General features: G+C 36.9%; 1 protein-coding gene across 6 annotated transcripts; it reads right to left on the reverse strand.

Annotated features, from left to right (window-relative positions):
* Positions 1-30,934: 30,934 nt before the first annotated feature.
* Positions 30,935-232,535, reverse strand: UBR3 (ubiquitin protein ligase E3 component n-recognin 3). 6 transcript variants are annotated; one of them, XM_043894023.1, is made up of 40 exons: positions 231,931-232,535; positions 187,318-187,457; positions 184,192-184,347; positions 179,793-179,936; positions 179,179-179,228; positions 166,774-166,840; positions 160,166-160,296; positions 158,815-159,043; positions 152,371-152,550; positions 151,657-151,790; positions 145,432-145,518; positions 140,834-140,899; positions 140,652-140,741; positions 140,181-140,309; positions 139,385-139,437; positions 139,150-139,283; positions 138,734-138,819; positions 134,187-134,328; positions 132,141-132,237; positions 125,048-125,189; positions 121,672-121,776; positions 120,111-120,284; positions 119,694-119,726; positions 117,530-117,990; positions 108,825-108,913; positions 95,370-95,519; positions 88,182-88,315; positions 83,200-83,310; positions 78,834-79,046; positions 76,818-76,954; positions 70,351-70,436; positions 56,997-57,102; positions 54,866-54,969; positions 46,125-46,249; positions 39,828-39,935; positions 39,572-39,697; positions 36,568-36,747; positions 34,405-34,614; positions 33,650-33,789; positions 30,935-33,340 (listed from the first exon to the last, which is right to left on the reverse strand). In XM_043894023.1, the coding sequence occupies exons 1-40, from the start codon at positions 232,473-232,475 to the stop codon at positions 33,223-33,225; spliced, it is 5,712 nt and encodes a 1,903-aa protein (XP_043749958.1). In that variant the 5' UTR covers positions 232,476-232,535; the 3' UTR covers positions 30,935-33,222. The 6 variants fall into 6 exon arrangements, with proteins under 6 accessions (XP_043749958.1, XP_043749959.1, XP_043749957.1 ...); XM_043894024.1 differs by having other exon boundaries at positions 78,846-79,046; positions 184,192-184,350; positions 231,931-232,534; XM_043894022.1 differs by having other exon boundaries at positions 184,192-184,350; positions 231,931-232,534.
* Positions 232,536-247,034: the final 14,499 nt, after the last annotated feature.

Below are 247,034 nucleotides of genomic sequence, written 5' to 3' on the forward strand. Positions count from 1 at the left end.
CAAGTATTATTGTTATGTTGTAGAACACTGTCATTCTTTGAAAATTCACACTCAGGGGTAAAGGGCCATGAAGCTGGTAACTTATTTTCAAACTGTTCAGAAAAAAATATACTTATTATAATAGATATAGAGATGTATATTATCTACATGTTATATATAATTTTTTTCTTAACCATTATACATGCACATATGTATGTGTGTACATATATATGGGCTTCCCTTGTGGCTCAGCTGGTAAAGAATTCACCTACAATGCAGGAGCCCTGGGTTTGATCCCTGGGTTGGGAAGATTCCCTTGGAGAAAGGAAAGACTACTACCCACTCCAGTATTCTCGCCTGGAGAATTCCATAGACTGTATAGTCCATGGAGTCACAGAGAGTCGGACACGACTGAGCGACTTTCACTTTCTCTCATATATATATATGGATTGGGGAGAAACATGCAAATAATAAAGTAAGTGGAGTAAAATGATGACAATACAGGTGCTCTTGTATTATTTTTTTATTTTTGCATCTTTTTTTTGTAAGTTTTAAATTCCCAAATAAAAAGCTCAAAAATACAGCTGCTATACTTCCGATTCTTAACACTCTTAGGGTCTGAACCTTCTGACTGAGAAAAAATAGGACATGAGGTAAGTCTATGTGAAGCCATTTAGGCTTATAGAAGCTCCTGAGCTGGGAAGCATTTGCATTTACCTATAATTCTGAAGCAGGTGTTTGACGATGGCTACCACTTTGAAGGACAGGGGGCCACTGTGAGGAAAAGCATCAAAATCAACACAGGAAGACACAACCTCATCCCAAGGCCAGTTCAGAAAATAAACAATGCCCTGCTGTCATGATCAATGAAAACACAGATTAATTTTAAACTCCATGTGGGGAGCCAGAAAGTAGAGATGAGCATAGCACGGAGACTGAGTGTGGCCTGGGCACCCAGGGGACTAGCAGCTGTGATTCCTGAGGTTCCTCTGCCCCGCGCCCCCCACCCCACCCCCCAGGCTGGTTTCTTCTCTGGAGAGGAAGAGTCCTCAAAGGCTTGTTACATGGTATAAGCGAGGCAGTAAGGCCAAATGCTAGGCATGTAGTAGCTCAAGTGCAGTCAGGGAGCAGCAACCATGAGGCAGGATTATAATAAGGACGGTTTCCTCCCCGACTCTGTAACGCTGTCAGCTGCAGTTATTAATACAAAGGCTCCACTGAGTCAGGGCACAGGGCCGGGGTGGGGGGGTCGCTGTGGTCCTAGAGACCTGGGTTCTGCAGGGTGGGAAGGGTCCCTCAGCGGGAGAAAGGTCATCAAGAGAGCTCCTAAACCACATGGCATTTGCTCCGAGGGGCTTCCAGGACTAAAGCCACGGTCTACTCAGGGCTTTATCCGTTGTTTGATGAGGACATGACCCACATGTGCTTTATTTGATCAAAGTGCTGTGCGGGGTAGACGATTTTACCATCAAAGCCTAATCTCTGAGAAATTACCAATTCCTCCATTTAGGTCAAACTTTTTGGCCTCCAAAAATCCTTCAAATAGTAAAAATTGCCTTTAAGGAATTGACTTCCCTCTAAGAAATCTGGAAGGTATGAAGAAAGCAGAGTCGGGGTGGGAGAGAGGGCAACACCTCTGTTCTTGCATCCTGGTCAGTACCCAGCCTGGCTCTGTCACCCACCTTTCTGGAGGTGACTGTTAGCCTCTCTGTTACCATCTCAGAGACATTTACCTGAGCCACATGTAGATTCTAATCTGGGCCCTAAATTCTTGGTGCCTGACCATTGTTTGCCTGTTGGGAGCTGGTTCTGTCTGTGGCTAAAATTCTTTGCCCATTGCCTTCTGTCTAAATTCTGCTCTCAGCACGTGGGACCCTGGGATAGCCCACTGTCGACACACAGCATCAAGGACAGGAAGCCCTTTCAGCCGGTTCTTAAACTTGATAAAGGAAAGTCCGCTCGCACAGCACCTCCAACTCTTTCATGCCCCAGCCATCTACCGACACTGTACTGGGTGCCAGGTCCTGGATTCAGCACTACAGTGTGGACGTGAATGAGCCAGCATCCCTGCCCAGCAGAGCTTGGCATCCAGCCACTCAGGTGAACATGATGGCTGAGGCAGTGGAGCGCCATGGTTCCAACACCACTTTTTCTCAACCCCACTCCAGTGCAGAATCCGTCAGCAGTAGATTGAAGACACAGCATCCAGGCCCCAAACTCCAGACCTACCAAATCAGTCTCCAGGGTAAGGCCTTGAAACCAGCACTTTAATAATGGAATATTAGACACTCCGGTTCTGAAGGGTTGATGAAAGGCACAGGCCCATTGGGGATCTGTCTGTGCGGGGTTCCAAAAAGGAGCCCACAGGACTGAAGGAGGATCAATAAACTAGCACAGCCTCTGAAAGTTCTTTAAGAAACAGGCAGCCTGGAGATCTGGGAACATAGGAGAGGGTGAGGGGGATTCACCCCACCCCGGCACTGTGACTGTTAGGAGACCCCTGTGTGACCGAGGCCATCACACACAGGAATGGAGGGGCAGGAGCAGAAGTCAGTGGGCGATCCGGGGCCAGTGGTACCACCCTCCAGCATCAAGAGAGGAAGAAGCGGCCTAGGTCAGTGCTTTGTGTCTGGCACAACAGTATTGTGAGCTGGAGCCCTCTGAACACATCTGAAGGAAACTGCAAGGAGTGGGGAGTCAGGCGAGCTGTCTGCACCGGAGCTGCCAATGTCTCTGCGAGTTGTCTCCTCTCACAGAGAGGAATCTTTCTGGGCATTTCTGAAGTGTTAGGCACCAAGGCTGCTGCAGGCTTCCTGATTGTAGCCTCTTCCCCCAAGGGCTCCGTTACAGGGTCACATGCTGTGTGCTTCTATATATGGATCTCAGAAGCAACACTAGTGAGACAAGTCCAAGTGCTTAGGTGAGTCCATATTAGACTCAAGCCAAGCCGTCTATGTCAGCTTCAACATTGGCCTCATAGTATACACTTGATTAAAGGATTCTATCCCTAAGATATCACATGGTTACAACTACATCATCCTGCTCTTGACAGCCAACCTCCAACAATCCCAATTCAATGCTGCTTTTCTTTTTTTTCTAACCTCTTCATTGGCTTATAGAAACCACATTCATTTAATCCATGGAATCCCAGCTCTGCCATCAACTCACTGTGTGACTTTGGGAAAGTTACTTACCTTCTTTGAGCTTCAGCTGCTTCTTCTATCAAACTTGGATAACAACATGTGTATCATAGTGTTGCTTAATCAATTTCAGCCCCTTTCCACTTCTCCAGAGTTGTGTCATCAGTAATAGACCCATGATTTGCCATTTGAAAGGACACATTTATAATCAGTCACTTTGTTCATATTTTCATATATTGATCTCAGTTTGAACATTTAGTTAATAGAAAAGACACAGTAGGAAATCCTCCAAAGATATTTTTCAATGGGTGGTAGGTTTTAAAGTGACTCTAGGCCTTCTGGAATGGATGGCAGACAATTAGCCTGCCTCTTGCCTGAGAAATCAAAATAATTACTGGTGAGGCTTGCCTAATGGGGTCTTTCATGAACTCCCTCCCTAAATGAGAAATCTTTAACTTTTCACAAAAACTCAATCTCATTTGTGCTGCTGATTCCTAATATTTCTAAATAAATACTTGGCCTCTGGGCTTTTATAATCAAATAACCCAAATCAAACCAAGCTGCTCTGCCAAGGGAATAATTTATTTTGTGTGAATCTACTAGAAGAAATGTCTACTATCAGTTTGGAATCACCACAGGCAGTCTGGGGCAAGTTTTGTGGACTGGGCTAAGAAGTGAGTTTACTCCATTTGGGCTGAAATGGCTTGTTGAGATGTTCAAACAGTAAACACTGACATGTTTCAGGCCCACAGTGTGCAAGAAACTGGCTATCCCCCCTGGCCCCAAGTCGATCATCACACATAGACAGGTTCAGGGTTCTGTGTCTAAGGCAGAGGAGACAAAGTCTATGAAAGCCAGTTACCTGCCCTGCATCAACCTAGAAAGTGAAAGTGAAGTCCCTCAGTTGTGTCCAACTCTGTGCGACCCCATGGACTGTAGCCCACCAGGCTCCTCCATCCATGGAATTTTCTAGGCAAGAGTACTGGAGTGGGGTGCCATTTCCTTCTCCAGGTTCATCAACCTAGAAAGGAGGCCAAAGAGCCTCAGAAGGTAGAGGAGTTGGAAGTGTGGGGCATCTTAGCAATAACAGGGTCACCAACCAGCTGGAGGTGATCTGAAGACAGAAGAACTTGACATAGAGATATATAGAAATGCTGAGGGGGAGAGAGAGATGCAAGTCAGAGCTTGGCAGAAGTCTGGAGAGGACCCCAAAAGTGCCCCAGAGCTGAGATGTGACCTACACAACTGGCTGGAGGGCCCCACTCCAGGAGAAGCTCCAGGGACCTTGGCAGGGATAGCGGAGTCTGCTATCCTCTGGGTCCACCCTTCGTAGTTCTTCCTTGTCAAGGACTCTCACACAACAACTCTTGAAATATGAGGTCAGAGTGGAACATGGGAATTCTGGGCAGCTTCAGATTCCTTTTATAATATTAATTACTTAGATGACCCCAAGCTCTTCCTCTGTTATATTTTTACCAGCTCCATTGGTTCTTTTCAGAAACTTCAAGTAGGATGGTTGTCCACCCATAGCTGATTGGGATATTCTGGATCCTCAATCTATCCTCCGGGATGGAAAACATCCTTCTTTTTGGTTTAATAAAGGTATCATCTAACTTTTTAAAAAAAAAGAAAAAAAAATTGGTAGATTTCAGGAAGATAAAACAAAGAGGGACAGAATGGTTTCAAGACATAGGTTTTCACTGTAATGCAAGTGTTTGGCAAAAGGGTCCAGTAAATCCCAGTTTCTTTCCCTCTCTCTCCTCTACTCCTTATAGAATAACTTATTCTAGATAGACCAATAACCTTGGTCTAGAATAACCTGACCAAAATCATCTTTAAATTATTTAGCATCTCCATTCTCCAGTTTCACTCTTCCTCATGTTATTTCCCCTCTAGGAAATCAGCTTAGACAAGGACCTCAGTCACCAGTGTAAGACTATATAAGTCACTAAAGGTCTGCCTCTAGACAGAGCAAGGAAGACTCTCATTCCTCAATGATGATGGTTCTCCAACTATAGTATGCATATGGACCGCTTGGGGAGCTTGTTTTTTTTTTTTTTTTCATTTATTTTTATTAGTTGGAGGCTAATTACTTCACAACATTTCAGTGGGTTTTGTCATACATTGACATGAATCAGCCATGGAGTTACATGTATTCCCCATCCCGATCCCCTCTCCCACCTCCCTCTCCACCCAATTCCTCTGGGTCTTCCCAGTGCACCAGGCCCGAGCACTTGTCTCATGCATCCAACCTGGGCTGGTGATCTGTTTCACCCTAGATAATATACATGTTTCGATGCTGTTCTTTCAAAACATCCCACCCTCGCCTTCTCCCACAGTGTCCAAAAGTCTGTTCTGTACATCTGTGTCTCTTTTTCTCACATATAGGGTTATCATTACCATCTTTCTGAATTCCATATATATGTGTTAGTATGCTGTAATGTTCTTTATCTTTCTGCCTTACTTCACTCTGTATAATGGGCTCCAGTTTCATCCATCTCATTAGAACTGATTCAAATGAATTCTTTTTAACGGCTGAGTAATATTCCATGGTGTATATGTACCACAGCTTCCTTATCCATTCGTCTGCTGATGGGCATCTAGGTTGCTTCCATGTCCTGGCTATTATAAACAGTGCTGCGATGAACATTGGGGTGCACGTGTCTCTTTCAGATCTGGTTTCCTCAGTGTGTATGCCCAGAAGTGGGATTGCTGGGTCATATGGCAGTTCTATTTCCAGTTTTTTAAGGAATCTCCACACTGTTCTCCATAGTGGCTGTACTAGTTTGCATTCCCACCAACAGTGTAAGAGGGTTCCCTTTTCTCCACACCCTCTCCAGCATTTATTGCTTGTAGACTTTTGGATAGCAGCCATCCTGACTGGCGTGTAATGGTACCTCATTGTGGTTTTGATTTGCATTTCTCTGCTAACGAGTGATGTTGAGCATCTTTTCATGTGTTTGTTAGCCATCTGTATGTCTTCTTTGGAGAAATGTCTGTTTAGTTCTTTGGCCCATTTTTTGATTGGGTCATTTATTTTTCTGGAATTGAGCTTCAGGAGTTGCTTGTATATTTTTGAGATTAATCCTTTGTCTGTTGCTTCATTTGCTATTATTTTCTCCCAATCTGAGGGTTGTCTTTTCACCTTGCTTATAGTTTCCTTTGTTGTGCAAAAGCTTTTAAGTTTCATTAGGTCCCATTTGTTTATTTTTGTTTTTATTTCCAATATTCTGGGAGGTGGGTCATAGAGGATCCTGCTGTGATTCATGTCGGAGAGTGTTTTGCCTATGGTCTCCTCTAGGAGTTTTATAGTTTCTGGTCTTACATTTAGATCTTTAATCCATTTTGAGTTTATTTTTGTGTATGGTGTTAGAAAGTGTTCTAGTTTCATTCTTTTACAAGTGGTTGACCAGTTTTCCCAGCACCACTTGTTAAAGAGGTTGTCTATTTTCCATTGTATATCCTTGCCTCCTTTGTCGAAGATAAGGTGTCCATAGGTTCATGGATTTATCTCTGGGCTTTCTATTCTGTTCCATTGATCTATATTTCTGTCTTTGTGCCAGTACCATACTGTCTAGAAAAGTATAACTTTCCAAAACTGAACCAGGAAGAAATAGAAGATCTTAACAGACCCATCACAAGCAAGGAAATCGAAACTGTAATCAGAAATCTTCCAGCAAACAAAAGCCCAGGACCAGATGGCTTCACAGCTGAATTCTACCAAAAATTTAGAGAAGAGCTAATACCTATCTTACTCAAACTCTTCCAGAAAATTGCAGAAGAAGGTAAACTTCCAAACTCATTCTATGAGGCCACCATCACCCTAATTCCAAAATCAGACAAAGATGCCACAAAAAAGAAAACTACAGGCCAATATCACTGATGAACATAGATGCAAAAATCCTTAACAAAATTCTAGCAAACAGAATCCAACAACATATTAAAAAAAATCATACACCATGACCAACTGGGCTTTATCCCAGGAATGCAAGGATTCTTTAATATCTGCAAATCAATCAATGTAATACACCACATTAACAAATTGAAAGATAAAAACCATATGATTATCTCAATAGATGCAGAGAAAGCCTTTGACAAAATTCAATACCCATTTATGATTAAAACTCTCCAGAAAGCAGGAATAGAAGGAACATACCTCAACATAATAAAAGCTGTATATGACAAACTCACAGCAAGCATTACCCTCAATGGTGAAAAATTGAAAGCATTTCCCCTGAAATCAGGAACAAGACAAGGGTGCCCACCCTCACCACTACTATTCAACATAGTTTTGGAAGTTTTGGCCACAGCAATCAGAGGAGAAAAAGAAGTAAAAGGAATCCAGATAGGAAAAAAAGAAATGAAACTCTCGCTGTTTGCAGGGGAACTTGTTAAAAACACATCTTACAAGGCCCTTCTTTTAGGTTCAGTAGGTCTTAGGTGGGTCTCAGGAATATGTATTTTTTAAATTCTAGTATTAAATCACTCTGGATAATTCTGATTCAGGTATAAAGAAGACATGTTTGAAAGCCTGTTTTAAGGCTACGTCAGCATAATGTCAGTGAACTTAGAGAACACGTACCAACTACTAAGAGGAGTAAAGGATCATTTCCCTCCACTTCTCTAGACCAAAAAGCAGTGATTCCCAGGATCTAGACCCTCAAGAGTCCAGCTGGTCCAATCCTCCCTCTCCAAGACGGCACTCTGTGACCTCTGTTACCCACAACAGCTGTTGTCTCCCTTTAAGGATCACAAAAGAGCAAGACTCCACAGCCTCCCAGGCACAGACATCCCAGTGTTGGGTCGCCCTTCGGTTCAGTTCTTCACATGTAACCAACTCTCTCACTGCAAGCCTCGCCAACTCTTGCTCTGTCGTCTGCGGAGAACAAGTTAGTGTACAACTTCCAACCCTTCATTGAGTCACAGAGATTTGGAGCCAAAGAGACTGCAGATATTATCTGGCACCACCCTTTAATGCTACCTATGAGAATGCTTGCTCAAAAACATGCATATATTCAATGGGTTTTAGTTTCCAGTCCCTCAAACATTGAAAGGAAGTAGATAGCTTTACTAGCCCCCAATACTCTGTATTTTCTATCCTATTGTATTGCCTTAATTTGGGGATAGACGCATCCTCTTTGCCTTTTCTGTTTCTGAATGCACATAAATTCCTTCATTATTTCTCAAAAAAAATGTATTTTCCATTCTTGTGATCATTTTAGCCATTTGTCTTCAGATTTTTCTTTTAAGTAGGATTACCTGATATGGCAAATAAAACAGGATAACTAGTTTAATTTGAATTTCAGATAAACAACTAATTATTGTTGCTCAATCACTCAATCATGTCTGACTTTGCAACCGCATGACCAGCAGCACACCAGGCTTCCCTGTCCCTCACCATCTCCCAGAGTTTGCTCAAACTCATGTCCATCGAGTCAGTGATGCCATCCAACCATCTTGTCCTCTGTCGTCCCTTTCTCCTCCTGACTTCAATCTTTCCCAGCTCTAAAATCACTTGAGCTCTAAACAACTAATAATTTTTAGTAAACATACCCCGTGCACAACTTGAGATATGTTTACACTTAAAAGGTTGTTTATCTAAAATTCAGTTTTTACAGAGATTCCAGTATCAGGCAACTCTCATTCAAATATCCTAGACATATATTAATTAAAACCAGACACAGAACTCTTCCTATCTTTAGCAATTCACCATAGTCACTAAAGACACTCCCACCTCCTGGAGTTTCCATCTGAAGTTCCCCCTGCTAGAGTGGTGGTGATGGTTTAGTCCTTTAGTTGTGTCCAATTTCTGTGACCCCATGGACTGTGTAGCCTGCCAGACTCCTCTGTCTATGGGATTCTCCAGGCAAGAATACGAGAGTGGGTTGCCATTTCCTTCTCTAGCCTGCTAGAGTGTTCTTTTCCAAATATCTGTATGGTTTGATCCCCCACTTCAGAACACTGTTCAAATTTCTATTTATCAAAGAAGTGTGTTATCTGGCCATCTTACAGAAACCCCAGCATCACTTTTCAACCTTCTTCTGACTGACTTTTATCCCCTGACAAAGTAAATGTTTATACTTTGTTAAATACGTCTACTTATATAGTTTTCATCTTCTCCCTTAAAGTAGAATGTGAACTCCATGACAGCAGGCACTTGGTTTTATTCACTGCTATACCCTTAACAGGTTTCCCTGGTGGCTCAGACAGTAAAGAATCTGCTTGCAATGCATGAGACCTGGGTTTGATCCTTGGGTCAGGAAGACCCCTGAAGAAGGGAATGGCTACCCACTCCAGGACTCTTGGCTGGAGAACTCTATGGGGAGAAGAGCCTGTCACTCCACAGTCCATGGGGCCGTAAAGAGTCAGACACGGTTGAATGACTAACACACACACACATACTCTTAACAGGTAGAACAGTGCCTCACACACAAAAGGTCTATATATTAGCTATTTAATGCTGCATTTATAAGTTCCCCAAAGTTTACTGGCTTAAACAATAATCATTTATTATCTCTTACTGTTCCTGCGGTCAGGAACTCGGGAGTTGCTTGGCTAAGTGGTTCTGGCCAAGAGTCTCTCATGAAGTTATGATCAGATGTTGGCTAAAGCTAAAGACATCTGAAGACTTGTCTGGTGCTAGCTAGCCCACTGCCAATGTGGCTCAATCATGTAGCTGGAAGATTATGCTGGCTCTTGGCAGGAGGGTTCAATTCCTATCCATGCCAGCCTCTTCACAGGGTTACTATAGTGCCTGTGTGAGGTTGTCACACTCTTCCTTCATATTCTATTGGTCACATAGGTCAAAACTGATTCAACACAGGAAGAGACCTATATTTGTTTTCTATTGCTGCATAAGAGATTATCACAAAAGTAGCAGCTTCAAATCACACAAATCTGTTATCTCACAGTTTTATAAGTCTTAGAGTCTCACAAGGTTGAAAACAGAAACATATATGCACAAAGAGAAAACAAATTCTAAAATTACAGACATAAATCTAAACATAATAATTAAATGTAAATGGTCTAAATATGCCAGTTAAAAGATATGTTATCCAAATGAGTTTTTTAAATGCCCCAACTATATGCTATACCCAAGATAGTAACTTCAAAGTAAAAGGATGAAACAAGATCTACCATGCACACATTTTCAAAAAGAAAAAAACAAAAACTGGTTATATTAAGTGTAGACAAGGTAAACTTCAGAACAAATAAAATGACCAGGCACAAAGAGGTACACTGTGTAGTGACACAGCGATCATTTCACCAAAAGACAATGCTAAGCATGCATGCACCAAGCCACAGAGCTTCGAACATGAAGCAAAACCTAAAGAACTGAACAAAGCAGTGTATGAATCCGCAATTGCAGCTGCAGACTTGACCATCCTCAGTTATTGATTGAAGGAGTACACAGAAAATCAACAAGATTATGGAATGGCTGGTTTGAACAATCACCACTGGTGATTGAGCAGCGCCACTGGCCACTGGCATGTAACCGACGTTCACAGAATTCTCCCACAACAACAGCGGAATGTGTAGTTTTTTCAAGTGCATACAGACCATTTATCTGATAGACCATACACTGGGTCATAAAAGAAATCTTAACAAATTCAAAAGAATTGATACAATATATGCTGTTTGACAATAATGTCATTAAACTAGAAGTTAATAACAGAAAGAAAAACCAGGAAAATCTCTAAATATTAAATGTTTACATTAGAAAAAAAAATCTCAAGTCAGTAATCTAAGCTTCCACTTTAAGATAAACTAGAAAAAGAGGAGAAAATAAACCAAAAGGAACAGAAGGAAGAAAATAATAAAAAATAGAAATTAATAAAATGGAAAGCAGGAAAAGAATAGGGGGAAAAAAAATCACAAAACCAAAAGCTAGTTCTTTGAAAATAACAATAAAATTTCTGCACATCTTGAAAGACTGAAAAAAAGATAAAAGACACAAATTTCCAATATCAAGAATGAGGGTATAGCATATAGAGTCCATTATGCATGGATAGGATAATGAGTGAATACTATGAAAATCTCAGTGCTCAAAAATTTTAAAAATTAGATAAAATTAACCAACTTAAAAAAAAACTATCAAAACTCACCCCAAATGAAATAAATAACCTATGTAATCTTAAAACAAATTCAATCCATAGTTAAAATGTTCTGAAAAAGAAATTCCCAGGCCCAGGCTGTTTCACTGGTAAATTCCACCAAATACTTAAGGAATAAATAGTACAAACTCTATACAATGTTGTTCCAGAAAACAGAAGAGGAAGGAATACTTTACAACTTACTTTACCACACTAGAACTACTGATACCAAAACCCGACAACAGTACAAGAGTATAGACTAACACATCTCATAAACATACACGCAAAATCTTCAGTGAAATATTAGTCAAATTCAGCAATATAAAAAAATAATAATGTTAATACATCATCACCAAATGGGATTTATGCTAGAAATACAAGACTTGCTTTAATAATCAAAAATCAATCACTGTAATCCACTCTATCAACATTCATAAAGGCAGTACCAACAGAGGCAGAAAAGAAATGTAACAAAATTTTACATCTATTCACGATTAAAAGTTTTAGCAGACTAGAAAGAGAAAGGAACTTCTAAAGGATCTCTACAATAAAGACCTCTGCCTAACATCATACCTAGTGGTGAAGGCTGAATTCTCTCTCCTTAGATCAAGAACAAGGGAAGGTTAAGGATGTCTGCTCTTACCATTCCTATTCAATAACACACTTGACATTGTAGCTACTGCAATGAGGCTATAAAAAGTAATAAAAGGCTGACAAGTTAGAAAGGAAGAAAATGTCCCCATTCACAGACATTACGATTGTCCTTATGGAAGAATCCGAGAAAGCTACAAAAAGCTCCTAGAACTGAAATGAGTCTGACAGGTCACAAGACCAACACACACAAAACAATTAAACTTCTATATATTAGCAAAGAACAACTGGAAACTAATTTTTTTAAAAATACTATTTACAAAATAAAATTTCAAGTACAAATATAATATCCAGTCTTAGGTTGTTTTTCAAACTTCTACTATACAAAGACATCTAAAAGTTTTAAAATTCAAAAAGAGACAAAACTAAGCCATGGTGTTAGAAGACAACAGGTCTGGGGGGAGAAAGGATGTAACATCTGGGGCAGGACCCAGGAGGATTTTTGGTTTCTAAGGTATTATTCCATTTCTTGACTTGAATGATGATATACCTACTTTGTGATAATTCACTAAAATAAACAACTACAAATTGTGTACTTTTCTGAATGTACACTCAACTTCAATTTTTAATAGTAATGATAAACATAAAGAGAAAATACAGAGGACTATAATTTGTTGAGACATTTGTAAAACTGCATTTTGAAACTACAGTTTGCATCTGGCATTAACCAGAATGATCTGAGAAATATGCTGATTTAATTTAACCTTACCTAATTTATAAAGATCACTATATCTCCATAAAATCTTTTAGCTTCATGAAATTTTCCTCACCCTCACCTATATTTCCCTCACCTTATTACCCATCAATGACATCAACTATCACTAATCATTTCACAATGTATACCTATATCAAAACATCACGTCATACACCATAAATATATACATAATTTTTACTATATGTCAATCATGCTGAATAAAGCTGGAAAAGTTGTATATTTTTGAGTGTATAATTTTTAAATTATACAAATGATTGTATCATAAATATTATTTTTTTACCCAACACCATGGTTTTGAACAATTCTCTCCCTAATGGTGTACACTTATAATTATTTCTGGATGCTACAGAACTTTCTCAGTTTTTATCTACTACTTCTGTGACGGATAACAACAAAAATCACACTGAAAACCTTATACCTATGTCCGATGCAAAATGATTCTCCATAATAAACATCCAGGGTGGGTATAGCTGGGTTATAAATTATGCATACTGCTCTTTACTAGGCTTCCCTGATGGCTCTGTGGTAAATAATCTGCCTGCAAATGCAGGAGATGCAGGTTCCATTCCTGGTTTGGGAAGATCCCCTGAAGAAGGAAACAGCAACCCAGTCCACTATCCTTGCCTGGGAACTCCCATGGACAGAGGACCTGATGGGCTACAGTCCATCTAGTCACAAAAGCAAAGGATACAACTTAGTGACTAAATAACAAGGTACTGCCAGAACACCAGTTTAGAAAAAGTATCTCATCATGCTTTTACTTTGTAGATACTTGATTGTCAGTGAGGTTATTTCTTTCATAGAGGTATTACTCATCTAGGCCAATTGGTTTTGTGAATTGCCTATTCATATATTTTCCCCTTTTTCATATTAGGCTTCTAAGTACCTTCAACTGATTTAAATAAGTCCTCCCCAAAGCACAAAGTAAACAGTTGATAATTTGGACATTAAAATTAAGCATTTCTCTCCCATGAATAACACTATGGGCAAAATTCAAAGGAAACGAACAGATAACCAAATATAGGAAAATATTTGCAGCATCTAAAACATCGAGTGTCTCCATTCTAACTTATTTAATCCTCCCAATGAGCCCAGAAGTCCGTGCCCTTAAAACACTCATTTTATAGACTAGAAAACTGAGACCAGAGACTCTGTATAACTCACCCATGATGAAATAGCTAATTAGAAGATTCTTCCATTCAAAAAGCTGTCCTCTGGGACTTCTGGTTTCCGTTTCCACAATCAAGGAGTTTGAAGTAGCCACTCAGTCCTAAGAAGTAAAAAGCTAACAGACTGAAAAACCAACTTTCTTGGATCCATAAGACAGCGGAGGACATACGGCAAACTGCTGTCTCCAAGACCAAAGAGAGGAGGAAAGACCGAGAGCTGCAAATCGAGACGCACCAGTGGAAACATCTGCGGGCATCAGAGTGGGAGTAGGAAAACCTGAATGCAATCGACAACTGCTGGAGGCTCAGCGTGGACCACAACGCTGAGAGTTGAAACTCCAAGGGGACCTGGTTATGGGGGGCCCACAGTACTGTGAGACTTACCTCCAGGAGTTTGACCTGGTTCCCGCCAGAACTACCGGAGAAAAATCCCTCATACAGTTGGCAGGGGGAGAGGAAGAGGAACTATTTTGAAATGGGCCAGAGTATTCTATCCTCTTTAACATGTCCTTTGCGTGCTGCTTAGGTTATAGTTCAGTCCTCTCCGAATCTTTGTGACTCTTTGAGTTGTAGCCCGCTAGGGTCCTCAGTCCATGGGATTCTCCAGGCAAAAATACTGGAGTAGGTTGTCATTTCCTCCTCCAATGGATCTTCCCCACTCAGGGATCGAACCCGCGTCTCCTGTGTCTCCTGCATTGCAGGCGGTTCTTTACCTGCCGAACCATTGGGAAAGCCCCAACAAATGAGACTAGTTACCATAGCCTCATCTGCTGGGGTATTTTCAGAGTCTAAGACCAGGGGAAGGGAAATACCCAGCTCCAGCCAGCTCTATGTCATCCTGTCCTACCTCACCGCGGAGGAAAAAAAAAAAAAAAAAAACTAAAGAAACACTTGTGAAGTCCATAGCTGAAAGGCACAGGCTTGCTGAAAGACTGAAACCTAATCACAGGACTAGAGTGCTTCCCCTCCCCCAATATCTCACCACCACATTACTTAGACCTGTTTACATTACTTCTTTTAACCAAATACATTATGTCTGGCTATCAAGAAAAAAAAATGATATAAAAGATGAAAACACACACACAATATGAAAACACCAAAAAGAAATGCTAGAGATTGAAAAAAAAAAACAACAACCAGCAATGATAGGCATTTAGTAGACTGGATACAGTTGGAAAGAAATTCTGAGCTAGAGGATATAGCAATAGAATCCTCAAAAGCCAGAAAGCAAAGAGAATAAAGACTGAGGAAAAAGACAGGACCATCCAGGACTGTGGGACAATTTACAAAAGGTGAAACATACACACAGTGGGGTACAAGAGGGAGAAGGAGAGAAAGAAAGAGAGGAAATATCTCAAACAATGACTGAGAATTTCTTCAAATTAGTATCAGACTCCAAACCACAGATCCAATAAGCTTAAGAACACCAAGCATGACAAATGCCAAATGCCAACAAACAAAACAAAGAAACTACACCAAGGCATATCGTCTTCAGAAATTACAGAAAATTAAACATAAAGGAAAAATCCTGAAAGAAGCCAGAAGGGAAAAAACCTTTACCTATAGAGGAGCAAAGGTAAGAATTAACCTTTAACTCCTCCTCAGAAACCATTCAAGCAAGAGAATGGAGTGAAATGTGTAGTATTGAAAGGAAGACACAAAAACAAACCATCAGCCTAGAACTCTGTATCTTGTCAAGTTATTTTTCAAAAGTGGAGGAGAAATACTTTCTCAAACAAACAAAAAGAAATTTGTTGTCTAGTAAACCTGCCTTGCCCAAAATGTTAAAAGAAGTTCTTTAGAAAAATAACACAGGTCAGAAACTTAGATCTATATAAAGAAAGGATGAACTTCAAAGAAGGGATAAGTGGAGATAAAATTAAAATTTTTATGCTTCTTCTTAATTGAGCTAACAGAGAACAGTGTTCAAAACAATAATAGCAACAACGTGTATTAGATTTTATACACGCACAGGCTTTTGTATACTTACACATAAGAATGACAGCAACGGTACACGGGGTGGGAGGAAGGAATTAGGATGATTTTGTTAATATAAGGTACCCATACCAGCCATAAAATGGTTAAGCGTTATTTGAGAATGGACTTGGATTAATTGTAAGTGTATATTGCAAACTCTAGCGCAATCATTTTTTAAAGAATGTTTTTAAAAAGGATAACTGATACACTGAGAAAGGAAAAAAAAAATAGAGTCATAGCAAATGCTCAATTAAAACCACAAAAAACAGGAAGGATGGAAGACAAACATAGTAATAAAGAACAAGGTCAACAAATAGAAATAGTAACAAATATGGTAAATATTGATCCAGTTATATCAATGATCACTTTGAATGCCAATGGTCTAAATGAACCAATTTAAAGGAACTGTCAGACTGGATCAGAAAACACAACCCGTCTACCTATAAATTGTCTACCAGATACTCACCTTAAATACAAGGATGTGTAGATTAAAAGTAAACGGAGGAGAAGATGCCATGCTAACACTAATGAAAAGAAAGCTGGAGTAGCTATACTAATTTCAGACAGAGCAGTTTTCAAACTAAGGAAAGAGATCAGGGGATAAAGAAGAGCATTATGTGATGGTAAAGGGGTTAATGCTTTAAGAAGATGTAACAATTTTTAACGTGTCGGGCCTAATAGTAGATAAACAAAAAAACTAGTAGAATTGCAAGGAGAAATGGTCGAACACACTATCGTAGCTAGAAACTTCAACTCCCCTCTCTCAGATACAGACAGGACCAGCCAGCAGAGAGTCGGGACACAGCTGAACTCAACAACACCACTGATAACTGGCTATAACTGACATCTCAAACTGCTGCATCCCACCACAGCAGAAGACACACTCTTCTCAAGCTCCTACGGAACATTTACCAAGACAGACCACACTCTGGGCCATAAAACACACTTCAATTGTAAAAGACCAGAAATCATACAAGGTTTCCCTCAGACCCCAGGGAATTAAACTAGAAAGCAGTAACAGAAAGACAATCAGAAAATCCCAAAGTATGTGGAAATTAAACAACACATTTCTAAGTAACACATTATTCAGAGAAGTCTCAAGAGAAATTTTAAAGTATTTTGAACTAAAGAAAATGGAAACACAACTTATCAAAACTTCTGGGACACAGCAAAAGCAGTGCTTAGAGAGAATTTATAGCATTGACTGTTTATTAGAAAAGAAGAAAGATCTAAAATTGATAATTTAGGTTTCCATCCTAGGAAACTAGAAAAAGAAGAGTAAATTAACTCCAAAGTAAGCAGAAGAAACATCTGTGCTTTTAACAAGTACTTTCTTTTTCCTCCTAGGAGACTGAGAACATTAGTCTTCCACTTACCTATCCTCTCTTGTATTAAATATCTCTTATTCCCTTTCTCTTCCTTCAAGGTCTGTATTCCTCAATATAAGTGTCTCCAAACCTTGGAAGTTTTTAAAGATTATTTTTTACTATGCTACATTTATAGTTGTCTGTTTTTTACTATACTAGCCATTTGTAATTCATACTATAATTGCATTGCTAATTACTGTTTATAGGAAAATTAATGTTTCACCAACCACAGTATAACCTCCTTGAGAACATGGACATTTTACTTCTTTGTTTTCCCAGTAACAGCTAATACAAGGTCTTGCATTTAAGGCCCTCAATAAATACACGTTGCTTTAACGTAAATAAATACATGAAACACCTCTGTAATACCGTATCCTACTTCCCATCATCAATCCCCACAGAGAATATAGAAATGTCTGATACTTCTTTCAGACACAGTCTGGTTTTCATTTGGTCCCTATCATAAGTATTAGTGAGCTCTTTTTTTTAAGTGGCTAATTTAGTAAACAGTTACAGTTGAAGGACCTGAAAGATTTAATTTCACCTTTGGCCTAACAATTCACTGGTTGAATCATCTTAGGGCAGTTATTTCTGTTACTGTTTTACTTTTCTTACAGTAAAAGATGGAAGATTGTCTGAGTAAGGATCTTTTGGACAGAATAACAAGAACATAGAACCTACATAAGCATGGTGGATGGGTGAGTGAAAAAAAAAAAGCCCATCTAGCCATTGCTAAACCCATTAACTGATGAACCATTGTCCTATAAACTTATATATATGGACATATGCAAGTATACCTTTTTGATCATATATTTTTCTTTTTCAAAATAGTAAAATAAGTATAATGGTGGGAGATAGACTATTATTAGAGTTGGAGGCTAGCCAGTCAGATCTGGAAGCAAACAGAACTAAATCCAAGGCATTAAAAAAAAAAACTTTAAGGTTGATGCTTAAACACAATTAAGGGGTATTGAGAAGGGCCTCAAATTTGTTGTCAATAGGTCTAAAACAAAGATATCAAAGAGAGATGGACTGAACAGAATCACTTGCTTTAAAAAATAGAGATTTACAAGAAGTTGCAAAGCTAGTAGAGAGATAACCCAATATCCTTCACCCCAAACAATAGTATGATATCAATACTAGGAAACAAACTGGTAAACGTGTGGGTGTCACTTTACCTAATGTGGATTTGTGTAACTGCTACTACAAATACAGAACTATTCCATCACCACGAAGATCTCCCTCTTGCTATCCTTTGTAGTCAGAGATTGCTTTAAAGAAAGATAACGGTAAATAAAGAGTGAATTAAAAGCCTTGTCTGGGAGCACACCCAGGGAGGTGGGTGTGAAGAAGGTGGAAGAAGACTTAATTGTCAATAAACCAAAATTTCCAGTGTCAGGGAATCTTGGCTGGGGACCTCCCCCATCTGCTGGTGGCTCCCGTGAGAGGCAGAGCTCTTAAGCAGAAAGAGGTTTTAATTTCCTGCACCATCGCCCCCAGATCTCCTGCACAGTCTTCCCCATCTTCTACTCTGCGTCTCCCCCACTCCGGCCCAGACACTTCTTTCTGGCCTCCTATTCACTAAGAGACAAGTTGCAATCCTCAAGCTCCGTAGTCCCTCAGTCAGCGACAATGACTTGCCTAATCTAACAAGCACCACCACGTGCCCCACAGTAACCAGACCCCACATTTCCCTGTAAATGGAAGTGTTCCCACTACTCAGCCCTCGTCCACTGTGTCTTCTCCTCATGGCCTCACAGAAATCATTCCAGGTTTGCATCACAAGCTCCAGACAAGTTACCATAAGATAACTCCATGGTACCCCAGAACTGGCCTGAACTCAACTCTACATGCCAACAAAAAGTGTCCCCCACCATCCTCCCTATTGTTGTGACTAGAATCATTACCCACTCAGTAATTTAATAACTTTAAAAAATAAGTAATTTAAAGTAATTTTTAAAATGTAAGAGTTTAGAAGCCTCAGTAACTCAATTCCCACGTCCTTCACTCCAGTATCCAATAGATTGGGCTTTTGAGCACCTTTTGGCAGTTCCTTAGTTTTCTTTCCATTTCCCTCAGATCCTGATTATTTCTCAGATGGACCACTAAATCAATGATTTTATCCCTCCTCCACAGTGCCACGCAGCACTCTTTCCCTCAACCCTCCAAATGGAAAAAATCACTCCCCTAATCCGACACCGACTCCACTTCTAATGGGAAACTCCTTTTGGCATTTAAAGGACTTCACTCCCCAGATACAGCGTGTGCCCTACAGCTAACCTGCCTTCCCTTCTGCTGTGCTATCAGCCTGGAAGGCCCCAATCCCTTTTACCTGTTTAATAAAATCCTATGCATCCTTCAAGGTCACTTTTAAAGCCATCTTCTTAGTTGAGCCTTCTTTGATTTCTCAGATGGAATGAATCCTTCTTGGCATTCCCATGGCACTTCATTGTAACAATTATTTAAGTCTGCCTAGAAATATGGTTCGTGCACATTTCTAACATTGTGGCCAGTGGCCACCTTAATCATTTTTGATATTGCAAAATACTAAAGACAGTTTTAAACTAGCATTTGAATTCCAGTCCCTTTACTGACTGTAAGATAGTGCATCAATCAGCCTTTCAGCCTGATTTCCTCATCAGTAAAATGGGGATATAATGTCTGTCCCAAAGGGTTGCTATAAGAACTAATATAATGTAGACAAAATGCCAAGCACAATGTCCCTCACAGTCACTCAATTCACCACTCTATATCATACCTAATACCTAAGGTGAAGCTTTATGAACATCAGGCTGTTAAAATGTTTCTTGGATAAAATGGATAATATTGATTGGAGAAAAGTATATCAAAAGAACCCAGGGGATTATAACTAGAGCCACAAACTGGCTGAAAACTGACATCACTAAGAAAGTATTTTCAGAGAGAGAGAGAAAAAAGGAAGTAGGATGATCAACAAGGATTCCTGTCAGGGGAGGAGGGTTGTGTGTGTGTGTGTGTGTGTGTGTGTGTGTGTGTAACTTGCTAATGAACACAAATAGTAGTAACACAATCAACTTCATCTTAGAGACATTTGTTCAAATTGCGCTCACATTTTCAAATGTTCTCCCATCTATTTTGTCAAAATGCTGACCAGTGGGGACACTCCCACTCAACTCTATTCATCCATTTCAGATTATATGCCACAGGAGCAAATACTTTTCACAGATACTTTTCTCCTTCACAAGGATAATTGGTTCACAGGCTTTGCTTTCCTTTTCCAGCAACTCAAGGTTTTGATCTAGCGCTCACTCTCCTGTGCCCTCTAGTGGAGCTGGTAAAAAGAACCATGGGATTGTTGAAACTCCAGTGATAAAGCATCTTTGTACTGTAAAAATTCCCCCAACCTCCCAGACTAAATATCAGTGAGTTTACAAAAGATATGTAGTTGTTCACCATGGATATCCCCTTTAGAAAAACTAAAACTAAAGGGCATTGATCTGAAGAAATGCAAAGGTCATTTTAAAAATATATAAGCTTAAAAAACCAAAATATCATAGAAGAGAAGCTTGGAGAGAAGGTTACGTAATTTTGATTCCTTTGGAGTACCCATATGGTGCAAGCCTCGGATGTACTGCTTTCCTGGCTGACACCTGAGCTGCAGCCCCTAAGACACTCTGAGCCAGAACTACTCAGCGAAGCTTCTCCTGGGTTTCCGATTCACAGAACTGTGGTGTAATGAATACTGTTTTACTGCATTTATCTTTTGGGTAATTTGTTACACAGCAATAGACAACTAATATAGTCTGAATCATTTAACCTGCCACTACTAGAATCTATTAAGTGTCTGTGTTCATTTAATCATAGTATTAGGTACTGTCTTCCTTGCACAGGTGAGAAACCAATGTGGCAGGTGCTCAGCTAGCTATCAAAAAGCCACACACAATCTGTTTTTCTCCCTTGCATTCCTCTAGCATAGAGGATCAAAAGCTAAAACATTTCCCTTCACAGATTTCTTTGCACTTGGTTATGGCCATCTGACAGTACAGACTAATGAGATATATGTAAAGTGTGTTGGGAGAGGACTTTTCTTGCTAAACAAAGGACAAAGGTTTAGGAGAAGCTTTCAGCCTTTTTTCCTGCAAGGAAAACAAAGTTAGCAGTCATCTTGCTTTCAACCTCACAGTAGCCATGAGGTTGAATGACACACTCCAACAGTGTAGAAAAGAAAAACAGGAGGGGCCTAGATCCACAGTGATTTCCTTGTGCAGATGCCCCTTCCTGGTCTGCCACCTTCAGAGTTCCTTTTACTTGAAACTAATAAACCTTTTCCTTCTTCAAGCCATGGCTTTGCCAGGGTTTTTGTTGTTAGAAAAAGGGCACATTTCTAACTAATATATTGAGATAAAGAGAGGTAATTCAAACCCAGGTCTGCTGCTTTTATGCTTTAAGCTCAGATAGTAACACACCATCTGAATAAAAACAAAAACCAACTGGAAGTAAATTTTGATGCAAACACGACCAGGTATCCTGCAGACACAGGTAAGTCCTTAGACATGCTGGGGAGTCAGAAAATGATGTCCTACTCCTTCACTTCATTGTCAGTTTTCTATTTCTTCACCTCCAGAAGCCACACCTTGACTTCTGCAGCTACCAGTTCATCAAAGCTATACTTATCAAAGATATCAGTTAGTAGAAAATACAAGTTCTTTTGTAGCTTATATGTCACTTAATCTCTCCACAGCATTTGATGTTTACTAGTTTCTCTTAAAATATCCTTTCTTCTAGGATTTCACTTTTTTTCCTTCCTCCTGATTGGCCTCTTTTCTCCTTTTTAATCTGGTCCTATCATCTTGCAGATGATAATTCATTCTTCACATGTATACTAAAAACCCCATTGTATTGATTTTTTTAAAAAAGAGGACTTTTTAACTCTGTGATACAAGAGAACCGGGTTGGATCCCTGGGTTGGGAAGATTCCCTGGAGAAGGGAATGGCAACCCACTCCAGTATTCTTGCCTGGAGAATCCCATGGACGGAGGAGCCTGGCGGGCTACACTCCATGGGGTCACAAAGAGTTGGACACGACTTTTATTTTTCCACCTCTTTGTAAAATACACACACACATACATATACAAGTGTATGATGTACATTTTTAGTTCTTGATGCTTTTTTATGGTTTCTAGTATGTCTGACCAATGTAGCTGTTGCATTAAAATGTATTACATAAATATAAACAGATCATATGAGAGAAAAGCCCTGTTTATCTCAGGGGCCTCTATAAAGTCAAAGAACCTTTCTAACTGCCTCCATTTGAATGTCATGGCTTCTAACTGACTGAGCTCTCAGTATGATTTCTGTGGCGCCTCTATCTCTTGTCCATTCTCCACTACCTTATATCTAAACATTTATCATTTACCTCAAGCCCCCAGATACACTAGACCTGTTCACTACCAAGTCTTATTCTGCTCCTCTGCATTGATGAGAGGTAATCCGATTAGACTCCTCTTTACTCTAGACTTTTTCATTTCTCTTGTCCTTCTTCCTTCCCCTCGAGCTTTTATTTGTGCTCTTGACTCCACTTCTCTAGCCTGATCTTGGGCTCAGCTGCATCAATTTTGGTATGGCTGCATCTTACATTGATTTAACTCACACAAAGGCAGCTCCATATAATGTCCGATTATGCCTTCTCATTGTGTTGCATCAATTGAAGTCACTTTCATTCCATTGCTAGTTGAGCACGGTAAACTAGGATGGTAAACACAGTTCTTCCACAGTTAATCTACCTTACTATTAAGAGCTTGAAGTGCCATGAATAGAGAAGTGATCATGTTGCCATTCAGCTCACCCCTGAGGAACTAAGTAATGCTTGGTATCATCCAGACAGATCACAAAGTTAAAGGAAAGAATTATGTGCTGTAAATGGGGCTGAGGCAGTCACAAGTCTAGTGATGACTCCCACTAACCATCAAGTGTCAGGCACAACCACCAGTGAATACCTTTGTGTTTTGATTCTAGTGGTTAATACTATATTTTGTTTTATTTGTTGTTGTTAACATGACCTCAACTACAAGCCAACAACAGGAATTTGACAACAGTTACAATCCTGGAGCTGTTACAGAAACCCTTCGGGCACATCTCCTAGAAAACTATTGTAACCTCCAAGCCTTTGGTGCTTTCAGTCAGCATTTAAGTCACAGAAATCAATAAATATCAAAATACATAAAACAGAAAAAAGGTTTGTGAACACAAATGGATTCCTAGCAGATAACTGATGGGTGAGCTACAGGATGGAGGAGCAGGGGCAAGGACTATCAATTCAAACAAGGTACAGCTCAATGTCACAAACCTCCATCCATTGTTCATCAGGCACTCTGTCTATCAGATCTAGTCCCTTAAATCTATTTCTCACTTCCACTGTATAATCATAAGGGATTTCATTTAGGTCATACCTGAATGGTCTAGTGGATTTCCCCACTTTCTTCAATTTAAGTCTGAATTTGGCAATAAGGAATTCATGATCTGAGCCACAGTCAGCTCCCAGTCTTGTTTTTGCTGACTGTTCAGAGCTTCTCCATCTTTGGCTGCAAAGAATATAATCAGTCTGATTTCGGTGTTGACCATCCAGTGATGTTCATGTGTAGAGTCTTCTCTTGTGTTGTTGGAAGAGGGTGTTTGCTCTGACCAGTGTGTTCTCTTGGCAGAACTCTATTAGCCTTTGCCCTGCTTCATTCTGTACTCCAAGGCCAAATATTCCTGTTACTCCAGCTATTTCTTGACTTCCTACTTTTGCATTCCAGTCCCCTATAATGAAAAGGACACCTTTTTTGGGTGTTAGTTCTAAAAGGTCTTCTAGGTCTTCAAAGAACCGTTCAACTTCAGCTTCTTCAGTGTTACTGTTCAGGGCATAGACTTGGATTACTGTGATACTGAATGGTTTGTCTTGGAAACAAACAAATCATTCTGTCATTTTGGAGATTGCATCCAAGTACTGCATTTCGGACTCTTGTTGACTATGATGGATACTCCATTTCTTCTAAGGGATTCCTGCCCACAGTAGTAGATGTAATGGTCATTTGAGTTAAATTCACCCATTCCAGTCCATCTTGGTTCATTGATTCCTAGAATGTCAACCTTCACTCTTGCCATCTCCTGTTTGACCACTTCCAATTTGCCTTGATTCATGGACCTAACATTCCAGGTTCCTATGCAGTATTGCTCTTTACAGCATCAGACCTTGCTTCTACCACCAGTCCCATCCACAACTGGGTGTTGTTTTTGCTTTGGCTCCATCCCTTCATCCTTCCTGTAGTTATTTCTCCACTGATCTCCAGTAGCATATTGGGCACCTACTGACCTGGGGAGTTCATCTTTCAGTGTCCTATCTTTTTGCCTTTCCATACTGTTCATGGGGTTATCAAGGCAAGAATACTGAAGTGGTTTGCCATTCCCTTCTCCAATGGGCCACAAAATGCTAAAAAGCAAAATGGCTGTCTCAGTAGGCTTACAAATAGCTGTGAGAAGACGAGAAGCCAAAAGCCAAGGAGAAAAAGAAAGATATACCCATTTGAATGCAGAGTTCCAAAGAATAGCAAGGAGAGATAAGAAAGCTTTCTTCAGCGATCAATACAAAGAAGTAGAGGAAAACAACAGAATAGGAAAGACTGAGATCTCGTCAAGAAAATTAGAGATATCAAGGGAACATTTCATGCAAAGATGGGCTCAATAAAGGACAGAAATGGTATGGACCTAACAGAAGGTCAAGATATTAAGAAGAGGTGGCAAGAATACACAGAAGAACCAAACAAAAAAGATCTTCATGACCCAGATAACCACAATGGTGTGATCACTGCCCTAGAGCCAGACATCCTGGAATGCGAAGTCAAGTGGGCCTTAGGAAGCATCACTACCAACAAAGCTAGTGGAGGTGATAGAATTCCAGTTGAGCTATTTCAAATCCTAAAAGATGATGCTGTGAAAGTGCTGCACTCAGTATGCCGGCAAATTTGGAAAACTCAGCAGTGGCCACAGGACTGGAAAAGGTCAGTTTTCATTTCAATCCCTAAGAAAGGCAATCTCAAAGAATGCTCAAACTACTGCACAATTGCACTCATTTCACACACTAGGAAAGTAATACTTAAAATTCTCCAAGCCAGGCTTCAGCAATATGTGAACCGTGAACTTCCATATGTTCAAGCTGGTTTTAGAAAAGGTAGAGGAACCAGAGATCAAATTGCCAGCATCTGCTGGATCATCGAAAAAGCAAGAGAGTTCCAGAAAAACACCTATTTCTGCTTTATTGACTATGCCAAAGTCTTTGACTGTGTGGCTCAAAATAAACTGTGGAAAATTCTTAAAGAGATGGGAATACCAGACCACCTGACCTGCCTCTTGAGAAAACTATATGCAGGTCAGAAAGCAACAGTTAGAACTGGACATGGAACAACAGACTGGTTCCAAATAGGAAAAGGAGTACGTAAAGGCTGTATATTGTCACCCTGTTTATTTCACTTATGTGCAGAGTACATCATGAGAATCACTGGGCTGGATGAAGCACAAGCTGGAATCAAGATTGCTGGGAGAAATATCAATAATCTCAGATATGCAGATAGATGACAGCACCCTTATGGCAGAAAGTGAAGAACTAAAGAGCCTCTTGACGAAAGTGAAAAAGGGGAGTGAAAAAGTTGACTTAAAGCTCAACATTCAGAAAGCTAAGATCATGGCATCCGGTCCCATCATTTCACGGCAAATAGATGGGAAAATAGTGGAAACAGTGGCTGACTTTATTTTGGGGGGCTCCAAAATCACTGCAGATGGTGACTGCAGCCATGAAATTAAAAGATGCTTGCTTACTCCTTCGAAGGAAAGTTATGACCAACGTAGACAGCATATTAAAAAAGCAGAGACATTACTTTGTCAACAAAGCTCCATCTAGTCAAGGCTATGCTTTCCAGTGGTCATGTATGGATGTGAGAGTTGGACTATGAAGAAAGCTGAGTGCCAAAGAATTGATGCTTTTGAACTGTGGTGTTGGAGAAGACTCTTGAGAGTCCCGTGGACTGCAAGGAGATCCAACCAGTCCATCCTAAATGAAATCAGTCCTAAGTATTCATTGGAAGGACTGATGTTGAAGCTGAAACTCCAATATTTTGGCTACCTGATGCGAAGAGCTTACTCATGTGAAAAGACCCTGATGTTGGGAAAGATTGAAGGCAGGAGGGGAAGAGGACAACAGAGAATGAGATGGTTGGATGGCATCACCAACTCAATGGACATGAGTTTGGGTAAACTCCAGAAGTTGGTAATGGACAGGGAGGCCTGGCGTGCTGCAGTTCATGGGGCTGCAAAGAGTTGGACGGGCTGAGAGACTGAACTGACAGCTTAATCAAAATAAACATTATCCTAAAGCACTTCATCACCATTATCTTCATTACCTCCACTATAGTTTAGCCTCAGGTCGAATAACAGGGAGGAAATACAGCCCCGCCCTTCAATAGAAAACTGGATTAAAGATTTACTGAGCATGACCCCACCCATCAGAACAAGACCCAGTTTCTCAGTCTGTATCTCCCATCAGGAAGCTTCCATAAGCCTCTTATCCTCTATTAGAGGGCAGACAGACTGGAAACCACAATCACAGAAAACTAACCAATTGGATAACATGGACCACAGCCTTGTCTAACTCAATAAAACTATGAGCCATGGTATGTAGGGCCACCCAAGATGGACAGGTCATGGTGGAGAGTTCTGACAAAACGTGGTCCACTGGAGAAGGGAATGGCAAACCACTTCAGTATTCTTGCCTTGAGAACCCCATGAACAATATGAAAAGGCAAAAAGATAGGACACTAAAAGATGAAGCCCCCAGGTCAGTAGGTGACCAATATGTTACTGGAGATCAGTGGACTCCACAAAGAATGAAGAGACAGAGCCAAACCACAACACCCAGTTGTGGACATGACAGGTGATGGAAGTAAAGTCTGATGCTGTAAAGAGCAATACTGCATAGGAACCTGGAATCTCAGGTCCATGAATCGAGGCAAATTGGACGTGGTCAAACAAGAGATAGCAAGAGTGAACATTGATATTTTAGGAATCAGCAAATTAAAATGGACTAGAATAGGTGAATTTAACTCAGATGACCATTATATCTACTATTGCAGGCAAGAATCCCTTAGAAGAAATGGAGTATCCATCATAGTCAACGGAACAGTCTGAAATGCAGCACTTGGATGCAATCTCCAAAATGACAGAATGATCTCTGTTTCCAAGGCAAACCATTCAATATCACAGTAATCCAAGTCTATGCCCTGACCAGCAATGCTGAAGAAGCTGAGGTTGAACGGTCCTATGAAGACCTAGAAGACTTTCTAGAAAACCCCAAAAAGATGTCCTTTTCATTATAGGGGACTGGAATGCAAAAGTAGGAAGTCAAGAAATAGCTGGAGTAACAGAAAAATTTGGCCTTGGAGTACAGAATGAAGCAGGGCAAAGGCTAATAGAGTTCTGCCAAGAGAACACACTGATCATAGCAAACACCCTCTTCCAACAACACAAGAGAAGACTCTACACATGAACATCACTGGATGGTCAACACCGAAATCAGACTGATTATATTCTTTGCAGCCAAAGATGGAGAAGCTCTGAACAGTCAGCAAAAACAACACTGGGAGCTGACTGTGGCTCAGATCATGAACTCCTTATTGCCAAATTCAGACTTAAATTGAAGAAAGTGGGGAAAACCACTAGACCATTCAGGTATGACCTAAATCAAATCCCTTATGATTATATAGTGGAAGTGACAAATAAATTCAAGGGATTAGATCTGATGGAGTGCCTGAAGAACTATGGATGGAGGTTCATGATCCTGTACAGCAGGCAGGGATCAAGACTATCCCCAAGAAAGAAAAAAAAATGCAAAAAGGCAAAATGGTTGTCTGAGGAGGGCTTACAAATAGCTGAGAAAAGAATAGAAGCGAAAAGCAAAGGAGAAAAGGAGATATACCCATTTGAATGCAGAGTTCCAAAGAATAGCAAGGAAAGGTAAGAAAGCCTTCCTCAAAACCAGAATTGAAAGAGACACATGTACCCCAGTGTTCATCGCAGCACTGTTTATAATTGCCAGGACATGGAAGCAACCTAGATGTCCATCAGCAGATGAATGGATAAGAAAGCTGTGGTACATATACACAATGGAATAGTACTCAGCCATTAAAAAGAATACATTTCAATCAGTTCTAATGAGGTGGATGAAAACTGAAACCTATTATACAGAGTGAAGTAAGCCAGAAAGAAAAACACCAACACAGTATACTAACACATATATATGGAATTTAGAAAGATGGTAACGATAACCCTGTATGTGAGACACCAAAAGAGACACAGATGTATAGAACAGTCTTTTGGACTCTGTGGGAGAAGGCGAGGGTGGGATGATCTGAGAGAATAGCATTGAAACATGTATGTTATCATATATGAAACAGATCGCCCATCCAGGTTTGATACATGAGACAGGGTGCTCAGGGCTGGTGCAGTGGGATGACCCTAAGAGATGGGATGGGGAGGGAAGTGGGAGGGGGGTTCAGGATGGGGAACACATGTAAACCCATGGCTGATTCATATCAATGTAAGGCAAAAATGATACATTAGTGTTTATAATACTGTAAAGTAAATAAACTCCAACTAAAATAAATAAATTAAAAAAAAAAAAAGAAAGCCTTCCTCAGTGATCAACGTAAAGAAATAGAGGAAAACAGCAGATTAAGAAAGACTAGAGATCTCTTCAAGAACCTTAGAGATACCAAGGGAACATTTCATGCAAAGATGGGCACAATAAAGGACAGAAACAGTACGGACCTAACAGAAGCAGAAGACATTAAGAAGAGGTGGCAAGAAAGAAGAACTACACAAAAAAGTACACAGAAGAACTATACAAAAAAGATCTTCATAACCCAGATAATCACGATGGTGTGATCACTCACCTAGAGCCAGACTTCCTGGAATGGGAAGTCAAGCGGGCCTTAGGAAGCATCACTACAAACAAAGCTAGTGGATGTGATGAAATTCCAGCTGAGTTATTTCAAATCCTAAAAAATAATGCTGTCAAAGTGCTGTACTCAACATGCCAGCAAATTTGGAAAATGCAGCAGTGGCCACAGGACTGGAAAAGGTCGGTTTTCACTCCAATCCCTAAGAAAGGCAATCTCAAAGAATGCTCAAACTACCGCACAATTGCACTCATCTCACACGCTAGTAAAGTAATGCTCTTCTTTAAGCCAGGCTTCAGCAAGACGTGAACTGTGAATTTCCAGATGTTCAAGCTGGTTTTAGAAAAGGCAGAGGAACCAGAGATCACATTGCCAACATGTTAGATCATCAAAAAAGCAAGAGTGTTCCAGTAAAACATCTACTTCTGCTTTACTGACTATGCCAAAGTCTTTGACTGTGTAGATCATAACAAACTGTGGAAAATTAATTCTTAAAGAGATGGGAATACCAGACCACCTGACCTGACTCCTGAGAAATCTGTATGCAGGTCAAGAAGCAAGTTAGAACTGGACATGGAACAACAGACTGGTTCCAAATAGGGAAAGGAGTACATCAAGGCTGTCTATTGTCACCCTGCTTATTTAACTTATCTGCAGAGTATATCGTAAGAAATGCTGAACTGAATGAAGCACAAGCTGGAATCAAGATTGCTGAGAGAAACATCAGTAACCTCAGTATGCAAATGACACCACCTTTATGGCAGAAAGAGAAGAACTAAAATGCCTCTTGATGAAAGTGAAAGAGGAGAGTGAAAAAGTTGGCTTAAAGCTCAACATGCAGAAAGCTAAGATCATGGCATCTGGTCCGATCACTTCATGGCAAATAGATGGGGAAACAGTGCAAACAGTGTCAGACTTTATTTTTCTGGGCTCCAAAATCACTGCAGATGGTGACTGCAGCCATGAAATTAAAAGATGTTTACTCCTTGAAAGAAATGCTATGACCAACCTAGAAAGTATATTAAAAAGCAGAGACATTACTTTGCCAACAAAAGGTCCATCTAGTCAAAGCTATGGTTTTTCCAGTAGTCATGTATGGATGTGAGAGTTGGACTATGAAGAAAGCTGAGCACCGAAGAATTGATGCTTTTGAACTGTGGTGTTGGAGAGGACTCTTGAAAGTCCCTTGGACTGCAAGCAGATCCAACCAGTCCATCCTAAAGGAGATCAGTCCTAAGTATTCATTGGAAGGACTGACGTTGAAGCTGAAACTCCAATATTTTGGCTACCTGATGCAAAGAACTGACTCATTGGAAAAGACCCTGATGCTGGGAAAGATTGAAGGCAGGAGAAGGGGATGACAGAGGAAGAGATGGTTGGATGGCATCACTGACTCAAGGACATGAGTTTGAGTAATCTCCAGGAGTTGGTGATGGACAGGGAGGCCTGGCATGTTGCAGTCAATGGGATCACAAATGTCGGACATGAGTGAGCGACTAAACTGAACTAAAGCACTTTAGATTCCTACAGTCTAGTTGGGGATGTTCAGGGAGCAACAGGGACCACAGCAGTGTTCTTCAGATCTGCACATCCATTTGCCTCTCCAAAAATCCATTTCCTCTCCTTTCACCCATTTCCTGCTTTTAAAAAAACATACAGCACTTAGCAAAGGCTTTATGTTAGTTATGAGACAAAGAAGGAACAGGAACTAGCTCTGTAAGTAAAAGGTTAATGGAAAAGCAAACCCTTTATATTAACTCCACCTTACCGCAACTATTAGCTATGTTATGCTTTGATCTTTTCATTTATGCTCACTCACATATATTATGGTCAATATCTTTGAAAAAATAAAAACATGTAAGAATAAGCATGTTAAGGACCTTTCACAAACCAAGTGACAGTAGGCTTTTATTAACATATCTTACAATGTTGATTATTCCTAGTTTTGTAATTTCTGCTTAATTATAAAGATTGATTTAGCTTCTACAGTAATGTACTGTATTTAAATGATGATTCATACAAGATATCACACCAGGACATTTTCTTGAATAATATACACACATCACTCTAACTTGGACCTGTTATTTTTAAAAGTGGGTTTATAAATGGGACTTATAAAAGTTATGGGGGAAAAATTAAAGTTCTAGTTTAGCAGCATGCATGTATGTAATTCAAGTACAATTTTCAACCAAGTGCTTTTTAAAATTTTACTGGTGACTAATTCACCAATATCAAAATAAACACTATCAAATACCCAAATTTTAATGTTAAGGCTAATATTTTCACTTCACATCCATATGCACAACCATAAAACATTCCATTTTAAATATGTAGTAATCAAAGTCTGAATACATCACACCATGTATATATAGCATCAGAGTTTCAAACTGTAGAATTATCCAAGTTCATGAATCCTGTAACAGTATTTACTAGAGATGTAAATTAGCATTTTGTTCTTCAACCACACTTACAAATGGTCTGGTATCCATAATGACCAATGCAAAAAATAAGACAGGCTGAACTTATGATACAGTATTTTAAAAAGTAGCAATGTGTTGGAAAGGACAGCTACTTAATTAAACAGAATCATTCTAGTCTTTCAGAGAGTTACCTTAATATTTTGGAAATGTATATAAAAATAGCAAGCTATTTCCATGTGTTTTATTGTAGGTCCATAGGTAATCTTTTGATTTTTTGAACATATTTGAATATTTACTGTTCTATTTTAATGCAAGGCCATCATTTAAAGTCCATTTTTATATCCTGTAGTATCATGTCATTCAACAATTTTTAGAACACAGATCTGTGATTTTATTTTACCATTAGATGTTTTTTAGTTTATTTTTACACATAAAAATGTAATTTTATATAACAAGCCATGGAAGTCCAAAGTACCAGGAATTGCTTGATAGCACTATATATATTAAATAATCATCAAATTATTGAATCATTTGGAAGAAAAATTGTGGCAGCAATATATAACATGCTTTTCTGTAATCTTCCTTCTGTAAGTACAGAGTGGGTTTTAGCTCAATCATTTCCATTCTTACTGACTTAAAAATCCTACAAACATAAACTGCTTTTCACAGCAGCTTCAAACAAGAATGCAGGTGTACAGTTCACTCATGAGGATCATCACCACTGAGCCGGTTTTTTTTTCCCTTTTAGGAATCCAAGCAGAAATAACCATGATTACACTGCACAAATACAATACAGATGAACCTCTTGAGCTGATAAGGAAAGTTCCAAAACTATGCTCCATTTGTGGGGAAGTCAGAGCTTTTTTCCAATCCAATCATTTAAACAAAAACTTGGTTGGTAATAAAAGGTGGACATGCACAGAATCAAAATCTGCCATGTGTATGTTCTTAAAACTTCTGATTTTATAATAAAATCTATTTGCTATTATCTCAAGTAATTTATCCAAGTGAAATGGCAAATTTTGATTTTTAGGGACTCCCCCAACCACACAAATGCCCCGCTAAAAGTACTGTATTATATTAACAGCAGCTATCTACTTATTTTACAACTATTTCAATTATTTACCTGGGGAGAATATTTATGAAATTCCTGAGAATGAATTAAGTTTTCAGCAAAGCCTTAAACTTTTAACAGGTTCCTCACAATAAGAAAAAATTGTAAAGTTCTACTATTAGACCAACTTTTACTATACAATATTTCACATAAATCATGTTTTACATTTTTTTCTAATTACATACAGCAAAAATCTCAAATCAACACAAGAATGGCAGAGGGAAAGGATGCATTATGTTTAGCAGATGCAAATTAAAACACAGATATAAAGAAGCAGTAAAACTTTAAATAAATCACATCCACTCTAAATATCAATGAAAAGCAGATATGCACTGTTGGGAGAATCATTTTAAAATGATTTTGTCAACAAGTTGTGCTTCTTATTAATTGTGGACTTAAACAAAAAAGGACCACTAAAGAATGGTTTAACTTGTTATGCTCTCCAGATACTTAAAAAAAAAAAATTATTATACCATTAATGTGATTACCAAGCACCTAATTTTGGAAAGGCTTTAAAATGTATGTTTTCTTTTTTTCCCTCAGCAAAAGCGTTAATCTCCCAAATTAAGTTAAAGCTTATTGTTGATAAATTCTTAATGAAAATGATATAATGAAATGCCAATGTGGTAAGTCACAGCCCATTGTAATGTGGACCCCATCTTTTATTGATGTGATCAAAAGTATGAGAAATCCACTGTTGTTCAAGAACTTTGTATCTTTCTTTACAAATGTAGAGAGGCTTGCCTCGCCTAGAATGAAAAGAAAAAAAAAAAGCATTAAAATAATATAATACAATGAAGCTTTCACACACGTTTTAAAAAATAGATTCTCTATGGCAAATATCTCACCTAGGAAATTGGTTTATTTCATATTTCCTTAACATCCTAATGGGGAAAATATCCCCCCACATAGAAACAACTCTAAATTAATGACTGCCATAATTTCTTAATATAAAGAGTAATTATTATTATCAACACAATTACAAAGCCAGGAATGGCACATTATTCTTACTGGCCAAAGTTGAATAAAACACAAGGATATATCCATGAACATCTAACCTAAGATCTCGGTCTTCCTCTCCATGAGCATCCAAATACACAGAACCCCAGAGGCAGAAGCGGTGGCCTCGAATGATGATAATCACTGATGCATTGATCAAAAGGAAAATCCCTGTTCCAGCACCACAGTTCTGAGAATGCTAAAAAATAAAAAAATGTGAATGAACTTCATAAGCAAATGGACTTCACAAGAAAAGAAAATGAATAATGCCTTAATTGTCTTCTTAAAATAATAGAAACATTTAAATTTTTTAAAATAAGATTTCATCTAAGTTAAACTTATAGTCTCATTCTTAATCCTTTATTAACAATGCATTAGGAAGAATTTGGATAAGGATTATCTAGGAACCCAATTAAGAGCTAACCTAAAACTAATTCAGAGGCTAGTGTCTATAACAGCATATCTAATGGTTGTTCCACTGCATAACATCTAAACATATACTCCATTAAAGGGCAGGAGAGGGGAGTAGGGAGAGGAACAGAAACTGCAGTTATGAAAGGTTTTACTCGTAAAAAACCTTAGGTGGGTGTTATTGTTGCTGTTTTGTTTTTACCCTTCTACAGGATGTAAAACAACAACAAAATAAGATCCTTATATGCATCATGTATTTAACTCAAATAATAGTTAAATTTGAAGTTGGTTTGACCATATTTTTGTATGTAATACACACTGCATTGTATGTAATACACACCACATTTCCACGTGATATGAGATTTGAGCTTCCATAAATTTTATACTATTTACTCTTGCTTACCAATACACATTCACAGTAACTTTGTTGCTTGCAGCAAAGTCCTTTCAGGCATACAAAAGTACCACAAACAAGGCAAACGGCAGGGTCTTTAGGAACCTTGGTGCAGACACTACAGGTTTTTCTGTGGTAGTACTGGAAAATGGTGTTATAATTTTCAGGCAACTGTAGAAGGTGTGGCAATTTCCATTTTGACTCTTGGATAAGCAATGCCTAAAACATTATTCAAAAATATTCATTAGTCCTATGTATTTAAGTTACTTATACAAAATATTTGTTTTTTAAAGGCTGTTTTCTTTTTTAAAGAAAATCTGTCTCCAAGAATGTGGCTTTTTTTAATTAACACTCTTGCCATTTCCATTTTACAAAAGACTAAAATAGTCCTTCAACAATTACCATTCTCTATTTTAATATATTCTATTTTAATTTAAATCCCTTTGTGGCACCAGTGGTAAAGAACCCGCCTGCCAATGCAGGAGACATAAAGAGACTCGGGTTTGATCCCTGGGTTGGAAAGATCCCCTGGAGAAGAGAAGTGAATGGCTACCTACTCCAGTATTCTTGCCTGGAGAATCCCACGGATAGAGGAACCTGGCAGGCTACAGTCCATGGGTCGCAAAGACTCAGACACAACTGAACAACTAACACTTTCACGCTTTTTCAATTACTACATGATGTAAATTTTAGATTAAGCACCCTAGAACATTTAAATTTCTTATTATTTTAAAAGAAAAATATGAAATATAACGAAGGATGCAAGGAAAATATATGCAGATGTATTTGTTTTTAAATATTCTTGATGTGTAATTTTAAACAGTTACACATCTTTCAAAACTAAGTTTTGGACCTTTCTTAGATACACAAAAGGACACTTGGTGGCTCAAATGGTAAAGAATCCGCCTGCAACACAGGAGACCCGAGTGTGATCAAAGAATTCATTGGCTTTTTCTTTTGGGGAAGATCGTGGTTATAATTTACATTTCTATTTCAGTACTTTATAATCTGGAGTTTCCTTTCTAGAAGATGAAAAATCTTACACCTCAAGCTGTTAAGAGCTTTTATATCTGTCAGTGCTAGGGCTACAATTCTTTTCATAAATTTTGTCAGGAAGTATGAAAAAAAATAACAAATCGGTTAAATTTCCCTAAAGGGTATTTTGTTCATTTTTTTTGTAGTTATATAAAAATACTGGAAATAGCATTTATGTTTTTTCTAAATGCTACTTCCTTAACACTTAAAAGAGATACAATGTAGTATGAATCTATATTTTAAGAAACTGTATAGAGGTTGGCAATTCACCTGGTGATCTTCTCACGGTACTGACAGCCATAATATATCTTAATCAATGTAATAACCAAATATCCAGCTTGGTGTTTATCAGTAAGTTCATGGAAAAGTGGCCATGGAAGCAAGGATAAGGATAATATATGTGCTTACAATATGCTATTTGCCATACACAGTGCCCAACTCTTGACTCCAAAGACTGCATATTCTGTAATGAGTTGATTAAATATGGAACCCTTCCATCAGTGGAAAGAACAGCAATTTGTCCTCACTGACCTTGACACTTACCTAGATTAGGTTGTAAATTGCCCAGGAGCATACACCACATGGTCTAGTCTAGTCAAAGAATTTTCTTCATACAGAAAGAGTAAGGCAAGAAGTGGATGTCTATGAATTAATTGATCTTAACTGGTAGTCAATCATCTGAAAAACTCATTGGTCTTTTAAATAATCTACTTTGCTGATTAATTTTTAGATGGTACCAACTAAAAGAAAACACCTGTAGAATGAGGTATATGGTCCTACAGAATGAGGTATATGAGCTAAACAAGAACCAGTACACAGGGTGATTGCTCCCTTATGGATGGAACGCACAAATTTGGGAACCAGGGGGTGACATCTCTCATAATTAGACCTAAGATTTTGCTGTTTAATTTCTGTTTAATCCCTGATATTCTGGATTCTTCTGTGGTTTTAGTACTATCATAAGGAAGCCGTGTACTATCCTCCATCAAGGGACATCTTAACAGTTCTACTGAATTAAGAACTAAATGTCTTTGACCATTCTAGGTTCCCTAGACCATTAGGAAGTCTGAATTAAGTATTCTCTTACCTATTAGCATGTAACCACTATAGCAAGTGAGTGTTACTCTTTTTACATACCTTTCCTTGTTCAGCATGTCTTTCAGTAAATGAATTTATCTCAAAACACCATTGAGATATAATATCAAATGCTGGAACTGGCCAATCCAGACAGGAGGCACTGATGAATGGATGTTCTGTTTGGTAGAATGTTGGCAGAAGTCCCAGGCAGCTGGAAAGAACTGAAAATTCTTCTTCTTCCTTTTAGATATAAAACAGAAAATTCTCAAGACATTTCTCATGAACATTTCCCACTACAGATACTTTAAGTGTCATTCTCATCAATTACTTTTGGATAGTATGAAAACTTTCTTAACTGATTCAACTAAATAAAGTAAAGGGAGTAAGAGGAGCAAAGAAAGAAAAAGGTTCCAAGATGTTATATCCAATATTCCCATAATATTTCTCTTTGAAATTTAACTCTTAAGTACCATAGCATCTGCTTCATTTATACATTTACATATTTTAAAAATAGCACTGTCAGTTATCTATAGACTATCTGATGGTCTATAGAATCTAGCTACACTAGGAAGTCAAATGTTAATATGGAGCAAAAGGACAGTGACTTTTGGTTAAAAAGACACAGACTGTCAGTGCGGATAAAGAAGAATAGTGAAAACATGGAATTCACAATAGTAAATAGTGTAAACTGCAGTAAACTGCAGTCTCTGAAGGGATTTGCAGTCTTGGTCTCAGGCCCCCTGGTCAGTCATGCTCTTTCACATAGTTGTATTCCTAGCCCTGGTGCCTTTATTCCTAGGCTTCTTTATCTGAGGCCTTGGGCAGGGGACACTTTGACATTTCTGTCAAGGCCACCTTATGAAGGGAAAAAGGTGAAACCCTGAAGAAACGTTTTGCCATTCTGACTCAGTACCCAGCACTTTTCCACTCCTGTCCCAACCCCCTCACCCCCTCTCCACCTCAGAATTCATAATACTGAAACAGCCTTCTGTTTGAGACTCCCTTAACGTCTGTGCTGATCCATTTGACCCTCAACTGGTACACCACTTCATTCTATGAGGTGATGAAATGAGGAATCAGCATTTCCCCTGGTTTTAGCCTCTTGCTTATACTATCATGGTAAGTGATTTAAAGGCTTAACTCTTTCATCTGTGGCTTGCAGCTTTAATCAACCAGTCCAGTACCTAGCAACTCAGTTCTCTCTCTCCCAGCTTAGCTGAGCTCCTAACATTTACATGTATCCATCTTATTGATCTTTTGCAAAGAACCAGATTTTGAACTCATTGATGGTCTACGGCCATTATCACCCTGAACGCACCCCATCTTGTCTGAACTCACTGATTTTCTCTACTGTTTCACTACTATGTCATTGATTTCTGCTCTGATTTTTGTAATTTTTTAAAACTTGCTTTGGATTTAATTTGCTCTATTTCTTTTTTCATAAAGTAAAAATTTAGATAAATGATTTTAGACCTTTCTTCTTTTCAAATATAAGCATTTGAAGCTGTATTTCTCCAAGAAATATTTTAGTGGCATTTCACATTTTTGCTACACTGTGTTTTCATTTTCACTCAGTTTAAATGTTCTCTGGTATCCATGTGATTTCTACTTTGATACTTAAGTTATTTAGAAGTATACTACTTAATTTTCACATACTTGGAGATTTGTATATTTCTTTCTGTTATTGATTTTCTAATTTAATTCTGTGTAGTAAGAAAATTGTTTTGTGATTTCAATTCTTTTAAATTTATTGTTACTTGCTTTATGGCTTGGCATATGGTATATTCTACTAAATGGGCCACATGCATTTTTAAAAATATGCATTCTGTTATTACTGTCTGGTGAAGTATCCTATAGATGTCAGTTATATCAAGTTGAATAATAGTATGGTTCAAGCATCGTTTATACCAGTTGATTTTCTGTCTATTTGTTACTGATTACTAAGAAAGAACACTGAAGTTTGCAGCTATAATTGTGGATTGTCTATTTCTTCTTTCAATTCTGTCAATTTTTATGTAATTTGGGGTTCTGTTGTTTCATGCATATATATTTATAACTGTTATATCTTCCTGCCCTATTGATTAAAAAAAAACAATGAATTCAAACTATTTAATGGAATGGTCAATTATTTAAGAGAGAAGGAATAATCAACGGCTTAATTCTGATATACTGCATGCAGGCTTCAAAGACCATAAATATGGTAAGTGACTTAAATCTCACAGAAAATTCCCTGAAAATGAATGACAAATAATGACAGGGTCATAATCCTATAAACACAGCTTGATTTACTTACCTTCTGGTTTCCTACTTTCTTTTGCACTTTCTTGCCTGCTCACACTGACCCACAGTTTTATAAAATAAATTAAATCAGTGATCATTCATTCAAGTTTTAACTGGCTACAAACTGAGTATTTTTAAATTCTAAAATTACATAAATGCCATCATATCTTAAAACAACCAGCTTGTTGGTCAACATAATACCCTTTAAAAAGGATACTAAAAGCAAGTGATGATTAGTGATAAATATATCAATATGAAAAACATATCAATATGAATACTATCTTTTGTTCACATACTAGGGATTTATTATCACAGATCTAATAAGAAACTCCTCTAACATAAAATCTTAGTAACATTACCATAAAAATGGGTGGATATTAACAAATAAACAAGTAACGATAATAGTAAATATTCTAAATATTTACTTCTTTGCATTGGAGTAACATATTCTTGTATGGGGGATTTCCTTGGTGGCTTAGATAGTACAGAATCTGCCTGCAATGCAAGAGACCCGGGTTTGATCCCTGAGTGGGGAAGATCCCCTGGAAAAGGGAATGGTTACCCACTATAGTATCCTTGACTGGAGAATTCCATGGATAGAGGAGCCTGGCAGACTACAGTTCACGGGGTCACAAAGAGCCAGACACGACTGAACAACCTAATGCTTTCACCTTCATCTTTGTACGGCAGTTCTGGATATTGATATAAGCATAATACTGTATATTTTTAAAAATTAGTTAATTGTTTATAAAAAAGGTTCCCTACTCTCTACCCAAACTTATACCTGGCAGCTAGGTAAATCTTCCCCAAAAAGGTGGTGCTGAAGAAGGCTGGTGATTCTGAGAAAAGGTAAGCAGAAGTCCTGTAAGTATTTTTCCATGGATTCAGGAGACCAAGCAACAGGGATAATCTAAAGTTAAAAAAGAAAATCAGAACAATTCATTCTATTAATGTAATAGACATAGCTTAAAAAGTCATGTTCATAATGTCAAGAAAATCTAAATTTTTAAATAACCACTACATCTGGTCTTAGAGCGTACCGTTGCACACTCCTGAGTTCCTTCTTCATGGTATAACTTTCCTTTAGACAGTTCACTTATCACAAAGCTCAATAACACTTCATAAGACTTTTCTGCATCACAAGTATTCTGGAAAAATTAAAAAGTAATTTCATTAGTCACTGAAAATTACAAAAACATTTACACTGGAAAGAATACTTTTTAATGACTATAATCATGACTATATTACTTTTCAAGCATGTAAAGTTCACTTTCTCAAAATCTGTGTAAAACAGCACACCTCTGGACTCACAATGAAATCAGGTAGGGGATTAAAGCTATTCCAATACTTCCTTGGAATACAAGTTACATAGTATATGTGTAAATGAACATATCTAAGTCATATCTTTTGTCCCAGTAATTCTCACTCCTGGAAATTCTTTCCTAAGGAAATAATCTCAAAAGAAAACAATAACTTTATGCCCATGACAATCACCAGAGCATTGTAACAGTGGAAAATTAGAAATGAACAACAAAAGGAAGCAGTTACCTAAATGATGACATATCAGACTATTTTATAGGCAGCAAATATAACAAATTTGAGCTACATAAAAAAGTGTTTATGAAAAAAAAAAAAGTGTTTATGGTGTGATATGAAAAAAGCTAACAAAAGTATATATACAATCGTTATAATGATATAAATCATATATACACAAAATATAATATGGACTGCAAATATTTTTCTTTTACAAGTTCTCTCAAATTCCTCAAATAGAACTTGTTAAAACAATTTAATATAAAAATAAACAGGACCATATGTTTATTACAAAATTACAGATAACATTAAATAACAGTCTACAAATTCAATAAGCTTAACGGCTATACTTTTTATAAGAAAGGAAAAATAATGGCTATTAATAAATTTAAGTTTATTTCAATAATGCTTTTCACATAAAGAAATGTACTTTTTACATTCACTGAAGTATTAAAAGTAGTTGCAAATTACTGTAAAGTATAAATTACAATAAAAGTAATAACTTGGTTGTGATGTTGTTTATTCTGTTCATTAACTACATTTTTAAGATAGTAAAATACAAGAACTGAGCAAGCACTGTGGGATATAAGTTTATCCCGGATTTTTAAGGCACTGATAGGACCACAGAATTTATCATTTGACGATACATCCTTTCTTACATGTTACTGTGCTCTCTTCAACTAGACTGTAAATTCCAAAATGTCAGAAACTATGCTTTATATCTTCTATGTCTCCTTTTACATAACAAAAATCTGAGTAATAAACACTTGCTGGATAAGTGACAGGATTTATTTTGGTAGTGGAGGTTTTGACCTTGCAACTTGACTGGATGTCTCTCTTTTTATAGTCAATTATTTGCATTATCTTTAATTACCCCTCTGCTTTCTGCCATATTGAAGCCATGTAGTATTATCACGTCTTGATAAACTATAAAAGTCTCTGACGCAGCAACTGCTATCCTCATATCATGTGACCCACTTCACCCTTGCCTAATCGATCAACAGGATTATTGATCACTTACCAAATATGTGATTTGTAGTTTACATATAATTTGCAAGAATCCATATCCCACTGGATATCAAAACAGCAACATATTATATTATGTTTTCAGAATTAATTTAATAAGAATAGCTCTTGAATAAGCAACTCAAAAGAAAATATTACCACAATTTTGCATTTTGTTAATCAATGTGACATATTTAAAGTTGTAAATATATACAAGACAGCCTAAAAGTCTAATTCAAAACACACTCCTTTGAGTAAAAGATTTATAGAGCCTAACAACAGAAACGTATTTCAAGTAAAACACTTTCCTACTTAGGGGGAAAATATCCCCCCCAATGATACTCATATCACCCATGCAAGTTATTGAGCAATAACTAGCTTTTAAATTATTATCAAAATCATTTTAAGTATTTTTTTTTACAAATAAGAAATACTATATCAGATCAGAAAGTCAAATATAATGTAGTAGTCACGGTTTTATATTGAGAACTCTCTCACCAGAAGAGTATTAGGTAAGAAAATAACTTTATTTCATGCATAAGAAGTCTTAAGAAATCATATTTTACATCAGCAATATCTGAATAAAGCAAAGAGTAGGTTCTTTGGTAAAGCTAAGAAGATAAGCTTTAAGAAGTAAAGCTTTAATTTTTTTAAGAAGAAGTAAAGCTTAAGAAGAGGATTTCTGAGACCATGGATGAAAGACCTAGGATCATGATCAGAAGAATCCCAATCAGAAGAATCCTGTGGGAGAAGTAGCAAATGTATGTGAATTAAATAAAGAAAAGAATTTAAGGGTTGAGAGATGCAACAGATGCTTTGCTGGGTAGATGCTTTGTCTAAATTATAGTGCTTCTTAACTTTTGGGGGTGACAGGCCCTTTGAATATATGCTAGATGCTATGGTCCTAAACCTAAAAGCAAATCAAGGGAAAGAAGCCCAGACTAAGAAATTCTGGTATAAATACTCTTAACAGAAATTCCACTAACCAAAACAATACAATTTATACTGATTGTAATAATGATTTTTTCCCCAACTAAACCTCATTATCAAATTAACTCTAAAATCTCTTTGAAAAACACACAGCAGCTATGTATTTTATTTACCATATTAGGTCTGTTTTTCATTGGAATTATCAAACCTGAAGATAAGAAATTACAGGGATGAAATGAATAAATGAGATTCAATGAAGAAAGAAAAGAAGGAAGAGACTAAAAGAGGAAAGAAGAGCTAAGGAAAAAAGGAAATTTTTTAAAGGAGGAATGAACAATACAAAATAATTACAGAAATCACAGTGATATCTCATTATTCATAAATATTATTGCTGCTATAATTTACAATCCTGTATATCTAAATGCTTAGATCTATGACAGAAAAAGCCAGTCATGTGGCAAACCAACCTATGGAATATTGCAATTTTTTGTTTTCATTCACTAAAGAAATTTATATGGCTATAAATTTCTAATTTATGTTCTGATAAGGATCTGCTCCATATTAAATGTTTTATTAAGCATTTTTAAAAACAGCTAACAATGATCAAATTGAGAAAGAGAACTGACAGAACAGTTACCTAAATTACTTCATGTTCCTTCCATCATAGATTTACAATTGTCTAATTTTCTGTCAGTAGGTCTCATTTTCGGAGAAGGCAATGGCACCCCACTCCAGTACTCTTGCCTGGAAAATCCCATGGACGGAGGAGCCTGGTAGGCTGCAGTCCACAGGGTCGCTAAGAGTCAGACACAACTGAGCGACTTCATTCACTTTTCACTTTCATGCATTGGAGAAGGAAATGGCAACCCACTCCAGTGTTCTTGCCTGGAGAATCCCAGGGATGGGGGAGCCTGGTAGGCTGTCATCTATGGGGTTGTACAGAGTCGGACACAACTGAAGAGACTTAGCAGCAGCATCAGGTCTCATTTTAGAGAAAAGTCAGATGAACAGATTTAGAACCAAATTATATCAGAAAATGTTTACATTTATACTTTTTCATGATTAGAAAACTTACTGAAAAAAATTTAAACAATGGCACAGCATAGAAACCTGTTATATCTGATTTGAATATAAATAATCCAAAATATCAGATTAGAGTACATTTAGGGAAGCAAAAATATTTAGAAGAAAGAAAGAATTGCAGGAGCAAAATTAACCAAGAATCAACTAGAAGCAAGAAGGAAAAACCACTGAAGGACAAGACAAAAACTCATTTTGTTATTTAGGAATTTTAAAAAGAATTTTAGAAATAGAGGGGCCCTTATATATCATAAAGTATAAACTTCTTTACCTATGAGAAAGTTGAGGTTCTGAGAGTTTTTATGTCTTGAACAAAAAAGTAGTATCTCTATTCAGTGGCAGAAGCTTAGCCTAGTACTCAGGTTCAATGTCCAACAAACAGTATTTCTAAGTTAAGATATAACAAACTTCGTGATGATACTACAGTAAATTTCCGGACACATCATCATGATTTGGGAAGACTAGTGATAAAAGAGAAGGTTATACTGAATACATTTCATGTATCTATAACTGGTTTTCTCTTCTTTAATACAAGTAGATATGATTTTAACAGAAACTTTTCAATGAGATTTAAAACTTCTCTAAGAGTCTATAAACCAATTAAAAATACTTAAAAAAAAAAAAGTCTACAGACCAAAGAAAAGTTTCAATTTTCACTACACTTATTATTTTTTCCTGCCAACTTTCCCAAATAAACAAGGAAGTAGGTCACAAGAGTGAGACACAGCTTAGCAACTGAGCATGCATTCTTCTTATTTTACCTGTGTTTAAGTCAAACTACTCACTCAGTTTTTTGGTTCAACAGGACACATCTCATTTGTCTTCAAGCCATTGAAAATACTTACATTTAACTAAACTTGCGCAATTTTTCTAAATTGTTCACATAATTTTTAAACATGGGGAAAAAGTAGTTTTTAAAAAGGTATAACTCCAGGGGAGGGATCCCAAAGAAAGGCAATGTCAAAGAATGCTCAAACTACTGCACAACTGTATTCATCTCACACACTAGTAAACTAATGCTCAAAATTCCTCAAGCCAGGCTTCAACAGTACGTGAACCATGAACTTCCAGATATTCAAGCTGGATTTAGGAAAGGCAAAGGAGCCAGAGATCAAATTGCCAACATCCATTGGATCATCGAAAAAGCGAGAGTTCCAGAAAAACATCTACTTCTGTTTTATTGACTATGCCAAAGCCTCTGACTGTGTGGATCACAACAAACTGTGGAAATTCTTAAAGAGATGGGAATACCAGATCACCTGCCCTGCCTCCTGAGAAATCTGTATGCAGGTCAGGAAGCAATGGTTAGAACTGGACATGGAACAACAGACTGGTTCCAAATTGGGAAAGGAGTACATCAAGGCTTTATATTGTCACCCTGCTTATTTAACTTATATGCAGAGTACATCATGAGAAATGCTGGGTTGGATGTAGCACAAGCTGGAATCAAGATTGCCAAGAGAAATATCAATAACCTCAGATATGCAGATGACAACACCCTTATGGCAGAAAGCAAAGAACAACTAAAAAGCCTCTTAATGAAAGTGAAAGAGGGGAATGAAAAAGTTGGCTTAAAGCTCAACACTCAGAAAATGAAGATCATGGCATCTGGTCACATCACTTCATGGCAAATAGATGGGGAAACAGTGGAAACAGTAAGAGACTTTTTGGGGGGCTCCAAAATGATTGCAGATGTTGACTGCAGCCAAGAAATTAAAAGACGCCTGCTGCTTGGAATAAAAGTTATGACCAACCTAGACAGCATATTAAAAAGCAGAGACATTACTTTGCCAACAAAGGTCTGTCTAGTCAAAGCTATGGTTTTTCTAGTAGTCATGTATGTATGTGAGAGTTGAACTATAAAGAAAGCTGAGTGCCAAAGAATTGATGCTTTTGAACTGTAGTGTTGGAGAAGACTCTTGAGAGTCCTTGGACTGCAAGCAGATCCAACCAGTCCATCCTAAAGGAAATCAGTCCTGAATATTCATTGGAAGGACTGATGCTGAAGCTGAAACTCCAATATTTTGGCTACCTGATGCGAAGAACTGACTCATTGGTAAAGACCCTGATGCTGGGAAAGATTGAAGCCGGGAGGAGAAGGGGATGCCAGAGGATGAGATGGTTGGATGGCATCGCCGACTTAATGGACATGAGTTTGAGTAAACTCCGGGAGTTGGAGATAGACAGGGAGGCTTGGCGTGCTGCAATCCATGGGGTTGCAAAGAGTGGGACACGACTGAGCGAGTGAACTTAACTGAACTCCAGGAGATCTTCCCAACCCAAGGACAGAACTTGCATCTACTGTGTCTCCGGCAGTGCAGGTGGATTCTTTACCCTCTGAGCCAGAGGGGAAGCCCCAAGAAAAGGGAAAGATTTTTAAATCTAGAAGTAGTGAGTCAAAAGTGATCTTTGGATTGTGACTGGGGATGAGGCAAGGAGAAGAATAGATGACAGGTAAGTAAAACAGGTAAGCCTACATACATTTTATTACTTGCCAACTATGATGATGTAAGTTTTAAAACTTCTGTAAGTTTAACGCTGGCAGCAAAAGCAAAACAAAACTGTCCAGATACAAAAAGGGAAAGGCCAAGGTTTACAGACAGATAAAAAAGACCTCACCGTGCAAGGAAAACATTTTTAACATTTTTAGCCTGATGGTGCTCCATTTCCAATTAAAATACTGTTAATAACTCACTTTGCCTTTCAAACACCTAATCTCATTCACTCATACCACCAATTTAAATGAGTTCACCAAACTACTAAATGATAAATTCAGACAAGACACTAACCTTTTTGAGGGCTCCTGTGTGTTTCCAGGCTGACCTATCTTCCTCATTGCATTTAACTGAAAGTGCCACAAGACCCTGTGTGTACAGTAGGGTGAAAAGTACCTTCACAATGCAGGTGAAGTGGTCTATGAGAGAAAGAGAAGATCATTATTTCTTTGAAATCTAGACATCTTATACTCAAGATAACCTCACAAATACACGCCTTTCCTTGCATGTGTAACTGGCTGTTGTTCAACAATAAAATGTGGTATTAAATTTGTGACCCAGTAGACCTGAAATTATGGAATCAAATTTCCTTTATTCATCTACATAATATACAAATAATAGGCTTTTAGCACAGTGGGAAGTATGCTCTGTTTCAACCTCAGAATAATGCTGTAATCTTGGCCAATCTCCTCACTGCACACTGTGTGCTTAATAACCAGGTCTGGGAGTCTTGAGTGTCTAAAACCAACAATTTACCTGCTTCCAATATCTTATGAAGAATAGTACAATACAGAACTTCTAAAGTAAAAAAGAAAAGAAAAAAATCCCAATATTTTAAGTACTCTGAATTTTAAAATAATGAAAACTGTTATTAATGCAAAAATAGTAGTAACAATATGTAAAATGCCTGGCACACATTAGGTACTTAAAAAAATGATAGCTTAACCATCATTATTAACATGAATATACACCAAATAACCCACAAAATTTCTTCAAATGTCTCCTTTCAATCTTCATAACAGTCTCAGCTGGACAACTGAACTTCAAAAGATGTACTTGTAATAACAAAACTAATAATCACTTACATCTGAACTTGAATCCATACAGATCCTTCAGTTTTTCCTTCTATTATATTATGCTACTCCCCTAGTAAACCGCTACTACCACTTAATCAGTTGTTAAATTAAGAAACTTGTAGACATCCTTGATACTTTCCTATGTCTTTCTCCCCACAGTAAAACAATCACCAAATCCCATGAATTTTTTAAAAATATCTTTCAAATGAGTTCCAACACTGTGGACCATGCTTCCATCATTTCTTGTCCAAACCTATTAATTTCAGCCTGAACAGTTGTGTTAGGGTTTCCTAAGACCCCTTCCAGGCTTGATGATTCACTAGGAAGACTCACAAGATGCAGCAGATAGTCTTATGATTTAACACAGCAAAAATTTCAAAGGAAAAGAAAAAGGCATATTGAGTGAAGTTCAGAGGAAACTTTCAAGAGTCCTCTCCCTGCAGAGTCACACCGGATGTGTCCATCAATGTGTTGTGACAGTATGTCTGAAATATAAACCAACGAATTCATTAAGAGGCTCTGCCCAAGATTTTTATTGGGAGCAGATCACACAGATGTACCTACAGCCTGGCACATACCTCCCAGGAAGAAAACAAGTACGTTCATCATAAACTACACTGTCTGTACAGTTTGGGCATAGAGAGCCAGTTTTATCAGTGGGATGATGGAAACCCTCCTGAAATCAAAGATCCCAGATACCAGTCAAGGGCTGACCTTGGGAGCAGGTCTTTCAAAGGACAGCAGTCAGGCCTTCTTTATGAACCCTTCTGCACAGTAGTTTATCTGCATGACTTGCCCCCTGCAACCTTTTTTGTTTGTTTATTACAGCAAGACGGATCTTTTAAAAAGAAGTATTCAGCATCCTTCCACTGGGTCTCTGGACAAATGAAAACATTCCCTCTTTGGAGCCCAGCTAACTCTTCAGTTAGTCAGATGACACCTTAAGATCATGCCCTAAGGAAGAATCTTGCCTGATTTTAAATTTGTGTGTGTTTCTGTGCATGTATGCAGTGCGCCTGCACACATATGCATGCATACACACACATGCTGTCTCTTACCAATACTGATGGGTTGGGGTGGGAACTTGATGTAAGCTGAGACAGAGTACCTATTTGGGATTTTTTAACTGGAGGTAAAGGGAAGGTATAAAGATGTGAGTCTGGAAGTATCAGGCATCATGTTCCTAGTCTACGGCAGAGACTGTCTAAGGCCAAAGTGAATGAAGCAGAGCCACAGAGTTAGAAGGATAGATCCCAGATGGCGAGAACTCTGCCAGCATCAGAAGCCCTGGTTCTGATCATCCTCAGGACTCCAGTTCCTATAGTATGGTTGTGTGAGTCCATTCGTGCTCTCTTTGTGCTTATAAGCTAGCTCTAAATGGATTTCTAAACACCCCAATATCTAGGTACCTAACACATGCCAGGTTACAGACAATAAGGACTTAGGGTCTGGATAGTGAGACAGAGAGACGGCTATATGTATGTGTTAAAAAACGCTGTGGGAGGAAAAAAGCCGCCTCTAACGACAGGTGGTAAAGGCCTTTATTGAGCGGTCGATCTCGGGCAGAACTCCCGGGGGCGGGTGAGCGAGGAGACAGAGGGAGTCTGCGAGGTATGAGGGGTGGGGAGGGGTTTTATAGCCAGGGCCGGCGTCCAAGCCAGGTCTTTTCATATAAGGAAGAAAGTGCGGGCTACAGCGGCGGTCAGTATCTAAGGGCTCTGTGTTGGTACATGATTGGACTAGGCTGCAGGGGGTCGGTCTCCGGAAGTTTAGGCAGCCTCCGGAATTTGCCTTGCAGCACTTTTCTGGGGCATGTCTCAATATGCCCGACCTTTCAGTATGTTCAGTGTGTGATGTGAGCAACAGGAAGAGAACTGTAAACTGCCCAGTGTAACTAGACTGAAAGTAGTGATCCATGAGAGATGAAGCTAGAAACGTAACCTGTATGCTGAAGACCAAAGGTTGTAAACTGAAGGCTACCTATCTGAATGCAACCTGCAGAGATGTTTGGTTTGCCTCTTTCCTGCTTTGGTTTTAGTTACTGACACTTAAAAATTGGACACTTCTTGTAAAAGTCCAGATTTCCACTTACTCTTGAAAAATAGGAAGATCTGACAGCATTGGGCCCACATTCTTATATGCCAACAATTATCTGGAGCTGAACAGTAACTGTCCTCTTTGGCCAAGCGTACTTGCCACAGTCCCCAATCCCCAATTATATTAAACGAAAGACATCATTGTTAACAATGGATTTCGGCTATGAAGCCTAAATTGTTCAGGTTTAAATTCTGACTCTTCTGATTAAGTTAGTTAAACACTCTGCTTTTTCATCTGTTAAAGTAGGTGGATAATAACACCTACTTTAAAGGGGTTAAGTGAAATGGATAGTTCAGCTTAAAACAATGGATTGGCAATGGCAATCAGTAAATATCTGTTATTATTACTACTATCTCTGTTACTTGTTTCGTATCTGTAAGTTTTTGATTTACAGAACTTAGACTGGGCAATGAGAAGTAATTTTAAGCAGGACAATGATAATATTAGATTTGAATTTTAAAATACTCACTGCTGCTTCTTAGGAGAAAGGCACTAAAACAAGACCAGAGGCAAGACTACCTACAAGCAGACAGCAAAAGCCTCTAGCACATGTCAAATTAGATGCCCTGATGAAAAGAGTGGGCTGAATTAGAGAAATATTTAAATGACAGAAATTATAGAATTTGGTAGAGCTTCCAAGGTAGAAAATGATAGTCTCTCATTCTACAGAGGGTAAATATCAACAGTAGTAGTACTGACTAAAATAGAAAACCGAGGAAGAGAGCAAGCCTGGATGGGAAGAAGATGGATTAATGTCACGTGTGGTGAGTTTGAGGAATATGTAACATTCTGTGTACAAGTGTATAAGTCTGCAGCTCACCAGGGAGCTGTAGACTGGCAGGAAATATGTGGAATCATCAAAGAATAGGAAAGGAAGGTGTCATCAAAATTTTAAAAATTCATAATGATTAAATCTTTTAATAGAAAGATAAAAATAACAGAATTTGTCTACTAAGCACAAACAAAATGATTTTAACCAAGAAGTATACTGCTTAGAAACACTACTCACACATAGTTTCTTCTCATTATAAACTACAGAAATTAATTTTTAATTTAAAAGAAATGATGTACTTAAAGAAACAACAGCTACGTTCAGCATAATTTTAGCTTCTTATTGTAGCAAAGTACCATTTTTTAAGCTATTTTGTCTACCTTGATTATCATCATATCTAAAATATTTAAACTGGCAGTTTAAAGTTATAGGTTAAACTTAAGTTCTGATGTCCACTCATTTGTTTAAGAAATATTTATTTACTGAATACTTGCCATGTGTGAAATTAACGTCTTTTAGAGACTTAAGGAAACAACAAAAGAAACACTCATTTTAGGTGTATATTAAGTCAACAGGTTATTATCTTCCAAAGTTAAGACAGAGAGCAAAACCCTTCAAATATAACAACCAAAATTTAAAATGGAGGAAGAAAGAACTGGACATCTATTCTCAATGTTTCTTTTAGAAAACCAAAAATCCACTATCAAACCACCTGAGGGTAAACAAAGAAAGACTGATATTAATTTAAAATGTGTTAGAAGCAAACAGTCTTTAAACAATGGTACATATTTTAAGTTTTATAGTGCTACTGCATGACAGGAAAAAGGAAAGGGGTTGGAGAGACAAGGCACTTTCAAGGGGTCAATAATTAAAGCTGCCCCTACTGATCACATTAAGATAAGTTTGGTAAGGCAGAAATGTAAGCCTGAAGCTCTTTAAAAAGTAAATTTTTCCTTAGAATCACAAATGAAAATTAATTCTTTACTTAAATTGGTGTGAGAATTGAACTACTAAGTAGTTGCCACATCTATCTCATCACACTATTTCAGAAGATGAAGTCATCATTTTGTTATCAGCATGCAATTCATCAGTTAAAGAAAAAATTGAAACATACAATTTAATTTTTTTCTTTTGGCTATACCGCATGGCAAGTGGGATCCTAGTGTCCCGACCAGGAGTCAAACCCACGCCTCCTGCAGTGGCAGCACGAGTTTCCTAACCATTGTGCCGCCTGGGAAGGCAATAAACCAACTTTTTAAATGGACATCACATGTAAGTCTTTATCCATATTTGATTTTTCCATCAAGATAAAGATCCTGAAACAGTAATATAGTTCAAAGAATACTGACATTAAGCTGAAATAACAGCTTGACTCTGGAATGAGTACATCAGATTTTCTTCAGTGGGTAAGGCAAAAATACACAAGAAATTTTTAAAAATCTGACAACTAAATATTTAGTGAGTATGCACTCTATCCAACGGTATGTGTGCTGTGTTTTGCAAAAGTAATCCAGGGAATCTATACTATCCTGGAAAGGTACAGTTATTCAACTAACACCCATTTATTTACTGGCTTGCCTACAAGTACCAGGCTTAGGGTAGGTGATAAACAAGAAGACAAAGAGGATTCTGATGTTTGCAAAAGTTTCTTTCCATAAACTGTTTTAGAGTTAAGGTGATACCAAATGCTCCAAGTTTCTTTAAGGACAAGATAGAGTATATATAAAATAATAAAACCCAAATGTGAAAAATCATAGAAATAATAAACATGATGTAATGAAGACACTTATTCCTTTCCTAAAATTATCATGAATTTTTTTTGTAAAAAAATTATACTCTTCAATAAAGCATTTTGCACATATCCATGAAAATATCAAATCTTCTTAGCCTTCCATTTTATGATCTGAGTTACTAATGTGCTCTGATTCTCTTCAAAATGTCTAGTCTACAACAAAAAAGAATTTGTGATGTGGTTTTCCGTGTGATAAGCTTCAGCCTATTTTCCCTCTGACGAGTAATGAACACAAACAGCTTAATAAGACTTTCTTTGCCTTAATCAACACAGAACTGGGAAAGGATCCCACATCCATCTAACAATGAATAAGGTAGTTAATGCTGTTCCCTTGGGTATACTTCAGGACAACTGAGGTTTAGGCTTAATAAACTGCCAACATTACCAAAGAACATTATACAGAAGTGATCACAATTTAAGATACAAAGACTTCAACTAAAGTAACAGCTTTCTTGAATTTCGAGAGAAAATAAGCAATTTACCAGAAAATAAGACAACCGGATATTTAACACCTTCATTCCACATTATTGAGTACATTATGTACCAGGTAGGCACAAGGGACGCACAAAATGGTGCAAGTCCTGGAGGAATTGATAGTCTCGAGAGAGTAATACTGAAGAAAATCTACTATTATGACAAAGAGACAGGTATTGAAATAGAACTATGAACAAGCTATTTTGAGAAAGTGAAAATGGGACAGCCAAGAAAATGGCTTCCCAGTAAAGGAGCACCAGGTGTTACTAAGTGAATAAGGGAGACATGGCAAACATTTAAACGTGCTCAAAACCTGCTCAAAAAAAAAAAAAATAAAGAAAAATAACTCTGAATTATATCCACACACAGCCTCTATTCTCTCCCCACATTCACTCCTGATAACTCTCTGCTCACTATGTCTGTTCTCTCATCTCCCTCTCATTTCTCATCCCATTAAAATCTGTATCTGATTCTACAACTACTCAAAAGCAATTTTCTTACTGCCATTCCTTATTATAGAACTATTTATTTGCTTTATGACCAAGAGTTCTCAGGAGAATTTATAAATAACTCAGTTTTAGAGGTCAAGATTCATTTGAAAATATGGTAGGAGCTATGGAACTTCTCATAAAAAATGTACATATACATAAAAATTTTTTTTCACATTTAAAGAGATTCATGAATTCCTTGAAGGCCACTGTGCTGTGCTTAATCACTCAGTTGTGTCTGACTCTTTGCAATCCCATGGACTGTAACCCACCAGACTCCTCTGCCCATGGGGATTCTCCAGGCAAGAATACTGGAGTGGGTTGCCATTTCCTCCTCCAGGGGATCTTCCCAACCCAGGGATCAAATCTAGTCTCCCACATCGCAGGCAGATTCTTTACCATCTGAGCCCCCAGGGAAGCCCACTAGGCCAGCAGGGAGTTCCAAATTAAGCTCTTTTAATAATGTAAGGAAGGATGTGGAGAAACGAATAAAAGCTCCAACAGTCTTTGTCTTGAATCCATTCAAAAAACACTTTTTAAACATTGTAGGCGACTAAAGCTATTTTGATATGTTTGAAATGAGGAAAAGGGACATTTCAAAAACAATGAAATTACCTGAAAGAAATCTTTATTTCTGTGTGCAAACTATAGATTAACTGCTTAAAAACAATGTCAAGTAGGCTGTAAGGTATCTGTAGCAACGATAAAGTTGCCTCTTCAGTACGGTATGTTCAAGGAATAATGGAAGTTGAAATATCATGTGAATGTGATATTCTGAGTCACTATGGAAGCCTATGATCAAAACAAAAGGCTACCTTAATAATCTTTACTCGAATGGTTTCCAGGAAGTCTAGGAACACAACTAATTTCAGCACTCCAAAAAACATTCTCCAATACACTGGAGTTCAAAATACTTTCCTAATATGAGGTAGAATTAGTCTTCAATCAAGTATAGAGATTCCATTTAATCAAATATTAGCCTATTTTAATAAAAACTAATTTTCAACTCTACTTGTCTAGGGTAAAAGCATTCTGAACTTACAAGGAGTTTTTTCATACTTTCAGTAATTGTGCACATCACCTAATGGTGTGAGTGTTTCATTTAAATGTTTGTTTTTTCCAGTGAACACCTAAACCACAGATTAAAATGCCTTGGTTTGAAGAAGCTACCAAAGATTGCTGGGGTCATATCATCAGGACACAAGCCAACTAAAACCAAACACAAGTGTTTAAACAGTTATTATTCTACACAAGAACTAAAAGAAATCTCATTTGCTAAAATTCATTAGTCCACAATAATTATAAAAAACAAAAAAGAAATCACCTTTGGAGGATGCTAAGAGAAAAAAAACAAAACCTACTTATTTTTCTGAAAACAGATAAACAAATCAAGCATTTAAACTGACTTTCCTGCCCAGAAATAAAGCCACATGTATATGGTCAATTAACTTATGACAAAGGAGGCAAGAATATAAGATCAGGGAAAAGACAGCTTCTTTAACAAACAGTGCTGGGAAAACTGAACAGCTACATGCCAAAGTATTAAAGTGGACCATCTTCTCAGACCATATACAAAGATAAACTTGAAAATGGATTAAAGATTTAAATGTAAGACCTGAAACCATAAAACTTCTAGAAGAAAACAAAGGCAAGTACACTCTTTGATATAACTCTTAGCAATATTTTTTTGGATATGTCTCCTTGGGCAAGCAAAACAAAAGCAAAATTAAATGGGACTCCATCAAACTAAAAAGCTTTTGCACAGCAAAGAAATTACCAATAAAACAAAAAAGGGAGCCTACTGAATGAAAGAAGATATTCACAAATAATATATCCAGAAAGGTTTAATATCCAAAATATATTAAAAACTCTACAACTCATACAACTAGGGAGCAATAATTATGAATGCTATCAATATCATACTAGTAAAAATTAGTATGTAAAAATTACTAGTACGATATTAACACTAATTAAAAATAATGGGTCATCACATTTTTAATAACTCTATGATACTCCTGTATCAAAATGCATATAGATAGGTACAGGCATTAAAGCTGACAGTTTGCTCTGTTTTTCACATTTTTGTACTATTTTAATTTCTTAAAGATTTTCAGTGACTCCCCCATATCTTTACCTAAATACTGACTAAAGAGCTAAAAACAGACCCACAAGGAAAAAAATTCTTTATTTCACTCTCATCTTTAGAAATAAATGATTACAATGCTATTTATCTCAGAACATTTCCATCAGAGTGAATGTTATATTTATGCCTGTAGTTTTTAGAATGCTCATTATATATACAATATAATCTAAGAATCTAAACTGTGAAGACATACCTTTGCGTAAGGGCTGAGGCATCATTAAGATCTGGATGAGCAAAAGGGATGTAACATCATGATAAAGAATTGGAACCTCAGGCTGTTGTTCCTCATTTCCCAGTCTAAAAGAAAAATGCATAATCACTTTGGACACTATTTTATTTTCTTTCTAATTCACTTTATATCTCACATATATGTGTATGGAACAGAAACCAAACTTTCGTAAGCAACTAAGAAATCTCAAAAGAAAAAGTTAGGACCACATTTTTGCCTAAAAATATAATATTCTAGGCTCACATATTTCTTTGATTCTGCCTAATAGGAAAAAACTACCTAGAAAATTTATTAGGTTTTACTAACTTAAACAACTGGGACACATTAACTTGATTGTGAATCTTTCTGATCTCTCAGATTATAGAAATCAAACAAAGTATTAAATGGAATTTAAGAGAATTAGCTTCATTACAAATGGGGTGGCACTCAGGATACTTGCTATCACAAACTTTATATTAAAGAATAAATATTCATGTTATAAAAAAATCAATTCACAAACAAGTTACATTGAAAAGGCATGGTTAATATCTCTTGTTCAAAGTTGTTTCAGGATGGGGAGGGAGGTTAGGAGGGGGGTTCAGGATGGGGAACACATGTACACCCAAGGTGGATTCAAGTCAATGTATGGCAAAACCAACACAATGTTGTAAAGTAAAATAAGAAAAAAAAAAAGGAATACAGACACATATATATATATTTATATATATAAATACACACATATATATATATTTATATAAATAAATAAAAAATAAAAACTTGGAAACAAACAAAAAAGTTGTTTGAACTTTAGGACTAACATAAAATTCAAAGAAAATCTTTTAACATTTTCAAAGTTTAAAAAAAAGATATAATAACCAAAGTAGAACTTAAAATGTACTATAAAAGACAAAATAGTAAACCTAAGGTATGTATAGTACCATAAAACACACAGAATTTATTATAGAGCAGCTCTTTTCATTCTAAAAGAATTAAAACTCCTTTAGAAACTTAAATATTTTGATCACAGGTTTAATTTTTCATGTCAGAGAACAAAAGTAAATCCTAAGCATTGAGAATCAGCTAAATTCTGAAGCTACATGTGAGACTAGATTTGGGATAAATAAAAACTGCTGAAATCTTTTATAAGGCTTCGTCATTCAGCAAAATAGTGATTACCTAACTGCCGGCCAAGCATTGGATACATGTGAGTAAACAATCCCTGCTTCTATGATGCTTATGGAACTGCCAAAGAAGACAGCTCTTTGAATATCTCCATTCTCTACAAGTATCTCTTTAATACTTGTCTTTCTCTCCAAAGATAAACTTCCATTAGTGCTATGAATCCTATTATTGTCTCTTAAGTCTCCCTGGCATCTCTTCTTTACAAGCCCAAAGTTCTAAGAAGAAAAAAATTTAGGGGGTACCACTTTCTCACCTATTATTCAAATTCCCTCAGAAATGGTTTACCACTGATTACATAAGTGGTAGCATAAAGTACAGATTCTGTATTTCTATAAATTAGGAGTAAATAAATTAGGTATATCATTTCAAAAATTTTAATGATGTGGGAATTTGGTTGTCATGTGTTATTTTTGAAAAGCAGATTCTAAAACTAGTGTGTTTCTAGCTAATAAATCATAAAGCAGTTTTTGTGTTTTTTTTTTTTAAACCACTATTCTGTAGTACCTAATGAAGGCAAGAATGATCATAGGTTTCAAACATCATCAGGTGAAAGGCTGTGGGGAACTTTACAATGAAGGAATAAGTCTAAGGTTACTTGAACCCTTTGATCAATTATGACATGAAAAGAACAACCGGCCATTGTGTGCCTCTGAATGTTTTGTCTATATAAAAACCAATGAAATTCTTTAAAAGATTTTCTCACTCAGTAGGAATTTTTATGCAAATTTAACAGAAAATAGCATAAATAGTAACAATAATAATAATAGTATATAAATGGTATAAAAGTATAATATAATAAACTGTTTTCAATTTTTATCATGTATTTTTGTCTCATTAGGAAAATTCACATATTAAAAAGAACTTCAATCTTATTTTTATACTTAATCATTTTCAAAAAAGTTTTAACTGAATTTAATCTTTCAATAATACTTACTGCGAACTCATCTCTTCTAGTAACTGTGTGAGCTTTCTCCAAGGGTTATACTCAGAATCAATGCTATAAAGTCGCATGTGCAAGGCTAATACATGGAATAGCTGATCTAAATAAATTGAAGGAAAAGTAATTAGAAAGTTCACACAATTTGTCCAGAACAATATACAGGCAAAATTTCTAGTAATTTTTAAAGAAATGTTTCCTTTCCTTATAATTCACCAAGTATAAGTACCAACAACTTCATGCTCTCTTTTAAGGTAAACTCTGAGGGCTTCCCTGATTGTTCAGTTGGTAAAAAATCCACCTGCAACACAGGAGACCCCGGTTTGATTTCTGGGTCAGGAAGATCCCCTGGAGAAGGGATAGGCTACCCACTCCAGTATTCTTGGGCTTCGCTTGTGGCTCAGCTGGTAAAGAATCCGCCTGCAATGCAGGGGACGTGGGTTCAATCCCTGGGTTGGGAAGATCCCCTGGAGAAAGGAAAGGCTACCCATTCCAGTATTCTAGCCTGGAGAATTTCATGGACTGTATAGTCTATATGGCTACAAAGAGTTGGACACAACTTTCACCTTCACTGAGATATATATCCAAATAAATTCAGAACCTGGACTATTCTTTTATGCTCAATCTTAATACAGAAATAGTTTGTTTTCCTCATGTTCTGTCAGAGACCTACCTCTCCTTGGCTTTATGCCTTGATCTTGGTAACGTGTAGTTTTCACTGTTGTGATCTCCTAACCAAAATTCACTATTATCTTCAACACCCTACTCTGAGTAACATGGACAATCAGATCCACATAAACCACTGTTATCTGAAGTTCTTCCTTTACCTAATTTTTTTCTCCTGAATATTCTTTAGATTTAATTGTGATTTCATCTTTAGACTCAACATGAAGGAAAAAATAATGGAAATGAGAATAATATTTAGAAGAACTATTCTGCTATGTTCATTTCTTCTTCATTTCTTCTATCTGACAATAATCTATGACAGATACCATAACAATAATCTACTAGTCTCAACTTTTGACAAAATTCTGCTACCACATTTAGAAAAAGAATTGTTTAAAATTTTTAAATTATTTGGGAAAAAATTTTTTAATTTTGCTTTCATATCCCATGTCCTTTTTCTGGTATAAATGACAAGGACTGGACTAAATTACTCTCTTAAATACTCAAAATATTTGAATTAAAATAAATCAACAGTCCCTTTCTAGAAAGTCAGAAAATACTTTTTGACAGGTGATTAGAATTAATTACTAAAGCCAGAAAGAAAAAAGTCAAATGACATAACCATATTGTTGTCACTTACTCTCTAAATTAAACTACTCAAAACTAAACAACATTTTGTATCTCTGAGCAACTGACTTAGAAATTAGCTATACTTTAGAATAACTTGAGATCCATCCATATAAGTATTAGTAATATTAGTGGTGGTAGTAGTTTGAAGAAATTATCTGTGAGACATGAGAGCTATAAGATGAACAAAACAAACGTTCCACTCTGTGGGGCAGTGTAGTAGAAATGGGAGGTGGGGGAGGAGCTGAACCTAACACTGTACCTACAATTGTTTCAATCTAATCTCTGTATAACAAACAGAAGAATTTAAATACCTTATTCTTATTCATCTTCTGCCTGTAAGTCAATGTATAGTCTAAATCTTCTCAAAATTTCTTCATCCTATCAATGGTTAAGACTAGCTGAGTATTTATTAGTGCCAAGCACTATTTAAATCACCTACATAGATTTGTCTCAATTTATTTTCACAAAAACTGTGTCAGGTAGATAATATAGTTATCTTGTTTTGAGACAAGTTTCCCAAATTTTCAGTTTTTCTAGTAACCTGGTTCCATTGGTAACAATAAGAACAAGAGACATTTTTAGCAGTGAAATAATATGATAAAGATATACTAGTTATTCTTATTTTATTTCAACTCAATTTTACATAAGATTTTTATGAAGTATATATACAATTCATCTTTTTTAAAAAAGTGTCTAAAACCGAGAAGTGTTTTAAAAAAAAAATCCTCTAGCAGAAATATTAACTCAAGCTGCCAAGTGGGGAGTTTTGCATTCTTATATAAGTTTTTAAGTGAATCAAAGGTCTCTTTTTACTATCTCTTTTCAAGACAAAAGTCAATTAACTTAAAGCTTTGATTTAATCAAAAGCATAGACATGGCAATTTTACTAACCTGTTTTACACTGAAACCATGGCCAGCATAAAAGTAATGTTGCAAATGCCTAATTTCCTAGACTTTATCATAATTAAAGAAATACAAATGTTAGAAGAAAACTTTTTCATTTTCTTATATTCCCTTATTCTACAGATGAGGATATAGGCCCAGAGAAAGGAAGTACCTTGCCAGGTCACCCTAAATATTTATTAGCAAAGCTAAGAACAGAATTCAAGATTCCTGACGACAGTGACAGTCACTCAGTCGTGTGACTTTGCCGCACGTCTTTGCCACGCCATGGAGTAGCCCACTAGGCTCCTCTGTCCATGGGATTCTCCAGGCAAGAATACTGGAGTGGGTTGCCATTCCCTTCTTCAGGGGATCTTCCCAACCCAGGGATCAAACCTGGATTTCCCACATTGCCGCAGATTCTTCACCAGGGAATCCGACTTCAAGATTTCCTACTTCTTTGTTTTTTCTATCACTTCAGTTCTCCTTGAGGTTTTAGTGATTAAAAGAAAAGTATAAAATTCCTTTTGTAACACATATCCCTTTTCCATTCCTATGAAAAACTGAGATTGTAACCCTATTGCATCTTCTAAAGCTATTAATATAATATATGACAAGAGTCTTTGGTATTAGCTTTAACTAGAACTAAAGGATGATAACATATCTAATGAGGTGCATCTATCTTTCAGAAACAATCCTGGAAATTGCAGATAACTTCAATAGGAAGCAGAGCAGGCCAATAAGAATCAATACTTTTCACTATGTTTATTTAATTCACTGTGTTTGCAAAATTCAGTCTGAGACATATCAATAAGAGTAAACTTTAAAATTCATTTAGCAACAAAAATATCTTTTAGAGAATTCCCTGGTGGTCCACTGGTTAGGAGACCATGCTCTTCACTGCCAAGGGAACAAATATTGACATTAGAAGATGTAGGATGAGGAGAACCTCTGATCACATCAATAAGTTAAAAACCAAAAAATAATGGAAAAATGTAATAAACACCAAATATGTTCATGACAGGCTTCCCTGGTAGCTAAGTGGTAAAGAATCCACCGCGATGCAGGAGATGCAGGAGACAAGGGTCTGATCCCTGGGTCAGGAAGATCCTCTGGAGGAGGGCGTGACAACCACTCCAGTAATCTTGCCTGGAAAATCCCATGGACAGAGGAGCCTGGCGGGCTACAGTTCATGGGGTCACAGAGTTAGACATGACTGAAGTGACTGAGCACGCACACACATGTTCATGAGATTTTAAAAGTTGAAAAGCAACTATACCAAGAAAGGATATTATTAAAATTTTGAACAACAACAGCAAAAGGAATAGACAACTTTTTCTGGAATGACACATTTAAAAGTTCTAAAGTTACACCTACATTTACAAAAGGGTTTAGAAATGAGAAAATCACTCATTTATAGGTGTGCTGTGACTTCAATAAACAGGCAACACTGTCCAGTAGGACTAAGGAAGTCCTAGATTTGAATTCAAGCTCTGTACTGGCCATGTGTCCTTGGGCAAATTATCCTAGTTTTATTATCTGTAAACTGAGGATAATTCCAACTCTCTGGCCTGTTTGACGTGATGAGTAGTTATAGTAGGAACACATATCTGCAGTGTGCAGACAGTGTGCTTAAATACATGTACACACATATATGGTTTCTATGGATAAATTCCAAATAATAAATGTAATATTTATAAACTCGAGATAATACAGCCAAAATTAGAGATTATAACTACATAAGAAACATTAGGTCTCCACATAAAACTACCACTCTACACAAATATTAAGATATATTTTTAACCTTCATCTCTCTCCTCTCCTGAACTTTTGGTACCACTCTTCTTTGGTTCTCCCCCAGCTTCTTCTCAGTCACCTATAAGTGTTCTTCCTCTGCTGAGCCCTAAAAGGTGGCATTCTCCATAAGAAAGGAAAAGGATCCCTTCTTAGCCTTCTTTCCCTCTCATTCTGCATACACTACTTCATCTAAGCTCAACTTCCACTTCTACCTGCAAGTTTACAATTCACAAATTTCTCTACCACTTCCGATGTTTGACAGGCACCACAGAAATCTATATATCCAAAGCTAAACTGATTACATAGCCCAGCCTAGCTCTGATATTCATTTCCTCTTACAATTCCATCTGAGTGAATGACATCACTGCCCATGCAAACATCCAAGGAAAAACGGCCTATTGGTTTAATTAATAAACCAATTAATCCTACTGGTTCTGCCAATGACCCATCCTCCTTTACTCTACTCTACCCCCTGGATCATTTCTCAAGTAGATAACAAAGTCCTCATTAGCTTTAAGTCTTCTGTTTCAACCACCTCCAATTCCTGTAAACAATAAATCTATCCATATTGTCTCATATTTGGTTGGTGAACCACTGAAAGAAGAGGCATAGAAAGCACTTAAAAGTCACTGAGAGAGCGAGGACTCCTATTTCTTTTTCAGGTTTATGACTTAAGCTTCTTTCCTCCCTTCCTTTAGCAAGTATCCCCCATGTGTCACTCTGTCTTTGCAAGGTGTCCTCTCAGTCTAGAATGGCATCTTCCTGTTCTCTAAGCAAACCTGATTCACCTTTCAGAGGCAGTTCAAGTGCTCCTCGGCAAAGTTTTCTCTAAGACAGACCTGAGACAGATGTGATCATCCCTTGCTTTAAGCATTCTCTAGAGTTACCTCTATTTTAGCACTTCTAATACAGCCTTGTAATTATTTTTTCACATTTTCCTCTCCTATTAGACAGTGAAATCTCCCTAAAAAAGACAACTATTTCTTTTCCTCTTTGTACTTCCAGGTTAGCACAGTGTTTGACATTTAACAGGATATTTTAAGTACATTGAATATTTCATGAATATGTCAATAATCTTTGTTTTTAAAAATCACACAACATAAGCATAATATTCATGATGGACTTATGCTCTTCCTTTTCTGCTGTAATGACACGCTGGCTTGCTAACCAAGAAGGAGGCCAATTTATCAGCCCTAATTTCACTTCCTCAGAGAAGTGACCTCTTAACTCTGACTACTAAAGCAGTGGTTGATTTACTTGCTCCCACTATTTCCTTCACAATGCTGGTTGCTGTGACAACTCACCTAGGAAAATGAACTCTATTTTCTGCAACACCTAATCAAATTCTTTACAACTGGGACAAGTCTAAGGTACTGTAATGTATTTAATCACAAGAGAAACATATCATTACTAAAACAGGAAACACCACTGAAAGACTAGTTTGTCCTTGGAAAAAACCAAAGATTTAATTATAAGAACTCTCAGCTGGAACAAAAGATTTAGCAATCTGCTCTATCTTTAACAATATTAAAAGCAACATTATAATACCAAAAAATCTACAAATTAAAAATATAACTCCAACTTTATTGCAAAATTATAGCTTCACATGCATGGCTAAGAATACCATACATATACACAAGACACCATAAATAATTTTTATGATTTGAGAGGTATCCAGTTAAGGAAACTGAACACAAAGAGCTCAGCACCAGCTTGGAAATTCTGTGTCTCTGTCAGTTATTTCTAAACACCTAAGAATTCTAAACTGGCAAATCATTTCTTAGTAGAACTCATACTAGTCACTAAGACAGTTCAGTTTAGTCACTCAGTCGTGTCTGACTCTTCGTGACCCCATGAACTGCAGCACGCCAGGCCTCCCTGTCCATCACCAACTCCTGGAGTTCACCCAGACCCATGTCCATTGAGTCGGTGATGCCATCCAACCATCTCATTCTCTGTCGTCCCCTTCTCCTCCTGCCCTCAATCTTTCCCAGCATCAGTGTCTTTTCAAATGAGTTAGCTCTTTGCATCAGGTGGCCAAAGGACTGCAGTTTCAGCTTCAGCATCAGTCCTTCCAATGAATATTCAGGACTGATTTCCTTTAGGATTAACTGGTTGGATCTCCTTGCAGTCCAAGGGACTCTCAAGAGTCTTCTCCAACACTACAGTTCAAAAGCATTATTCTTCTGTGCTCAGCTTTCCTTACAGTCCCAACTCTCACATCCATACATGACTACTGGAAAAACTGTAGCTTTGACTAGACGGACCTTTGTTGGCAAAGTAATGTCTCTGCTTTTTAATATGTTATCTAGGTTGGTCATAAATTTTCTTCCAAGAAGCAAGCGTCTTTTAATTTCATGGCTGCAGTCACCATCTGCAGTCATTTTGGAGCCCCAAAAAATAAAGTCTGCCACTGTTTCTACTGTGTCTCCATCTATTTGCCATGAACTGATGGGACTGGATGCCATGATCTTTGTTTTCTGAATGTTGAGCTTTAAGCCAACTTTTTCACTCTCCTCTTTCACCTTCATCAAGAGGCTCTTTAGTTCTTCATCACTTTCTGCCATAAGGGTGGTGTCATCTGCATGTCTGGGATTATTGATATGTCTCCTGGCAATCTTGATTCTAGCTTGTGCTTCATCCAGTCCAGCGTTTCTCATGATGTACTCTGCATATAAGTTAAATAAGCAGGGTGACAATACACAGCCTTGACATATTCCTTTTCCTATTTGGAACCAGTCTGCTGTTCCATGTCCAGTTCTAACTATTGCTTCCTGATCTGCATACAGATTTCTCAAGAGGCAGGTCAGGTGGTCTGGTATTCCCATCTCTTTCAGAATTTTTCACAGTTTATTGTGAGTCACATATCCTGGAATCAAGATTTCCAACCTAGACAGCATATTGAAAAGCAGAGACATTACTTTGTCAACAAAGGTCTGTCTAGTCAAGGCTATGGTTTTTCCAGTGGTCATGTACGGATGTGAGAGTTGGACTATAAAGAACGCTGAACACTAAAGAAGTGATGCTTCTGAACTATGGTTCAAGAGACTCTTGAGAGTCCCTTGGACTGCAAGGAGATCCAACCAGTTAATCCTAAAGGAAATCAGTCCTGAATATTCATTGGAAGGACTGATGCTGAAGCTGAAACTGCAGTCCTTTGGCCACCTGATGCAAAGAGCTAACTCATTTGAAAAGACCCTGATGCTGGGAAAGATTGAGGGCAGGAGGAGAAGGGGACGACAGAGGATGAGATGGTTGGATGGCATCACCGACTCAATGGACATGGGTTTGGGTGAACTCCAGGAGTTGGTGATGGACAGGGAGGCCTGGCGTGCTGCAGTTCATGGGGTCGCAAAGAGTCGGACACGACTGAGAGACTGAACTGAACTGAACAGAACTGAATGAAAAAAATTTCAACTAGCCTAATGAATCTAAATTACCATGAAAAAATAAATCTCAGTTTATCTGGAACTGAATAATTATAGTGAGGAAACAGCTCTGACCCATTTATCCTGGGCTGAATATAATTGGTGTGGGTATATTCCTCAAACAAGAGTCAGATTCCCCTGGTTCCTTTACACAGTCCTGAGAAATTACCCGTGGAAAGATGGAGAGAACTTCTAGGTGAGGTCTGGGAACAATTGTAAGATGAAGATCTGTAGCTCTGATTCCTCAGAAACAGGCGATTCATGCCACTGAGTAACAGGAGCTGACAGCTTTTCCTGCCCCACCACTCACCAATTCAGGCAAGGCAGACAGGGAATAAAGTGGCAGTTACATTAGGAATTTTAAAGGATTGAGAAACATCAATAATAATAAAATTATATATATGTATGTATTATACACATTCATATGTATAAAATACTTTAGCTCATGTTGGTATTTAATACCATCTGTCATTAATCATGACAGATATGGTAGATGGTCAGCACAGGTATCATAATCCCCATTTCCACCACAAGGTAAACAGTCAGGCAACTTTCCTAAAGTCCAATATATAACAAACAGGACTAGAATTCAGATCTTCTAATTCCAATCCAGTGTTCCTTCCAACACTGTATTCTATGTTGCTTCTTTCCAACCCCACCTCTTTATTTTCTATGTTGCTCCTAGTTAATAAAGGGATATACAACTACAAGTTAAAGTAGATGAGCTTTGCTTAAATTATCTCTTGTGAAAATTCAAAACTACCAGAAGAAAAGGCTGTCTTTAGTACTTGCTACTTTTCATGCTGGGTTCTCCTCCTGCAGTTCCTATGCCTCCACTTCCAGGCACATTATGTTCTCTCGTTACCTCAAGCATCATAGCATTAGTTTCATGGAATTTTCTGCTCCTACTTTCAGGTTTAAGTGACCAGCCTCCCCCTTCACCTTTACAGCATGGCATAGGACAATATGAAGAGGTGCACAATTCTGCCTCCACACACAGGTAGTCCTATGAAGGGTAAAGAAAAAGGTCAGTTCTTAGGACTCCTAATCTCCTCCTTATCAAAGAAGACATGCTCCATGAATCCACGTCTAATTTAAGCACCCCATTTCAAGCTGAGGGACAGGGGAGAGGGTTCTAATTGCATGGCTGAAGAGGAACTGCCCTGCCCTAAGCCAAGCAAATCTTAGGACTCCTATGGCCTGACAGTGGAAATGATTATCTGTGGTACTTCGTTCCTGAAATAACGATACGATTAACACAGAAAGGCCTAGCTACCTGCACCACAAAGTATAGGACCTGCAGAAAGACTTTAAAGAACAGCTGAAATCACTCTAAGGCTCTTAGCCCAAAATCTTAAACCACATCTCTAACCCAGGCCTCCCCACATTAACAATGTATTTAGTTTTCAATAAAGAAGTTGTATCAATCTTTGGGACTAAATCCCATTTTCTCCTTCTAACCCCACCTTTTAACAGGCCAAAAGAATAAATTAGGTGCTTAAAAAAGAAAAGACCAGGCTGAAAATTAACTTTTATCTTGCTTCTGGTCTCCTTAACCACCCCCATCCCCAATGGTAGTATTGAAGTAGTAGAAACAGTAGTGTTGAGACTTATAGTCTATGGTAAAACTGGGTTCTTACAACAATTCTCTGGTTGGATACTATGAGGAACAGAATCCATGAAATTAAATGAGGTTGCCATTAAACTATCTGCCTACTCATGAAGAAAGGAGTCTGAAGGCAACTTCTACATTTTTACATTCATTTATGCATTTTAACCATTATAATAATCTGGTGGCCAAATTTTCTTCTTGTTACAAGGTAACAAAGAAGAATAGAACAGAAGTTGTGATTCAACCTATTTGTAGAATTCATAGTTTTTCAATCTGAAAACCTTACTAAGCCATAGATATCAAGATTTTACCACTGTTAAAAAATAAGATGAGACTACTGAATAGCAATTTTGTGATAGTATTTAAAAATATCCTTATGGAGTGTTACTGCAGGGTGAAATTAACATCAAAATAATTTTAACTCTGAATTCACCAAAAATTCATCTTTGAGCAACTATTTTGAGCTGCATGCTGCATGCACACCATCTAAGCTGGATTCCTTTCTAGGACTAACAAACACAGGGGGCAGTTCCCCACTGTATGTATCATTCCTTGAAAAGATTATATATTATGTCAAAATTAAGTTAAAGCTCCTCAAGTGAAAATGTCAAAACAAGGATTTTCCTTAAGCTTTCTTGACTTAAGTTTAATTTTTATTTCTATTAAATCATGAAGTCCATTTGTGATATGAACTGTAGCTTAAACTACAGTAATAAGCAGAAAGCTAAGACCCAAAGATATGGAAAATGTTGATCTAAAGATAATTTTAAAAAATTATCCAATATTAATCATTTATCAATGATGCCGCTTCCTCCCACCCCCCACCCCAGTCACTGTGTCAACAATTTCTACTTGAGAAATACACTAAGAATATCATGGCAAAAAAGTATTGAAAGCCTGTGAACTTCACTGGAATCTATGGACTTTCATGTCTCTTTTCAAATCACTTGAATGAATAAATTAACCCAGTAATTGAATAAAACATTATCTTAATAAGAAAGTTATGCCTTCAATTTTACATATGCTTTGTCCTACATCTATTGCTAACCAAATTGGTGGTACTTATCTGTATATACACTAATTTGTAACAAAAACTCCAAATTCACTTATTTTTCAAAATCTTGTTCAGAAACACCAAAAGCATCACTGATTTTACAAGCTAGATATGATCCCAAACCTCCAAATTTTCTAGAACTTTTTCCATACTCTACTTTAGAACTTAACACTTTAGATCTTACATTATCTAGAACCAGTCTTATCTGCTGAACACAAGGTCCTTTATCTGCTGAACACAAGGTCCTTAATGCCTGAGCTTCCAGTGGATAAAGATGAGGTCCAGAGTTCTGACCCAAGAATCAGGAGCAGAGCTGTATGTGGGAGCTGATCCAGATGGATCAAGAGGGAAGGAGTAAGAGGGAACCAGCCAGCAAACTGGTGAAAAATAAAGGAGAACCAACTGGTATCCAAAGAAGGAACAAGGATTTGAGAAAATGTCTAAAGGAGTGGCCCAAAACAAAAATAAGATTCAGAGTGCAAGGCTGGCAAAGATAAGCAAGATAACAGGACAGACAGCATGGCAGAGCCTGAAAAGACCCCAAGGCAACAGTGTGCAGTGACAGTGTGCGGTGACTAAGCCCACGGATGAATGTTTGTAAAGGTACTGCATCCTTTGGCACACTTAAGGGTAAGAGATATGTCTTACATAATTGAATTTAATGTCAGAGAGCTGAGTTCAACTGCAAGCTTTGACATTTTCCGCTGTATGACTTGGCAATGCAATCACTCTGAAGTTCAGTTTCCTTTTCTATGAAAAAGAGATAACATCTATTTCACATGATCATTCTAAAGACAATAATTTATGTGAAAGTACTTTATAAACTTTAAAACTACAAATGTAAAGTATTATTAAAATATCATAGTGTATTGCTACGTGAATTAATAATGCTTATTTTTTACTGGGGAAAATTTCCCAGATACATAGTTAGGAACATTTACTCTGATTGGGTATTGGTCATTTTAGCTCAATACTAAAAAAACGTATTTGAATATGGAAGTGCTGAAAGCATTATTCCAAGACAATTTGATTTTTCAGTATGAATTCGCCCGATAATATTTTCTGCTTTCACTGTTGTTAATAGAACAATCTTCCTCTCCACCAACCACCACTGTGTGTGTGGTGTGTGTGTGTGTGTGTGTGTGTGTGTATCCATTCATAATTATCTCTCAGTGTGTTAGCTGCTTACTCGTGTCCAACTCTTTGCAACCCCATGGACTGTAATCTGCCGGGCTCCTCTGTCCATGGGTTTCTCCAGCAAGAATACTGGAGTGGGTAGTCATTCCCTTCTCCAGGGGATTGTCCTGACCCACAAATTGAACCCAGGTCTCTCACACTGCAGGCAAGGTTCTTTACCATCTGAGTCACCAGGGAAGCCCAATTATATATCAGGCAATTCACAAACCATTCCACATAAAATTTACTAAATATTTTTTTGACTAAACTAAACTTCAATTTCATCAGGAATTTGTGATGGAACATTATTCCAAAAGTGTAACTTTCCTTACCATTTGCTTAATTAGTGGAGCATTTTCTCTTTCACCAAAATATTATGAAAAAAAGACTTTTTTAAATGATATATTTAAGAGGTGATAGAAACTAATGAATGGGAAAAGAAAAATATCAACTTATGAACAGACTTCAGAGAAAAGAGAATTTTTATTTACTAATATCATTAGAGAACTACTGGAAGATGAAAAAATGAGATATTTGATCTAATATTTCATAGGAATCTATGAAACACCATCAATATGTTCTTGTGTTAAACTAGGTTTGAGTTAGGCTTGAGTAAATAGCAAATACATTAAGTTTATATACCTGCAATATAGTGGGATTTTATAGAACATATAACTTTCTGCACACATGATTCACAGAGCTGCTTTTACAAATAAATAGGATAAGTAATGCATAAGTAGCTGCACAACAATAATCATATGAAAACTAAAATCAAAACCATCATGTTGTACAACCTAAATACATAAAATTTTTTATTTGTCAATCATATCTTAATAAAGCTGAGAGGGAAGCTAACATAATTGATAAGGAAAAGAAGAAAACTAAAAACAGTATTAACTTATATTTAGGATAAGCTTCATCATGACCGCTGCTATACTGTCACATTGAAATTTCATATTCACTAAGTTAGAAAATAAAAAGAACAAAAGCCTGGAATTAACTATCAACTTAATAATTCAAAGTAAAATTGACAGTGATAATTGAAGTGGATGTTGTTAGACTTTTACTACTAATTTTAGCATTCTGGATAAATTCACCATTTACAAGCCTCTGTATAAATTTAAGTACCTCAGGGGAAAAAAAGTAGATTTTGAACATAAAACTAAAATTCCTTTACTAAACACCTTCTAGTAAAACAGATTCTGAACTATTAAATCAACCAATACCAAACAACAAATTAACAAGAAAGAATAAAAGTGAAATTAGAGTTTCTACCAACTCAAACAGACTAGAAGCTAGTACTCCAATTTATCAACAGCTTCCCCTATAAAATATATTTAAATCACTGGGTATAAGTAGGGTTTAAGTGCCTACCTCAAGGGGTTAATAAAGATTAAATACTTAGCAAACAATTATTTTTAAAACTTTAACCTTCTAAATACAAAGTGATAACACAAAAATCTAATACAACTAGTAAGAATTTCAAAATTAACTTGGTTTAAGTTTCATCTTTTTATTAGAAATTTCAAGGTATTTTTGACCAGTCCTTTGCTTTGAAATAATTCCCAAATTACATATATATCTTTCTAAAATAATATACATATATTTTTTAAAAACTTAATTGATTTTAAATAATTACTAGTATTTTAACATATTCATAATAAGGGCAAACATCTACCATTTTAATATATTTGTATACATCAAAATACAGTACAAATCTGTTTACTGATTAATAGCAGCTATAATCCATAGGCGACACAAACTGTCTTTATAAAGTTTTTCTTAAGTCCACACAACATAAAAATTCTTTAAAAGAATTTAAGTTTGAGGACAATTTATAATTGAGAATAATACACTTTTAATTTTGAACCAATGTAATTCTGATTAATTATATTTACTTACTAAGTAATCACAGTATAGAAAGAGCTAAATATTCATGATTTTTCTAAGTACAAGATTAATGATTTAAAGCATAGAATCACTATTAAAAGTGATTATACAAAACATAAAAAGAATCTGAAAATACACTGAAAGACCACTTTGCCTACTTGCGCTTTCATGACATAATTAGAATCTTTTTTAAAGTTAGCACTGCTTAATACTCACTTAAACAGGACCTTTTTCCAGCTGTGCTTGCACCACCTGAACATAAATTCCCTCCTCGATGAATTAATTCAAGTTCCAAGTTGGTTCTGCAAGCAAAGTATTAAAATGCATCTTGGTCATTAGGTTAAAGCAATACTTTTGTTTTATTGACATGTCTGAATTAACCTAAATAAAGTCCTATAACTTTTTTATTTGCAAAATTATGGTTTATGCAATATCAGTAACAATCATATTTTATCTGATACTTAGAAATAAAAAAGGGGAACAGTTTATCTGCCCTTACTCATATGTTCATATTTATACCTACAAAACTGCACACGTCACAGTGTAATTGTTGCAAAATCCCAGCTGTTGGCAAATACTAAAAACTATGCCGTAAGGAAAAAAACTGCAACACATTTCAAAAACCTGCATATGAATCTGATGAAAGAATCTGTACTCGGTCAGCCACTGATTAGGTGGTTACTGGCATATAAAACACAAGGGCATACCAACTTTTTATATCAGAGGAATGGTTATCACTCATTGGAGCTTAGATGGCATATAGAAACCAATATTAAGAAACAAAATCACTAACATCAAAGTGGATATGAACAACACATATAATTAACAGCAGTTTCTTTTACAGACTTCTAAAATTATAGTTTTATTAAAATAAATAACTATTGACACTGCTAAACAATAGTATTGTTCATATAGATCTGGAATTACAATATATTTAACAATTATTAGCTTAAAGAATAGCAATAATTAGTAGATTGACATTTCAAAAATCAAACTGATGCAGAATCTAAAGATTTACTCAAAAGCAGTAACAGTAAAATAGCCAATTAATTTTCATAATAAATGAAAATTCTGAGTGATTGTGTATATTTTTACTTCAACATTATTAACAAACTTAAACACACCTTTACTTGCCACAACTAAAACTGAATAAACGAAGTTTATATCCAAGATATGTATATGACACTAATAGTGAGATATCATTTATCTTAAAAAAAAAAAGGCAACATTTCAAGCTTACTCTTTACAAGTGAATTCAGGAAAGAACAGTACCCTGTTTTATTTAAAACAAAACATTTTGAGATGGTTTTGGCTGTATCTTGAACACAGAATGTTTTGAAACATTATTTTCATGTATTTACTTATAAATGCAAACTGTTAAAAATATTAATATTTCTAAATCTGTATACTTGCCACCCATTTCTAAAGAAATGCTTTAATCCTTTCTACTCAGGGGGGAGAAAAAGCAATTTAACATTGATAATGTTCCTGCTCAGAGCTCCATCTGGTTGCTGCTGATAAGGGCATCTGTGTGACAAGGGAATTTTCCACCCTTCAGGCGATTTGCATTGCTCACTGAACTTCTAAAAACCTACCAGCAAGGAAGCAGGGACAAGGATTTCATATTAGTGGACAGAAAGCGAGCGGAGACCAGCATGTGTTCCTTCATCAAGGGAATATAAATGAGATCAATACATTTTGTGTTCACAAATCTTCAGTTGCCTAATCTGTAGAAAAAAATTAATGGCTATATTCTCTTATAAAAACTAAGATTTCCTAGTTAGTACTTTTAACAGAGCTAACCAGAAACACAATTAATTCTTACAAATGAAAGTCAGAACCAGAATGTCAACTTTTACTTCAGCATAATTTGCAAAAGTATTCATTAAAAAGTAAGTACAAGTCTATTCTATCATCAAATAAGATATTTTAAAGGATGATAAACATGTTACCAGAAATTTGATTTTTAAAGGATACTTGAAAGAAAACTGCCAAATGTAATCAGTTACTTCAGATTACGGTTGTAAGATCTCCTGTACAACATTTCTTCTGAGTTAAAAAAACAAAAACTACCTATCCAAAGGGTTAGTACAGTATCTGGAATTTTTAAAAAATCACTATGTCAGAAGCCCTAGCAATCAGCTTTTCCTCATCTAATTGATAACAAAATTGGCCCCTTAAGCCTTGCTAGACAAAAGAACACACAAATGTGTCACATGCTCATGTCTGCCCTTCCCTCACTGTTGAAAATCAAAACAGTATTCTGTTTCTGCCGTCCTGAATGGATGATATAAAAATAAAGATGTATTGGAAGCAGAAGTTTTCCAAGCCTTTCTGCTCCCGGAGAGAAGCAGACACAGCTTTCTATATTTCCTAACACAAACACATTCAAATTAGTTTGGAAGGGAGGGAAAAAAAAAAGAGAAAATCTCTGTATTTAAAAGAAAAATGAGAAAGACTGCTTAAAGCCTATCATGGTGGCCACCTAGACATACCCATATAAAAATTCCTCCAACTATGCTCCCATTTCTTTTTGCTTCTCCAAGCATGCTTTCCCTTTTACCCCGTTTTTGGCACTAACATATTTTTGGAGCTATAATTTGAAAAATAAATGTGTGTATAAACACATACACACAGAGAGACACTGAAATACATACTTGTATAATGTGGGTTCAAGGCCTGGGCCTACCCCTACTAGCTGACCAAGTAATTCAATTTCTCAGAGAAGAAAACATCTTCATCCATACCATGCACGGCCTGTATTATCGAATATCAGCTCAAGCTCTAACTTCTGCAGGCGTTAAGGAGAACTAACTCCCTTTTCTTGGAACAGGAAGGAAGCATTTCTACATACTTTATATTTCAATCAGCTCATCTTCCCTTTTGAAGTTCTACAGTACCTTCTCAATATGATGTATATTTTTAAACAATTGTCTCTCCAACTAAACTGTAAATTCCTGGAGAGCAGGAGCCATTTCAAATACAGCTCCTAAATCCCTGAGGGTACCTAGGAAAGTGTTCAGAAAATTCCCAGGAACTGACCCTCACTTTGTTTTGACATGTAACCAATGATAAGATTCTCTAGTCTCCGTAATTTATTCTCTATCTTGTTGATCCTTCCTTTTGTTTTAAAAGGATTCATGGGAGGAAACCCAAAAGAGAGGGGACATATGTAAACATATAGCCGATTCACTTTGCTATACAGCAGAAACTAACAACAATGCAAAGCAACTATACTCCAAGAAAAATAAAATTTTTAAAATGCTTCCAATTAAAAAATTAAAAAGCATTCACAATTTGGTGTTTTAGTAATCATTCTTTTTATTTCAAATATAATTAGTTTATAAAGTTTAAACTTACAATGCACCTTGCATGAAAGCAAGGTGCATTCACTCTACTGAACAGTTTATCCACTCAAATCTTAAAGATATCTCTCCATCTACATTGCAGTTACTCATATATCACCTTCTTTGCATGTTTCTCACTATATACAAGCTAAGTACTACTCATTAATAACTCTAAGCTATGTATAACTTTGGGTCCAAAATCTTTAGAAAAATCAATTACTCAAATTAGTGTGATTCATTGTTTCAATAATGAAATAATAAATTGACACTGAAATGGAGAAAGCTTTCTTCCCCAAAATTAACTTTCCATAATCCATCTGAATGACTGATAACTGCAACAAAATGCTCTTAGAAATACACTAAAATTTGAATACAGTAATTTTGACTAATTTCAATTCAACAAAAAGAGACCATTCCAACAATTTCTTCTCTGCTGCCCTCAGAAAATCTTCCAAGGCTTCACCATGCAAACAAAATTAAAAACAAACAGAAACATATTATCCTACCAAAAAAAAAGCTTGAAAACAATTATTAAAAGAAAAGGCTTTACATGCTAATTACCTGCTAGTAACTAGTTACATGCTAGTTACTAGAAATATTTTGTTTCTAAACATCAAAAACTTTAAGCTCCACAAAGAGCAAACAAAATTACTTATATAGATAGAAGAAATTGAGTTCTGGAAAACTAGGGTAGTATCTCATTCAAACTACAAATGTCAAAAACAAATACATTCACACTATACACTATATGGGCTTCCCTTGTAGCTCAGTTGGTAAAGAATCTGCCTGCAGTGCAGGAGACCCGGGTTCGATCCCTGGGTTAGAAGATCCCCTGGAGAAGGAAATGGCAACCCACTCCAGTATCCTTGGACAGTATCCAGTATCCAGTACCTCAAGGACAGAGAAGCCTGGTGGGTTGCAGTCCATGCAGTCACAAAGAGTCGGGCATGACTGAGCGACTAACACTTAACACTATACACGTATACAATGACTATACATTTAAGAATCACAACATTTAATTAAAAAGTTAAATAACTGAAATTAATTTTATTTCTAAACATTTTTTTAAACTATTTTAAACCTGCTAAATATTTCAATGCTTACCTTTTAGGCATAAAAATGATCATAATCTATAATCATAAGTATTTAATGAACCAAGATTATACACTAGGCAGAAGATAACTGTAAAGATCTGGTTTACTACCTTGAAAAAGCTACATCTTATTCAAATAGAATACAACATGCTTTGTTCCTTCAGTTCATGTTTTTGTTAATTTTTCAGTCACTTTGTTTTATCTGTTTCTTTTTAATGATTAAGTAAAACTTAGAGAAGGCATGCAATCTCACTGTGAGAACACTACAATGTCCTGGGTAATTTTAACCAAAGGATAAAGTTTTTAAAGGTTATATACTTTCACTTTTGGAATCACTATATTGTTGCTTTAGAGTTTATCACTAAGGATCAGAGAAGGAAGGGGAGATAGGAGAGTATATTTTCTACATTTCTCTACATGTAGCCTTAGGAAACAACATTTGATATCTGTCCCTGCTTCTATATAAAAAAGAAAAACAAAAATATGTTGATTCCAAAAGTCTCCCATTATCACAGTAAGCTTTCTAAATATTTCTATTAAAAATTATATAAATATATTCTATAAATACTTGATATATTTAAAACCAAGAAACAGGAATTCCAAAATTTCTACCAAATTAATTTAAATCAAGTTATTTGATTTATCATAATATGGCAAAATTCCACATACAGATCATTCCTGCTGAACCACGATTTTAAGATCAGTCCTAATAAAATCAAAGGCATGAATACACAAGTAACATAAATATTTCTGTATGTTTATATGTATACACATATAGATATATAGAGAGCATAAAGTCTACATCCATCCCAATCTTCTACGACATTATTACCACAATATCATAGAGAAGAGTTTTATAAAACCTTGAAACGTGGCAAAATTAAATTACATTCAATTTAGTTTTCCCATAAAGTATACTTTATTGCAAGTATGCAATTGGTAACCCTTCAGAGACAAAATGTTAGATTAACTGTTATATCTCTCCTGAAAGCATTCTGGATAAATACCAACAACAGCTTAAGAATGGCAGACTAGAAAGTTACTTCCCAAACCATTAGATCCCTTTATATCAATCCCTGTCCAATATTTGCATTCTTAGACCAAAAACTAAGGTTTCCTTATCTTGAGGTCTAACTCACTTGTTGCAATTTTCTTAAATCTGGTTCCATTTTTCCTAGGTTCAAAAGAGTACAGAAACCATTCACTCTTTCCTTACCCTCTACTTAGGAATGGAGCAGAGAGAATGGCCATGATGAACTGCATGTATATATGACTTACACAAGCTGAACAAAGGAAAGCAAAAAGAACAGTAACTGAAAGAACACTATCCCTGAGTTCTAGTCCTACTCTACCACTAATTTGTTGCATGACTTCAAATCATATTGCTTCTCTAAATCTTACCTATTACAATATTACTTCGGCAAAATACCAAGTATGCCTCTAGAGATATTCAAGGGTCGACAATATCAGATCCAGAAGAATGTGCTTACAAGTTCCTAACTGTACTTGCTTCTCTCCTATTATTTTTTAATGTGTCTCTATTTTCATTCAACTAAGTTTTTTAAAATTCCTATTTAGAATTACTTTTTAGGTACTGAACACCTACTCGATCAATTAGACTATTTCTACCTAATCTGAAGGATCAGAAGTATTTACCTCCATTTCCTTGAGTCTCTGGTAGCTACTCATAGAGATTTAGAACATGTCTGATCAAGAGATCAGGAAACAAGAGTTTCCTCTCCTTTATCTGACTTTCTAAACAACCTATAGTCTTCCAGAACATTACTAGATCTTTCACAAGCTTAAAACAAACAAAATAATTTCTTCTTACTGTTCTTACTTCTTTTTTTAGAAATTAAAAGTACTTAACATATTATAATGCTTCAGTTATTAGTATTATTGCTTTTTGACAGGACTTGAACAGTGATTTCTTAACAACATACTTCATATATAATACTAACATGCTTTGAGGGAGATATCTGTCCCCAAATGTGAATAATATACTTTTCCTCACATACCCTATGATGATTAATAACACTTAAACCAATATTTTATTAAAATAAAAACACCTAAGGAAATGAAAACTGCACTTTTATAGACTTCCTAGGAGGTTCTAAAACTAGCCATAATGTCAACCACATTAAAAATATGCAACCTTTCTTCATATAAATATGAATGACAAAACAATAAAATCAGCTATTATTACTAAGTAAATATAAAAGTATATACCATATATACCTACCTAGCAACAGAATACATAAAGAGAAAATCATTATCTGGTGAGCCTGGAGTCTTGCTATAATCTCTATATTTCTTCTGAGTGGTATTTTTTATATCTTTCATTACAGATTCCATTTCTTTACTTAAGTTGGTTTCTGACTGTAAAACAAAAACACAAACATATATAAAAAGTTTATGTATGTTCATTTTCTCTAATAATAGTCTAACACTATAGTGTTTATCATTTAAGCACACTATGAAATTAAGGTTTAAAAATCAAAACAGATATACATTAGCTATCAGCTAAAAATAAATTTAGTATACCAAAATAAAATAGATCAAGAAATATTTTCTCTTATCTTAGAGACATTTTATCCTAATTTTATATTGTTATCCAACCACAGAACAGAAAGCAAAGAACTAAAGACTCTCAATGAAAGTGAAAGAGGAAAGTGAAAAAGTTGGCTTAAAGCTCAACATCCAGAAAACTAAGATCATGGCATCAGGAAACATCACTTCATGGCAAACAGATGGGGAAACAGTGGAAACAGTGACTGACTTTATTTTTTTGGGCTCCAAAATCACTGCAGATGGTGACTGCAGCCATGAAATTAAAAGATGCTTACTCCTTGAGAGAAAAGTTATGACCAACCTAGACAGCTTATTAAAAAGCAGAGACATTACTTTGCCAACAAAAGTCCATCTAGTCAAACCTATGGTTTTTCCAGTAGTCATGTATGGATGTGAGAGTTGGACTATAAAAAAAGCTGAGTGCCAAAGAATTGATGCTTTTGAACTGTGGTGTTGGAGAAGACTCTTGAGAGTCCCTTGGACTGCAAGGAGATTCAACCAGCACATCCTAAAGGAAATCAGTCCTGAATATTCATTGGAAGGACTGATGCTGAAACTCCAATCCTTTGGCCACCTGATGCAACGAACTGATTCATTTGAAAAGACCCTGATGCTGGGAAAGATTGAAGGTGGGAGGAGAAGGGGACGACAGAGGATGAGATGGTTGGATGGCATCACCGACTCAATGGACATGAGTTTGAGTAAGCTCTGGGAGTTGGTGAAGGACAGGAGGCCTGGAGTGCTGCAGTCCATGGGGTTGCAAAGAGTCGGACACAACTGAGTGACTGAACTGAACTGAACCATAGAACAGTTTCCATGCTTATAAAAAATCTTTCATTTAAGCACATTTTTTTCAGGACTAACACTAATGTCCCTTACTTTAAGCATATTTTAAACACATAAAAATTTGGATTTACAAAAGAAAAAAGAAAAAACCACACAGACACAAATCTTAAGTCTTCAATTGAGAAAAGGAGATGGATCTTTCTGAGTAGCTTTGAAATATGAATTTGTTTAATAAGTCAGATATTCATAGGTTTCACAAATTTACTGCATTTACTGTGCATAGCTCTCACTTCTCTCAGGTATCACAACATAGATCTGTGATAAAAGTGAAATATTTGAGAATTTAAATCAAAAAAGTAAAGCCTACTGGAAGAGATAAAAGATGGGTTCACTCATACCAAATTTCACAGTAAAACAGACTGACTTATGGGAGATGCTTCAATCATATACACAATATTTGACCTCTCTAATACACAAGTGTGTGTGTAAATCTATACTTACACACAAAGTGTGTGTGTGTGTATAAATATATCACCTTAATTCTAATATACCTAATCGGCTTATTTTTAAAAGATTAGATTGTGCTTTACATTGCAAGATATATATAAGGTTTAACTTCATTTTTAAATATTTCAACATAACCATATATAAGCTTATAGAATTTCATGATCTGGAAGGCATATACTAAAATTATAACTAAACTGATATTAAGGAAAAGTATAGCCTTTAGCAATAATTTGTTCTGCTGCTCTCATTTTTGTTTTTAATAACCACCAACGGAAAAGAAAAACCTCTAAAAGCAATTTCTACTAAATGTATAAAGGTCCAGAGTAACTTAGAAACGGAACAGAAATTAAAGCTGAAAAGCAGAGCTAAGTTAAGCAGGATATTTCTGCCTTACACTGATGCTTACTGGGAAAGCTCCCGGACGTCCTTGCAGCTCCTCCACTTCCTTTATGAGATCCTGTATGCTTTTGTTACTAGGACGCTGCCAAAGGTTGTTTTCAACATTGCTTCCAGGATAACAAGGAAGAACACTGTTAGCAAACTGCCTACAGAGAGGACACGTGAATTCTCCTTTGTCCACTGAGAAGCCCTGAAGAACCTGGTCATTCTAAAAGATGAAACAAACATACAGTTATATGATGAATACTTTTACAGAAAACAAAATCAACATCTCTACATTTTAGAGTAAATAAATAAACCATACAAAAAAGATCTCTACTGCATGTCATAAAAACTAAGTCACTTAACTTGAGCTTATCAAATCACTTCTTAAAATCACAGCAATCATGCAACACTTGCCATCACCAACGAACTGCTTAAGTATCCTACTTTTCTCTCAGGAGGAAACAGTCAAAAAATGATGTAATCAATGTGAAACGTGAATTTAAGATAAAGAATAACTCAAAAGCGGGTCACATTAAAGTGAATCACCTTCCACTCACACCATGCCCTGTTTTCATCATCTATAAGTGACTATTAGAAAGATTATCCCAGTGCTCAAGCCACTGGAAGCAGAACGGACAAGCTTTTGAGAGTATTTAAGTCTAAAAATACCAGGCTGGATGAAGCACAAGCTGGAATCAAGGCTGCCAGGAGAAATATCAATAACCTCAGATATGCAGATGATACCACCCTTATGGCAGAAAGTGAAGAGCTAAAGAGCCTCTTGATGAAAGTGAAAGAGGAGAGTGAAAAAGTTGGCTTAAAGCTTAACATTCAGAAAACTAAGATCATGGCATCTGGTCACATCACTTCATGGCAAATAGATGGGGAAACAATGGAAACAGTGACAGACTTTATTTTTTGGACTCCAAAATCACTGCAGATGGTGACTGCAGCCATGAAATTAAAAGATGCTTACTCCTTGAGAGAAAAGCTATGACCAACCTAGACAGCTTATTAAAAAGCAGAGATATTACTTTGCCATCTAGTCAAACCTATTTTTTCCCAGTAGTCATGTATGGAAGTGAGAGTTGGACCATAAGGAAGACTAAGTGCCGAAGAATTGATGCTTTTGAACTGTGGTGTTGAAGAAGACTCTTGAGAGTCCCTTGAACTGCAAGGAGATTCAACCAGCACATCCTAAAGGAAATCAGTCCTGAATATTCATTGGAAGGACTAATGCTAAAGCTGAAGCTCCAGTACTTGGGCCACCTGATGCAAAGAACTGACTCATTTGAAAAGACCCTGAAGCTGGGAAAGATTGAAGGTGGGAGGAGAAGGGGACGACAGAGGGTGAGATGGTTGGATGGCATCACCGACTTGATAGACATGAGCTTGAGCAGGCTTCACGAGTTGGTGATGGACAGGGAAGCCAGGTGTGCTGCAGTCCACGGGGTTTCAAAGAGTCGGATATGACTGAGCGACTGAACTGACTGAAGTCTAAAAAAAAAATGTGATATATCTTCTAATGTGTCTAACAGTTGAACAAAACTGACTGGACCTGATGCATTAGGTTTATTTAGGTTTAACAGGTAGGAAAAAGATTTAGTTAGCATACTCAGAAAAGTGATAAGGAGGGGAATTAATTCAGCATCCCTTCAGATGTTTCTGATAGGAGGGGGAAGAAAAACTAGTTGAAACAAGGATACATAATGCAAATATGCCCAGGAGGAAACTCTTGCTCATGAGAGATTACAACATATGCTAGCCAACCAGAATGAAGGAAGTAATCGAGGCTGCTACATTTGTTCCCTTCTCTTGCCTGACACGACCCATATCTGTTCTGTTCTTTTAGGCCATTGCTATCGTGTAGTTCTAACCACTATCTTACTCTTTTCCCCAGTAGTCTCTCTTGTTTTGCCACTAACCTAATGATCTAATCTCAAAATGTTTTTAATGTACTAAAAAAATACATGAATGCTAAAATATAAACATTATTACTAACAAGACGAAAATAATGAGAAAAATGGACACAAAAAAGAAAAAAATGAATTTATTTGCCCACGGTTACAAAGATATTTGGGCTTCCCTGGTAGCTCAGCTGGTAAAAGAATCCGCCTGCAATGCAGGAAACCCCAGTTTGATTCCTGGGTTGGGAAGAACACCTGGAGAAGGGATAGGCTACCCACTCTAGTATTCTGGCCTGGAGAATCCGCGACTGTATAGTCCATGCGGTCGCAATGAGGTGGACACAACTGAAAGACTTTCACAAAGATAGTTAATTACAATGTCCAAATGAACTTAAGCTTCCCAACTCTTTAACTTATTATTCATTTCACTGTATCTTGGATCTCAAATACTTTGGCCAAAGAACTGAATTCTACCTTTTTTACTTTGTGACATTCATTTCTTCAAGACCTTAAACATCTTAAATCCAGTTCTAGAAGCACACACTAAACTCCTGTCATGTGTCAAATGCCGTGCCACGTTACTGCAGAAAGAGTTAAGAGAGATCTTCATTTAAGGTACTGACAATTTAAAAGCAAATAGAAACAACAGTGTGATAAATCAAACAAACAAGGCTTCCCAGAGGAGGAGACTTGTGAAGTAAGTTTTAAAGATATACAAGAAGAGTTACTAAAAGGCTTGGAACAAGAGTACTAGTAATTGAAGGACATTCTTTGATAAGCTTCTCTGTAGCTAAAATTTTTAAAACTGCTAGGTCTTCATCCTAGTCTTGACTGAAACTAGGTTCCTTCCTAAAGCACCCCCAGCAGCCCTCTCAAAAAGGCAGTGCTCATGTTCTCACATCCCTCAAACATCAGTATCCTTCTCACCTCCAATGCTGGCTCAAGTTCAATATTCTTGCATTCCCTGTGCGGCTCAGGTCATTTAAAGAGATCACCCCTTTTCCTTCCTTTTTACTGTCATTCACTGCCCTTAATATCCGAAGACTTCAGTAACTAGATTCGTGTTCTTCATTACTCCAACTTTTGCCATCCTCTTATACAATTCCAATGTGCATGTAGACAACAATCTTACATAGTTACACGACCTCATCAGCTACCTGATGTCAGCAACTCCAATGGCTCTGACCTCTACTCTATCCTAGCACCTGTTACCATGACACACCCTTATCTTGTAAGGACAAAGAACTGTCCATATTACAAAATATTAAATTCAAACACCTTACATTTTGACTGTCAACTCCTATCTCTTTTAGCCCCTCCCTTTTCCCTCAGTTTATATGGCCTTTCCTATCCTAACACACACCATGATCTATCATTTTAAAAATTCTCAAGTTAGGAAGAAACAGACTCTGATGAGGGGAAAGGCATCTTGGGATTTAGGCACAGTCTGGGATAGAGGAAGCAAGGGTTTGGAATAGTTGCTAAAGAGACTAGGAGAGGGAACTGATCAAAGACAGGCAAATGAATTGATAAGTAATATCCACAGTCCATGACCCCAAATGAGCCTCTATTTTAAGAAATCACAGATGTGTGCTAGTGCTTAGTTTTACAATTTTTCTAACAGTGCCAGCTTCCTGGGTATGAAGTCAAAGGAGGTGGATTAAATGACTAGTATTAAGAGCACAATGCAAATAGTACAAGAAAATGAGGTGAGGAAAATGCTAGTGTACTAGGCAAACCAAGGAGCGAAAAGAATAGATGCCTTCAAATTGTGATACTGGAGAAGACTCTTGCGAGTCCCTTGGACTGGAAAGAGATCAAACCAAGTCAATCCTAAAGCAAGTCAACTCTGAATATTCATTGGAAGGACTGATGCTGAAGCTGAAGCTCCAGTATTTTGGCCACCTGATGTGAGGAGATCCCCTCACTGGAAAAGACCCTGATGCTGGGAAAGACTGAAAGTATAAGGAGAAGAGAGCAGCAGAGGATGAGGTGGTTAGATAGTATCACCAACTCAGTGGACATGAATCTGAGCAAACTCCAGGAGGTGGTGCAGGACAGGGAAGGACTGGGCAGGCTGCAGTCCATGGGGTCACAAAGAGTTGGACACAGCTTAGCAGCTGAACAACAAAGGACTAGAGATGTTGAGGTCAGAAGCAAAACACACTAATAAGAGTAAAGATAGAGACTTTGACAAGTGCTCTACCATAATGGTATGGTAGGATATTAAAGCTTACTACTTTAGTGCTAAAGTAGCAAAATCTAAAATTACAGTCACGGAAGTCAGTTGCCAATGTGAAGTAAAAAAATGAAATCCCTAAAGTTGAAGAGGTCAAGGAACTGTGAAGCTGAATAATTCAAATGGCAATCATAATCACCCAAGATGAATTAGGATGTATTAGCTGTAAAAAATATTTAATACCTTGAAAGACACAAACATCTTTATTTAACATGTTTCAATCAACTTACCCGTAATGATTCCATGTAAGATTTATGGCAATCGATATGTAATGTGTGGCCACAGGTTTGTACATAAACACCTCCTTCCCAGCCAATTGATACTGCCAAGAGACAAGAACTCTTAAAAAAAAAAAAAAAAAAGGACAAAATATAATTAATTTTAAAGAAGCAGAAACATACCTAAACAAATCTACATAAACCTCTCAATCATTTCATATTGTTATACTAACGTGGGCTTTGTATTTCTGTGATATAAAGGAACACCTGACTTGACTTGACAATCCTGAGGCAATATCTTTAAATCTGGAAGACAGTTTTAGCTTCCAAGTAATTATACTTGTAATAAAAGAGAAAAATTGTGAATCAACCTTTCTCTACCTCATAAAATATAATAAAATATACTGCTACTGATTATTTCACCTGTTCTACATGGTACTGGATTTCTCTGTGACATCTAACCTTAACATCTGCCTTCTTCAAATGCGTACTTCCCTCTTGTTTCCTTAATGCCACTCTCTTTTGGTTTCTCTCCTGTCTCTTTAACCATTTGGTTTAAGCCTCCTTTTAAGACTTTTCTTTCCTTCGTCTGCCCCTTCAATATTTATTTATTTTTTTTTCCTTCAATATTTAAATTCCTCAAGGTTCAATTACTAATGCTTTTCTCTTATTAAAACTATTCTCCCTGAGTGAACTTAATCAGTATATTCAACTATTCCCCAAGTTGGGTCTCTTGCCTGCATGCCAGATACAAGTACTCAGTTGGCAACCAGAAATCTTCAATTTGAGGTCCCTCAGATAAAATAAAACCAATGTGTCAAAAATGTTCATTTTCTCTATGAATCTTTCTCTTCCTCTTGGCTTAAAAACTCTACATCTGTTTAGTCACCAAATCAGAAAGCTAAAAGTTATTCACATCACACCCTTTCCTTCACACCACAGAATTAATTCCCAAACTATATGAAATCTATCTCCTATATAATTCATGATTTTGGCCTCTCCCTCTTTATTCCCACTGTAACAGTCAAGCCTGTGTGACCCGTTGTGGGGGAAAGAGTTCTTAAATAAATTTTCTTAACTGGTCTCCATGATGCATCCTGCACACATCTTTCTAAAGTACAAATCTGCTCATGAGAATTAAAAAAGTGCCTAAACATTTATATGGGTCTTATATAACAAACAATACAAAAAGGAACCCAGATTATATAAGCAAACTACATACTCTTTGGAAATGCATTTTGAAAGTTAATTGCTTTCATCTTCTCTTTCTCTTTAAACTTCTTCTCTGTTAATTCCTTCCCTTCAACCTAATAAACAGTCTAGACTTTTCCTCCTAAAAATACGTTTCTTTAAATTTTTATTTGGCCTCTGCCAAACAGCATTTCAGCCTGATCTTGAGTTTACCCTCTAGTCAAAGTGAAAGTCATTCAGTCATGTCCAACTCTGCGACCCCATGGACTGTAGACTGCCAGGCTCCTCTGTCCATGGAATTCTTCAGGCCAGAATACTAGAGTAGGTAGCCATTCCCTTTTCCAGGGGATTTTCCTGACCCAAGGACTGCAGGTTGATTTTTTACCATCTGAGCCACCAGGGAAGCCCTCTAGAGTCTATAGCAAATAGATGGCCAAGTCAGGGCAACATTAGGTATGAGGTCTAACATGAGCGACAGCACACAATGAAAAATTTGAGAGCCATCAAAACAGAGCAAACTATTAAATTTTACTTTTATGTTGGAAAATAGCCTATTAGATGATCAAACCATCTTTAAATAACAGTAAACAAAATTCTAATATTAAATCAAGACTCTTCATGAGCATCTGAAAGTTAAAAGCACTACACAGTATAAAATGCCTTTCTAGCTGATTCGAAGATGTGCAACAGCACAAATCAAATTCTCACAGCAGGTGAGCTGGTTTCTACTGCTACACATCAGAAAAACAACAGGAGACCTGCTCATCTCTGTTTTATGTTTTGGAGCCACTTTAAGTAGAAGCAGATTTGGGTATTAGATCATTTTAGAATGATTGGTAGGCAGATAATAAAGAAGCTATTCTCTTTGACAATGTACTATAAAATGTAATTAATATTTCCTTTTAATACATAAGCCATTAGTTTTAAAAATGAAAATAGTATGTCATTTGTCTATATAACTGTTAGATGTCTTTTTTTAATTTGCTAGAGTCAAAAAAAGCAAGAGATCATTTACTGAGACCTACATTTCAGAAAGACCTACATTCAACAATGTGCCCATTTCTGTACTGTTTAACACTGAACCTTCACCTCAATATTTATTAAAACTTTATGCAGTAAGCAGTCTTATTTCTTTTAATAAAAAGGGACAGAAAGCTGACCAAGAGCTCTCAGTTAAAAATGGTAAAGCCCAAGTTCAACCCAGATCTGACTCCAAAGCTCAGGTTCCATCCTTCCCTATTTAGATATGAGTGTCATGGCTCTCATATGTAACACTTACAATTTCACTAGTAAACACACTATCTTATATGACTGAAATTCTACAGGTAAACTTTATAAAAACCATGCATTTGATATGAAGAGAGCAGAATTTATGCAATTTAATTCTATAATCAGTAACAGTGTCTACTGATAACAACTCTTCTGCTCTACGTGGTCTGGCTACAAAACCAAAATCCAGTAAGCATCCACAATACCCAAGCATGTGTCAGATGCCCTGGAGAAGGGAATGGCAACCCACTCCAGCTATTCCTGCCTGGAGAATTCCATGGACAGAGGAGCTTGGCGGGCTACACAGTCCATGGGGTCACAAAGAGTTGGACACGACTGAGAGACTTCCATACCTTCACACCTGTTGTTGTTTAGTCACTAAATCACATATGATTCTCTTGCGACCCCATGGACTGTAGCCCTCCAGGCTCCTCTGTCTATGGGATTTCCCAGGCAAGAATACTGGAGTGGGTTGCCATTTCATTTTCCACGGGATCTTTCTGACCCAGGGATCAAACCCACCTCTCCTGCATTGACAGGATTCTTTATCACTGAACCACCTGGGAAGCCCTGAAGGGACTATAAAGCCAATAGAATAAATAACCCTAAACCTCCAGAGGTCCAGGGAGCACACTATTTATAAGTAAAATAGCCATTATGAAGTACACAAAAGTACTTATGTAGAAGTAAAACCTCACAGTAACTCACAAAAACAGAACAGATTCAGTCCAGTTCAAGGATCAATTCAGAACTTTTTTTAAAAAAGAAGTTTTTTGTTTTCTTACTTAGCTATGAATAGAAATGAATAGCTATTCTGACTGCAAGAAGAGATATGCTACTTTTTCCCTCCTTTATTAGATCTCCCCTTCCCTCAAATTATTATGTCCTTAGGTCTGAGTTATATATTGACTGACTAAGTTATTTTTATTTTCCATTTGGCCTTAGGATTCATCTTTACTCATTTACTCTAAAGTGATTCAAAATGCTGACATTAAAACCAGGATTACATCAGGAAAAAAAAAAAAAACTAAATAAAGTTGGCAGTAAATTTCTGCAAAAGTAGAATTCAGCACAATTTTCTCCAAAATGAAGATATTAATTGGTCTCCAATTAGTAAAGCTATATACATATATACACATGCTGCAGAAAACCTGAAGAAACAATAAAGAAAAAGAGTGAAAATGTGTCTGCGTATACACATATGTATGCATGTATATATACAAACATAAAGACTTCTTATTTTCAAATAATGATTTCATTTTAAAGCCTCTGAAAATATATGGAAGCATTATCCTCATTACCTAACCCAAACTGCTTAATAAGGCCTAACGAGCCCTCCTAAAGAGGTAACTTGAAAATAAAAAATACCACTTTACATTTATACTGACCTTTATAACATGTAAAATGATCTTTTGGGTTACTGCATGAAAGACCATTATGAGCCCTATTTTACAGGTAAGGTAACTGAGACTTAGAGTGTTTGGTCAAGCTCACATTGCTAAGAAATGGCAGAATCAGAAGGAAACCCCAGTTTACCTCATCTGAAACTCTTTCTACTCTACACAATACCTCCCTATCTAGAGTTACCATCTCCTCCAGAATCCAGTGGAATCATCCTTAATCCAGACTATTGAACCACACTCTGATTCTTATCACATTAGATCAGTGTATATATTAGATCAGTATATATATTCTATATAAGTATTCTGTCTGCCATATATCCTACTAGCTGCTTCCATTTAATTTAGTACATTATGTACATTTAGAAATCATATTTAGAAATCTACTAATATACATTTATATATACGTATATATATAACTAAAAATAATGCTTCATTTTATATTTTAAGCATTTTAAGTTATTAACAGATGTTACTTAACTCAAAATACAGCAGAGTCAAACAACAACAGGTGAAAGGAATCCCCATTTGATAACCCCTCAGGAAATTTAAAAAACAGTATCAAAATTTTACAAAGAAGTTAACAATGTTGCTGCTACTAAATCAACTGAGTCGATCTAAGACTTATGAATACCTGAGAGCTAGAGCCACAAAGTACAAAGAGTCAGGGAAAAATCTACCAAGTTCACAACAAGAAATCGTGGAAGCCATGATAAATCTGCCCCTACTTTACATATCAAAAGCATTATGAAACTTTATTGTGTATCTTTAAATGAAAAAGACAGAAGCAAAAATCTTCATAAAACGTTAAGTGCCACATCTAAAAGTTTTTATAAAGTATATAAGATAATATATAAAAGTATATAAAATGATAATATAAACTTATCATTCCACTGAATTGAATTTGTATATCTTATAATAAACATTTAGAACAAAGGCATAATATTTGAAACCTGAAATTTTTATGTGTTAACTGACTTCTATTTATTACTATCCACATACTAATTTTTTTCTAATAAACTTCCAAATTCCAAGTCAGAAAGATACTTGGTTTGAAGAAAAATATAAAACTTTGGAGAGAAATATCCGTCAATTTTATAGACAAAAATACCATTTAATAAAAAGAATACTTACATCCTTGAAATAACGTTGTAATAATGAAAGCCTCACGTCATGAACTGCTGCACATGTATCCCAGGGGTATATTTGCTCCTCTTCAGAGATAGGCAGCTTTTTTGGCTCAACATTGTCACGGCACTGCCCCAAAACTATATTAACAACAAAGATAAGAGCCCATTAAAAAAACTAACATATGGACTTTATTCACCAAGAAAAGAGAAGTTATTTACCATAAGCTTCTTAATTTTTTCACTATTACAATATTTTTAAAGACTTTAAAAAAAGTGATATCTTAATTTTCTTCTACAGAGTAAATAAACTTTTAATATGTGAATGTTTATTTTTTAAAATAACATCAGGGTTGGCGAGAAGGGCAAAGTGAGGCGAGAAGGGCAAAGTGAGCCTGGAATTGTGTGGAATAAAGAGCAAAGAGGTATTCAAGCTCTGAGCGGAGACCTAAAGGAATTCTGACTAGTCAAATTCAAGAATAATGACAATAACAGATAACACGTTCACTGATTCAGGCAGGGAACATGAAGTAAAAGGGTATAATGTTAGACTCTCAAAGTATCATCCTACAGAAAACCAACCAAGTGATTAAACTTGGTTAACATCACCAATAATGGAACAATCACTATGAGTCTCTTGATGTGATGCAATGGAAAGGAACAGCATCATAATACTACCATTGCCAAAAATGTTTAACTTTAATAACAGGGAAAGCAAAAGTGAAAGTCACTCAGTCATGTCTGACTCTTTGCAACCCCGTGGACTATACTTGTCCATGGAATTCTCCAGGCCAGAGTACTGGAGTGGATGATAGCTGTTCCCTTCTCCAGGGGATCTCCCCAACCCAGGGATTGAACCCAGGTCTCCCACACTGTAGGCAGATTCTTTACCATTCAAGCCACCAGGGCAGCCCAATAACAGGGAAACAATCACATAAATCCGGAAAATGAGACAGTCTACAGAACAGACTTGAACTTTTCAAAATTTTTTTAAATGCCTGGAGAAGCTGTTTTGGATTAAAGGAGACTAACAAGAAATGACAACTAACTGCAACACATGATCTTTACTTGGCTCTTGGAACAAGAAAAATATATATCTGGTATACAAAATATTATTGGGAGACTCTGAACACAGAATATTTTATTTTATTCATATTAAATTTATTCAGTATGATTGGTACTAAGGTTGTATAAAAGAGTATCTTTATTCTTAGGTGATACATGCTAAAGTATTTAGGGATAAAAATGTCCAAGATGTCTACCTATGACAAGTGTGTATACGTCTGTGTATAGATAAGTATGGGAAAGAAAACATAAATATGGAAATATGCTAGCAATCATTGAGTATAGGTGAAGGGTTCTCAACTTTTCTGTAGATATAAAAGTTGGTTGAAATGAAAAGTTGGGAAAAGAGGTATTTTTATCATTGTAAAACACAGACCACATAAAAAGGAAGTGGGGGTACAAGCATACAGTGCCACACATTACTCTAAGACTCAATAAGTCATTCTTAGAGAAGGGAGTATCAGGCACAGAGCTGTGAGCCCCAAGTTCTGGGGAGATTTATAACAGCAGCAGCAGCAGGAAGAATAGACAAAAGCAAGTAGATGCTAGAAACTAAAATATAATTAGCCATGATGTATAGTCCTCTTAATAAACTGCCGAACTTGGTTAGCTAGGATTTTGTTAAGGACTTTTACATCTCTATTCATAAGTGATACTTGTCTATCATTTTCTTTTCTTTTGATGTCCTTATCTGGCTTTGGTATCAACATAGTGCTGACCTCAGAGAATGAGTTAAGAGGTGTTCCCTTCTCTCTTTTCACTTTTTTTTTTTCCTTTTGGACAAATCTAAGGAGGAACAGTCTTAATTCTTTAAATGGCAGAAGACTGAAATAGACATTTATTCAAAGACATGCAAATGGCCAACAGGCACATGAAAAGATGCTCAAGATCCCTAACTATTAGAGAAATGCAAATCAAAATTGCAGTGAGGTACCATCTCAAACCAGTCAGAATGGCCATCATTAAAAAGTCTACAAATAACAAATGCTGGAAAGGGTGTGGAGAAAAGGGAACTCTCCTACAAGGTTGGTGGTATAGTGCTATATATAGTTACTGGTATACTGCTATACATAGTATAGTTATACTGCTATAATCACTGTGGAAAACATTATGAAGGTCCTCAGAAAACTAAAAGTAGAATTACAATATGATCCAGCAATCCCATTCCTGGACATATATACAGACAAAACTATAATTCAAAAAGATACCATGCACCCCTATGTTCATAGTAGCAGTATTCACAATAGCCAAGATGCAGGAGCAACCTACATGTTCATCGACACATGAATGGATAATAAGATGTGGTACATATATACAAAGGAATACTACTCAGTCATAAAAAAGAACAAAATAATGCCATTTACAGCAACATGGATGCAATCAGAGATTATTATACTAAGTAAAGCACGTCAGAAAGACAAATACCATATGATATTACTTATATGTGGAATCTAAAATATGACACAAATGAACCTATCTATGAAAGAGAAACAGAACAGACTGGTGGCTGCCAAGGGAGAGAGAGATGAAGGAGGGCTGCAGTGGGAGGCTGGGGTTAGCAGATACGAGCTTTTATATATAGAATGGATAAACAACAAGATCCTACTGTATCAGCACAAAGAACTATATATTCAATATCCCATGATAAATCATAACAGAAAGAATATTTTTTAAAAAAAGAATGTGTGTGTGTATATATATGTGTGTGTGTATAACTGAACCATTTTGCTGTACAGCTGAAATTAACATAACATTGTAAATCAACTATCCTTCAATTACAGGTACTAATAAAAAACATGTTCAATGACCCAATTTCTTCAAATAGCAAAGTGCATTTGGGGTGGGGGCGATGATAGGCACAGGAAAAGATAAGAAGGGATTCTATTAATTAAAAGACTATAAGCAGTCTCTACAACTACAAATAAAAAAATAAAATAAAATAAATAAGAAACAGTTGGGGAAATCTGAACTCTGACTAGATATTTGATGATATTGAGGAACTAAGTTACTCAGGAGTGATTGTGGTTTTAAAAAATAAGTCTTTAAAAAAATAAGTCTTTTCTATTCAGCAGATATGGTGAAATGTTTATAGATGAAATAAAATGATGTCTGGAATCTGTTTCCAAATAATTCTAGGAGGAAAAATTAGTCACAAGTTAATCACTGTTAGAGATTGATGGGGACATTAGAAATTAGAGATTGATGGGGACATGGAGGTACATTTTACTAGTCTCTTTACATCACCACATAGTTAAAATTTTCCATATTCAAAGATAAAAGAAAAAGAGAAGAGACAAATCAAAATAAATAAAGAATTCAGAAGTTAGGAAAAAGTAAAGAGGGGTAAAAGGTGAGAGGATGTCAGAGGGTGGTGAGGCTCAGAAAGAAAGGAAACAGCCAGAGATTTTCCCTGCTACAATTCCCAGTTAAAATAACTCTTGAGATTTAATAGCTTTTAATGCTAGTTTCTTATATTTTTCCTCATATCCTGAAATGACAAAAGAGCTGTGGAACAGTAGAATTATCTAATATTAACAAGTTTAGTGCAAAAAATTGCTAAAAGGGAATTAAATGAAGTAACAAGTCAAAGTACCTTTAAAAATATAAAACAATGAACAAATAACAGTCCAAAATAATAACAGAAGCTTCACTGGGGCAGAGATATTATTTTGTTTTGCTTCTTATTGTAATAGCGATGATCAATAAATATATGTGACATGAATGAATGAATAAAAGAAAACATTAAGTTGATGATTATACAGTATTCGGTGAAGAAGTTATAGAGGGACAAGTTAAGTGGCAACAATCTAATAAACTGAATTCTTTAAAACAGTAGAAAAAGATAAGCAGCTGTGAAATTAGTTAGTATTCGAACACATTTCCTTTTAATTATAGTAGGCATTTCTCATCTAGACGGCTCTATTGTCCTATTCAGTGAGGGTTTCAAAGACCAATTTCATATTTAAACAAGAGTAATAAGACAAAAAAACTAATCTACCAGGCATCGCATTAGACCCTTTTACCTATATTACATTACTTAACCAACATGACAATCCTCAAAAATCACTATTATCTCTGTATTTAAAAGAAAGCAATAAACTCGGCCAGATTAAGTCAAGCAGTAGATGTTTTTCTGGAACTCTCTTGCTTTTTTGATGATCCAGCGGATGTTGACAATTTGATCTCTGGTTCCTCTGCCTTTTCTAAAACCAGCTTGAACGTATGGAAGTTCACGGTTCATGTATTGCTGAAGCCTGGTTTGGAGAATTTTGAGCATTACTTTGCTAGCATGTGAGACGAGTGCAATTGTGCAGTAGTTTGAGCATTCTTTGGCATTGCCTTTCTTTGGGACTGGAATGAAAACTGACCTTTTCCAGTCCTGTGGCCACTGCTGAGTTTTCCAAATTTGCCAGCATACTGAGTGCAGCACTTTCACAGCATCATCTTTTAGGATTTGAAATAGCTCAACTGGAATTCACTAGTTTTGTTTGTAGTGAGGCCCACTTGACTTCACATTCCACGATGTCTGGCTCTAGGTGAGTGATCACACCATTGTGATTATCTTGGTTGTGAAGAACTGTTTTGTATAGTTCTTCTGTGTATTCTTGCCACCTCTTCTTAATCTCCTCTGCTTCTGTTAGGTCCATACCATTCCTGTCCTTTATTGAGCCCATCTTTGCATGAAATGTTCCCTTGGTATCTCTAATTTTCTTGAAGAGATCTCTAGTCTTTCCTATTCTATTGTTTTCCTTTATTTCTTTGCACTGATCACTGAGGAAGGCCTTCTTAAACTCTCCTTGCTATTCTTTGGAACTCTGCATTCAAATGCGTACATCTTTCCTTTTCTCCTTTGCTTTTGGCTTCTCTTCTTTTCACAGCTATTTGTAAGGCCTCCTCAGACAGTCATTTGGCTTTTTTGCATTTCTTTTTCTTGGGGATGGTCTTGATCCCTGTCTCCTGTACAATGTCACGAACCTCTGTCCACCGTTCATCAGGCACTCTGTCTATCACATCTAGTCCCTTAGATCTATTTCTCACTTCCACTGCATAATTGTAAGGAATTTTATTTAGGTCATACCTGAATGGTCTAGAAAAACATCTATTTCTGCTTTATTGACTATGCCAAAGACTTTGACTGTTTGGATCACAATAAACTGTGGAAAATTCTGAAAAAGATGGAATACCAGACTACCTGACCTGCCTCTTGAGAAATCTGTATGCAGGTCAGGAAGCAACAGTTAGAACTGGACACGGAACAACAGATTGGTTCCAAATAGGAAAAGGAGTACATCAAGGCTATATATTGTCACCCTGCTTATTTAACTTATATGCAGAGTACATCATGAGAAATGCTGGGCTCGATGAAGCATGAGCTGGAATCAAGATTGCCAGAAGAAATATCAATAACCTCAGATATGCAGATGACACCACCCTTATGGCAGAAAGGGAAGAAGAACTAAAAAGCCTCTTGATGAAAGTGAAAGAGGAGAGTCAAAAAGTTGGCTTAAAGCTCAACATTCAGAAAACAAAGATCATAGTATCCGGTCCCATCACTTCATGGCAAATAGATGGGGAAACAGTGACAGACTTTATTTTTTTGGGCTCCAAAATCACTGCAGATGGTGACTGCAGCCATGAAATTAAAAGATGCTTACTCCTTGAGAGAAAAGTTATGACCAACCTAGACAGCTTATTAAAAAGCAGAGACATTACTTTGCTAACAAAAGGTCCATCTAGTCAAATCTATGGTTTTTCCAGTAGTCAAGTATGGATGTGAGAGTTGGACTATAAAGAAAGCTGAGTGCCAAATAATTGATGCTTTTGAACTGTGGTGTTGGAGAAGACTCTTGAGAGTCCCTTGGACTGCAAGGAGAGCCAACCAGTCCATTCTAAAGAAGATCAGTCCTGAGTGTTCATTGGAAGGACTGATGTTGAAGCTGAAACTCAAAGCCTTTGGCCACCTGATGCGAAGAGCTGACTCATTTGAAAAGACCCTGATGCTGTGAAAGGTTGAAGGCAGGAGGAGAAGGGGATGACAGAGGATGGGATGGCTGGATGGCATCACCGACTCAATGGACATGCGTTTGGTAAACTCTGGCAGTTGGTGATGGACAGGGAGGCCTGGCATGCTGTGGTCCATGGGGTCGCAAAGAGTCGGACAAGACTGAGCGATTGAACTGAACTGAAATGAACTGAAGCGAAGTTGCTCAGTCGTGTCCGACTCTTTGCAACCCCATGGACTGTAGCCTATCACGCTCCTCAGTCCATGGAATTTTCCAGGCAAGAGTACTGGAGTGGGTTGCCATTTTCTTCTCCAGGGGATCTTCCCGACCCAGGGATCGAACCCAGGTCTTCCGCATTGCAGGCAGATGCTTTACCATCTGAGCCACCAGGGAAGTCCTGTATCTGAAATCAGAGGAATTTCTTCTATCTAATTCTTTCTACTCTACTAATTCAGAGTAAACACCCTAGGAAAAAAATGCCCTGGAGAAATATGTGTTTTATTTACTTTGCTTCACACATACTCTTATTGAAAAAGGATTACATTTATTGGAACTGGAGTGTAATATTCATCACTACCTCAAAATACTTCAGTATGGCAGAGAATAGAGAATATTCAGACAAATTCTTCAAATTTTTAAAAACATTAACTCTAAGATTTGCAAACGTCAATTGGCAGGCTGTTACAAGAGTGACTACTTCTACACGCAAGAAACAAGGGCAAAGTAACCTGAATATGTCTTATATAATTAAAATATTTAAACTATTTATTTAAAATATTTAGACTATTTCTGGACTTAAATGTTTCTAGATATTAGAACAATCAAGTTGCCAAGAAAGTCACTCAGTTTTTGGCCACCCAGCATTGGTAAGATTCCATCACACTCTAAAGAAAAACACTATGTAACATACAGAGAGATCTCTCTTAAAGGCTTCTTTCAACACCAAGAAAGTGAGATAAAACCAGATTAAGAATCTTTGCTAAAAAAAAAACTTAAAAAGACCCTTGCTATACAGAGCTACAGTTATATCTAAACAAAAATATAGCTTTTATTTGAGAGATTTACTAATCTGTTGCAAACACTTCATCTCTAAAAATGTTCCCACTAAATATTACTTTGATTTTTACCTGAGGATGCTTGTAACAGTACAACCAATCCCGTAGGTCTGTCTTCAGAGGAGGGCCCACTCTGTCCACAAATAACACAATCATATACTGCCTCAGAAACTTGAGGTTCTGCTGTGGTGATCTCCATAGGAATATCACTCTCTGGAGAATCTGAGGAGAAAAAGTTGCAACTCTTAATTACTGAAAAGAAAATCTCTCTTTAACAAAATTATGGGAAAAAAAAATCAAGCTCAAATAATTTGGAACTTCAGTATCAATAAATTATATAGTAATAAAACTATGGGAAAATTATCTCGCTAAAATAAAATGTTATCTCATAAAAGACAAAATTACAAAAAATGGATGCTATGACTTCCGATTTCTGGGTTGGGAAGATCCCCTTGAAGAGGAAATGGTAACCTACTCCAGTATTCTTGACTGGGAAATCCCATGGTGTGCTACAGTCCATGGGGTCACAAAGAGCTGGATGTGACTTAGCAACTAAAACAATAAGAATTCTTCTAATGTTGTATCATACATAAAATTAAAACTAAAAACACAGATGCAAAGGTATTTGTATCTAAAAATATTGTTTTAATATTATAATTAAGGAAATAAGGGGGAGATCATTTGCTTTAATTTTCTTTGAAGCACTTCAGAAGGAAAATTTATAATAACATGGCAGCTCTTGGAAAGAAATGGCAATATTTACTAGGAGATAAAAGGGGAAAAAACTTTTTCTTTTTTCTTTTAATTGTAGTGATTATATCTTAGTGATAATAATTATCAATATGTACTTATGTAGGATAAACATTTCTATATGACCATATATATAATAAAGCAAAATTATAATAGAAAATAAAATAACAGCAATCCTTTGGTGATATGTCATTAACAGCAAGAAATAAAATACTGAGTCAATAACCATTTCAGATAAAAATTCATAGAATCATCCACAGTGGCAAAAGAAAGGAATAGAGGGGATTGGGAAGATTAAAGAAGCAGAAATGATTTATGACATGTTTAAAAGATGGAGGCATATCTAAATAAATATGTTAAAAAAAGGACAGAAATAGAAAAAGAAAGATGTCAAGTTTATATATGTTTTAATAAGATTTCATGCAGATAAACATACATCAGATATTTACTAAGACTGAGAGGAAAAGGGGCGAAACCTAAAATAAAACTTTGGATAATGCACAAAATTAATGGAAATTTTAAATAAGCCAATGAAGAGATCAAAAGCTTAAAGTGGTCTTGTATATCCTCCCTCAATATCTCTCCCTGAGTATCTCTCTGTCTCTCCTTCTCGATCATACCACTTATTTGAGAATGAGTCTGTGGTTGCCTACTGGAGAAGGAGACAGCCCACCTGGAACAGAGCCCAGGTGTCCTACCAGCTCAGGCCAGTCCCAACTAACCAACTATCAGATCATTCTTGGAACATGCTTTGTTTTTGTGATTATGGAGTTTTGTGGATGAAAGGAGAAAAGAATGGGAAAATGATGTAGGGATGATATATTTAGTGCCCTCAGAACCATGGGAAATATGTTTTTGCTTGGAAACATTATGCCTATGCTGGGGAACAGACGACTGCAAAACACAAGTATCTGGAGAAAAGGGAAACCTCTTGTACTGTTGGTGGAATGTAAACTGATACAGCCACTATGGAGAACAGTACGGAGAGTCCTTGAAAAACTAAAAATAAAACTACCATATGCCCCAACAACTCCACTACTGGGCATATACACTGAGAAAACCATAACTGAAAGAGATGCATGTACCCCAATGTTCCTTGCAGTGAGGACATGGAAACAATCTATGTTCATGCATAAAGAAGTTGTAGTACATATATACAATGGAATATTACTCAGCCATAAAAAGACCACATTTGAGTCAGGCCTAACGAAGTGGATGAACCTAGAGCCTGTTAGACAGAGTGAAGTAAGTCAGAAAGAAAAAACAAATATCGTCCATTAACACATATATACGGAATCTATTTGCAGGACAGCAATGGAGATGCAGACATAAAGAACAGACTTGTGGACACAGCGGGGGAAGGAGAGGGTGGGGTGAACCGAGAGCAGCATGGAAACATATACATTACCATATGTAAAAGAGCTAGCCAGTGGAAATTTGCTGTAGGATGCAGGGAACTCAAATCAGGTGCTCTGTGACAACATAGAGTGGTAGGATGAGATGGGAGGTGGGAGGGAGGTTCAAGAGGGCGGGGGACGTATGTATACCTATGGCTCATTCATGTTGATGTATAGTAGAGACCAACACAATATTGTAAAGCAATTATCTTCCAATTAAAAATAAACAACAACAACAACAAAAAGTATCACAGGGCAAAGTGTGGTCTGCAGCCTAGGGGTAGGCACAGAGAATCTTCTTTACTGCATAAACTGATCCTTGGTTTTAAGAACATATAATACACTTTAATTTTTAACTACAACTGAGTATTTGCTTGGATCCTACTAGGTGAATTACTACTCATAAACTAAACACACTACTGGAACTTACTCTTTTCTGCTAAGAAGCCTGTAACAACTGCCACAATTGCAAAACTCCTGCTGTGCAATATCATTAATTCTGTACTGTCCTGACCTGGTCATCATTTTTACTACTAACATTCTTGCTTTCCTCTGCTTTTTTAACTTGGTATAGAAAAGGACTTCTCATTCCTTTTTAAAAATATATTATTTAAATATAATTTTAGTTTTGCAGAAAAGTTTTGAAGTCACTACAGAGTTCTCATAAACCTCACACCCAGTTTCCCCTTAAATCTTACGTTAGCATACGACTGTCACAATGAACTAATATTGATATATTACTGAGCAATTTTATTGATATAATACTGATATAAATTAACTAAAGTCCATATTTTCTTCAGATTTCCTTATTTCTACCTAATGTCCTTGTTTTTTTTTGAGGATCCCATCCAGAACAGTGTATTACATTTAGTTGTCAGGTCTCCTTAGGCTACTCTTAGCTGTGGCAGTTTCTCAAGAAACTGTTGTTTTTGATGACCTTAAAAGTTTTGAGGAGTACTCATCAGGTATTCTGTATAACATTCCTCAGCTGTAACTTGTCTGATACTTTTCTCAAGATTAGTCTGAGGTTATGGTTATAAGTGAGGAGGACCACTAAGGTAAAGTACCATTCTCATCAACATCGTATCAATGGTATTTAATATCAATATGATCAATTATTGCTTATATGGACACTGATCATCTCATTTGGGTAGCATTATGATCATTTCATAACATATGCAAATACCAAATTACTAAGTAGTACACCTAAAACTGAGCTTCCCAGGTGGCTCAGTGGTAAAGAATCTGCCTGCCAATGCAGGAGACACAGGAGATGTGGGTTCAATCTCTGGGACAGAAAGATCCCCTGGAGGAGGAAATGGCAACCCACTCCGGTATTCTTATCTGGAAAATCCCATGGACAAAGGAAGCTGGTGGGCTACAGTCCATAGGGTCACAAAGAGTTGGACATGACTAAGCGACTGAGCATGCACACACAAAGACTAACACACACACGTGAAACTAACACAATACTGCACCCCACCTATGCTACAATTATTTTAAAAAGGAAACATGGACTTCCTTGGTGATCCAGTGGTTAAAACTCCTTGCTTCCAATGCAGGTGGCAGTTCAATCTGTGGTCAGGGAACTAAGATCCCGCATGCCCTGCCTCTTGGAAAAAACAGAAGGGGAGGGAAAGCAAACTGCACAGCATTATATATAGTAAAGTTTTATTTCAGGAAAGACAAATAGAAACAAAATCCATTTATATAATTTTTATATGTATTCATATGAAACAACAAAGCCTATTTACAATGATTTCTCCCAAAGGGTTGAGATTTAAAAGAGAAGGTAGGAAGAAATGATCAGCTTTACTTTCGTACAGTTTTGTATATGTTAAACATATATATTTTAAATGTTTTTGCTTGATATCAGTGTGTGTCTTATTTATGGAACAAATAACCAAAACGTAATTTATATTTGTGGGTTGTATTTTTTAATACACCACATCACTGATGACTGACTTAAAATGACAGATACAGCACTATTTCTCAAAAGTGAACAAATTTATGATCAGAACAACCAACATAGAAAAGTATTCTATCCACAAGACCTGCTTTCTAATTTAAGTGAAAAGAAATTCAACTAGTTTCTATTCAGTTGACAGAATAAGAATTTCACAAGGTGACACAGCAAAGTTTATAGTAATTTATAAAATAATAACATAGATGCAACAGCAATAGATACATAGGACTAGTGCACTATATGCATTCCAATGCCACAAGAAGATGGGTCTTACCTAAAAGAAAGCAAGTCTACAACTGTGCCTGATTCCAAGGAAATGTAAGAATATAAAAGAGGCTAGTTTATGATACAACCAAACTCTAAAGTAGCAAAAAAAAAAAAAAAAGTGTCAGGGAAAAAGAAGCAGTTAAAGATGTAAAGAGCATCCTTTTTCATAATAAGAGAAACGCTGATTAAAACTAGACCAGATACCATTTCTTTTCACCAACAAGATTAGCAAAAATAAAAAAGTTTGACAACACATTCTAATGACAAGGATGTAGGTAACTTGCTGTTCTGACACACTGTTGATGGGAATACTAAATGGTACAACCCTTAAAAGGGTAATTTGCAATATGTAGCAAAATTACATATGTGTTTACCCTGACCCAGCAATCCCACATATAGAAATGAATCTTACATATATATTACCAAAATATATAAAGACACATGCCACAAAGATATTTACTGCAATACAACTTATATAGCAAAAGACTGGAAATAATCCAAATGTCCAATACTAGAAGACCATTTGAATAAACTATTGATAGGGGTGGGGTGGGGATCTACCATACAGGTAGAAAAAAGAATAAAGAATATCTCTATACGCTGCATGATGGGATCTCCAGGATGTAACGTTGAGTGAAGAAAGCAAGGCAGAAGAAGTGTACATAGTATGTTATCATTTACCTAAGAAGGGGACACTAGGGATGTAAATATTTTTATATTTCAATATATATACTTATATCCCCAATCTTCTTTATGTAAATTGTTAAAAAAAAATGAAAAGATAAACCTCAAATTAAACTGTATTATTAAACAATGAAACAAACATCTCCTTCCACAACTAACAACAATAAAAGTCAACCAAATCCTGACACATGCCAACTCAAGCTTGGACTACCCCACTTTCCAAATGAAATCTTAAAGGATGGGTACTGTAGACAGTTACTGTTTCTATCTGAAGTGAAAAGTGTCAGTCACTCAGCCATGTGGGACTCCTTGTGACCCCCCAAGGACTCTAACCCACCAGGCTGCTCTGTCCATGTGATTTCCCAGGCAAGAATACTAGAGTGGGTAGCCATTCTCTTCTCCAGGGTATCTTCCCAACTCAGGGATTGAATGGATAGAACCTGGGTCTCCTGCACTGCAGGCAGATTCTTTACCATCTGAGCCACAAGGGAAGCCTAGCTACTTGGTATTTATTATCTCATCTGTTAACAGCAGGACTCAATTATTGCTTAGCAAATCATACCATCACCACGTTTGATTCCTATGACTGGAGTGGAGCTAACCTTATAATCAGGCTAGACTAATAGAACCACATCAAGGATTTTTGTTTCAGTTATTTGAAAAGATAGGGCTTCCCTGGTGGCTCAGAGGGTAAAGTGTCTGCCTGCACCATGGGAGACTCGGGTTCAATCCCTTGGTCAGGAAGATACCCTGGAGAAGGAAATGGCTACTCACTCCAGTACTCTTGCTTGGAAAATCCCATGGACAGAGAAGCCTGGTAGGCTACAGTCCATGGGGCTGCAAAGAATCGGACACGACTGAGCAACTTCACTTTCACTTTCCTTTCACTTTATTTGAAAATAAGTATTGTGTTAATTCTAGTTTAAAAATAAATAAAACTTGCCAAACACAATGACTATCCTTCTATCTTATACCTTAAGCCTCAATCAATCAACATCATCAGTCTACTAATTCTCACTTTGCAACTATTCTCATAACTGTCCCTGTCTGTCTCCAGGCTACCAGCTTGGGGGAGTAAGCAGGGGAGAGACTTCACTCTCCTCAGTTTGCTTCACATATGAGAAATTGTAAAGATTAGGCAAAACTTGCTGATCAATAGCCCAGACTCCACCATTTACTACTGTATAACCTCAGACAAATTTCTTAACTTAAATTTAGGTATGGAATACTGCCATCTATCTCATGTGTCTATCAAGACAAATAAGTCAATATACAGAATGTGTTTAGCACAGTGCTGGTTACATAGTTAACATACAAAAATATATATATCATCATCAGTAGCATCCCCCAAGATTCATACTATTAGACCCAGACTCAAAATACAGAAAAGGTTTTGTGTACACGATGTTTATAATAATTAAATTTTTTTAAAAACTAAAGCTCAATTATGATGGAATGATTAAATAAATTATAGAATAAAAGTAATAATAGTAATAACCAACACTTAAAAACACTTATGCACCAAGCACTCTGTTTTAAATGTTTGAAATGTGTACCATTACATTCAATCTTCACTACAACCCTATGAGGCAGGTAGTATAATGATCTCCTTTTAACTATGTGGAAACCAATGCAGACAGTAAATTACTCCAGGTAATGGAATGGCTGTGATATGAACTTGGCAGTAATGCTCCAGAGTCCATGATCATAACCACTACATGCTACTTCTCCAATGAAGTAAAACCACAGTTACTAGGAATTTTAATAATAATATAGGGACATGTTTATGCTAAAATGTTGAGCAAAAAGACATGATAAAAAATTGTATTACATGGTATCATCTGTAATACATATGTCTTCTAGATCATGAGATTAGGGATAAAATTCATCCTTCTTTATGTTTTTCTGTACCATATAACTTCTACGATTAAATGTTACATGTTTAAGATTCCTCACAGCTCAGTTGGGAAAGCAACCACCTGCTATGCAGGGGACCCTAGTTTGATTCCTGGGTCAGGAAGATCTCCTGGAGAAGGGAAAGGCTACCCACTCCCATATTCTGGCCTGTAGAATTCCATGGACTGTATAGTTCACTGAGTCACAAAGAGTCAGACATGACTGAGTAACTTTCACTTTAAGATCAGAAAGTAATTTCCAAAATAAATTCTTACTCTATATTAAGCATCTAAACTCTCCCTTGAACAACTATGTTGGATTTCAGCCGTATCTGTCTGATAAACCTTAATGAATCAAGGTCTAACATCCTGACTTCTACCCACTGTGGTGGTAATGGTGCTCAGGTCATGTCCAACTCTTTGTGATCCCATGGACTATAGATTCCCAGGCTCCTCTGTCCATGGAATTTTCCAGGCAAGTATACAGGAGTGGGTTGCCACTTCCTGCTCTAGCAGATCCTCCCAACTCAGGGATCGAACCCATGTCTCTTGCACCTCCTGCACAGGCAGGCAGATTCTTTACTACTGTGCCACCTGGGAAGCCCATGACTTCTACACCTACATGGCGAGTAAAAATAAACAAAGGGGGATAGTGATCAGGAGAGAAGGAACTGCAGAGGTTGAGTCTTTTCATTGGAAACTTGATAACTACAAAAAGGAATTATCAACAGATAAGTAAGAATACTAATCACAGAGTAGAAATCTGTTGCATTCAGAGAGAAAAGTGTCTGTCCTTAAATTTTTACCTACTAATATACAATATTGATTTGAGGATTATAAAGTACTGCATGTTAAAAATTTGAAATACTCTAAATACTAAGTTACGAGAGTAGAAATCTTAGACGATCTCTCACACACAAAAATAAAGCCAAAATAAGAAATAAACAACTACAGAATGCTTACATTAATAACACAAATGGGAAATAAGGCAAAAAGACAAAAGGCATCTGACAAAGCAGAGGACTGGACTGAGATTAAATTGTGTCTATATTAAAGATAAATATTATCTCAGGTGTGGACCCTGATTCATGTGTTAATAATAATATATATGTCACATGTAAATGGGGAGAGTAATCAGAGGCAGTGAGACGTATAACTTTGCAATATTTATCTTGAGCAAAGTATGAAAATGAGATCTCAAACAGGTTTTAGGGGTCAAACAGATCTCTCTGGGAAGGGAATGAGCTATGAATAAAAGGAATATACAAATCTGAATGGTCCAGAGTCCCACTGGCATGGCCATAATCAATATAAATAAACCAAATGCTCATGAATCTCTATTACCTCACCTGTCACCACTGCAGCATGCAAGAACCGGGACTAGCAGAGAGCGGAGCCCTTTATCCTGATGGCTTCTGTGAATTGCCTCTGTTTGCTAGCAATCATGTCTGCCTGATCCCTCAATTGTTGTTCCTGTGCCCTGGCTACTGCCAAAAAAGATCAAACCTTCCAAAAAGTAGTAAGATTTAGGACAGCAAGTCAATAACTTTGCAGACTAATGACATTCAAATTTATGATCTTGAACATAACTGGACCCTAAGCATTGCTTATCAATTTTTATACTTAGCCTGGATGAGCAACATCTCCCATTTTCATTAGCAATGTCTCCAAACTTCAGATGGTATGCTTTTCACTCATCAAAACTCACCTTTTACTTAGCCCTGTAAACTGAAGCAACTGAGTGATCACCTGAAGTTCCCACTTTCCCTACCCCTAAAGGAACTTACCTCTATTTCCATCCACGCTTTCCCTCTCCTCTCCCGTCTGCACAGGGAATGAGGTGGCCATTCTCCTATTCAAGACAATACTACCTAACCTCTTCTGGATACTTTGCTTAATCAATTCCTCAGAAAATTGTTTTTGTTTTATCTCATTTGGGAGTGGGAAGAAACAGATAAAAACAATTTCTAAAAACAGTATTCTCTAAGCTTATTTTCTTAGCTCCTAAGGTTGCAAAAAAACAAACCAAACTATTTATCAAACCGTTAAATTAACTCCCCCGAAAATGCTGATCTCAAGTGACTTCAGAACAGAGCTTTTGACTATTACCCTTAGTAGAATTACCAAAGGATAAAATGGTCTGTAAACAATTTTAAATTTTTTAAATTTTAATTCAATGATTTCACTGTTTAACATAATACCCAGGTTGGTATTTTGAAGCTATTTTCTTTATTTGGAAAGAAAAAGCAATTTGCTTACATATGGTGTATTGTGCTTGAGTAGGAGAATATTCTAAATCCTAGGACATGTATGTTGAAGTATTTGGGAGTAAAGTATCATGATGTCTGTAACTTACTTCATCTAGTAGAGGAAGAAAGAGAGTGAGTGAAAGAACAAATTAAGAAAAATGTTAACTAGGTCACATGGTACATGGTAATTTGTAATACTATTCCTTCAGTTTTTCTGTATATGTGAAATTTTTCATAAGAATAAACAGCATGTATGAAATTAATTCATTTTGGCTAAAAAACACCTTTATACACAAATATACTCAGAAAAAGATTTGTAAGGATATAGCCTAGATTAGGAAATCTGATAGTAAAAATATAGTATTATTTTATTTTTGATTATATGTGTTTTCTAAGTTTCCATAACAAAAATTTAATGCTTTTATAATAACAGAAATTTTAATTTTATACATTATAATAGCAAATATTAGTGAGTGGCTAATCAAGACTGAAAACTGAGCATATACTTTTATCTCCACTCCTTTTAAAAAACCACTTAAGAAATAAAAGTAAAGATATACATAAAGAAATATTCCCATAAGAATACAGAAAAATGATGGAGTCATGAAAGAGTTTCACCAACCAACAAATAAGAGACGTCAGTAAAATTTCCAAAAGATTAGAGGAGATGGAGACACGCTGACAATGCAAGAAAGGTATAAGAGCTACAACCACGTATGTATTATGAGAAAGTTACATAAAGGAAGAACTGATAGGTCCGTTAGAAGAATGTCAACTCTGCGCTCAGAATCAGTCAGTGAGGCAGAGGATAGGAGTCTTAAATATTAAGTGATTCTAAAAGCAGAATAATTAAACATAAGTCTATATACATAACTTCACTACTCAGCACCCCATTCCCTCCCCAACTTTGACTGACAGAGCACTCAGATAATTTGGCATTTACCCTAAGGAGGAAAAAATGACTGTCCTTCTCTAAAGGAACTGAACAAGCTGCTTGGAGAGTAAGAGGGTTTTCTAATTGAGCATTAACATCTGGGGGCCCAAACAGAGTAGTCGGCAATCCTTCCACCCAGATCTAAGTCTGACAGTCAACCCACCTCATCCATACATAGGCCAAAGAGAATTACTAGGATCAAACTTATTTAGACCTCAGCAGGGTAACAGGCCATCTTTCCAGAGGAATCAAGAATTATCAGGCAAACAAGGGAAACTAACAACATGAAAGAGTAACTTAAATTTCTAAGCAATTCAGAAGGATAAAGGATAATTTATAATGTGTTAGCACGCTAACACATTCAGAAAGATTTGAGAACAAATTATTCTGACAAAGACCAAGATATTAAAGAGAAGAAACCTCTAAGCATGTAAAGCAAAAAGATATAAAAAAGACACAGAAGATTAAAACATCAATCTAAGAGATCCAATATCCAAATAATCAGAGTCCCACCAAAGAGAATAAAGAAAATATATGGAGAAAAGTATTATAATAGTTTTCTACTGCTGTTTAACAAATTACCCAAAATTCAGTGGCCTAAAACAATAGTTTTCTGAGGGTCAGGAATCTGGGAGCAATTTAGCTTGATGGTTCTGGCTCAGGATCTCTCGTGAGATTGCTATTAAACAAACAGCTGGACAGTAGCATCTAAAATTTTGAAAAGGGCTGACAGATTCACATTCAGGCTTATTTACAGGACTGCTGGCCAGAGGCTTCAGTCCCTAACCACATATGCTTCTCCATCAGGCTGCTAACAACATGGCAGCTGGCTTTCCCCAGAATAAGTAATCTGAGAGACAGAAAAGCAGTCAAGACAGAAGTCACCATATCTTTCATAACCTAATCTCAGAAATGACATATCACCACTTCTGCCATGTCCCGGTGATCGCGAATACCAATTCTGACACAGCGTCAGAGTAGAGCACGCAAGGCATACAAACTAGGTGGTATGGATCGTGGAGGGTCATCTTGGAAGATGGCTATACTAGTTCATCAAGAAAATCATAGGAAATATTTTTCTCAGAGCTTCTGATACACGACTTTTCAGCCTGAAAAGGTCCATTAAGTACTAAGGAGAATGAAAAAGATTCACCTAGATACATATCATAAAACTTCATATCTCTAAGAATCAAACAGTTATAAAAGTGTCACAAGAAAGGGAAAAAAAATGCTAACTCACAAAGGAATAAGAATCAAATTACCACCACACTTCTTATCAAATTAATGGTAAAAGACAAGAGAGTAGTCCTTTATCAGGTGTAACAAAAAATGTGTATTAACAGGGAATTTACATTCATCCAAATGAACAATCAAGCACAAGAGCAAACCAGAGTCCCATCTGGAAATAAAAAGAATCAGAAAGTTTAACTTCCAGTATAAGCATTACTATGAATATACTTGCACTCCAATAAAACAAGACCTCCAAAAAGAGATAAGATGCAGGAGACACCAGATGAACCCTGTAAGAGGGAAGTTCCAAGGTAACAGATGTACAGTATGCCTACAGAGCAAATGGACCAGACTGGAACAGAATTCTATGCAAAGGATGACTGAGTGGGCAGAATAACAGGGACATCAAAAAGGCATGTTAGTTAGAAAAAAAGGTAGTTGGAACTTTCAGGAAAAACAAAAGACAAAATAACAAATAGAAATGAGTAAAGGGTGGTATAGTTTAAGCAATTCCAAGACTGTAAGAAAAGAGGCTATGTACTAAATACAATCTCCTTAATGCAGTCTAGGAGTCAGGTCACTGGAGTCAAAGAAAATAAATGAATACTAGGCTATTATTTAGCCCTGAAGTTAACAGCATTCAAAAAGTTATCTTGATGTTTTTCAACATTTAGAATAAACCTTTGAATGGAAGACTTGACTGCAACTGCAAAATAAAATGTTAGCAATGTTAATTTAAAAGAAAACAAGTTGACTTCCCTGGTGGCAGAGTGGATAAGAATCCACGCGCTAATGCAGGGCACGTAGGTTTGATCCCTGGTCCAGGAAGATTCCACATGCCGCAGAGCAACCAAGTCTGTGCACAGGAACTACTGAGCCTGCCGGGTTGCAACTACTGAGTCTGCCTGCTGAAGTCCGTGTGCCTACAGCCCATGCTTCACAAGAGAAGCCACCACACTGAGAAGTCCGTGCACCGTGAGGTAGAGCCCAGACACCGCAACTAGAGAAAAGCCAGCACACAGCAACAAAGCCCCAGCACAACCAAAAATAATAAAGAAAAGAAAAGAAAACAAGTAACTTCTAAAAAGCAGAAGGTAGTGATGATGAAAAGAAAAATGAAAGATAGGGGTGCTTACTCGTTCATTTTACATGAAGAGATATGAAGAAACTGGCTATAGATAGAACATTTAAAAGATATTAGAATTATCTTTAATGTGTAAAAACCAAAAACTTGCAAGTATCCATTTTTGGAAAGAAGGAGGAAGAGAAAACATAGAAAACAGAAAAGCAATATCAATGAACTAAATCGTCATCTTTCATACAAGAAAGTCAACCAACAGCAAGTTAATCCAACAAACAGAACTTCGTATACTTTACATTCAAAGTTATATCCTGAACATAAACTCCACTGTTAATGGTTTAGAACACATTATGCTAAATCTGGACTGACCCTCCTCTTCTGAATATCAGTTACATGTACTTATGTGCATGAGAATGTATTTGCATGTTTGAACATACATTCTTGTATTTTATTTCAGCATTTTTGTCTAAAAGTAAAAAAAAGAGGGAAATCACTGAAATGCAAGAAGTAGTCAGAGAAAGGAGTATCCTATTAACTGAAGACAGATTAATCAAGATTTAATCTAGTTCTCCTATGTCTGTAAGAGATTACTCACAAGATTGTACTGTCTGTCACACAGGAAAATGGCATCCTCTCTCACTGTAAAATGCTAATGCTAATCCTAATGGAAGTAAGAGGTGTACCCGATTTTAAGAAACAGTGAACGTGTGAGCAGCAAGAGAAACATAAAGTATCTGAAACTATTTTGAGGATCTTAGAATAATTTCACATGAAAAAATCAGAATAAGTAAGTTCATATTGATGAACCTTATAAATCTAAAGGGCAGTTTAACAGAAGAGAGTAGCAGAATACTACTGTATTACTACCATCAAGAACTTTCTAACAACTGCAGCTAACTCAACAACAGAATGGACCACCTATAATAAAGGTCTGATCTTCCCTCACTCCATTGATCAATAAAGACCAGAAATCATCTGTCTATAATGTTAAAAACTGATGGATGACAGGACTGGATAAGTCTTATGGTAATAACTGTAAGTATGAGTGTTCTAAACTAATAAATTTTGACTTACCAACATCCATGGCAGTTTCCATGAAGCTTTTCTGTCGTGATGCAAACTCTGCAAGCAATTTCTGCTGTCTTTCTCTAGCCTTTTGTCGCCTAGATTAAATAGAAATAAAGTGTTAAGTACCAGACACACTTAAGACATATCTACTATCTTTCAGGAGTATATAATCTTTGAAAGGGTCCCTGACACACAGCTAAGAACAACCAAATTTTTGTACTATGTTTTAAATTTCATGTAAAGTTTTATTGTCCTTAAAGGATTCTGCTGCTTTAAAATGGTCTGAAAATCCCTAGGCGTAAACAGGTAAAAATTAAAGAAAAAATTTAAAATGTGAAATAATAATTAAAGTAGACAAAAAATTTTCCAACTACACAATTTCCTAAGTATATGTCAGTTCATAGTAAGAGCAAGAAAAGCTTTAGCTACAAACTCATAATTTAATCCCAGGTACAAATAATAGCAAGCTCACTGCTAGAAGAAACTATTATGTTAAGCTATGAAAAGAATCTAAAAGGTAAAAATAGTCAGATTTACTGTTACCTTAAGAAAAGGTCTCTCCTAAAAGAGGATTAACAAAAAGCCAGGAAGTTTTCTAGTTTCTACTAGGCAACAGTACAAATTTGGCTTATTCTGTTTGAAGTAAAAGAAAATAAATTCACTTTATTCTATTTATTAATTATCCCTTATCTACTTCCAAAGAGCATTTTAATCTGAGGTTAACTGCAGAAAAAAGAAAAAGAGTGTAATATAAGTATAAAAAATAAAAGTAAACTAATAAAGACAGGAGATAGGCTTCTCCAGATTTAAAGATGCTAGCAATACTAATAAGCATAAAATTCTACCCCCAAAAAGGTAAGGTTAATAAAATAATTCAACACAAGAGAGGAGGAAGAGGAAGAATAAAAAGATTTAAAGGTTCGTTATATATTAACCCATCGGGAAAGACAAACTTTTCATTTGGAACAAAACTCAAAAAGGAATTTAACACAGCCCATGATACAAAGGACATTGAAAATATAATGGATGTAATACACTATAGAAGTTTCTTTTAATGACTATTCATTATATTTATCTACTGCAAAAGAATTTTATTAAACTGAGATTCTATGAAATTATTTCTATGGGAAACCTAAAAGAATTCAGTTATTAATCTGAAATGATTCAAGGATACAGAAGATAGAATTTAGAAGAATGGAAGGAATGCTAATAGTAATTTTAAGATTATTCATACATCTGCTCCCACCCATTTAGTGGAGATAATCACAAACATCTATAAAATCAAGTACTATGGATCAGTTTACCCTGCTGCTGCTGCTGCTAAGTCGCTTCAGTCGTGTCTGACTCTGTGCGACCCCAGAGACGGCAGCCCACCAGGCTCCCCAGTCCCTGTGATTCTCCAGGCAAGAACACTGGAGTGGGCTGCCATTTAAGTGACATATATCTGCCAATACAGTTCAAGAGATTTTTAACATTCCTTTACTAATATTTACTTTAAATATAATTTAGAGTCCACATAAGAAAACTCATTTTATTATCTATTTTGTAAATACAACTCTTATATTTTTATATTTAAACCAAAATATTATCATCTAGGGTGATCACTCAAGTCTACTCATCAAACTTGACTCCCAAAGACATTAGCCATTTAAAAATATTAAAAACCACTCCTGCCCTCTCCTTCCTTCCTGAATATGGAAGGTGACACAGTGGCCTAGGACAGGGTGTCAAGACCCAACAGCCTGGCACAGGACGGCATTCATGCAGGGAAAAGTTGTAAGAAGTTGGTTACATACAAGGGAACTAATAAAAAATTAACACTATTAAGGATTAGAGGGGTCAGGTTTCTCACTGTGGGACTAGAGAGCTATAATTATGAAAAGAGAGAAAAGATGAATAAATCCTATGGTGCTGGATTAGAATTGGGATTATCAGGTTGAACTCACAGTCACAGTTTTTAATACCTCTCTCTCCCCTCACTATATCCCCCTCTTGTGCACACCCTTTTTGACCACTAAGAGAGTCTGTGAATGAGCTCATCAGAATGAGTGCATAGACTGGTTTCCAAGTAACATTCTCCACTAAAAGTAACCAAGACTATTTGGACAAATGTCTAATATAAAAAAAAGATGAACCTGGGCTATCTTCTTGGCCCAGAAAATAAGAAAATAATCAAAGAATGGTGGGGAGAGACATATAAAGAACACAGAAACCAGCTTGAAGGGACTCCCACTGGTCAAATCTAGAACAATCTGAGCATCAAAATGATTAATGAGCAGATCATAGCTCATAAAGTAAAACAGCAATCTGTAACTCTAAACTGATACAAGCAGATAAATGAATGAACTGAAACAATGAAGAACAGAATACTGCAGAATCTCAAAGTATCTCTCCACAAATTATTAACACATACTAATTACAAAGGTGAGGAAGGGGAGGATATTTACAAAGAGTAACTTGACAGTGGAGTCTAACAGATACCCCTATAATCAAGTGATCAAAGTTAATCAGTAGTCATGAAACAAATTAAAATCATGTGACAACTGATGGGATGCAGTCAAAACAAAACAGCAACGTTCCCACTCTGCCTTTTTTTTTTTTTGGCTAGGCCACATGAGCTGTGGAATCTTAGTTCCCTAACCAGGAAGTGAACCTGGGCCACAGCAATGAAAGCTGAGAATCCTAACCACTAAGCCACCAGGAAACGCCCAGCAACACTTTTTTGATATTGTTCTCAAAGATGTATCATCCAAATCCAAGCATAATGGAAAAGTAGACAAGCCCAAATTGAGGGATATTCTACAATGCTTACTGCTCTGTAATTTTCAAAAGTGCCAAGGTCAAGAAAATAAAGGAAAATGGGACGACTATTCCATACTGAAGGAAATCAAAGAGATACGACAACAAAATATGATGAGTGATTCTGGACAGGATCTTTCTGGTATAACCAACATTACTGGAACAACTGTCAAAACTTGGGATCTAAGGATTTTATCATACTAAGTAAAATGCTAATTCCTTTATTTTGAAAGGTGTATTGTGATTATATAAGAAAATGCCCTTATTTCTAAAAACTATGCACTCAAGTATTCCACTGTAAAACAACTTACTCTGAAATGATCTAGAAAGTTCTCTGTATTATCCTTGAAACACTTCTGTAAGTTTAAGATTTTTTCAAAATAAAAAGGTTTTAAAAGTTAAACCCATCCTCAAAGGACTAAAATTTGTCACTAAGGAAGAAACAGAAACAAACAAAAATGTGCTGTAGATGCTCAAAGAACTATGAGACCTCCAAAAATATTTCAATAATAATAGCAGTGATAGAATACGTGTTTGGTCTTCTATACTACTCCTTCATAAACTAGTAAGTTTCACTGTTTAATTAAAACAATGAGCTATACACTCTACAGCTGACCTTTAAATATGTACATGTACATTTACATTTAGAACATATAGGTTCACAAAATACTATTTCAAGTAACAAATCTGAATACCAAACTCATTTTACCTGCACTGGCAAGCAGAATCTAATCCACTGTGCCACCAAGAAAGTCCTAGAAATGAATTTCAACGCCAGTGCCATTCAATTATATTAGAGGTTTTCTTAAGAAAATTGATGGGCACTAGTATTAAGATTCATTTCGAGGACATCCTTGGTGGCACAGTGGATAAGATTCTGCCTGCCAATGCAGGTGACACGAGTCTGATCCCTGGTCCCAGAAGATTACACATGCCGCAGAGCAACTAAGCCCCTGTGCCACAACTACTGAGCCCTCGCTCTAGGGCCTGCGAGTCACAACTACTAAAGCTCACGCACCTGGAGCCTCTGCTCTACCATGAGAAGTCCGTGACCCACAACGAGAGCAGCCCCTACTCTCTGGACTAGAAAAGCAACGAAAGACCCAGCACAGCCAAAAATAAATAAACAAATATTTTAGAGAAAATTCATGTATTCTGGAATTACTATAAATTATAGATAATCATGTCTGTCAACTTTAGTCTGTGAGACACTGAGCAGAGACTTAGTCACACCAGGTGACTTCAACAGAAACAAGAAAATATATGGGTATCGTTTTAAATTGTGTTTTTAACAATGTATTTCTGTAATAGTTGTCTATGATTTCTAGAAAAGGAGTGTTATTTTTCCCTTGTGAATTTTTTCATAATTTAGGTTATTCCTTTCTAAACTTGGACATAAAAGTGCATGAAGACCATTAACAAAAAGACACAAGTTCTAGCACGTTCATACAACTCAGCAATTTTCCATTATGACCTAAGAAGTGGACATACTAAGGTTGCATTTGGTTACAACCCTCTAGAGTTTTCTATTTGTATCTAGTTTTCTATGGAGTTAATCATTATGAGGGCTTCCCAGGCGGTGCAGTGGTAAAGAATCCCTTTGCCAGTGCAAGAGATGGAAGAGACTCAAGTTCGATCCCTGTGTTGGAAAGATCCCCTGGAGAAGGAAATGTCAACCCATTCCAGTATTCTTGCCTGGGAAATCCCATGGGCAGCGGAGCCTGGTGGGATAAGTCCATGGGGTTTCAAAGAGTGGGACATGACTTAGGGATGAAACCACCATCAATCTATTATGAAAGTGATGTCAAGTTTGTCTACAGCTGTGGTACCTGGGAATAGATCATTATGTGTATATAAACTGTTCTGCCTTTATTATGAAATTTAACCCAAAACCCAAAATAAATTGAGGAAAAAAAAATGTGAGAAGCATAGCGAGATTCAAACAGATTGATTTTAATTGTTAGCTGTCTGCTACAGAATTAGTTTCAAGTCCTTGTCAATACTATCATCGCTCAAAGGGAACAAGCCCATAATAAAAAAGGCCTTAAACTTTTAGGATACTATTTATTACAAAGCATTAGAGCCTTTGTAAAAAAAAAGACGAACCAGAGATCAAATTGCCAACATCTGCTGGATCATCAAAAAAGCAAGAACGTTCCAGAAAAACATCTATTTCTTCTTTATTGACTATGCCAAAGCCTTTGACTGTGTGGATCACAATAAATTGTGGAAATTCTGAAAGAGATGGGAATACTAGACCACCTGACCTGCCTCTTGAGAATCCTATATGCAGGTCAGGAAGCAACAGTTAGAACTAGACGTGGAACAACAGACTGGTTCCAAATAGGAAAAGGAATAAGTCAAGGTTGTATATTGTCACCCTGCTTGTTTAACTTATATGCAGAGTACATCATGAGAAATGATGGGCTGGAAGAAGCACAAGCTGGAATCAAGACTGCCAGGAGAAATATCAATAACCTCAGATATGCAGATAATACCACCTTTATGGCAGAAAGTGAAGAGGAACTAAAAAGCCTATTGATGAAAGTAAAAGAGGAGAGTGAAAAAGTTGGCTTAAAGCTCAATATTCAGAAAACTAAGATCATGGCATCTGGTCCCATCACTTCATGGGAAATAGATGGGGAAACAGCATCAGACTTTATTTTGGGGGGGCTCCAAAATCACTGCAGATGGTGACTGCAGCCATGAAATTAAAAGATGCTTACTCCTTGGAAGGAAAGTTATGACCAACCTAGACAGCATATTAAAAAGCAGAGACTACTTTGCCAACAAAGGTCCGTCTAGTCAAGGCTACGGTTTTTCCAGTGGTCATGTATGGATGTGAGAGTTGGACCGTGAAGAAACCTGAGTGCCGAAAAATTGATGCTTTTGAACTGTGGTGTTGGAGAAGACTCTTGAGAGTCCCATGGACTACAAGGAGATCCAACCAGTCCATCCTAAAGGAGATCAGTCCTGGGTGTTCATTGGAAGGACTGATGCTGAAGCTGAAACTCCAATACTTCGGCCACCTCATGCGAAGAGTTGACTCATTAGAAAAGACCCTGATGATGGGAGGGATTGGAGGCAGGAGGAGAAGGGGACGACAGAGGATGGGATGGCTGGATGGCATCACCAACACGATGGACATGGGTCTGGGTGAACTCCAGGAGTTGGTGATGGACAAGGAGGCCTGGTGTGCTGCAATTCATGGGGTCACAAAGAGTCAGATACGACTGAGCGACTGAACTGAACTGAAGAAAATAGCATCTGAACTATGTCCTCTAGTATCTGTATCTGTTATGAATGATAATGACAAAATGCCTTTAACCAAATAGAATAAATTTTGATTCACTGAATGTTTTTATCTTCCTTAAAAAATCAACAGACATTATTCTATAACCAAAACAAAAGATGACCAATTTAGAAGAGGACCAATTTTAGTTAACAACAAAAAAAATTTACCTCATTTTTAACTTTCCAATATTATCTATTAAATTCTAGGTAGCTACCAATTCAAAGTTAATGAACTTTCACCTAAATTATGTTATTATATAACAACTTCTATTTATAAAGTACTGTGAGAAATAAGAACTCTCCTAAATTTTTAATGTACTAAAAGTTTTTGTGTATAGTTTTATTATAAATTATCTGTAACAAAATTATGCCAAAAATGAAGAACAGCTATGTTTGATTAAATCTGCTTCTGATACAGTTACCAAAGGATGACCTCCTAACTAATCAAACGGGACTGCCAATCTTAACTAAACTTTTGTAGCATTTAACAATCTTTCTTCCTTTCTGAACCTCCTCCTCTTATGCCTCTCTAATGCCATTCTCTGCAGTTTTCCTCTTATTTCACTCTAACCGTCCCATTTTGAGTCACCTTTGTAGGTGCTCCTTCCTCAGTTATTCCCCTTTATGTTTTTCCCTTGAGTTTTATATATACTAAGTGTGCTCATCTTTTTATTGTCCATGCTCTTCCACACACAAGGCTCTATCTATTACCTATATGCCTAAATCTGTAGCTCTCACTCAGAATTCTCACCTAAGTCTCTAACCCTGTATCTAACTGGACATCTTCACCCGGATCCCTTCCTTAAACTCAGTAACATACAAAACTGAGCAAGTCAATGTTACCGCTAATCCTGAGCAACCTATCCTCCTTTATCTTGGTAAACAGAACACTGTCCAAAGAAAAAGGGAGAGATTTTATAAATATTATGATTTAACAACAAATTAAAAGCCACCTAAAGTTTCAAAAGCTAAAACCATCTAAGTTTTAAAACACAGCTTGTTTAACAATTTGTGATCATATACAGGAAAGACTGGAAAGCACTAAAAGAGACTAAAACAAATTTTTAAGGACTATTAAAATTTTTCTTTTATTTTCTACTATCATTTAAAGTTGAATTAATAATTTTTTTAAATAGCAAGAGAATTATTAGATTTCCCACAGTAGTAACAGACAGCAACTTTTCCAAAGGGGTCTACAGGTTTGCGCATGCATGCTTAGTTGCTCAGTTGTATCTGACTTTTCATGACCCCATGAACTAGAGCCCACCAGGCTCCTCTGTCCATGGGATTCTCCAAGCAAGAATACTGGAGTGGGTTGCCATTCCCTTCTCCAGAGGATCTTCCCAACCCAGAGACTGAACCTGGGTCTCCTGCATTGCAGGCAGATTCTTTACTGTCTGAGATACCAGGGAAGACCTTAAAGTTGAATTAATACTTAAAAAAAAAATAGCAGAATTATTAGGTTCCCCACAGAAATAAAAGCAACTTTTCCAAAGGGGTCTACAAGTTTAGAGTTGTAATTTAATGTCAGGGTCAGTGGCGGGCTGGATGAACCACAAGCTGGAATCAAGATTGCCAGGAGAAATATCAATAACCTCAGATACACGGATGTCACCACCTTTATGGCAGAAAATGAAGAAGAACTAAACAGCCTCTTGATGAAAGTGAAAGAGGAGAGTGAAAAAGTTGGCTTAAAGCTCAACATTCAGAAAACTAAGATCATGGCATCCAGTCCCATCACTTCATGGCAAGTAGATGCGGAAACAACAGAAACAATGAGAGATGTTATTTTTGGGGGCTCCAAAATGACTGCAGATGGTGACTGCAGCCATGAAATAAAAAGACGCTTGCTCCTGGGAAGAAAAGTTATGACCAACCTAGACAGCATATTAAAAAGCAGACACATTACTTTGCCAACAAAGGTCAGTCTAGTCAAAGCTATGGTTTTTCTAGTGGTCAAGTATGGATGTGAGAGTTGGACTATAAAGAAAACTGAGGGCCGAAGAATTGATGCTTTTGAACGGTGAAGTTGGAGAAGACTCCTGAGATTCCCTTGGACTGCAAGGAGATCAAACCAGTCAATCCTAAAGGAAATCAGTCCTTTCCTAAATTTTTTTATTTCCTAAATATTTCTTAAAGGAAATATTCATTGGAAGGGCTGATGCTGAAGCTGAAACTTCAATACTTTGGCCACCTGATGCAAAGAACTGACTCATTGGAAAAGACCCTGATGCTGGGAAAGATTGAGGGCAGGATGAGAAGAGGACAACAGAGGATGAGATGGTTGGATGGCATAACCGACTCAATGGACATGAGTTTGAGCATGCTCCGGGAGTTGGCAATGGATAGGGAAGCCTGGAGTGCTGCAGTCCATGGGGTCGCAAAGAGTCGGACACAACTGAGCCACTGAATAGAAACTCAACCAACTCAAGCACGCTAAACGCACAAGCAATGACTATCTTTGATTCCCCTCTTCTTACAAAGAACTAATCAGGTACGATTACTAATCAGGTATGATTATAGCTAGCCTCAGAAGACCAAAAGTCGGGGTGGAGGTAGTAATATAAAATCTTCAACTGCATCATACATTAGTTTAAATAACTAAAAATAACAATTACCTTTCTTCTTTGTCCAGTGTTTTCTTCTCTGCTGCAGTAATCTTTTTGGGTGGTACAGGAGGGGTCACTTTTTTACATATCTCTTCAATGATGCGTTTGTTCATTCTGCTTTGCAATGCAGCTTTTAGTAAAATTCTTTCTACTGCAGTTATACCATCTCCATGACTATATTTAGGAATCTCTGGTTGGATTAAAATTTCTATGTCATCAAGCCAAGGAGGATAGTAGGAATTCTGTTTTCCTGAGAGTTTGTGGTGAAGTTTAATTAACAAAGACAATATACTTTCTTTAATTTCCAAAATAGCTGTAGTTAACTGTGGAGCTGAACCAGGTGCAGACCATTTACTTGAAGTTTTAGGACGAACCACCTGATTTGCTTCACTGCTATTGCGATTGATGATCTCCTGAAACTTCTTTCTGCGCTCTGCTACTAAGCTGAAAACTTGAGCTGTACCAGAATTCTACCATTCAAACGAGAAAGAAATAAAAATCAAGAGGTTATTCACATTCAGTTTTAAAATACATTAGCATTACATTTTCCAAACGGTATGTTCAAAGTTTCATCCAAAGGTTTATTTAATAGATTTGTCCTTTAAGTAAATTTGTCCCTTGACTTCTCTCAAATATACTTAGTCCCACTCAACCTAGAAACAACAATGAGGCAAAAGGAGATTATCCATAGTAACACTTCTTTTGCAACCCCCGAAGCCTATCAGGGAAAACAGACAAAACTTCAGTAGTATCTATAGCCATATTCAAAAGGAATCATAAACTAAGTCTTTCATCAGTTTAAAGGAATCAAAGCTATCCAATATACATCAAGAATACTATACTCCTGACTAACTTCTAGAAGACCACAATATCTTCCACTTAAGAAAATTATAAATTAATTTTTTCCAAGTTAATGAATCTCAACTGCTAATTAATTTCATTTTTAAAGAACTTTAAAAGCTTGAAAATTACTTCTAACATAAATGCTTTAAGTTACTAAAATGAAATAAAAAGATGAAAAATTAATCTGTTTCATATTTAATATAACTATAATTATTTATTTGAACATATTTTTTAAAACTATTTTTCTCAATAATTTATCTTCAAAATAGCCTTTTTGCTAAAGCAGTCAAACTACATTAGTGCTCTTAGAAATCATCTTTTAATTAAGATACAAGTCAGTTTAAAAGTCTGTTCTATACATCTGTGTCTCTTTGTCTTGCATATAGGGTACAATATTGTAATTAGCCTCCAACTAATAAAAATAAATGAAAAAAAAAAGATACAAGTCAGTTTAATAGATTTCACTAAATTTTTTTAAGCAAGCATAGAAACAATGCTTCAATCAGCTGAGCTTTTATGAGCTTAATATACATTATTTTTTTTTAATGCTCAAGCTGTTTGTCAAAGTTCCCTCTACCTAGAGACAAAAGCTGCCTCTTACAGACTGCAATATTTTAATCAAAATTCTTTATGGTGTTCACAGAAAAAGTATACTGTCAAAGACAAAGCTCCTACAAATGAACTCTTCAATAAGAAATGTACGATTCAATGTTCTTTACTTGCGAAAATCTAGATTGTAGGAATTAGAGGTATTTAAGTTTAGTTACTTGCCATGTCATTTCAAGATTTTTCATTTCTGCTTTTTATAAATTAATTAAGCTACATGCAATAAGAGAGCTTATTTTTTAAATGAGTCCAAATACACAACATAAGAAGTTTAAGCTTTTTGTGGGCTTATTTTATCAGTTAATTAACTATCATATACGCAAAAAAAAAAAAAAGGAGGGGTGTTGTGAATGGCATGCCACCAGCAACTAAAGATAAAATTTATTTTGATTTCGGAAACATTCATTTTTAAGATGTTAGTAACAATGCTAAATGTAAACAGAACAAAATGTGCTGCTTATAATTGGCCCAAAATACCAACACTACTAAGAAAAGCTCACTATTAAATATGCAGTATTATTTTTTAAGTTCAATAACATGGATTTACTTTAAAAATTAAGCCTAAATTACTGCATTTTAAAAAGAATGCACACATACATTAAATGTTTCTTTATTCTAACCATATTAATTAAACACACACATATACACACAAATACTTCAGCATTTGTCCCCATTTCCAGTTAAAGCCACATTGCTAGTTAATCCAAGTATCATACACATCTACCTCTCTTTGAAGAACTTTAGGCCGACGTGAACTCTGGCAGATTAAAGGAAAAAGATGGGTGAGGCAGAAGTTGCTTAGATATATCAGAGTTGCTTACATATAAAGGATAATTTAAAGTTATCTATAACCACAATTATTTTTCTTTTGGATATGTTCAACTCTTTTCAACCCTATAGACCACAGCCTGCCAGGCTTCTCTGTCCCTGGGATTTCCCAGGCAAGAATACTGCAGTGGTTGCCATTTCCTTCTTCAGGGGATCTTCCCAACCCAGGGGTTAAACCCGCGTCTCCTGCATTGCAGGCGGATTCTTTACCACCGAGCCACCAGGGAAGCCCTAGGATGTGATGAGATGATCTAAATGACACGTCCTAATATAATGAAGTCTTTCCCTTTTTTGTTCTCACTTTTACACTTACTTGTAAAGATCCCAAGCTATCAGAGCTGGTACTTGCAAGTGAGTCTCTCTTCACTTCTGGAGCAGTCTCTGGAACTCTCACTCTAACATAATTTATAAAGTGTCGCATATTCGATACTAAGTTACTACCAGGAAACCAACTGTCATGACAACGTTCAGGTCCACATGCTGATGCCTGAAACATAACCATAATGAATACAAATCTTGTCAGTCAGGTCCAAGGTACAGTGGAGATGTAACAAGCCCAAATAATAGTTCACTGCCTGTTATATCCTTTAATCCCTTAAAGTCACATTTACAAACTACGAAGTGCTAATAAAACCAAATGAAAACATAAAATTTAAAAACAAACTGCTCGATGCTAATATGGAAGTCAGCTAAACTTCTCCTGAAGAAAATACATTTTTCAATTTGGAAATACACAGTACAGGATACTTTTCACCACTCATTAAAAATAACTCATAATATAGTCAAGTAATGCTAATTTGGACTAACTGGAAGGAAGTCTGAAAAATCTATCAAAAGTCTGACTTATTCTTACAGGAATATTACTGATCTTAAATCTATGAAAGAATATATGTTGACTCAGCTTAAGACTACTAAGTACTGCCTAGCCTTTTCACTTGTCTGTCTATTGCTGTTGTCTTTTTGTAGGGAGGCAATGAGAAAAATATCAATTAACTGTAAAATCAATTTGTAGTAACTAACAATTACGTTCATGGAAATGACACTTATAAAAGTCCTGAAACACAATAACAACTTATATTCTCAAGTAAATGTTCTCCCTTACAACAATACTTACTCCATTAACTTAAAATCTTTACAGAAAGAATTTGCTATTCAAAAATAAAATCCCTAATCAAATTATTAGAATTTCCAGACTGAAGTCCTAACATAATTGTTTACCTGTGTGTGTGTGTGTGTGTGTGTGTGCGTGTGCAGTTCAATTGCTCAGTCATGTCCAACTCTTTCTGACCTCATGGACTGTAGTCCACCAGATTCCTCTGTTCATGTGATTTTCCAGGCAAGAATACTGGAGTGGGTTTCCATTTCCTTCTTCAGGGGATCTTCCTGACCAGTAACTACAAAAATGACACTAGTGGCAAAGAACCCGCCTGCCAACACAGGATATGATAGGCAGGTTCAATCTCTGGGTTGGGAAGATCACCTAGAGGAGGAAATGGCACCCTATGCCAGGATTTTTGCTGGGAGAATCCCAAGGACAGCGGAGCCTGGCACACGATAGCCCATAGGGTCACAAAGAGTTGGACATAACTGGGCGTCTGTGCACAGTACAAAAATACACTAACAACTTTTCTTAGATCTACATAGTATGAATTACAAATTTCAAATTCAATAATTCTATAAATGGGAGTTTTATATATTAGTGAAATCTCTAAAAGAACATATGTAGTTGAAGATTTAAAAGGGTCTTTTCCAAGTTCCTAAGATTTTTTTCTAAGTATGATACTCAGACAAAATAAATACCTTCAAGATGACATGCAATCTTTTATTAAGGCATATCACAACTTTAACATTTAAAAATATAAGAAACTACTTACCTCTTCATCTGATTCCTCTTCAGCTGAATTTTCAAGTCCTAATTCAATCAGATATAAAACCATACAGAGTACATGTTCTGAAAGATTTTGATGATCCATCAAAATCTTTAAAAAGGGAAAAAAATGCCCCATTATTACTTTTTTCCATAAAACATATTTCACTTAAATATCAAAAAGTATTTTAACCTTATAGACCAATGTAACATAATATATATGTGTTATATATACATATGTGTGTTATACATATAATATATACATATGTTATACATATCATATATACATATGTGTGTTATACATATCATAATCAGATATGCAAGTAAGTAAACATACACCTTGGTGAAAAGACAAACTAAAACCAAAAAAACAGGATCCCTTCCCAGGATTACACAGTATTTTAGGCAATATCCATAAACATTAGTTCACTGATCACCTAAAGTTTAACACATTAAATAATCCATTAAAACAATTATTATAAAAATACCAGTATCTAATAAAGTAATTTAACAAGAATATTTTACATCCTAAGTTACTGACACTTTTCTCCTGATTACAAGGATATCAGATAAATGTTTGTTAAATAGGATAGTTCATGCAAATGTGTTTAGCATAGCACCTGGTATATAATTGGGAGCAAAATAATTGTTTATGGAATATTAATATTCTTAGTCTGTCTCTAAAATTACAGTCCTGAGCTTGAGTGTTCTGTGCTCAGAACACTCAGTGTTCAGTGTTCAGTTATGTGCATACACTGTGTACACGTGTATGCAATGTGTGGTTTACACAAGAAAGGAAAAAGGAATAAAGTGGTTAGGAGAGAGGTTGCCCTGAGGAAATACTGACAAATCTGACCTTATAAATGGATTATGAAAGCCTTACACATTTTATGCAGGACTCGGTGGGCTAACCTATACCAATCACTCATTCAGTATGATGCAACAAACTATTAACCAGAAGACACATAAAATACCATAAGGAAAAAATAGCCTGGTAGCCATCTTGTTGTCTTCATTATTTAAAAAAAAAAAGGACAGCCAGTCAAACTAGAGACTCTGTGGGGAGGGGCACTGTCAGCTGCAGGTGAGAGCAGGGAGAACAAACGAGAGGCCCGTCTAGGCTGAGCCTCCTAGAAACTGCCCAAACAGCAGGGAGGGCTTGGAAAGGCCTCAGTCACTTAGCAGCTAATCTACCGTGACTAAAAAATTAAGACTTTCAGTTCACTGATTTTCTAATGTTCAATCTGACTACTGAGAAGACTCTTCCATTCATATTTTGTGTGGCACAATGGTGAGGAGAACAGACTTTCAAAACCTTTTAAAAACCTGATTTTTTAATACAAATTTTGTATATACTTAAGCTATTTGATCTCAAACAACATCTGGTCTTAAGTTTCCTCATCTTTAATTCTGGAATAATAGCCCAGAATTATTGTGAGGATTATATAATTAACATCTGTAATTTGCTTCATACAGTATCTAGCAACTGGTGTTCAACAAATAGTAGGGAGGTGGTGTAGACAGATGGTGGGAAGAACAGGAGAGCAGTAAGAGGGGACTGAAGGCTGAGAGGCAACAGAGGTAATCCTTTCTAACCCAAGACTTTACAGGGAGGAAACAAAGCTTCAGCCACACACTCAGCTGGCGTAAGCAACACTAGAACACAGATTCCAGACTTCCAATGACTGCATACCATTACTACTCTGCCTCCTTTTAATAAATAAAGCATTATTAGCTAAAATCAAATAAATTTTGGCTTGAAATCCTGTGGCATTACATCTTACAGCTTCAAATGTGTAACTTTAAGGTTAAGGAAGCAAAAAAACTTTTTTAGGTACTACAATAAAAGAGGATGGTTTCTGGGGAGTTTTATTAACATGTTCTATATTAAAGTTTTTTATTATTAAACATGGCAGGAGACGAAATGGTTTACTGACATTGATTTTTAGAAAGTTGACCTGCCAATGCAATGTCAATGAAAGGTTCTTCTATTATCATAAAGTCAGGAATGATATTACAAAACTGAGATTTTTAAAAACTCGTTCATAGTAATCTTATAACAACTAAATACTGCCTTTCTATTTTTGAGGAAATATTATTCTTATAGTAAGCAAATGAAAATGTTGAAAAAATATAACTTGAAAGGACACAAATCATTTGCAGTAGTCTTCTTTAATTTTTAAATCAAGATTTACTGACTTATTCACTTATTTAACCTTACTCAGTTATTTAATCTCTAAAACTCAAAAAACATTTCTGAGGTCTTCCCTGGTAGTATAGTGGATGGGAATCCATCTGCCAATGCAGGGGGCACAGGTTCACTCCCTGGTCCAGGAGGATTCCACATGCTGTGGAGCAGCTAGGCACATGAGCCACAACTACTGAGCCTGTGCTCTGCAACAAGAGAAGCCCCCACAAAGAGAAGCCCACACACCGCCATGAAGAGTAGTCCCCACTTGCCCCAAATAGAGAAAGCCCACATGCAGCAGTGAAGACCCAGGGCAACCAAAAATACATAATACAATGTTTAAAAAGACATATCTGAAAGATGAGAATAAAAACAGAACTGTCATAAGGATTTCCACTAGAATTAAAATAATGTGTATATGTGTATACAAAGCATTTGAAACAGAATCTGGCATAAGTAAACATTGAAAAATGTCTATAAAAGATCAAAATTATAAATATCCTTTTAATAAGAAAAATATTCTATTTTAATGAAAAAAGAACACTTTAAATTACTTTGCTGAATAATTTTCTTAGAAATTAATGAAAATAAACCATTCAATTGGTTTTTTTGAAGCCCATGTCTCAAATTTTAACAGGAATAATTTTTGCAACTAAAATGAAAAACTAATCATGGGGTAGAGTTAAAAAGAATAGGAGGTACAGAAGTCTAAAAGCTATATTTGTTTATAACTCAAACATTAAGAAAAAAACCAAAATGTTTGATAACTAAATTTAATATATTAATTTTCTTAAGTAATTTAAATAATATATATGTAGTGACTGGAAATTTGTTAACAAATAGGCATACTTTTTACTTTTAAGTTAATTTTTAATTTTTCAAATTCTAATTAGAAGAAACAATAGTTTTTTTCTCTTTATATCTAATTGTATAATAATTCCTGTCTGAAACTGATAAAATGAATAGTTTCCCATAACAAATGGTGTAGCTCTGTTATTGTCCAACTTAGATTTGAAATTACAAGAATACAATTTACATACATGTGATTATGACATATCCTCATACATCTTAAATATATAAATACACTTTGCTTTATAAACGGTACTTTTATGTTAATATTATCTTTTGGCATTTTTATTTAAGAATTATGGTAATAAACTCTAATCTAGTCTTCTTAGTCAAATTACTACTGTACCTTGTAAAGCAGAGTGAATAGCACAATGTGTAAAGTTTTACAGTGCAAAAGTCTCATGAGACCTTTATAGCTGGGATGGAGTGGTGTCCTTTTCTTATAGGGTGGCCAAGGATTTCCAGGGAATTTTCCACTCTGTTTTAAACTACAAAAATAAAATAAAACCAAAATTAGATGATAGGCTCAAGATTAAACTGTGATTTAAATGGTGTTTCCATTGCTTCAATCACATACGATACATGCTACTTTAGCACTTTTTGTAATAACTTTACGTACAGACCAGTAAATTTCCTCTACCTTTTTCTGGATATATCATACTATTGATTCATTACTATTGAACTCACAGCCAAGAGCACTGTAACAGCCTGAACAAAGCTTATCTAACAACAAATCTTCTCTGTAAGGCACATCAAAGCCTTCTTGCCCTCAGCAACACCACACGGTACTCTGGTACTCCATGTGGGAGACATTCTAAACAGCAAAATCACTAAAGGACAAAAATTCAAAAACATAGTGCTGAACTGACCATGAAAAGGACACCTGTCTACAGTATGAGCTGAAACAAGAGGGCAGAGTTTTGCTTTTTCCCACTTGAATCTGGGTGCCCTCTGCACATCCACTCAAATCTGTAAATAACCAGTACTGTGCTCTGAATATTGATTTAAGGTTTACAAATAAATTTACCAAGTAGTCAAATTAGCAAATATAGAATTTGAAAATAATGAGGATCAATTGTATATGACAGAATTAGCATTACAAATCAGTGAGAAAAGCATGAATTCTTCAGTAAATAGTCCTGGAACTGGTTTTCTGCAGGGGTAAAAAGATAAATCACTACTTCACTCTATACATAAAAATCAACTCCAGGTGGATTAAAGATCCAAACATAAAAAAAAAAAACTTGAGAACTAATAAAATTTAGACAATCTAACCAGAAAACCATCAAAGATAATCCATACACTACTTTCAATGCAAGAATCATGAAGGGAAATTAAGAAGTTTTTTTTAAAGGCTCAATTTCACCCAGTAATCCAGAGAATGCAAGTCATACATTCAGCATTCAAAGTTAAAAATGACATAATGAACATAAATATTTAATTTTACTTTCACTCAAAACTCCAATGAAAATATAGTAACAGTATTTTTTTTTTTAAGATGAAAAGCACAGGATAAGGAAAATACAAAAAGGAAAAGAAAACGAAAATTTTGTTAATCGGAAAGCAAATGGCTATGTGGATGATTCTAGTAAACCTAAGAAAGCCGAATCACAAGAAGGCAAGGGGGAAGGCTGAAAATCAAGCCCAATCACTCTGCAGAATCCTTAAAAAGCTCAGAAACTGGAAGCATCTGGTACTTCAGTAATTGGGAGTTGAGCGTGTGCTTGCATGCTCAGTCATGTCCGACTCTTTGCGACCCCATGGATTGTGTGTAGCCCGCCAGGCTTTCTGTCCATGGGATTATCCCAGCAAGAATACTGGAGGGGGTTGCCGTTTCCTCCTCCAGGGTATCTTCCCAACACAGGGATCTAACCCGCATCTCCTGTTTCTCCTGCTCTTGGCAGGCAGATTCTTTACCACGGAGCCACCTAGGAAGCTGGAGTTGAGGAGATAGGAGGCTAAACTGAGGACTGGATGAAAACTGCTTCACCCCATCCTAACAGAATTCTGGCTGGAGAATTCGTCTCTGAAGAAGGTAAAACACAAGCACAGTTTGTGGTAGGAGGATATGCGGTTAAAGTCATCAAATGCATTTTGATTCAGAATACTTAGGCTTTGACTCCATCTCATTTACAGAAAAATGGCAGTTAGACCACTACATTCTGGGCAATATTTGAAAATATTTCTTTGAGAAATCTTACAAAACCAAAAAGAAAGTTTCAAAGAGACTAACATAGGGGCTTCTGAACAAACCTGCCTGCTCAAATCACCCCAGGGTAAAGCTCAGGATCCACAAGATCCATCAAGGCACTGAGAGCTAGCTCTTCATCACAAGCAGCCAGAATTAATCAGATATCCTAAGAATGCCTCTAACATGAAAGCTAGACACAAGAGTAGAAGATCAACTAAAGGGAAAAGGATATTATGTAAGTAGGGGAAAGAAAAACTTTGAAAAAAAAAAATTACAAGAAGAGGCAAAACAGTTTCCTGATAAACCTATATATATAACATAGGTTTGGAAGGGGAAAATTGGTGCAGCCCACATACCCATATTAGCAGAATTTCCTGACATCTGTATGAGGCAAGAAGACCTATAAAAAGGAAAGAACTAATTCATAGTCTGGTCTCCATATAGGAGTTGATTTTTCCTGAATATCTTCTGAGACAAGGATAGGCTAAGCTGGCTTTTTAGGCATTTCAAGATCCTTCTGTCCATGGGTATGTTGAGGGCAAAGGCACACTCTTAAGATGCTGATGTGATTCCTCAACATCATATTGATGAGAAAACACAATACAGACAAGAAAAAGAAGAGGAAATGGCAGCTTCTCAGGAAACTGCTGATATTCCAAGATGTAGCCATAGAATTTACTCAGGAAGAGTGGGAATTTATGGACATCACTCAATGGGAACTATACTTGGTCTCCCTGAGTCCTGTCTGTAAGCCAGACGTGGTTACCTTTATGGAGCAAAAGAAGGATCCCTGGGACGTGGAGGAAATGGAGACAACAGCCATACATCCAGGAACTGAGGCCACCACCCAAGTGGAGAATGGTGACTTCAGGATGAGCTCAAGATTTCTGGGGCACCACCCTATTACTTCACCACCAACCAATCAGAAAACAGTCACATACCCTGTAGCCCTCTCCCTAAATTTTGCATATAAAAACTTCTCCCTAAAAACAATGGGAGCATTTGGGGTTTTCTAGAGCACAAGCCTCTTGTTCTTTTTGCTTGGTCCTGCAATAATCCCTTCTCTGCTTAAAAAAAAAAATACCATTAACATACCAGAAAAATAAGTTGCATCTATGATTCAAGAAGAGGGTGTCATTACACTGCTTTAAAAAAAAAAAAGAAAAAAACTGGTTTCTATATAATACTATAGTGGCTACATATAAGCATAATTTTTAAAACAATTCTGATAGTGTATAATAAAGTTTTAATTATTATATTTCATTTAGCATAGAAAAGCAATTTTTAGCTTTTATTTCTTTGTTTGATTTAAGCACTAGGCCCCTAAATATGCAATGCCTAGATTAATAAAGTGTTCTGACATAAAGGTTATATATTTGTTCAAGGCAGCAGGTAACATCATTTGACTGCTCTTTTCAAAATTATTAATGCAATAATGTAAACAAAAAGCTACATGACAGAAAAAAAAATTTAAGTGACTCAAACCAACACCTAATTACTGACTAGTTTGAGACAAAAATGACACATATAAACTCATACGATACACTTTAAAACAAAGGCCAACAACCATTAACCTTCAAGATGGGAAGCAACAGAAGTATCAGAAATTAGAGTTCAAAAAAAATTTGCTTTCCAGCTGAATTTAAAATAACCACTATAAAAAAACCACATCTGTCTTTTGGAAATGGCCTAGATAATAGTTCCAACACTGCCATTAACAAACATATTTCACTGAACTTCTCTGGATAACAATGTCCTTGTATATAAAATACAATACTAAATTGAATAAATGGTTTTCCAACTGTTGATTTGTTTTGTTCTTGTTGGGTTTGGTTTTATCTTTCACTTTAAAAGCTGAATTGTCCATTAAAGGGTATTTTGGAAGGGAGTAAGGAAAGTGAGATGAGCCACCTTCACTTTTTTAGCCCTTCTCTTGCTATTGCCCAGCTCCCTCTTTCAGTGATGGCCCCCAAGACATTTCTACAGAAGCTAGAGAGAAGATCTTGAAGGGCTTTTTCCAGCAATTTTCCAGCAAAGATCTAAGCATCACACAAAGAAAATGGCTTATTTTCACTTAAACTCTCAGCACAAAAAAAACTTAAGAAACTCACTTTTCATTCATTTAGCAATTACTGATTATCTACAAAGTGCCTAGTATCCAGGTAGATTCTGGAAACAAAACAGCCTTAATTTACCTACTCATTTTCTCCATAATTCTTCAAAACACCTTTCTATCACCTTCTTGAAAGAAAAAAAGATCACACTAAGTAAAATCAGTTTCACCACTTTTGTTCCTTAAAACTAAAAGAAGATGAAAATGACCAATAGCCAATAAGCCCCACACTTTAGGGTTATTTCCCAGTTGTGTTATAATAAGAACTGAACCAGTCAGTTATGCCATCATACAAGACATATCAACAAAAGAAAGAGATGTTATATTTCATATACAAAATAAATTTCAAAACAATTAAGTTTTACATAGAAACAAACATTCTTCATATCCATACTTATTTTAAATATACAAAATATTATTGGATTACTATAGTTTGTGCATAAAATTTCACAGATTTACATGAAAATGATTTTAATATGAAGCTAATGTGTATTTATCTGTTATTATTTTTTCATTTTAAATACACACTTCTTTAAAACAAAGATTTTCAAACTGCCAAGAAATATCACGCATTTCAGAAATATTTCTAAGAAACTATAAAGGTATTGGACAGGAATTCAAAAGCAAAATTAGGAGAATGAGAGAATGAGAAAAAATATAAAGCAAAATAGGAGAGAGGAAATTTAATACAAACAGTTCTAAGAATATGGTTTTCTCTATGCAAAGCAGTTGCAAGTCAAAATATGACATGGTTCTAAACAACTAATAACACAAAATAAGTCAGAAAATACAAGGTACCTACAAACAGAAAAGGTTACCTGTATGTCAGCATAGGTTTAAACCAGCTTTCTCAACCTTGACACTAATGACACTAGAGGCCATAAATTCTTAGTTGTGGGGACAAGACTTAGCCTATGCTACATGTCAGTTTTAGCCCTCTGAAGTCTGTAGACAATGGCAAATGTCCCCTGGACGACAAAATTCATCCTGATTGGGAACCACTGGTCTAAATGAAGGAAATTAATTTCTCAAAGCTCAAGTAAAAATCTTCTATTTGAAAAATAAAAGACCACAGTTCCCTTTGCTTTACAGAGTGCCTGGTATATAATAATGCACTCAGTAACTGCGTGTGTGTGCTCAGTCGTGTCTGACTCTTTGAGACCCCATGGCTGTAGTCTGCCAGGCTCTGGTGTCCACGGAATTTTCTAGGCAAGAGTACTGGAATGGGAAGCCAGTTCTTCCTTCACAGGATCGTCCCAACCCCAGGATCAAACCCACACGCCCTGCGTCTCCTGCACTGGCATATGCATTCCTTACCACAGAGCCACCCGGGAAGCCCTTACTCAATAAATGTGCACTGTCAAATTGAATTGCACTTTTAAAACTGATTACATTAAGTATTTCATGACTCTTTCAAGGCCTGGAAAGCTTCAGGCCAATCCTAGTCCAAACTGCTATGTATTACAAAGTAAAGCAGAATAATGAAATTAACTAAATGTTTAATTCTTATATATTCAATGACAAGCTACCAGGCACTCCCCCTGAAAAAAGGCAGAGCCACTTAAGACAACAAACAGTATTTATGAAGGCCAGACTAGATTTTCCATGGAAATGCCTCCTCCCACCCATCTTTCATTTTCAGCATGAACAATTTCAAATTTATTTACTCAATGAACAATACTGTGAATGTCTATTATGTGCCAGCACTGAGATAGATTCTGAAGGTATAAAAGAGAGAGAGACAAAAATAGCTTCCTTCAAGTAATAACAAAAAAAGAAAAAAAATAGTTGTAAAAAGCAAACAAATAGTTACACAACTATACAAAAACTATATAAAGAGGTTGCTAAGAAAGGAGAATCTAAGGCTATCTCCCCAAGAGTTTTAGAGAAAACTAGAGAGAAATGCCAAACTAAGTTTTGTTTTTTGTTTTTGTCTTTCTTGGGGTGGGGGTAGGGGAGTGGAGAGCATGCTAAAATTCTACACTATAAACTTTCTTCAGATGTATCTATGATGGTTCTTAAATTCAACATATATCTATTACTGCAAAGTCTTGGCAAAGAGAAGTTTCAATTATACCCAATATCTGTATTTACACTTTGATAGTTATATGAGCAAATATTTTCTCAAGATCAAATACATTTAAATCATTTTAAACTTGTTTTCAAAATGTTTGAACACAAATGAACTGAGCACACATGAAAGATGATATTCTATAATACTCAGCAATACATTAACCATTTAATGTTTAAAAACAGGAGGAAATATTGGGCTGGCCAAAACACTGCTTTGGGTCTTTCTGTAAACTCTTGTGGAAGAACCTTACAAGCTTTTTGTTGTTGTTGTTTAGTTGCTCAGTCGTGTCCAACTCTGTGCCAACCCATGGACTGTAGCCTACCAGGCTCCTCTGTCCATGGGATTACCCAAGCAAGAATACTATAGGGGGATGCCATTTCCTCCTCCAGGGGATCTTCCTGACCTAGGGATCGAACCCACATCTCCACATCTCCTGCACTGGAGACAGATTCTCAACTAGCAAGCCAGCAGCAAAGCTCCCGTATGAACTTTTTGGCCAACACAATAATACATTAAAAAGCAATCTACAACAATAATATATAAAACTGAATTCTCCATTAAAAAGATATCCTCAAAACTTTCCTGCAATTATCAACATTTTAACTATTTTGTTAAATATTTACATAGAAAATTAATTTTATTTTGGCTATTTTCCCAGTCGTTAAGAACACAGCAATATTACCACATTTTTTTGTAGTTACCCATCATCTCTGATAAGAGACCATTTTATTCTTTTAACTTGTGCCTCCTCTACTGGTTTAAAAGTAGAACACCACAAAATCAAGCTTTGAATTCCACTGGTCAAATAGCAACTAAATAAGTTTGTTATTTTTTATGCTTATTAGTGTTTTGTATAATTTATTTTTATCAGATTAATGTCAGATTTTGGATTCTAGAGAACATAAATCTCAGCCACATTCTTTTTTAATCTTAAAATATTTCTTTCCTCTAAAGATCTTAAGTATACTTTAATGAAGGCATTATCACATTTGTGTTATAACTGAATTTTTTTTATAAACAGAAGATATCCATTATTTTACTAATCAATATAACAGACTTACAATGCTGTGTATCTGTCCATTGCAGACTGCACGTCTCTACGGTAAACTGTTCGAAGAATGACCATGACGGGGTCAAATTCGTGATCCCAGACTTCAGCTATCATTCAAAAGAGAGCAGAGACAAAACACTGATGACTTCTTAGGAATCAAGTCAATCTCTAACGACTAACTGTGCGTGCATGTTCAGTCGCTCAGTCGTATCTGACTTTTCTGCAGCCCCATGGACTGTAGCCCGCCAGGCTCCTTTATCCATGGAATTTTCCATGCAAGAATACTGGAGTGGGTTGCCATTTCCTCCTCCAGGGGATCTTCCCAGAGACTGAACCCAGGTCTCCTGCGTCTCCTGCACTGGCAGGTGATTCTTCACCTCTGCGACTCTAATGACTGACTACACTTCAGTATATCTTAAATTTAAAAGATGGTAAAGTTTAATTTGACTGAACTTCCCTGGTGTCTCTCCCTGACAACGCAGGAGACGCAGGTTCAATCCCTGGGTTGAGAAGAGTTCTTACAGAAGGAAACTGCAACCCACTCCAGTATTCTTGCCTTGGAAATCCCATGAAGAGAGCAGCTTGGCAGGCTACAGTTCATGGGATCACAATGGAGTAGGACACAATTTAGCAACCAAACAACAACTTTAGGAGCAAGGAAATGGTAAAACAGATGAGAAGCTATGTCCACTACCCACACTCATTTTAACAAGAGTAGGTCTGCTTTTATTGCTTTTGTATAATAAATTCATTTAAGGCTTAATTCCCCAAAACTACAAATTCAAACACTCTTTAAAGAAAAGGTTAAAAACAACTCATCCATTCCAACTCTTATTTTACAAAGAAGTCAAATGCAAAGATAAAAAACTGACTTTCTCAACATCGCACAACTAGCTGATACATTTCAGTCCTATATGTGAATATGACACTCAATTTCTTGATTCTAATCTTCAAATATCCAGTGCTCTGCCTCAGTGTCTCAAAATTTACTCTGTGTGACAATCATCCTACAGAGATTGGTTTAAAAAAAGCAGATTTCCAGAATCTATCCCCAGAAATCTAGATGAGAGCAGATTGGGGTTTAGGCATAGAAAATTATATTTTAATAAGGATGCCAACATGAATAAGTCTGACAAAGGTAATGCTCACATCACACGTTGTTAATAAGCATAGCACTATACAAGAACATCATTCTTCTTCTAAGTTCATCTTACAAAGCATTCTCTACAATGAAGAAATACTGTGCTTTTCCTTTAATGGAATACATTCCAACCAGAGACTCTGGATTTTTCTTGCTACCTTTGTGAACTCTCTGAAAATTCCCACATGATACGGCTTATTCTGGTGCCTTTTATCAAACACAGTACATGTCATTTACAACTTCAAACTGGGCATCATTTTTTCACTTAGACAACAAGTGTCACAGGTCAGAGGTGCAAGAAACCTATAACCTCTACTTTCTGCAAAATTTTAATTTAATGAATACGTGAAAGTGAAGAAGAAAAGATCATGGATCAAAATTTCAACTACTTCTGGCTTTTGTCAAGCATGTCTCTACAAATCCAGGGGCTAAACCTTAGAAAACCAATCATTTAAGGAAAAGGTATCTATGTATTTACAAAGGTTCAAAACATATGAGAACATTATCAGTATTCCATATAGATTTTTAACTGTTTCAAGTTAAACTTAGGGTAGTGACAACTATTTCAAAATCAAATTTAAAGGGCAAATACACTCAGAGTGTTTTTAAGTATATATTTTAAGTCATAATTTCAAGTTCATTCACTTACAAACATAAACTGGTGTTCATATATAAAGTTCCTTTTATAATTCAGACTCATCTCAGAAGTCTTACTATGACAGAAACCATAGATTTTTGAATAAAAGGAACCAATATCATGGTATACTGAAAAAGACAAACATATATGTATAAGAAAGTTGAGGGGGGAAAACCAAAGCTAAGGAAATAAAAGGCAAACATTTTGTTTCGGTATACACAACAAACCTTCAAAAAACCCTGATATTTGACAAAATACATTCATAGATATAAACGTACCTTTAGGAGTATACATGCCTTGTTGCATAGAACCTCCAGGTTCAAAAACAGGAGCCTTAAAATCAGCTACTGCTGATAAAACTGATTCAAAGCTATAACTTCCTGGAATAATACCACTTTTAGGATTTGGATTTTCTGGAATATGATGCATGTGTCAAGAAAAAAAATTAATAACTAAAAGTCAGACTTATAATCTTAATAAGATATTCTAGTTTCCAAATTTCTTTGCTAAAATATTCTTGTCTCGAGAACCCCAAGAACACTATGAAAAGGCAAAAAGATAGGACACTGAAAGAAGAACACCCTAGGTCAGTAGGTGCCGAATATGCTACTGGAGATCAGTGGGGAAATAACTCCAGAAAGAATGAACAGACGGAGCCAAAGCAAAAACAACGTTCAACTGTGGATGTGACTGGTGATGGAAGTAAAGTCTGATGCTGTAAAGAACAGTATTGCCTAGGAACCTGGAATGTTAGGTCCACGAATCAAGGTAAATTGCAAGTGGTCAAACAGGAGATGGCAAGAGTGAACATCGACATCTCAGGAATCAATGAACTTAAAAGGACTGGAATGGGCAAATTTAACTCAGGTGACCATTGTAAGAATCCCTTAGAAGAAATGGAGTAGCCCTCATAGTCAACAAAAGAGTCTGTAATGAAGTACTTGGGTGCAATCTCAAAAACGACAGAATGATCTCTGTTTGTTTCCAAGGCAAACCATTCAATATCGTGGTAATCCAAGTCTATGCCCCAACCAGTAATGCTGAAGAAGCTGAAGTTGAAAGGTTCTATGAAGACCTACAAGACCTTCTAGAACTAACACCCAAAAAAGATGTCCTTTTCATCACAGGGAACTTGGAATGCAAAAGTAGGAGGTCAAGAGATACCTGGAGTAACAGGCAAGTTTGGCCTTGGAGTACAAAATGAAGCAGGGCAAAGGCTAATAGAGTTTTGCCAAGAGAACACACTGGTCACAGCAAACACCCTCTTCCTACAACACAAGAGAAGACTCTACACATGGACATCACCAGATGGTCAATACCAAAATCAGACTGACTATATTCTTTGCAGCCAAAGATGGAGAAGCTCTATAAAGCCAGCAAAAACAAAACCTGGAGCTGACTGTGGCTCAGATCATGAACTCCTTATTGCCAAATTCAGACTTAAACTGAAGAAAGGGGGGGAAACCACTAGACCAATCAGGTATGACCTAAATCAAATCCCTTATGATTATACAGTGGAAGTGACAAACAGATTCAAGGAATTAGACCTGATAGAGTACCTGAAGACCTATGAATGGAGGTTCGTCACACTGTACAAGAGGCAGTGATCAAGTCTATCCCCAAGAAAAAGAAATGCAAAAAGGCAAAATGGTTGTCTGATGAGGCATTACCAATAGCTGAGAAAAGAAGAGAAGCTAAAGGCAAAGGAGAAAAGGAAAGATATATCCATTAGAATGCGGAGTTCCAAAGAATAGCAAGGAAAGACAGCAAAGCCTTCCTCAGTGATCAATGCAAAGATATAGAGGAAAACAACAGAATGGGAAAGACTAGAGATCTCTTCAAGAACCTTAGGATACCAAGGGAACATTTCATGCAAAGATGGGATCAATAAAGGACAGAAATGGTACGGACCTAACAGGAGCAGAAGATATTAAGAGCTGGCAAGAATATACAGAAGAACTATACAAAAGAGATGTTCATGATGGTATGATCACTGGACTAGGACCAGACATCCTGGAAAGCAAAGTCAAGTGGGCCTTAGGAAGCATCACTACGAACAAAGCTAGTGGAGGTGATGGAATTTCAGTTGAGCTATTTCAAATCCTAAATGATGATGCTGTGAAAGTGTTGCACTCAATATGCCAGCAAATTTGGAAAACTCATCAGGGGCCACAGGACTGGAACAGGTCAGTTTTCTTTCCAACCAGCCCCAAAGAAAGGCAATGCCAAAGAATCTTCAAACTACCACACAATTGCATTCATCTCACATGCTAGCCAAGTAATGCTCAAAATTCTCCAAGCCAGGCTTCAACAGTATGTGAACAATGAACTTCCAGATGGTCAAGCCGGATTTAGAAAAGGCAGAGGAACCAGAGATCAAATTGCCAACATCCTTTGGATCATCAAAAAAGCAAGAGAGTTCCAGAAAAACATCTACTTCTGTTTTACTGACTACACCAAAGCCTTTGACTGTGTGGATCACAATAAACTTTGGAAAATTCTTAAAGAGATGGGAATACCAGACCACATTACCTGCCTCCTGAAAAATCTGTATGCAGGTAAAGAAGCAACAGTCAGAATAGTACATGGAACAACAGACTGTTTCCAAATAGGGAAAGGGGTATGTCGAGGCTGTATATTGTCACCCTGCTTATTTAACTTATATGCAGAGTACATCATGTGAAATGCCAGGCTGGATGAAGCACAAGCTGGAATCAAGACTGCTGGGAGAAATTTCAATAACCTCAGATATGCAGATGACACCATCCTTATGGCAGAAAGCAAAGAAGAACTGAAGAGCCTCTTGATGAAAGTGAAACAGGAGAGTGAAAAAGTTGGCTTAAAACTCAACATTCAGAAAACTAAGATCATGGCATCTGATCCCATCACTTCATGGCAAACAGATAGGGAAATAATGGAAACCGTGACAGACTTTATTTTGGGGGGCTCTGAAAGGACTGCAGATGGTGACTGCAGCCATGAAATTAAAAGACGCTTACTCCTTGGAAGGAAAGCTATGACCAACCTAGACAGCATATTAAAAAACAGAGACATTACCTTGCCAACAAAGGTCCATCTAGTCAAAGATATGGTTTTCCCAGTAGTCCTGTATGGATATGAGAGTTGGACCATAAAGAAAGATGAGAGCCAAAAAATTGATGCTTTTGAACTGTGGTGTTGGAGAAGACTCTTGAGAGTCCCTTGGACTGCAAGGAGATCAAAAAAGTCAATCCTAAAGAAAATTAGTCCTGAATATTCACTGGAAGAACTGATGCTGAAGCTGAAGCTCCAATACTTCGGCCACCTGATGTGAAGAACTGACTCACTGGAAAAGACCCTGATGCCAGGAAAGATGGAAGGCAGGAGGAGAAGGAAATGACAGAGGATGAGATGGTTGTATGGCATCACCAACTCAATGGACTTTAGCTTGAGCAAGCTCTGTGAGTTGGTGATGGACAGGGAAGCCTGGCGCGCTGCAGTCCATGGGGTCGCAAAGAGTCTGACATGACTTGAGACTGAACTGAACTGAACTGAATCAGCTGTAATATATAAAGCTGGCCACAAGAGGGCTACATAATACAACAGTTCAATAATAACTTTTTATTAATTGTGAATTTTTAAAATAGCTTAATGCAGATTAATTTTTAAAACAGCTTATTTCTAAGACAGCTTAATTAATATCCTACTAATAAATTATATGCTGAAGTAGTTCTGATGTATATTTCCCCCAAAACAAATGAATACAGTTTCAGGAAATGAAAAAAAAACCTTTTAAAATTAATCTCCATTTTCATCAGCTTGCAAACAATGTTATATACTTTGTCTTTGAAAATCAAAGACAGTATACTAAATATCAGCCCAGATTTTTATGAGCAAAGATTGTTTCATAAAAGACACAAAATATCCTTCTCAAAATAATGAAAAGATACTAAGCAAATTTTTCAAAAAGAAGAAAACCAGAAAAACCTAGATTCTTCCCTATTGGTTTCACATTAAAGCTATATAATTTTTTCTAAATTCAAAGTTACAGATAATTCTTCTGCTCTTTTACAGCACTGATACACAGTACATAAAGGCTGAATGAAATCATCAAACAGTATAAGTTGTTGTCTGCTTAAGAAAATCTTCAAGGTTATCAAATAGACTTTCTAACAGGGGCCAGTTTATAAAATTTTAGTCAATTATTTCAAACAAAATCACAATGGACAAAATAAATTTAGTCAAAAATTCACAAAGCAAATATTACCACTAAATAACATGATAATCTTTGTCTAAAACTTTATTAACAATACCTAAAAAAAATAATAAAGTGTCCACTGAATCCTCAGTCCTATACAGAGTTTGTAGACAATAAAGTTTGTAGACAATAGTCTTTGCCCTTCAAAGCCTCTTGGTTTAAAACTGAATTCTCAGAAAAAAATACTCAGAATGTTTAAAACTGATAATTATAAGACATAACTCTAAATTTTAATGATGAATTCCAGCCTGGTTATACAAATACAGTAGACCTAGCTGCCTTTCACCAAATGTCCAGCTCCCTGTTACTACTGCTGTCCTAGAAGGTCACATTCCGGGGTGCCCAGAGCAAACAGTCCTGATGCTTAAACAAGGTCTAACAAGAGCACTCTGAGAGGTGATGATTGGAGGCAAATCTGCCCCTGGTCTTGAACACAGAATTGATCAAAAAATTGGGAGTTTTTTCCCATATTATCTTCCAATCTCAAAAAAAAAGTTTTAATCAGAAAGTGATATATCTTTAATCCATAAATATTACTTGCAATTTAGATCCTACAGCTAAAAGAAAATTAAACTCTTAAAAGGATATGAGGTCCAGCAATGAACTATGTGTTCTGTCATTCATACACAGCTGGGCTACCATCTCTGCCCTGAGAATCTCATCATCAGACATTCCTAAAATTAAAAATAGAATTAATATATCTGAATATTTATATATTATAAAGAAACAACTTACCACACAATTAAGTTATTTTAGCAAAAATGAGATGCTTCAAAAATCATAGAGCAAAGAAAACAATGCCCCAATATAACTGCAGTTTACCCTGCTATTTTCAGTCCCTTAAGTAAGGGTTCAAAGAATATTCTAAAAGGAGCACTAATGGTAAAACATATCATGTCAAGAGTTTGAAATGCATCCTTTCCTTTTTTTCCATAAACCAGTTACTACCACAGGGTAAGGGGAGGAAAGGGAGGTACCCAAGTATTTGTATTAGTGCTTTTTACCTAAATGTAAACGAAGACTCAAAAGAATCACAAGAAATGTAAGAGCGCCTTCTAACATGGATCTCTCATGCTCTGCATCAAGTACTGTGTTTTGATGTTGTGAAGCCATTGTCAACAAATCCACTACCTTAAATCTATTAAAAAAATATTTGAGACAGATTTTTTTAAAGTTAAGACAAAATTAACTTAAATTCCAAATACTTCCTAATACCTGTATTAATAATACTATGCTTACCTTTCAAAGACAGATGAAATAAAATAATCTGGATCAAGTCTAGATGCACAAACCTTTAAAAGATCAATAAATAAATAAATAAAAATAAAACCCACGAAGTTTATTTCTCAGTAGTCAGTATTTATTTATTCAGTATTCTTTTTCTTTTTTTCTTCCTTTTTTCCCCCTCTGGGTATGCCACATGGCTTGCAGGATCTTAGTTCCCCAACTAGGGACTGAACCTGGGGCCTTGACAGTGAAAGCACCGAGTCCCAAGTACTGGACCATGAGGGAATCCCCCGGTTTTATTTCCTGTGTTTATCATTCCTCATATTTTCTGTATCGTATTTGTTCAAACAGCTTACCTGGAAGCAAGTCTTTTATATGCAAGTCACTCTTGCCCTGTATTTAACTCACAGACCAAGCCAATATACCCCCAGGCCCCTTAGCCAGGGCAGGTACCAGATAGCTGGGGATAGCCTTTATGCCCCAAAGCTCACCAAGATGATTCAAACTAGCCAGTGCTAAACTACTTCCCTAGCCCTGCCTTGCCTTTCCTATGGAAACACCAATAAAGCTTCTGATCTAGGATTTCCCCTCATTCCTTCTGCCTCCTGACAAAAATCTAATACTTCCCCTTTGGTCCTGCGTGGCATGGCATGCCCCTCTTCCTTTGGAAAATGTAAGTAATAAAATTCTTCTTTCAATAGCACTGACCTCTCTGTGTCCTCATTTAGTCACCTCTATAAATTAAAATCCCACAGGTACAAATGAGATACTTCTGAAGTTCAACATCTGCATCATTAAGTTGGCTTACCTGTAACAGGTAAATGTCAGGATCAATCATGGAATTACAGAAATGAGACTGGACATAGGTCATGGCTTGTCCTTTGATCTGCAGACCATTTCTTACCCACATATTGCTGTGGATTTCAGCAAGACTTGCCTAGTAAAACAAAAATTAATTGAACAAAGAAGTCATCTAAAGTCAACCTTTATAAAATCATGTTATGATAAACTCATTTCAAAATATTTTACAGCTTAATCATAGCATAAGCCTGATATTCTGTCCAGTACTTAGGATATTCAATTCAAATATATGATTTTAAAATAATCACTATATTTTATATACTCCTTCTTTTGGAGCTTATATATGAGTTAAGTTTCTATGATGACTACTGAGCACATTTACAGTAATATTCACTGAAACCGTAAATGAGGTCTCCTGCATTGCAGACAGATTCTGAGCCCCCAGGGACTCCAGCCAGCCCAAAGCCTAAATACACACCTGGATTTGGAGTGGGTGAATCATTAGTTTCATTAACATTTCCTGATCTGGCAAAACAGAATCCAAATCTAGTTCTTGACATTTCACAGCCTAAAAATTGTTATAAAAAAAGTTACTAACTCAATACACATTTCCCAATGTTCATAAAACAGATGAACAGAGTATTTAATGAAAACTTTTACCTTACTCAAAAACATAGCATAATAACGATGTAGTGGCAGATGAAAAGTGACTTGGTTAGGTGCTGGCTGGAAAAGAAGAAAATCCAGAAGTCAAATAATACTTTACCGAATTCAAAGAAGGTTTTAAAATGATAAAACAACACTTCCACCTTGATTTACTGGCCTATACTTTTTTTATCAAAAAGTAAGATTTTAGAAGTTATAGTTTAAAAACCCACTGTAGAAAAAATTATTCCAATTTAAAGACCCAAATGCAAGTTCCTTAAAGGCATAGACTATATACTCAACTTTCAATCCTCTGACACATCTCGTATAGAACAAGGGATGGAAGACGTTTCCCTTTACAGTCAGCCATTTCAGAATCTTCAAATGCATGCACAACAAATGTGATGATAATAACAAAAACAATAATCACAGCTAACATTCACTGAGCACTTACTATGTGCCGGTCACTGTGCTGATAAGCACTTTATTCCTATTTAATTTAATCCTAGGAGAACCCTTTGGGGTAGAAACTCAATGTTCCAATTTTATGAATAAGGAAATTCAATTTTAAAAAACTTAAGTAACTTCCTAAAGCTAACAGGCAGTGAACTGAGATGCTAGTCTGCTATATTCAGAATGATCTGAGGGTCTGACTACAGCCCTCTTCTGAAGTGCAGTTAATGGGCTTACCTAGCTGGATGAGATGCTCCCCGTATCAGTGGTGAACACACAGTCTCTACAGGAAAGCTTAGTACAGTACATGTCAAAGATCTCTGATATCCTTGTGGATATTACAAAAAGTGTATTTTAAATCTGTGACTCCCATGGGTCACACTATTGCTAAAGGGCAAACACAAATAGTTGTCTTTCTTAAACAAATAAGAAAAATGAAACATTAAAAGGTATCATTTGTTTTTAATGCTTCTATAAATTATTAGTAAAGTTTTCTCCTGTTGAAAAAAATCTAGCCAAAACATTCTCATAATTATGCTAATATAGTATCATATTGAGTCATAAAAATTTGAAATATGTCACCATCCCTGAAAGAGTTTTTTCCAAAACCAGTATGAGAATAAGATCCTCCTTAACATGTGAATAAACATCTATAGAAAGTTGTTCTGATAAATGTTTGGCTTCCAGAAAAAGGAAGGAATTCCTGACACATGCTGCAATGTGGATGAACCTTCGAGACATTATGCTAAGTGAAACAAACCAGCCACAAAAATACATATACTGTATGATTTCACTTAGGTATGCGGAGCAATCAATATCATAGAGACACAAAGTATAATGATGGCTGCCAGAGCCTAGGTGTAAGGGAAAATGAGATTATTGGTTTTTTTGGGAACAGAGTTTCAGTTTTACTAAACAAAGTTCTAGAGGCTGGTTGCACCAACGATGTGAATAACTGCATACTTTAAAAAAGGTTTAAAAGGTGGTAAATTTTATGTGCATTTCACCATAATCAAAAATAAAAATCAAACAAGTTTGCCCTATGTTACTATCATCATTTGAGTAACATAACATATACTAACTAGCTAAATCAGAATCTTCTTCAATTTCCTTTGAAGGCATCAAGAACAGTGGTGAAGAGCAGGCTCTTAAAAGCTGGGTTTGCATGCATTCAAATCCTGACTCTACCACCTACAGCTATAAAACAGAGCAAGTTACTTCTCTGTGCCTCAGCTGCCTCATCCATAAAGTGAAGATAATAAAGTGAAGATGGACAACTGTGAGGATCAAGTAAAAGAACACAATACCCAACACACATTTCTATTAATTGCTAAGCCATAGGCTCTATCTTGTCTTTTAAGGCTTGAGCATATGCTAAACATACATTGTTCTGCAGTTTTTTACATTCCATAATCTCCGTTTGTCCAATGTCACAAATAAGCTACTTGAAAAACTCTTTTATCACTTCTTCCAAATATACTGAGGTGTTCCTCAGATTCCATTCTCAGCTTTCTACTCTTCTCATTTGAGACACTTTATTCAGTTGATAGCTTCAGCTGCCAACACAAGATGACTACTAAATCTCAGCAGAAATCTCACTCCTGAACTTCAAAACCTACATTCAAGTATCTACTGAACATCAACACTTAATTAACATCCCATGGGGACCACAAATACACTGTGTTCAGACAAAACTCAGCATCTTTGCCCTAAAATTCAATCTTTCTCAATGTTTCTTCTGCAAATTCCCAGTAATACAAATCTGAAATGTAGCCTCTTTCCTTCTCTCAAATCTCCTCCACTTGATAAGGCGTCAAAGTGTGTTTGATTTTCTAAGTACCTCTTAACTCTACTTTTTCCTCTCTTTCCATATTGCCTCTAACCAACCTTAGCTCAGGCTCTCAACATTTAGTGCCCAGATTTCAGTGCTAGCCTTTGCTTCTAGTCTTACCCTCTATAAGAAACTTTTTGTGGTATCCACCTAGCTCACAACCCTCCCTTTTCTTCTCAGAATGTCCCTTCCTCCCCACTTTCCAAATACACACACACAGGAATTGGAGCCTGCCAGTCAAGTTTAGAGTAGTCACATCTGATTAGATCAGGGCAGGGAATCCCTATCCTATCATGGGCAATAAGGTTCTCTCTCACTTGAAAACTGAACTGGGATTTAAAGACTGTGGAGATTCTTGGAGTATGGCTGAAACTGCAATATAAGGCAATTAGGAAGATGTTTAAAAAAGGCAAAAAAAAAAAAAAAGCACAGAAAAACCAATTTACAGAAAGGGAAGAAAAGAATGAGGCAGAAAGAGCAAGGAAAAGCAAGAGACAAGAGCTCCTGTTCAGCTTTCCACTCAGTTCCTCAAGTCCAGAATGCCATAAGATCCCTGAAAGATCTTTCTGTACTCATAATAATAAAGTATCCCTCCTTTAAATCAGGCTGCCTCAAAAGTGTTTTAAAAAGAAGCTTAATTAATACATCTACTTAAATCTGTTTTTAAATGCCTATTAAATCTTCATACTGCCAGGTGGTAGTCTTACTGAAATATTACTTTAACCCTGTACTTCTCCATTTATCATCTTTTAATGGCCCCCTATAGTTTTAACCTCCTTTAACTGTCCAACTCTTGAGAGACAGGACTCTCCGGCCTCATCTATTGTCATATAAATTCATACACTATAAGTAGTGCCTTTGTATATGCTTTTCCCTTTGACTCAAATGCTATATATACTTGCTCCCACTGGATTAACACACCATAAGACTTTGCTGAAACGACATTTCTACTAGGAAGTTTTTCCTGAGTCCCTCAGGGTAAATCAGATGCTCCACTCTCTTCTTCCCTATAGCACCCTGGTCACAATTTTATACAGAAGCATTCTGACCAAATTAGCCATTTACTTGTCTTCCATTTCCTCAAATTAGGAACCATTTCATCACTGTATCTGCAGTGTTTAGAACATAGTAAACATTCAATAAATATTTGCGGGGTGAACACATGTTCTACTTTCCTCTTAGGAGAGAAGACTCTAACTACTCTGCTATATACTCATAAATGTTGCTCTGCTATACACTCAGAAATGATACTTAGAATTTCAGGATTCTTAAATGGCTTACACTTTTGGAAAAATTTATTCCATCCTGTGTTCTAAGTGTTTGTCTTAATTCAGTTCAAAAATTATTATTTACTTCATCTGTGCTGGATTACTGCAATAGCTTCTGACCTCCATTCTCAGGCTGACAGAACAAATATTTATCACATATGAAATACATGCCTCTTAGTCAATCCTCATTGGCTAATAGTATTATCTTAAAGAGACTCGGTAATGCTTTAAAGCAAACAAAAACACTGTCAAGACAACACTGTGTCTACAGCTACTTGATTTGTGGCAGAGCAACAATTTTTACTCAGGTATGCCTAACTCTAAAGCTCTTTCCATTGCCAACAGCTAGTATGGCTGGAATACTACCAGACAAGCAGTGGAGAGATGTAGGCTCTGGACCCAGAATTAGTAGTAGTTTGCCATAAAACTACAGGCAAGTCATTTAATATCTCTGTATCTCCATTTTACATCTATAAAAAAGGAAAGGATAATAGTAATCTTCCCTACTTAACAAGGGTTGTTTTCAGAAACAAATATGTCAAAGCACTTTAAGAAACAAGAAACTTTTAAACATCGTAAAAGACATATTGTTTGACTGTCAAATTCTATTTAATCTTTTATTCTCTTTTCTTTAATTCTTTATTTAATTCTTCTCAGTTTATTAGCAATAACAATTACTTTTCTTCATGCCCACAGAACACTGACCAATTAATAAAGTTGTGGTACCTTTTCCATCAATCTCCTCTATTCTATTCACATTTGCACTGTCACTTTTTCCTCCCTGAAAGAAACTGATATTCACTCCTGAGAAATATACATTTAATAACATAAAAAATATATCCTTCTCTAGGAGATAAGCAAATACAGTTAATGTACTGTAGAATCTCCTAAATAACAAACAATCGGTCTCTTACTTCCTCCTTTTTTAAAGCCTAGTGATTTTATGCTTATTCTGAAATCTTTCCCTTATCCCATGAAAAGACATTCATTATATTCAAGGTTAAATGAGATCTATCACTTCTTTTCTTAAATGCTTCTACATATATCAAAAATATACATACCTCATCTACGAAGTTAATGGCATCAAACCAGTCTTGAAGAGCTTCAAGGCAATATCTAACAACATTTCGGGTATATTCTTGAGTCTCCTAAAATAATAAGCTTTATAAATTTACAGTATATAAATATATATATGCTCAACTTCAAAGTATATGCAATGTATAAACATAGTTATGTGTATTATATATATATGTAAAATAATAAATATACATATTTTCAAAATAACCACATTTGCCATTTCAAGAAATCATTTCACAAATAGTAACAATTAGTGATAGTCATAAAAATTAAAGAATATAATATATCACCCTCTATATAATATATTCCTGAAAATGAACCAAAGCTGAAATAAATTTAAGTGATGTAAATTGGATTCCATTTCAAGAGATTCTAAAAATGTAAGTTCCCTACTGTTATTATTGGGTAGACTTTCTTTTGGAATGATAAAAATAAAAGTTCCAGAAATGGATGGTTGCACAACATTGAGAATGTATATATTTAATGTCACTGAATTGCATACCTAAAAATGGGTTACAGCAGTAAAAAAAGAAAAATTATGTTATGCATATTTTGCCACAATAAAAAAAAGAGGGCAGAACATATGAGTACTATAAACAGCCTGTGAATATCTTAGCTTGCAAACGACTATGTTCTCCTTAAAATAAGGGTACTGTGAAAGAATGTTATGGGCTTCCTGGGTGGCACTAGTGGTAAAGAACCTGCCTGCCAGTGCAGGAAAAGTAAAGAGACTCAAGTTCGACCCTGGGTTGGGAAAATCCCTTGGGGGAGGTCATGGCAACCCACTCCAGTATTCTTCCCTAGAGAATCCTCTGGACAAAGGAGCCTGGCAGGCTACAGTTCTTAGGGTCGCAAAGAGTCGGACATGACTGAAGTGACTTAGCACACACACATGAAAGAATATTGTAATGTTTTATGGAGAAATTGATTCAGTGAAATGGGAAAGTATTAAGTTACATGGAAAAACAAATCATGATAGCCTCTCTTTAAAAAATTAGGCAGAGGATTTGAAAAGACATTTCTCCAAAGAGGATCTACAAATGAAGAATAAGCGCAAGAAAAGATGCCAACATTATCAGTCATTAGGAAAATGCAAATCAAAGTCACAATGAGATACCACTTTATACATACTTGGATGGTTGTAATTTTTTAAATGTAAAATAAGTGTTGGCAAGAATATAGAGAAACAAACTCTCATACATAGCTGGTAGAAATATAAAATGATGCAGCCGTTTTTAAGTTAAACACAGAGTTACCATGAAAGTGAAAATGAAAGGTGCTCAGTCGTGTCCAACTCTTTGAGACCCCATGGACTATATGGTCCATGGAATTCTCCAGGTCAGAATACTGGAGTAGGGAGCCGTTCCCTTCTCCAGCGCATCTTCCCAACCCAGGGACAGAATCCAGATCTCTCACACTGCAGGTGGATTCTTTACCAGCTGAGCCACCAGGAAAGGCCACAGACTCACACATGACCATGCAATTCTACTCTCATAGACCCAAGAGAGCTGAAAACATATACTCACACAAAAGCCTACACAAGTGTTCACAGCAGCACAACCCACAGCAGCCAAAAACTGAAATCAACCCATGAATAGACAAGTAAGTGCGATATACCTATGCTACGGAATACTATTTAGGAAATTAGTGGCTTCCAGGGAATGAGACGAGGTTGGAATTGAGAGGCTGAGTTTTCTTTTTTGGCAGGGGGTACGGGCACAGTGTTAAAAATGTTCTGGAATCAGTGGTGATAGCAGCACAACTTTGTGAATATACTATAAACTACTTAATTGTATAGTTTAAAAAGATTAAAATGGTGAATTTCATGTTATGTGAATTTTATTTCAATAAAAAGTTTTTTAGAAAAACATTTTGGGGCATCAATGTCAACAAAAGGTAAGATCACTGTCAAACAGGTCACTGTTATGAAGAAGCAAATGAAAACAATGCACACACATGCTCTATGTCACACTCTAGCACTATATCTGACAAGTGCTAATTAAGTGCTCCGAAGAGTCATGGCCAGGCTCAACTTGTGTCTAGCTTGCAGTAATCTAAAGCTTGCCACTAGAAGGAAATTTCACAGCTTATTTGTTCCCATTTAGAAAGCAAAAATTAGTGACACTCTAGAAATGTGCCATCCCTTTATCCAAGCTATCTATTATTAATCAAGTATAACTTGTTCAATGATCCCTTAGCATTTTTAAGAACCAAATAGCATACAAGGCAATCATACAAAGAAAGTAAGCTATCAGGTGAAGTTCCCTTTTTTATTGCTAATCCTTTAGTTTTACATTTTATAATTTAAAAACATAAAGAAACAGCTTTTTAAAAATAATATTCTTTTTTTCTAGTTTACATTTCTAAAACCTCACAACACTGCTGTTAAAAAACTCTAGACATTCCTCTTTAAAAAACAATTACAGCAAAGTGATAAAAAGCACTGGTTCTGAAATCAGATGGATTTGTTTTCAAACTCAAGCTTCTACTTGTAGTTGTGTAAATGTGGGCGAGTTGTTCAACCTCTGGGAAAAAAGGGATGATACTATCTATTTTATAAGAGATGGCATGAAGATTAGATAAGAACATGACATAAGGAATATAGCATAAGAACAAAGTCTGGCATAGTATAGGCTCTCAACAAGAGAACATCTTATCTAGGAACCAGATGTCCCTTTAGCTGACAAACTCCTCTCTTAAGTATTACAAGATAACATAAGCTCATTTTTCTGTCTGTCATCTTCACTTCTTAGATTAAGGGACCCCAAATACAATGAAATCCTGGCCTTCAAAAATGAAAAATAACTACTGCCTGAAAACAATGATTTCTCTTCATCACAGAGAAAAACATAGCTTCAGTCTTATAATCCAAATTCATCCTAAACAGTCATCAGAATAATCCTCCTAAAATACTGATCTTTTCATATCAACATCAGATCAATCCTCTCTCCAAAGGCAGCATCTTTTCTGTTGGCTTATATGATGCTGCATTCTTCTGTTTTTCTCTCCTCTCCCTTTCTGATATTTAAATGTTAACTTTTTCTTCAAAGTCCATTTCCCTTTTCTCCCAACTTGACTGCATTCCATCCCCTGGCAATAAATGCCATTTTTATTCCCAGGGGTCTAAAATTTATACCCTAGCCCAGACTTCTTTAAGTACAAAACTCATATATCCAACTACTTATTCACTATTTCCACTTGGATGTTTCAGAGTGAGGCATCTCAAACTTAACATATCTAACTCTGAAAACTTTAAACCTGCTTTTCTATTATCTTTTTCACCTCTGTAAAATTATCTCCATATATAGCTACTCAAAAATTTATCTAACTCATCAATAACATACAATCCATTACCAACCCTTTTGGTTCTACCTTCAAAATACATCTTTAACATTAAAAATGCACCTTTAATACATCTTGAATTTCAAACCTGAAATTCCTAGAATATTACCACAGCATCTTAACTGGTCTATTTGCTACTAGTCCTGATGCTCCCCATATTCTCCTCAATCCAGTCTCTCCAAACAAACAGAAGGAACTTTTAAATGTAAGTCTGATCACATCAAACCCCTACTTTAAAATAGTCACTGGCTTCTCCTTAAAATTAAATCCAAGGCTCATTAACATGATCTATAAGAACCTGCATTAATAATCTACTCTCTGCCTATCTCTCCAATTCCATCTCATTCTCTGGCTCCAGCCACAAACTCCTTAAAAAGACCAATCATTTCTTATCGGGGGTAGGTTATTCCATACCATCTGCCCTACTACCAGCCCTAATCCCACTTTTATTCTTCATATAGCTGGCATCTTCATATTCTTTCTTCAAAAAGGCCTTCCCTGATCCTCAAATCCATCAGTCTCCCCACTCATCATTCTCATAGAAACCTGATATTTTCCTGTAGAATATTTATAAACGCTTACAAAACAAGTCTACGTGCTTACTTACTTAATGTCTATCTCCACTATTAGATTGCTCCATAGAGCAAGAACCACATCTATTTGATTTGTCTGACACCCAAAACCCAAACATCTAGATAGCATCTAGTATAGAACAGCATTCAATAGACTTTTTTTTTAATAAATGAACAAACAAATCTCGTACTAGATGACAGTTTTTTTTTTTAAATAAATGCTACAATGGAGATTAAAGGAGGTACTATATAAACAGAGACTAGAATCATAAATCTGAAAGAAGTGAAAATGAGCAGATTACATGTCAGCTGAGTCTCTGAATACAACCCTTGAAAAGCTAATACTAATGGCTTTTCATTCCAGTTAGAACTGCTGCCAAGATCCTACCGTACACCACACAAATCAAAAGCTCTAACAGTGACACTTAAGCACATATATTTTTTAAGCTTCCCAGATGATTCTCATGTAAGAGAAGCACTGAACTAAGCAGAAAGAATGAACACATATGTCAAAACCAAAAAAAAGGACTAATTTGAACAAAAGCACTGAAATCAAGAAAGGAACTGCATGCTGAGGAATAGTAATCAAGCCAATGAAGGCATGGAGGTAGTGGGGTATAGGAAGGCAAATTGTGACAAATACATTGAAGACAAATTGTGGAAGTTCTTAAATGCCTCTACAGGAAATATGGACGTTATCCTGTGGACAGAAAGGAATGTGAATGATTTTTAAGCAAAGGAGAAATAAGCACAGAGCTCAGAAGTAATTTAGATATTAGGAGAGACTAGAGTAGGAAGAATCTAGAGGCAGAAAAATCAGTTAAGGAGTTACCTAACAATGCAGATTTTTAAAAATACTGACATAAAGAAGTAAAACAGAGAAAAGAAGTGGTAGAGAGACATTTCTGGACAAAAGAGAGAATTCACGGTATCTGATTATAGTTTGAACACAGCTGGGGAGGTTTCTATATTGGAAAACTGCATCATTTATAACACCATACATAAAATGACTAAAGGACACAGTATAGACACATGTTTTTAAAAAGCTAGTTAGGAACCTGAGAAAACTCATGTACCTCTCAGGAGAATACCAGAATATTCTGACATTCTACACTGAATAACCAGAGCTGTTGGAAATTTGAACCTAGCTAGCCTGTAACAAAGTTGTGAGTCATCTGCATTAAGAGAAAGCTGGAGTCATGAGAGAAAATAGAAAGCCACTTAAAGAAACACATACATTTAAAGAGTATATGTAGAAGAGTCTCATAATAACTCTGTAACAGCAGGCTTTACTGTCCCATTTCTGTTTTGTTCCTTTTAGGTTTTTAAAAGAAAAAGTCTGAGAAGTTCAAATAGTTTTAAATGAGTTGACCAAGTCACCTAAGTTGAAAGAGGCAGAACCAAAAGCACTATACAATCTTTTGCAGTATGCTTACTGGTACAGGCTAACAGGTAGGACTTCATGGGATCCATACAACAAAATCTTAAGTCCTTAGTTTTGTAGGGTCAGGAGATAACATTTTTCTGAACTATCCAAGGATTCTGGAGACCCATCAAACCAATACTTTAAAATGCATAGGTAAATATATGTATTTTTTTAGAAAGACAAAAACATATGCAATTTTAAGTGAGCTGGGCTTCCCTGGTGGCGCAGACGGTAAAGCGTCTGCCTGCAGTGCGGGAGACCCAGGTTCGATCCCTGGGTTGGGAAGATCCCCTGGAGAAGGAAATGGCAACACACTCTAGTACTCTTGCCTGGAATATTCCACGGACTGAGGAGTCTGGTAGGCTACAGTCCATGGGGTTGCAAAGAGTCGGGCACGACTGAGAAACTTCACATTTCTTAACCAATTATAAGAATTTATGTTGTTGCTATAGACTCTTAGGTTCTTTTCACAAACAAACTGGAATTATATGAAATGTATATTGATTTTGTTCTTGGAATCTTAAAAGTGTAAACTTTATTGAAGTTTATCCTCATCCCCTGAAAGATAAGAAACATTAGGTAACTAACTGATAATGGATAAAATGAAATAATAAAGTGAATGTGAAGCTACAAAGACTATTTACAATAAGGGAAGGCTAGAAAGATCTGATAATTCATTTACATAAATCAAGTCCAATCTACCTAAGAATAATAATTACTGTCTTAGGTCAACTTTCACAGAGCTGAATTCAAAATTAAACACTGCATATTATTACATACAAGTAAACAAGTCAATGTTTCCACAAATATTTTTCTTAAAATTATTTTAAAGGTAAATACAGAAGTTAACAAAAATATTTTCAACATACCCTAACTTTACAGTGTGATAAGAGTCCCCACATTGGCTGTGCACAGGCTTCAAGTTCAGCAGCAAAGGCAGCGTAGTAGGTCTGAGATTCAAACTCCACATGCTCATTTAGTTCTCGCTTATTTAAATTCATACCTTACAAAAATTAAAACAGGTAAAACCATGCCAAATGGAAACAAACACCCATACTCAAAATCAAATAAAATACTTCCTCATACCAAACAGATTTTAATGTTCACAAATGGCATAAATGACAAAATATGTATAGAAATTAATAAATTATTAAAAATAAAATAGTCTGGTCCTTTCAGAATTCTTTATAAACTAGATTTTCTTAAAGACATTTTGTGAATTATCTCTTTCTTATATAACATAAATGAATATATTAAATAAACTCAAAACTATTTTAATTGGCACTGGTTGAACTTTTTATGGAAATGTTAACAATCTTTCTTACAAGAAAATTTCTAGATTAATGCTTTAAAATGCTTTTTAAAATTACACTCCTATTTCCTATATAATAGTTTGACTTTTTTCATAACTCTGATATGTTTCACAAGCACTTTATTAAATACTTACAAATATCAATTAAAATGAGACATTTCTCATGTAACTGAATGATGTGCTATTATCTTTTAATTAGTGTCTGATAGTTTACTATTAGTCATTTTGCAAACTAAAACTAAATAAAAAAGGAAAAAACTGAAATTCATACCTTGAAAGAAAGAGACAAAGTTCATCCATGTCACTAACAAACCATGGTCCTCCAAAAATCTCTTAGCCACACTTTGATGAGAAAGGATATTAATAAAATCACTGACAAGAGGCCAATAAGTGTTATTCTTCAGCAATGCTTCTCCACAATTCACTACAACATGTAAACTATTTTCTTCATCTAAAACAGACACAGACACATACACCCAGAAAAAATTAGCTTAAAAAAAATAGCCTTACCAATGATAAAGATTATATATTTTAGAATCAGAGTCACCTAAATTCAAACCGAACCTGACATTTAATACCTATATGGCTTCAGGTATATTACATAGCTCTGAATCAATTTCCTCACCTATAAAAATGGGGGGAAAACACATATATTAAGGGAATTAAATGTTAACATAACACTTAGCACATCATTATAATTATTATTACTACCTGTCAAACATATTACACAATATTGAGTTATGAAACTATAAAAAAAATACATAAACTTCTTAAGCCTTAAAAAAAAAAAAAGCCTCAAAGTTTAAACACATCACTGGAAGAAAGAGACGGGGAGGATTAGGCTTGTAGAAAATCTTTACTATTAGAAGTTATAACATGTATGTATTAGCTCTCTTGACCTATTTCCCTATTCCAGCTTAACTGATTCACTGGACAAACAAGCCCCCCATTCCCACTGTAAAACACATTAATACCCATAATACACAGAATGCTCAAAATCGAGCCTATTCCAGACTACACAAGCCCCAAGGTATATGCTTATCCAGAGTCTGTTTTTGTTTCTGTTCATACTAATTGTTCTTTGTATTATAAAATTGAAATCACAAGTATATAATCTGATAAAACATGAATGCATAAATAGAGCTATTATAAAAACCGGATCATAAGCTTTTGAAAGACAATAAAAGTGCCTAAGAAAATCTTGGAGGAGAAAAATCCTAAGAGTACAGAAGATTTTCAAAACTCAGACTGTTTCATAAAAATTCTTATGTTCTTATTCTACTTTAAAGAAACTGAAAATGGAAATCACAGGTGCTGCTTTACAAATGTAGTATATACAAGAAGGATAAGAGAGAATTCCAGTAAAGAATACAATAACTTACAAATGCTTTGCCCAAAATGAAAAGACTGTAGAACAAACAAGCATCCCTGTGATTTAAGTTAAAATCCTCTGTTTAAGATATCTATGTATCATTTTTTAACAATTCCTCACTCTAATCAACTTTCTAACTAACCACCCTATTGTCAAACTCATCGGTGAAGAGGGCTTCTACTGTACTTCCTATTTCCATAAATTAAATTTAGGTTTCAGTTCATGAAATTATTTCACCCAATTCAAACTTAACAACATATGAAACAGGACCCACAATAGAATGAGAAAGGGTACAGCTGAATGAGGAAATGGAGATAAGGGAACTTTTACAAATTACCCACACCTAAGATTTGGAAACAGTGACAGACTTTATTTTTCTGGGCTCCAAAATCACTGCAGATGGTGACTGCAGCCAGGAAATTAAAAGACACTTACTCCTTGGAAGAGAAGTTATGACCAACCTAGACAGCATATTAAAAAGCAGAGACATCACTTTGCCAAGAAAGGTCTGTCTAGTCAAGGCTATGGTTTTTCCAGTGGTCATGTATGGATGTGAGAGTTGGACTGTAAAGAAAGCTGAGCACCAAAGAATTGATGCTTTTGATCTGTGGTGTTGGAGAAGATTCTTGAGAGTCCCTTGGACTGCAAGGAGATCCAACCACTCCATCCTAAAGGAGATCAGTCCTGGGTGTCCACTGGAAGGACTGATGCTGAAGCTGAAACTCCAATATTTCGGCCACCTCATGCAAAAAGCTGACTCATTGGAAAAGACCCTGATGCTGGGAGGGATTGGGGGCAGAAGGATGAGATGGTTGGATGGCATCACCAACTCAATGGACATGAGTTTGAGTAAACGCTGGGAGTTGGTGATGGACAGGGAGGCCTGGCGCACTGCGGTTCATGGGGTCGCAAAGAGTCAGACACGACTGAGTGACTGAACTGAACTGAACTGAAGATTTGGAAATGTTCTCTGACAACTACAGCCATTATGAGTCAGTGAGCAGTTGATTTTGATGGGACAGTGCTTAGGGATGCTGAGATTTTTTTTAACTTTTATAAACACTGAGAATCACTGTTTAATTGAAATCAGAGGATGAATAAGCGGAATACAATTAATCAAAATCACTATTTTCCTGACACTGCTTTAAATACTACTGTTCTTGTGAAAAATACCTTGGAATCTATATGAAACAAAATGACTAGAACTTCTATTTTTATCCAACTGATACTTTTCCAAATATAGATACAGAGAGAGCAGTGATTCAGTGTTAGATGATATTCACTCAGCAACAAATATTTACTGAGCTCCTGCCGAGAGTCCAGCATTCTAGTAAGCTCTGAAAATAAAGTGGAAAGTAAGTCAAGATTTTATACAGTCTCTTTCTCTGCTGAGATTAATATAAGAAGACACAGCATGGTAGGGCTGTAATAGATAGAGTACAAGAAATCATAAGAACAAATAAAGCTGGTCTACAATTAAGGAAAAAGAGTTTCCTGAGGAAGTGATGTTTATACTGAGATTTATAGAATGATGTAGAAATTGGGATTAGCCAAATAAACTAGACACGAGGAGGAAATGGTATTCTAGGTAGAGGAAGCGGTATAAAAAAGATTGGAACTACTGGACAAAGAATGCAAAGGTTAAGTGGCACCAGTGAGTCTAGATGGCCTTATAAATCAGCTTTAGGAGTTTGCAGTTCATGAGACGAGAATGGCAAGCCACAGAGGGGATTTTAAGCAATGGAGGACATGAATAGATGTTTAGTGTGGAAAGTGATTATAGAAGAGTGCTGATGACTAGTAATAGAAGGCCTAGAGATGGCAATGGCTTGAACTACGGTGCCGGCATAAAGAGCAAAGATGAAAAGAACTGGTTATTCTAATATATTTAGAAGGATTTAAATGACAGACCTGGTGATGGTCACTATATCTACAAAGGGTAAGAAGTCAAAACTGACTCCTAGGTTTTAGGTTGGGCAGCTCTGTAGATGGTTAGTGTGGTGCGAAAACACCAACTTGAGCACTAACACACACAAACTTATAGACACACACACACATGTAATAGGAAAGAAGCAGAACTTCATTTTTGGTGTTGACATTGTGTGTGTGAGGTGCTTGCAGACATCCAAAAAATATAGTTCAATAAATAATAAGATATTCAGGACAGATGATCAATCTGGCATTATGAGCAACTACAGACATTCCTAGAGTTATGCAACACATGGTTTAAAGTTCCATTCTACACAGAAAATTTCACAGAACAAACTATAAAATTTCAGGTATATGGAAAAGTATAAGAAAGAAAAAGTATAAGGAAGGGGTCACGTACTACTAGAGGCTTTTTCCTTTTAATCTTCAGTTATTGCTGTGGCCATGTGAATACTCATTATATCAGCTCCTATATTTACTAACAGTATAGACAAAATTTTCAAACACTAATGACAATGCATACAAAGGCTAGACAGAGGCTGTTACAAACTAAAAAGCATAGAGAACCTGGGTAATATCTGTAGCTAATTCAATATATTTAAAGCTCATTCCAATACTCTTCATGTAAAAACAAGGAAAACATATGGTGTTTTTAGAAAATCAGTAAGTATGTACCATGAAATGTTACATACTTTTGAAAGAGGAAACAAAAACAGCACTGGAGCTAAAGATAGTGTTAGACTTGGCTTAGAAATAATGTAATTTATTGCTAGAAAAAATACATTTATATTTTAAGATCTTAGCAATGCTACTTATAGCTATTTAGCTTTTGGAATATTCAATCTGTGTAAGAATTTCCAGGACAGACTACTGCATTAGAAGAAAGTATATGTAGAAAGCAGTGAAGACTATGTAATACAATTTCAGAAAACACTGGAAAAGTAAGAAACGCAGAGATAGCAAGACCAAGTGCCAAGAAACACCAACACTGACAGAAAAAGCAGAAAATAATTTCACAGTGCACAAAGAACAGAGAATCAACAGTGTGAAATGCTAATGAAAATCAAGCAAGATAAGGTCCAAAGTTTTATCACCAGCTGCCTTATCATGTAGTCATAGAAAGGGTGACCATATAATTAATCATATAAACTGGAACACTTTTGAGAGTAAAAAAGACTGTATTAAAATTGATGTCAAAATAATAGGCATAACCTGGAGCAGTTCTAGGAAAAGTAGGACATGTGGCTAATGGAGTCCTGGACAATTCTGGAGAAGCAACAGAACGATGGCAACAAACACTAGATGGAGGTGGGTTAGTGAGTGACTGGAAGTTAAGGAAACAAATACAAAAACTCTCACAGGAAAGCTGGCTAGGAAAAAAAAAATGGGAGGCAGACTCATATACATCTTCTTCCCAAACATTCTTCTCTAAAACACAAGCCATACATAATAAGCACAGCTAAACCACCTAGTCAAGAAAAAAGATTCAGTTCTTTTGAGAAGAGTAGATACTTTTTCATTTTTTCAAGTTTGCCAGTTTATAAATTAAAAATGCTATATTTGTGAAAAGTCTTTTTCTAATTATATAATCCTATATATAAGAATATCATTGATACAGTTCAACAATGACAGACACTATTTCAAAAAAGAAAAAGAGTAATATACACAGCTGATGGACAGGGAGCTGGCGTGCTGCAGTCCATGGAGTTGCAAAGAGTTGGACACGACTGAACTGAACTGAATATACACAGCTAAGTATCTAATAAAGAAAAGGGCATCCTACACAAAGATAGAAAAATAATGCAAAGCAGTTTTTAATATTTCCATTAAAAAGGTAAAGAAGTATACTGCTTTATGTAAATAATATATTCTCCCACTATACTTACAATGGGAAGTCAGAGTTATTGTACATAGTGAGGCGGAGTATGAGTTTTGAAGTCAGACACCTAGACTTACACTCACAGCTATAAAACCATAGATCACTCACTTCTCAACTCCCTAAGCCACAGTTGCCTCACCTATAAAATGGAAAAACAGCATCTACTCCCCAGAATTACTGATGGTTACATTAGATAAAACATATTAAAGCACTGGGAAAGAAACCATGGTATACAGTGAGTGCTCAAAAGATGGCAGCTCTCATCATTATTAGTGAGCTATTATTACATAGAAGGCATCATGCCTGCACTGACCCCTATATAAATTTTCAGGCCATGGTACTGCACCTGAGAATAGGCAGACTATCAGTATAAAGAGAAAACAGGAGCTCGTATGCAAAAGGAGACAACAGCAAAAGGCACGTCTCAAGCATAAGGTCTCCCATTAACAGAGAATGGAAAGCTCCTAAGATTAAATTTGAGGCATTGTTTGTTATTATTTTTTATATTTAGCTCCAAGTGCCAACAAGTGAAGACAAAGTCCTATTAAAATTGACCTGGCTGTATTGTGGTTAAGAACAAAGATTCTGACAACAGGAGATACAAAGTCCTTCTTGCTTCTGTCATCTACTAACATATATTCTATGGCAAATGACTCAATTTCTCTAAGCCTCAATTTACTCATCTTTAAAGTGGAAATAATAATAACACCAATCTAGAGAGCTGTTCCTGGAGTAGGAAATGGCATCCCACTCCAGTATGTTGCCTGGAAAATCCCATGGACAAAGGAGCCCGGCAGAATGCAGCCCATGGGGTCACAGTCGGACACGACTGAATGACTGAGCATACACAGAGAGTTGTTCAGAAGTTTAATTGAAACAATGTATAGATAATATTAACACAGTGCCTAGTACATAGCAAATACTCAAATATTATAAATTATTATGAGGAGGTAAAGTCAAGATGAAAGAAAGACCACAAAGAAATAAGAATGAGAGGAATTCCTAGAAATGTTATGGCAATATGAAAAGGCATTAAAGAAGAAAATTAAAGATCACATTAAAGGAACATATAAAAGGCAAGATTTATTTCAACTTTTAAATTATAAAAGTATACACATATAAAATGTCTAAAGCTGATAATAACAAATTCATGACTGCAGAAATAGAAATGTATCTAATAAGAAAATGGTTAAATAAGTTACAGTAAAGTCATATGATATTACTATCTGCAATCATTAAAAACATGTTCTTAATGTGTATACTTGACAGAATATTTTAAAGTACATATTCTTATCTACAAAAATACCCAGCTCACAAAAAGAAATGAAACATCCCAAGATGTTAACAAGCTGTTTGTTAATAACAAAACCGTATTTAAAGTTTTTTCTCTAAATTTTGCTAAAATTTTTCAAGCTTTAACAAATATGTATTATTTTGTAATATTTTTAAAAGTTACTTTTAAGCATAAAAAGAATTTTTAAGGCTAGTTATGCAAAGTGTACTTATAAAACCAGTGAAAATAATTCTGAGTTTACCTTGTAGCTCACTTTTAATAAGGCAACTTTCCATCATGTATAACAGCACAGTGACCATAATATCCAGCAGCTGACATTCTTCTGTTACCTGTCTGGCTAGCTCTTCATTGCTGAACAACTGAACACTAATATGCACAATTCTGTTAGACATAGTATCTGATTCATGACTTTTCTTCAGTGTCTTCATAATGAAAGCATAATGCTGAACAAAAGTTTTTGTAAAAGCAACCTGTAAAATGTTTTAAACAGAAAGAAAAAAACAAAGTTTAAGTTATATAACACATTTTCAACATATTATACCAGCATTTTAAAGCTATGATTAGCTTATGACAATGTCCAAGACAATTGGAAAAGTAATTTCAATGATGGTAGTCTCACATTTGTCCCTTTTTTGAAAATCAGCAAAATAGTTTGATAGTTAAAAAAATATTCAATATGCATTTTACATTATTAAAGTTTTAAAGCAATTACAAAGATGGTTTAAAAACACAAATCTTCACTTTGCACAAAGGTATCAATTCACCAATGTCAAAGTATGTCTTCGTCCTGTGCTAACTACTTTAGCAATAAAATCTAAAGTCTCATTTGAAAATCATTAAGTTGTTTACACAACTGAACAATAAGTGAGTCAATGTGACTACTCCAAAAGAAATGATATTTTTTCTATTTGATCTGAAAGCCAACCAATATTTAAGTTTTCTTTTTTGTGTACCATATACACTTCGTCTATTGTTTTCTTAAGTAGACATAAACACAAAAAACAGCATTATTAAAATGTCACTCCTAAAGAGGCTTTACTTCTTAAACCATAAGAAGAGCTAACCCATGATTCACTGTCTTTTCAGACACGAGGCTGTATAACTTTGCCGTAACCATACAAGAGTAACTGGTGGGTCCACCCCCTCTGAGACTAGAGACTTCACTCATCTACATGTGTACATGAGTCAATACCATCGTGTCTTTAACAGTTATGGCCAGAAGCTACTAACTCTGTGCTTTTCCAATGCTGAATCTCACAATCTAAATTCAGTTGTCCCCATTAAACATTTTCTCAAAGCATGTTGCATCTTTCTCCTTTAGAGAATTTACTACAATTTTTAACTATATATTTATTTGGGTAATTGTGCTTTTGTTTATCCCCCAGCAACTTCTCTGGACCAAGACTCATGCAGAAAGGTAACCCTAAGAATCCCGCTCTGTAAAAATGCTTTGACTCAGATCTAAAATACTGTGCTTTTTGTGTAGGCCCTCTTTTGGCAACTGAGCTGAGAAATATATCCAAAAGATTTAAAATTGAAAAGGCAAAGAAAGGTGACCAAAGTTCAGAAAAGAAGGAAAAAAATGTAGATACCTTATACTCTTGATCTGGAAGCATGTTGAGTAAGAAAGTCACCATCTTCTGGGGAAATTCATACTTTATTGTCCAAAACAATAGCTCTTCTAAGAAACTTTTATGTTTCAAAACATCCATTATGGATTGATCTACATAAGAAAAATAATATTTATCACCCTGATGATTTAAGTTGCTCATCTCATTTAAACCTTATTATAACAACCCAGCAACCTCAAACATCTGAATATGCCTAAAAATCAAGGCTATCCTTTCAATAATTCAAATGATAATACTAACAATATCAAGTTGTTTCTATACTGTCCACAGTACAATAAAATACTTAGTCCTTATAATTCAACATAAAGTAGTTACTAGAAAAATAATTACTTGTCCTTAAACATAAGAACCAGACATGAAACAATGAAGTGGTTCCAAATTGGGAAAGGAGTATGTCAAGGCTGCATATTGTCACCCTGCTATTTTACTTATATGCAGAGTACATCATGCAAAATGCCAGGCTGGATGAAGCACAAGCTGGAACCAAAGACTGCTGGGAGAAATATCAATAACCTCAGATACACAGATGACACCACCCTTATGGCAGAAAACAGACAGGAACAAGAGCCTCTTGATGAAAGTGAAAGAGAAGAGAGTGGAAAAAGCTGGCTTAAAATTCAACATTCCAAAAACTAAGATCATGGCATCAAGCCCCATTACATCATGGCAAATAGATGGGGAAACAATGGAAAACAGTGACAGACTTTTTTCCCTTGGGCTCCAAAATGACTGCAGATGGTGACTACAGCCATGAAATTAAAAGATGCTTACTCCTTGGAAGAAAAGCTGTGACCAACCTAGACAGCATATTAAAAAGCAGAGACATTACTTTGCCAACAAAGGTTTGTCTAGTCAAAGCTATGGTTTTTTCAGTGGTCATGGATGGATATGAGAGTTGGACCATAAAGAAAGCTGAGCGCTGAAGAATTGATGCTTCTGATCTGTGGTGTTGGAAAAAACTCTTCAGAGTCCCTTGGACTGCAAGGAGATCCAACCAGTCCATCCTAAAGGAGATCAGTCCTTTAGAATATTCATTGGAAGAACTGATGCTGAAACTTCAATACTTTGGCCACCTGATGCGAAGAGTTGACTTATTTGAAAAGACCCTGATGCTGAGAAAGATTGAAGGCAGGAGGAGAAGGGGATGACAGAGAATGAAATGGTTGGACGGCATCACCGACTCAATGGACATGAGTTTGAACAAGGTCCGGGAGTTGGTGATGGACAGGGAAGCCTGGAGTGCTGCAGTCCATGGGATCACAAAGAGTCGGACACAACTGAGTGACTGAACTGAAGCATAAGCCCTTTATCTAAAATTTCTACTATGATTTAAAACAATTATCTTACAAGAACAATATTCATGGCACATAATTTAAATAGTAATAATTTTAAACTAAAAACATACTATTAAGGACAAACTCCAATTTTGCTTTGAAAATCTTTATAGGATAATTTATCTATTTCTTTAAAATTATCCTTCACAAATGAAATGCTAACTTCACTAGAGAAAATAGTCATTATTGCACTGCTTACTCTAATATACAAAGGCATTTACTCTCTTCTGGTAGGAACATACCAGGAAACACATAGAATGTTAGCTATGTTTACTTGCACTGGACTCAAGACGCCCTCTTCATACATAGAGGAAACAGGAAATGGATGTCCCTTTTGAATTAAAAGGTATTCGAAGGGGGAATAAATTAACTCCTGGAAAGCCTATTTCTAAAGCCAAGTGCCACTCCTTGAGGAGTGCACACCTTAGGCTCTCTCCTGCTTATCTCTGCCTCCTTACCTTGCTGCATCAACAGAAAGGTCTCAACTGGTACACGAGGAACTGAATTTTTTTTAATTTTACACTGGAATATATTTGATTACCAATGCAGTGTTAGTTTCAAGGTGTACAGCAAAGTGTGAATTGAATGTTTTTAATACTTCAGTTCTCTTTTACCCCTCAAAATGAACTAGAAAATTCTATTAATCTTTACTAAAGCAAACTATCTTGGGATACTGCTCTGAATTATCAACTCTATATAAGGGCATCAAGTGTCAACTATGGACTGGTTCAGTGCTTAAGCAAGAACTAGAGTCAGATAAGAGATTTGAAAAACCAGTATCACATGAATCAAAATACTCAGGTACAGTCCTAACTAATTACATGTCAAGTAGTCTTCCAGGGTAATCTTGCAGAATTTTTTAATTAACCCTACCCCAATCCTATCCCCATGTTACAGTTCTTCTATTATTGAGTAATGTGTTCATATCATAGGTGGCTCAGTGGTAAAGAATCTGCCTTCGAATACAGCAGACTCAAGAGAGGCAAGTTTGATCCCAGGGTCAGGAAGATCCCCTGGAGGAGGAAATGGCAACCCACTCCAGGATTCTTACCTGGAAAACCCCATGGACAGAGGAGCCTGATGGGCTACAGTCCATGGGCTGGCAAAAGAGCCAGATACAACTTAGTGACTAAACAATAACATCATGATCTCCTCAGGTAATGAGTCTAAAAGAGTAACAACTCAGTATTTAATCACTCTCTTGATTTTTTCGTAAAACACTGAGCTTAATAAGACTCAAATCAGATACAACTTTAACCCAATTTCCCATTAATAATTAACAACCACTATTTTCAGAATAACAAATTCATTAATCTAGAAACACTATGATTTAAACTACACAGAGACAAAAATATCTGTTAATCCCCCATCTAACTCCCTTTCAATGGAGCCTTCAGAATAAGCCATATGCAGAAGGACTAAAAATAGAAATACAATTATACTACACAGCTCTTACTTGGAAATAAAAATTATTTATTTTTCAAATCTCACAATTTTCTACTTGTAAAACAGAAATCTCTTCCTCCTGCCACTTGCAGGACATGGCAATGATTTAAAAGAGAAATGACCAGTTTTGCAAGAAATGAGGTAAAATATATTCAAAGGTCACACTGACAGATTCAAAGTCAAAAAGTAATAAAATCAGGGGTTAAATGAATTAGGTGACAGGAATAAAAAGATTAAATTAAAAATTAGAATATAACCTACAGCACACATTGTTGAAGCCAATTTAATTCTCAAAATTCACTTGGTACTAACATGATTGAGAATTTCACCGACTACCAAAAAAATCCCTGCCAGATAAGTGCTTCTGAAAATAATTACAAAGCTGAACAAAACTAGTAGTATTTATTCTTTTTTTTTAAATTAGTAGTAATTATTCTTAAATTCATAGTTATAACTCTCTGCAAGTTTGTATTAGCCAAAGAAAAGCCTGAAGCTACTATAATTGTGTATCAAGCATTAAAAATTAAAATATACAAGCAACTCCTGCAGCTCAATTCCAGAAAAATAAATGACCCAATCAAAAAATGGGCCAAAGAACTAAACAGACATTTCTCCAAAGAAGACATACAGATGGCTAACAGACACATGAAAAGATGCTCAACATCACTCATTATCAGAGAAATGCAAATCAAAACCACAATGAGGTACCATTACACGCCAGTCAGGATGGCTGCTATCCAAAAGTCTACAAGCAATAAATGCTGGAGAGGGTGTGGAGAAAAGGGAACCCTCTTACACTGTTGGTGGGAATGCAAACTAGTACAGCCACTATGGAAAACAGTGTGGAGAGTTCTTAAAAAACTGGAAATAGAACTGCCATATGACCCAGCAATACCACTCCTGGGCATACACACCAAGGAAACCAGATCTGAAAGAGACACGTGCACCCCAATGTTCATCACAGCACTGTTTATAATAGCCAGGACATGGAAGCAACCTAGATGCCCATCAGCAGAAGAATGGATATGGAAGCTGCGGTACATATACACCATGGAATATTACTCAGCCGTTAAAAACAATTCATTTGAATCAGTTCTAATGAGATGGATGAAACTGGAGCCCATTATACAGAGTGAAGTAAGGCAGAAAGATAAAGAACATTACAGCATACTAACACATATATGGAATTTAGAAAGATGATAATGATAACCCTATATGCAAAACAGAAAAAGAGACACAGAAGTACAGAACAGACTTTTGAACTCTGTGGGAGAAGGTGAGGGTGGGATGTTTCGAAAGAACAGCATGTATATTATCTATAGTGAAAAAGATCACCGGCCCAGGTGGGATGTATGAGACAAGTGCTCGGGCCTGGTGCACTGGGAAGACCCAGAGGAATCGGGTGGAGTGGGAGGTGGGAGGGGGGATCGGGATGGGGAATACGTGTAACTCCATGGCTGATTCATGTCAATGTATGACAAAACCCACTGCAATGTTGTGAAGTAATTAGCCTCCAACTAATAAAAATAATTGGAAAAAAATAAATAAATAAATTGAACTTCATGGAAAAAAAAAATAAAGATATATTAACTTTGTTTTAAATAAATAAAATAATCAAATACACCAGAAAAGCTGTGCCTTCTATTATAATGAAAATAGCTGCTGTTATGTACAATCCAATTTTTCTATCTTCAGACATAAAAGGGGGGGGGCGGCGGTGAACCACAATGTCTTCACTGTCATTCTTAAAAGATACCAGTTTCCCAAGATATTTAAAGCATGTGTTATGTGTTTTATACATTATGTTATAGAAATCTGGTTAGAAATGCTTTCATTACTTATGTATGATTATTACCTTTAAAATCTTGATTAAACTGTCATGACCTTCACAACACCTAAAACCACTTCAAGCGAAACTGTAAAATGAAATTTCTGAAGAATCAGTATGTGGTATAAATGAATGATAGCTTTTAATTTAGACAATAGAGTCCAGGCTCTGCAACTCACCAGCTCATCTTGGCCATGTTAGCTGAAGTCCTCTAGGGCTAAGTTTTTCATCCTTAAAACTGAACTTTTGAAAATAGGCAGTGATGTGTTTGTTAGCACAGTGCCTCTCCTCTTGTCCATCATTACATATTTTATTTTCAGCTCGCTTTCAAACTGTTGAATCAAATTCTCACAAAAACTAAACCACTCTGGACTTCAGACATTTTCAAAAGCAACAATCACTTCTTGGAAAGAGTTTCTACTGACTGAAAAAGCCATTTCTTCGATGTACATACTCAAACCAAAAATAACTAATCAAGTTTTACGTCTTTACTTCTTCTTATCAGTAAAGGAAGGAAGGGACAACGGTCCATCTCAAATGCAAAAAATCCAGATATAAAGAAAACAAACTTCAACATCAAGTCTGCATAAAATGTATCTTAAGCCAGAGTTTGACCAGGCTGAAGGAAAACAATGACCTCTTAACACCATGAGAGGTATTTTCCGAACATCCTTGAAGCTTAAACTCAAGTATATGCCTAACAATCTCCTCCAACTCAAATGTGTCTCAAGGACTCAGGTAAGCACATGCATAATTCTGGTTAAGTCAAAGAGCCAGGTGGCCAAATGGGTTTCTAATTTCTTGCAGGCATTACAGGTTTTCTGCAGGGCCAAGAAAAAGGGGAACACGTTGCAGGCGTGCGTCCTGGACAGCAAATCAAATTTCATGCCCTCTGCTAACAGTCCATCAGTTGAATATAGCAACGTGAGTAACTAAGAACAGACGTACAAAATGAGCCTCAACTGAAACTGTCTGCTTGCTCCACCTTTCCAAGCAGTCTTAAACTTTCCAAAAGACACACTTCGCAGTAGAAAAAATAATCTTTTCATGAAAACATTTTAACCTCTGGAGACTTTCTAACAGATAACCCAGAAAATAAGACTACGCTAAGATTCAGAAATCCATTTCAAAAATGGAGCACAGGCTACCAACCAATAACAAGTACTCTCGAAAAGCTTTTAGAGAGGGTCAAGAAAATATACTGATAAAGCATTTAAACTCTGGGATTTGAATTAAGGACCTACCTCTCATTAGCTGTTATGCCTAACACACCTTCATTCCTCATTCATAAAACAGTAGTAACAATAAAACCTACTTTATATGGTTACTGTGAGAATTAAATGACAGAATGCACATGCTGTGATTAGCACTATGTCTAGCATATACAAAAGTTCAATACATATTACTTATTACTAACCTATTCCCTCACTATAGGCATATCTACTTTCTCCTTTGCATCAATATATATTGAGTCCTTACTGAGCCCTTAATATGTGTTAAGTGCCATTCATTCTCATTTTCTTTCACTCTTATTACTTCTTCTGACACATACCCACACTACTTCCCTGCTGCTCATCCTTTTTCATTCTAGAAATTGCATACCCTGAATTAAAAAAAGATACAAATCAAATTAAAGCTTTATAGCAAAAACGCTGGATCCAAATCAAAAGATTCAACAAAAAGACTATTTTTCTGGCTCAAATATAATATTGCTCATTTTATGAAGAAAACAATGAACAGAAGTCCCAACAGTAAGGGTTTCACTTGCTTCTGAGGTCCCCACAACCATCCCCTAACAACACTTCTGAGGTCCCCACAACCATCCCCTAACAACACTGTCTCCAAACTGAACACATCCAATAACATAACTCTCTCTTCAAACAGCTTTGATGGCCAGCCAACCAAGTGCTCTTAGTGATTAAGCATTTTTTAACACAAGAAAAAAAACAAAATATAAATACCTTTGGTGTTACTGCTTAGTTTGACCCTCTTTCTCTTGCCCAGACCTTGACTCCCATCTTGATCCTCCTGGAGAAAAACAAAATTAGCATTATCTGTAGTCCTAGTCATGAATTTATATATTTTATGTATATTTAAGTATGCTTATAAATTATATTAAATATAAAATATAGGTGTGTTTACATATTATTAATAATTTTACTCTTATGTATCTGCTATAATAAAATATATTTTAATACTGATAACTTTTAATTTAAAATTAGCATTATAATTAAATATATCATGAAAATTCTTAGGATTAAAATGCAAGAGTTCTTAAACTTAATCTGTGCCTCTAATGAAAGACTCTCAAATGCCCCAAAATCCCAAAATAAAAATCTTCCTAAGCTTATAAACAAAATATTAAATGCACAAAGAAGCTAAAGGGGAGGAAGGAAAAGATTAGCATAGGAGGGAAGAGGAGAAGGGGAAGGGGATTAAAACAATGAATAGAGGAAAAGTTTTGAAGAGTCTAATACAAACAAATGAGTTCAAGAGATCAAGTTCTGAAAACACAGTATGTTAGAAGCTGGAGTTGATGGTCAAAAAAAATATTAATAAAAACAAATTATTATGTGGCTCAGATGGTAAAACATCTGCCCGCAATGCAGGAGACCCGGGTTCGATCCCTGGGCCGGGAAGATCCCTGGAGAAGGCAATGGCAACCCACTCCAGTACTCCTGCCTGGAAAATTCCATGGACTGAGGAGCCTGGTAGTCCATGGGGTCGCAAAGAGTTGGACATGACTGAGCAACTTCACTTTCACTTTCACTAGGAAAGAAATCCAAGAAGAAAATATATGTATTTCTGCTCACATGTGATATATCCGTTCCTGAAAAAATACCTCACATTAAAAATAACAAGGCTTATGGGAAATAGAAGAGTGAGGGACAGACCATTCACAACCTATTCTGTAACCAAGAAAGTGTATAACTAAATAAATAACAAAAGCAATAATTGGTACCTGGGGAGATCATTTGAATGCCCAGGCAAACATCTTGGAGTGGTTTGAGCATGTCTCACGGGATGTTAACAACATACCACCACAACAGAGTGGGAAGCTAGCTGGCTGAGACAACATAAACGGAAGAGGAGCAAAGGAAGCAGCCTGCTAGTAGTAAAACCAACAGTGAAGCCAGGAATGTGCCTCTAAAGCAGGAAGCCATGGGTGCAGGTGCTCAGTTCTATTTTCTTCAAATGTTGCTGAAAAGGTTCCTGCTCCCTTCACAGATGAGGGTCTGTTTCTCTCCAGATAAAAGATATGACTGTACCCCATTATCCCAGATCTCCTGAACTATTGCACAGTTCAGGAAAGATTGCATAGGAATCCAAAACTCCCATGTTATACTGACATCCTTTTCCTATTTTCCAAACATATATGAGCCAACTGGTATTATAAAGACATGTGTGGTAGTATTTTGGCATACTGTCTGTTGTGCTAACCAATTATGCTGATGGCAGGATAGAACCATGGTACAAATTCCCAGACACTTTCTCAATTAAATCAAACCTCCAAAGCAGAAAAGCCTCAGCTTTATGCTGTGGCTCAACCCACTGGTGTAGTATTCTTGGCCTACATACCAAGACTTAACTGCAAGTTTCTGACAAGTCCAGCATCAGCCCTCAGGACCAATTTGGGGGTTCCCAAAGATACCTCATAGCTCAGTCATTCAGCATTTACTAAGCACTTCCATATGCCCTCTGTTCACCCCCACCAAAGCCAGGCCTCTATGGTCATCTACTTGGCAGCAATAATAACAGTCAAACTCCACTCCCTCTTCTTTTGCCACCCTCACCTTGTGCAAAGAGAAACTCAGCCATTATGAAATTTTGAGCCATAAGAGACAGATACATGAATGTAAACCATGCCACAAGACCCAGAAGATTTTAAAATTTGAGATTTTAGCTAATAGTCATTTATTAAACTGTTCTCCTGGCCAGAGAAAAAGAAAAAAAAAAACTGTCAATATTATATTCCAGGTTAGGATTATTTCATAATTTCAAATAAAAACTTCCTGTGAAAAGTGTATCCTTGGTCAAGCAATGGCCATGACAATACAAAGTTTTAAAAATTTCCCAAACTTATGCTTTAAAGGACAAGTAAAATTAGTCCAGCTAGGGAGAGGAAAGTCATTCCAAGAAGGCACAAAGACAAAAGTCTAGAGACAAAGATTAGCCTGACATCATCAGAGATATCAAACTCAGCTAGGAAGGGAGTCTACCTCCATTTAAACAGGTGGGATAATGGGTAGTCTTATACTACACTTGAGAGAGTATATAACAGAACAATTTTCCTGAATGGCAATTTGTCAATACACATATGAAAAGTCGTTAAACTATATCTATCACTGGAACAGAAATTCCAGTTCTAAGAATTTATCTTAAAGAAATAATCAGACAAGTGAATAGGGACTATCTGCATAACACTCATCACAATGTTATTTAAAATGGCAAAAAAAAAAAAAAAACAACTTTGGTTTCCAACAGCAAAGCAGGGAATTAGGGAAGTAAATTATAGCACAAATATACTCTCTAAAGAAAACAATACTAGAGTTCCATATTCATTATGACCAGGTAAATGTTCAAAACTATTACTATAAATAGAAAAAAAAAAAAAGCATACCATGAAGGATAGCATATGGAGTATGAAACCATTTAAGTAGCGATATCACACACAAATAAAATCTGTTAAAATATACTCTCTGTTACAGGTGTTTAAAACTATCACTAGTAAGAAAAGCAGGTTACAGAATAGCATATACAGCACGGAGCCTCTAAAATATACCATATATAAAACCTGTTAGAATATATATGATTAGAGTAAGTCACCTCTAAGTGATAGAGTAATAGGTAATTTCATCATCTTTTTGTTAATATTAATTTTCTATTAATTCAATAACAATGAATTATAGCTTTAAGCTAATGAATGTTTTTAATACTAGTTATGATTTCCAATCCTAACCACAACAATCTACTCAAGATAATGGATTAGTGTATTATCTATTTCAAGTTCTATTTTTTTTGGCCGCACCTCGCAGCATGTAGGATCTTAGTTCGCCAACCAGCGATGTAATACCCGCCCCTGCGGTGGAAGCATGCAGTCTTAACTACTGGGCCACTAGGCAAATACCAAGAAAAAACAACAGTTTCAACGAACAGGAATAACTTCCAGCGGTGGGATGTTCAGGCATTAAGGAAGATGAAAACAATTTAGTTATCATGACAACAAGACCCCACCCCAAACTCAAGATGGAGAGTTAGAGTTCTTCCCTTTTTATCCACCAGAAAACAGTATAGAACCCTGGGGGAAAATAACGGGTCCTGTGAACAAGAGGAAATAAACAACCTCAACTGAGACAGCATTCATACAGCTCTCAGAAACACTCAAAATGTTACCTAGGTTCCTGAGTAGAGACGTAGACAACACTGCTATGTGTGTTTCAGGCACAGGTAGACTCCCTTCCTAGCTGAGTTTGATATCTATGTCCAATATCAGAGAAGACCCTTACCCCCACCTTGCCCCCCATCCCCCCAGAAAACAGATTCAAACTCCTAGCCTGAAAAATTTACAGGTGGTTTTTCAACCCAAATTAACCTTTCTTTCTTTGATGGATTTACTGGACAGATGAAAAAATATGAGCTCCATAAAAAGAAGTCAAGTTAAGTTCACAGTTGGCTAAAACAATACTCAAAGAATGTTAATACAAAATACACAAGGCTTAAACGAACATTTAACATAGCAGATTATAAAAATAAAACCCAAAGGAGATCTTAAGAAACTAGAATAAAATGAAAACATTTATGTAAGCCACTGTAACACGAGACTGTTTGCTTTAAATCAATTTTACAAAACAAAGCAGAGAGGGAGCTCTCAAACTTGTCAGCTGTAAATCTGAAGGGGTGAGTGAGTGAGGGACCTGAGTATTTCATTTGACCACTGGAGCTTCTGCCACAGTTTAGCACTGCTGCTAAAATGCTAACAAAAAACCTTAGGCTAAAGGAAGCCACAACATGCTTCATGATAAGCTGTCCTTGTGACTCTGTACCAAATCAGATCATAATTTTAAAAGGGAATGAAGAGGTGAAAGAGCTATGAACAACAGCAGAGAATACTGTATAACTAAAGCTAAAAAGTTAAAGGGGTGTCTAAGGGAAGTAAAATTAAAATGTTTCTATAGGGGAAAACAAGAAGAAAGGTGGGAAAATTATAATATTTAACAGTATTGAGAAGAGATTCCTAATAATTAGAGCTATCAAACAAAGGAACGAGTTGCCTCATAAGCTAGGTCAGCTCTCAACCACTAGAAGTGTTTATGGAGAGGTTGATCATTTGTGAGGAATGTCATAAAATCAAACGCTAAACTGGCAAAGAAATGTCTTAACTATTTCCAAGGCCTCCTCACCAAAATTTCTGTGATTCCCCACTCTTATCTTTTACCATTAATGTCATTTATAACTAATTAAAAATCAAACCTTGTACCTCTAAAAGTAAAGTCATATTTTTGGGGCTCCAAAATCACTGCAGATGGTGATTGCAGCCATGAAATTGAAAGACGTTTACTCCTTGGAAGGAAAGTTATGACCAACCTAGATAGCATATTAAAAAGCAGAGACATCATTTTGCCAACAAAGGTCCATCTAGTCAAGGCTATGATTTTTCCAGTGGTCATGTATGGATATGACAGTTGGACTGCAAAGAAAGCTGAGCGACAAAGAATTGATGCTTTTGAACTGTGGTGTTGGAGAAGACTCTTGAGAGTCCCTTGGACTGCAAGGAGATCCAACCAGTCCATCCTAAAGGAGAAGGACTGATGCTGAAGCTGAAACTCCAATACTTAGGCCACCTAATGTGAAGAGCTGACTCATTGGAAAAGACCCTGATGCTGGGAGGGATTGGGGGCAGGAGGAGAAGGGGACGACAGAGGATGAGATGGCTGGATCCCATCACCGACTTGATGGACATGAGTTTGAGTAAACTCCGGGATTTGGTGATGGACAGGGAGGCCTGGTGTGCTGCGATTCATGGGGTTGCAAAGAGTCAGACACAACTGAGCGACTGAACTAAACTAATTCATTTATGAAAAGTTACTTTAGCTTTCAATTGCAATAATCCTGCTTTTGCTACAAGTTTTGATCAAATTAGTTTTAACTCTTCACTGGATTCTTTCTTGAATAAAAGCAAGAATATTGAGAGCACACTTACATGGTAACTTATTTTGTTAAGTGATTATTTCTCTTATGTAAGAGTACGAAATACAGAAGACTAGAGGCAAACAAACAAATTAATAAACAGTGGTAATCTCTGGAGAGCACAGCTGGAGGTGAATGTTTTCTTTTTTCTATTTGTCAATTTTTCCACAATGAACATTCAAATTTTATGGTTACACTGGGGAAAAACATGTGTTTATTTATTTATTTAATTTGCATTAACAGCTAAATATATCAAAGTCACAAAGATTAATGATCTGGTTAATACACATAGATAAATGGACGGACACTGCTTATGGTAATAGCCACAGTGAAAATAATCTTTCCTTGAAAAGTTATCTTGATTTAAACGGTCCTATTTTCTCTAAGAAACTCTCTATTACACCCATGTACATATAATATTGGAGATAATTTTCTTTTGAACTGAATTATCTGATGACTGAACAAATCTAACCAAAAAATGAATAAACATAAATTCACATTTTAAAGTACTTCATAAAGTTAAAATGTGTTTCTGTTTTATTTCGGCTTCATTCAACACAAAGAACATTTTCAACTCTTATTACACATTAGCTACACACACACACACACACACACACACACACACACACACAAAACCAGTAAGAAGTAGTAGTGTGAAGAGTGTCATGTGTATAAATAGTCCTGCTGAGTACATAATGTTCTGTTACTCTAGGGACAGCAGGGACAAATATCTGACACAACTTGTAAGAATAAAATTAAGTAGACAGCAGTATGCTCATTCAAGTAAAACTTTAAACAGGAAAAATCCTGCTGCTGTTAAGAGTTTCAAACCTGTTTCTTCATTTTTCAAATTGGCAGAATTAGATTAAGCCTAGGATCTCTTCCAATTCTAACTTACAACATATTCTAATTGTTATAACTCCCTCTCTAGAGCAGTTTTTGAGATGTCATTGCCCTCTTCTCATCCTGTCTCCCTTTTCATATACTTTGCTAAATTATAAGAACGAAATCACAAAAGGGGTTTGTTCAATAGCCCTAAGGGTCTGTAGAGTAAGGGTGTAGAAATTCCAATCCTTAAGCCATATTCAGCTCTTCACTAAATTTCAAATATAAATGCTAAGAGCAAACATATAATTTGTGACCACAGTTGCAAAATAAAATGCAATATGGCTTTAAAAGCTTTAACGAAATTTTTAAATGGCATAAAATAGATATTTGTTCAAGAACATCTGTATCTCAGTTCAGTTCAGTCACTCAGTCATGTCTGACTCTGTGACCCCATGGACTGAAGCACATCAGGCTTCCCTGTCCATCACCAACTCCCAGAACTTGCTCAAACTCATGTCCATTGATTTGGTGATGCCATCCAACCATCTTTACCCTCCATCGTCCCCTTTTCCGTTTGCCTTCAATTTTCCCCAGCATCAGGGTCTTTTCTAATGAGTCAGTTCTTCACATCAGGTGGCCAAAGTACTGGAGCTTCAGCTTCAGCATCAGTTCTTCCAAAGAATATTCAGGATTGATTTCCTTTGACTGGTTGGATCTCCTTGCAGTTCAAGGGACTCTCAAGAGTCTTGTCCAACACCACAGTTAAAAAGCATCAATTCTGGTACATTTTCTATTAACATTTTCCATCTCCTTATCCTTTCATCTACTTTCTCCTTTAATTATTCCATTCTTTTATTAAATTACTGCTTGCATTTTCATCATTTGTATATGCAAAAATGCTTCAAAAAGAACTATAATACAAATTTAAAATACTGAAGTCATCAGTTTTTTCAAACATCATTAGGCTTCGCAGGTGGCACAATAGGAAAAGAATCTGCCTACAATGCAAGAGACATGGATTTGATCCCTAGGTTGGGAAGATCCCCTGGAGTAGGAAATGGCAACCCACTCCAGGATTCTTGCCTGGAGAATTCCATGGCCTGGAAATTTCCAAAAGCCTGGAAAGCTGCATTCCATGGGGGTGCAGAGTCAGACATGGCTGGGCAACTGAGCACACGCTGTCAGCACAGGGAACTCTGCCTGTTGCCCCGTGGTGCCTGAGGAGGTAGTAACTCCCCACAGGAGGGCACACATATACACATGGCTGGCTCACCTCGCTGTACAGCAGAAAATAACATAAAGTTGTAAAGCGATATACCACAATAAAGCTTTTAAGAGGATGGAAATTCTTATATTTTCCCTCTAAATATGTCACATTAAAACTCAATTAACTTCTATTTATGATTACCTAGGCACAAAAGGAAGCTTTTTCCATCCAAATCACTGGTCCTAATAAAATAAAGTTTCTCATTAAGAAATAAAAGCACAAGAGACCCCAAGATTAGCAGAAAAGTTATGATAATTTTAGTTTCCGTTTTAATCAAATTCAAAACTATATTCTGTTCCTTAAGCTGCAATGAATCCTAGTAAAATTTTAATATGTCCCTTTTCATTCTACAAAGGCAAGGATCAATTTTTTTAAAACTGTCTAACTTTAAATATAAGCTTTCATTCTCTTGAGATATAATAATATAACTATTCTACTAAGGAAAACTTTGATCTTCTTTAAAACCCTACAGTTGCCATTTATGGCTAAAGTGGTATTTCATTATCATGTTATAGTTTTCCCAAACAGACAAGTACCACTTAAATAGATAGGAAAATACATAATAAATTACTGGTATTGTATTTAGCTATAATCACCAGTCATTTCTAGGCTACCAAGAGAATCCAGGAAAAAGAATGGCAAATTTCACATCCTGGTTGTGGGAATTTTGAAACATGTTTACAAACTCTTTGACATTCCTATCTTCTGAGAGTTGGAATTTGCTTCCTTCCGCATTGAACCCACCTTAGCCAACTCATAAGGAACAGAATGCAGTGGAAGTGATAGCATGTAAAATTCCAAGGCTAACACAGAAAAGGCTCCACAGCTGCTGCTCTTGAGTTACTCACATTAGGAAAAGCCACAACTATATGAGAAGTCCAACAACTTGAGACTACCATGTTGGAGAAGCCACATGCAGGCGGAGCTCCCTGTGCGCAGTCAGCGCCAACAGGTAGCCCTGTCCAAGCATCTTATATCTCCAGTTCAGCTGACCCGTCAGATGACTGCAGTTTCTCAAACAACAAATCACAGGAATCTCATGAGATAACCTAAGTGAGAACTGCCCAGCTGCCATTCCCAAATTTCTGAGTCATAAAATTGTTAACAAAACAAAAAATGGTAATTGTAAGCAACAAAGTTTAGGACAAATTTGCTGCACAGAAATAATAAGAACGGTTGGGTTTATCTAACTTACATTAAAAACTCTAGACCAGCAGAGAGGAGACCTAGCATCCATTTGCAACTCTACTACTAACGAGATGGAATTCACTTGTCAAGTGGATCAGTTAATTATTTGAAATTCAGCTTCCTCATCTACAAGAAAGTTAGGCAAGAGGAATGCTACAGAATTCATAATTTTTTAAACCTTCAAATTGCCTCCTTCTGATTTTCATTTTTGTTTTGCTATATTACACAACTTTTCTATTTCTAGCTCAAGATTTGACTTTGTTAGTATGTAGGTCAATAAAACATATATGAAATTTTTGATTAAAAAAATTATGACTGCAATCTTAAAATAGAAATTTTCCTATCACTAAAACCCTTCTATGACTGGCCCTGGGTAATGGTCCGGTCTTTGTACTTTTCCATACTTGTCATCTTAAATATGTGTGTGTGCCTTTTTTAAACAGAAACATACAATCTAATAAAATTTAAGATATGCCTACCCTATAGTTTGGGGCTTTCCAGATGCCACTATTGGTAAAGAATCTGCCTCCCAATGCAGGAGATGGAAGAGACCCCGGTTTGATCCCCGGGTCAGGAAGATCCCTGGAGAAAGGAATGGCTACCCACTCCAGTATTCTTGCCTGGAAAATCCCATGAACAGAGAAACCTGGCGGGCTACACTCCATGGAGTCCCAAAGAGTCAGACATAACTGAACGACTAACACTTTCACTTTTCACCCTGTAGTCAAGCAATTCCGTACCTTAGAGAGTTATCTGCTTGAAAAGAAATACAAGCACTGTATCTTATAATAAAAAATTGGAAATTATAAAAAAACTGGATAAACTGTAGCTTATTCATATTTCAGAATACCAGTAAAACAACTACAATGTATAAAATTTGAGTAAACTTTCCATTTAAAATTTTAAAAATAAACTTCATTACTCTTAATCCATGCTTTAATAAACTTATTTGCTCTGGAAAGACAAGCAAAAATGTCTATCATATGACCCATGGTAGCTGAAAATTTCAGTATTTGAATCCCTTCTACATACAAAGCACTAGGACAAAAAACATTTATCAAGAGCCTAATTTGTATCTGGTTCATGAGAGGTAATACATACATTATTCCCTTTAATCCTAACACCATAATAATCACCATTTTTTCATGAGAAAATTCATACGAAGAAGCTTAAAACCTGGCAGAAAGCATTGCGATACTATGAAGCAATATTCAAACTCAGATCTGCCTAACAAAAGCTCAAGTTCCTTTTAAAGAAAAACCAAAGTGGGTATCCCTTCAATTTACATCCAGCTGAACAACTCTACTTCAAATTCTTAAGTTTTCAGATGCTTGAATGACCCCATTTTCATCCCAATTAAAGAATACGATAAATACATAAAGTATAAAAAGTACTTTTTTTTAAATTCGAGGATAACTGCTTTACAATGTTGCGTCGGTCTCTGCCATACAAAGTGAATCAGCCGTAAGTGTATATACACATATGCCCTTCCTCTTGAGCTTCCCTCCCACCCACTGCCATGCCACCCATCTAGGGCATCACAGAGACCAGGCTGGGCTCCCTGTGTTATACAGCCGCCTCCCACTAGTTATCTGTTTTACTACGTGGTAGTGTATATACGTCAATGCTATTCTCTCAATTCATCCCACCCTCCCCTCCCCCTGCTGGGTCCACAAGTCCACTCTCTATGTCTGCATCTCTATTCATGCCCTACAAACAGGATCATCAGTACCATTTTTCTAAATTCCATCAGTCAGTCAGTAAGACAGTTCAGTCGCTCAGTCGTGTCCGACTCTTTGCAACCCCATGAATCGCACAACACGCCAGGCCTCCCTGTCCATCACCAACTCCCAGAGTCTACTCAAACTCATGCCCATCGAGTCGGTGATGCCATCCAGCCATCTCATCCTCTGTCATCCCCTTCTCCTCCTGCTCCCAATCCCTCCCAGCATCAGGGTCTTTTCCAATGAGTCAACTCTTCTCACGAGGTGGCCAAAGTACTGGAGTTCCAGCTTCAGCATCAATCCTTTCAATGAACACCCAGGACTGATCTCCTTTAGGATGGACTGGTTGGATCTCCTTGCAGTCCAAGGGACTCTCAAGAGTCTTCTCCAACACCACAGTTCAAAAGCATCTAAATTCCATATATATGTACTAATATACTATATTTGTTTTTCTCTTTCTGACTTACTCCACTTTGTATAACAGGCTCCATGTTCATACCCGTCAGTTCAACTGACTCACATTCATCCCTTTTTATGGCTAAGTAATATTCCACTGTATACATGTACCACGACTTCTTTATCCATTGATCAATCGATGAGCATCTAGGTCATTTCCATGTCCTGGCAATTGTAAATAGCGCTGCTATGAATATTGAGGTGCATGTGTCTTTCTGAATTATGGTTTTCTCAGGGTATATGCCCAGTAGTGGGACTGCTGGGTCATGGGTTTTATTGTTAGTTAAAAAGTACTTTTAAATAAACTAAAAGTTTAGTTATAAAAAACAATTTAAAGATCAAAAAAATCTTACTGTCTTTAAATATAAATATTAAGTATACTTCACAAACTCTAGGTGGTCTCAGCTACTATCACAAAAATAGCATTTTATGAGGATGCAAATTGAAATTAAGTATTTTGAAGTTGTCACCATCAACAAGTATTTACTGAAACATAATCATAATTAAGGAGCAAATGATTATATAAATTATACTACACATAGAAGTTGCTGAAAGAAAGAATCCAAGAGAAATGAACAGAAGGAACACAGAGAGGACCTAAAGAAGAACAGAGTAAGAGCAATGGTAATGAACAAAGAAAGGCCCTATTTCAAATCCTCTCATATCCCTCACAAAGTTACTTCTAGAAGAAATTCAAAAGCACTACACCCCCACCCTGGGCGTGCACTCACACAGAAGGATCTCCTTCCAGCACCCTACCATAAAATATGGTGTCGCTACAATGTACTTATGTACAATTAAAGTCACCACTGGCTATTCAAAAGTAGTATACTAAACTGACTATCCAATTTGTTGAAAATTAACAAGTTCCTGTTAGATGTTAATTAAATGAGCCTCCTTACAGGGGAAACATGCTACTACAAACTTTAAATTATAAGGCATCAGATCAATTGTAACATATCCATAAAAGAAATCGTGCTTTCAAAAGAAGGCTATTTGGCTTAGTTCATATGACATTATAACATCAAAATGGGTTTTTTCAAAGGAAAAAAATGTAAATGCTTAAAGACAATTTAGTTTTTAGAATGTCCAACATTAAATGTATAAATCAATAAAAATATGAAATTTAAGTTTTATAAAAACCAAGATTATAAACAAATAGAGATCAAAAAGAAATTTTTCCTTATAAATTGTATACTAACAAACTACAGGAATGTTATATGTAATTTATTAGAAATATTATTAATAAACTATAAAAATTGACATTTCAAACTGACAGCCTATTTCTCAGTACTTTGCTTTTAATAACTCTTGAGATATAAGATATAACTTTATTATGAGATTAGAAAAGAAGCACATTTCATATTCTTCATTCTAAACTTAGCTAATTTTTTTTTTAATAATTTCATTGTACATATGACCACCACTTGGATAAATTTGGGGATATTTTCATAGGAGAAATATCTATGACTTCCTAGCTCTTGTTTCTAAACTATGAAAAGAGAAATGAATTTACAAATAAGAAGTAAAAATCTAGTTGCAGTCCTCGTCCTGTCACTAAGTAATTCTGTGACCTTGACTAAGTTATTCCACTCTGGGCTTCAGTGTCCATGTCTACAAAATGAAGAATTTCAACTACAAAATATCCACAAATTTGTATGGTATTTCTAAAACTTATAAATTCTACTTTTTAAATGTTTCAAATGTTAACTCACCTCATCTGAAGAATCTAGTTGTCCCAATGTTCCTGCTGCACTTGCAAAACCTTTGGAAAGGAGAAAACCGTTGCCCTTCATAACTGTTATATATTGCTTTAAACTTAAAATTATTTTAAAACATAACAATATCAAAAGCTAAAGTTTTGTTAAGATAACTCATTCTAACAGTTATCTTGGCAGAATTCAACAGTTATTTTTAATAAATCTGGGCCCAATCAGTTTATACTTCAATAAGAAACCTCCAGTGAAAACCCAGATTTAATCATCACAAATAATGTTTCAGAAGGATTGCTTTCTTTACTTTTTAAACCATGGTTTACTAAAATATTGAACTACTAAAGTTTTGGGCTACTATTAAATAGCAACTGCTACATTTTTCATGAGTTCAAACTAGAACCTTTGATAAACTAACTGAATCCCTTTGAAGAAAAACAGAGTATCTTCTTTGACTAATCTACCCTTTCTTGCTTACAAATTTTTACTATTTTTATTACTTTCCTTACAAAGAATGACACAGCACTTAAATTTCTTCAATAATGAGTAAAGCTTGAGGGGTTTCTTGTTTTAATACAGAAAAGTTACCACTGTTCAAATTAAATATTTAAACAAACCTTGAACTGCCAGAGTGCTAGCGCCAGCAGATGGCTCTTGTATACCGTATACAAGTTTATCCTCAGGATATGTAAGTCCAGAGCTCTTCAAAGCTATAAGGTATTTTTCATGACTTTTCCTTGCACAAGCATTTTCTCCAAGACCTAATATTTAAAGTACATTTAAAAATCAGAAAAAAAAATTTTCCATTCAAAATGTAAGTACCACCACCTCAATAAATAATGTATACACATATAAAATAGATGACTATTCTAATTGGAGGGGAAACCCTAGAATGAATAATATAAAATAGCTATCAGACATTTCTGTGCTCATGTTTGGCATTAGTAATGTATAGCATGTTTATAGCAAATAATGAAATACAGTAAGTAACTGGTCATCTTAAAGATGCCAGAGATTATATACAAAACACAGGGGGTTCAAAGATTAATAAAACATGATTCCTATCTTCAAGGAACTTTTATTGTAAAGAAAGGCAGATAATATGGTAAGTGACAAACCTGTAGCAGACTTCACCATTTGGTTTCACAATCTGTGCTCTTATAATACCATGCAACCAGACTTACCCAAAGCAAAGTTTTTGGAAAGGGTTCCTAGGGAAGATAATACTTGAGTGGAATTTTCAAATATTATAACTGAGACTATTCTTTTGCCAAGCATAAAATGTTTTTATAATGACACTGAGGTAATTAAAAGCATAACTTGTACAGAAGTATCACTTAAAACAAATTTATTCCAAAATTTTGAGAAGTTTAGGTTCTAGAATTAAACAATCCTAGACATTTCACTTAGCATTTGATCATATTAATGTGAAGTTTGTCTTCTATTTTGATTTCTAGTATATTATGGAGAATAGAATAATAACAAAAGAAAATACTGACATTTGAAAGTTCTTTAAAAGAAAAAATTATTCTCTGAAAGCCAAGTTACCATGTCATTTGCCACCTCTTAAGCTGACGCCTGGCGGGCTACTGTCTATGGGGTCACAAAAAGTCAAGACGCAATTGAGTGACTAAGCAAACAGACACACACACACAAGGAGACTACACATCTTTAATTAAGGTTTCAATCTCTCTGATTATAAAAGTACATAGTAAATGAGTTTCTTTAATAGTTGCTGAGCTTTCCTCAATTTCCTCTCTTTGCTAGTCTCAATAATTAGAATAGAATAGCTTTGTTTTTTTAAATCTCTGTCCAATCTCTGGGCTAATTAAAAAAAAAAAAGAAAAGAAAACCTTCAGCACATATTAAACAGGAATACATCTATCCTTCAATTCAAGTTCAAAATTAAAAACAACCACAGTTTATAAAAAATAAAAGACTTCAAGGGTCCTACGTAAGAAATGACTAAATATATCTTCTGAATAATAAAAATCATGCATTTATCTCAGTAACAATAAATGAAATTTCTGCAATACTTTTAATTAACAAAATATATTTCAGGGACTTCCCTGGTGGTCCAGTGGTTAAGAATCCCTGCTTCCACTGCAAGGGGTGCAGGTTCACTCTCTGGTCATGGAACTGAGATCCGGCATCCCATGCAGTGTGACCAAAAGAACACAAAACTTTCCTATAATTATTTCTTAATTTAGTTGAACATACCTTCCTTTAACTTCTTGAACATATCTATAATAGTTTTTTAATCTCTTTATCTGCTAAATCTAACATCTAGGCCATTTCAAGGTCAATTTCTATTAGTGTCCTTTTTCTTGGTTACACTGCACAACTTCTTATTTTTTTGTATGTCTAGCAGTATTTATTATATACTGGATATTCTGATGACACATTATCATAGAATCTGGATTCTGCTATCTTCCTTTGAAGAGTATAAATTTTAATTCTGCAAGACTTACAGCCTGATCACATAGAATTTCCCAAGACTCGGTTTTATAGTTTTTAAGAGACAAATCCCTTACTATTATACAGTGGAAGTGACAAATAGATTCAACACATTAGATCTGAGAGACAGAGTGCCTGAAAAACTATGGACGGAGGTTCATGACACTGTATAGGAGGCAGCAATCAAGACCATCCCCAAGAAAAAGAAATGCAAAAAGGTAAAATGATTGTTTGAGGAGGCTTTACAAATAGCTGATAAAAGAAGACAAGAGAAAGACAAAGGAGAAAAGGAAAGATATACCCATTTGAATGCAGAGTTCCAAACAATAGCAAGGAGAAATAAGAAAGCCTTCCTCAGTGATCAATGCAAAGAAGTAGAGGAAAACAACAGAATGGAAAAAACTTGAGATCTCTTCAAGAAAATTAGAAATACCAAGGGGAAATTTCATGCAAAGATGAGCACAATAAAGGACAGAAATGGTATGGACCTAATAGAAGCAGAAGAGATTAAGAGGTGGCAAGAATATACAGAAGAACTATACAAAAAAGATTTTCATGACCCAGATAACCACAATGGTGTGATCACTCCCCTAGAGCCAGACATCCTGTAATGTGAAGTCAAGTGGGCCTTAGGAAGCATCACTACAAACAAAGCTAGTGGAGGTGATGGAATTCCAGTTGAGCTATTTTAAATCCTAAAAGATGATGCTGTGAAAGTGCTGCACTCAATATGCCAGCAAATATGGAAAACTCAGCAGTGGCCACAGGACTGGAAAAGGTCAGTTTTCATTCCAATCCCTAAGAAAGGCAATGCCAAAGAATGCTCAAACTACTGCACAATTACATTTATCTCACACTCTAGCAAAGTAATGCTCAAAATTCTCCAAGCCAGGCTTCAACAGTACATGAACCGAGAACTTCCAGATGGTCAAGCTATATTTAGAAAAGGCAGAGGAACCAGAGATCAAATTGCCAACATCCACTGGACCATCGAAAAAGCAAGAGTGTTCCAGAAAAACATCTACTTTTGCTTTATTGATTACGCCAATGCCTTTGACTGTGTGGATCACAATAAACTGTGGAAAATTCTTAAAGAGATGGGAATACCAGACCACCTGACCTGCCTCCTGAGAAATCTGTATGCAGGTCAAGAAGCCAATAGTTAGAACTGGACATGGAACAACAGATTGATTACAAATCAGGAAAGGAATACGTCAAGGCTGTATATTGTCATCCTACTTATTTAACTTATGTGCTGAGTATATCATGCAAGATGCCAGTCTGGATGAAATACAAGCTGAAATCAAGATTGCCATGAGAAATATCAATAACCTCAGATATGCAGATGACACCACCCTTATGGCAGAAAGCGAAGAACTAAAGAGCCTCTTGATGAAAGTGAAAGAGAAGAGAGTGAAAAAGTTGGCTTAAAACTCAACATTCAGAAAACTAAGATCATGGCATCCAGTCCCATCAATTCATGGCAAATAGATAGGGAAAGAGTGGAATCAGTAAGGGACTTTATTTTGGGGGGCTCCAAAATCACTGTAGATGGTGACCACAGCCATGAATTTAAAAGATGCTTTGCTCCTTGGAAGAAAAGCTATGACCAACCTAGACAGCATATTAAAAAGCAGAGACATTACTTTACCAACAAAGGTCCATCTAGTTAAACCTATGATTTTTCCAGTAGTCATGTATGGATATGAGAGTTAGACTATAAAGAATACTGAGAACTGAGGAATTGATGCTTTTGAACTGTGGTGTTGGAGAAGACTCTTGAAAGTCCCTTGGACTGCAAGGAGATCCAACCCGCCCATCCTAAAGGAAATCAGTCCTGAATATTTATTGGAAGCACTGATGCTGAAGTTGAAACTCCAATACTTTGGCCACCTCATGAAAAGAGCTGACTCACTGGAAAAGACCCTGATTCTGGAAGGGACTGGGGGGCAGGAGGAGAAGGGGACGACAGAGGATGAGATGGCTGGATGGCATCACCAACTCGATGGGCATGAGTTTGAGTCGACTCCGGGAGTTGGTGATGGACAGGGAGGCCTGGTGCGCTGTGATTCATGGGGTTGCAAAGAGTCGGACACGACTGAGCAACTGAGCTGAACTGACTGAAAGGTGTAAAAACTATTTTATATTACAGTACAAACATATTTAACAACTTTAAGTTTCATAACTTAAATTCTACATCAGTATAAAACCCGAGGTCATACACATAAAAGTTTAGGATACCAAACATGAAGACACAAGAATGATGGCTGTTATTGTTTGGAGAAAGGGAGGTAGAGTATAATTACAAATATGTCACACCAAACTTGGGAAGTCTGGGTTCTAATCCCAACTCCAAAATCAGTTAATTGTGAGGTCTTGAACTGGTCATTTAATTTTTCTGGGGTTCAGTTTCTTTATCCATTATATAGGAAGTATTCTTAATAACTTTTAGCTTTAGCATTCTACTAAAAAACCTACATTTTACTTTTAAGTTTTATTTTTCATTAGTATAGTAATATAAGTAAATTTTAACTTTCTTCTCTTTGAAATTTTACTCACCAGAAGTCAGATCTTTGTAGTTTTGTTGGTTTGTTAAAACCTGAGTAAGAACAGACCGCATTGCTCCTCCCATTTTAGTTAGATCTTCTAAAAAGGAAATTTGAGGTTCCAAAAGCTGAAGGACTTTATTAAGGTCTTTCTCTGATGGAACATCAGCTGCTAAAAAAATAAATAAATAAAATCAATTTTCTTTAAAATATTTTGCTAAGAATAATATTTTATTCCCTTAAAAACACAGTAACTTAGATAACAGCATTTTATAATCAAAAAGTTAATATAAGAACTCTTTTCAGAAAGGAGGCACCTACTCAGCACCCAGCTAGGGTAGACTTGTTTAGGAATTCAATCCTCTGAGAAAAGACTGATGGAGAAAAGAGATGACTTCATAAGGTACTGGGTGCCCCAAGTGGCTCAGACAGTAGAGAATCTGTCTACAATGCAGGAGACCTGGGTTCAACCACTGGGTCAGGAAGATCCCCTGGAGAAGGAAATGACAACCTACTCCAGTATTCTTGCCTAAAGAACTCCATGGAGACAGGAATCTGCTGGACCACAGTATATGGGGTCGCAAAGAGTTAGAAATGACTGAGCGACTTTCACTCACTCATTCACTCACTCACTCATAAAGTATTAATCACTTAATATGCGTAAAATGCATTCAACTTAGGGTTCTATACTTACAGATACATACATGTAATCAAAAGATCATCTCAAAATTAGATGAACAGAGTTTAAGAAAAAATTAAGATTACTCTCTAAAACAAAACAAGACAGAGATCAAATATATTCAGATAGTATAAGAATATTAGGACAAAATTATATCAGTTCTAAATTAAAATTTGTGTAGCAAATAACCCATCCTTTATCATATTCCAAAAATGCAGACTCATGTTAGCTAAAAGTCAAAGCAACTAATTAGAAAAACATGGATGTTTTTACTAAAACAATTTTAAAATACCAGGCAAGATATGCTGGTAGAGGGGAAGAGAAGAAATCTAGAAATCTGGACAGCAAATTAAAAAGAATAGTTAAGAGGAGAAGAAAAAAAAGATGTTTTAGAAAAACAGAGGTCTAAAAGAAAGAAGTGAAGAGAGAGATTTACATCTTAATTATAACTGGTTAAAAGAAGAATGCATATAAGGGAGCTAACAGGGGGCCTGTGTGTCCAAAAAAGGAGACATCAAGTTCTTTAAACATTTATTGAGTATCTACTATATGACAAGCACTGAGAAGCAAAACTAAGTAAGACATAGTTCCTACCCCCAAGGAACCCCCAATCTAGTTCAAAGATAATCTGTGAATAAAATTACAGATAACCCTGAGTCATGGAATCCAAGCCAAAAACCTTACTTTCTCAGTGGAAAACCAATACTGTGTATTCTTCTTCTTTCTATTCTCCCCAGTGACTAATGTCACAACATAGTAGAAATTTAATTAACATTTGTTTTTGATTTCCAGGGGCTCTAACACAAGCTCTGACAGAAAGGATGGAAGGGTGAAATGGAAAATAGAACTCCAGGTAACTGTCAAACCATAAGATTACCTCAGCTTCCATTATCTCAGATTAGATGATTTCAAATACTCTAATCTTTTTTTTTCTCTTTAATTTCAAACAGTGATCTATGCACAAATGAATGTAGTAGTTTACTTTTGCATAGACATAAGAAATTAATGCTGAGTACAAGCAGTAATACAGAGAGAAAAAGTTCATGAACCTAAGTTCACAAAATTTATCTTAAAACAAAAAAAGTGCTTCCATTCATTCCTTTATGTTTTCGGATAATGGTAACATAATTATCAAAACTATGTACCTGTGTCATCCATAGTATAACTGTTAAGTGTCACCAAGGAAAATATAAATATAATATATAATCTTATATTAATTACTCTTTGATTAACTAATGGTAAGCTTTAAGATTTGCATAATAAGTGATTTCTACCTATTATTTTTCTAAAATAGGACACTTGTAGCATAAAATGTGAATATCCAAAAAAATCTGTTAACTAACATACATGAAATAAAATGTAAGGAAATTTCAATAACCCTGCTGGTCTCCAATTCCTTCATTCCAAACAGGAAGCAGTTTGGGACTAAATCAAAATAATATTCCTTTCTCTATTTTAATGCATACCAGAAGTATTTGTCAAATACAAAAGACTATATTCTGCTTAAAATGCAGAAGTGAGAAACTATAAGTATTTGTTCACTATGCAAATAACATAATAGTTTTAGAAATGATAACGATACTATAATTCTTCACACTTCTAGATGCAAGAGAGAAGATAAACATGTGTGCCATAGCTTCAAATTGGATTTAAAATTACTTACAGTATTAAATAATTTAAAAGCTCTAAAAGTAATGCAAATGCAGGCCCTTAAATGATAAAAATACAAGTATCTCTAGAAAGGCAAAAGACATCACAAAAAGTTAATGTTTGGTTCATACCACTAATTGATATCTGTAAGTCACAACGTCAGACTGAGAACTTTAATAAATGATATCTAAATCAAGACATTTAACTAAAGCATATTAATCAAGATTGTGACTAAATCTTAAAAAGTAAGAATAATAATGATAATCTGCATGTTTCTTTTCTCTTTTCAATACAATCAGGATACTCACAGAGATACATTCTACCAACAATATGGGAATAAGCAATTTGTTCCCTAAGTCGTTATATAAAGAGGGGAATAAATATATATAGACCTCTACAAAAAAGGAGGAGGGAGAGAGATTGGTGAAATAGATTATCTCCTAAAAATCTAAGTTAAAGTCAAACACTTTCAGGACTTCTTAATTCTGCTCTATCACAATACAATCACAAATCAAATCACTTCAACCCCATAAAATAATTATTTCCTCTTCTGCAGAAGGCCAAATAAGTTTGATCAGAGGCATTTACGACCCAGCAAAAGAGACTGCCACACTGTGCCTACTACAAGGTATCTATGAGGTTATATAATTGATATTTAGTGTGCTTTTATTTAGTATATCATAGTCATCACATAAAAAACGGTAAGCCAAAAAAGAAAAGGTATCTGAAAAAATTCACCTCATTGTTAGTGCTAAACTTTGTTAATTGAGAACTTAAAAAGAGTACTAACAAAAAATGGATTAAACATACCTGGTTCATTATAGCCTTCTCTTAAATACTGAATAAGACAAAAAATAAATCTTGGAAGAACAAATTCAGACATCATCAGTAAGTCTTTGGGGACACAGGGAATATTTGAACTTGATTTAATTTGATGCCTTTTGCAAAACCTGTAATAGGAAAAAGAAAAAAAAATTAATGGTGCTGTCAAATCTGCTAAGAATATATTATTTCTATTTACAATATCCATAAACAGAATGTGGGCCAATATCAAAAGGAATGTCTTACTCTTTTTATGATTTTAAGGCACCAAGTTAAAAGTATGTAGTTTTAACTGGTCTTTAAATAAAAATTGGCACTGAGGAAGATTTCTTCCTAATAAAACATCATACCAGTTACATTTCAACTAGAATACAAAAAGAAATCTCGTTACCAACTTTATACTTTTTAACTGCAATTTATTAGTTTCAAGGATTAATTTATTACTTTTACTCTTTGTAAATCATTAAGCAAAAATTGATTATTTCCCAAACTTGGGAATTATAAACTGGGATTATTTCAAAAACTTGCATTTTCCATTCCTTAACTATTTTGAACTTATTGCATTAATGAATAGATAAGTGATATAAATACTTAAGAGTTTATTTGAAAAGTATATACACTTAAGTATGCACATTTCTTCTGATCTTACTTATACTAATTTTAAAGTATAACTGGTATATTTGAGCAAAATCGAAGTAAACTATTTTATATTTATAATCTGAATGGTCATAAATAAGGTATTTTGTGACCAAACACAAAATAAACACACTAAACATAAAACAGACCTAGAAAGAAACTTATTACAACAGATGGAGAAACTATTTTAGCTGAAAAACATAAAAAATCTGAATAGAGAAAAACCACATTCCCAAATGGAAAAAAACTTAAAAAAAAAAAAAAAGTCTCTTCCACCAAATGCAATGATATTAGATTTAAATTTCAATGGGACTAATCACAAACTAATTCTAAAGTTCAAATGGAAAATCATATGTGTGAAAGAAAATAAGTAAAATGTCTTACAAAATGATTAATGATAGTGATCTACACTTTAAAACATAAGACAAACCCAATATAATTTAAAATATGCAGTAATGTCTCCATAATGACCCATATGGGAAAAGAATCAAAAAAAGAGTGGATATATGCATATATATATAACTGATTCACTTTGCTGTAAACTATATGCCAATAAAAAAATTTTTAATAAAAACAAAATAAAATCTGTGATAATATGATATCAATAAACCACAATGGATTCTAGAAACAGACTATGTAATACCTAAGTCAATTAATGTGTGGGGGGGTGGGTAGAAAATTTTCAATAAATTGCTAAAGGACTAATTGGTTACATGCAGGAAATAAATTTGATCCTTATCTTATACCATATACAAACTATACTCCACATAGATGAAAAATCAAGCAGGAAAAAATTTACCAGGAAGAAAATAAACTATTACTCACATTATCTCAAAGAACAGAAGTCAAAGTAAGATTTAAAACCAAAAGTCATAGAAGATAAAAACTGGCTACACAAATTAAAAGTTTCTATGCAGAAAACAACTACAAACTGGAAAAAAACATTTATAACATATAAAATATTAATATCTATGATCTTTAAACTCTCAAAAAATGGGTTAAAAAGAAAATAATTCATAAAAAAAAACAGCCAAGGTCATGGGCAATTCACAAAAGAAGTGAATGACCAACAAACATATGAAAAGATATTCAAGTTCTGCAATAATCAAATGAATGAAGCTATTAAAATAAAAAATGAGCAATTAGAAAATCACCATTTTGTGATACCTATAAAATAACTGTCCCACGCAATGGAGTCATTAAAGAAAAGCTTAAAGAGAAATTTTCCACTTAGAGAGCAGACTGTTACATCCATATCAATCTTAGTATCACCAGAAGAGGGGAAAAAAAAAAATCAGATGCTATGATGCTTCTGAAGTACACAGTGCCATTTACAAAGAGTTTTTACCAAACAAGTTGAACCGAAATGACACTAGGGCTAAGTAGTGAAGTCTCTAGAGCTAAGAGATAAAGAAACAAGTTAAATGACACCATAAGAAAGCAAATAGAAAAATCATGAAAGTAGAACATTATTTAGGACAACTGACTCCACTGCAACTGATCACTGCAAGCTGCCAGTGGCTGACAGAAAAAGGAGGCAGAAGGAGCACGGGTTAAAGGGCCTGAGACACCCAGCAGCCAAACATAACATGTGAACGGATTCTAACCTAAACCAACTTGGAAAAGGCATTCTTTAGAAAACAGAAGTCCAAATAAGAACTGAGTACTAGTTTGTTAAATAATTTTACTAGGTAAAATAATGGCATTGTGGTTATGTAAGAAAATGTTCATGGATATTTCACAGTAATAAGGAATTAACTTTGTTGAGGTATGACAACAGCATTGTGGTTATCACTGAATAGGTCAGTCTTGTCTTTTAGATATCTCTATATAAATGTTTATGAATAAAATGCTACAATGTATGAGACTAGCTTCAAAATAATTTGGTTGTGTAAAGGAAAATAAGTAGGAGTATACCAAGCCCAGCTTGAGTTGATAACTGTAGAAACTGGGAGACTGATAAGGGGTTTTGTTACACTCATTCAGCAGAATGTGGGCCAACGTCAAAGCCAATAAAGTACCACCACTTTCAGATTTTTAAGACATCAAGACAAAAGAATGTAGTTTTAATTGGTCCTTAACAAAACATCACCAAAGGAGTTTTTTCCTAATAAAATGTTGTATCAATTAAGTTACACTCATTGCTTTTATACCTGTATGAAATTTTCTCCACTAAAAGGCTAAAAATTTTTTTAAAGAAGGAAAATATACTGAAACATATAAGGCAGTGATCAAACATGTTTGGGATTTGTTTCAAAACATTTTGGCAAAAGAGAAAAAAGAAGCAAACGAGGCAAACATGTCAAAAATCTTGATAAATATTGAGTCCAATGATAGGTGTGTGGAGGTTCAAAGTTCTATCTTTACCTTTGTGTATGGTTGAAATTTTTGATAACATAAAAATGTTTTTTCATCTTGCAGATTAGGGAAAATTCACTTTATTAACTCGCTGGAAAGCATGTTCAGAAATTTGTTATCATACACATGGAAGGATAAATAGATCCAGTTCTGGATGACATTTTAACAATATCTATTAATACTCTGGGCTTCCCTGGTGGCTCAGACGGTAAAGAATCCGCCTGCAATGTGGAAGACCTGGGTTCAAGCCCTGAGTTGGGATGATCCCCTGGAGGAGGGCATGACAACCCACTCCAGTATTCTTGCCTGGAGAATCCCATGGACAGAGGAGCCTGGAGGGCTACATTCTGTGGGTGGCAAAGAGTCAGACACAAATGAGCAACTAAGCACAGAACAGCATTAACACTTTAGGTATTCATAACCTTACCTGAGCATTTCTATTTCTTGTAATTAGACAGAAATAATTATAAATTTGCAAGAATATATCTACAGATATAGTCACTGTACCACAGTTTGCAATACAAGGAAGTTAGGAATTACTCATGTGTTCAGTAATAAAGATTAACCAAAATTTTGTAGATCAATAAAAAACACTGAATTTGTTATAAAGAATGAGGTAGATCAACAAGTACTGAAGTGGAATTATATCTAAAATAAATGAGAAAAGAATTGCATACCATACATATAAATGTACATATATATAATCTTTTATAAATAAAATTTTGGACAAAGAATAGAAAAAATAACATCGGTAAGAATAAAAATATTTAGAGAAATGTACACCAAATTTTGTAGAAATTAACTGAAAATGGGATACAGCATACTTTTACTGTCTACATTAATTGTGCCTACTGTGAGGCTGCCAGGGTTAATACCATGACGGGCGGCCTGGACCTAAGTTTTAGCTTCCCCCGAAATGGTAAGATTCCCTACCCCCATCAGGTAACCTGGAGCCAGCCAATCAATATGCGTCCAGTAAGAACAAAGGGAGAGCTGAAAAGCCCGCGAAAGTCTGCGAAAGTCTGTACCGATAGAATTACTTTGCAAACATGTAACCAATCCGCTTAAGCCAGCTACTAACCGCTTTTGCATATCTTATAAATCTGTGTAACAAGCTTGAGCTCGGCGCTTTCTGAGCCTGCACCACTGTGATGTTTGTGGCAGAAGGCCCTGGCTCGAGACAGTAATAAACTTCCCTTTTTGCGAGTTGCATTGTCTTGGAAGCCTTCTCTCTCTTCCCGCTCGGGGATTCGGACATCGGGCATAACATTTGGGGGCTCGTCCGGGATCCCTTGACCGGGAGAAGGGAACGCTTACAGGACAAAGGGGAAGGATAAATAATAACACCGGTGCTCAGGAAGCAGGGAGGTATCTGGCACAGAAAGAAGGCTTTTTATAAAGGGGGAGCCAGCCGGCGTAAGGCCGAGGCCAGCGGACGCGCTGGGTGGCAGCCGACTCCGCGAGAAGGCTTTTTATAAAGGGGGAGCCAGACGGCGTAAGGCCGGGGCCAGCGGACGCGCTGGGCAGCAGCCGACTCCGCGAGAAGGCTTTTTATAAAGGGGGAGCCACACGGCGTAAGGCCGGGGCCAGCGGACGCGCTGGGCGGCAGCCGACTCCGCGAGAAGGCTTTTTATAAAGGGGGAGCCACACGGCGTAAGGCCAGGGCCAGTGGACGCGCTGGGAGGCAGCCGACTCCGCAGGAAGTAAAGTTCCTCTCCCAACCCCGAGTCTGGTGAACAGCGGACGCCATTCGGTAAGGTGAATCTGCTACCGGGAGGCAAGAAAATTCAGGGGGCCCGAAAACCCAGCGCTGTGTCGTCGGCCGACGTTTGTTTGTCCGTGTGTTTGTCTTTGGCTCTCCGTGTTTTTGTGTGTGCCGGCATTGTCTCTAGTCTCGTTCTCTTCTGGTGCATCGTTCTTTCTCACTTCTGACTTATTCTCTCTCTCCCTTACCGTTTATTCTTTGACCATGGGGCAGGGAGAATCTACCCCACTTTCTCTTATGACTGACCATTTTTCGGATGTCAGGGCCAGGGCCCATGACTTGTCTTTGCTAGTCAAAAAAGGTAAATTAATAACTTTTTGTTCTGCAGAGTGGCCCGCCTTTCAGGTTGGATGGCCTCCGGAAGGCACCTTTCAACCGTCCATCATACAGGCTGTGAAGGAGAAGATTATGGCTCCTGATCCCTGGGGCCATCCGAGTCAAGTCCCCTATGTCATGGTCTGGCAGGATCTAGTGGAAAATCCGCCTAAATGGTTAAAACCTTTTGTTTACAAACTTCCTAGTTCCTCCAGTTCACAGGTCCTGGTGATGGAGACCCCCCCCCGGAGGAAACCAAAAAGAAAGAGGACCCAAAACCAGTCCTTCAGGAATCATCTTATCCAAACCTGATAGATCTAGAAACGGAGATAAGGCCTCCGCCATATGTGCCCTCCTTGCAATCCCCTCCGAGGAGAGAAGCTCCCACAGGTGAACCGAGAGGATTAAGAGGGCAAACGGGAACCGACCGTGAGGGGGGACCGGCACTGGGGACCCGGGGGAAAACTAAGGGAGATAGGGGTAAGCAAGACCCTGGGGACCCAGAGTTACCTTCATCCACTGTTCAGGCGCTCCCCGTCCGAGTGGGACCAACTAACCCGGATGGAGAGCGAACCTATCAGTACTGGCCCTTTTCCACGAGTGACCTGTACAATTGGAAGACTCAAAACCCTCCTTTCTCAGAGAAGCCCCAAGGCCTCATTGACCTCTTAGATTCCATTTTGTTCACTCATAATCCCACCTGGGATGATTGTCAGCAGCTGTTGCAGGTGCTCTTCACCACGGAAGAACGGGAGCGAATTCTGGCAGAGGCACGGAAACGGGTACCAGGGGTCGACGGGAGGCCAACCGCCCAGCCTCATCTTGTGGACGAGGGGTTTCCTCTGTTGCGGCCTACCTGGGATTTTGAGCGGGTGGAAGGTAGGGAGCGTCTCCGAGTGTACCGCCAGACTCTAATGGCTGGCCTGCGGGCTGCAGCAAGAAAGCCGACAAATTTGGCAAAGGTAAATTCAGTAAGGCAAGAGCCCACTGAAAGCCCGGCAGCCTTCCTAGAGAGGCTGATGGAAGCTTTCAGGCAATATACACCTATGGACCCCCAGGCTGAGGAGTCACGCGCTGCAGTTTTGTTAGCGTTTGTGAATCAGGCAGCCCCAGATATTAGGAAGAAATTACAAAAGGTAGAGGGATTGGGAGAACAGACAATACAGGATTTACTGAAAGTAGCTGAAAAGGTATTTAATAATAGGGAAACCCCAGAAGAAAGGGAAGAGCGAATTCGGCGGGAGGAAAGGGAATTAGCGGAAAAGATCAGGAAAGAAGAGAGGGAACATAGGGCGAGGGAAAACCGGAAGAACCAGAAGGAGCTAGCCCAGATTCTTTTTGCGGGGTTAAAGGCCGGAACGGAATTGAGGGAACCTCGAGACCCCCGGACGGGAGAAAAAGAAAAACCAAAAAGGCAGGCCCTAAAGAAGGATCAGTGCGCCTACTGCAAAGAACAGGGGCACTGGAAAAACGAGTGCCCTAAGAGGGACTCAAGGAGAGGAATGACCCAGAGAGAGAAAATCCCCCCCGGAACTCGAGTTCTATATGCGGGGGAAGACAGTGACTAGGGGAGTCGAGACTCGGCACCCCTCCCCGAGTCCTGGGTAACCATACATGTGGAGGGGAAACCCGTTGGCTTCATGGTAGATACTGGCGCCCAACACTCTGTTTTAAATAAAAAACTGGGACCAATGTCTAAGAAAGCCAGCTTAGTGCAAGGAGCCACGGGGACAAAAAGATATTGTTGGACCACAGAACGGAAAGTAAATCTGGGGACCCACCAGGTGTCCCATTCGTTTTTGGTGATACCAGAATGCCCAGCCCCTCTACTTGGAAGAGACTTGTTGACTAAAGTTAATGCTCAGATCCATTTTGACCCCGGGGGAATGTCAGTCACGGATGGACTTGGACAACCGATACATGTCTTGTCCCTAGCCTTAAGGGATGAATACAGACTTTTTGCGCCTAAGTCCTCAGAGACCATAGCACTAGATGTACAACCGTGGGTCCATAAATATCCATTGGCCTGGGCAGAAACAGCAGGAATGGGACTAGCTAAACAGAGACATCCGGTCGTCATCGAGCTAAAGGCCGAGGCAATTCCTGTGAGGGTGAAACAGTACCCTATGAGCCAAGAAGCTCGGCGGGGGATCACTCCCCACATTTGACGGCTCATGGAGGCCGGAATTCTCAGGCGATGCCAATCCCCTTGGAACACCCCCTTACTGCCGGTGAAGAAGCTAGGGGGGACAGATTACAGACCTGTCCAAGACCTGCGAGAAGTCAACAAACGGGTGAGTGACATACACCCAACTGTCCCTAACCCGTATACCCTCCTGAGCAGTTTACTGCCTGAGTACACTTGGTACACTGTGCTGGACTTGAAGGATGCCTTTTTCAGCCTACCCCTGGCAGTCCAGAGCCAGGAGATATTTGCCTTTGAGTGGACTGAGGGGGAAGGCCAACCGGTAGTACAATTAACTTGGACCCGCCTCCCACAGGGGTTCAAGAACTCCCCTACCTTGTTTAATGAGGCTCTGAGTGAGGACCTCTACGAATATCGGGCTTGCCACCCAGAGGTCATTCTGCTACAATATGTAGATGACCTTATGTTGGCTGGAACCACAGAGGAAGCTTGCGGCCATGCCACTGGGGACCTATTACAGACCCTAGGCATCTTGGGGTATCGCGCTAGCGCAAAGAAGGCACAAATAGCCCGGCAAGAGGTCACCTATTTGGGGTATAAGATCAGGCAGGGGCAAAGGTGGCTAACCCAGGCCATGAAAGAAACAATATTGCAGATACCAGAGCCCAAAAACCCCCGCCAGGTGAGAGAGTTTCTGGGGACTGTTGGATATTGCAGACTGTGGATTATGGGGTTTGCTGAGAAGGCCCGGCCCTTATATGAGGGAAGTAAAGAGACCCCAAAGTGGACTTGGACTGAGCCAATGAAACAGGCTTTCCAGACACTCAGACGGGCCCTACTAGAAGCCCCAGCCCTTGCCCTGCCTAACCCAAATAAGCCATTCCAGCTGTTTGTAGATGAAAAGCAAGGAATAGGAAAGGGGGTCTTGACTCAACAATGGGGACCATGGAAGCGGCCGGTAGCATACCTTTCGAAGCGATTAGACCCGGTGGCCGCTGGGTGGCCCCCTTGCCTTCGCATCATTGCAGCTACAGCCCTCCTCGTCTGCGACGCTGACAAGTTGACGTATGGACAGCAACTCTCGGTTTACACCCCCCACGCCGTGGAAGGGGTTTTAAAGCAGCCGCCGGGTAAGTGGATCTCCAATGCCCGCTTGACACACTACCAGGCCTTGCTGCTCGATGCCCCACGGGTGCGTTTTCAGACCCCTTGCTTCCTAAATCCGGCCACGCTCCTACCCAACCCAGAGAAGGACAGCCCTCTCCATGATTGCAGTGAGATACTGGCTGAGGCCCTGGCGGCACGAAAAGACTTAACTGATGTACCCCTAAGCAACAGTGAGCTAGTATGGTTCACCGATGGGAGCAGTTATGTAAAAGATGGGCAAAGGAAGGCGGGAGCCGCCATAGTTGATGATTCAGGGCAGACGATATGGGCTGAGACACTACCCCCAAACACTTCTGCACAAAAAGCAGAATTGATTGCCCTAATACAGGCTCTGGAGCAAGCCAAAGGGAAGAGAGTCACCATTTTTACTGACAGCCGATATGCTTTCAGCACTGCCCATATTCAAGGTCCCATATACCAAGAAAGGGGATTTCGGACAGCTGAGGGAAAAGAGGTCAAAAATCTGCCTGAGATTCGCAGGCTTTTGGAAGCTGTCCAACTACCCCGGGCAGTAGCTATAGCACATGTCCCCGGTCACCAGAAGGGAGAAGACCCTAAGGCGTGGGGCAATCGTGCTGCTGATGCGGCCGCTCGAGAAGCGGCCAGCCAGGACTATGCCGCCCCCATATTAGCCGTGGGACTTCCACCCCCTGGTATGGGGACCTTGCCACCAGTTCCCGAATATTCCCTCCCTGATCTCGCCTGGATCAACAAGGATACCACCCTCCAGAAAGATGACCAAGATGGATGGTACCGAGACCAAAACAACAACCTGATCTTGCCTGCCACCCTGGGTCGTCACCTGTGTGAACACCTGCACACAACTACACACTTGGGAGAAAAAAAGACCCTAACACTTCTCCAGATGGCCTGCCTGAGGTTCCCTCGACAAAATGCAACTGTACGAGAGATAATTCAAGCCTGCGAAGCGTGCCAGCTGATGAGGGCAGAGAAGAAGCAGCACTCGGGAACGAGGTACCGAGGGGAAAAGCCAGGGCAACATTGGGAGATAGATTTCACCGAGGTAAGGCCAGGCAAGTATGGGTACCGCTATCTGTTGGTACTGGTAGATACCTTCTCGGGGTGGGTAGAAGCTTTCCCCACTAAGGGAGAGACAGCAATAGTGGTTGCTAAAAAGATCTTAGAGGAGATAGTGCCTAGGTATGGGCTGCCAGTGACTATGGGCTCTGATAATGGACCTGCCTTTGTGAGCCAGATTGTACAAGGGCTGGCCCAAGCTCTGGGGACGAAATGGAAGTTACATTGCGAATATAATCCCCAGAGCTCAGGACAGGTTGAGAGAATGAATCGGACCCTAAAAGAAACTTTGACAAAGTTGGCAATAGAGACTGGCGGGGACTGGGTGACCCTCCTCCCCTTTGCACTCTTTCGGGCACGTAACACCCCTTATAAGCTGAATCTTACTCCTTTTGAGATTCTGTATGGAAGACCCCCTCCTGTGTATCCTATTTTCGAAGGAAAATGTCTGCCACCCCCTACTTTGGGACAATTCCAGCAAACTCTGATAGCATTAAGTAAGGTGCATAACCATGTTTGGAAATTGATTCGAGAGATACATGAGGGCCAAAACAAGAGGGCCCTCCCCTCACATAATATTAGCCCAGGTGATTGGGTTTGGGTAAAACGACACCAATCTAAAGTATTAGAACCTAGATGGAAAGGCCCTTATGTCGTTCTCCTTACCACTCCTACCGCTGTCAAGGTCGACGGGATTGGACCCTGGGTTCACTGCAATCACGTGCGGCAAGCCACATCGGAAGAACAGGAAAAAGCGCGAGCAGAATGGAAGGCGAGTCCTCACCCGTCAAATCCTTTGAAACTGAAACTCGTCCGCTGGGAGGCCTCCTAATTCTCCTGCTGGTGGCAGCTCTCATCGACCCAGGAGCGACCAGTCATAACCCCCATCAACCTGCTAAGATCACATGGAAACTCAACGACGGGCAAACTCATGAGCTGCTCAATGAGACCTCAGGAATCCACCCTCCAAACACCTGGTGGCCGGACCTGAACTTCGACCTCTCAAGCCTCTTCGCAAAGCAGGACGGTCTCTATGATAAGTACTATAGGGATGGGATAAAAAACCATAGGTTGGGGTTTTGGGCTTGCCCAGGCTATGTAAAAAATAACTGGAAAACCTGTGGTGGCATAGAAAGCTATTATTGCAGGAGCTGGAGTTGTGTGACCTCTTGTGATGGACCCCAGAGGTGGGATGTCGGAAACAGAGATCTAGTTAGCTTCACCTTCAAGGACCGTAGACACCAGGGGCCTCAGGTACGAGTACGATTTAACCAGGAACGGGCGAAAAAAGAAAACCGCTGGACCTCAGGACTGACTTGGGGTTTTCAGCTTCACGTAAATTGGCCCGGCCCCTACCCAGGCAAGCTTTTAATCATTAAACAGGTTATTGAGCCGGTGCAGGTACATAGTTTAGGTCCCAATCTGGTCAGAGCATTACAGGGGCACAAGGCGACCCCCAAGCCAACCCCCTTCAGACCAAGCTTGCCAGGAACATTTAACATCTCCTCTACCCCGAGCCTCAGAGGCAAACTGACAGAAACCCCTGGCCCTCTGGCTGTTACCATTAGCTCAGCAATTCAGGACCCCCTATGGGCCTTAGTGAATGCAGCCTTTACGGTCTTAAACCATACCAACCCTAATGCAACCCAGTCCTGTTGGCTTTGTTATAATCTTCACCCCCCCTTCTATGAGGCCATAGGTCTCAATGTCTCTTACCACTTATCTTCAGGCCAGAACCCACCCCCATGCCGATGGGAAGAACGCAAGGTTGGCCTCACAATGAACGAAGTTTGGGGACAGGGACTCTGTATGGGCACAGTGCCACGTGATAAAACTTCCCTCTGTGCCCGGACTATTAGTAACCTACGCTTATATGGCAAAAATTGGATTGTGCCAGAGGTTGGGGGCTGGTGGATTTGTTCACATACTGGGCTAACCCCATGTTTAAATGTGACGGTTTTTAACCAGAGTCAAGAATTCTGTGTCCTGGTTGCTGTAATGCCAAAAATCTTATACCACTCTGAAGAGGTTATGTACTCACATTGGGACCCAGAATTGCTAAGACAAAAGAGAGAGCCAATCAGTGCGATCACCATGGCAGCCTTGTTCAGTCTTGGGCTGGCAGGAGCAGGGACAGGAATAGCTTCACTATCTCTGCAAGGCCAAGGGTTTTCTTCCCTACAAGCCGCCATAGATGAAGATATAACTCGCATAGAAGAATCAATCAGCCACTTAGAGAAGTCTCTGACTTCCTTGTCTGAGGTGGTCTTGCAGAATAGGAGAGGATTAGACTTGATTTTTCTCCAACAGGGTGGGGTCTGCGCGGCTCTGGGAGAAGAATGTTGTTTCTATGCAGACCATACAGGAGTGGTAAGAGAATCTATGGCAAAAGTAAGAGAAGGGCTGGCGCAACGAAAGAGGGAACGGGAGGCCCAACAGGGATGGTTTGAGTCTTGGTTTCAACGCTCCCCCTGGCTGACCACCTTAGTTTCCACCCTCCTGGGCCCGCTCATAGTGCTATTATTAACACTTACATTTGGCCCTTGTATTTTAAACCGGCTAATGTCATTTATTAAAGAACGTCTAAATACCATTCAGATTATGGTATTGAGGCAGCAATATCAGATGGTAGCCCAGGATGAAGAGAAAGATTCCTCTACAGGAACAAGAAGACAGGGGGGAATGTGAGGCTGCCAGGGTTAATACCATGACGGGCGGCCTGGACCTAAGTTTTAGCTTCCCCCGAAATGGTAAGATTCCCTACCCCCATCAGGTAACCTGGAGCCAGCCAATCAATATGCGTCCAGTAAGAACAAAGGGAGAGCTGAAAAGCCCGCGAAAGTCTGCGAAAGTCTGTACCGATAGAATTACTTTGCAAACACGTAACCAATCCGCTTAAGCCAGCTACTAACCGCTTTTGCATATCTTATAAATCTGTGTAACAAGCTTGAGCTCGGCGCTTTCTGACCCTGCACCACTGTGATGTTTGTGGCAGAAGGCCCTGGCTCGAGACAGTAATAAACTTCCCTTTTTGCGAGTTGCATTGTCTTGGAAGCCTTCTCTCTCTTCCCGCTCGGGGATTCGGACATCGGGCATAACACCTACAATGTTTAAATTTTGTAAGATAAATATATGTATAACTGTGTAATCAAAAGGAAAAAACCTACCCCCAAAATGAACAATAAGTTATGCCATTCATTTGGCTTTAGTTTGACAATTTGAACGTTCATTCTTAACCTTTTTTGGCTAATAGACCCTTTTCAGAATCTAATGAAAGTTATAACTCTTTCTTAAGAAAAATATACACAAACACAAAAAAATAAAACAGAGTGCTCACATACTACTTAAGTCTATCTACCCTTAAAGCAGAGCTTCCAAACATCAGGTCAACATATTATAGTGTAGAAACAGGTAGACTGCCTCAGTCCTCACATAGATAGACGGGCAGGGTCTGAGCAGCCTCCTCAGCTGCTTCTGTGTCCCATCCAAATATCATTTCCATATTTATCACAGAATGAAAAAAGTTAGGAAAAAAAAAAAAGTCACACCTTAAGGTCTTCACTGGTGGCTCAGCTGGTAAGGAATCCACCTGTAATGTGGGAGACCTGGGTTCAATCTCTGGGTTGGGAAGATCCCCTGGAGAAGGGAATGGTTACTCGGTCCAGTATTCTGGCCTGGAGAATTTCATGGACGAGATAGTCCATGGGGTCGCAGAGTCAGACAGAACTGAGCAACTTTCACTTTTCATTACACCTAGAAGTCCAAATCTTTATTTAAAGGAAAATAGGAACTTAAGAACTTCTTTCAGATGGGGTACACAAAATCTAAGTAAATTCAAAGAAACTTTTAAAATTCTCCTCTAAATCTAATATAATTTAACTGAAGTGCTTATAAGCATGAATGTAGAAACAGAAAGCTTTCTTAGATGCTTTCTGTGTACGAAAGAAATGAATTCAAAACAGCTACTGAACGGAGAGTGAAGAACATTTGAACAGTGTCAAATGGCTTTGAGGAATAACATTTCAACCTGGAACAAAGGTGAAGGAACAGCAAGAATGGTCTAAGCAACTTAGAAACTGAGGTCACAAAATAACTATAAGATACTATGCGTGTGTGCTAGGTCACTTCAGTTGTGTCCGACTCTTTGCGACCCCATGGACTGTATAGCCCACCAGGCTCCTCTGTCCATGGAATTCTCCAGGCAAGAATACCGGAGTGGGCTGCCATTTCCTTCTCCAATAAGACACTATGAGATTGACAAACAAAATTGGTTTTTGCATTTTAGTCTGAGAAATAATACAGGTAACTAAAGCATCTTATTACACAGCAAGTGCTCAATAAAGGTTTGGTGAAACAAAGATTTAATCTGATAGCAGAATTCCAAAAATGATTTCAAGGGCATCCAATTAAAGAAAAAACAGAACTCATTTAATAATCCCAATTTTCAAATATGTTTTTAGAACCACTATACGCCTGGCACTTAGGCCTTAGGAATAGAGGCCTTGCTCTCATGCAGCTAACTTCCTATCGAGGGGAGAAGTGGGTTGAGGCAGAGGATAGAGAAACAAATTAATACGAAAAATAAGCTCTACAAAATAATACCATAGCATGATTTAGAGAATGGGTCAATAGGCACCTTTAAGTTGGGTTTGTCAGGGAAGGCCTTTCTGAAGACTTGACATCTGGGCTACGGACCAAATGAAATGAAGGAGCTAGGCTACGCATGCAAAGCTCTGTGGATTGAGTATATTGTCAAGAGGTATGACAAATGCGACTACATACAATCAGGTTCTAAAGATCTCTCCCCAGGTGAATAGAGACAGGGCTTTTAGACAATCGGTATGGTTCCGAAGGAAAAATGGCAGGAAGTAATGCGTTTCCATTTGCAATTCACAGGTCACAGATTTTTTCTTCAAGGAACACATCAGTTCTGAATGAGTAAGAAGGTTAAATATTTCTTAGTGAAGCAGGATGTTATGGCAATAAATAGGATGGTCAAATAGAACTATAGAAACAGTTGATAAAACAGCATCTCCATATTTTATTTTACCTCAACTTTTTAAAAAATCTTCATTGAACTGAAAGAAAATTGCCCAAAAGCAAAGTGTTCAGCTCAATGAAGTATCACAAACTGAACACATCCATGCTAGCAGCAATCAGGTCAAGCAACAAAATATTATCAGCATCCCACAAACCCTCCATGCGATTCCACCAATACCAAATTTAAATGACTAAAAACAGAGTTCCTATATGCTGAAAAAAGACAGGGGGCAGGACAGGACAGGAGGGAAAGGGATAGGATGGCAAGAAAGAAAAAGGACCAGAGGATTCTGATCATCCATTTGCAAATCACTAAGACTTGGCTGTGGGGAAGAAGGGCATAGAAAAGCATCTGAGATAAGCTCCCCTAAAAATGAGACTATGGCATGTACATTACATTCCTAATTTAGCACAAATTACATGCAAAGAATAATTTCACATATAATCTAAGGTAATTCATAGAGAGAGGGCTTTCTTGGTAGCTCAATGGTAAAGAATCCGCCTGACAATGGAGGAGATGCCGGGTTCAATTCCTGGACCCGGAAGATGTCCTGGAGAAGGAAATGGGAACCCACTCCAGTATTCTTGCCTGGAAAATCACATGGACAGAGTAGCCTGGCGGGCTACAATAAATGGGGTCACAAAAGAGTCAGACACAACTTAACAACTAAACTAAGCAACTAGACAACAATGACAATTTATAGAGATCCCTAGAAAATCATGCATCCCAAATTAAAAGCCCCTGAAATAATCTCTTCACTTTACAGATAGGGAAATATCAGAAACACTAATCGACCTATCTAATAAAATTGCTAAAAGATTCCTGAAGATCACAAAAGGCATATCATAAAGATATATACGGTATGCAACAAATCTATGTACATAATTTGACCTCAGTAAAAATATCAATAAAGAATAAACAAGGTGATTCTAAAGTTCTGATGGAAAATTAAAAGCTAAGAATCTTCTGTAAAATAAATCTAATGAGAGTAGTTTTATCAGGTACTAATTTATTTTAAGGTTAGAATAATCAAAACAGTGTTGCTATCCAGCCTTTAGGGAGTTTACATTCTAGAGATTAGACATTAATGATAAATGCAATTAAGTAAACTATAAAATAAACAAAGAGGGAGTTTGGACAGAAACTCACCTATATGTGTTCTCACCTTGTATCTCTATATTTCTACATCTTTCACATGCATGGCTTGAGTAAAGGACAGATTAACCTCATGTCTAAAACTGTTATATTACATGAATAGTTAAGAAATAAAAGGAAACATTTTAAATTCCATTGAGATAGGTTTAATATTATTTACTGGGACCTAAAGTACTAGAAAAGCAAAAGATTAATGAAAATTAAAAGTTCTAATTGGGAAAGGAGTACATCAAAGTTGTATATTGTCACCCTGCTTATTTAATTTATAAAAAAGCAGAGTACCAAAAAAAAAAAAAAGCAGAGTACCTCATGTGAAATGCTTGGTTGGATGAAGTATAAGCCAGAATCAAGATTACTGGTATCAGTAAAGCAATTATCCTTCAATAAAAAATAATTTTTAAAAAATTAAAAATTAAATTTAAAAAAAATTACTGGGAGAAATATCAACAACCTCAGATATGCTGATGACACCACCCTGATGGCAGAAAGCAAAGAAGAACTAAAGAGCCCTTTAAAAAAGGTAAAGAGGAGAGTGAAAAAGCTGACTTAAAACTCAACATTCAAAAAACTAACATTATGGCATCCAGTCCCTGTCCTGTGGTGCTAGGTCACTTCACGGGAAATAGATGGGGAAACAATGGGAAACAGTGAGAGACTTTATTTCCTTGGACTCCAAAATCACTGTGGACAGTGACTGAAGGCATGAAATTAAAGGACACTTGCTCCTTGGAAAAAAGTTATGACCAACCTAGACAGCATATTAAAAAGCAGAGATATTACTTTGCCGAGAAAGGTCCGTCTAGTGGAAGCTATGGTTTTTCCGGTAGTCATGTACAGATGTGACAGCTGGACAATAAAAAACACTGAGCACCAAAGAATTGATGCCTTTGTCCTGTGGTGCTAGAGAAGACTCTTGACAGCCCCTTGTACTGAAAGGAGATCAAACCAGTCAATCCTAAAGGAAAGCAACCCTAAATATTCATTGGAAGGACAGATGCAAGCTGAAGCTCCAATACTCTGGCCACCTGATTCGAAAAGCTGACTTAGTGGAAAAGACCCTGAGGCTGGGAAAGATTGAAGGCAGGAGGAGAAGGGGATGACAGAGGATGAGATGGTTGGATGGCATCACGGACTCAATGGACATGAGTTTGAACAAGCTCCGGGAGATAGTGAAGGACAGAGAAGCCTGGCATGCTACATTCCATGGGGTCACAGAATCGGACACGATTGAGTGGCTAAGCAAAAAAAAAAGCTCTAAATTTACTTAAAGAAGGCATATAAGATTAGAAGATTTGAAGGTAAAATTAAAGATGTACACACATTTAACTTTTAAGATAGCAAATAAATTATAAATTGAATGCAGAAAGAAAACAATGTGGCACTGGTACGTGAAAAGATATTATCAATGGGCATGTTAATTACTGTGAATCCCAAAATAGAATCAAATATATGTGGAATTTAATTCATGACATAGGTAGATTTCAAATCTATGAGAAAAACTTGGCTCATTCAGAGAAATGGTATTGAGATAATTGAATAACCATACAGTTTTAGGGGCAGGAAAGAGAATCTCCTCACATCTTACACCATGATAATAAATAAGACCCATATCAAACTTCTATAGATGAAAAATACGCTAGAAACAAAAAAATACACCTGATGGGATAACAGTATATTAGACACTAGAAAGAGAAGATTAGTAATTTACTGACTAAGCAATAAGTAACTATGCAAAATAATGCATGAAGACTGAGAAGAAAGAGCGTCTCAGTGAGGAGTGGGGTAAAAATAAGCAATACTGCCTTACACTGGAATCCCAAAAAGAGGAGAGAAACAGAACAAATATGTGAAGAATGGTCATATTTTCTCCAAATGTATTGAAAAATCATAAAATTACAGATCTAAGAACTCACAAAGCAACCAATATGTAAAAGCAGACTTTTCATCAGAAATCACAGAATCCAGAACACAATGGAGAGACATATTTAAAATGCTAAAACAAAATAGCCCTGCAAATCCAGAATTCTTAACATAAAATAACTTTCAAAACTGAAAAATAAAAACTTTTCAGACAAAGTCTAGGAGAATTCATTGTCATTATAAAAAATATTAAAATAAATTTTACAAGCAGCCCTATAATAAGCCCACATTTTGAAAAACTTACCCTCCCATTAACAGGCATGTGAGTGACTCATCTTGGAAATAGACCCTTCAGTCCCAAGAAGCCTTCAGAAGCCTATAATAACCCCAGCCACAATCTTAACTACAACCTCTTGAGAGATACTATGTGTACAATGCCATAACCACACACCTAAGCCACTTCAGAATCCTTGGTACACAAAAAGTATAAGATAATAAATGTCTGTCATTTTAAGCTGCTCAGTTTAGAAGTGATGTGTTACACAGTAATAGATAACTACTAAAATACTATCAATCAATTACACCTAACAACACTACACCCTACAGCAGCTGGACACTCATTTCACTGCCCAAAAATATGTCTCAATTTCTCTTTAGATTTTTAAGAAGCAAATGGATATTATTAACTCACAGAATTATATAACCAACTTCAGTTCAGTTCAGTCACTCAGCCGTGTCCGACTCTTTGCGACCCCATAGACTGCAGCACGCCAGGCTTCCCTGTCCTCACCAACTCCCGGAGCTTGCTCAACTCATGTCCACCAAGTCAGTGATGCCATCCAACCATTTCATCCTCTGTTGTCCCCTTTTCCTCCTGCCTTCAATCTTTCCCAGCATCACGGTCTTTTCCAATGAGTCAGCTGCTTGCATCAGGTGGCCCAAGTATCGGAGTTTCAGCTTCAGCATCAGTCCTTCCAGTGAATATTCAGGACTGATTTCCTTTAGGATGGACTGACTTGATCTCCTTGCTGTCCAAGGGACTCTCAAGAGTCTTCTCTAACACCACAGTTAAAAAGCATCCATTCTTCAGCACTCAGTCTTCTTTGAGGTTCAACTCTTACATTTATACATGAATGACTCCTGGAAAAACCATAGCTTTGACTAGATGGACCTTTCTTGGCAAAGTAATGTCCCTGTTTTTTAATATGCTGTCTAAGTTGGTCATAACTTTTCTCCCAAGGAGCAAGCGTCTTTTAATTTCATTCCTTCAATCACCGTCCACAGTGATTTTGGAGACCAAGGAAATAAAGTCTCTCACTGTTTTCCATTGCCTCCCCATCTACTTGCCATGAAGTGATGGGACTGGATGCTATGATCTTAGTTCTCTGAATGTTGAGTTTTAAGCCAGTTTTTTCACTCTCCTCTTTCACTTTCATCAACAGGCTCTTTAGTTCTTTGCTTTCTGCCAGAAGGGTCGTGTCATCTGCATATCTAAGGTTATTGACATTTCTCCTGGCAATCTTGATTCCAGCTTATGCTTCATCCAGCCAGGCATTTCACATGATGCTCTCTGCATATAAGTTAAATAAGCAGGGTGACAACAGACAGCCCTGACATACCCTTTTCCCAATTTGGAGCCAGTCTGTTGTTCCATGTCCGGTTCTAACTGTTGCTTCTTGACCTGCATACAGATTTTTCAGGAGGCAGGTAAGGTGGTCTGGTATTCCCATCTCTTTAAGAATTTTCCACAGTTTGTTGTGATCCACACAGTCAAAGGCTTTGGCGTAGTCAATAAAGCAGAAATGGATGTTTTTCTGGAACTCTCTTGCTTTTCCTATGATCCAATAGATCATAGAAACCAACTTAAACATCAGATAATATTTTTACATAATCATCGTGTATATTTATCAACATATACATTGACTACATTGCACAGAATTGGCACAAGGAATATATTTCTAACGCATATACCCACTCTCCATGCCCATTCTGTTATGAACTGAAATGAGGCCACCTAACATTCACACATTGAAGGCTTAATTTCCAGTGTGACTGTACTTAGAAATAGGACGTTTGACTAGGTAATTAAAGTTAAATGAAGTCACAGGGTGGGGCCCTAGTCCAATAAGACTTATTGTACTTATAAGAAGAAAAAGAGACACCAGAAATACAGGTACACAAGTGCTCGCTTCGGCAGCACATATACAGAAATACAGGTACACAGAAGAAAGACCACATGAAGACACAGAGAGAAAGCGGGCATCTGCAAGCCTAAGAGAGAGGCTTCAGGTGAAATCAAACCCAAACTTGCCAGCATCTTGATCCAGTCTCAAGAAATAAATTTCTGTTATTTAAGCCCCCTAGTCTGTGGTAACATGTTACAGAAGTGAGACTACTATACACCCTCAGTAAGACATGACTCCCTAAATACACGATGGAGCCAGGCTTATTGCCAGCGCTGATATTAGTCCAGACCAAAGACTCATGCCAATACTGACAAGCAGAAAATATCAAAAAAGGATATATGGGTCTTATCAACTTTGTGGATTTGAAGCATTTTAAACTTACATCACGTAAAGTATGCTCTTGGGCCACACATTAAACTAGAAATCAGTAACAGACATATCTAAAAAATCCCCCAAATTTGGAAATTAAATAACACACCTATAAATCACACATGGACCAAAAAAGACATAAAACTACACTGGGACCATTTTTTCAAACCTTTAGTATTTGCAAAGACCAAAAATTTGATGATATACTGCCCTGGTCAGGTAGTAAAGTGACAGACATCCTCATTGTACTGCTGGGAAAGGTGTAAATTAACACACCATATATGAGGACTATTAAAACTATAAACACACAACCATTTGACCAGTAGTCCACAGGTTAGAGTCAGGACAGTCTAATTCCTAATCTGGAGCTCTTATCCACCATACCTGTGAAGACATATTCTCAAACCACAGTTATAAGAAAGAATTCTCATATGCTGTCCAAGTAAAAGAGATAAACTGGAAGATGTAGGCCAGCCAAAATAATAAAATACTGTAATTCCCTTAGCTTTCAATGGTTTTAAGAAACCAAGAGACTATCAAAATCAGGGCCAATTCAAAAGGTCTATCCTGGCAACTGGCCAGGAAGCACAGCCTTGGGACCCACTTAATCAGGGGTGATTAAGAATCCAGTCTGTCAGTATGGTACTGGCACAAAGACAGAAATATAGATCAATGGAACAGAATAGAAAGCCCAGAGATAAATCCACGAACCTATGGACACCTTATCTTCAACAAAGGAGGCAAGGATATACAATGGAAAAAAGACAAGCTCTTTAACAAGTGGTGCTGGGAAAACTGGTCAACCACTTGTAAAAGAATGAAACTAGAACACTTTCTAACACCATACACAAAAATAAACTCAAAATGGATTAAAGATCTAAATGTAAGACCAGAAACTGTAAAACTCCTAGAGGAGAACATAGGCAAAACACTCTCCGACATAAGTCACAGCAAGATCCTCTATGACCCACCTCCCAGAATATTGGAAATAAAAGCAGAAATAAACAAATGGGACCTAATGAAACTTAAAAGCTTTTCCACTACAAAGGAAACTATAAGTAAGGTGAAAAGACAGCCGTCAGATTGGGAGAAAATAATAGCAAATGAAGAAACAGACAAAGGATTAATCTCAAAAATATACAAGCAACTCCTGCAGCTCAATTCCAGAAAAATAAATGACCCAATCAAAAAATGGGCCAAAGAACTAAACAGACATTTCTCCAAAGAAGACATACAGATGGCTAACAGACACATGAAAAGATGCTCAACATCACTCATTATCAGAGAAATGCAAATCAAAACCACAATGAGGTACCATTACACGCCAGTCAGGATGGCTGCTATCCAAAAGTCTACAAGCAATAAATGCTGGAGAGGGTGTGGAGAAAAGGGAACCCTCTTACACTGTTGGTGGGAATGCAAACTAGTACAGCCACTATGGAAAACAGTGTGGAGAGTTCTTAAAAAACTGGAAATAGAACTGCCATATGACCCAGCAATCCCACTTCTGGGCATACACACTGAGGAAACCAGATCTGAAAGAGACACGTGCACCCCCATGTTCATCGCGGCACTGTTTATAATAGCCAGGACATGGAAGCAACCTAGATGCCCATCAGCAGATGAATGGATAAGGAAGCTGTGGTACATATACACCATGGAATATTACTCAGCCGTTAAAAAGAATTCATTTGAATCAGTTCTAATGAGATGGATGACACTGGAGCCCCTTATACAGAGTGAAGTACGCCAGAAAGATAAAGAACATTACAGCATACTAACACATATATATGGAATTTAGAAAGATGATAATGATAACCCTATATGCAAAACAGAAAAAGAGACACAGATGTACAGAACAGACTTTTGAACTCTGTGGGAGAAGGTGAGGGTGGGATGTTTCAAAAGAACAGCATGTATACTATCTATGGTGAAACAGATCACCAGCCCAGGTGGGATGCATGAGACAAGTGCTCAGGCCTGGTGCACTGGGAAGATCCAGAGGAATCGGGTGGAGAGGGAGGTGGGAGGGGGGATCGGGATGGGGAATACGTGTAAATCTATGGCTGATACATATCAATGTATGACAAAACCCACTGAAATGTTGTGAAGTAATTAGCCTCCAACTAATAAAAAAAATTAAATAAAATAATATAAAAATGTGAAAAAAAAAAAAAAAGAAGTTCTGTGAACTATAGAAAATACAAATAAACAAGTAAGTGAAAACAGGGGAGAAATACATGAATAAAATGAGTTCAAAAAGATATGGAAGGCATCCCTGTAGACCAAAGGTAAAGAATCTACCTGCCAACACAGGGGTCAATGGGTTCAATCCCTGGTTTAGGAAGACCCCACATGCTACAGGACAACTAAGTCTGTGTACAACTACTGAGCCAGCACTCAGGAGCCCATGAGCCACAACTACGGAAGCCCACATGCCTAGAGCCCATGTTCTGCCACAAGAGAAGCCATAGCAATGAGGAGCCGGTGCACCCCAAGAAAGAGTAGCCCCCACTCACTACAACTACAGAAAGTCTATGCACAGCAAACTCAGTACAACCAAAAATAAAAATAAAGAAATAAAGAAGTCTTAAAAAAAAAAAAAGATATGGAAACCATAACTGATGGTCCAATGGTGAAGAATCTTCCTTGCAATGCAGAGAACGTAAGTGTGATCCCTGGTCCAGAAACCAAGATCCCACAGGCCACAGAGCAACTAAGCCTGTGTGCTGTAACTACTAAACCCACACATTCCAGTGCCCATGCACCACAAATAGAGCCCAGACAGGTGACACTTACTACGCCCATATGCCACTAGAGAGTCTGTGTGCTGCAATGAAAGATCCTGCATGATGCAATGAAGATCCCATGTGCTGCAACTAACACCTGACACAATCAAATAAATAAACACGTGGAAACCCACTTTTTAAAATAAACAGAAATCCTAGAGCTAAACAATTGCACTAAAAAAAATTAAGACAAAACTTCAATAGAAGACTTCAATGAAGCAGAAAGAATCAGTAAACTTGAAGAAAAGTCACCTGAAATTACCCAGAGGTGCAAAAAGAAATGAAAACTAATGAAGAAAGTCGAAAGGACTAATGGGACAACATTCAAAGAACAAATATATGGATTATGGGAATCACAAAAAGAGGAGAGAGAGAAGGGGATCAAAAGTTTACTTAAAGATATAATGGCTGAAAACTTTCCACGTTGGGGAAATAGATGGGCATTCACATTCATGAAACCCTAAAGCTCCTAAATAGGTTAAGCCCAAAAAGGGCTACACTGAGACACATTATAATTACGTTACTCAAAGACGAAGAGAGAAATTTGAAATCTGAAACAGAAAAGTGAATCATCACATAAGGGAGCCCCCATATCTGCAAGGGGCTTTCTCAACAGAAATCTCACAAGCCAGGAAAAAGTGGAGTGAGATACTCAAAATACTGAGAGAAAAAACTGCCAACCAAGAAACTATGCCCTGCAAAACTGCCTTCAGAATTGAAAGAGAGATAAAGATATTCCCAAACAAATAGACAAAACCTGAAGGAGATCATCACTAGATGTAACTTACAAAAAATGCTAAGAGGAATTCTTAAACTGGAATGAAAAGATGCTAATTAATAACCTAAAAAACATATAAATGTGTAAAATTCACCAGTTAAGGTAAATATATAGTCAAAGTCATATTCTCTAACATTGCAAAAGTGGTGTGTGAATCACTTTCAACTCATATGAAGGTTAAAAAAATGAGTGTATTAAAAATAACCATAATTTTAGTAACTGTAAACCAGATGGAAAATATCAAAATCAGATTGATTATATTCTTTGCAGCCAAAGATGGGGAAGATCTATATAGTCAGCAAAAACAAGACCTGGAGCTGACTATGGCTCAGATCATCAGCTCCTTATTACAAACTTCAGGCTTAAATTGAACAAAGTAGGGAAAACCACTAGACCATTCAGGTATGATCCAAATTGAATCCCTTATGATTATACAGAGGAGGAGATGAATAGATTCAAGGGATTGGATCTGGTAAACAGAGTGCCTGAATAACTATGGATGGAGGTTTGTAACACTGTACAGGAGGCAGTGACCAAAACCATCTCAAAGAAAAAGAAATGCAAGAAGGCAAAATGGTTGTCTCAGGAGGCTTTACACATAGCTGAGAATAGAAGAGAAGCAAAAGGCAAGAGAGAAAGAGAAAGATATGCCCAACTGAATGCAGAGTTCCAGAGAATAGAAAGGAGAGATAAGAAAGCATTAAGTGAACAAAGCAAAGAAATAGAGGAAAACAATAAAATGAGAAAGACGAGATCTCTTCAAGAAAACTGGAGATACCAAGGAACATTTCAAGAAAGATGGGCACAACAAAGGACAGAAATGGCAAGGACCTAACAAAAGCAGAAGAAATTAAGATTCTCTTACCAAATTCTACCAACCAGTTAAAGAAGAATTAATACCAATCCTTCTCAAATTCTTCCAAGTATTTAAGGAAAGAACGCTTCCAAATTCATTTTATAAGGCAGCATTACCCTAACAGCAATGTAAAAATTCTCAAAAGAAATGCTAGCAAACCAAATTCAACAGTACACCACAAAATTAGACACCAGAATCAAGTGAGATTTATCCTTGGGATGTAAGGATGATTCAATATACACAAAACAGTCAATGTGATATACCACATAAACAAATGAAGGATTAAATTCATGATAATCTCAACAGATGCAAAAACAGCATCTGACGAAATTAAACAAATATTGATAAAAATTCTCAACAAACTGGGTATAGCTGGAATGCACCTCAACAGAAATAAGGCCATAAATGACAAGTCCAGAAACATAATATTGAATAGTGAAAAGCTAAAAGTTTCTCCTCTGAGACCAAGAACAAGAATACTCAGTCTCATTACTTCTATTCAACATAGCACTGGAAGTCTTAGCTAGAGCAACTGCACAACAGAAAGAAATGAAAGGTGTCCAAATCATAAAGAAAGATATAAAATAAACTCTGTACCCAGATGACATGCCATTATATATAGAAACTCTAAAGACTACACCAAAAAAAACTGTTAAAACTAATACTACTAGTTACTGGATACAAATAGACATACAAAAATCAACTGCATTTTTATCCACTAACAGTAAACTACCTGAAAGAAAAATGAAGAAAGAAATCCCACTTACAATAGCACCAAAAACAATAAAAAAAAATACATAGGAATAAATTTAACAAAGGACATCAAAGAGCTGTTGTGCTAAAAACTACAAAATACTAATGAAAGAAACTGAAGAAAATTCAAACAAATAGAAAGATATTCCCCCATTCATGGATGAAAATTAATAGTAAAACAGCCATACTACGCAAAGCAATCTATAGATTCAATGCAATCCCGATCAAAATTCCAAAGGCATTTTTCACAGAAATACAATCCTAAAATTCATTTGAAACAACAAAAGATTCCAAATAGCCAATGTAACCTTGAGAAAAAAGGGCAGGTGGAGGCATCACACTTCCTGATTTCAAACTGTGCTATACAGTTATAGTAATCAAAACAGAATGATACTGACATAAAAACAGACACATGGATCAATAAAACAGAATAGAAACTCCAGAAATAAACTCATGCATATTGGTCAACTAAAATTTGACACAGGAGCCAAGAACAGACAGGGGTAAAGGATAATCTCTTCAATAAATAGTGTTGGGAAAACTGAATATTCACATGCAAAGGAATAAAACTGGATGCCTATCTCAGATACTCACAAAAATTAACTCAAGAGGGATTATGTACTCTTAAATGTAAGCCATCATAAACTTTGAGGGGAAAAAAAAGAAAAAACTTCTTGACACTGGCTTTGGAAATGATATTTTTTATATATGAAACCAAAAAATATAAGCAACAAAAACAAACAAGTGGAACTATCTCAAAGTAAAAAGTTTCTTCTGCACAGCAAAGAAAGTAATCAACAAAACGAAAAGGCAACATAAGGAACGGAAGAAAACACTTGCAAATCAAATTAAAGGTTAATATTCAAGATATATAAAGAACTCATACAATTAAATAGCAAAAAAAAAAAAAAAAATTCTGACTTTAAAATGAGCAGAGGACTTGAATACACATTTTTCCAAAGATGGCACACAAACTAACAGGTACTTAAAAGGTGCTAAACATCATTAATTATTCAGTTCAGTTCAGTTGCTCAGTCATGTCCAACTCTGCAACCCCATGGACTGCAGCACACCAGGCTTCCCTGTCCATCACCAATGCCCAGAACTTGCTCAAACTCATGTCCATTGAGTCAGTGATGCCATTCAGCCATCTCATCCTCTGTTGTCCCCTTCTCCTACCCTCAATCTTTGCCAGCATCAGGGTCTTTTCCAGTAAGTCAGCTCTTCACATCACGGGTCCAAAGTATTGGAGCTTCAGCTTCAGCATCAGTCCTTCCAATGAATATTCAGGACTGATTTCCCTTAGGATTAACTGATTTGACACTAATCATGAGGGAACCGTAAATCAAAACCAAAATGAGGTTATCACCTCACATCTGATAGGATGACTTTTATCAAAAAGACAAGAGAGAACTAGTGTTAAAAAAGATGTGTTAAGAAAAGAGGACTCCTTCACTGGCGGGAATGTAAACTGGTTCAGCATTATGGAAAACAGTATGAGGTTTCTCAAAAAATTAAAAATAGAACTAGCATATGATCCAGCAATCCTCACTTCTGGATATATCTGAAGGAAATTAAGTCACTATCTCAAAGAGATATCTGCACCCCCATGTTTACCTACCCCATGTTTATTACCCCATGTGATAATGTCAGCATTATCACAATAGCAAAGACATGGAAACAAGTGTCAGCCAACAGATGATGGACAAAGACAATGTGAGATAGACAGATAGATACATACATATATAATGGGAAAAGTTATTCTGCCATAAAAAAAGGGAAGCCCTGCCATTTGTGAAAATATGGATGAACTTAGAGGGCTTTATGCTAAGGGAGATAAGTCAGAGAAAGACAAATACTGTGTGAGCTCACTTATAAGTGGAATCTAAAAAAGCTGAACTCAGAGAAACAGACAGTAGAATGGTGGTTGTCAGGGGTTTGGTATGGGGGAAATGGATTGTTGGTCATGGAGTACAAACTTCCACTTATAAGATAAATAAGTTCTGGGGATCTAATGTATAGCATGGTGACTACAGTTAACAATACTGTACTATATATTTGAAATGTGCTAAGAAAGTAGATCTTAAAAGTTCTTAACACACAAAAAAAGGATATGAGGTGATGAATGTGTTAACTAACCTTATTGTGATAATCATTTTGTAATATATACATATATCAAATTGTCATATTATATACTTTAAATTTATATAATTTTATTTGTCAATTATACCTCAATAAAGTTAGACAGGAAAAACTAGGCTTCATGGTCCTTCCAATCAAATAACAATAAGAAATTATATTGATTTAAGAATCAATTATATATAGCATTTTAATATCAACATTAAGGCTAATCCTCTCTAACCTCTTCCTAATCTCAATGCCTAATTCTCTAATAACTCTCTATAGCCTTTTTTAGTCTTAAAAAAAAAAATTCATCAGCTTTAAGTTTCATATTAACTTGAATTCATTTTCTATTAAAATTAAAGTAATATAAAATATTTACCAATACTTAAAGATCTATGACTTAATGTAAATAGTGGCACATGAATGTTCCCATTAAAATTATTTATATTGTATATATACACTTTATACATAAGTTCCTATTTATGTAAATTTGATAACATAAAAAAACCTAAGACTTACTGATACAGATACTCATAATAGTAAGTAATACTCAGTATTACTTCAAATAAATCTAAGCCAGGGCATCACTTCCTTCTTTCTCAATGACAAGAGTTAACTTTAATTGCAAATGTTAAATTTCAGTTTTATAGAAACCAAAATAAACTTCTTTTCTCTTAGAGTACCAAATTGCAAATTGAGTACCTGATGAGAAATATAATTAACAAAACTATAACACATTAAGTTAATAATTTCAGAGATAAAGAACACCTATCTTATAGGTTTTCTATTATTGTTTAAAAAATAAACTATATCTCAGGGGATCTTCTGACCAGAATTATTTAATAGATTTCTCTTTCTCTTTCTTCCTTACTCTCTCCTCCACACACACAAACACACACACACACACATATCTGTGTATATATACATATATATACACAAACAACACACATAAATTCATGCAGATTTCAAAGAAACTAAGTCCCTTTATAAAGGGGGGAAAAGTACACTTAGGAGACTCATAAATAAATATAGATATAAGAGTAAGACATGACTTAGTGACTAAACAACAAAGCCACAAACCAGGAGAAAATATTTTTAAATCATATATCTGATAAAGGACTTATATCCACAATAGATAAGGAACTACCAAAACTTAGTAATTAGAAACAAAGAAAACTAACAAGGAAAAAATAGTCAACATATTTGAATCAATACTTTACCAAAGAAGAGAAATGAATGGCAAATAAGCACAAGAAAATATGTTCAATATCATCAGCCATGAAGGAAATGCAAATTAATGTTATGAGATCCCACTGCACACCTATTCAGTTCAGTTCAATGGCTCAGTCATGTCTCTTTGTGACCCCATGAACCGCAGCACTCCAGGCCTCCCTGTCCATCATCAACTCCCGGAGTCCACCCAAATTCATGTCCATTGAGTTGGTGATGCCATCCAGCCATCTCATCCTCTGTCGTCTCCTTCTCCTCCTGCCCTCAATCTTTCCCAGCATCAGGGTCTTTTCAAATGAGTCAGCTCTTCACATCAGGTGGCCAAAGTACTGGAGTTTCAGCTTCAGCATCAGCCCTTCCAGTGAACACCTAGGACTGATCTCCTTTAGGATGGACTGGTTGGATCTCCTTGCAGTCCAAGGGACTCTCAAGAGTCTTCTCCAACACCACAGTTCAAAAGCATCAATTCTTCGGCGCTCAGTTTTCTTCACAGTCCAACTCACATCCATACATGACCATTGGAAAAACCATAGCCTTGACTAGATGGACCTTTGTTGACAAAGTAATGTCTCTGCTTTTTAATAAGCTGTCTAGGTTGGTCATAACTTTCCTTCCAAGGAGTAAGCGTCTTTTAATTTCATGGCTGCAATCACCACCTGAAGTGATTTTGGAGCCCCCCCAAAATAAAGTCAGCCACTGTTTCCACTGTTTCCCCATCTATTTGCCATGAAGTGATGGGACTGGATGCCATGATCTTAGTTTTCTGAACGTTGAGTTTTAAGCTAACTTTTCACTCTCCTCTTCCACTTTTATCAAGAGGCTCTTTAGTTCTTCTTCACTTTCTACCATAAGGGTGGTGTCATCTGCATATCTGAGGTTATTGATATTTCTCCCAGCAATCTTGATTCCAGCTTGTGCTTCACCCAGTCCAGCATTTCTCATGATGTACTCTGCATATAAGTTAAATAAGCAGGGTGACAATATACAGCCTTGACGTACTCCTTTACCGATATGGAACCAGTCTGTTGTTCCATGTCCGATTCTAACTGCTGCTTCCTGACTTGCATACAGGTTTCTCAAGAGGCAGGTCAGGTGGTCTGGTATTCCCATCACCTTCAGAATTTTCCACAGTTTACTGTGATCCACACAGGCAAAGGCTTTGGCATAGTCAATAAAGCAGAAATAGATGTTTTTCTGGAACTCTCTTGCTTTTTTGATGATCCAGCAGATGTTGGCAATTTGATCTCTGGCTCCTCTGCCTTTTCTAAAACCAGTTTGAACATCTGGAAGTTCACAGTTCACGTATTGCTGAAGCCTGGTTTGAAGAAGAGCATTACTTTACTAGCGTGTGAATAAGTGAGTGAAGTTGCTCAGTCGTGTCCAACTCTTTGCCACCCATGGACTATAGCCTATCAGGTTCCTCCGTCCATGGAATTCTCCAGGCAAGGATAGTGGAGTGGGTTGCCAGGTGAGATGAGTGCAACTGTGCGGTAGTTTGAGCATTCTTTGGGATTGCCTTTCTTAAGGATTGGAAAGAAAACTGACATTTTCCAGTCCTGTGTCCACTGCTGAGTTTTCCAAATTTGCTAACATATTGAGTGCAGCACTTTCACAGCATCATCTTTTAGGATTTAAAATAGCTCAACTGGAATTCCATCACCTCCACTAGCTTTGTTCATAGTGATGCACACCTATTAGAACAGCTAAAATTAAAAAGACTGACCACAGCAATCATTTGCAAGGATGCAGAAGATTTGGAACTCGCACACTGCTGGTGGGAATGCAGAATGGAATACCCACATAGGAAAACATTTTGGAAGTTTCTTTAAAAGCTACACATCATGTAATTAATGCACTGAGTTACACACTTTAAATAACTGAGATGTCAAAGTTTATGACATATATATATATAAAACCACAATAAAAATCATGTTTAAAAAATTTTTTAAGTTAAACACACATCTATCATATGATCCTCTCATTACACACCTAGGTATTTACTAAAGTATCCATATAAAAACTGGTTAATATCCACATAAAGACTTGAATATGAGTATTTCATAACAGCTATATTTGTAACAGTCAAAAACTGGAAACTACTCAAATGTTCATTAACAGATTAACAGATAGACAAACTGTGTTATACCCTGACGGTCAAATACTACTGAGCAATAAAGGAATGAACTATTGATATACAACAACATGAATGAACCTGAAATGATTATGCTGAGTGAAGAATACCAGATCAAATATATATATATATATATATACACACACACACATATTTCCATGCCAGGATGACTTATCTGTCCTGTCTTTATGGATGCCTTATAAGAAGTTGAATTAACAATAGAGAGAATGAGTGTTTTGGATGCTCTGATAAACATGAAATCAAAGTAAGAAAAAAATGAAAATGGGGGAAGAATAGCTGTTTTCTCCTATAACTGAAGCAATAATGTATCAACTTTTGAATAATTCAAGGTTAAAAGGTAAAAATAAAAAGGTGAAGTTATCACTGAGAAAGGCTACAATTTCTATGCATTGCTGTTTTCTTAATGACTATCTAAAAATGGTGCCCTGCTGAGGCTTTGTAAATTAAATGATGTTTGTATGAATAAAGCTATTTGATGGTGTCAAAAAAATGAAATGAAATAACTTTTTTAAAATTTTTAAATAAAAATGGTGCCCTGAATTAGGTTTTGTGAAAAAAATTTTTAAAGCCACCATATGAGTGTTATTGCTAAACGATTTTTAATACCTATAAATGTGGTTTAACATCACAAGATATACACACACACACAGACACACACATTCCGCTTATATACAGCTCTAGAAAAGGAAATTAATCTATAGCAACAGAATGTAGATCAATGGTTGCTGAGGGAAGGGGCACAGAAAAAGGCAGAAGGTAAGTATTACCATGCAGGTAGTTGTTATGTTTACTATCCTGATTGAGGTCACAGTTTTACAGGTGTGTGTGTATGTATATATATATATATACATACACACACACATGTGAAAACTTATTGTACTTTAAATTGTGCAACTTATTGCTATCGTTGTTTAGTCACTAAGTCGTTTCTGATTTTTCGGGACCCCATGGACTGTAGCCCACCAGGCTCCTCTCTGTCCACGGGAATTCCCAGGCAAGAATACTGGAGTGGATTGCCATTTCATTCTCCAGGGAATCTTACCAACGCAGGGATAGAACCCATCCATGACTCTTGAGTCTCCTGCACTGGTAGGCAGATTCTTTACCACTGAGCCAATTATTCCTTATTCAAGCTATTCCAAAAACATGCCCTCAAAATCATATGCAATTGCCTGGTCAAGCATTCCAATCCAACACTCTTCAGTTCTATCTATAAGAGCACTAGCATAACAGAATATTATTACAGCATGCCACTCTTTCATAGTTCTGGGCAATCAATTGGAATAATACCATTCTATTTTATGTGTTTAGTGTCACATTTAGCTTAAAAGAAAAAAATTGATGGTAGGCAGATTTTGATCTGCCTACCATCCCTATTTTACATGTGAGAAAAACTACAGCCTAGGAAAATTAAGTGATTTACCAAAGGACAAAAAGAGAACAAATGTTGGGAAGTGCAACCGAAACATGTCCTTACAGACAGATATGTTCTCACAAATTCTAAAGTGAAAATTAGCAAGACCAACATCAAAGGTCCCCTGTCAAAATATGAGGGTTCTTCAGAGATCACTAAGCTAACTGGAGTTTTGTGATAATGAAAATATCATAGTGAATAAATCAGAACTATAATAATATATTCATGCCAACCAGCATTCCAGGAATTCTTTCCATTATTACAGGTTAGATTTCCTGAGATTCTTTAAAGAATACATTCCATTAAATTGTCCCCACTCTCCCAATAAAATCACCTACAAGCAGAATTATCTCTACCTGAGCAATGGGTAAGATTTAAAATTTCCTTAAGAAGTCAAAACCACAAATCTAGGCTTCATGCAAACCTGGATTTATATTATTTTTGTGACTTTGGAACCCCCAAACTAAAAATTAATATTTAAAATTTACACTGGACCAATGATAAAACTCAAATTCTTTGTAAAATTTTCCTTAAAGATTTTTCTAGAAATGAAATTTACATTCATTCAAATTAAAAACTTAACAGACACACTGGACAGCAGATCAGATAGAACTGAAGAAGGAATTACTAAGAAGATAGATCTGAGGAAATTACCCTCAATTCAGGAAAAAAAAAGATAAATGGATAGAAAGTGAGTGAGCTCTCTTTAGGAGACAGAATGAGAAGATCCAACAAATATAATAACATGGTATCCAAAACAGAAAATAAAGATAGTAGAGACTCAAAATTCAAGGAGATGATGGCTGAGAATTTTCAGAACTGATGAGATACACAAATCCACATCTAGAACCAGCCCAACAAATAGACACATCACAGTGAAACTACAGATTACGAAAAAATAAATCTTAAAAGCAACCAATTAAAAAGGCAGATTAATTACAAAAGAACAATTAGACTGAATATAACCTCTCAGCAACAGAGACCAGAAGACAACAGAGAAGTATATTCAAAGTGTACAGGAAAATAAAGGTCAACTAAAACTCTCAACCCAGTTAAAATATTACTCGAGGGGTTTCCGTTAGTGGTCCAGTGGTTAAGAATCCATTTTATAATGCAAAGGACACTTGTTCAATCCCTGGTCTAGGAAGATCCCACGTGCCACGGAGCAACTAAGCCTGTGTGCCACAACTACTGACCCCACACTCCAGAGTCCAGGAGCTGCAAGTACTGAAACCCGCGCACACCTAGAGCCCGTGCTCCGCAAGAGAAGCCACTGCAGTCAGAAGCCCACGCGCTGCAAGGAAGAGTGGCCCTCACTCACTGCAACCAGAGAAAGCCTAGTGCAGCAATGAAGACCCGCAACACCCAAAAAATAAATAAATCTTAACTATATTTATATATATTATATATACATATAATATACACATATATAATTCAAGAGTGAGGGTGAAAACTACTCTAGTACCTGATTATATAATGTTCTTTCAAGCCTATGAAGCTTTACGTTTTTTTTGTTCCTTCTATCCACAATGTCCTCCTTCAACTCCCAATACCCTTCCAGATCAAAGAATTACAAATTCTTTGCAAAATTTCCTTTAACTTCCACTCTTGCCTGGGGAATCTCATGCACAGAGGAGCCTGGTGGGCTACATACAGTCCATGCGGTAGCAAGAGTCGGATGCAACTGAGCCACTAAACCTACCTACCTACCTAGTATGCAGGATCAACTGAGGCACAGAGCCTAAGAACACAGGATTCAGAAACGGGCAGAAATAAGTTTGAATAACAGTTGTGTGACTTTGGTCCTATTGCTTCGCTGAGACTATGTTTTATTTATGTAGATGATAATATCAACCCCTGAGGCTTGTTAAGAATGCTGAATTAGACATATGTAAATTTCTGACATACAACAGAAGGCATTAATAAGAAAATACACAGATTAGCCATTAGAAGAGACTTCAAAGATTGCTTGATCAATATTAAAAAATTAATAGCATTTGAATACTTTTGTAATACAAAATATTAGGAAAAAGCAATAAAAAAGAAATTAGAAAAAGCGATTTTTAAAATGATATCATCCATAGTAGAAACAAAAATAAATTATCCAGGAATAAATATAACAAAAGCTACACAATTTATGGAGGAAATTACTTTATTGACAGAAAAAACAATTTGGATTACTCTCATGGTTAGGCAGATTTAATACTGCTCTTAACAAAGTGTGTTTTCTACTGAAAAGAATTCCACTGCATGATTAAACCACAGTTTACTAATCTCATTGCTTCTATTTTTTTTCCTATTACAAATAGTATAATGTATATCCTTGTAGAGCCTCCTTCTGCAGTGCCCTAAAATGTAATGTGATTCCAATAAATAACTAACAGAATTTTCCACAGAACTTGACAAGATGACCCTGAAATTGAAATGAAAAAGTTGGGACCAAGTATAGCCAAAAGTCTCTTGAAGAACAATAAGGGAAATCTTGCCATATTGAGATGTTATATATATTCTAATATATATATATATATATGTATATGTATATATATATAAATACATAACATATATATTGAGATGTTATATATATTCTAATATATATATAATATATAACATATTCTAATGTTATAATAATTAAAGAAGTATGATATTGTTACAAGACATAGCAATACAAGAATTTAAGACACATACAGAAAATTGATACGAGATGTGTCATTATAGTGTCAGTAAGATCAATGAAGAAAAAAGTGATTGTTTAATAAATGGTGCCAGATATTTGCAGTGGTCAAGAAATGAAAGTAACCTAAATGTCCACTGACAAATGAATAGATAGAAAAGATGTGGTACACACAATGGAGTATTACTCGGCCACTAAAACCAGTGAAATAATGCCATTAGCAGCAACACAGATGGACCTGGACATTATCACACTAAGTGAAGTCAGTCAGACAAGGAAAAACAAATATCATATGATATCATTTATTTGTGGAAACTAAAAACAAAAAATAATACAGATGAACTTATTAACAAAAGAAAAATAAATTCATAGACTTAGAGAATGAACTTGTGGTTACCAGACTGGGGGGCAGGGCGGGGGTGGGTGCAGAGGGACATTTTGGGAGTTTGGGACTGACAGGAACACATTTTTAAAACACATATTTAAAATAGAAAACCACACAAATGTTCACTCTAGTCTGTATTATTTGTGTCTTTCTAAAGCAATCCTCTCTACCTTTGTTTTAAAAAATGCTTATAGATTTTCTTTTTTTTTTTAATCTAATTGAGGGTAACTGTATTTTATTTTCTTATTTATTTATTTATTGCTGTGCTGGGTCCTTGCCGCTGTGCGGACCCATCCATGCTCAGCAGCAAGAGAAGCCACCACAATGAGAAGCTCACACACTGTTAACTAGAGTGGCCCCCGCTCTCCACAGCTAGAGAAAAGCCTGCAGTTCACAGAAGAAATTAAATGGTCTAAAAACATGTGAAAACATGCTTGTTTATATCCAACAGATTGGCAACATTTTTCAAACACATTCTTTATTTTTTTAATGTATCAGCAACTATCTCTTGATAAATAGAAAAACAGGAACTCAAATTCCTGGTGGAAGAGTAATTGGAAGTAAATTGGATAAAACAATGGAAATCAATTTTCAGCTATCTAGTAAGGTGTGCTGAAGAATGCACACCCTATGATCCAGCAATCCCTCTCCTCAGAATCGAGCCTAAAAAAACTGGTATATCTACACAAGGAGACACATACAAAGATGTTCACTGAAGCCCTTTCGGAAACAATGAAAAATGTAAAGCACCTAAACTGTCCCCTCGGCAAAGAAACAGATAAACAAGCCATGGTTTAATCATACTATAGAATGTTTAACAGTAATTAGAAATTAAAAAACTAGTCTATTTTAGCAACATGGTAAATTAAAAACGCAAGATGCAGAAAGATTAATATAACATAAAATAATTTATGTAAATTTTTCATACTAAAAGAACTATACACACATATATAGTTTAAATGTAGTACATTTAAGCAAATGTAAAACATATTGAATAAATATAAAAGTAAAACATGCAGGCATATAACACAGGAATTTCAGGATAATGGTAATTCTTAGGGAGGAAAAGATACAAGGAGAAGAGGATGACCTTTAGTTTTTTGACTGAAAAAAGCTCTAAGGCAAATATAACAAAGTTGATCTCTATTAATCTTAATGGTGAGTACAAAAGTTTTATTTGTTATATTTTTATACTTTTATGTATATTGAAAATGTTTCATAGTTGAAAATAGTTTTAGACTTTAATATGAAATAAAAATTAGAAAAAAAATTACAATTTAACCAGACTTTAACAGTGCTGTTGTAGTTAAACCTCATAACAATAAAGATGACTAGAAATTACACTCAGCTCAAGTAGAATCTTCTCCCCTAAGCAAAATCTGTCTACATTATTTCTAGTAAATTAGCAATGACAAAAAGTACAATGAACACAGAACAGAGAACAAAGATTTCTTTAACTCTTCTTCCTCCAAGCTCTCAGTACAGGAGCAGTGTTGTGCTCCTTTGTTTGAATTTGTAACTTGAGTTAGATGGATACTGCTATGGAGAAAATTCCAGATTCACAGGGAAGAAAATTTCACAAGAAATCCATGTAAATACATAAATAAAACTCTGAATATAAGCAAAGAAAACACAAATAAAAGAGATATATATGGCAAGGTCCTCATCATAAAATCTTTATTGAAAGTTTGCTCTTTGTAGGGATAGAAACTAAAAATGAAAAAAAAAAATGGTTAATTCAGAAAATCAAATCCTGCAGTATGGTTTCACACTGTACATATGCTATAGGAGTGCTGCCCTTACACATGAGCTTGACAGTAAAAATAAAACTTGCAACCGGACTTTGCAGCACAGGATACAACTGAGACTTCAAGGACAGGAATATAAACAGTGAACTAAAATTTTTAAAAAAGTAACAGAGAGGATCCTACTGCAACGGAGACAATAAAGTTGGCAACATACGTAGAGGCCATGTTGTGGAAAACACTGACACCAGGCTAAAGGCTTCAGACATTAGCCTATAAAATATGAGACGCTATTTTAAGCAAAGCTGTGACATATGTGAAGCAGAATTTTATATGAGTGAAGGTCAGACTGAACTGTTAAATTATTACAAGCAGGAAAATAGCAATTATCATGGAATAGATTATTATGTCATGAAGGCTTGGCCTAAGGTAACAGCAGAGAACGAAAAGAACAAATCTAAGAGAAAACAAAAGAACAGGTATTAGTATCAAGCATGTGAGGAGAGGAAAAGGAAAGAATCAATAATGATACAAGCAGACACTGTTAGACACCTACCCAAAATCCATTCCTCTGTTTTTCCCCAGCCACAAGACAACAAAGACAAAATATAAACAAACTGAGTGATGAAACAAAAGTTTATAAAAAGCCTGTGTCTCTGTAACACTAACAGGCTGCTGAACTGGTCCTGAGATGCAAAACAGTAAATGCTTCAAAGTTTAAGCCACTAATAGCTGGGATTTCTGACGAGGAGGGGAAATTAAACTAATTTAAACAGAAAGAAAGAAAAGGAAAATCTTTTTTGGAGAGAGATATAGCTGATTCAGTTTTAGACATGCTGACATTAAGGTAATGGAAGGGTAGTCAAGTGGACAAAATTTTCCAAACTGGTATGACTCAAAAATAATAGCTTCCTAGATTTAATCAATGAAACTTAGATTGTTCAAATTTACAGATTTCTTTACTACAGGATTTCTTAAAAATGTTATACATTGCAGATAGCCAAGAATATACAACATGTAGTATTTCCCAAGTTTGTTTGACCATAGTACACCACTCAGAAATCTCTGTAAAACATGTCTAGAGATATAGATATAAGTAAGTATAACTGATCCTTGAAACTTTGAGTATTCTAGAAAGATATATGAAAGGATACTACAATTAGAGTATCACCATTTTGTAGCCCCTAACGAAATAATGGATCTAGACAGTGATAATCAATAGCTACAAAAATCTTTGACATGATATGGAACTTTACAACGTATGGATTGGGCTGACAAACCTGAACACACTGATCAACCTAACATATATACTAAAGAAGGGACAAGGAGATATTCTATGACTCCTGCTACAATTCAACAGGAAGTATAAGACACCATTATAAAGTTTTCTTGCACCACCTCCCCAAAAACAGAACTTAAATTTGATCAAGACTCTAGATCCAACCACCAGTTTACAGGAAATAATGTGCAGAGGAACAAGTTAAATATCACAGAGCTGCAATCATTAAATCCCAGAACGTTGATTTCTTCAACTAATAAACTGAAAGAAGGAAAAAGAGGAGGGGTGGAGAAAACTATAAAAAAGATTCTTCAGAGAAATAAAAACCAAGTACAATAGTAGAACTCTGCATCCTAATCCTAAGTCAACCCTAAGAAATCATTTATGAGACAAGTGGGAAAATCTGAACACTCACTGGATAGTTGAAGATATTAAAAAATAACTATGAATATTTTAGGTACTACAATTGTGGTAACAGTACTATAATCCTCTGTGATAAAATCCACAAAAAATTTACCATTTTAACCATTTTAAGTGGTATTAAGGATATTCACATTGTTATGCAACTATCACCACCATACAACTCAAGAACATTTTTATCTTCCCAAACTGAAACTCAACCCATTAAACAACTCCTCACTTCCATCTTGCCAAGCCTGTGGCAACCACCATTCTTTTTTTTTTTTTTTTTTTTTAATTTTTATTAGTTGGAGGCTAATTACTTTACAGTATTGTAGTATGGCAACCACCATTCTACTTTCTCTCTTGGTAATTAAACGATTGCAAGTACTTCATATAAACAGGATCATACAATATTTGTCTTTTTATGTCAGCTTTATTCATTTACCATAAGATTTTCAAGGTTCATCCATATTGTAGCACGTATCTGAATGTCATTCCTTGTAAAGGCTGAATGATATTCCATCTTATGACTACACCACATTTTGTTTATCCATTCATCTATCAATGGACATTTGGATTCTATTTTATTTTTAAGGGATCATATCTCTTTACTGAAATACATAAATATTTATAAGTTGAATTGTAAGATACCTGAGATTTGCTTCAAAATACTCCAGTCTGGGAGGAAAGGGGAGTGGGGGAAGGGAGAACAGATGAAAAAGATATCATTTCTCACTTATCAGATTAACTAAGATCAGAAAAACTGGTAACACCATATACACTGGCCAAGATGTTGGGAAACATGCTCTTTCATACATTACTGGTGAGAGTGTAAATTAATTTCTTTGGACAGCGCTATCAAAGTTTAAAATGCACATTTCCATTAACCAAGATATTATTTCAGGGAGTTTATCTTCACACATATACTCACACACATACACAAAGAAGTGTATACAAGAATACTGACTACAGTTATGCTTATATTAAGCCCAAGACTTAATTTATATGTCTATCAGTAGTGAACTGACTGAATAAATTACAGTAAAATACAAAAACATCAAAATGCAATAGAATACAATTTAAGAAGAAAATCAAATTGTTCTCCATGTACTAATAAGAGACAGTGTTCAATAAGTATGTTCAGGGGAAAAAAAGCAAGGTACAGAGTTTAACACTATTCAACCAGACATCCACAGATTCAATTTCTAGCACTCAGTTCCGTTCAGTTCAGTTGCTAAGTCGTGTACCGCATGCCAGGCCTCCCTGTCCATCACCAACTGCCGGAGTCTACCCAAGCCCATGTGCATTGAGTCGGTGATGCCATCCAACCATCTCATCCTCTGTCGACCCCTTCTCCTCCTGCCCTCAATCTTTCCCAGCATCAGGGTCTTTTCAAATGAGCCAGCTCTTCGCATTGGGTGGCCAAAGTATTTCTAGCACTGCCACACACCAAAGAACCTAAAAACTTCCCACAACAAAACATCTAGAAATGCTGAATAAATTATACCTAAAATCTTTTAAATGTGTATTTAAGCTCAAGAGAAAGGGAAATCTCTCACTGAGAAGAGGGAAGGAGGAAAGAGGAAACTAATTTTTACTTTATCCACCTATTTTTGTTATAACCACTATTACTTTTGAAATTAAAAAATAATAACAATTCCTGAAGTACACTGAAAAAAGATGCTTTGGTTGGTATGTCACATTTTTGACTGAAAATCGTAGGAAGTTGTTCCTTTAAGAGAGTCTTTTAGGAGTAGAAGAATGGGGATAGCAGTACTGCCTCAGATTCAAACTGGCACACCATAAACCCTGTATGCCAGGGTGGAATGAAGTCAGCTTTTTATAGCGGAAATAAAATTTTTATTCACCACTGTCTGCACAAATCCTTGAAAATAAAATTTCTTCTCCTAAAAACAAACAAAAAAAAAAGATGCTGTGGATTTAATAATCCATGCCACTTCCTGAATAACTAAAGCAATGTGACCTCAGGGCAAACTTTAAGGTAAAACAGTTACTAGTTTATCCAATTTAATTCAACACATGCTATCTACCTAGTAAGCAAGCGCAAGAGCCTTTGATTAATAACAGCAAGATGAACTTTCTAATTTTTAAGGAGTTTAGAATCTGTGAGGAAGAATAAGGAAGGTGGCAAAAAAAATCTGTAATGCAGAATAGAATATGAAAACGGTCATCCTCTGCATCAAAATTTGAAAACTAAATGTTTAAAATTCCAATTTCCGGTTTGTAACATCAGAACCCCAAACCAGTCAAACATTATTTTATATTTTCCATTACTAGTCTTAAAATTTACTTATCTTTTAAATTTTTACTTAAATTTATTTTTATTTATTTATTTTTTGGACATGCTGCAAAGCTCGGAATCTTAGTTCCCTGACCAGGGATCAAACTCACACCCCTAGCACTGGAAGCATTGAGTCTTAACCACTGGACCACCAGGGAAGTCCTAACACACAATTACTAACACAGTTTCTATAGGCTTTGTAATCTCTTCCCACAAATGAATTCTCAGCTGTTTTCTTCGTTTGATTTGTATACCTGTTAATATGCCACATTTATTACTACTAATCAAAGAAAAATGAATCCTCTTTGCATATTTCTGTAATTATCAATCTGAAAATTAAATAGTAATTAAATAGGTTGTGATGGACCAAATATTTGATTCTTCTCATCTCCAATCATACAACATCCTACCCAAAATAGTCAGACACTTGGGAAAAGGATTAAGGCACAGCAGGGCTTCTTCTCTTTTACTAAGAACAAGATACAGAGAACAATAGAATCCTTCCTTAAAAATTTACTGAATAGGATATACAAACTTCTATGACAATTAAAATAACAAACACCACCAAAATCAACACATCTTCGATCTTTAGCAACCAAAAAAATTTTAAGAAATATCAAAAACTGAGAAAAGTTACATTCCATCCATGTGAGGGTACTCCAGCTTTGTCCACCAGGAAATTTTTAATGATTCCCAGTTCTAAAAAGGTCCCTGAGGCAGCCTTTCAACCTGCAACACTGGCAACATCCTGTGTCTCTCAAGGCAGTAATCAGGTGTGTAGCCCAGATTTATCCTGTCCAACCCAAAGAGTTGTAAAAATTTCAGAATAATCACGTGGCCATAACATTGTTTATTGTTCACTCTTGCCCGTCATGAAACGGCATGGCAACTGCTGGCATGTACAGACAATAGCTATGCATTTTAGATAGACAATAATTAAGTACTATAGATCCCTTGGAGAAGGACAGGACAACCCAATCCAATATTCTTGGCTGGAGAACCCCATGGACAGAGGAGCCTGGTGGGCTACAGTCCACAGGGTCGCAGAGAGTCTGAAGCAACTGAGCACGCGCATATATCATCTCATAAAGAGAGGCTTGCCTGATTAGGGGAAAAATAAGAATCTACAAGATGTCAGTAAAGGCAAATGCTATGAGATTAAGATGTGGACCGGATAGAGCCCAGATGCCCTAAAACTGTACAAGTACCTTGAAAGAAACTCACTGAGATATTTCTGCTCCCACAATGAAGCATCACAATGAGAGATCAGATATGCATCTCATCCAAATGAACCTGATAATTAATTATACCACTTGGTTCTAAAATTCAGGAAAGAATCAATATTATCTCCTACTTTCATGTACTTTGACAGTTTCTTAAATGTTAACCTTGACTAAGAAGTAAAAATGTCTAAGTATCAATAAAGCTCGGTTCCAATTCCTCTGTTTTGAAATTCCTCTTAAATGTTTTTAACAGGTAAGATTTTTAAAAGAAAATAAAAAGGCCTAAATAAGAATGGCATATTAAAAAAACAAGGACACAGGAACGAATGGAAGTACCAATAAGAATGCTATTTTGTAAAGGCAATAGAGAGAATGGTGAAGCTGTCAGGCTCTGGCCTCAAGATGCATAGCCAACTACTTGTGTAATCCTGAGCAGGTGTCTTAAACCCTGAGTCCCACTTTCCTCTTCTGTACAATGGGATAATGAGTAACAAACAGTCTTGGAGTTACTGATTAAATGAGCTAATCGTGTAAAGCAGGTTTTAATATTTGATCATTATTTTCCAAACAGGTGGATAAAAATACAAAATTTTAATAGCACTCTGTTGATGAGGCTGTTGTGAAACAGTCACGTGCTCTGCTTACTACTAAGCCTTATGGCGGGCAATCTGGAAATTTCAATTTATTTATCCCACTGATATTCTTGCACAGGTGTGGAAAGAAGGTATATCAGTTTGTAATTTCATCCTGGAACCAAAATGCCCATCAAAAGTGATGACTAAGAATGGCAACTTTATGACATGAAACACTATGCAGATTTTTTTTAACAGAGTACACTGATTTACTGACATAGACCTCTTAAGTGAAAAATGCAAGATGCATAGAATAATGTATACGGTATAAAGAGACTGAAAAATCAAAATACATATTCACCCTTTTTGTTTTCACACTAAGAGAAACTAAAAACGGTGGAAAGAAACTGGACAGACAGGAGATAGGATGGGAGGGAAACTTTAAACTGTGTCTATTTTTATTTTTTTGTTTTAACTAAAAAAATTTTACCTATTCAATTATCAATTTTGAAAGTATTTTTTAAGTGTCAGGCATACACTCTAAAGTTAGCAAATGTTAGCTGCAATTATTACTATTGTCCTTGTCAGCAGCAGCAGAATTACAAGTATTATCATTATTAGCAAGTTCAAAATAGCTTATTTCTGATGCTTTTTCTTACTCCCTCTGTACAGAAGCCTCCTCTAACTCCCAGACTATTTAAGGAACTTATCATTTTCTACTCTTGCATAAGCTGCTTAAGACACAGGTCATGTATCTACCTAATAGATACAAACATTCTGCAGTAACAGTAACCTACTCCAAGGAAAACAGAGACCATTTCTAAAGGGATTATACTCTATCATTAATTATAAGACCTGAAAATCGAAAAACCTGAATAACTGGATTTGCTAACATTCTTTCAGATACTACCCAACCAAAAAGCTCTCTTTGACTAAGCTTTTTTCTTCTCACAGGACTTCCCCAGACATCATGTCCCAAGCCAAGACACGACATGTACCAACTCTTTAACTCCCTGCAATCTCTGAAATGTCTTTTGGCAAATCCCGACATCCTGGTACAACACTCCTATCGAAAAAAGCATCTGTTGAGCGTTTCCTTTTAGATAGAGGTTCGCGTGTTAGTCCGTGAATAAAGTGCCCTTTTAACTAGAGAAGACCTAGCACTTGATTCCTAATTCGCTCAGTGTTTTGTCTGTTCTGGTATGGAGGGTATTCCATAACCGACTGCTCGCTCAGTAGCTCAATTCTAGCTGTCATTCCAGCACACCAAATACTCCACTGACAGCTCAACAGTCACTTTTCATTCAGGCCCCTCCCCTTCCCTCCTCCCTCAACCCCCATCGGCTCAGGAGCTCCTTCCCTCACACTGACAGTTCAGAAGTCCCCTTCCACAAGCTGTCCTCCTCTGCAGCTGCAAGACCACTTCCCCGACTCCCATCATCCCGCGACCCAATTTAGTCCCCAATATCATTGCTCTCCCAAATAATCCAAATCACATCATCAGTTTCTTCCCAAGAAACGGACGGCTTTAAAGCCTTCCCCACCAAGTACACAATTGACAGTTCGACACCAGATTCCCCAAGTATCCTTTCCTCTCCTCTCCGCTCCTACACTAGGCACTGGCTCTTTTCTCGCAATCACTCGTTCGCCCCGGCTTCCCCGAAATTCCCAGCTTCGTTCTCTAAATACGCTCTCCGCTCTCCCCTCCTCCCCATCCCCTTTCCACCGCTGACAGCTCAGTCACTTCCATCCCCATGTGGCTGCACCTTCCCCCACTTCTTTCTCTTGACAGCTCGGAGTCGGCTCCGAGCTTCCCCTCCCCGAGGCCTCTCCAGACTCGGCCTGGGCAATCCCGCGGTGTCCCCCGCCCCGGGGAAAGGCTCCACTCACCCACTCTCCCGCATCACGTTGCTGTCTCCGCAGTCGCAGGCACCCCCGGCCTGGCTGCGGAACATGTTGAAGTCGTGTCCGGTGTGGTCACCCTGGTGGAAGCACTCGGCGCAAAGCGACATGCAGGGGGAGATGCCGCACGTCCGGCAGCGGTAGGCCACGAAGTTGGCTGTCCAGACCAGGCCGCATAGCGCCGCGGGGTCGTAGGCCCGCACCGCCGCGCAGAACTCGTCGTAGCCTCCGCCGCCCGCCAGAAGGCACTTACACCACTCCAGAGCCTCCTCCTCGGCCGCCCCCGGACCGCCCCCGCCGCCGGCCGCCGCCGCCTCCTCGCCGTCCGCAGCCGCTGCCAGCGGCCGCTCGGCGCTCAGCACCCGCTCCAGCAGCGCCTGCAGCTCCTCAGCACCTGCCCGGTTGTCCGGCCGGCTGAGGGCCGCCTTCAGGTGCGCGGCGGTGGCCGCCTTGTCCAGGGCCAGCCCGGGAGCAGGCACCTCGGCTTGGGGTGACTGCGGCCCCCCGACGGCCGCAGCGGCCGCCGCCGCCATGATGAGAGCTCAGAATTTGGAGAGTCCAGGGCCGGCGGCTCCTCCCGGGAGGGTGGGGGAATTGACTGCTGCGATTGCTCGGCCCGCCCAACTCTCGCGATACCCCGGGGCTGCCGCGCACCTCCGCCTGCGTCCCCGCCCATGCACACGCCCCCTCCTGCTGGGGTGCAGGCTTCCCGACCCTCTAGTCTGGGACAGTTCTCTTGTTTCTTTATTCAACCTTTTGGCTTTCTTGTAGTTGAAAGTCACTACAAGAAGGGACTCGACTTTTTAAAAAATTTGATATGGGTAGTATGGAAAACCTTTAATATGGACCTTTTTTTCCTTTATTTACCTGAACTATAAAAGACAGCATCTTTCAGATGTATTTTAGGCATCTCCATTTAGTTTTGAGATACAGATTTCCACTGTTATCAAACCCTTAATTACTATTGAATTACTATTATTACTGAAAAAAAAAAAGCTAATTCCCCTCCCCCCAGAATCAATTCCTACCTTCACACTATTATCGGTTTAAACTTCTAATACATTTTTTAGAAGACTAGAGTATATTCTTACTATCTCTCCTGTTCAAAATCTTTATTGGAAGCAAAAGTCAAACACTACTTGAATCTTCTATTAAAGTCCACCACCAACTTGTCTTTCTATCATTATCTCCTGGTGCTACTCTAATTTTGCTATTTGAAAGAAACCAGTGGGACTCTTCGGTGCTTTCTTAGAGATGCTTTCTTATTTCCTGCCCCTGGTCTTTATTGCTCCTAGTGCCACCCATACTCCACCCCATAAAATCACCCTACACTCCTAGCAATGTCTGCCTGTTTCATTTCCCTTCTTCCAAAGAAAATGGTTTTGAACTTATTTGATGATATAACATTGCCTTTCACTGTAAAAAAACCTCATCCTCACTGCACGACTAATTGGTAAGTTTTTTGAGGGTAAAGAATGAGTCTTCATCATTGTACATAAGTGTTCAAATATTTGGCTGATTATTGTCATTAAATGGAATATAATTAGAATAGATAACTTGTTGCATATTTATTGTGCCCCATTCTTTATGTATGTTATTTAACTATCTCAGTAATCCTATAAAGAAATTAAACTTACAGAGGTGGTTTATGTGTCCCAAAAACACACAACTGGCAATTAAATACGACTAGAAACCAAGTTCATCTGAATCCAAAGTCCTTTTTCTATCACATCAGTGCTTCCCAAACTTTCCTGATCCTAAGACCCACCGAAGTTCTTACCCACAAAATATATTCCTAGGCTCTACCCCAGACCCAAGGTATCAAAATCTCTAAAAGTTACACTGTCCTATCAAGCAAAATCTGAATCTTAAAAGAGACTGTCATTAACAGTCCTTCCAGAACTAAAAACCACGGCTTATTAAGTGTCTATAGCTCATCTCCAGAGAACTCGATGTATTATTAAAAGTAATTTAGGAATATATAACAAAGGACAACCAAGAATGAAAACAACTCTAGGAGAAGCAATCCAAAGAAGTAGAATGAGTATTTCCAATTCATAAACAGTGATATAAATGCATCTAACATAACAGAACATACTATTTTACACATCTTGACCAGACTCTACATTAATGAAGCATTTCACAATCATTTAACAGTGCGAATAATTCAATAATTCCCTTTATAAATCGTCAAATTGTAAACTGTTAGGTAGTTAGAATAGGGAAAAGGAGTCCAGAATGGCAGTGGCTAAAAGACCTGAAAGGGAAAAGCCCACGAAAATAGAACAAAGGAAGGTCCAAGGGGTAAAACAAACAGCACTCCTGGCTGGCCCAATTTATATAGGACAGGCCCAGGAGGGGAAAAAAAACATAAAAAGAGGAGCCAAAGTGCTCTCTCTCTTTCTCTCTCTCTCTTCCCCGTGCGATGGGGCGCTCTTCTCTTTGCGTCTTTGGGTTGACATGCCCTCATGCCTCGAAGATGGATTTTCCTGCTATTATCTGAATAAAATAGAGCTGTAACACTGATTTATCTAAGAGCTATAACACGGTCTGTCCAAGACCCGACAGCTGTGACACGCCAAGGGGGGCTTTAATGTCCGTCACTCCAAATCCTTGTTGTGCGGAGACAAAAACCGAGGTGCATACACTCGCCTGACATCTAGAGGGTCCCCAATCAAATATGGTGATCAAATCCTTAGACTCTGGGTGAAGTCCATCTGCCAGTGGATAGGCCCCATGTCGTTGGACGGGCTGGGCCAGCTGGGGTCTTCGAGCTCCTTGGGGGTTGTTTAATTGGCAAGTGGGACAAGAGGAGACCACTTGTCTTATAGTTGTTTGGAAACCTGTTCCTCTGAAGGAACTTTCTAGTAATCTTTGGAGGGCCTTTTCCCCTGAATGAGTGGTGGCATGTAAGGAGTTAACCAACTTCCATTGGAGGTTCCCAGGCAGAAAAAGGAGTCCCTCCTTTTGGAACCACCCCATATGATCTTCTTGAAAGCCCTCACTCTTAGCTTTAAGAGTCGTTCACCTTCAGTATATGAAGGGGTTTCTGGCAAATTAGTTTGTGGAACTAAGGTGGCAATCCCTATTAGGTCATTGCTCTGTAATGCTGCTCTCTTAGCTGCCTGATCAGCTGCTTGGCTCCCTTGTGCCACTTCTGTGCTCCCATTTTGGTGTCCTTTACAGTGGGAGACTGAAACTTCACTGGGCAGATGGACTGCCTCCAAGAGTCTAAGGATTTGATCATCATATTTGATTGGGGACCCTCGGGTGGTCAAGTGGCCCCTTTCTTTCCAAATAGCTGCATGTGCATGTAGCACCAGAAAGGCATACTTGGAGTCAGTGTAAACGGCTATTCTTTTTTCTTTTCCCAGCTCTAAAGCTCGAGTCAGGGCTATGAGCTCAGCTACTTGGGCTGAAGTACCTGGTGGCAGAGGCTTAGCCTCTATGGTCTCAAATTGGGAGACTACTGCATATCTGGCTCGTCTAACAAAACAAAAACATACTATTTCACACATCTTGACCAGACTCTACATTAATAAAGAATTGCATAATCATTTAACAGTGCAAATAATTCAATAATTCCCTTTATGAATCACCAAATTGTAAATCAAATAAAATCCAAGAACATTTCAAATGATGGTAGAACTAGTGTGGATTCACCAATCAGTGTCTTTGGTTTCCGGCAGTAGAGGAAGTGTGCTGGTATCTCTCCAGGATGGCTTGCCTGTGGAGAATAACAAGGGCACCTGTTCTGCTTCACCATGATGATGCATGCTGGCAAATGAAGCCTTTTCAGCATGCCTCAGTGGTCTCCACACACTCTGCAAAATTTTTACAAAATTCCACCACTTGTCACCAGTGCCTCCTTTTTTTCTGTAACAAAAACAAATGAAAAAAAAATTAAATATCACCCCCTATTTTAGTTACATAGATATTGCTATGCATATACAGAAACCTGGACATTTGCCAGATTTCCCACCTACTTTGTGAGGATATCAGATATGCTCAACATCAGAGAACCATTAAGAATAACCAATAGTAACAAAAATAGAAATAACCCAAGTGACAAATGGGCTAGAAAGGTGAATAGACATTTTACTAAAGAAAATATATAAGTGGACAATCAGATCTAATCCCTTGAATTTATTTGTCATGGGATTACAGATATATAAAAATATATGTAACATATAAAAATATATAGACATTAAAAATAGACATATAAAAGATTCTTAGCATCATTAGTCATTAAGAAAATGCAAGTCAAAATTACGAGATATTACTACACACACTCACTAATTGACAATAATCAGAAAGAGAGACAATAACAAATGTTGACAAGGATATAGAAAAATAGGACTCCTCATACAACACTGATGGGAATGTAAAATGGTACAGCTTCTTGGGAAAACAGTTTGGCAGTTATGTACTTACAGTGTTAAACATAACTTTACCACAGAACTCTACAATTCCACTTCTAGGAATCTACCCAAGAGAATTCAAAATATATATCCAAACAAAAACTTGTAGATGAATACTCACAGCAGTATTATTCACAGTTGGAAAGAAAAAAAAAAAAAAAACCTGGAAGAGATCCAAGGCTCTAGCAATTTGTAAATGGATAAACCAAATGTGACATTTTCATATAATGGTTACTATTTAACAATACTAAGAAATGAAGTACTGGTGCATGCTACAATACAGATGAATTTCAAAAATCTTATGTCGATGAAAGAAATCAGATACACAAAAAATGTGTATTGTATCGTCCCATTTATTTGAACTGTGCAGAAAGGTACATTTATAGAGACACAAGACAGACTTAACAGTTGTCTTAAGCTGGGAGTTAAGAACAGGAGTGATTACAAGTTAACACAAGATACCTTTTTAGGATGACAGGAATGTTTTAAAGATGGATTATGAAAAAAAAAAAAAAAGATGGATTATGGTGATGGGTGCACAGCTATGTGAACTAAAAATCATTTATTTCTACTCTAAAAGTAGGTAGATTTTATGGTATGAAATCATATTGCAATAAAACAGTTAATAATATAATTAATATTTCTTCTTATTTGAGATGAATGATACAATCAAGTTTCTGTCCAGGTGGAAACTATATTACTGCTTTAGCTTTCAAAATCAATGTGACAGGCTCTCAAATCTTTGCTTCTCCTAGGATGTCTGGGGTTTGGATTGTTTGGATCCAGAAAGTTTGCCATTTTTCTCTTTCAACTCATTATTGTAAAATAAAAACTCTTCTTCTAAATTACCTCTTGAGTCACTGGGCTGTGTCATGAGAAATTCCTACAACTATCATATTTCCTTGAGGGAAAGCCAGATTGAAATTCAGCTGAAAACTCTGTGCTCATTTAAATACATTTAAAGGCTATACCTTACGAGATTACATTGAATCATGCTGTTACTCTACAGAAGAAATTGAATAAATAACAATGCAACATACTGCAACACAAAAAGCCACAAAATAATATCTTAAAAACTATGTGTATTTATATATCCCATCTTATTTGTGAGAATAAGAATCTTATGTTATTTCTAAACTGGCTTTTCAAATCTAATTAAACCACACACACATAAGGTAAAGGCTATAAATAATAAATAACATAGTTGCTTCCAAATTAGGGACCCTTAAAAGAGAATTTATAAATCAATGTAAGCGCTCCAAAGTTGGTTTTAGTTGCTGTTGTTGTTTGTTTGTTGGCCTCACTACATGTGAGATCTTAGTTCCCTGATCAGGGGTGGAACCCATATCGCCTGCAGTAGAAGCACAGACTCCTAACCACAGGACTGCCAGGGAATGCCCTCCAAAGTTATTTTCGTATTTATCCAGACTCTCTTGGTTTCAAGAGACAAAAACTTGAATTAGCTTAAGCCAAAAAGAGCATCATATTAGATCATATAAACAATGGAGGGAAGGGAAAAGTGAATTTGGATGCATCTCCACATTTGCTTTTAGTGAGCATTAGCTTCATTGTCCCCAGCTCTAGGTCACATCTCCACAACCTCACAACAGAGGAAAAGGGTCCCTTCTTTGCCAGATCCACTTAAAACCCTGCGAAAGAATGCATGACCCACTCAAGGCCGAAGCCACCCTTACCACCAGAAGTAAGGGGAGGAGATACCTGCTGGGAACATAAAACATACAAGATACCTACAACTGTATTAACTTCTAAATTTCTGCCTAGCGTCCTAATACACACCAAACTTTCTCTATATGCCCAGCAAGTTCACCAGCTTTAATGGCAATTGTTGAAATTCACACCATAAGAAACACTGTACCAACCACGTACCAGGAATTCTGCCAGATGATCATGTTTAAGATTCATGACAACCCTGAGAAGTAATTATCATTATCCCCATTTTACCAATAGCAATGATACCCTTCATTTCATAGCCTTCAAAACATAAAAAAGAACCCTAGGAGAGCATCTGTTCATTGTTCCTACATGTGCCTGCCTCTCCCTCCTCCTCTTTCACCCACTCTATCCCCCTTCCCCTCCTCCCTCCCTCCCTCCCTTCCTTCCTTCAAAACTGAGTCCTTGAAGACTTTGCAACTGTATGTAACTGTGATTCTCTCATTTGCTTAATATTGAAACAAGGCCATTTTTAACAAGTTTCTCAACTCATGCTTTAGAAATATTTTGGGGAAAAAAGCATGACAGTACATAAAGGGTTTGACCTATATTAGCTCCTCTACAGACTGCTCTTTTCCAAGGTTATAAATGCTTATCGACTCTCTGCGATCTTTTTAATTATCATTTAGTACCATTACAGACCTGGGTTCAATCCCTGGGTCGGGAAGATTTCCTGGAGAAGGAAATGGCAACTCACTCCAGCATTCTTGCCTGGAAAATCCCATGGACGGAGAAGCCTGGTAGGCTACAGTCCATGGGGTCACAAAGAGTCAGACACAACTGAGCGACTTCACTTCACTTAGTACCATTACAAGTTGTCCTAATTCCCTACTCCTCTTTTTTTAAACAAAGGAAAGTTTCCTTCCATGCACCTCTACTAAAGACTGTACGATTTTCACCCATGCACAAATTCATTGCACTATTCATGCAACAAAATAATTCAACACATATCTGTTGAGACACTACCAGTTGCTCTCTGCAAGAGTTGAGGACAGCACTGTAAACAAAACAGACATGGTCCATGGCATGGCCTGGCATGACACAACTCCAGGGGGCACCATTCACACAGAATACAACACTCCTGACACAGAGTTTACAGACTGATGGAAGCATATTATGAATTGTTATCTAATCTACAAATACATTATTACTGTTGCTATAATTATTATTATTTCTGATCTTGACATGAGAAAACATTTTTAATGGACACAGAAAGTATTAACAGCAAAAGAGAAGACTGAAAAAATGGGTTACAAAATTTTAACTTTCTGTTCTTTAAAGGTACCGTTAAGAGTTAGAGTTTCTGTTTGGGATGATAAAAAAAAAAAAAGGAAATGGATGGTTAAACAACATTATGAATATAATTATTACCACTGAATTTTACCCTAAAAAATGGTTAAAATGGCAAATTGTTATATGTATCTTACCATTTTAAAAAGTAATAGCATAATGTAACAAAACCCACTGAATTGTACACTTTAAATTGGTGAATTGTATGGAATGTGAATTACATCTCAAGAAGGCTATTAATAAAAAGAGACCACTAAAAGTAACAAGGCAAACTAAAGAGTAGAGACAATATTTGCAACATGTCTGACCCAAAAAGGATGTGCCTCTAGAATATATATTGACTTCCTACCAATCAACAAGGAAATGAATCATCCCAATAGAAAACTGAACAAGAGACTTCAATAGACATTTCATAAAGGAAGATACCCAAATGGCATATAAACATGCGAAATTAATAATCAGAGAACTACTAATTAAAACCATATTGAAAAAAAAAAAACCATATTGAGTGTACTACTATACATTCAACAGAATGGCTACAATTTAAAAGACTAATAATAATACCAAATAAGGGTGAGGATGTGGAGCACCTAGAACTATCAACTAGCATCAGCAGGAGTACAAAATGATTCAGCGACTTTGGGAAAAAGTTCCACAGTTTCTTATAAAGTTAAACAAACATCTACTCTATGATCCAAAAATTACAGTTAAGAGAAACAAAAACATACATATCCAGAAGAAACCTATGCAAGAATATTCATAGTAATGTTATTCATAGTAGCCAAAAGCTAGAAACAATTCAAATGTACATCAACAATGAATGTATAAATACTGGACTTCCCTGGTGGTTCACTCCCAATTCAGGGATGTGGGTTTGATCCCTGGTCAGGGAACTAAGATCCTGTATGCTACAGAGAGTGGCTAAAATAAATAAATAAATAAATGCATAAACAAACTGGTATATTTCATGCAGTACAATAGTACTCAATGATAAAAACAAATGAATGATGTACATCAGGTATGAAGCTCAAAAACTTAGTGCTAAGTGAAATAAACCAAAAAAGGTATGTTTGCATGATTCGATTTATACGAAGCCTTACAACAGGCAAAAGTAAACTATGATGATCAAAACCAAAACAGTGGTTGCCTGTGGACTGGCAGTAATTGACTGGTAGGATCAGAAGGGAAATTACTGGGATGAATGGAACTATATCTTAATTGGGGTGTGGTTTATGTTGTATATTATTCACATTTCATCAAACTATACACAAGATTTGTGCATTTTGTGTAAACTATATCTTAATTTTAAAAACAGGAAAAAAAATAAAAATAAAAATGGAAACAAACTAAATACTCTTTAAAGTAAAATAAATGTAGTACATTCTTCTAATGGCTTCCCAGATGGCTCAGCAGTAAAGAATCTGCCTGCCAATGCAGGAGACTTGCGTTGGATGCCTGGATCAGGAAGATTCCCCGGACAAGGAAATGGCAACCCATACCAGTATTCTAGCCTGGGAAATCCCATGGACAGAGGAGCCTGGTGGGCTACAGTTCATAAGGTCACAAAACAGTCAAATAGGACTTAGCAACTAAAGAACAAAAATTCATATAATGAACCACTAAGCAATAATGAGGGCTTCCCAGATGGTGCTAGCGGTAAAGAACCCATCTGCCAACGCAAGAGACATAAAAAAACTCAGGTTCAATCCCAGGGTTGGGAAGACCCCCTGGAGGAGGGCATGGGAACCCACGCCACTATTCTTTCCTGGAGAATCTAACGGACAGAGGAGCCCCGTGGGCTATGACCCATAGAGTCGCAAAGAGCCGGACACGACTGAAGGGACTTAGCCCTCAGCATGCATGCAGTAATGAAAATGAGCAGACATGGATGAATTTTGCATATATGCTGTTCAGCAGAAGAAATGTGACATAGTGGACATGATTACACTTACATAAAGTAAAACAAAAATAGTAAAATTAATCTATGACTTTAAAAGTCAGGAGAATTATTACTTTTGGAGAGGGGAGCAGAGGAGTGATTGGAGGGGAGCCTAAGGAGGATGCTCTCTTCCTTTCTAATCTTGATGGTGGTTAAACAGATTTGTTCACTGTATTCTCTTGTTCAGTGAGCTATTCATTTATAATTTGTGCCTGGATATGTTACATGCCAACAAAGTTTTTAAAATTAGTACCACTTGTAAGGAAGATATATATTTTGCACTTAATAATTTATGAATAAGTAAATGGATCTTCAGCACTGAAAAAGAAACATTCCAGATTTGAAGGTTAAATGTGATTATGAGTTCACTTAAATTGAAATACTAGGAAATATACTTTCTAATATTAGAAATATTAGAATAATTCATACTTAAATTTCAGTCAGTAATCAATTCTCAAAGTATAGTCTGCACACTTTTAAGGGGACCATGACCCTTGCAGGAAGTCAAGATTATTTTTGTAATAACAATAATACATTATTTGCTTTTCAAATTCTCATTATTTCAGGAGAATAGAGTGAAATTTTCCAAATGCTACAGGATATATGATGAGGTCATCATTCTGGCCATGAAATGTGTCCTTTTGTATTCTTATGTTTTTTAGAATGTTCTGAAGTACAATGGTAGGATTAGAATTTAAATATGTATATTTTCAGAGATTAACTAAGTTTTTTCCTCAGTACTTCTACCACATTCTTACTAGCTATATTCAGTTATTTCTGCTATGGTCTCTGCAACCTCATTATCCTGGACGAAACTGTTATTTTGAAATTATGAAGTTATCATACCCATGCAAACAAAAAATAGTACTATTTTCTGTCTCAGTTTTCAACAATTTTAATTTGAAAACATTTCTAAATTTTTAATTTTATGCAGAACTGTTGCTTTTAAGAAGTTAATAACTTTTTTTCTAAAATAGAAGATTTACATTTAAGAATGACTCTGGCTTAAAAGAGGGGAGATGAAATCTACAAGTGGATAGACTTGCTGTTTTCCTTGTATTTCGGCCATATAATCATCAAACAGGATCTTCAATGTGAATGTTAGGCAGTAAACACATTTCATGTAAAACACTCAGAGTATTGAATAACTTTCCTGAATCTCATCATTTACCCTCCAACAACTGCACTGACATATGCACTGATGTTGCAAAAACTAACAATGAATAAAACTGTTTGTAACTTAATATAAATCAAGGAAATAGCACTGAACTATCTAGTTGACATGTATTTGTCTCTCTTAAATACTTGCAGAAAAACAAGTCAGCTTCCCTCTAAAATAGCCTCCAGTTCCAGTTCAGTCATCCAGTTGTGTTCGACTCTTTGTGACCCCATGTACTGCAGCACGCCAGGCCTCCCTGTCAATCACCAATTCCCGGAGCCTACCCAAACCCATGTCCATTGAGTCGGTGATGCCATCCAACCATCTCATCCTCTGTCGTTCCCTTCTCCTCCCACCCTCAATCTTTCCCAGCATCACGGTCTTTTCAAATGAGTCAGCTCTTCGCATCACCTACAGATTGTTATATAATATTGAGTATAATTTCCTGAGCTCTACAGTAGGTCCTTGTTGGTTATCTATTTCATACATAGTAGTATATATATATGTTAATCCCTACCAGGTGGCCAAAGTATTGGAGTTTCAGCTTCAACATCAGCCCTTCCAATGAACACCCAGGACTGATCTCCTTTAGTATGGACTGGTTGGATCTCCTTGCAGGCCAAGAGACTCTCAAGAGTCTTCTCCAACACTACAATTCAAAAGCAACTCTTTTGCACTCAGCATTCTTTATAGTCCAACTCTCACATCCATACATGACTACTGGAAAAACCATAGCCTGATCTCCTTTAGTATGGACTGGTTGGATCTCCTTGCAGGCCAAGAGACTCTCAAGAGTCTTCTCCAACACTACAATTCAAAAGCAACTCTTCAGCACTCAGCATTCTTTATAGTCCAACTCTCACATCCATACATGACTACTGGAAAAACCATAGCCTCAATTCCCTCTAAAATGGCATCAATAAAGCAGCAAAAAGCATTAATTTTATTACATTTTGATCTATGAGCATACACCTTAAAATTCTCAATGACTTAGTGATTTCACATAAAGCATTTTTATTGTATACTGAAATATGTGTAGTCTCCAGGAAAGAGCATATGTGCAATGTCGTAAGCTGAACTAGCAACTTGAAAAAAAAAAATTGTGGCAAACTATACATAACAACAAATGAACTTATTTCCAAAACAGAGAGACACCCCCAGACACAGAAAACAAACTTACAGTTACCAAAGGGGGAGGGGGGCAGGGGGAAGGATAAATTAGGAGGTTGAGATTAACATATATATATATACTACTATCTATGAAATAAATAACCAACAAGGACCTACTGTGGAGCACAGGGAATTATACTCAATATTACATAACAATCTATAGGGAAAAGGATATACATAGCTAATATTATGCTTAATAGCCCACATTTTCTGTAATATAGACAATATTACTGTAAAATCTATATGAAATGGCAAAGGAATTGGAATAGCTAAAATAATTTATAAAAAGAATAAAGTGGGAGGAACCAGCCTACCCAATTTCAAGATGCACTGTATAGCTTCAGTAATCAGGACTACATGGTACTAGAGGATGTATGGACACATAAAACAATGGAACAGATTAGAAAATCCAGAAATTGACCCACACAAATACATTGAATTTTCACAAAGGTGCAAAAATAATACTGGAGAAAGTACAGCCTTTTAAACAAATGGTGCAGAAGCAAATGGACATTCATAGGGAAGGGCATTAAAGCCTCTAACTAAACATGATGTGTGTGCGTTCGGTCTCTTCAGTCACATCCAACTCTTTGCAACACGATGGACTGTAGCCCACCAGGCTCCTCTGTTCATGAGATTCTGTATACAAGTTTCCACAATTTTACTTGCAATAAAATTTTACTTGAAGCAAACCTAGATGTTCTTCAGTGAACGAACATTTAAACAAATTGGTACATCCATACCAGCAAAAAGGTACAAGCTACTGATACACACAACAACTTAGAAAGATCTCCAGAAAATTATTATAAATTTAAAAAAGCCATTCTCAATAGTTTGTATACCTATACCTCCATTTATGTAAAATTCTTGAAATGACAAGATTCTAAAAATGGAACAGATTAGTAGTTGCTAGGGGTTAAAAACTAGTGAGGACTGGAATGAAGTAGGTATGGCTAAAAACGAGTAACATGAAGGACCTTGGAGATCATGGAAATGCTGTCTTGACTGTATCTGTCAATCCTGGTTGTGATACTGTACTACAGTTTTGCAAACTGTTACTGTAAGGGGCAACTGGGTAAAAGATACACAGTATCTCCATGTGCTGTTTTTCATGATTACATATGAATCTACAATTATCTCAAAATAAAATTTTAAATTCAGTTTTTAAAAATAGAACAACACAAAAAGTACCTCAGCTGGCACTAGAGGTAAAAAACCGACCTGCCAATGCAGGAAACAAGAGACTCTGATTCAATCCCTGGGTCCAGAGATCTCCTGGAGAAGGAAATGGCAACCCACTCCAGTATTCTTGCCTGGAGAATCCCATGGACAGAGGAGCCTGGCCAGCTACAGTCCATGGGGTCGTAAAAGATTCAGACACGACTGTTCTAGGTATCCGGCTAGTCTGGGTAATCTATTTAGCTCAAACTGCTTACTCTATCTACTCTCTCTCAAAAGATACCACCATCAACAAATATTTGTTAGGCATTTGTTATGTGACAGGAACTTTATGCACTACCTTTACCTGCTAAGAACTTTACTCATTTAATCCTCATAACAGATAACTTTGAATTCTCTTTTTCATATTAAGTGGCAACCTCAGACACTGCCCTCTCTACTTCATCTGCATGCCTCCACAACCTTTTTTTTCTTCCATTGATAATAAAAAGAAGGGTTCACTCCCCAAAATAAGGGCAAACTTTTCACGTAATTACTGTATCCTTCCCTCTCAGGATCCTGACTCCATCCAATATCCTTGTTCTTGCATTTTGAACCCCTGCCTTTCAACTACTCCTCAGTCAGTTCAGTTAGTCAGTTCAGTCGCTCAGTTGTGTCCAACTCTTTGTGACCCCATGAATCGCAGCACGCCAGGCCTCCCTGTCCATCACCAACACCCGGAGTTTACTCAAACCCATGCCCATCGAGTCAGTGATGCCATCCAGCCATCTCATCTTCTGTCGTCCCCCCTCCTCCTGCCCCCAATCCCTCCCAGCAGGGTCTTTTCCAATGAGTCAACTCTCCGCATGAGGTGGCCAAAGTACTGGAGTTTCAGCTTCAGCATCAATCCTTCCAATGAACAACCAGGACTGATCTCCTTCAAGATGCAAGGTTGGATCTCCTTGCAGTCCAAGGGAATCTCAAGAGTCTTCTGCAACACCACAGTTCAAAAGCATCAATTTTTTGGTGCTCAGCTTTCTTCACAGGCCAACTCTCACGTCCATACTTGATCACTGGAAAAACCATAGCCTTGACTAGATGGACCTTTGTTGGCAAAGTAATGTCTCTGCTTTTCAATATGCTATCTAGGTTGGTCATAACTTTCCTTCCAAGGAGTAAGCGTCTTTTAATTTCATGGCTGCAATCACCATCTGCAGTGATTTTGGAGCCCAAAAAAATAAAGTCTGACACTGTTTCCACTGTTTCCCCATCTATTTCCCATGAAGTGATGGAACCAGATGCCATGATCTTAGTTTTCTGAATGTTGAGCGTTAAGCCAACTTTTTCACTCTCCTCTTTCACTTTCATCAAGAGGCTTTTTAATTCCTCTTCACTTTCTGCCATAAGGGTGGTGTCATCTGCATATCTGAGGTTATTGATATTTCTCCCAGCAATCTTGATTCCAGCTTGTGCTTCTTCCAGCCCAGCACTTCTCATGATGTACTCTGCATATAAGTTAAACAAGCAGGGTGACAATATACAGCCTTGACGTACTCCTTTTCCTATTTGGAACCGGTCTGTTGTTCCATGTCCAGTTCTAACTGTTGCTTCCTAACCTGCCTACAGGTTTCTCAAGAGGCAGGTCAGGTGGTCTGGTATTCCCATCTCTTTCAGAATTTTCCACAGTTTATGGAATTCCAGTTGAGCTATTTCAAATCCTGAAAGATGATGCTGTGAAAGTGCTGCACTCAATATGCCAGCAAATTTGGAAACCTCAGTAGTGGCCATAGGAATGGAAAAGGTCAGTTTTCATTTCAATCCCAAAGAAAGGCGATCCCAAAGAATGCTCAAACTACCGCACAATTACACTCATCTCACATGCTAGTAAAGTAATGCTCAAAATTCTCCAAGCCTGGCTTCAGCAATATGTGAACCGTGAACTTCCAGATATTCAAGCTGGTTTTAGAAAAGGCAGAGGAGCCAGAGATCAAATTGCCAACATCCGCTGGATCATCGAAAAAGCAAGAGAGTTCCAGAAAAACATCTATTTCTGCTTTATTGACTATGCCAAAGCCTTTGACTGTGTGGATTACAACTACTCCTACTCTGTCTGAATTTAGATATGTTCACGAATACTCCCATCAATTTAAAAATAAAAAGCTTCCTGCAACCTTACTAAACATGAACCATTCTCACTCTTCTTGCAGCCACTTTTCTTAAAACT

This window comes from Cervus elaphus, chromosome 33 (assembly GCF_910594005.1).
Source record: "Cervus elaphus chromosome 33, mCerEla1.1, whole genome shotgun sequence".
NCBI classification, from domain to species: Eukaryota; Metazoa; Chordata; class Mammalia; order Artiodactyla; family Cervidae; genus Cervus; species Cervus elaphus.

Bases quoted from the DNA above. Each gene is read 5' to 3' on its own strand.
- UBR3 (XM_043894022.1), bottom strand. From the start codon at position 232,475: ATGGCGGCGGCGGCCGCTGCGGCCGTCGGGGGGCCGCAGTCACCCCAA. The intron at 160,297-166,773 runs GTATTTATATTT...TTTCTTATGTAG, and splicing joins ACTAAGCAGTAACACCAAAG to ATCAATCCATAATGGATGTT. The intron at 34,615-36,567 runs GTATGTAAAAAG...ATAATGTTTTAG, and splicing joins GACATGCTGAACAAGGAAAG to GCATTGCTTATCCAAGAGTC.